At 41.1% G+C, this 275,726-nt stretch overlaps 3 protein-coding genes across 7 annotated transcripts in view; 1 reads left to right on the plus strand and 2 right to left on the minus strand.

Moving 5' to 3' along the window:
• Positions 1-9,562, minus strand: part of Cenpo (centromere protein O) — a 12,558-nt gene extending 2,996 nt beyond the window's left edge. Inside the window, exons 1-4 of the mRNA XM_059248471.1 lie at positions 9,088-9,562; positions 8,831-8,958; positions 6,429-6,595; positions 464-581 (exon numbers count right to left, since the gene is read on the minus strand). Of these exons, the coding sequence (XP_059104454.1) occupies positions 464-581; positions 6,429-6,595; positions 8,831-8,876 (331 nt within the window). The 5' untranslated portion in view covers positions 8,877-8,958; positions 9,088-9,562. The remainder of the gene's footprint in view (positions 1-463; positions 582-6,428; positions 6,596-8,830; positions 8,959-9,087) is intronic.
• Ptrhd1 (peptidyl-tRNA hydrolase domain containing 1) lies at positions 9,302-12,136 on the plus strand. Of its 3 annotated transcripts, none has more exons than XM_059248470.1 (2): positions 9,302-9,568; positions 11,802-12,136. In XM_059248470.1, exons 1-2 carry the CDS (start codon positions 9,317-9,319, stop codon positions 11,970-11,972), a joined length of 423 nt encoding a protein of 140 aa, XP_059104453.1. In that variant the 5' UTR covers positions 9,302-9,316; the 3' UTR covers positions 11,973-12,136. The 3 variants fall into 3 exon arrangements, 1 of the variants encoding a protein (XP_059104453.1); XR_009375725.1 differs by lacking the exon at positions 9,302-9,568 and adding an exon at positions 9,582-9,666 and having other exon boundaries at positions 11,802-11,913; XR_009375726.1 differs by lacking the exon at positions 9,302-9,568 and adding an exon at positions 9,676-9,921 and having other exon boundaries at positions 11,802-11,916.
• Positions 12,137-26,864: 14,728 nt separating this feature from the next.
• Positions 26,865-227,802, minus strand: Ncoa1 (nuclear receptor coactivator 1). Of its 3 annotated transcripts, none has more exons than XM_059248683.1 (24): positions 227,777-227,802; positions 166,943-167,077; positions 140,176-140,261; positions 114,224-114,381; positions 109,598-109,703; positions 103,851-104,017; positions 102,380-102,477; positions 97,316-97,493; positions 90,208-90,387; positions 88,661-88,756; positions 83,804-83,944; positions 75,107-75,254; positions 72,531-73,860; positions 69,062-69,242; positions 59,176-59,293; positions 56,726-56,894; positions 56,202-56,516; positions 52,402-52,503; positions 47,950-48,352; positions 41,907-42,081; positions 37,547-37,730; positions 32,725-32,814; positions 29,287-29,343; positions 26,865-29,202 (listed from the first exon to the last, which is right to left on the minus strand). In XM_059248683.1, exons 5-23 carry the CDS (start codon positions 109,684-109,686, stop codon positions 29,299-29,301), a joined length of 4,209 nt encoding a protein of 1,402 aa, XP_059104666.1. In that variant the 5' UTR covers positions 109,687-109,703; positions 114,224-114,381; positions 140,176-140,261; positions 166,943-167,077; positions 227,777-227,802; the 3' UTR covers positions 26,865-29,202; positions 29,287-29,298. The 3 variants fall into 3 exon arrangements, with proteins under 3 accessions (XP_059104666.1, XP_059104667.1, XP_059104665.1); XM_059248684.1 differs by lacking the exon at positions 227,777-227,802 and adding an exon at positions 207,971-208,112 and having other exon boundaries at positions 26,865-29,199; XM_059248682.1 differs by lacking the exon at positions 227,777-227,802 and adding an exon at positions 207,971-208,111.
• Positions 227,803-275,726: the final 47,924 nt, after the last annotated feature.

Genomic DNA, 275,726 nt, shown 5'->3' on the forward strand with positions numbered 1-275,726 from the left:
AGGGGGTCACGACTCACAGGTTGAGAACTACTGTAGTAGAAGGTCTAGCAAATGAATATCATGAAAAGAAGTAGTTTCAGCCAGCCACCAATCTTTTACTGTCTAAGGAGGCTGATCTTCAGGTGGACAGGCCTACAAAGCAGCATGCCAGCTTGTGTGTGTATGGCGGGGTGAGCAAGTAAGTTCTCAGGAACCAAGTCTGGCCTAATAATACATACAGCTAGCCAACTAAGAACAGTCTAGCCGGGTGGTGGTGGCACATGCCTTTAATCCCAGCACTCGGGAGGCAGAGCCAGGTGGATCTCTGTGAGTTCGAGGCCAGCCTGGGCTACAGAACAAGTTCCAGGACAGGCACCAAAACAACAAGGAGAAACCCTGTCTCGGAAAAACTTTAGTTTAAAAAAAAAAAAAAAAAAAAGAAAAAAGAAAAGAAAGAAAAAGTCAGATCAGAACAAAGGCCTACCTGTAAACCGATAGGCCTGCAGAATGGCTTTCACGTTTCTCCATTGCCTTTCCAGAACCTCCTGCTCACTGATCTCCACTGTTTGGTTTAAGTCTTCATTGGCCGAAGATGCTTTTACCTACAGGATATGCAGCAAAGCTGACTGGTTACAACAGGGCACCACAGGTCTCGGCCACCATTTGACTGTATGAAAACAGGGCAGCTTCTCTATTCTGTAAGGCATCTGTGACCACTCAGTGGTGCTGTGATGGACAGCAGAGGGAGAGGATGGAGGTCAGGATGTGAGGAATCGGAGTGGAAACTGCCAGCTAATGAACCAGGGTTCTGACGGGAATGGACAAGACGGCAGGGGAGCGAGAAAAGGGTGTGAACAAAGTCTAGGATGAGCGCAGGGTGGACAAGACAGACGGCAAGGCAAAGCTGGGAGAGCTGGTCGGGGCCAGACTGGAGGGTTTCGGGGCCAGGACGCACACTCACACTGCAGCTACCTTTTCCTGAGGTAAGTGTGCAAGCGGGTGAGCAGCTACCTTTTCCTGGGGTAAGTGTGCAAGCGGGTGAGCAGCTACCTTTTCCTGGGGTAAGTGTGCAAGCGGGTGAGCAGCTACCTTTTCCTGAGGTAAGTGTGCAAGCGGGTGAGCAGCTACCTTTCCCTGAGGTAAGTGTGCAAAAGGATGAGCAGCTACCTTTTCCTCGGAGGTAAGTGTGCAAGCGGGTGAGCTACACCAGCGAACAGAAAACGGTCTGAAGGCATTATCGAAACCCACACAGGATTGGGAAGATAAACACCACCAACCAAGTGCTTTTGAAGAAGCTGGCTCTCCTGCAGGCCCCCTTGACTCGGAGCATGCGCTGAGCATGCGCTCATCTGCATTTCAAGGTGTACTTTCACTGTGTGGGGGACCACGGAAGACCAACCCTACCAGGGTAGCCAAGATCCCACCAGGAAGGGAACCCACATCCACACACACACGGTCTGTCCTGGCACTTGCTAAGTCCAGACCTGCACGTGTGTGGCTGGGGTCTAAGAAACGTCACAAAAAGAACCTGCTAATGGTTATAAGGCGAAGCAGAAGACAGACCTGTCCCCAGCACACTTTCAAACTTGTGACTGGGGAAGGGCTGCACCCTAGGACTAAGGACAAAGGAGAACTAGACCACCTCAGCAGCCGTGTGCTAGCCACCTGCTGGGAAGCCAAAACTCAAGTCTCTGGAGGAGGGTAATCTAACTCAGGACCCTTCTAATGTTTTTCTCATACTCATCACTAGGAAAAATTAGCAAGCATACTACATTGATTGGTGGTTCTGTCCACTTGACAATCTAGAGCACCAGTTCTCCACCTGTGGGTCGTGACCCCGGGGTGTGTGTGTGTGTGTGTGTGTGTGTGTGTGTGTGTGTGTGTGTCAAATGACCCTCTCACAGGGGTCACCTAAGACCACCAGAAAACACAGATATTTTCATTATGATTCATAACAGTAGCAAAATTACAGTTATGAAGTAGCAACAAAATAATTTTATGGTTGGAGTCACCACAACATGAGGAACTGCATGAAAGGGTCGCAGCTTTGGGAAGGTTGAGAACCACTGCTATAATGGAAGAGAAAAGGGCTCATGGGTTCCTACACCTTCCTAAGGATTATACACCATGATTGATGGGGGATGGAGAGACGTTTTCTTCAGTGACAGAGCCACTGGTAAGGTGCACATACTTTTGGAAACAAACCCTTACCCATAACCTTAGAAGCAACCCAATGAAAGCCACTGGGTCACTGCCTTGAAAAATAAAACAAAAAACCATGGAAGTAGAAGGGAACAGGTTGGGAAAAGGGCCTAAGGGTGGGAGTGGGGACAAAGGGTAAGGGAGTACTCTATACACACACATGAAAATGTCAGAATGAAATGCATATGTGTAATTAACAGATGCTAGAAAAAACACCAAAAAAGAAACAATATTAAGAAAAGGTGATTAAGCCAGGTGGTGGTGGTGCACACTTTTAATCCCAGCACTCGAGAGGCAGAGCTAGGCGGATCTCTGCGAGTTCGAGGCCAGCCTGGTCTACAGAGTGAGTTTCAGGACAGGACAGGCACCAAAACTACAGAGAAATCCTGTCTCAAAAAACCAAAAAACAAACAAACAAACAAAAAAAAAAAAAAAAAAAAAAAGAAAGGGTGGTTAAATGAAACAGGTATTTTTTAAAATATTTATTAAAACAAGCATGAAAGCAAAAGTAAGATTGGAAAATCAGTATAGATCTGTTACAGGAAAACATTCATACAAACTAAAACAAAACAAAAAAACCCACAATTCCTGGGAATCCCAGAAACATAGCAAAGAATGCCACTGATGCATTACTTGAAATGATAATATGGTCACATTTTTCAATAAATGAAAAACTTCAAGTATGAATTTAAGCATCACCAAGCCAAATAAATATCATACCTGACCTCATTATGACATAAAACTCTCAAACATCAAAGACAGAGACTATAACGCTGAAGAAAAAAAAAAAAAAAAAGAAAGAAAGAAAGAAAAAGGAACCACACGCAAACAAGAATATCACCTAATAAGATTAATGCTTAATCTTGAAAACGTGGGCCTGGAGATATAGATGACATCCTTAAGCATGAACAAAAATGATGTCCAACTTAATATAAGGTCAAAGGTATTTCTTTTTTTTTTTTTTTTTTTGAGATGGGGTCTATCACGTGGCTCTGGTTGTCCAGGAACTCACTCTGTAACCCAGGCTGGCCTCAAACTCACAGAGATCCACCTGCCTCTGCCTCAAGAGTGCTGGGTTTAAAGGTGTGCGCCATACCTGGCCTTCAAATGTATACAACAAAACACTCAGGAACATCTAAAAGACAAAACCACACACTTCAGGGTTACCAAACTACAAACAGCTTGTGTCACGACAGCCAGGCTGGTCCTGAACTCTGGATCTTTCTCTCTTAATCTCTCAAGTGTTAGCAATACCATGCCTGTGCCACCATGACCAGCAGGGTGCTTTTTTAAAACTAGGTTTAGGGCTGGAGAGATGGCTCAGTGGTTAAGAGCACTAGATGCTCTTCCAGAGGACCTGGGTTCAATTCCCAGCAACCACATGGTGGCTCACAACCATCCATAATGAGATCTGGTGCCCTCTTCTGGTGTGCAGGCATACATGCAGACAGAACACTGTATACATAGTAAATAAATCTTTAAAATTAGACTTAACCAGCTCACACCATGCCCATTTTACACATCTTTCATACAAAAAAGAGCAGAGCTATGTAGCTGCTACAGACATCACAGCCTAAAATACCTGCTCCTCAAAATATAAGGCCAGCTGTTAAACAGACCAATGGAACCAAACAGAATCCAGACAGGACCAACTAGACTACCATATCATGAGACAAGTGATCTTTTCAAGATGTTCTGTTTGGAGGCATACTGGCAGACGGTGGAGGTAAGCATGAACTATCTCTGAAAGATGAAAGGAAGTATAAAATAACAGAGCCCCACCATTACTGTGTTAGATGAAGACTTATGAAACAAAAACTCAAAACTCACCTCCACTTACAGAGCGTGGAAGGCAAGCCATAGTCTAAAGGACTCAAACCCAAAATACGTAAAGGAAAAACAAATCCTAGTTGATGACATTTATTTACTTACTTCAAAGGCTGTAAGAAGAATGCTTGGAAGACTCAGGAATCTCACTCACACAGGCATAGCACAGTGCTGAAGAGAGACTGATTCTAGGACCCACTGCGGACACCCAAATCTATGGATGCTCAAGTCCCCTGCCTAAAAAAGGCCAGAGTATTTGCATACAACCTCCACTTCTTGTACACTTTGAATTATCTGTAGATTATCAATAACACTTAATATTGTGTAAATATGCAATGTTATAAAAACACTTACATTTTGCTCTTTACAGAATGACAAGAAAAAAGTCAAATACTAAGTAAGTCCATAATAAGGTACTACTACACTCCACCATGATGACAAACCTTTAAAACTGGCAATGCCACATCCTGGTAAAGCACTCTCCCTTCAGCACCCCACATTGGTCATTACAGCCCTAGAGCACAGCTGTTCAGCCCACAGACAGCATGTCCTGTCCCGGTGGTCAAACTCAAGTTTGCCACAAGGCCACCTCTTCATAATTGGGTTCAAGCAGCTGGGTTTGGGGACATAAGGACAGAGCTCTCCACTCTCTCCTGAATGGGGCCACTGTGATCTCAAATGCTATTTTATTTGTTTGTTTTCTGTTTTTTTCGAGACAGGGTTTCTGTGTTGTTTTGGTGCCTGTCCAGAAACTCACTCTGTAGCCCAGGCTGGCCTTGAACTCACAGAGATCTGCCTGCCTCTGCCTCCCAGTGCTGGGATTCAAGGCGTGTGCCACCACCTGGCGGAAAGCATTGTTTTTAATGTAACAAAAGCGACAAGAATGTCACAGCAGCAATCTTCATAATGACCCACATGGCGTCAACAGCGGAACAGGTAAACCGTAACAGTCAGGAAACAAAGCTGCCTCACAGCGGTGATGGTCTGAATCAGTCTCACAGACTGTACTCTTAGCAAAACAAGCAAGACAGGAGAGTTTATGGTCTACAGCTATACGGAGTTCAGGTGTGGCGGCCCTGTGAGGCTGAGCCAGGAAGACTGCATGGTCTAGTGTGGCCTGGGTCAGAGTGAATTCAGGCCAGGCTAAGGAGCAAGATCCAAAACACTGTTCAAAATCAGGTAAAACCTTTCTTTTCTTAAAGGTTTATTTATTTATTATGTATACAGTGCTCTGCCTGCACATATGTCTGCAGGCCAGAAGAGGGCACCAGATCTCAGTCCAGATGGTTGTGAGCCAACACGTGGTTGCTGAGAATTGAACTCATGACCCAGTTCTGGAAGAACAGCCAGTACTCTTAACCTCTGAGCCATCTCTCCTGCCCCCTGGTAAAACCACTCTTGGGGCCGGGCGGTGGTGGCGCACGCCTTTAATCCCAGCACTTGGGAGGCAGAGCCAGGTGGATCTCTGTGAGTTCGAGGCCAGCCTGGACTACCAAGTGAGTTCCAGGAAAGGCGCAAAGCTACACAGAGAAACCCTGTCTCGAAAAAAAAAAAAAAAAAAACCACTCTTGGTACCAGAAACTGGATCGGTGGTTACACCGAAAGGCATGATTAACAACAGGAGGCAAAAGGCTAATTCTGGGGTACTGGTACTATCCTAAGTTTCCACTTCCAGCAGAAAGCTGGCTGGATTCCCTTAAGATGCTCACCGGCCTCTCCACATTACATGTACTTTACTTCAGTAAAAAGCAAACTAAAGAAAAGGAGAAAGAGTGGGAAGGGAGGGAGGGAACCGGAGGGAAGGCTGGCCTTGGGTAACGATGGGCATCACGTGAGTGTGACGTTTTGTAACATTTTCTTGGCCCTGCAGGATTTAGTGGGAAAATGGAACTATTAAGAGACCCCCGAACTACTGTAATTATCCTAGGATCCAACCCACCTGGTAAGTGGTTTACCACGTGTGTTGATAATACTTAATGTATGGCAGAGGAGAAGTACAGACAGCAGAAAGGACCACTTGACAGATCTGTTGACCGGACTTCAGCTAGAGTGGACACCAGAAAGAAGGGATGGCCGGTGTTCACTGTGAAATTCTGAGACCGGGTGACAGAACATTGGCACCAATGGGAAAATGACAAACGACTTAGATCTGCTGAGGCTGAGGTACCAGGTCAGGTGTCTGTGAGAGAAGGCAGGGGGCTGTTACGAAGAGCTCTCCTGCCTCTTCATCGCCACCTGACGATTATTAGTCAACAGGCCTGGCTCTATCTCCGCAGGTCTGACTATTTGAAGAGAATCAAAGACTTGAACGCATTCCGGCATGATCCCGAGTAAAGCATGTGATCCCTCCCGGTTTACAGATCTGGGGATCGTAGCTGATCCTCACACCCCCGGAGAGCCCACGAGGCTTTTCTACTCACTCTGGCTTGCCGTCCCTTCACTTCAGCCCTCAGCTGATCTCGCTGTCTCTGCAGTTCCTGAATCTTGGCTCTAAGAGAATGTTCCTTTGTGGGAACGGCCGGCTCTTCAGACTTTCTATCCCATCTGTTCATCTGGGCCTCTAGTCTTTCCAGGTGAGCTAAAACACCTAAGAAAATGGAAAAAAAAAAAAAAAAAAGACTTCACAATCGGACAAGGGTTTAACTGGCAAAACGCACACACCAAGAAGTAATGGTTTGCGGTGCCACACTCTGACCCAAAGCAGCAACTTTGGGAGGAAAGCGCTGCTTCACCTTACAGGTTCCGTCCATCATGGGGAGGAGTCATAGAAACCGACGGCAGGAACTGTTGGAGGAACTCTTGCTCAGTTTGCTTTCTTAGACAACCAGAACCATCTGCCTGGGGGGGTGACAGGAACTCAGGGTGGGAACTGAAGCAGAGACCATGGAGGAACACACTTCCTGACTTGCTTTCTCCTGCTCAGCCAGCTGTCAGACACAACCCAGGACCACCTGCCCAGGGGCCGTTCCACCCACAGTGGGGTAGGCCCTCCTCCATCTATTAGCAATAAAAATTAAAAAAAAAAAATGTCCTAAAGAAATGCCCACGGACCAATCTGATGAGGTCATTCCTCAGCTGAGGTTCCCTCTTCATAGGTGTACCAAGTTGACAAACCAAAAACAGTCACCAAAATAGATGTCTCATTTAACTAGGATTTGGGAGCCAGGTAAACTGTTAAATAAGATATTTGCCCTCAATTTATTTATTCATTGAGACAGGACCTCTGCTATATGGCTGGCCTTGAACTCACAGAGATTCACCTGCCTCTACCAGAGTGCTGGGATTAAAGGTGTGGGCCACCCACCTGCCATAAATTTATAAAACCGGAGGACCAGACAAGCAAACCAGAGACCATCAACCTCTCTGTTGAACACTGGTGTAAAAGCACTCCCTAATCAGGACACTTATTTAAAGGGAACAGGAGACTCTGGTCTGCCTACTGCTTGCTTTGTGGGGAGCAACAGCACTTCTCTAAGCCTGTTTATCACAGAAGCACATGTACAGGGTGGAAAAGGACAAGCCTCAATAGCTTTACCACAGACACATGAAATCTCCCTGTAGAAGTCCCGTGCTTCTGACATTAAGACCCCGTAACTGGGTTCCTAAAGCAGATCCAGTATCCACTTTGCAGGGTTCACAAGAATATACAGACACAAAAATCTGCTCACTTGCCTTGGGACAGCCCACACTTAGCTCATTCACCTATGAGCTAAGTCAAGGCTAGACATCAATTACTAGTGTCTATCTCATTTAAAAAAAAAAAAAACTTGCACAAGATCAAAAGACCCACAATATGCAGCACCATTACATTTCACCTGCTTTTCTTATGCACTCACTGACGCCTGTCTTATTTCCCCAGGCGCCTCAGCACAGGTGTTACCACTTTTCTCTGCTGTATCCCGTTCCTCTCCAGGCTCATACAACCAAAAGCCGCAATGACCAGGCAGAGGGAGAAAACCCACACGGCACTAGCCAAATGTTTCCATCTTTTGGATGTCAGAGTTGACAGGCAGACTGTTGGAGCACCTGACCAGGCTAGGTCTGCTCAGCGTTCACAGACTTTCACGTGTGACTTGTCTTAGACAGATAGACAGAAGTGGTAGAGGATCACTGTAGCGTTCCAGGCCAACTTGGGATACACACACAGTCATTTAGTTCTAGACCAGGGCTTTTCAACCCTCCTGGTGCTTCCACCTTTTAACACAGTTCCTCATGTTGGGGTGACCCCCCCAATCATAAAATTATTTTCGTTGCTACTTCATAGCTGTAATTTTGCTACTGTTATGAATCGGAATGTAAATAATTTTGGAGACGGAGGTTTGTCGAGGGAGTCGTGACCCACAGGTTGAGAACCATCATCCAGAGGATGGGTCCCATGCGACAGCAGGTTTTTCTTTTCTTTTCTTTTTTTTTTTTTTTGGTTTTTCGAGACAGAGTTTCTCTGTGTAGCTTTGCGCCTTTCCTAGATCTCGCTCGGTAGACCAGGCTGGCCTCGAACTCAAAAAGATCCACCTCTCTGCCTCCCGAGTGCGCAGCACAGTTTTAACACATTAAGTCATCAAACTCACTTTTAAGTTTCTAAGTAACAATTTCAACCCACGTGTCGTTTATTACCTCACATTAAAAATTTAAAAGAAAGGAGGGAAAGAGGGAGGAAGAAACTGAAGCAGAACTATAAAGTAACGTGCCCAAATCACAGGCAGAGCCCTGACTCAAACCCGTATCTAATCAACAAGGTAATGGCCCACTGCGGCCCCAACTCTGTAACAAGGTCTGGAAAGAGCTCTTGCTGCGGAACAGGGAAAGCCAACCCTCTCAATACCTCCTTTGCACTCTCCGCCTTGACACAAAGAATTCGCAGACTCCATCTCCTCTTTCGCGTCTCAAGTGCTTTTTCCTACGAAGCTGGCCGGACAGGGCAAGTTGAACCCGGACCCAAACGCCCTTTCCCTGTAAACAGGAAGAGACAAACAATCATCTCTCTATTGCCACTCGGGGAAACCCTGACGGTCCCGGGATAAACAAGGTGTCCCCGCCCGCCTCCCTTGCCTTGTCCTTGTCAGATGTGTCCACGCCTACCTCACCGCCGTGGCCACTCCGATGCAGCCGGGCTTCCCCGCGAACACCGAAGGAGCTGTGCAGGACGGCTACTCCGTCTACCGCCGAGTCTTGCTTCCTCTTCAGGATCCAGTTTAAGAATTCCCGCCCAGGGCGTTCTTCAAAAACGCAACCCACCGACCCCAGCATGCTTTGCGCTTTCCGCCGTACAAAAACATGGCGGCGCCCACGGCTCCACCCATATCCCAGCATGCACCGCAGAGTAGGCTCGGCCATTCAGATGGTCAGGAAGATGGCAGGCTCTGGGGCGGAGCCGCAGATCCTTGTACAGTACTTAGTGTTACGAAAGGACCTAGCGCAGGCTCCTTTCTCCTGGCCCACGGGCGCACTGGTAGCGCAGGCCTGTCACGCCGCCACCGCAGCCTTGCATCTTCACCGAGACCATCCGCACACGGTAGCGTACCTCCGGGAGCTGGGGCGCATGCGCAAGGTGGTTCTCGAGGTGAGTCGTCGGAGCGTAACCGGAAGGAAGTGAAGGGATGGGCGTGCAGAGGCCGGAAGTAGGTCTACTCGGGCCCAAACCTTGACTTCCGGGAGTAGGTACGGCAAGATAGTTGGAGTTTGGGGAACGGTCTGCGGCCTGAGCGGCTGCGCAGTGAACCTTCCCGGGAAGGGCGTGACTGCAACGAGCGGACATAAACCCCGCGTCGCAGGCGTCTCAGCACAAACGGGTTGTTCACGTGTCCCTTAGATTCCCTGGGAGGGCGGAGCTGGGGACGCGCGGTCCTTTCTACCTGTGCACCAGTAATGCCTTTTAAAGCTGTGCCTAAAAGTACCACTGCCTTAATAAACATGGTTAGTAAGGGAAATAGAGGCCGTTTGTTAAGAAGGAGAGAGGCGCTCGGTGAGCTGGGAAGAGGCCTGTATTTTTCAGAAGCTCTGCGCCTCCAGTCTCATGACCCTGCCATGTACATAGCACCTGCTTCTCTAGAGAGACAATTGTGCAAGAAAACACTTGTCAGGGCGTGAGAATGGAGGAACAGTGGCCAAAGGGACCACCGTGCCAACCTGCCTGTTTATATCCGCATTCAGCTTTGTGAGGGGTGCTTTCCCATCCAGGTGCCTTACACGCCTATTGGATCAACTTGAAATTTTTTAAAAAGATAATTAAAATTGTGTCTGTGTGTCTGTGTGTCTGTGTGTGGGTATATGCACATGAGTGCAAGTATGCTTGGAAGACAGAAGAGGGCGTAGGTTCTTCTGGAGCTGTAGTTACAGGCTGGGAGAGCAACCCATCGTGGGTACTGGGGAGCAAACTCTGGTCCTCTGTTAGAGCAGTAGTCCCTGGAGACTGAGCCATCTCTTCACCTCTGGGCTAACTCTTACCAGAAACCCTCCTGCTAGATCAAGGAGACATCCACCTCCACTTTCCCCAACCAGCCCCACACAGTGGAGACTTCTTCCTCTGGATTAGGCACAATCTACACCCAAACATCTGTTTTCACAGAGAGAGCCTTTATTAAGTAGGGAAGAAAAGGTAAAGTGACTGATTTCTGACTCCAGTGGAAAAAACAGTAGCAAATGACCTTGCAGGTGGGTTTTTTTTTTTTCTTTTTTTGAGATAGGGTTTCTTTGTGTAGCCTTGGCTGTCCTCGAACTCACAGAGATCTGCCTGGCTCTGCCTCCCGAGTGCTGGGATCAAAGGTGTGCACCACCACCGCCAGACCTCAGGTATAATTTTTAAGAAGAGAGAAAAGGGGAGGTCTGTGTTAGAATGGGCTAAGATGCAGTGGTATATTTTGATTGGGCATGATAATTAGGTGAACCAAAGGGGGATTTTGATTGCCGGACCTTAATACTTTGATAGCTGGACCTCGGTAGTCAGCCTCGGGTGGAGGAAGTGGCCAAATAAGGGAATGAACCTTGGTGGCTAGCTTTAGGAATGTAATATAAAGGTTTTTAGCAAGGCAGAGGGAATTGGGGAGAAGGGCAAGGCTTGCCAGAACCACATGCTTGAGTGGGCTAGTGCCCCTTCAGTAGATCTTCCTGAGATTTCAGAAAGTTGTTTCCATCCAGGTCAAGGGTTAGGCCGTAGATCCTATTCTGCTAACCAAAAAGCATATAATGGAGCAGATTAAAAAGAATTTAAGGAGAGCCGGATGGTGGTGGCTCATGCCTTTAATCTCAGCACTTGGGAGGCAGAGGCAGGCAGATCTCTGTGAGTTCGAGGCCAGCCTGATCTACAGAGTGAGATCCAAGACAGGTGCCAAAGCTACACAGAGAAACCCTGTCTCGAAAAACCAAAAAAATTAAAAAATAAAAAATAAAATAAATTAAACATTGAAATTAAAATATAGTTATCATTAAAAAAAAAAAAAGAATTAAAGGAGCCGGGCAGCAGTGGTGCACACCTTTGATCCCAGCACTTGGGAGACAGAGCCAGGCGGATCTCTGTGAGTTTGAGGCCAGCCTGGTCTACAGAACAGAATCCAGGACAGGTACCAAAACTGCACAGAGAAACCCTGTCTCAAACAAACAAGCAAGCAAGCAAACAAACAAAAAACAAGATCCTAAAGAGGAGTGGGAATAGCAAACCAGGGATGAAACTGATGCTATATAATTTTTCAGTGGAACCACATCTCTGGTTTCAGAGACCCTCCACCCACCAGGGACTACTGCTTTGACACTTCCTAACTGGGTCATTCAGTCTGGGTTTTGTGTTCTGCAACTTGTAGGCTGCTGATGAGACCACCTTGAAGGAGCTGGCTGAGGCCCTGCAGCAGAAGGACATCGACCACATGCTGTGGCTGGAGCAGCCAGAGAACATTGCCACGTGCATCGCCCTCAGGCCATACCCCAAGGAAGAAGTGAGCCAGTACTTGAAGAAGTTCCGATTGTTCAAGTGACTGCTGTTCCGGTAGAACTGGATGCCAGCTGGGTCAGGGAGCCAAATGTTCTCCATCCTGAAGCGCTGTGGACTCCTTTTAATGTTGATGTGCTCTTCCCCTCCAGTTATGATGGTTTCTTAAGAGCCAGCCCAAATTCAGATTAAAGCCATCATTAACAAGTACTTCCTATTATCTTAATTATTGCTACCAAGTTCAAGCGAGGGAAGTTGGTAAGCAGCAATATTATCTGTGGGGCATTGCTTAAACAGAAGATATATATATTTGGAATAATAGACCTCTTCTGATCACCCAGGTTTAACATGTTACCTATCCCATCCCCTCCTGCTTCCCTATCACTGGCCTCCAGTCTCTAGTAACAGAATGTTCCTATTCTTCCCCTCTTTGCTGCCTCATAAATTCAGTTAAACATACTCGCCTTCACAGTCTTTTTAAAAAATTTTTTTTGGTTCTTTTTCAAGACAGGGTTTCTCTGTGTAGTTCTGGTGCCTGTCCTGGATCTCGCTCTATAGACCAGGCTGGCCTCGAACTCACAGAGATCCACCTGGCTCTGCCTCCCGAGTGCTGGGATTAAAGGTGTGCGCCACCACCACCCAGCTACCTTTATAGTCTTACCAGCCAAAAATTATTCCCTCCTCTAAACATGTGAACATGACAGTACACTGTTCAAAATACTTCTGTAAACATGCGTACATGACAGCAGAAATTGAGTGAACACTTGTGAAGAAAGTTTATGGAATAATTTGTTCAGTAGATAGCTCTTACATGAGAGATGAAAGCCACAAGTGGGGTGACTCATCCTGTAATCCCTGCACTTGGGAGGCTGGGGCAGGGGGATTGTCTTGAGTTCAAGGCCATGCTGTGCTACTGAGCAAGACCCTGTCTCCAAAAGCTGAAAAGATTAAGGTGAGTGAGTTAGTCAACGCCCTATCCCTATAATGAAACATGTGGTGATTAACTTATGAAAAGAAAAGTCTTGCTTTGCCTGGCTGTTTTGGAGGTCCCAGGAGAAGACCAGGCCGACTGTGGCATTAGGTGGCCATTCTGGAGGGCAAAGGTGGGCAATGTGACAAACTACTTCTCCCCTCATAGCCAGAAAGCAGAAAACAAAGAAGAGGCTGGTACCCCAAAATTCCTTCAAGGATGTATTATCAGCTACCTAAAGACTTCCCACTAGACCCTGTCTCCTGAAGGCTCCACTGCCTTCCATTAGGGGCACTCTACAGAGCAAGTACTTAGCATGTGGTCCTTTGGGGCATATTTCTCTGAGTGGGTAGAGAGCACCAGGAAGAACTAACTGGTAGAGTGCTGAGGGCAGCACCAGGCCCAGGATGCCAAATGAAGTTCAGGGTAAGAAGGCACCCAGAGCAGCATCAATAAGGAAAAGGCTTTCGTGGTTGGGAGTATACTGCGCCCTCAGAACAGTTTACAGAGCACAAGGGTGGAAATCAGACTTCAGTTTATTGAGACAAGAAGGGGAGGGGAGGTAAGCCCTGGAGACTCTTTCAGGAAATTGAAAAGGAAGAAGAGAAGGTAACGATTGATGGGAGGCTGGAAGGGTAAATTCCGGGTCCCATATGGGAAACTATTTTATATGTCTGAGCAAGATAATGGGTAAGGACACAGTGCTCACAACCAGTGGCAGAGGCTCTAACGCCACATGCTGGCCTCCGTGGACACAGCACACAATATGCATAGACATGCAGGCAAACACATAAAATGAATTTAAAAACTTTCAATTTAATTAATATATTTATTTTATGTATATGGCTATTGCCTGCATGTATGTCTGTGCACCATGTGGGTGCTGTGAATCAAGCTCAGGTCCTCTAGAAGAGCAGCCAGTGATCGTAACTGCTGAGCCGTCTCTCCAGTCCCAAAGAGGGGGAAAAATCAGAGAAGACAATGGGTGTGGAGGAAGATAAGGAGAAGAGGAATTCAAGTTACTAAGTGTGTTGTATTTTTAAAACGGTGGGAGGGAGACAGACCTTGGTGGGCTGGAGTCGAGGGGCCCCATGGCTGGTGAGGGAGAGACATGTCATGCAGACCGCACTCAAGTGGAGGGTTTTATTAGTGGGGGGGGGAGGGGGAGAGGGAAAGGGGGTACAGAGTGGCCTCGTGGGGAGAGAGAGACAAAGAGGGAAAGAGAGGATTGCCTATCCTGGCAAGTCTGTGGTGTAGGTAGTCTTGTCCCAGCATTTACAGAAAGGATTTTGAAGAATGTAGGAATATGAAAAATAGCCTATATGCATATTCTAAGGGTATTGGGGCTGATAGTTGCTTTAAACAAAGTACCTGACCCTTTGCCCTACATTCTCCCCAGATATAGACCAATGGCTGTGTAAACATCTTGAACTAATACCCTGCAATCCCAGGCTGTAAATCCTGACTCTGGGGGTACACTCCCCAGAGGCTGTAATCCGACCCCAGGAATGTGCTCCCCATCCTGTGTAAGGACTTTTGCTATAAAAGTCCATATGCCCCCTATGTCCCTTATGGCCCCTTCTTGGGGTCACAGAGCCAGATACCTGCCTGTGGCCCTAACTAGTTATAAGTCCTGGTACCCCACGGTGATGGAATAAAGTTGCCTCTGCTCATCTAACTTGGGTGGCCTTGTCCTCAATATTTGTACGACTCACAGACCCAACAGATTTGACTTGCTTAAGACCAAAGCCTGTGGCAGGAGCTGGGATTGAAGCAGAGGTCTTTTGTAAGTTCTGTTTTCGTACTTTCGCACTGCCATCTACTAATGTGGTCTCTACTGTTTAGATACCAGTCAGAGGTGGTTTAGAAAGGGACCACAGGTTGTTCAAGCTCAGGAATGTTGTAGCTGCCTGGGAAATCGTTTAAATCACATTCACATTTAATTCACATTCTCAAGGTTGTTGAGGTCCTGGAGAAGTCCTACGAAAGACCACCATCCATGTGTACAATCAACAAGAGCGTTTATTATTCCAGCATGCTGGGGCCAACCAGCCTACGTAAAGGCAAAATGGCACCAACCCTGAGAGAAGCTCACAGACTCCTTTTAAGCATAGCTAGGGGAGTTTCAGGGACAATCAGATCATCTCAGATATGATTGGCTTACACAAGTGGCAATCATATTAGTACATTCTAATTGGTTAGGGCTAGTCAGGGGCAGGTTAAGGCTATAGCTTTTCCATTTTGGAGTAAGCCTGGACAAGTCCCAGGCTTTGTCCTTATTTGGTTATCACCTTGAGCTGTTGTGGAGGGGAGCTCAGGCCTAGTACATGCAGTTCTCTTTGTCCCCGTTGCCAGGGGCACCAGTGATTAATCTTTGTTCGTGGCTTCCTCAGAAACTGCCTGCTCAGTTCCAAGAAGCAGGGACCAAGGCTTGGTTCTTAATTGAGTCACAGGACAGGCTGTCATGATATTTGCCTGGCTCTCTCAAAGATCATAGAAATTAGTACCTACAGCTCAATTACCACCAGTTGAGTTGACAGAATTGAATTTCTGAACTTGTAAAGTGGGGATCAAAGCTCTTTGTGGCACTGGAAGTGAAGAGGGCGCCCCTAGTGGGGAATGTGAGAAATAACTTTTATGTTTAATTCTGGTACAACTTCCTCATAGAGTTCCTGTGTAGTACACTATTTTAAGGTGTGTTACTTTTGTTTATGTTGCATTTGTTTAACTCTGTGAAGCTGTGTTACTGTGCCTGTGTAAACCACCTGATGGTCTAATAAAGAACTGGCCAGTAGCAAGGCAGGAAAGAAATAGGTGGGGCTGGCAGGCAGAGAATATAAATAAAAAGGAGAAATTGGGAGGAGGGAGCTAAAATCTAGCAGCCAGAGGAGGAGGATGACTCCAGGGGCCAGCTACCCAGCTACTCAGCAAGCCACGGAGTAAGAATAGGATTTACAGAAGTAAGAGAAAGGGAAAAGCCCAGAGACAAAAGATAGATGGGTTAAGTTAAGGAAAACTGGCTAAAAACTAAACCAAGCTAAGGCTGGACATTCATAAGTAATAATAAGTCTCCATGTGTGATTTATTTGGGAGCTGGGCGGTGGCCCCCTGCAAAAAGAGCAAAAACTTCCAACAATATTTCTGTCCTGGGACATCTATTTCTTCCTGCCTCCCAGGTCTTGGCATAAGCATAGGGAGGTGTCCTAATAGATTTTGCTGTCCTGGGACATCTACTTCCTGCCTCCTGGGTCTTGGAATAAGCATAGGGCACCATCGTTACTGATGGGACGGTGTTAATGCAGCAAAACAACTATGATTACTTCTCCAGTTTTAGCTGTGCTCTGAGGTCAAGCTCAGAACAGCTCCAGCCTCTTTTCTAAGATCTACACAGATGGGCTTTGAAAGTGGCCTACAAGCCGGGCGGTGGTGGCGCACGCCTTTAATCCCAGCATTCGGGAGGCAGAGGCAGGCGGATCTCTGTGAGTTCAAGGCCAGCCTGGGCTACCAAGGGAGTTCCAGGAAAGGTGCAAAGCGACACAGAGAAACCTTGTCTCGAAAAACCAAAAAAAAAAAAAAAAAAAAAGAAAGAAAGAAAGTGGCCTACAGTGGAAATCAGCCTTTGAGGGGCGGAGATCTTGGGAGGCAAGAGAAAAATGCAAACCAAGAAAATGTGAGTCTACAGAGCCAGTATTATATTAAAGTTGTGGCTTTCTGCTATCATTTGAAGTGATAAAAAAAAAAAACCAAATCCCTACTTTCAAACTAGCAAGCTTTGGTAGAGTGGTTCCTTGCAACTAAGAAATCCAAACCAGTGAATCCAAAGTGATCATCACAGATAGATTATCCATCCAATGCCATAAGGAAGAGTCAAGAGGAGCATCAGGGCTAGAGGTGTCGGGTTAATTACATTTCATTTGCAAGGGAACTGCCAAGAGTGTGGACGAAGCCACCAACCCTCTCCTTTACCCCAGTTATAGGAAGTTCTCTACAAGTACACATGGCAACGGCTCCATCTGATAACACTGATAAGTATACAAGATAGACTTTCTGGGAACGGGAGGAAATCTGGGACATTGGTAGGAAGATTGAGATAATCAAGGCATCAGACCATGATGACGCAGCTGCTGGAATGGAAACTGACCCAAAGGGAATAGGACATTACTTCTTCACAACATAAATGGAGAGATCAAGGCAGTTGACAACTCCAGAGGATTTGAAATGAAGGCTCGCCTCATCGATGCAGTGGGTGTGCAACTGTGACTCAAATTCCCGACAGGACAACTGTGAGATCAAATTAAGTATTGGATGCCTATATCACAACCTAGATCTCTATGCCCCTCTGTCTTCTTGGCCTGGACATGCTGTGCTGACTCTTCTTTTTCTTATCTCATTGCATTGGCTAGGACCTCTCATACAATAGCAGTGGTGCTAACTGGAATCCAGAATTTACTAGCAGTTTAATAGGAATGCTTTTAGATTTTTACTGAATCAGATTAAGGGGGTTCTTTTTTGGGGGAGAGGGCCACCTTTTCCAAAATTAAAACAACGTAAACAGATTTAAAAACAAATTTTTTTGCTTCTATGGAGGCAACTATAAGGCTTTTCTCTACTGTTGCTGTGGTGAATTACATTGCTAGACTCCAAATATCAAATCATCTTTATTCTTGGAATAAACTGCCCCAGAAGGAGATGGCTTAGCTGTGAACCTAGCTTGAAGTCATCTTCCAGTCTCTTTAAAGACTACTGATGATTTCCTGTCTGTATCTTCAACTCCAACTTCTCCCCTAAGTTTCAGACCCATACAGCTCTGGACAGCTGCTGCTCTGAGTTCATTGGATGCCTGATGGGAATCTCAAACATTGACAGAAAAAGAAGCAGTTATGCATCTCCACTCTGCCTCTGTGAAGGGCCCTTCCATCCTTCCAATTGCTCAGGCCTAACACCTGGGAATCACCTTTATACTTTTTCTCACACCCTGCATCAGATATGTGTAGTGGGTAATCACTCAGCCAATGACCTTGGGCTACCTGGCCCAACAGAGGCAGTGCTCCTTGTCTGCCTACGTGACCTCTTAAAAGGGAAGAGAAATCGGGGGTCGAGCTCTCTTGGATGTGGAAGGCTTCCTGACACATGGTTCAGCGACCTGGTCTGGAGTCTTCCCCATCTTTCCCTGGGAGACAACGGCATCACTTCATTTTGTATTCATGAGTGTGTGATCCCCATTTCATCCCTTAATAAATAAGTCTTCTTCCCAGACATCCATGGATTTCTCTCATCAGATACGCCAGCAGATACCGTATCTGAGGACTGTATCCAGAATCTGATCACTGTTGGTTCGGGTTATCATCTCTTGCTGCTGCTGCAGCATCTCCCAGCAGGTCTCCTCCACTCTGCATTTGCTTTCTTTGCAGCTGTTTTTGTAGGTGGACCTTTCTGTTCCACCAGTTGCTCCTCAAATAACCACACAGAGACTTAATATTAGTTATAAATGCTCGGTTGATAGCTTAGGCTCGTTTCTAGCTAGCTCTTATCAACTAATCCATTTCTATTAATCTATGTGCTGTCCTGAGGCTCATTTACCTCATGTATGTACTTCCCAACACTTCCCATCCTGTTCACTCTGTGTTTTATGGTGTCTCCTCTGACTCTGCCCTTCTCCCTAGCATTCTCTTTGCCCTGAAAATCTTGCCTAGCCATCAGCCAATCAGCTTTTATTTTTATTAACAATGAGAGCAACACATCTTCACAGTGTACAAAAGGATTATTCTACAGCATGTTTTCAACATAGAAGTACCTTAGGACTGGCTTAGTTAGGGTTTCTATTGTTGTGATGAAACAGTATGACCGAAGCAATGTGGGGATAAAGGGTTGATTTCAGTGTACAGTTCCACAGCATAGTCCACTGTGGTAAGAACTCAAACAGAGCCGGGCGGTGGTGGCGCACGCCTTTAATCCCAGCACTCGGGAGGCAGAGCCAGGCGGATCTCTGTGAGTTCGAGGCCAGTCTGGGCTACCAAGTGAGTTCCAGGAAAAGGCGCAAAGCTACACAGAGAAACCCTGTCTCGAAAAAAAAAAAAAAAAAGAAAAAAGAACTCAAACAGGGCAGGGACCTGGAGACAGGAGCTGATGCAGAGCTCATGGAGGGTGCTGCTTACTGGCTTGCTCCCCACAGCTTGCTCAGCCTGCTTTCTTATAGAACCCAGGACCACTTGCCCAGGGGTAGCCCCACCTGCAGAGAGCTGGGCCTTCCCATATCCATCAATCACCAATCAAGGCAGTACCCACAGACTTGCCTACAGGCTCATTACAGAGGCATTTTCTCAATTTCCTTCTTCCTAGATCTGTCTAAGTTTGTGTCCAACTGATAAAAACCAAACAGCACAGTGCCTGTGTCCTCAGAACCCCTCTGACCCATTGCTGCCTGTTCACTTGTTCCTTCAGCATGCCAGAACTTTGTCCCTCTGTATTCTTCATAACCCTGTGCTCACTGTCTCATCTCCTCCAGCTTGTTACTCAAAGGTCACCTCTCCTAAAGGCCTGTTCTGATTTACCCATTTAAAAAAAAATCTCTGTATTGATTCTTTGGGAATTTCACATCATGTATCTCAATTCCACTCACCTCCTAGTCCCCCCATATCCTAACCTCACTCCTGCAGTGCCCCCAAAGAAAATTAAAACATATAAGCAGCAAACAAACAAAAAACAAGAACAAAACAAACAAACAAAAACCCCTTGCTGCTTCTCTATCTTTCCCACCTCTCCTTCTCACCCATTTTTCAAAAGATTTATTTATTTAGTTCATGTATATGAGAGCTCTATTGACTTTATGCCAGAAGAGGGCATCAGATCCCACTATAGATGGTTGTGAGCCACCATGTAGGTGCTGGGAATTGAACTCAGGACCTCTGGAAGAGCAGCCAGCACTCTTAACCTCTGAGCCATCTCTTCAGCCCCATTTGCCATTTTTTTAAAAAGTTTATTTATTTATGTATTTTTTTTAATGTATGAGTGCTCTGTCTGCATGTACTCCTACAGGCCAGAAGAGGGCATCAGATTCCATTGTAGATGGTTGTGAGCCACCATGCACCATGTGGTTGCTGGGAATTGAACTCAGGACCCCTGGAAGCACAGTCAATGCTCTTAACTGCTGAGCCATCTCTCCAGCCCCCATTTGCCATTTTTAATGGTGGCCACTCCCTTCCAGTGCTCCTATCTCTCCCCACTCTCTTAAACTTTCCCTCCAGCACTTCCCATCTGATACATGTATTTTACTAATTTATCTGACAAGCTTCCTGAGGGCCGGGATTTTATGTAATCCCAATGCCCAGAGTTTGCAGGTAAATAGTGGGTATTCAGGTACTATCTCCTGGCACTTTTACACAATCATTTATTGTGAAGTGTGCACACAGTCTGTGTATGGGTGTGCATGCCACCTGCACAGCAGTGGACAACTTTGAGGAGTCAGTTTTCTCCATCTACTTTGACACAGGTTTTGGAGATTAAACTCAGCTTGTCAGACTTGTGTGACAAATGTTTTTACCTACTGAGCCATCTTGCTGGCCAACTATTAAAATATTTTTAAAAAATTCATTACTTAAAATAGGTATTGTAGTTTTTATAAGACAAATCCTTATAGAATCCTAACTTCTTTGAGATCGAACTTGGAAAAAAAAGACTAGCTATTTTCACTTAGGATCATTAAGATCACACAAGATAGATCACTTTGGATCAATCATAAGATCACACAAGAAGACAGAGCACCTAGGATCATAAAGTCACAAATGAGAACTAGCTCTTTACATTAGCGCTTCTACTTCCATATAAACTCTACTCCATATAAACTCTACTCTATATAAACTCTACTCCATATATACTCTATATATACTCTACTCTATATATACTCTACTCCATATATACTCTAGTCCATATATACTCTACTCTATATATACTCTACTCCGTATATACTCTACTCCATATATACTGTACCTCTATATATACTCTACTCCATATATACTCTACTTCCATATATACTCTACTCCATATAAACTCTATTTTCATATATACTCTACTCCATATATACTCTATTCCATATATACTCTACTCCATATATGCTCTACTCCATATTACTCTACTCCATATATACTCTACTCCATATAAACTCTATTTTCATATATACTCTACTTCCATATGTACTCTACTACATATAAACTCTACTTTTATATATACTCTACTTCCTTATATACATCCTTAATAAAAAGCTTTCAGGAGCAGATAGGACAATCTGAAGCCCAAGCAGAGAGGTACATGAGTCTTTAACTAGAGCATGTTCATTCAATAGGCAGCAATCTCCCAGTTTAATTTCGACTTTAAATTCTAGCTTACTGAGTAATTATCATTTAAAATGTAATCACTAACATCAGAAGAATGTTCAGGTGAGAACCAATTTAAACAAGTTTGTGTTTATACAAGTTTACAGGTTAAAATGGAAAATGAGCAGGCAGTGTGGAGTCTAAGATTTGGGACAGGCAGGTATATGCCAGTCATTTTAGTTCTGAGAACAAGACCAGAGCTAAGCAGGGCTGAGCTGTTTTAAGGACAGAAACCCAGGTAAGACGTCTGACACCTCCCTGTTTGCTGGCTGACTCGATCCATCTGCCCTATATTCTGACTGGACAGCTTTCAAAGGCACTGGCTTTAAAGGCGAGCTCATTATTGCTTAATCTTAACACTGGGCGTTGCTTTCCAGAGGTACTGCAGATCAGAAGGAGATAGGGCAGGCCTTTTTGCTCATTTGGGAAGGAAGCCTGGAAGTGTTTCAATGCTCAGCTTCTGCACTTGAAGACTTTCAAAGACCAGTGAAAATGCATTCCCTCACAGTTCATGAAAAAGGGAAAATAGAAATCATCATAGAAACAGAATCAAGCTGTACAAGTTGTGCATTGATTTTTAACATTCTAGAATGCAATGATCCTGACTCCTGGGGGACAACTCAGGGCTTACCTGTCCCTTAGCAATTGAAACACTGCCTCCTACAGGCTTATTGGTCCAGTCAGCATTTAAGAGCCCCCTATGGAGAAGATTGTGGGGAGGGAAAAGGATGCATATCTCTTCTGTAAGAGACTTAACACCTTAGTGGAGAAAAAAGACCAGTAACCAGACAACCAGTTGCTAAGGAGGCCAGCATTGCTGTGAGTGCAAAGGGAATGGTATAAGCAGGGAGAGAGTCTGGAAAAGGGCCTGGAGGATGAGAACCAGAAAGAAGAAAGCATTCCAGACAAGGCAGGAAAGACAGCAAGAACAAAGTTAATTCAAGTATGAGGGTTGTTAGTAACCCGAGTGTGGTGCCTCGGGCCTGTATTCAGCACGTGAGGCTGAGGCAGGATGATTTTAAGTTCAAGGTCAGCCAGGTCTATGTATTGAGCTCCTGCCTTAATTGCTAAGAATGAAGACCAGGGTAGTGTGTGGCTGGAGCATTTATTTGTTTTCTAGAGAGCGGAGGTTGCCACACTCAAAAGGTAGGCTGACTTGAGATTCGCTCTAGGCAAGTAGTCCCACTAATAGCTTCTGAAAGGCTGTTTGGAAAGGTCTCTTTGATGATGGTATGAAGGGGCGTGCAAGAGGGAGAAGGTGGTTACTGAACAAAGAAATGCTCTCCATTTGGCCTGTGATGAATAGAAAGGAGAAGTGAGGCTGTAAGGCATTTATAATCACGACTCCTTGTAATCTGGTGAACAAAGGAAGTTGCTACCAATGACCACTAGAAGGATGACTGGCCAATTAGCTCAGATAAACAACACAAAACTATATGGCAGGAAGTAAATCACCTGGTTTGAGGCTTAATTTTGAGATGGTAGGGGCATGGACTCCATGTGTCCAAGTTCATCAGTGGTAAATTTAGGAGTGGGTCTTGCAAAATATCCTGGCTGTGAGAGTGTACTCAAGATGAATGCATTGTAAATATTGCCTTCACACAAATTAAAAACATGTACATTTAACACCAGTACTGTTTTATTTTCAAAATGGAAACCTTCAAAAGCCTCGATGAAGCTTGAGTTCTCAAGAATAGTTTTGAATTCATTAGGATTCCCAGTGTTGGGGCTGGAGAAGTGAGTAAGCATTAAAGGGTTAAAAGTGCTTGCTGCTTTCTCAGAGGACCAGAGCAGAGTTCCTTTCCTTGCACACACAATGGGTGGCTCACAACCACTTGTAACTCCAGCTCTAAGGAATCTGATGCCATGTGATGCCCTCTGCTGGCCTCCATGTGAACCTACACACACACACACACACATACAACCTGGCACATACGTAAAAGTAAAATAAATCTTAAAAAAAAAATTACCAGCCTTAAGCAGGTATGGTGTACACACCTTCAAACTGGCACAGAAACCGAGCCAGACAGATCTCTGTGAATTTGAGGCCAGCCTGGTCTACATAACGAATGGAGACCTTGTCTAAACAACCGTGACAACAACAAAGTGGTTCCCAGAATCGATGTCAATGCCTGATGGCCTCTTCTGTAGTGGTGGTTCTGTGTGGTACAAACGGGTTTCATCCCAAAGTCTAACAACTGACTTTTGAGGCCAGAGTTTCCGAGTCCCGCACCACAAAGTGGGGTTTCAATTTCAACATCTGTGAACAGGCCTGCTCTACGTTGCAGTACAGGGGGCCTGAAGGATCAGATGCAGGTCAAAAGGGTTGGCATATTTATTGGCACTAGAGTAAACTTCCTGGCAGAATGGAAAGAGAAACATTCAATGGTTCTCAACCTATGGGTTGTGACCCTTTGGGGTTGATTAACCCTTTCACGGGGACTGTATATCAGATATACTGCATATCAGATATTTATATTAAGATTCCTAACAGTAGCAAAATTACATTTATGAAGTAGTAGTGAAAATAATTTTGTGGTTGGGGTCACCACAGCATGAGGAGCTGTATTAAGGGTCCACAGCTGTAGGAAGGTTGAGAACCACTGGTTTAAGGGTTGTGAATTCAGTCTCTACCATGGGAAATGGGCAGCTCAGGCAGTTGTCTCTGGTGCTGTCCACAACGCTTATCACACATCAGCTCATCAAAAACAGAAGCCATTTTTGTGGCCCAGGGTTTAAATTCTTTTGGTTTTGCTCTAAATCTTAGGGCCTCTGGACACTGGGGTGGGAGGAGTATCTGATTAGAAAGAAGTTGCCCCTTTGAACATTTGAATCTTTTGGTCTCCGCTTGCTATGGATACTTGTTTACACTGGTTGTAGAATGTGGAAACACACACAAGTGATTACAGCAGGGCCAAATCTGCAGCTTGTGGGAAAGACTTCACCATCTAAAAGATCAAGAGCCCAGAAGAGCAAGTGCTTCCCACTGTGACCCAAGAAACCTACTGTCCTAGAACTACAGACTAGTTATTCTGTTTCATAGAAAGGATCCCAATAGCCACACACACTGCTGGGGACATAACCAGTGTCTTATCCATGCTCAGCAAGTGCTCTACAACTGAGCTACATCTCAACTGCTGTCAGACAGTCCCAGTAGACCTGCCTATAACTAATCCTCACCTTCTAAAATTGTTTAAAGTGTTGACAGTTTCATGGAATCCACCCTTCACTCCCTGTTTAGATATACAGAGACATACTACATTGGGACACTCTGCTAACTATATGCCAAAGAGCCCCTCCCCCATCTTCTTGAGGACCCAAAGGACAAATTCTCACAGGTCTCCAGAAAAGGGGCTGGGTTCTCTCTTTACCTTTGACCTCTTGCCCTTCTTTTCAAGGCTGGATTTAGCATACTTCACAGAAGGAAGCCAGGCTTAAGGTCACACATGAGATGAAAGTCTTGTAGACTCTTCAGTCATTTAGTTCAGAACTGTACGCCAGAATCTGGAATTAAAAGATGGAGGTTTGGGGGCTGGAGAGAAGCCTCAGTGGTTAAGAGCACTTGTTGCTTTTGCAGAGGACCCAGGTTCAGTTCCCAGCACCCCCATGGTGGCTTACAACCATCTCTTAACTCCAGTTCCAGGAGACCCAATACCTCCTTCTGACCTCTGCAGGCAAACAGGCACTCATGTGGCACACACATAAACACACAGGCAAAACACTCACATACAATACATCTTTACAGCTGGGATTTCAAGGACCCACACTGATAAACAGTGGGGCCTGCTTCTTTCCTGTTTACAACTCTCCCAAAGGTCTGCAGAGGGTGAGACCATGATCACTGACCTAACAGCACTTTAGAACTTGTCAGAGCACACACAGACCTTCTCTGAATGTCTTTAATACCATTACCAGCTCCAGATGGGTGGACAGAAAGAAGAGAAGGTGATGTTTCTGGCTGGGTAGGGCCAGCTGTGGAAGAGACCGTAGCTATCAGCTGTTACAATTTTCAAATGAGACCCCCCAAGCCTAGCACACGTTCCTATTGGAGTCGGCCCCTTCAGCTCCTTTTTGGCCTGCCAGCTGACAGAACTCTATGGGCTTGTTTAGTAGCGCTCCACACACTGGCCAACCTTTTCAGAAGCAAGCTATCTAGGGTTTCTTCCCCTATGCCTTCCCACGCGCTGCCTCTCAGAACTGCCCTTGTATCACTCTTCACAGCATGACTCCTGCTGTTCAAACACCTCATCACAATCAAATGCCATCTCTTCTGCAGGGAAACCTGCACTGACCTCCAGGCACGGCCCCACAGAACTCCTCTGTACCACTTCCCTCAATCCTGCTTCTAACTGCTCTCCATCCCTCCGGCCTGAATATAAGTCACACAGGGCAGGCAGGGTCCATTTCCGTCTTCATCCTTTCTTATTCCTGGAGTCTTGGATAAGACGTGTTGAGCAAGTGAACGATGACAGAACTTTTAGTTTTTTCAGTGTTCTTAAGAGTTATGGGAGCAATGAAAATAAAATATGCAAAGAAAACCAACGTTGCTGGCAGACCAGGCTCAACCTCCAACAAAAGGAACGTATGGGTTCAATTAAATCAGTGAAATTTGGAGACAGGGGGATGGATGGTCACGGATCGTTTACTGTATTCAAGTGCAGGTGCTCTTCTGGCAAGAGCACTTAATGTCAGCATAGGATTAGCACAACTGCTATGTAAACAGACAACTATCCTCTCTTTTACTCGGTCAGCCCAAGAGACAGCACCTAAGAACTTTATGAATGGACTCTTCCCCAGACAAGACCACAAAGAAGGTCGTTTCCTCATTCTTTCTTTTTATTTGCTCTTCTCTCTCCTCTGCTACTCAGGATAACTTTACATCAGCGGGCAGCCACATCTAAAAGAAGCATCAAGTTTCTCTTATCCCAACTATGGGCAAAATATGATTTTTAAATAACAGATTCCAAGTCTGTAGTTATGTGTGGGAATGTATGTGAAAAGCAGGCCCTGCTCCTACCCTTTGGAATTGTCTTTACTTCAGGTCTAAGTTTAAACAAAAATTATTGTTGGTGTGTGTGTGTGTGTGTGTGTGCATTGCACCCCTGTGGAGGCCAGAGGACGACTTTCAGGAGTCCTCTCCTTCCACCCGAGGTTCCAGGAACAGAACTCAGGATGTTAGGCTTGGCTGCTGAGCCATGTCACTGGCCAGGACCTAAAGTTTATAAAATGCATTACCACACCCAAACAGCATCCTCAGGTAAAATTCCACACCTGCATCAGTGCATTAGGAGAGGCATGATACTCTGTGGTTCTTCAGTGTTGCCTGGACAGTATCCTAGCCTCAGACACAATAGTTTACTCATCAGCCAGAAGGTCCAGCTAAGTTAGCATTTCCTCAAAGCCCCTAATCACAGCTTTACAGGAAAGGTTCACATTAGAGTGACTTTAAGGATTTTTGGCTATAGGGATCCTTTTTTTTTTTTTTTTTTTTTTTAATTAACCTTTAGTATGTGAAGTCATCTGGGCTTTGGCAATTTTTCTAGAGTCATCTCCCCCAAACCACCCATCTCCACCCCCACATAAATGAAGAGGCGGCTCATGAGGTTGTTAAACAAATTCTATTCAGTAGCTGGAAAAGTCAATTTCCTGTGGAATGACAGGAATTACATAGAAGCAAGCAATTTTATTTTCCTCAAATGTAGCAATAATTTTAATCTGTACATACATAAAACAAACAGTGCAATTATAGAACCTCGAAGGTGACATGCATACTTTAAGGTGCAGTGGGGATGGGGGCGGACATTGGCATCTCCAATTTTCCTTACTGCTTTTCTCTTCTAGGTCCTTATGCAAAAGCACTGAGTCAGGAGCCTTCATCTGGAATGATGCTGAGGTGAAAGGTGAACTTCCTGAAGTCTGCACGCTTATTATCACACACAGAATGGAAATGACCTCCTAGAGCAGTTTGGTAGGAACTAGAGTAATATGGCTGGGCTTTCAAGCTGGAAATGACTGAGATCAAGGATGCATTTTCTGAAAAACGAAAAAAGGTAATGTTTGTAACTGAGGGTCCTATTTCTGTTTCATAGCTGCTACCACGTGAGCCCTTCCACCGTTTTCAAAATGCTGTAGTTTCTGAATAGATGCTGTTCAATGGAGTCATTTGACATTAGGGGTGGTGAGATGCAGAAGGAAGGACCTGGGGAAATGGCTTCTTCCTTGAAGTCTTGAGTCCATGCTCCTCATCTGCATTGGTTCTTATGGCCTTTTCTCTGCTGTGTGAGCAGAGGGAGCTGGTGCAGAAGGTCAGTGTTGTCCGCAGGCCCGGGGATGCAGATCAAGGTTAGCATTGGAGGGCTTCCTTGGCCTCTCTTGCAATGCCTTGCTCAAGCTCTCCCGCCTGTGGCAGGACTTCTAGCACTAGAGTCAGTTCACACTGGCTCCTTTCTTGGGGCCAGGATGAGACGGGATGTGGCAGAGTAACAAGACAAGCGGAACACATGGTACCAATTAGCCTCGGAGCAGAACAGAGAAACTTATATTTGCACTGATGGAAATTCAAATTCCCAAAGTCATTGTGAGACAGAAAAAGCAGATTTTCTCTGAGCGAGCACTGATTTCCCTCTCTACAAGCGGCTGCGGCACTCTGGGGTGGTCTGCCCTAGCTCAGCTAGAATAGCTCTTTCTGGCAGTACCACGTTGATGAGTCCCAAAGGAAATCCATACATGGCTTCACAGTTACTGGGATAATGAAATTACTAGCCAAATGTAATTGCAATTCAATCAACATTATATTTCACACACAAATTTAGAAAAACCAAGAGGATGATAAAAGCATAAAATTAAACAGAACAAAATCAATTTCTACAAGAAATCAAAATATATTTACAGTGAGATTTAAGGAAAAAATAAGCTACTCGGATCATAAATTTAATTTTATTTTAAATAACTTTAGCTACCTCGCTGTTAACATAGTAAAAGCAGAAAGAACAGGCTGCTTTCCCCCGTAGACTTAATCAGAAAATTTTATCTACAATAATTGATAGAACTCGGTTCTTGTCCTTTACCCATCTCATCAAAAAATTATTGCATTTTCCCCCAAACTGCATTTTTTGGATTCCTCAGTGAATATACTCATTTCATCCTCTTTCCTGGAGGCATCTTGGTTTCAATCCATCGTTATAAAAAGGAGAAGGGGTGCATATGTAGAAGCAAAATATTCTCTTGATGCCAACAGACGGAGTTGCTTGGAGAAGCTGATTGTGCACACGAGCTGCCTGGGGTTGGGGAGGGGTGGCTGTTGGTGGGAGGAACTTGGTGGCCTCCTGGGGACAGACAGGCAAAGCCCCATGGGCTCTTCTTCCAGGGCAGGGGCAGGGCTGAGCCAGCCGGTGAGGCAGGGCTTCATCTTCCCTTAGAATTTCTTATTTTGGTTTCCCTTCAAAAGCCTTCATCCAGAAAAGAAGCCAATGACTGATTATAAAAATAAGAATAATTAACTTTTGGCTCAAGAAATGAGATTGTCCAACTGTTCTGCCTTGTTATTCTTTTCAATATCCAAGGCCTTTACAGAGAAAGAAACAAAACCATCTCTCAATCTCCCAACAAAAATGAACTTTTTTTTTTTTTTTTTTTTTTTTTGCTCCAAATGCTACGACCTGAAGAATGGCTGCAGATTGAGATATCAAAAATCTCAGAAAAATATATAATATATTTGTATAACTCTGCATGTCTATTATTTAAACTTCACATTCCTTTAAAAGTGGTTATTCAGTCAGTAGCTGCTGAAGGAGGCTCTTCTGCTGGGCCTGGGGGGTCTGTGGTCCTGATGTGGGTTTTTGAGTTCCCAGTGGACCAGGCTGGTTCAGGTAAGGGTCCCCGCCTACCAGATTCACTGTACACTGGACGTCAGCAAACACCTGAACCTGTTGCACCTGCTGGAACACAAATAAAGATGTGTTTAGACAGAAGGGCCTGCCCCCCCGGCTTATGAGTGGGTACTACGTGAAGTGGAAACTCACTAGAGCATTCCTCTAGTCTGTAGCCACCACAGAGAAGAACTCTTCTGTCTTCTTGTCCTACAAAAAGAAAATCGCTGCACTCATTTTGCTCAGGGTTCTGGAAAGTTCACACTTAAATAAAACCCAAACTGGAATGGTCACGCCTCCTACAGAGTTGCCATCTACACTCAGTGTGCATCCCTAATATTACCAAGGCTGGGGAAAGGCCAGTTTCAGAGTTTGGGGATACAGTGATGGTCGTTAAAAATAACATGCTAATTGGAAAACTAGTTCAAAATCATTCTATGGATGACTTTAGTAGAAAAAAAAAAGTCTTTTTTATGTCACTGAGAAACAAGGGCTTTAACCTAATATTGGCAAAATAAAACCACCACACTGCGTACCAACACTGGCATTCCTGAGATTCATATCCAGATGACAGTGTAGTGAAGTGTATACAGCTCCTGCACACACTGACTTCAGATTTACAACAAATATTAGCAAAGAAATTTTGTATTTGGTTTTCCCCTCATAGACAACTAAACACACAACAACAAACATCAGCTGAGAACAGTGTGAATTTTCCCTTTACTTTCAGTAGTAATAAATGTATTCCTTAACAAGGTTTAAAGCTGCATAGTTCTGGCATCTCCTATTGGAAAACTAAGCCAGGTAGTAGTCCTCCCCACTAGCCTTATTAAAAGTTGTCTATAGAACTGACTAGAAGGCACACTTCTGAATGCTCCAGATGAGGAACAGAGATGCTTTCTAAAGTAGCTCAGTGACTAAGACTTTTGGCAAATGTGTTTCAGGTTTAACAGGTTGTAAAGGTTTTAAATTAGTGATATCTTTTTTTTTGTCATTTATCTCTAATGCATGCCATTTACATTCAGCTTTTTTGAAAAATTTTCTATCCTCAATGGAATATAAGTTGTTTTCTATTACCTTCATTGGCCAGATGGCCAATGTCCCGATCATCAAGTTTCTGTATCAGGCTAGCCTGTGGTCTCTTCTTAATCCCTTTGCATGCCCATTCAGTTCCCTCTCTGGGAAGAAGACAGCCTGGAGGCTCCAGTGTCTGGTGAGGTAGTTAGGCTAGCATTCCTCCTTCTCCAGCTCCTCAGGGACTGCTCCCGGCTCTGCTGCCCTCCCAATGCCCTTGTTTGAGGTTTTTCTCTGAATCTACCACACACCATCTTTGGTTCCAGGTCCTTCTCACAGTATCCCATTCTTGTTCTTAACACTCAGGGGCCTTCTGTCCTCACAGCAACCTCCCGGCCCACTTCCTGCTTCTCCTCTCTGTGTTCCTTTTCTCCTTCCTGTCTGGACCCTGAGACCCCGTTGCGGTCCTCCTTCCCTGTACACCAGTCTCTACAGGTCTAGTTAACTCACGTCCCAGTTTTTGTCTGGCAAACACAGAAATGGGGGGAGAACGAGAGACATCGTGATGGGCCACAATGGAAAGAAGATCACGCCACTGGCCCTTCACCTGAGTACAAACAACGATGCTTTTCAGGCACCGAGTTTTCAAAATCAACACAGAAAATTTTATGTTTACTCGTTTCTAAGTATGAAGTGTTGGGGCAGAGTACTTAAGGTGGTTTTTCTTCCGTAAGTATTTTAAAACTATCTGGATAAAGAAAAGAACTATAAAACAAACTAGAGAGAAAATTCTGCTTCTTTAAAAAGGATATTTTAAGAGAGTGTATTTTAAAAAATTATAAAGATTAAGTCAGATTCCAAAACTCATGTTAGCCACTTAGAACTGCTACCTAAAATGAGGATGCCTGAGACCAGGTCTCAAGGGACTTTGGAACTGCCACCTCTGCACAGTCAGGCACATGACCCAGGAGGAGCTGAGGGTGTCTGGAGAGGACTGGAGAACTCAGCACCAGGCTCTCTGAGTTCCCAGCACACATCTGACTTTAACTCAAGCACTGTCTGATGACTCCAAAAACCTTAAAAACTTGCTTGTCTGCATTAAGCAGTTTGTCATACCTCCTGGGGCATGTCTCTACGAGGTGACTTTTAATTTCCAGCGAATGAAGACTGTCTTCCATATCTCCATCACAAAATGCCCATTCCTTATCCCACAGCACTCAGATGTACTTCCTACAGCTCAGCGTCTGGACACAGCCTCCTGACTCCCCTTTCCCACTCATAGCCCCCAGCAAGCCTTTCTTCACCTCTTCCAGCCAAGGATAAAGCCAAACTAGTGTGTTATCAATGGTCTTCAGGAGACGTGGTCTCCAGGACGGAGCCTGATTCCTTCACTCACTATTCAAGTCATCTAGAAATTTGATGTTATCTACTATAACTCTTTCGATTCCTGTGATTTCTTGTTATAAACCTTTTAATTCCCAATAGATTTGGCTTCCCATAACTATGTGAAGATACCGCTATTTCCCTGCCTCTGGCTCCCAACAACTGTCATTCTTTTCTCCCTCACGTGGCTGAGAACTGTTCAAGCGGTGTAGTCCACCTCCTGTGTAGATGTTCTCTGACCATCTTAGCTTTACTCATCTATCTTTTTCGGTACTGGGATGGAGCCCAGAGCCTTCCATGAGGAAGACAGGGTCCCGCTACTGAGCTGTATGCCATCCCTGTTTCTCCTCTCTGTGCATGCTTGGTTTCTGTTATTTATAGCATGTACTTGGTCGTCTGCCTTCTTTGGTGCCATGACAATTTATGTGCATGTATCTGTGTGCTGCATTTTTAACAGGCCCTAGGAAGACTTTGGTACTGGGAAGATCTGGGTCGGAACCTCCCCAGCTTTGTGAATAATGCACACAGTGAAAGATCCTCAGGTTCCGTTTCTTCATCTGTGAAGGAAAGGACTGCAGCCTCCACAGAGTTACGATAGAGGGTTAAATGAGATAAAGCTCACAGTGGGGAGCACAGTGCCCTGCAACCATAAATGTTACAGTGAAGACCACCTATTTTCATCTGCCTCTGTACCATGATGCCTATGTTGATATTAAGAGACTGCAGACTAAATCAGTTGCCAAAGTGAATTAACCCCATCCCCAAATTTCTGCTAATACAGAAGAAACCACCTTGTGATTTGTGCTGCTCAGAAATGCCCTGCTAAGGAGGTACAGTACCCAGCAGACTCTGCTTTGCCTCAACTTACTGGATCCGTTGAGATCTTTGGTGACAGCGTTTTAGAGCTCTGACGTGCAGACTTTATAGCACTGTTTAGTCACATGTGACTCCACTATCTGACCAAGAGTTGGTTAAATCCTTGAAATCTTATCTCATTTAACCCTCTCAACATCCTGTAAGCAAGCACCCCAGTAGTTCTGTAGTCAGACAGGCTCAGGAGAGTTCTGTCAAATCCCCCCAGTGACGCAGCTGACAAGGGTAGAGCCAGGGACCACACCCACATGCTATGTGATGTCCTCCGTGTATCCAGAGTGCCTCTGCCAGCTCTGCACTAGGACTTTCTTTCTTACTGACCTGGTTTCCATCTGCTTCTGTTTTGAGAAGGTCAGTGGATGAGAGCTGGTTGCAGTAGAGGCCTGTGTGTCTCAGTGCTGGATCATTCATCTATTAGAGATAAAGAGAAGATCAAATCGTAAGCTAGTTGTTTAAGCTGGAAGCCACGTTCTTCAATGAGAAGACTGACAGAGAAGTATTTGGAGGGCTGCTAACCTAACAGCAGTTTATCAGGCTGTCATTCATCAGTCAGACAGGAGCGCCCTTGTGGGTGGAGATTATGAGGATGGATGCTGGTGCTGCTCTGTTCTGACCTAGCTGCTTTCTTGGAGTGCTCACCTTGTGAAACCTGTCACTGAGTTGTATACTTTTCCGAATACTCTAATATTTGACACGTGAATAAAAAGTAAATTCTTTTTCTCTGTCTCCCTGACTCAGTCTGTCTTAATTTCCTTGTCTCTCTCTCCTCTCTCTCTCCTCTCACATACAGGCACACACTCAAGCTGACTCACCACCTCAGCTGAGAATCAGTAACAAGGGCCTGGAGAGATGGTGTGCTACTCCTGCAGAGGATCTGACTTTGGTTCTTAGCACCCATATCAGGTGGTTCAACCCAACTGTGACAGCAGCTCCAGGAGAACCCAATGCCTCTGGCTTCTGCGGGCAACTGTACTTATATGGGGAACATGCACGGGCATGCATGCACATGAATACACATACACACTTAAAAAATAAATCTTTTTTTTTGTTTTTTTTTTTGTTTTTTGTTTTTTGTTTTTCAAGACAGGGTTTCTCTGTGTAGCTTTGCGCCTTTCCTGGGACTCACTTGGTAGCCCAGGCTGGCCTCGAACTCACAGAGATCCACCTGGCTCTGCCTCCTGAGTGCTGGGATTAAAGGCGTGCGCCACCACTGCCCGGCAAAAAATAAATCTTAAGGAAGGATCAGTAGCAAAGATCATATTTATACCACTGTCTGAATCCACCAAAAACCCAGACAGAGTAAGAAACAAAGGCAGTTAAGATACCAGACAAAGACAATGCAGGGCACTGATCTCTGAGAAACCACTGGGAACTCACTCCTGTAGCAGTTTCCTAGTCTACAGCTGAGTGCATCCTTCGAGTTAAGAGGCTGCTAGAACCCACAGGGCAGAATATCAAAGAAGAAGAGTCCAAAGAGACAGGTCTGGAAATATGCAAGGTTCTCTAGCCTGTGCTCCCAGTGCAGAGGAAAGAGCTGCCCGAGTAAATGACATGGGATAATTCCAAAAGAGCACACAGGGCTGGGACCAGGTCTCCATCTTAACAGCCAGAGTGGAAAAATGTCAGATTCAGGAGGTAGCAGGAAACACAATACATCCTTACTATGAAGGCACAATTGGAGAGAATGAATACCGCTTTTGTCCCGTCAAAAAAGACGTGAAAGGATCAAATTACTTCCAGGGAGCCAAATCATTTCCCATAGCAAAGATCAAAAATACTTATAAGAATATAAACGGTAGGGGCTGGAGAGATGGCTCAGAGGTAAGAGTACTGGCTGCTCTTCCAGAGGTCCCGAGTTCAATTCCGAGCAACCACATGGTGGCTCACAACCATCTATAGTGAGGTCTGATGCCCTCTTCTGGCACACAGGCAGAACACTGTATGCATAAATAATAGATAGATCTTAAAAAGAATATAAATGGTAAATTTCATAGTTTTGTGTTCAGTAGAACAGACAGTTATGAGCCATAATGAAAACAAAAACCAATGAACTGAAATCAATCCCCAAACAGTTCAGGTGATAGGACTGGCAGGTGATTCATTGATTAGGAGATAGACTGATTTAAAATAGCTGTAATCAGCTGGGCAGTGGTTGCACATGTCTTTAATCCCAGCACTTGCGAGGCAGAGCCAGGAGGATCTCTGTGAGTTCGAGGCCAGCCTGGTCTACAGAGCGAGATCCAGGACAGGCACCAAAACTACACAGGGAAACCCTGTCTTGAAAAACCAAAAAAAAAAAAAAAATTCTAATCATACCAATAACCACATTAAATATACCAGTCTAATTAAAAGGCAAAGACTGTTTTATTGAACAAAAAGGCAAGACCCAACTATATAAGGAACGCCTGTTAGATATAATATTTTTACTCAATTCATTATATTTTGGTTGGGCAGTGGTGACATTGCCTTTAATACCAGCACTCAGAAAGCAGAGGCAGGCAGATCTCTGTCAGTTCAAGGCTGGCCTGGTCTACAGAGAGAGTTGCAGGACAGCCAGGACTACATAGACAAACACTGTTTTGAATAACAAAAACAAAAACATCAAAAAATTCATTATATTTTGTTTTAATCTAATAGAGATAGTGAATAATCCTAATAACTGAATAGTAACAAATATAAAAATAATTAATTTGTGCCTTTATTTTGCTACAAGATACAGCTCACAAGATGGGCATGGAAGCACCCAGTACTTGGGAGGTACAGGAAGGAGAGCAGGAGTTCAAATTCATCCTTATTCACATAGCCAGTTGTAGGCTAGCCTGAGACCTTATCTCAAAATGAACAGATAAAGTGATACAGATCATTAAGTTACTGGATTCTGTTTCCTTAGGTTTACTATGTAATTCCTAGGAAACAGGGATGTAAAACAGGAAATCTATACAAAAGATAGCAAGTACATACACATATACATACACATATAGATATAGATATACTAACTTTCTGTAAGTCATGGCTACCTGCCAACAATCTAGTTCATAATCTACTTTGTGGTGGCTAATATGAATGATGTAAGTACTCACTTTAGGCAGTTATTCTAATAGTCTTTTAAAATCATTTTCATTTTAATCATTGTCACCTAAAAATGTGCAGGAGGCTCAAGGGTAAACTCCAAACGGTGACTAGCATGCATTATCCCACAGCAGGCCCAGCACACCAGTTCTGCCCTAACCATAATAAAAATATCCCAGTAACACTCATTAGCCATTCACCCTCTTGTTTCTGCCTAGGTTTTACTTTATTAACCAATCCTGAATGTTCTTTTCAGTTCACATTATCTCTTTCTGTTTTGATCTGGCTTTGCTGGGGACTGAATCCAGGCCCTCATATGTTAGGCACATATTCTACCCTAGCCCTCAATTCTTATTCTTTCTTGATTTTTATTTAAAAATTCTCATTTTGTTTTGTTTTTTTGCTTGCTATGTAGCCTGGTACTTGCTATGTAGACCAGGCTGGGCTTGAGCTCATGGCAATCCTCCTGCCTCGGTCTCCTGAGTCCTGGGATTACAGGTGTGTGTCAGCACATCTGGCTTTTCAATGTTCATATTCATTCTCCCCTGCTGACCAGGGTATCCTTATGGAAACAGGCTAGCTTCAGTTTCTTGTTTTTGTTTTTGTTTTTGTTTTTTTTTTTTTGAAGACAACTTCTCTACAACATTTTTTCCTGACGAGGCCAGCTCTTTTCATTTCAAATACTTGATAATAAGGTGACATATACTATTGCCCTATAGGAGTTTATTTATTTTTATTTTTTTCTGAGACAGAGCTCTGGAGAACTTGCTATGTAGACCAGGCTGGTGTTAAACTCACAGAGATCCACCAACCTCTGCCTAATGAACGCTGGGATTAAAGGCCTGTACCATACTCAGCTCTGGAGGTTCACCTCTTATGCAGCTGTCTGTTCTAGTATTTGATGGATTCATTGCCCATGTGTCTACTCAACAAGTCAATATGTATGTCCCAGGGAGCTATCTTTGTGTCTAACAAAGAGAAGGTGTCCAGAGAAGGGCCAGTGGAGGTCACCTCCTTGGCCTCGAGGCTCAGAAGAGGTGGAAAGACTGTAAGGGCCAGAAGCTGGGAGGACTGGGAAGAAGCCGTGTCTTCTGGACACGACGTGGCTGCTGTGCTCCTGAGCCCACAGTAGTTGTGGTCTCCTGCACAAGACGAAGACAGTCAACATTCTAGCGTTCTATCCCATTAGCCCCCACCTCTAACTGAAGACCTGTTTGCCCCACAGGGAGGGAGAAACAGTTTTTCAGGGGTGTGACCTCTGGTAGGTGGACCAAACTCTGCTAGATGGCCCTGCATCTAGGAGTATGTGGTCAGCACAAACTAGGCTTAGTCAATTATTTAAGAAAGGGACGAATGTCACAAAGTTGAGAGGGGTGGGGAGGCGGAGGGTGAATATAATCAAAATACATTATATGAAATTCTTAAGAAATTAATAAAAATGTTGCATTGAAAAAAAGAAAATGTATTCAGAATATACAAAGTGTACCACTTTGCAGTAAGTGAAAATACTAGGATTTTGTGAGACTAAATTCTAACTTACAAAGTTTAGCAAAGTTTGTGTGTGTGTGTGTGTGTGTGTGGAGGGGGAGGGGTCAGAGGACAACTTGCAGGGGTCAGTTCTCTCCTTCTACTATGTGGGCCCTAAGGGTCCCAGGGATTGAACTCAGGTAGTCAGACCTGGCTAGCAAGCATCTTTACCCACTGAGCCACTCCTCTGTCCATTCTATCTTTTTTTATTTTTATGTGTATGGGTGTGTTGCATATATGTATGTCTGTGCACTTCATCATGCAGAGGCCAGAAGAGGGTGTTGGATCCCTTAGGACTGCCGTTATAAACGGTTCTGAGCCACCATGTGGGTGCTGAGAATCAAGTCCTGGTCCTCTGGCAGAGCAGCCAGTGCTGTAACCACTGAGGCCCCTTTCTATCTATTAAGGACGAGTAATGATCAGAAGATAGTGAGAAGGAATAAAGAAGCATGGTTCTTGCTGGTAATAGCCAATGTACCTGATTCTCCTGGGGTAATAACTGTTGTGTTATGGTGTGTGTAACAAGTGTGCCAGGCATGCTGCTTACCTGCTCAGAGCACACAGTATTCATCCCTGGCATCTGCAAAGAGCTCATCTGCATCTGGCCCATCATTGGACTCATGTTCTGAACGTTTGCATTTCCACCTGCCATGGACACGGTGATGCTCATGTTGTTGTACACTCCTGGCTGTGCGGGGGCAGGCTGGTTCTGGACAGCTTGACTGAACACACTGTTAACTCAAAAACAATCCAGATTACATGCACTGTTCATGAACATGGATTTTTTCATTAGACAGAATTCCAAGTAAAATTTTTTTTGTTTTGTTTTGTTTTGTTTTGTTTTGTTTTTCGAGACAGGGTTTCTCTGTGTAGTTTGCGCCTTTTCCTGGAACTCACTTGGTAGCCCAGGCTGGCCTCGAACTCACAGAGATCCGCCTGGCTCTGCCTCCCGAGTGCTGGGATTAAAGGCGTGCGCCACCACTGCCCGGCTATATTTTGTATTTTTAAATACATGTAAAGCTATATCTTGTATATTAAAGCAGACCGTAATTCAGGCATATTCTGAATTCTGTCCAATGGGCTTAATAATAAAAAGGGCTCATGTTGAGTTCTCTCCTCAGGGATGAACACAGATAAATTTTACATCTTTTCTAGAAGCTGCATATGTTTTCCAAGGGCTTGCTTTACTGATTTTCTCCCTTCTTCATGGTCAGGTTCTGGATTGTTGCTATTCCAAAGATTTCAAATGTAAACTAAGTTTTAGTAGTTAAAATAATTTGGAATAAATTCCAAGTAAATTCAAATTGGAACTTTATATTTGAAACTTGAAAATTCCCAATGATACAAATGTATACTTCTAAAAAGGAAATAAAGTAAAAATTGTCTTTTATAAGATCTGAAAATATCAACTATTTTGATTATTACTCAATTGTTATTTCTGGTGAAACTGATTCCCCAAACAATTTCCCCCATTGTTACTTATTTATTCCTTAGCTCTCCAGTGGTAAGTAGGACACCATGACATTTATAGCTTCAGTCCATTAAGGTAATCACACTGAAATCAACAAGCCAAAAAAAGTCTATTCATCATGTCTGAAGAAAAGTAGCAATTTCCTCCCCCAGTTAATTATAAAACACTGAGAATTGTATGCCTCAGAATCGGTCAATAATGCGTCTATGGACCTTTAATGTCCGTACAGAACGTATGCTTGTTAGGCAGTGTTCCCACAACTAAAAGCACTAAACACATCTATTAATCTATGTTCACTTTCTAATGAGAACATTTTGCCTTAGACAGTATTCATTGGTCAATTGGTTCCCAAATCATCTCTGTGGGGAATGGAGCTCTGTAAGTTCACACACACGGAAGTTCTAAGCACGTCATACTGAAGCAAGCTTAGGGCTTAATTTTCTTTCGATTTATACTTGGAACTATATTTCAGCTTACATTCCTTCAGGTGTTCCTAATTCCATTTTCCTTTCTTCCATCACAGGAAGAAGACAGGACCCTCTGTGGTCTTAATCTCCGTTCCAGGCCAGCTAGGCTCACTGGCACCTTAAGTCCAATCCTCATGCACCTGTATTCCTGTCACCTCATGGCAATGACCACTGTTTTCTTAGGGAGCACTACCTATCTGTCAACCCTAAACACAGGAGAAAAAGACAGAGATAAAGACACTGGTCCTGAGTGGTTTCCATAGACACCACAGGTTAGTAACGACCAAAGAGGTCCCTGTTTAAGTAAGACTAAGAAACAACAATTGGATGTGGCTTTTACAGTGGTCCTGAGCACTGGAACTTTCCACACAGAAAAGCATTGTATAGAGAGACACAGCCCTGTTCCAGGACACAGGTTTGCTGTAACCATTAGAGTTCTGACATCCTGCCTCGGAACTCTGGCGATAGCTGAGACAGGAGGTATTTGTGGTAGTCCAGGACAAAAGGGATGGTATTTTGCCTTCTAGTGTGTTAAATGCAATAGGTAAGCAGGGCAATGACATCATTTGTTGGTTTGCTTGATGTGAGATGCGGAAAACAGAAAAGTTTTTCTTCTGAACAACTAGAAGAATGGAGTTGTGTCTTAAGACAGAGAAAAGTAAGAGAAGAGCAGGTTTTAGGAAGAGTATCGGTTTAGTTTTGTCATGTTAGGGTTGTGATGTCTTTAGACTTCTAAGTGTAGATGTCAATTAGGCAGCTGGATATACAGTATGGTATTCAGGAGAGATGTGTAGGTTAGAGATTTAAATGACTGTCATAAGCATAAGCATATAGACATTTGCCACAGGAAGTCTAGAAGGAGAGAGAGATGGGATGAATGAGAAAACAAATATGCATGTGTTATAGGTGCATGCTGGGATCAGCTAGGTGTCCTCTTCAGGATTATCATCTACTTCCTTTGGAGTAGGAACTCTCATTGGCCTGAAGCTTACCAATTAGACTAGCATGGTCAGGGAGCTCCAGGGATCCTCCAGTCTTGGATTATAAGAATGAGCACCCATGCCTGGCATTTTTATGTGGTTTCTGGAGTTCAACCATGGGTTCTTGTGTTTGCAAGGCAAGGACTTCACTTTTTTTTTTTTTTTTTTGGTGACAAAGCTCATGCAGCTCATGTTGGCCTGGTACTCACTAGGTAATGAAAGACAACCCTGAACTCCCAATCCTCCTGCCTCTTCCCAAGTGCTGAGATTACAGATTTTCCACAATGCCTGTCTTAAGATTGGATATTACAACTGAGGGAACAGGTCCATTATAAGAAAGAGGTCCTATGATGAATTCCTGGCCTTGCATTGAGGCTAAGGGGATGATCGCTTAGCAAACGATGGCCTCCAGCAAAAGGGAATAAGTAGGAGGAAAGTCACCACGAGCGAGAGAGCACGAAAGAGAAATGTTCCAAAATACAGAAGAAGAAAAGAACTTCAAAAAAAGACGCTGCTGACAAGGATTGCACCTGGCTGTACAGAGGACACTAAGCACCTTGGCAGGAACATTTTCGGGGTGGTGGTGAAGATGCGCCTGACTGGCTCGACAGGGCGTGGGAGGGGAAGAGGTGAACAGAGCAGTCTTTTAGAGAATTAAACTGTAAGGTGGAACAGAGAAGCAGGTTAGAACCTGTCAGCACGACTTTCCCCAGGCCTTCTTTGCCATTCCTTTCCTCCCTCTCTTCTTTTCTTTCTTCTTTACTTCCTCCCCATTCTCTCTCCTTTCCTCCTGCTTCTTGGGAATCTACCTCCTGGCTAGTATGTGCTAAGCAAGAACTCCACTGCTGAGCTAGACTGCTAGCCACCGTCATATTGAAATGAAATACATAGGTGCCTCCGGTATGGAGCAGTCATCATCGGGGGTCATTAGAGAGTTGCCGTGTCTAAATGCAGCAGAGAGAGCTGGGCAAAGGAGCTGCATGCATGGAAGGGAGTGGTTAGAATGATGGACAGTGGGATCACAAGTGAGTTTAGGAGGCTGGGATTAGAACACATTAGGAGACTAAATTCTTCTTGCATATTTCAGATGGCTCCACTCCCATCCAATTTACACACAGTCCTTACTGCGAGCCACACAGTTCTCTTACAAAAGATTTCTTCTCTCACCTTTCAGTGAACTTTAAGAGAACATGGTTTTATGTTTTCAGCTTCAACTGCCTTACTTATTATGTTGTCAGACTAAATGGCTTCCCTGTCATCAGAACCAAGACACAACCAAATTAAATCCCTTATAAAATCAAGCGATGTGTGAAAAGTTCAGCATTCAGAATTCAAAAAATAAAAAAACTTCAGTGAGGTAATTTTATAAGCTAAACGGGTAAGATGAGGCCACTAAAAATCCAGACATGCACAGGGAGTGAGGCAGAGTGACTTAGGAAGCCTGGAGATTGTTGGTTGTTGTACAGTTCTTTCAGACACACTGAGCAGAATGAGGCAAGGATCCCCTCTGCTCAAATGAACTCCAGCATGTTACTAGTATGACTTTAAGAGATTATCTACTCTATTTTCAATAAAAAGATTTTCTTACAATCATAGTTTATGGAGAACTGATTGTGGATATGAAGTTTGATCTTTTTCTGTACCTACTAATATAATAAAATATTTTCCCTTTGAAAAAATATATCTACTTGCACATCTGTCCTAGAAAAGCTGTTACTGATGAGCATAGACTGCATCCCTCAGGTTTGTGAGGACAAGGGTACAAAGGCCAGAGGCCACTAGACTCTTCTACTGTAAATACACAAGCTGGCTTAAATGATGAGTTGATACTTCAAGCATTTGACAATCCCATTTTCCTTTGCTGATGACAGAACTCAGTTCCTTCTGGCACACAGGTGGATTGTAAACGCACAGTCACTTAAGGAAGTATGGCTTCTCTTAGGAGCTGCAGAGTGCCAGGGATTCGCACACAGAAAAACTATCCCTTACTTGTTGTTGGCCATTGTCCCCTGCTGCCAGGCCTTCATGTCTGGTGACTGGTACCCAGAGGCGGGTGGCGTTTGTTGGAGCAGAGAGCTCTGAGGAGGAGGGATTGGCATCGGCACCATGGAGCTCCCAGGGCTTAGAGATGGGGCAAAGTTGGCCTCACCTTGGGGAACCAGTCCTGAAAATTGACACACATTAATTGATGGAAATACACTATAAATGTATCAACATCATAAAATAATAACAATAAAAAGCACCTGCTAGAATTTATTTAGAAATGACTTCTTTAACAGAGGAAAAATTAAGGAAAAGTGGTCTTTTAAATATGGCAGGAAATCCTAGAACAAGTAGATAAATAAGCACGAAATTTGGAAAAAGGGCTTTTAGTTGCTTAGATATTGATTTGTATAGCAGGACTATATGATCCTTTTCTGTTCTTTTTTGCTAATAAAAATTTTCAAGTGCAAAAAGAATGAACATACATAGTAGATTACTTGTCTAATAAAAAATAGCTTAAGAAAGGAAAATAATTAGGCAAGAAAAACCACTTGTGAAATGCAAAATCATCAGAAAGTTGCTAGCCACTCCTTCCTAAGCTTCTTCATGTGTTCTGCCTCCATTCTCTTCTTTAAAAAAGCTTTATTTATAAACATGAATGTCACCCATGGGATCCATAAAACTCAATGACTTTAGTGAATGTACAGAGTTGTGCGGCTATTAACACAGTGCAGTTTAGGCATCTGCATCACACCTGATTTCCCTGGGCCTGTTTGCAATAGCTAATTCCCGTTCTCACGCAAACACTGTCTGTATCGTGTCTCTATATAAAATGGTTTTTGTTTGTTTTTGAGACAGGGTTTGAAGAACTCCAGGCTGGCTTTGAACTTGTTATGGAGTCAAGAATGACCTTGAACTTCTGGCCTTCTAGTTTCTACCTCCTGAATTTCAGAGATTTTAAATGTGTATGCAACCATGTAAAGCTGAAACCCAGGGCTGGTGCAAGCTAGACCAGCATTCTTCCGATGGAGCTAAATCTGTAGACTTCATAGGGCTATCATGTAGGTCATATCTGGTCTTTCATGTCTGGCTTCTTTCACTTAGCACAGTACTTTTGGGATTCAAGCATTCTGTACCATTTGTCAGCCCAGAGTTCACTTCTTTTTAAACAAAACACGCTTATTAACAGACATCAGTATGACTATCTTAAAAAGTAATTGACATAAAAACAGGAGTTTATGTATAGGCTTCTTATTCTGTTCTAGTGATATGTATCACTGTGTGTGTGTGTGTGTGTGTGTGTGTGTGTGTGTGTGTGTGTAACAACTTTGAAATTAGGTAGTTGTCTCATTTTGTCTTTCCTATACAAAACTGTTTTGGTTACTCTAGTTCCTTTAAGTTTCTATATACATTAGACTGTATAATGTAGGATAAGTTATCTATTTTGTTAAAAATCATGTTAAATTTTTTGATTACAATGGATTATAGGATCAATTTCAAAGAATTATCAGGATTTTTTTTTACTCTGCTTTTCTTAATAATTTTGAGCACTCTATTTATTATTTTTATGTGCATGGATGTTTTGCCTGCATGTGTGTCCATGCACCACATGCATGCAATGCCCATGGAGTTCAGAAGAGGGTGTCTGATCTCCAGGGACTGGAGATACAGACAGTTGTGAGTGCTGGGACTCAAACCCAAGTCCTCTGGAAGTACAGCCAGGTGCTCTTAACTGCTGAGCTATCTCTCCATCCCTTATCACAATTGGACTTTTGAGACAAGGCCTCTCTGTGTAGTCCTGGCTGTGCTGGAATTCACCATGTAGACCAGGCTGATCCAAATCACTGATCCACCTGCCTCTGCCTCCCGAGTGCTGGGATTAAAGGTGTGGGGCACCGTGCCCTGCACATTTACTCATCTTTCATCTTGAATAGTTTCCACTGTCATTCTCTTCTTATGTAAGTTTTATTCAGCTGTTCACCCCACCTACTGTATTTTTCACCTATCCCCCTCTGTAAGTTTGCTTTCTAGTTTACTGCTATTATGTACACATCTATTTAATATGCTCAAGTTTCCTTCTAACTTAATGAACACACAGAACACTTTCATAATTTCTAAGTCCTTAAAGTTCCTACTTTTGAACACTAAAGTTCCTAATCATTCTATCACTGCACAGTTTTTATTAGTGTGTATGAGTTATATCAATAGTGGGTCTCACTGTGACATTTTTACATACGTATATAATATACTTTGATTATATTCGCCTCTGTCATTGTCCTCTCTTGATCCCTCTCCCTCTTGTCCCCTTGTCTTCTCAAAGAGTTTGGGCTCGGTTTGAGGGCTATTTTTTTTTCTCATTATTACAGGCTACGCTTTCCTGCTTCTTTGTATGTCTGATGGTTTTAAAAGCCAAACTTCAGGTTCTCTAAATTTTACCCTTTTAAGAGCTGGATTTTTTTTTTTAAAGTCAAATATTTAAGTGTTCCTGAGCTCACTATTTGGGCCATGGTCAGGTTATATGGAAACCTCACCTCTTTTAGTATCTTGTACCTAGAGAAATCAAGAACAAGGCTTGGGTTAGGACTTACTTTGCCCCACTACTGAGGCAAAACAATACTTGATACCCATGAATTATGAGGTTTTCCAGGCTGGTCAGAAGAGAAAGTGGCCCTGTGTGAACTTGAATACTATTCTTCTAATCTTCGGGTTTGATGCTCTGGCCCTGCTTTGTGTGCGTGCTTGTGTGCATGTGTGCACACTGAGGCCTGTAGGAACCCTCTGTGTAGACCCGGCCTTCCCAGCCTCCTAAGCTGGACTCTGCTCTACAGCAGTCTGTCAATCCCTAGAACTGCTCTTTCCTGCTCTTTGTCTGATGCTGTTTCTTTCACATGGAAGAATAAATATGGCCCCTGTTACTCTACCTCAGGCTAAAGTAGGAGCCCCTTAAGAAGTGGGTTTTTTTTTCATGTTTTTATTATGCTTTTACAATTGTTTCCCTAAGAGAATGTATCTCACAGCTGAAAGCTTTTAAGACAAAGTTATAAAAGCTTACAAGAAGAGAATGCCATGAGCAGCTCATACTAATTTAGTATAATTCTTTCAAGTCTTCCTCAGAAACCCAAGTGTATTTTTTAAAGGTTTGTTTTTAGGTGTCTATGTGAGTGTCTGCACATATGTGTATGGCACCATGTGCATGCCTGGTGCCTGCAGAGGGCAGAAGAGAGCGTCAGACCCCTGGAGCTGGAGTTACAGGCAGTCATGAGCTGCCGGGGGTGCTGGGAACTGAACACAGGTCCTCTGCAAGAGCGGTGCATGTTCAGCCCCTTCACACAAGATGCTGACCTGCTGCTTGCCCTGTCATTACCCCATAAGCATCCTGCTATGTTCTGAAGTCTATAGACACGACTGCAGATCCCGGTACAGAAGAGTCTGCTGTGTTCTGTCACTGTTCATGACTTCTGTCTTTTTGTGTGGTTAGTCTGTCCAGAGATGAACTTAATTTACTCACTTTATATGTTTCACAGGCTGGAACTTAAAAAGTACTTTAGATTTTCTGTGAAAGTTGTAATTTGTATAGCCTCTAAACTTTCTTTCACTCAATGCTTAACTATTTTTTAAAAACCTGATATAAATAAAGCTATGTAGTCTTTATCTACATTTAATGTAAATGCTGGAAAAAGCTTGGACTTAGATTGTATGGAAAATGTTCCTTTCATTTATGATTCTTTAGGGTACACTGTTGTATTTGACATCATTTTCACTTTTATGTGGATGGTTTCTGTATGAATTCTACATTTACATTATTCTTTGCTTGCAGTCTTAAAATGTTTGTGTTTGATGCATTGTTAATTTTGTATGTGATGAAACAATTTCTTTGAGAAAAAAGGCATATCCCAGAGGAGAAAAGATACAATATTCTAGATATTATGCTACAGAGTTAAAATGAGCAAATTAGAGAATCTAAGCACATTGCAATACTTTTTTTTTTTTTGAGACAGGTTCTTAACCCAGACTGACATTGTAAGGGACAAGTGGCTCAGGATGACCTTGACCTTCTGATCCTGCTTCTACCTCCCACGTGCTAGGACTATAGGTATGTACCACCATGCTGGTTCACATAGTACTAGGGCCTCATGCATACTATTACCAACTGTGCTAAATCCTCAGCCCCCATTGCCATGCTTTTCGATGTTTCTTCCTGCTCTACACAACATGTATGTTAGAATGGTTGCCTTTGTTTTTGTGTTTACCTTTTAATTTTATCACCTAAATTTTTGTAAAAAAGTTTCTTATATGTTTATGAGTGTTTGCCTGCATGTATGCATATGAACTATGTGTGTTCCTTGTGCCAGTGGAATCCAGAAGAGGGCACTGGATCCCCTGGAACTGGAGTAACAGGTATTTATAAACCAGCATGTAGTGCTAGGAACCAAACCTGGGTCCTCTGCAAGAGCAGCCAGTTTTAAAATAACGTTGAAAGGGGACTTTTAAAAGTAGTTTATAAGTTCAAAACAAAACTGAGTGGAAGGTACAGAAGCCCTGCACTCTCGCCATCTACATGTACAGCTCCCCCATCCTCAACTTCTCTTACCAGCATGGGGCACTGCTTACAGCTGCTAACCTGCACTGATATTGTTATTATCCAGAGCCCAGGAGAAAGAAGAACTTGGCCAACAAGGAATCTGAGGGAGAGCTGTAGCTCTGGTCTCAGTTGTGTCAAATTTACTGGCAACAGAAACAGAAGCATAAAACAAACACAGTTGGAAAGTCCTTGCATCTGTGTTTCCTTAGGATGCAATAAAGTAACTTCCTTCCCTCCCCTCCCCACCCTCTCTTCCTCCCTGCTCTCTTGCCCTGCCCTCCTCCTGCCCTTTCCTGTACTGGCCTGCAGTCCCTCACTCCCATCTTTCTTTTCTTGAGGGATCTGAAAAAGGCTGAGCTTTTCTGGAACTTGGATTCCACCAACTTAAAACCTGCTGTCAGAGCCCCGTGAGCCGACTGCTGTCATGCAGAGGACTTCTACAGTCCAGAGTAGAGATGAAACACTTGCATCTTGACGCACTGTTATTCAATGAAGAGTAACACATTTACAGTATCCTTTTGAAGCTGCTCTTCGCCATTTCATTCCAGTTTGCAAGCAGATAAACTAGCTCTTTGCTGCAGCCACCTTCTGGGTTTTGCTTATATTATGAATATTGACTTTACAAAGAAAAGTTACTTTTCGTAAAAGGTTTTTTTTTTTTTTTTTTTTTTTTTTTTTTTTTTTTTTTTTTTAACAGAAGCTGGTCCGGATTCAGACGTTGGGGCACATGCTGCCTGCACATGTCCACTGGTTACCTTTTCATGGGATACTTTGCTAAGCAGCTTTAAAAATCCATGTTTAGTTCATTTAGATAATCAAGGGGTTTCTTTTTTCAGGAACTGGTCATTAATTTTGCATAAATATGGTTAAAACATGACAGATTAATCAAGTATGCATTATCACTACTGCCTTTTAGAATCTCAAAGTAATAAAAAAATAAAAAAGATCATTGTCTAGGATAAAGAGAGTGGAAAACAATGAAAATAAAAGATTAAAAAATAAAAAAACTTCTATAAATCAGAATATTCACTGTGAAGGAAGTCATAACTTATTTAGCTAAAAGTGGTATCATCAATAAGAAGTCTGAGATACTTGTTAAATATTGACTATCCTTATATAAACTATCAAAACAAAATCATCCAATGACTCTGAGTTAATACACAAAAACAGCCAGCTGAGAAGGACTTTGAGTAGATTTCACAGGATCCAGGAGAGAAAAGTAAGTGAATTTGCTTTGTACATAAAATGTTAGAAGTTTTATAGTCCCTAAATTTATGAATGTCAGCAACCAAACTGAGAAAAGTCTGAAACCACACAACCATTCAGTGGTAACTGAGCCTGGAGCCTGCCTCTCCTGACTTTACCACTTAACCCTTCCTCTCGAGCAGGGAAAAAAGACAGGGCACGTGCAGAGCAGAACATGTCTCTCCAGGGGAATTAGGAAGCGACCTGAGCACGGAGGCGTACCTGATCCTGGATACTGGAAGACGTTCTGCTGCATCTGAGGATTGATGCCAGCGCCAAACTGCCCTCCCATGCTTCCGGCCATGCCTCTGTTCACCATGCCGCTGCGGGTGGCCAAGGATGCCTCAGGATTTGCTGCCAGTTGAGAAAAAGGGCTGGTCGAAGCAGGTGGGGTACCTGGATTTGTACCATAGTTTGGTGGGTAGGGGAACTGCTGTGGAGCACCCTGAGGAAGACGGGGGTTCCCCATTTGAACTGGCAGTCCAGATGAAGGAGGGATGTTGTTCCCAAAACTTTGGTGCCTCATGAGCATGGCTCTTTGCTGCTGTATAATCTGCCTCTGTCGATGCTGCTGACTGTACAATTCCCGTTGACGCTGTGCCAACATCTGAGCATTCAGGGGTGGCTACATAGAAGGAAAAATATCTTTTTTAAATGTTGATCTATTTTTGTTTTTTAAAACAATTTTTTATGAATCTTTGTGTATTTCACATCATGCACTCCAATCCCACTCATTTAAAAGTTGTTCCATATCTGCCTCCACCCCTGTAGCCTCCCCCAACAAAGTAAATAAAAACTAAACTAAACTAAAAATTAGAAAAGAAAAGGAAGGAAAAAGGAAAACAAAACAAAAGCATCTCATCGAACCTTCTGGGCAATGGCCTGCTCCTCTATCAACCGCAGTATTCTGTGCATGTACCATTCTGCTCCCCCGTCTTTCTCATATCAAGGAAAAATATCTTACTTACTAAAATTATTATAATCATCTACCTATTCTAAAAGGCTTATAGGATAAAGCTTGATAGCTTAGAGCAAAATAAAATGTAGCAACCATTAGTCTTCAAGGGAAACTAAAATGGAAAAGAAGGATTCCTTAAGTAAAATCACAGGCAAAAATTAAATCAAGTATATTCTATTTTTAAAAAATATTTTATTGATTTTATGTGCACATGTGTGTACCACATGCATGCAGGAGCCTGCTGATGTCAGAAGAGGGTGTCAGAGCCCCTTGAACTAGAGTTACAGGTGTTGTGAGCTACCATGTAGGTGCTGGAACCTAACCAGCATCCTCTGCAAGAGCAGCCAGTTCTCTTAAGTGTTGAGCCATCTCTCCAACCCCTAAGTACATTTTATAGGCCACAAGTAGCTAATAAATGCTAAGATAATATCTATTAGCTGTTTAAACACAAATTCAAAAATGAATATCAAAAAGAACTACATACAAAAACTCTAAGTAAATGATAACTGGTTTTGGGATACTGAACAAGAAAACCACTGAGATTCATAAACACTTCAAGGAGGTGAGACAAACTGTCAAGCCACGAGTTCACCCTAATGCAGTGAAACCATGGGTTTACCCTAATGCAGTGAGACCATGAGTGCAGTGAGACCATGGGTTCAACCCTAATGCAGTGAGACCATGAGTTCACCCTAATGCAGTGAGACCATGAGTTCACCCTAATGCAGTGAGACCATGAGTTCACCCTAATGCAGTGAGACCATGAGTGCAGTGAGACCATGAGTTCACCCTAATGCAGTGAGACCATGAGTGCAGTGAGATCATGGGTTCACCTTAATGCAGTGAGACCATGGTGCAGTGAGACCATGGGTTTACCCTAATGCAGTGAGACCATGAGTTTACCCTAATGCAGTGAGATCATGAGTTTACCCTAATGCAGTGAGACCATGAGTGCAGTGAGATCATGGGTTCACCCTAATGCAGTGAGACCATGAGTGCAGTGAGACCATGAGTTTACCCTAATGCAGTGAGACCATGAGAGTAGTGAGACCATGAGTGCAGTGAGACCATGGGTTCACCCTAATGCAGTGAGACCATGAGTGTAGTGAGACCATGAGTTCACCCTAACGCAGTGAGACCATGAGTGCAGTGAGACCATGGGTTCACCTTAATGCAGTGAGACCATGAGAGCAGTGAGACCATGAGTGCAGTGAGACCATGAGTTCACCCTAACGCAGTGAGAGCATGAGTGCAGTGAGACCATGAGTGCAGTGAGACCATGAGTTCACCCTAATGCAGTGAGACCATGAGTTCACCCTAACGCAGTGAGAGCATGAGTGCAGTGAGAGCATGAGTGCAGTAAGACCATGAGTTCACCCTAATGCAGTGAGACCATGAGTTCACCCTAACGCAGTGAGACCATGAGTTCACCCCAATGCAGTGAGACCATGAGTTGACCCTAACGCAGTGAGACTTCCATTTCTAATGCACATCTCTGTTTCTCTACAGAGATGCAGTCTTCCCCTTCCTCATTGTCTTTCCTGCTGCACTCTGTTTAAATGAAAAAAGTATGATTGAAAGTGATGTTGATTTTCTTCATTATTCTTTTCTGTATTTCTTAAATTATCTATAATAAATAGATATTACCTTTATGCTTAGGAAAACTTATAAATGCCATTAAAATGTGGAAAACTACAAATTGGGAGATTCAGTGCCTAACAAATTATCATTTAAAAAGAAAATAATTAACTAGAAATAAGATCATCAGCAGAAGTAAATGGAAACAGCTATTTTATATCATTATGCAGCATAATAATACTCTAGGCATTATCATAAGTGGCTTAATAGCTACATGATTATGGATGAGGAAAGAGGTGGTGAATTAGGCTGAAATCACTTTTCAGTTTTCACATGAAAAGCAACATGGCATATCAATAAAGCCTTCTTCAGAAGGTGTCATTTTAGACTGAGGAGCTGACTGAAGCATAATATATATATATATTCCTTAATGAAATCTGCCAATTAGATGTCGTCCACTTTGGAAAAACCGGAAAAGAGAGAAATCATGTGAATTACTAAAGTGGGGTCTTGTTTCCTTACAACCTAATTATTCCTACATGGGACCCAACACTGAGGTTTACAACTTAAAAGACCAAGAAACTCGAATTTGAACTCATGAAGATGCTCATATCTGTTTTAGAAGCAGCCTCATTAGCACCATCCCTTGATTAGTGGAGGCTTCCTATATTTGTCCCAAGTTTATCAAGGTCCATTTCATGATGAGATTTTTAAAGATTTATTTTTATTGTTTTATTTTTAAGATTCTTTTTTTAAATTTTATGTATACGGGTGTTCTGCCTTCATGTATGTCTGTGTACCATGGGCCAGAAGAGGGTGTCAGATTCCCCTGGAACTGGAGTTACAGGCAGTTGTGAGCTGCCATGTAGGTATTGGGAATTTAATCTGGGTCCGCTGGAAGAGCAGCCAGTGCTCTTACCTACAAAGCTATTTCTCCAGCCCTTTATTGTTTTTGTTTTGTTTTAAAGATCTATTTATTTATTTTATGTATATGGGTGTACTTTGCCTTTATGTATGCCTGCACACATAAGAGGGCATCGGATCTCATTACAGATCAGACAGGTGTGAGCCACCATGTGGTTGTTGGGAATTGAACTCAGGACTTCTGGTAGTTCTCTTAATCATTAAGTCATCTCTCCAGCCCCATTTTTTTTATTGCTTTTGATTATGTAAAAGTGTGCATATCTGCACATGGGTACGTGCACATGACTGCAGGTACTCCTAGAGGCCAGAAATGTCAGATCCCCTGGAACTGGAGTTACAAATGGTTTTGAGACACCTGACCTATATGCTGGGAATTGAACGTGGGTCCTCTGGAAGAACAGCCAGTGCTCTTATATGCTGAGCCATGATTCTCTCCAGCCCATGAAGAATTTTGTTTCATTATGATTCTTCTTTACAATTCTTGTCTCTCAATATTTACATCACCTTGGCTTAAGAAAAAAGTTGCTGAAGTAAAACTATTAAAAATATATGGAAGTGAATACTAGATCCCATTCAGAAGGCCATCCAGGTTTTTTTTTTAGAGTGAAGCCCTAGGGATAATATGGTTTTGACAATTATCCCAGACTGGACTTAAACTTGGGATCCTTTTGCTTCAGCTTCTTAAGTGCTTGAGATTACCCTACCTGGATCCATCCAGTTCTTCTAAAAGTGTTCACTGTATTATTGTTCACGTGTGTGTGCACATGTGTGCCATATGCGTTTGTAGTGGCCAGAAGACAACTCTGTGGAGTGGATTCTTTCCTTCTGGAGAATTCAGGTTGCCAGGCAAGTGTCTTTGCCCACTGTGCCATCTCATTGGCCACCATCCAGTTATTTTTAAGTGTAAAATTCTATGACTTTAGGTTGATAAACCAGGACCTTTAAACTAAATAAACCTAGAAAATGCTGATGTTGAGGCTGGTCATGGTGCAGTGTTCTACTTGACAATCCAGTATCATGAAACAATAACAAAAACAGTAAAACGAAACACAGAACCTTGGCCTTTAGATGAGGTACCAGAAAGAGCACGACAAGCAGGCTACTATTCATTCTGCAGCAATTCACAGCACAAGCATCACTTCAAGCTGCGCTCCCAGGCCACAGCAGCACTGGAGCCGACGCTAAGCAGCGCTGCCTGAGCTAGAGAAGTTTACCTGAGGCGTGATCTGCTGCTGCATGCCTGACCGCATGTTCATGCCAACAGGAGCAGTTGCTGCAAACTGGTTCAAGATGGCTTGCCGGTTCTGGTGCACCAACTAAGGAGAATGAAGACAAGGGAGGATGACACCTCTATAGGCAAACACGGCACAAACCTTGCCGATCAGTAAGAAGTGTGGCTTTAGTATCACCTCCCATTCTATTTGCCAAAACACTAGTCACTCCCACTATCTATCAGACAACTGCTACTTTCAGAACATTGAAAGGCAGGATATACACATAAATACACACATATACAGCATTAGTGTGCTTCTGAAAGCGTGTGAATAGTTACTTCGGGGAAGTATGATATTAGATGAGAAGGAACACTTTAGATATCGTAAGTGAAAAGCAGGTATGAAGTAAGGACAGCCCTGCAAAGGTCTGGGAGATAAATGGAAAGTCAAGGCCCCAGCCGGCACTCACTTGGATCTTTATATATACTTGGGGAAAATCCAACATGAATGATATCATTAGCCAGAGAGAATTACATAAGAAACAAATGCGCTGAGAAAATGGATTATTTATTTAACTAGAAGAAGTAATCACTTTAGACCCACATTTCCCAAATTGGTGTTCTAAAGAACATTGTTCTGCAGGATATTAATAGATGTGCCAGGAAAATAGCATACTGTGCTGTAGAACGTATTGGAAATGAGGGTTACATAAGGTGAAGCAGATTTATTTACTGCAGTAATTTAATGCGCCTTTAATTGGCCAAAGCACACTGTGCATCTCCAAGAAGGGGTAGACTGCAATTTGTTCATCAAAAACCTTTTTTTCTGATTTGTAACTATCAATATTTATCTCCTAGAATAATCTGTAGGGCACTGGTTTGGAAGTTCAGTCTAGATCAGGCTGGTGTCAAGTCTAGGCATCCCTTTACTTTATCAGGTAATAATAAAGGACATCTGGACTATTTCACTGTAAATAACCTATAGATTAAAACTGTCTTCCTCAATGTAATTTGGTAAGAATAACCCCTTCAAAGGGCTGGTAAGAATGACATTACTACTACATCACGTTGTTATTTTATTATCGTTATTGAAGTGATGGGGATTGAACCTTGCACATGCTATGCAAGCACTCTACTTCTGAGCTATCCTGAGTTCTCACTGTTACCCAGAGTGGTTTTAAACTGCTGGGCTCCACTGATCCTCTTGCATTGGTTTACTGAGTAGCTAGCTGGTAATATAGGCATATGCCATGAAATTCAGCAATATGTTACTTGATGTGTACTTAATACTTCATAACTTGTAAATTATATAAATGGATAATTATGGCTATGTTTTATTAAACTATATGTAAGGAGAAAGCCTATTAGAGTTTTATACAAATAAAAATCTAGCCAGGCAGTGGTGGCACATGCCTTTAATTCCAGCACTTGGGAGGCAGAGGCAGGCAGAACTCTGTGAGTTCAAGGCCAGCCTTGTCTACAGAGCTAGTTCCAGGACAGCCAAGGCTGTTACACAGAGACCCTGTCTCAAAAAACAAAACAAACAAAATAAATAAATAAATAAATAAATAAATAAATAAATAAATAAATAAATAAAGACCCAAAGCCCTATGAACAGTGATTAAGTTTCTTATTGCCTAACAGCTTACCTCTTAATTCTGGATTCATTTATTTGCTGACTCACATTAGATCAGAAGAAAAAAAACTTTGAGGAAAAGTTAATACAATATACAAATGTTAAAATAGAAATTTCAAGCCTAGTGAAATAAGAGAAAACATTCACAATTGTTTAAAAATAAAGATGCATTTAAAAAGAAGTCAAAAGGTCTCTTGGTACCCAACCTATGCACTTACTACACTTAAAAGATCATGGTTATAAGCATACAGAAAGCACAATTTTGTTTCTTTGAGTTGGAAAACACTTGCCACTTTGAACAGGCTTTCGAGGAAGCAGAGCCCCGGTATTCTCCTCTGCTGCATCCTTACCTCATGGATATTCTTTTCAGTTCTCTGCTCATTAGCCACCTGCCACTTTTGGAACAAACGGACACAAACCCAGCCTTTCCCCTGAACTGAATACGAAATTTGCTTCATTAATTCCGGAACCTGACCTCATTCCTCACTGGGCCTTGATTACTGAACCTTGAACTTCAGACCCTATTTTCTTAACTTCAGCTTGTAAACTGAGTACATAAGCATATCTCTACTCTTCTGACTTAGCCCTTAGCACACTGCATCCAGTATGATTCAAAGTTTCTGGCAGACACAAACATAGGCAGTTTTGACTACTTAAGTTCCTTGTATGATTCACTATTTGCATCTTTTAGGGTACTTAGAGCGGCATCCCAAGTGTGTTTAGTTAAGATGACCAATATTTCTATGATTATTTCCTTTTCTGAAAGTGAACGACAGATCTGGGTGTGATGATGCTCCCGTCTGTGGTCTCAGCTCTTGGTGGGTTGAGGTGGGAGAATTCTGAGTTTGAGGACAGCCTGGGCAATACGGACCTTGTCTGGAAAGCTAACAAAACAAAACAGAAGCTACAAAAATACAGAGAACCCCACATCCACAACAAGAACCAAGGAACCAGCAAGTCCAACAAGAAGTCCTTTATCTTCACTAGTTCCTTAGGAATATGACTTTTATTTCTCTTTCTCTCATTTCTTAACTCAGCATTGAGTGCTTTACTTTGTCCTAGCATCTTAAACACATTCCTTTCTTTTTTATTACATCATTTAGTTTTTCCATTTCATCTCTCCCTGTCCTCTCTTTCATCATCTCCCTCTGTTTATAGAACAGAAAAGCATTTACATGGTTTATTATACTTGCTAAATATAATTGTATAAAGCTAGTCCTCATTAAATGCTACAATATGCCAGGCATTGTGCTGAGAGCACCACACTCTCTTATTTGATCCATATGTTTCTTTATGAGGCAAAGGAATTATCTGACTGTTTTTGCAGTCAGAACTGGTTACGCGTACAGCCACTATGCCACACTGCCCTTCCTTTTTCTAGGATGTGTGGGTTGAACACAGGGCCTTGAGTATGCTGGAAATGCCTTCTACCATGTCCTAGCTTTCTAATATACCTTATTATTTATTTTCCTTCCTGAGTTAGTACAGCTCTAAGCAATGTCTTCAAATACTTTTCTAGAAACTCAAGGAAATATACATGTAAGGTTGAAAAATTAATAACAAGCAGCAACAGTCTATAAGCTCAGTCATGATTCTTAGAGATAGTATTTTATACCATTTGCCTCTGTGGTCCTTGATGATGACCTCCCTGCCTGTTGTTAACACAATCTTAAATATTTACAGCACGGCATCAATTCATTTCCTGTCACACAAAACATTTAAATCATGCACAAATCCCAGGCCCTCAAATGTATCTTTTCTTTCATTCATAATATCACTAGACTTCAATCTTACTAACTTCAAATAACAAATGTTACTTTGTCTCAACAATCCAATGGTATTTCTTGTTCTACCTTATAAACTAAGCTACAGTTCTCTTTATTAATTTACTAATTATATGATATCTAAGCTAAAACTAGTTTCTATCTTAAAAAAACCCAAAAATTATATTGTTTTTAAGCTGTAGGTTTCAAAGTACTTTGCTACAATTAGCATTCTTTAATAAAAGGTCTCTTACTCCTATCCTAGCTGTCTGAGGATGGTTTTTTGAGTCTTTCACCACCATCTGGGAGTAGACCGGGCTCTTTCACTGTAGCGACCGGGTTGTCACACAGAGCTTTGGCATAGACCTTGGGGAAGAATCAACTGCAGAGGACAGCACTCACCTGTTGCTGTCCCTGTAACCGCTGCTGCAGCTGAAGCCGCAGCTGGTTGGGTGCAGCTGGAGGTCTGTTTAGAGTCTGCCTGGGCTGCATGCCCATGTTGGGTGAAAAGGTGCCTCGGGGAGGTGTTACTTGAACTGGCATAGTCCCCAGGGAAGGCTTCTGCCTGACCATGCCTTGGAAAGGGCCAGGGAGATTGGTGGTAGGAGAAGGAGATGAGTATGGCTGAGGGTAGAGGGCAGGTCTTTCTTCCATCATCAGAGGTGGTGTTGCTTGCTGTGGTGGAAATCTCTCGGACAATACATCTAACCCACCTCCCTGTTGGAAAAGAAGCCAAAGTATTTTATAAACAAAGTCTGGCAATGAATGAGATGTATGTCTACATAAATTTGCATCTGGGTGCAAGTTATCTCTAGAGAGTCTTAGACCATGTTCATTCTGAATTAATGCTCTTTGGAAGCTCATCACCCAAAGGGACCATCGCTTGAAGATCGCTCTGGTCACTCAGGCCAAGTCTGAACATGTACCTGGACAAGCTTGTCGATCCCCAGCGCTCTGTCTAGCTCAGCCAGCTCCGTTTCATCTTTACCACTGAGGAAGGACACCAGTTGTTCCAGGAGGGCTTTCTCATCGTTTCTTCCTTCTACTGTTGTTGGTGGACAGAGAAGCTCATCTAATTGTGAGCTAATGCATTGACTATGGGAGCAGAAGATGAGAAAAGCAGGAAAAAATGATTCAATTTTAAGAATGCAAACACATACACATACATACATGCACTAATCTGGTTTTAGGATCTGTTATGTTGGCAATGAAATGCTCTCTAATTAGTGTGCAGAAATTCAGAGAACATGTTCTTGGATATATGTGCAAGTGTGTGGGTATGGGTGGATAACCCCATATGTGCACATGTGGAAGCCAGAGGTTGATGTTAGAGGTCTTCCTCTACTGCCCTTCACTTTGGTTTCTAAGAAACGGTCTCACTGAACCTGGAGCTCACTAATTGGCTAGACTGGCCAGTAAACCTCCGAGTGCATCTTGTCTCTGCCTCCCAGAGTGGGATTATAGATCTGTGCCAGCACACCCAGGTTTTAATGGGTTCTGGGAATCTGAACTCAGATCCTCACACTTATATAAGAAAGTGTCTTATCCACTGAGTCATCTTTCGAGGCACAAAACAATATTTAGTGTATAGCTTGACTGCAATTTCCATTCTTTTGTCAACTACTGAACTTAAAGTTTCCATATTCTTCATGTGTTAGCTTAAAGAAATATCCTGGAAAACAATCAAATATAATTAAGAAAGGGGAAATACTTTTTTAAAGATTTATTTATTCATTTATGTGTCTGTGCATGAGTATGTATGTGAACCATGATTGTGCAGATGTCTGGAGAGGCCAGGAAAGGTTGGTGGATCATTAGGAACTGAATTATAGGTGGTTGGAAGCCACCTGATATGGGTACTGGGAACCAAACCTGGGTTCTCTGAAAGAGCAGACAGTGCTCTTAACTGCTGAACTATCTCTCACAAAGAGTTCTTAATAAAAGTTAAAAAAAAATCAGTTAACTTGTTCTCAGATATATTCTTTTGTGTGTGTGTGTGTATGTGCGTGTGTGCGTGCGTGCGTGAGTGCGTGCGTGCGTGCGTGTGTGTGTGTGTGTGTGTGTGTGTGTGTGTAGGCCACAGGTTGACACTGGGTATCTCCCTCAATTATCACTTCTTCTTATTTTTCTGAGTCAGGGTCTCTCTTTGAACCTGAAGCTTGGCTAGCCTGGCTCACCAGCAAGCCTGAGGTACCTACCCTTCTGTCTTGGCTTTCCCTGTGCTAGGATTACAGGCAAAGCTAGGCTTGGATTTACTGCTTCCTTCCTAGCTTTCTCTTTTTTCCCCCTCTCTCTTTCTTGCTTCCTATACCCCCCTCACCACCACCCACCCCCAGCTAAGGACTGAACCCAGGGGCCTTGCGCTTGCTAGGCAAGTGCTCTGCCACTGAGCTAAATCCCCAAGCACCGTCTCCTTTCTTTTTTAAACGTGGGTTCTGGGATCCACATTGGGTTTTCATGCTTGTGTGGCAGCACTTTACGCAGGGAACCATCTTGCTAGACCTTCAGATTTATTCTTATTCTATGGTGTGGATACCATTAATTACTATGACTGAATCATAGCCAAAACAGTGAACTTATTTTGTGCTTTCAAAGATGACTAAATTATCTTGATACTATAAAGTAACTATTATATACAAAAGAAGTTAAGTTGAAAGTTGTTAACATGCTGGTAGCTCAGATGAGCTAGTCACTAGTAGCTCAAAAACCACTGTTCATTGACTCATGAAGACAACCTGCAGTCTAATCCAAACTGACATTAATTGATGAATAAAACTTAGGCATATACAGAAAATAATAGAAATATATTACATGAGCAATATGACAAAGAATTATTCTTTTGGGAAAATGTAAGGGAGAACACTTCAGATAATGTTCTAAATGTATTTATTCTTCCTATGATTGCCATGTATGAGATGTAGTCTATGTTGAAAAACACAGATGTCTGTGTGAATTGAGAAATTAAACTCCAATGAGAACAGAACACTGAACAGATATACTTTCTTTCCTTACGTATTATTGCTCCAAACAAAGACAAAAGATGAACAAAATAATGGACAGCTAAAAGTTTAAAGGCAGCATTATTGGTATATTAAGGCCGGTTTATCCACAGGCCCCAGAAATACATGGAAAACAAAGAAATGCTAGAGATGAAGTGTACATAAGACCTGCGCTCCATATCAATCTCGTGGTGATTACAAAGTCTATCTGCCTGATCTGCTTGACCGTGTCCTCTGGTGCCCCCCTTTAATTAAATAGTCATATCAATTTATAGTTCAAAAATACTAGCACAGATTGGACTACAGTTTGGGGAGGGTAGTTCCTGGCTTAGAAGCTGATATCTGCTAGTGTATGAAATACGAAGTGTCTCACTTACTCATCTGGTTTATTCTGATTTATTGTCGTCACAGTATTATTTGCCCATGGAATCTGATCGCCTGCTCCTGGTTGTCCAAACTGGTTATCGATTGCTTCTAATTCTAGTTCAGGCAATCCTGATTGAAGAGAAAGAGTTCACTGTCACAAAGGGGGATAAGATAACATTTCAGAAACAACACATTATGCAGGAGAGTGGGATTTCCCCATAAAATATTATTCTGATGATCCAGAGGGGATGTACTCAGAAACTTAAACTGCAGGGTATCCACATATAATAAAAAAGTAAATGAGAACGGTATCTGAATCAAAACAAAATTCAGTGTTTCCTGTACACAGGCTGACATCACTATAGGAAATCCAGGATGTCAGAGGGTAGGTACTGTTTTAAAGATGACATCATTTTGGTTAGCTGCTTTTTCAGCCCACACCACGGAATGAGTGCAACCATCGGAAGACAAACTCCGTCCACAAGAGGCGGGAGGAGACGCACTGCAGCCTGAGGCTGTTCAGCAAGAGGGCAGGGCTCTGAGAGGACGCTACAGAACTGCAGCAAAACTCATGCTTCTGACACTGATGACAACAGGCTGGATGATGCTTCGTAACTGAAGAAAATAACACATGCACTTTAGAAAAACTATCTATAGCAGCTTTTAAACATTACTTTATGTGTATGGATGCTTTGTCTGCATATGTGTCTGTGCACTACACGCATTTAGTGCCCAAGGAGGCCAGGACATCAAATCTTCTGGAACGGGAGTGACAGATGGTGTGAGCCACGATGTGGGTGCTGGGAACTGAACTCAGGTCCTCTTGAAGGGCAGTCAGTGCTCTTGATGACTAAACCATCTCATCTCTCTGCCCCCACGTAGCAGCTTTCTGGAAGTTTTATGGCTATCTCTGAATTATTTACACTAGGGAAAACTAAAAATAATCTAAATTCCAGAAACTCAGGGATTGATGAATGAAGCTACAGATACTGATAATGTAAAAGAGAAAAAAGTGTGTTCTGAGATGCTATAGTCACCTAGATTCTCTTATAAAGTCATAAATACTGATAGAAAGTTCTAGGAGGCTCTCCTTGTATATCTTTTTGCTTTACTTTAGGCAGTGAGAGTGAGATTATTTTTCTCTTTATACAGTTATTTATAATTTCTAAAATGTATACAGTCTAATCCATTGTTATGAGCTAAATTGTATTCCCCTCCCCAAAATTCATTATGTGAAAATTCTAACATTCAGGACTTCAAAACATGACAATCTGGAGACAGGACCTTTGAAGAGGTAATTCATGGCAAACAGGTCATTACTGTGAGTTCTAATTCAATGTAACTAATGTCTTCATAACAAAGATCAGGGCATCAACATCACAGAGGGAAGGTGGCCATTCCCAAGAGAAGGAAAGAGATTTTCTAAAATCCCAGATCCCCTGGGATGGGAGTTACAGACAGCTATGAGCTGCCATGTGGGTGCTGGGAATCAAAACTCTGGGAACATCCAGGACTCTTAACCACATTCTTCCCCACAAGACAGGGTTTCTCTGTGAAACAGTCTTGGCTCTCCTAGAACTCATCCTGTTAATCAGGCTGGCCTCGAACTCACAGAGCTTCATCTGCCTCTGCCTCTCGAGTGCTGGGATTAAAGGCGTGTGCCACCATTGCCTGGTCACCACCTTATTTTTTTAAAGATAGTATTTCTCACAGGACCTGGATCTTATTACTTTGGCTAGACTGGCTGGCCCACAACCTTCTGGGATTCTCTTATCATCTCACTGGCCCCAGTTCTGGGGTTATAGACATACACTACCACATTACCATATCCTCTTGTTTGCAAAGCAAGCTCTTTATCTACTGAACCACCTTAGCAGTCTGACGATGACTTTAAAAAAAGATTTATTTATTTTTTATATTTATGAGTGTTGTCTGCATATATGTATGTGCACTGGGTGGTGGTTTGAATGAGAGTGGCCCACAAAGGCTCATATGTTTAAATGTCTGGTCCCCAGTTAGTGGAACTGTTTGTGAAGGATTAGGAGGTGTGGCCTTGTCAGAGGAGGTATGTCAGTGGGGTGGATTTTGAGGTTTCAAAAGCTCACACCAGGCCCAGTCTCCACTCCCTTCTTTTCTCTCTGCCTGCTGCCTGCATATCAGGATGTAAAGCTCTCATCTATTGCTCCAGTGCTATATCTGTCTGCTTCCTGCCTTGATGGTCATGAAATCACGCTCAAAAACTGTAAGCAACCCCCAATTAAATGCTTTTATAAGATTTGCTGGCTGGAGAGATGGCTCAGCAGTTAAGGGCACTGGCTGCTCTTCCAGAGGTCCTGAGTTCAATTCCCAGCAACCACATGGTGGCTCACAACTATCTGTAATGAGATCTGGCACGCAGGCAGAACACTGTATACATAATACACAATAAAAAAAATAAAAAATAAACAGATTTGCCTTGGTCATGATGTCTCTTCACAGCAATAGGACAGTAATTAAGATATACTGTCTATGTGCTTGGTGCCTTTGGAGGTCAGAAAAGGTCACCAGATCTTCAGGAACTAGAGTTACTCATGGTTGTGCTGACATGTAGGTGCTGGGAATTGAGTCTGGGTCCTCTGAAAGAGCAACAAGTGCTCTTAACTGCTGAACCAACTCTCCAGCCTGACATTTACTTCATGTCAATGCATGTAACTACAACTTTTAATTAAACCTAAGTATAACTGTGACAAAGGATATAAAAATCAAATTCTGTAGGATTCCAAAAGACACAATAAACAACAAAACTAAAACGATTGGAAAGCAATCACTTGATTTCTATTACTATCTAAATCAGGACGGTGGCCACAGGTTTCCTAAAGTTGTCTCATTATTCTACTTTAACAGGAGATCTTCAGTACTAACCCCTTAAGAAACAGAGCCTAGAAAAAGTTAATTATGTTTCTTTTTGAGAAAATGTGCACGGCTGTGCACTATCAATGCCAAACACTGCAGTTAGATAGTTAACTTAATATCAGGACACAGCATCTTATTTTACTAGTCTTGATGGAAAATGCTAAGAGAATAAGTTAAAATATTTTCAAAACATGGCAGACATGGTGGCATACATCTATAATCTTAGTACTGAGAAGCTAAGGCAGGAAGTTCTAGAGCTGGAGGCCAGCCTGCCTTATCTCATATTAGAAGACAAAACTAACCCCCCCCCAAAAAAAAAAAAAAAGAAAAAGAGAGTAAGATTCATGTGTTGAGATTTATATCCAGGCAAACATTAGTAAACAAAAACAAACAACAATAAAACCTACAACAAACCACTTTGATTAACTTAAAAGTTTTGTTTATATAGGTTTTATGCTTAAGGGACTTGGTTTTATCTTAGGACCACTTCAGTATTCAGACTTCTTTCAGAAACTGCCTTTTATAGAAAATCTGAGTTATGTGTTAGAATCTAGGAAATATGTAAGTTTTCTCTTTGGTTTCATGGGGGGAGTAATTTTAGTTACGTTTGTTTTCTCACCACAAACATGAATAAGTGTGTGTGTGTGTGTGTGTGTGTGTGTGTGTGTGTGTGTGTGTTTTAAACAGGACAAAAGGTCAGTTTTTGGAGAGAGGTAGCTAAAGTGAAATTTAAAAAAGGAACCCCCCAGAGACTGCTAGTAGAATATTTACATACACATATATAATGTTATTCTTTCAGATGAAAGTTTGCTACATTGTCCAGGCAGTCCTGGGACTCCTGGGCTCAAGACATCCATACATGACTCTGCAAACAGCTCAACATTACATCACATCAACTTAAATCTAGCCAAAGAGAAACTCTGTATCCCCATTAGCTACAATGAATCCAGAAAAAGGCTATTAAATAATTAAAAAAATTTCTGCACAGCAAGGAGAAGGCATCGTCTTTCAGCAGGCTGGTTTTGCCCAAGTTACAACCTCCAATGGTTGATCCAACAACTTCCCATTCTCACATTCACAGCTAATCTTCCTCAGCTGTTGAAAAGGAAACTTCTGGCTGTTTGTGTTGTATCTGGCAGTAACTGTGCACGGCAGTTAGAGTTTCACTGTTGTCTTTTAAACAGTTAGTAGAGAAAGGATCGATTTCTTCAGTAAATAAAAACGTCCATAAATTAGAGCACACTAACCAGGTAGATAAATGGTCAGAGACTATGAGGAGATTGCCTAAGATCATTGAAAATGGTCAACTTAACTAAGAGTAAAAGAAATACAGTTTGAAATTACATTGTGGAAAAAAAGAGTATTTAGAAAGATAAGAAAATGCATAATTCAAAGTACTGAGAGAGATACACAGAAATAGGAACATCGGTGGTATAATTTGTGAGAAGGGCCATTTAGTACTACCTATGTATCTATCCTTTGATCCAGACATTTATATTTAGACTTTATACTTCAGATATGCCCATATAAGTGATAATCACCTCTATAAAGGTTGCTCATTACAGTTCTCTGTAACAGTAGGAGATACCAGTCACCAGTCAACTCTAAGTAACCCTAATCCTCATGTAGATACAAGAATGTGTGAGTTATGAAAAGCATGCCATCCAAGGAAAAGATTAAAATACAAAACAGTCAATGTGCACAGTATGATACCTTTTTCTCAATATGTAGCCCAGGCTGGCTTTTAACTGGTTATCCTCCTGCTGTGTGTGTGTGTGTGTGTGTGTGTGTGTGTGTGTGTGTGTGTGTATGTGTGTGTGTGTGTGTGTGTGTGTGTGTGTGTATATACACATACACTTAAGAGTATAGATACAGAAGATAAAGAAAAGTCTGCACATATTAAAGATATGACATTACTTCTAAAATAAAAAGTTAATATTGGTATTGTTTTACATTTATAAGTATGTGAACATTTTAATTACTAAAATAAATTTAAAAACCACACTGTATGTAACCTCTAAAAGAAGAATCTTAAATGAATCTTAAGTACTAAAACCTTATTCCATGTGGAACTTATTATTTTATGGTTATATATTTTAATGATCTACAAGTTAATAGGATTTAAAAATAATCACCAAGGAATGTATATATTGAGGGAATGTAAAAACATCTATAGGAGGAGCACATTTGTTCACTCAGATACTTCTGGAATTCCCTTGGAACTATTTAACCAGTCTACAAGTCTTTTAAAAAGGCTCTTTATTGGTAAACTTGATTATAATTTTGAAAAAACAAGTGTTACTGCACAGCAGTATGGCTCAGCAGGAAAAGGCACTTATTATCAAGATCAAGGCTGACCCATCTTTACCTTGTATATGTGATCCTCCTGCCTCTAGCTGCCTGGGGATTGCAAGCATGGTACCACCATGATCAGTTTATGTGGTGCTAGAGACAGAACCCAGTGCTATACAAGCACTCTGCCAGCTGAGCTCAATCCCCATTTACTATTACTCGCATGTACTCTCCACCTTATTTACTCACTTCCTTTAATACTGCAAAACTTAATTACAAATTTAAGATCTGGGCAAACCCCTGATCCTACTGAAAGCATTAATAACCATGGACAGGATGGCAAGTTGTTCTTTGAAAAGATCCTATTGAAAATAGTAAAACATGGCATTCCTAGGCTTAGTTCCACTCCTGAGGGAGTGACACCCCCCAACAGCTGGCTGGATTTGTAAGGCTACTGCACCGTCCAGTGTTGAAAGTGTAATTCCCACACTGCACAGGAAGGAAGAGCATGTTCGCCGTCCAGCCGGGGTAAACTGTCTCTCAGCAGCACCCAGTTTAATATTCGCATATTAAAGTTTAGATGACAGCCAGCATTTCTGTCCCACTGTGCTTTTAGAGTCACGTTCATTGCCTCTTTCCTCTTCATCACAAATGAAAACTTCTTTAAATGCCGAAGTGTCACTGGGATGTGGCCAGTGACATCTAACTTTACTGGTTATCTGCAGTTGACCTTTCAATGAGAATAGCTAATGAGCATTCATTAACCCCGACACCACACAAGTTAGACTAAGGGAACTCAAACAGGCCTGCTCAGTGAAGGAGATGGCACATCCCAGGAAGAGTGCCTTTGGCTGAGATGCCCAGTTACCCACTATGTGTACTCATTTCACTCTGACCTGGAGTAAGGTTGTGCCACAGGTTATAGCAGACACATCAACAAGGCCATGAACTGATGGAGAAAGGATGAAGAGCTTCCCTCATGACCAGAGATCTAAAACGCAGAGGCTCCCAGAGGCTCCTGCTGAACTTGGAGCTTGCTGATTTGGCCAGCATGCTCCAGGGAACCTCCTGTCTCTGGCTAGGACTGTAGGCATGTGCTGTCATGTCAAGCTTCTTATTTTTATGTGGGTGCTGGGGATTGACCCTGGTCCTATGCTTGCATGGCAAACACAGTCCCAACTAAGCCACCTCTTCAGCCTCGGTATTACTTCTTTGATCAACGAGCTTGGTTAAAAACAGCTTTACAAATTATCAAACATTCAACTGACTCTCGAAGACAGGATCTGGAGACAGTTCAAAAGGATACCGTAGGACTGAGAACATGAGGCCAACCTGGACTACTTTGCAAGAACCCATCTCAAAACAACAACAGCAAAAGCCCCAAACAGACAACCAAAAGAACAACACCAAAATCAGTGAAATAAGAAAAAGAAAAGAGAAGCAATCCATAGTAAAAGGAAGAAAGAAGTATTAGCAGAATTCTGAAGTCTGAAGGCGAAAGCGCAAATGGAAACAAACTGATGCTGTAACTCAGCTAAAGCGAGACCGAGGGGGGGGGGAAGGTTCTCCTAAATGGGTTTTCTCAGAAGAGCACTAGAACAGCTCAGGAACAGGCCATGGGCTATTGCTGGGACAATTAAAGGACAATGAACAGCTGCACCAGACCTCTGCTCTGATGCAGCTGACTTTGGAATGTGCCATGGATTAAAATGTCGAGTCTGTGACTCATGGTACAAGTTCAGCCCAGGGAGTCTCCCAAAGTGGGTGCCAAGGCTGCCACGAGGAGTTTCCCCGATTGCTGATCTCTTTCCCTCTTAGCAACTGAGAAATGAGGCCTCTACAATCAGAATCTATGTTCACTGCCAGGAAAAGAGGCTTCTTTAGCTAAAGAAACATGCTAGCTACCAGAATGTTCAAATTCTAAGTCTTCCAGTATATACTGAGAGACAGTGAAGATTCACTACTCAAGCAAGTCAACAGCAGCAAAGAGAGAACAAGCCCATCTAATACTGAAAGAAACTAAAAAAAAAAAAAAAAAAAAAAAGCACTAGTATGGAAAGGATGGACCATGGCATAGTTGCAATAAGTGATCCTTACTCAGACTCTGGATTCTCACATCTCCCTCCATCCATTAGGGTAGCCTATTGTTCTGAGTGAGGTCTGAAAGAGCCAAGACTGGTGGGCAGAGTGCCCAGGCCCCTCCAGCATGGACTCAGTACTTTGTTTTCCCCAATTTCTGACATACTTGGGAGAGACACCCCTGGTGGCCTGGGCAGTGGCTCTCCTGGGTAGACAAACGAGGTAAGGAGACTCTGGAGCCAGGGAGAATCTCACCAGGTCCCAAAGCACTCAGGGGACAGTGGTGGGTCCCAGCATTGCAAAGAAGGGGACAAGTAGGAGTGGGCCTCAGTGTCTATCAGCAGCACCCTGTGCAGCAGGAGCAGAGAGGACTCACAGCAGAGTCCAGCTGTGCCATGGCCATCCTGCTGGCCTGGACTCACTACATGCCAGACTGGCCTTGAACTTGTGGTGATCTTCCTGCCTCTGCCTTCTAAGTTGTTAATTTGTACATATCATTTCCAAGAGCCATTTCTTGTTGTTTTTCTCCTTCCCATGACAGTTATCTTTATCTTCCCAGCTGTTCTAGTTCATGCACTGATGCACTCATTGTACGCTCTTATTGCACATTTTGTTTCTTCTGATTTCTTCCTTTCTTTGCTTCCTCCTCCTCTTCCTCTTTTGTTTTCCTTTTGGTTTTTCAAGACAGGGTTTCTCTGTGTAGCCCGGGCTGTCTTGGAACTTGCTCTGTAGCCCAGGGTGGCCTCAAACTCAGAGATCTGCCTCCTCTGCCTCCTGAGTGCTGGGATTAAAGGCGTGAGCCACCACACCAGGCTGTTGTGCTTTCATTTAGCTGGAGACCTTTATCAAAGCCCCGACGATCCCTGGCTGTAACTTCTCAGCCAGTGCTCCTTTACTGTTCACTGGGCAGGTTCAGCGCAAGGCCTCTCAGTTCTAGCAGCCTTTGCTGACATTGGTCAGATGGTAAAAGGGTCTTCTTTTATATATCCATATCCTATGTCTTCTTCCTGGGCATTCATGTCTCCTGAGAAAACTCCTCCATTCTCTCACACTTGATAGGGAAGGGGACAGGAATCCTAATCAATCAGTACATAGATTTTTATTTTATTTCTTTCAGTCCTTCATTTTACTGTATCCCAGATGGGCCAGCCTCTGGAGGCTTTCTGTTTCAATTAGAAGAAACTTTTGATCATTTTTTTTTTCTTTTGAGTCAGGGTCTCACGTAACCCAAGATGGTCTCCACCCAACCAGGCAAGTGAGGATGACCTTAAATTCCTAATCTGTACCCCCAATTGCTAGAATTAAAGGCATGAAGTAGAGGGCCTGGCTTGGTAGTCTCAATTCTACTTTGTAAATTAAGAGAGTAAGACTCAGAAAATTCATTTCTTTGTTAATAAATGGAGAATGTGAAGCTTAAATCTAGGCTCCCGACTCCTCCTCTAGTGCTCTAGCCAACTGAAATCTTGCTTCCAAACCTGTCAGTGAGACGACTCAGAATCTTCTTGGCAGCTGCTTGGAATCTTGGTCAATTTCCAGGAATTGGGTCCTGATCCCTAAAAGCTCCAGTAAGAACAAAGTAAATGAAGATCCAAACTGGAGACCCTTGGAAGATGGACAGGACTGAGGTAAGAACCCAGACACAGTCAACAAGTTGACTGATTAGTGTCCTTTAGTTTCAAGGTCATGGTGTAATTATAATCAATGATTTTTCCAATTTTGAAATCTGATATGTGAAAAAAGAGTGACAGTCCCAATTTCATGAAGTTCAAGTACTAGACCATCAACAAGTCTATTTTAACTAGAGAATGCTAACCTGGGTTAGAACAGCAGTGACAGACTATCAACCGGTCTATTTTAACTAGGAGAACGCTAACCTGTGTTAGAATAGCCGTGACACATTTTAACACCACGGTCTCCTACATAAGAGTCCATGGAAAACTCATTCCGTGGGGTAAAGTGTATTACTTAAGAAAAGCACTTCTGTGATCTAGAAAGTTTGGGAAATGATGGTTAAAGAAATATGAATTGGTTTCTCTAATTCAAGACCAGCTGGAAACTTTAATAGACAAGTAAAATTTCATCAGGAACTGTAGATAGCAGCAGTTTTTTTTTTTTTGGACCACCAGCCCCCAAATTATGACACAGAGACTTATATTTGAAAAATATGATCTGACCCCATCCTGTATTTCTGAGTATTATTATTATTATTATTATTATTATTATTATTATTATTGGATGCTCCAGATAAAAATCACTCTCCTTACCATCAACTAATCATTATAACATAAATTACAAAAAGATAGGGGTTTTACTACATTAGAAATAAACAAGATCAGTGCATGCTATACTCCTAGTACTTGAGAGATGAAGGCAGGAGGGTTTGGAGTTCAAGGTCATCCTCCCCTACAAAGTGAATTTGAGGCTACTCTGGGACACATCAGAACCAGTCTAAACGGAATTGAATGATGAGTTAAGTCCTTATGTCTAAAGATAACTGTTTAATGTGTAGAGTGGCATAAGGAAAAGATGTTTCATTCTTAACAGACAAAAGGATTCTGAAATCATGGAGCAAGACCAGGCGCTACCCCACAGTTCCACCCAACACTTAAAACGAGCTGTCACCCCGGCACATACTGTTCAGCCTGGGAGCAGATCTGGCGGTGGTGGGCTGAAGGGAAGCTGGCAGCATCTCTGACTTGATGTTGACACCAGTGACCGCACCATCCATCCTGTCTGTCTCACACAAGCTGGGCAACTGTGTGGCCTTCTCCAGTGTGGGCAGTAACTGATCAAACTGCTCAAGGTCAGCTGCAAACTGAGAAGAGAAACAAAGGTTACCAGGGACGAGTTTCATGTGTTCATCCATAGGTGGAGAAGAAAGGTGTTTTCTTCAGTCCTAGAAATCAAATGTGACAGAGGCTGAACTAAGAAGACAGAGGAGCGGAGCTTTATAGAAATCACATGATCTGGCCTGGTGCGGTGGAGTACGCCTTCAATCCCAGCACTCTGGAGGCAGAGGCAGGTGGATCTCTGAGTTCGAGGCCAGCCTAGTCTACACAGTGAGTTCCAGGACAGCCAGGACTACACAGAGAAACCCTGTCTCAAAAAAAAAAAAAAAAGCCAAAAAACAAAAAACACAGTAATAAAAAGAAATCACATGATCTATCTATTCCACTGGGGAAAATTTAGACTATGAAATAATATTAATATAAACAGAATGTAGAATGTAACAAATTGTTTATTTAATATAGCTTGGTAAAAGTGTGACTATTAGGGAAAAACTGGGCTGGAAAGATATGAAGATGGTTATGCTGTGATGCACTGCAGTGTTTTGTTTTTCTGTCCAAGTTTCCAAAATTCTGTAATACTTTAAATTTATACAATTACATCTTTTTAAAATATAACAAGAAGCTTGTAGAAAAAAATTTAAAAAGTGTGTGAACTTCAAAGATCTCAGAAAACCCAAGAATTTAACAGAATCGAGAGTCTCTGTCTGAGGATATATTTAAAAGAAAGTTGGCCTTTATTTCAGAGTAGTATTATACTGTGAGTACTGTGAGATAATTCATTAGCATAAAATGTTTACCCTGTTTCAGTTTCATTATTTAATTGAATTAAATTTTTCCTCTTAGATTATATAAGTAGAATTACATGTATGTGTTTTAAAAGCCTGAGTCTTTTATATTTCACATGCTGTCACATGCAGCAGTAATTCCTTAATTTTTACTGCTGAATAATATCCCTTTGTATGAACATATCACAATATAATTATCCATTCTTCTGTGATGGAGTTTTGAGCTATTTCCAGTTTTTGACTAATAAAAGTAATGCTTTATGAATAGTTTTAAGCATGTCTTTTATTATACATGTACAAGAAATATTAGCCATAAGGGAAAAACGGACAAACTCAACTATATTAAAATAAAGATTTTATGTCATAAAAACCAAGACAAAACAAAATAATAGTAACAAAAGCCCCACCTACCCATTAATGAAAATACAAGGCACAGCAGGGAAAGGACATCTGCAAATACATAACCAATGGAGGACCATCCTTTAAAAACATGAGGAACACTTATAAAAAAGGTCCACAGACAGAGGAAAGCACATTAAAAAAGGGTATGACTAGACTAGGCAATTCACAAAAGAAAATATCCAAATGATCAAGGGGTATTTATCAGAGAATGTAAAGTACGACCATGAGCTACTACACATATATCCTAGAATGGCTTAGTTTAAAAGACTGATGATACCAAGCATCACCAAGGATACAGAACAAGTACAAGGAATTCTCGTACATTAGGAAAACCACATACCCACTAACAATGAGTTTATGTATAATTTAGGATGTGCAATTCCACTTCTACACATAAACTCAGGAGAAATGTGTGCATATGGGCACCAAGACAGAAGTACCAGCATTATCTGATATGCTGTGACATTATTTTGTAAAGATATTTTTAAATTTAATTTTAATGCCTGATATTTAATATACTTAATATTTAAAGCTATTTTTCTGCTTAAAAAATGTTAGTTTTATTGTAACTAAAACATGAGACCCAGCCTTATCTTCAAAGAGCACACATGTAAAGAAACAGTCAAAATAGGGAGAGGAACATGGCTTAGCTCAGGAAACTGAAGGACCTTCCCAGGAGTAGAATGTGTTGAGGAAGAGAGATTCTCTAAGAGACAGGGCAGAAAACCAAGCTGCTTCAAGAAATTCAAGGGCCTGGGCATACTAAGTATGATTCTTGGCTCCCAGTGGAGAGTCTTAATAAACTGCACTGTGAATGTAGTGTCCTTCAGTTGTGAAGGGTTAGCTACCTCTACATAACATGAAAGCTCGTAAGAGGACAGGTTGATCTCTTCCTGAAATTCTTTCAGTTTACAGGGAATTACACAATAGATGAATCTGCCCATTAATTTTCACACCCGCTCCACAACATCCTAAACACAGATGTTTCTAACACTTACGAACAGGCTTCTTTTCATTCTCTTCTGTCTCGGGACATGCTGTGTCAAGGCAGTGACCCGCTACCTAGAATCTCTAAGTTCCTGTCCTCTGCTGAGGATGCTCAGAAGCAAAACACAGCAGAAGCAGCCTTAGAAAATGCCTTAACCAGGTCGCCCTTACCTATGTCCTCATATTTCTCTCTTATTTCATACATATCAGAGGTTCCCCAAATTAGCTGTTACCTAGAGTCCTTTGGAGAACTTCTTTTAAAATGCATGCAGTCCTAGATTCTGTCCCAGAACGGGATTTAATATATGAGGTTGGGAGGAAGGGACAAGGAATGGTATATTTTAAAAATGTCCTAAGATGCCAGGTGTGGTGGCACAAGCCTTTAACCCCAGCACTTGGGAGGCAGAGGTAGGGGGATCTCTACACATATATCCTAGAACGGCTTAATTTAAAAGACTGACAATACCATGTCCCGAGACAGAAGAGAATGAAAAGAAGCCTGTTCGTAAGTGTTAGAAACATCTGTGTTTAGGATGTTGTGGAGCGGGTGTGAAAATTAATGGGCAGATTCATCTATTGTGTAATTCCCTGTAAACTGAAAGAATTTCAGGAAGAGATCAACCTGTCCTCTTACGAGCTTTCGGTCCTAAGATGTGAACTCTGATTCTACAGAAAGATGGTAGAAAGAGAGGAAGGAAGGGAAAAGGTCATCATTTAAAAACACCACAGGGCTATTACAGCCTCTAGAGCAGTGCTTCTCAACGTGTGAGTCAAGACCCCTTTGTTGTCACATATCAGATATCCTGCATATCAGATACTTACATTACAATTCATAACGGTAACAGAATTACAGTTATGAAGTAGCAACAAAATAATTGTATGGTTGGGGGGGGTCAGCACAACATGAAGAACTGTATTAAAGGGTCGCAGCGTTAGGAAGGTTGAGAACCCCTGCTCTAGAATTTTAGAAGGAATGTCTGAGGGTACTCCACGGTTTCAGCCTCTGAACTAACTCTTTAATGCCGAAAAGAGAAGACAAAATAGAATCCATCCAGACCTGGTCTACAGTGGGAACAGAGAAGGCAAAACAGAGAAGAAAGAGGAAATGCTGCCCATCCTGTGGAGGCAGGAACCACCCACCTGGCTCTGGGACTCCAGTTTAACCTCCTCGGGAGCAGGTTTGGTCATCGGGGTGGGGTTTGTGTTACAAGGGTCCATCTGCTCTTTCTTTTCCACCTTGACTTTCACATCGTCCAGGCTCAGGTTTGGAGTTGATCTTAGATCTTTCTCATCTTTGTCTAGAAGGTAGCGCAGGAGCTGATGGTCTTTCGACTCCTTTTTCTTTGAAGCATCCAGTTCCAGTTTTATGCTGGCGTTCCCCGGGGCTTGTCCGGGCACTGACACAGCAGTAGAAGTCGATGCGCTGTCCTTTTTCTCGGGTTCCACAGACAAAGTGGTGATGTCTGAGGGGCTGCCCTCCTGTAAAAGCCGGTGCAGGATTTTATGCCGCTCAGTCAGAGAACTGTGGGAAGAGGGGCAAGTACCTCCTGAAGGGTTAGTGGAGGCAGAGCCGGAAGTGCCGGTGCAAGACAGTACATCTTTGCAGCTCGTGTCTATATCGGCATGCCGGAGCTGCTGTTCCGCAGTTGATGTCAACAGCTGTACTAGTTTGTGACTAGTCTGGGAGTATTTACTGTCTCCATCTGAGAGTCTGTCACTGTTATGCAGAAGTCCTGAGTCCAGAGGTTTGCTATCATTAGCACTGTTGTCAGACTGGATCATTTCATTTAAAATGGATGCAATCTCCTTGTTATCTTTGGACTCAGCTTTTGCTGGTTGCATACTTAATCTGCTAGGTGAATTCTGTGAGCTCATCTGCCTAAGGCCTGGAGAACCGGCAGAGAAGCCAACAGAGTTATTGGGTCCTTCGTTCATACCTTGTAAAGATGTTACTGGGATATTTGAATAGGAACGGTTATTATTATTACAGGCACCACTAGTAATGCCAACTGGGGAGCTTAATGTTGGAATATTTGGAGGAAATGAATTGTTTGGCATCCTGGCCCTTGTTGCCAAGCCAGAATTAGCCTGTCTCCTCGGAGACATGAACTGTGAGAGGGAAATTCCTGTACCTTCCATAGGAGAATTATTGAGGTTCAAAGAGGGATTACTGCTCTGGGAACCTGCCTGTCCCTGGTTTAAGGCAACATTGGCTACAATCTGATTTCCAGGTGAACATCCAAAACTCCCTTGGTTGTTGCTAGAATTACTATGACTGCTGCCGCTATTAAGGTCTGAGCTCTGTTGGCGGTTTACTCTGGCAGAGACCATGTTGTTGTTGGATGGTGGCAACGTAGATGAACGGGTCACACCATGAGCTGGAGAGATACCAGGATTGACTGAGGGGTTTATTCGGGGAATTGACATTCCAGAATTAGTGTCATCTTGAGGAGAAAGCCCACTGTGCTCCCTAGGGAAGAAAAATACATTATTATTCAATCGTTTTAATTTGTTTTTATTATTTTTTCATGTTGACATTATAAAAAAGGCCATTAGCCTCGTTAATGTTCCAAGCTATCAAGTAGAGAGCTTCTGTATCACCCTAAATTAAGGAAAACCAGGGAACTGCCATTCCCACTGTGAAGGGCAGCATCATTTCCTAGGAAACGGCACCTACGGACTTAAATCACTGACAGATTCAGTTGTGTGAAAAATAAACCTTTCTTGGTGTTGTGAAAATATGCAATAGATATACTAATAAGCTTTTCTAAAATTAGTATAAACAATTATTATTGTAATAATAACTTCATTTGAAAGAGAAACTTCCCACGCCTTTATTTAGAAAGCATTTTCTTTATGAGTCCCCTGTTACAGCTTTTAAGTATTTCAACTCCAAAGAGGAAGACTGGGTAAGGAAAATACTGTGCCACTGATGCAAAAATTAAAGAGGGTGATATGCAGACATAGCAGATGTTTTGAAAGAGAAATCACAATATGAAAAAAGAACTGTGCTAATTCCACTCACAAGAAAATTTTCAACCAAAACTAGAAAAAGTCAGAATACTGAACTCAGGTTTTACCCGAGCTCTTTACTCAAATGTGTAACCATGACAACAGATTTGTGACTGGCATTACCATGTTCTAATACGCAAAACATCAGATGGAAAAAAGATGAAGTGAGGGAGAATGTCTTCGTTTTTAATGCTAAATTTTATGCAGTTACAATTTAGGTCTTTTTAATAAATAACAGCATAAAAGAATAATTCCATGAGTTTGCTTTGTGGATCAGTATAAATTTCACTTAGAGGGAGGGAACAAATTAGAAGCAATATCGAAAGACTTCAAGTTGAGAGTTTAATTAATGAGTACGGTTTCTATGGCAAACTGTCAACTTAAACTCCAAAGCCATAAATGTTGTCCTAATAAAGTACCCTTGAAAATGAAATAACAATGTTATTAACACTGAGATCTCTTCTAAGACTGTAAGTGCCTATGTAGAATGCTGTAAGTTTTTAGGCACCATTTTGCTTGACCCTTTAAAAAATGATTTTTCAGTCCCACCTTTCCTCTCTCCTTTTATGAACAACAAAGCTATTTGGTAACAAAACCCTTAGACCCATTGTGGATATACTAATAGATAATTAATATTAATTATGGATATACTCATCATACTATTCTTATGCCTAACTTATAATTTCTCTCCAAATAAGTAGTACCTGTCGATGATATGAATTCCCATGATGAAAGGTTGCATGTCAGGACTTTGAGGGTAGCAAAGTTTACACTTGGTGTGGGCGCTAAGCATTGTCCCATCATTCAATATGAATCTATAGGATGGGCTGGAGGCAGTGCCACGAGTCATCACTGTTTCAAACAAAAGAAAAACCTAGTTAAAATTCTGACACTTGAACGCTGGGCAAAGGAGAGTTACCAGGTCTTATTTCTACCAACAACCTCATTGAAAATGCCTTCCCAATGCTGCCTGCTCTGATTCAAAGACTAGTTCAGATATTTGGGTGTGTAGGGGCGTCCCAGTTAAAATATACCACTTGACAACAGGTTAGTCTAATTTGAATGGCTGCCTCCTGACATAAATTAGGACTGTGACAAACCCCAACCTAGTAAGATCTTAAATCTTCCTCTACAGTGGGAAAGTTATTCAAATTTACTAAGTCTCCATTCCAAATACTGGGAGGTGCTTCTTTGCCTTTTGCCTTCAGTGTGATCTTTAACAAGTTTTCTTTTATTATCTTTGGCTGGCTGATGGTTTAAATTATAACTCTGTTGAGATATAATTCATATATCATAAAGTTCATCCCCTCTATTTTAAAGTGTTTGAAGAATTCTTTATTTACTGAGGAAAGTCCCTCAGGTCCCATCTGACAAATTATAACACATATCTATATTATTTTTGATGTTATAATTTTTGAAGTTTAATAAGCAAATTAAGATAAAATCAATGATTACTAGTAAGGAACAAGACCCAGGTTGTCAGTTAAATTACTTTATAAACAATATCACATAAGTTCTGTCTCAAGCCTTTACTATCAGCAGGCAAGAATCTAAGCTCTGAGGTAAGTGCTTGTGAAATACGTAGAGACTCTCCAAGACTGAAGGACTGAAACATCACTGATGTTTTAGTAACACCACAGAATTCTATCTTATCTATCTATTGATGCTTAACAGATTTGGCAATATAAAGATTAAAAAGGCAATACTCACTGAAATATAAGAACTACTATCACAAATGACTGTTAAAATTAAGCCTGTAAGAAATGTTTTGAAGACATTTTACTTTTTGAGATTAAAGTCTGCATACGTAGGCCAGTCTAGCTCAGAACTTGCCATATAGCCCAAGCTGGCTTCAAACTTATTCTCTTCTTGCCTCAGCCTGCTAAGTACTAAGATTAAAAACCTGTGCCAGTATGACTGCTCAATTATACTTTAAATATCACATAGAAGAGATTTAAAATGATCAATTAATATTTCTCACACTACATACGACTCAAGAGAAGAGAAGACATATTCTCTTTTATCTCGGGTACCTGGTACTGACTGAGGAGGGAGAGTCTGTTGTAAGCCAGCGGTATGATACATCTGCCTACGTACAGAAACGAGGATGTAAACTTGGTGCACTTTCAGCCACGTCACTACCCTGCTTGCCAAACACAGTGCACAGAGAAACTCAGTAATCAATAAGGTAATAATAAAGGGTGAAAAGACGCTCTAATGGACACTGACAATTTCTGTGGAAGGGTATAAGCAAATGTTTGCTATAGTCAGTCCTAAAATTATGTTAACAGTCCCAACTGTTTATATCTTTTAATTAATATATTTAGAAAAACACAACTTCAGCAGAAAAGTGGCATTATACAATAAATTACTTACACGAGATTTTAAAGGGCCAGAGAAAACAGATAACACATCCCGTATTTTTTACTTACTCCATTTTATCCACTTCTTTATCTTATTCATTTTTCAGATCTCCTTATTACATAGGGAAACACTGGTTACTTTAGAGAGCTGCTCAATACAGCAGCATTAGCCTACATGTGGCCATTTGAAATTAAATATAACGTAAAATTCACTTCCTTAGTCACACTGCCCACATTTTTAGTCCTTGACGTTCACATGGAGCTGGTGGCTGCCAAACTGACTTCTTTCATTTTCAACATGATTTTTCTTCCTACTTCCTGAATGTTTCTCCCAAGAGCTTTTCTGAACCATTCGTCATTAGCTAGTGTAAGGGCTGATGCTCTAGGCCGCTCTTGTTTCCTACTCTCCCCTGCCCTTCACAGTAGGCTCTGCCATCGAGTCACCCAGTAGGTGAGTGCTGGCTGACTGGTCCTCTGTCTGATGCTTACGTAACTAGACTGGTATTGGCATGTGATTGGATGCCATAACTCTTTCCAAAGAACAGATTTTTAATCTTAGGTATGTTTTCAAACACTTATATCTCAACCTATGTCTTTACTTTTATAGGAATAAAGACTTAGTTTTATAATGGAAATTGATTATGAGAAAATTCCTTATTGATCGTCAATTGTAAATGAGAAACAGCCAGACACTTGGAATAACATGAGAACCTTAGGGTGTTTAATATGGATTAAAGAAACAAAGTCTTTAGTTAATTATTCTACATAAACTTGTAAAAGATTTGGGAAATAATTTTAAGTATCATACTTAATGTTTTGAAGTTAGATTATTATAGATGATAATGTATGGATTACAAGTCATTGAGAACTATTCTTTAAAATGAGAAGAAAAGGTAACTCTTTGATATAGCAAAACTTACTTTCTTTACCCTCCAGTTATGGGAATCCAGCTCAGACCTCAAACATGTTAGGCAAGCACTCTACCTTTGCACTAAAACCCTTAGTTTTTGTCTGTTTGTTTTCTAGACAACATTTCTCTGTGTAACAGCCTTGGCTGTCCTGGAACTCAATTTATAGTCCAGGCTGGCCTTGAACTCAGAGATCACCTGCCTCTGGCTCCTGAGGGCTGGGATTAAAAGCGTGTGCCACCACCGCAAAACTGCTAGTTCTTAAGACTTGAACTGACTAAAATTTACTCTCTAGTTAACTGGAATTCTGAGCTTGCTTGTTCCCATGTGCAGACAGTAAATAGGAAGTCACCATGGACAAAGAGAGGAAGGAGGCTAGGCGTCAGATTCTCACATGACCTTCTGACTTTGGTCCTTCTAAGTCTACGATTTAATGAAAATGAACCACAGCCTATTTTCATTTATTCACCACTAAAATGGAGCCAGTAACATTATGTGGCAGTATCTAGCATGGATGCTAGCACATAATAGGGTTTCAACGGCTAATTCCTGCATAACCAACAAAGAAAAACCAAGCAGTTTCCAGAGCACAAATGGTCCAAATCACAGACATTTAGTCAATTCTTAAACAATGTTTATACTAATATCTTCCAGTGTGTATATTACACTACTGATACTTTGAATTAAGGGTAAGGTAGCCATAACTCATTACAGATTTGGTTGCATAAACATTTATTCTGTATACTAAAACGTCCCTTTAAGTGGGTTTCAAGGTTAGGTTTGGAATTCCATTTTTATCCCAGGTCTCCTGGCCTTGTTACTGATCACAGTTTTGCCAGCTATTCTGCAAACATTTTGATCTCTGATTCCCTTTTTAAAAAAAAAAAAAAATTGTTCTGAGACAGGATCTTACTCCTTTGCTCAAGTTGGCTTCAAATTCACTATCCTCCTGTCTCAGCCTCCCAAGTGCTGAGTTATACACGCATAGGCAAACCCAGCCTAATTTCTAACTTTGTGTCTATTTCTAACCCTTTAGAACAGTTAGCAGGAAGGGGTCTAACTGGAGGGTACCGCTAGTGTCTGGGAAGTCCCCCAGACAACTTGACAACTGTCTTTGCTTTCTTCCTGTCTTTCATCTTAGAAAAGGCCTCAACCAAGGGAGGAAATACATAGACATACACTTCCCTGGCCAGAGCAACTGCAGATGCGTAGCTATTTCAGAGCGTGATCTTTCCTAACTCGGCACTGAAGCAACCTGCACCAGGCTAGCTTTCTCGACACCAACTAACTGAGCAGGTAGGAAATGTGTGCAGCACATGACCTATTTAGAGTTTCCCTAGATAGAAGGATAATTAAAAAACTGCTATTAGGTAAAGAAAAAACTTAGTCCTAAATGGATGTTCATTTTCTCTCCTTCTCCTGGATATTTAAGATTCTAAAATTACCAATGAATAACATCTGTTCAGTTCATCAATATTTCTACAGGAGGCAAGTAAGTTAATATTTTAAATATTTTCAATAAAGTTTGAAATAAAAAGATTTTTGGTCATCTGAACCTTGATATTAACTATACAAACCTCAAATAACATTTTGGATAATCATTAATATGGATTATTATTATGGGGTATTATGGCAAAACTTCCAAACTTCTTGATACTCTAAATCCCTACCAACTCCACTTGTGGTATATGTATGTAGATGTGTTATTACACACACACACACAGTTGGGATTTTTTTCTTTTTTGAGACAGGACATCACTCTGTAGCCCAGGCAAGCCTGGAATTCACTATGTAGCCCAGGTTGGCCTCAAACTTGTGACAATCCTCTCTCCTTAGTCTCTTATATGCTAGGATTAAAAGCATCATTTGGCATGCCTGGTACTTTATGAGTATAAAGTTAAGGTAACAAAAAGATGAATAAGGAATAAATAAAGTTATTTGTAATTCTATCACTGAGGTAAAATTAACATTTTATTAATATAGAATTGGAGAGACATGTAAGAGTGAGATTATAGTATATACACTGTGCTTTCTTGGTCAATTTTTTTCATGTAAAAATACATCAGGGACATTTAAAAGGTAAGAAATTAAGATCCATTATAGAACTATAAGTAGATAAACAAAGTTTTCACAAACTGCTCTGTAGACTATACATACATACACACAGATACTTCAGCACTTCCCATCATTGGTACCCTGCTGATGGATGTGCTGATGGAAAAAACACTCTGTGGAAAATAAGTACTCTGAGTAATGAAACAACTCAAAGTCCCCTAAACACATGAATCTCCTAAAATGGGAGAATAAAGTCTGTATCAAACTCAATTAAGAACAAAACCACATTTCCTGGTTACAAATATTAAAAGATTGTGAAACCTAGTATTATATTTTCCAAATTTCTCTCTAAGAAAACATTGTAGGCTACAGACTCATTTAGTAGTCTGTAAGGGCCAGGACATCTGACTTGACAACTGCCTCCTGCATCCATCTTGATCAGGGTACCGGAAGCATCTTCACCTCAACTTCCCTTTAGAGTACTGGTCTGGACTAAACAGAACCTATGCATCTTCTCCAAACTCTTCCACTCACATCACCCTTCTCCTAGTTCAAAGTTCCTCAAGTGGTTTGAATACCCACTTCCTCCAGTCTCAGTGCAGAACCATGGCTTCAGTCTGGTTCAAGCAAGTGCTCCCCTGTGTCCTTGGACTGGACTGTGGTTACAAATGTGACCCTGGAGGATGAAGTGGTAGGCATCCTTGGAAAGTATTTCATGAGCTGGGAGTGGTAGTCTACTGCTGTAACCCCAGCCCTTGAGACTCAGAGGCAAGAAGGTCAGGAATTCAAGGGCTTTCTCAGGCACATAACTGGTTTGAGACCAACCTGGGCTACAGCAGAGGCAGTCAAATTAACAACAAAAGGCTGGGGTACGTCTTATCGCTGAAGCACTAGCCTAGTATGTATGGATGAGGCTTTAGGTTCAGTTCCCAGCACTAAATACCCCCCCCCCAAAAAAACCTAAATAAAACACACATTTCTTACATTGTCTTGACTGAAAGCAGCCAAAAACAAAAGGAACAAAAAACTAAGCTAAGAACAAAAATGTTACTGAATAGTAGGATTTTATAGCAATTGCTACCTTCAAATAGTAAATTATTGGAAAGGGAAGAAAGATGACAGATGGAAGACAATTTTTTCTTGTCTAAATATCAAGCACTATAAAAATTTATACAAAATCAAGGATAAAGCAGCAACATTTGTCTCTTTTTTCTTCTAAATTTAAATTTATTTAGGTGGACAAATAAAATCCTATTCATTTTTCCTATGAATTATGATGCCTTGAAGTACTTATTCATTGTGGGTGGTTTAATCTAGCTAATTAACATATGCTATATCACAATAATCACTTTCATGGTGAGAAGACTTAATATCTAGTCTCCTTCCTGCATTCCTCAAGAATGTAAAATATTGTCATTAGCTGTAATCATCGTGCACACAATAGATCTGTTAAGACTTATCTCTCATATCTAACTATAGTGGTTTGAACATCATCTCAACAGCTCCTACCATCCCTATAAATTGCCTAAGCCTCTCATAGCCACCATTCTACTGTTTCTACACTGTATGTGTATAAGATCATATGGTACTTGTATTTCTGTGCCTAGCTTATCTCACTTATTGTAGTGATCTCTAAACTTGCCACAGGAATATCACCTTTTTATGGCTTAAAAGTATTTCAGTGTGAGTGTGTGTGTGTGTGTATGTATGAACATTTTCTTCATTTCCATATACCCACTGATAAGCATGTAAGTTGACCCCATATCTTGGCTAATGGAATACAGGTATCTATTATACTGATTTTGTTCCCTTTGGTTATATACCCAGAAGTGGGATTCCTAAATTGAATGATAGTTCTGTTCTTAATATTTTTTGACGAATCACACTCTTTTCTTTATAATGGCTATACTAATTTACAATTCCACATACATACACACTCATCTGTGTGATGCAGTCATTCTAACATGAACATGTCTCGCTGGCTTCGCACTGCCCTTAAGTGACAGAGGCAGCAAAGAAACTGCACATGTAAATGATTACTCTCTCCACCCTTGATAGGTGAATGGTTCTTAAACTTAAGCACTGTCTTTAAGGCCTGTTAAGACATCTGGTCCCTCATCTGAGATTTTAATTCAGTAGGTATTTTTAACAGGTGATTTGCACATGTTTTCAAAGACTACATCTCTCTTACCAGGCTGGATCTATTGAATACAAAATACTAGAAGGTATACTTTATCCATGGCATTCTGTTTGACAAATTGTCTTTAATCTCCAAAACCCTAGACCCAGACTCATATGAACTTTGGCTATCTTAGTTTCAAGGAGAAAAAAAAAAATCAAAGTCATTTCTATCAAGGAATTCTTTTTTCTAAAAAAGTGGAAGGCATGATATTAAGAAATGCCTAATGAGGAACAAGAGCTGGATTACAATTCCTTTTCTTTACACTGTCCTCTAAATAACTGTATTTTGTATGCTGAAAGATTAGCTACTTATTAGATTTTAGTTAATGTACTTTAGAGAGACTACTGATGGGTTTATAAAATATGACTCTTCTGTATCTATGTGGAGCTTAATCATTTGGACAATAAATACCTGTTTCACCTTAGTGGAAATGTATACCAATTATAGGTAAAGAAAATTAAGTTTTTCAGCTATGCTATGGAAAGCCCACTTTGGAAATCATTACAAAAATCAAGGAGACCCATATACTACTTCACACATTAAGTAACAAGTGGAGGCTGTGCTCCAAGTCCCAAACCTGTTCAAAAGTCAGGCACTGGTATGGAGAGGAAGTCCAACGTTCACACTTACTAGAGGGAATCCATCATTACTATGATGGCTTCCAAGTCAGAACGCACACTGGGACTGCCTGGGAAAGTTACAAATAACACAGATTTTTGGCTCTTTGTAATACAGCAGTCTTGAGGAGTGGCATGGAGTCTAGTAAGGAGCCCTCTGAAGAACTACTTACTACTCTGTTCCAGAAAATCTACAACTTTGAGATTTATACAGATGGCTTTCAGGAAGAAGAAATTTTTCCTATTAGGAAGCAACTAACCTATAATGTAATGAATGATACACCATCAGAAAACTGAGGACATGATGTTATGGGGAAAATGTTAAAATTAAAAAGGGTGTGAGAATAATGAAAAAATTCCATTGTATTTTAGGACTATCTATCAATTGATAGAAGTTATCAAATTAAAGCTTACATTGAAAAAGGAGTCCTGGGCTACCATCTATGACAAGATTTTAAAATACGTAAGCAATCCATTCATTCTGAATCTCTGTGAACTTCCAGACCTTGATTCACAGACAACGTCCCCTACTTTTCCTATAACATTGCTTGGTTTCTCCAGGGCATGGGACATACTTGTTTATGCTCCCACAGACCTCCCAGATATGGTAGATATTCGGCAGTTAATGTCACAGGGCAGAGCTTTAAACTCAGAACTCCAACCTAAGTCAGAAGACACATACTTCAACAGTCATGAAGTTAAATGAATGGTAGGAGATCTGTCACCCAGATGCCCTCTTACACATTTGTTTTCCTGGGGAAAATCTTTAAGAGACAGACCAAAAAAACAAAAACAAAAAACAAAAACAAAAACAAAAACAAAAAAAAACCCCAAAATCCCATGCTCTCACAAATTACCATCAAATCTGAATTTACTTTTTTAATAGTTACACTTCTATTATCATCGGGGTCACATTGATTTAGAGCTATCCTACATTCTCCTAATGTATTCTGAGCAAAACCCTGCTTCCTAGCCGCCACTGTATCCCTGGCACCTTACGTACATAGTGTTCTATGCATGTAAGGAACTGGACACATCTGCTGAATGAATGAATGAATGAATGAGTGACTGCCACATGACATCCTAGTCTTTAGGATGTGCATCCTGGGTTTCAGGATCCACTCATGAATTACTTTGCTTACCCATTTCTTCCTTTCCTAAAACTTATTACAGAAGCTGTAATTTGGAGAAAATACTTATCAAGCTATGAATTCTAAGAAAAGTTACCCAATAGTAACACACAGGTTAATGAAAAAAATTGAGACAAGAGTATTACCTTCTTGAAATAGCTGTCGTGCATAAGATGGCTCTCTGCCCTGAGGTTGGAAAAAAGCATAAATGCATTTCCTTACTAAATCTTCCCAGCCAGTTCTGCCAGCAGCTCTCAGGGAACTAGTATCAATAGAGATGATTTTACCTATGCAAAGAATGAAAGTTGACATTTATAACAGAGTCTTGATATAAACCATCCATATTTCAAAATTACCAACTACATCCAATGAATATTCTCTCTTTCTGAATATTTGATAGACAAAATCATTAAAGAGGACCATTTATACTTACTACATATAGTAAAGGAGTATGTTAGAGACATGATAAGGGTTGTTTGGTCTTGGATTGCTATGCATTAGCATGTTAGATTTGGTTCTAGTCAGGTATTAAAATCGTATCAAGGCTAAGAGTGTAACTCAGTTGGTCCAATACTTGTCTACAAGGCAGTACTGTCTGCAGGTCTGAATTCAATTCCTAGTACTGCTAAACAGGGCATGGTGGCACATGTCTGTGAGCACTTGGGAGGCAGAGTCAGCCTGGGCTATGTGACAGTCTGTCATAAACAACCACAAATAAACCATCTCCCCAGATACGAAATCAGCAAAATCATCTGAAGCTGCTGAGACACATCAGTTCAAAATCCTCAGGCCTGTTCTTTGATTCCACGCTCTGTATACTGCTCCTCTTCACAACTAACTGCATTATTTATTAGAGAACAGAGTAAAAATGAAACATATTATTCTAGTTGAAGCTATTTCCCAATGGCTAAGTGAAGAGAATATGAGAAAGAAGCAGGCTTTCCATTTTTATCTCTGGTTAATTTTTATAGACAATTTCACAACAAAGACTAGAGGCAACAAAAGTGGACTCAGAAACAGCATCAAATCAAAACCGTAAGATTTATGAGGCATCATACTATTGAAATGATGCTTTATAAAATCCAGCAGTAATTTGCTATAGTTATTATATTTGGCCAAATTGGCTATGAGAAAATGATGGCAAGTTATTTTTCTGTTAGTAGGGGCCAACTGATAGAGTCTGAGCTTTCAGGCCCGGTTTTTATTATATACACCCACGAGAGCCTGAGTTCAATCCCCAGCACTTCCCTACCCCAGAGGCACTGCTAATCCACCATCCTCTCTGCCACCTGTTCTTGTCAGGCGTCTGTGTTTTTAGTAATAGTTAAGTGGAAAACTGGTATCTCATTGCTCTCCAGATTTGAATTTCCTTAGTTCCTAACAAGGCTGAGTACTTTTCATGTTTCTTCACTACTCATGTTTCTTCTTCTATGAATGCCTGATTGTATTTCCTCCTGTTGATATAATCAAGCCAAGCCTATCATAATGTGTATGCTTCTTCATTTAACTAGAATTATACACTCTCTTCTCCTCCCTCAATTTGGTTTTCTTAGTATTAAAATATTGATGAGCTTTTCTTTAACCTGTTAGGGTCTGGGATCTAAGGTACTCAACTCTACTTAGGGATCTCATCACTCAACTCTTGGAATAAATGCAGACAGAAAGAACACCAGTTGAAAATCAAACAGGAGAAATTTGTTATTTAGAACAGTTTGAAGAGAGTCTGGTGAACATGAAATTGAAAGCATAAACAATTTTAGATTTTTGATAATTTTTGTCTCTTACTGTGTCATACATAAAAGTTTATTATAGGAGCAATTCAACTGTTACATAATCTTCATATACAATAATGCTCCTCATAGGCAATGGCTAAGGGAGGGTGTGTGTGAGTTTGGGATTGTGGAGCTGTGGAAGAGAAAGCAGTTACGTTTTCAGCAATGGTACTAAATGATTCTGCTTAGAAGACAGTCATGAAGAGTTTGGTTTAGAATATCTCTGCTGACCAAATGGAAGTTGAACCAACCACTAACCAACCAAACAGAAAAAACAGAGCCAACAAAAACCCCACCATCCAATGTTTCTTGATGGAGGACTTTAAAAAAAAAAGGGGGGACACAAAGCTGGGCGTGGTGGCCTATGCCTTTAATCCCAAAACTCAGGAGGCAGAGGCAGGCAGATCTCTGTGAGTTCAAGGCCAGCCTGGTCTACAGAGAGAATTCTAGGACATCCAGGGCTACACAGAGAAACCCTGTCTCAAAAAAACAAAAACCAAAACAAAACAAAAAGACACTAATCACTCCACATATAGTTTAAAAGTAACATTAAAATGAAGCATTTAGTATTTAACTTATCTCACCATACTCTATGAATTCTACTCTATGATATAATAAAATACTAGCTTTAAATTTTAAGTCTACTTTCTATTTCTCTGGTAATTTGGTATGATAAGTGAAGTACAGTACTGTGGTCGAAGGTAATGTAATATAAAAGAAGAATACTTCATTAGGGATAAATATTTCATTCCCAGCAATCAGTTACCACTTCCCACTCATAAAACAAGTAAGATGGTATGAGTTATTTTCAAAAATAAGTCTTATTTTAAATTACTTTAAGATTTATTTTATGTGTATGTGCGTTTTGTCTAGATGCACGATAGTGTACCGTGTGTGCCTGGTGTCCTCTGAGGCCATAAGAGGGTATCAGATCTCCTGGGACTGGAGTTACAGTTTTTAGTTCCTATGTGGGTCTTCTCCAAGAGCAGCCAGTATTCTTAATTGCTGAGCCATCTCTTTAGATCCTGGAATCTGTTATTTTTGAGGTCCCTTTTAGTTGAACAATTGTTGTGAATAGTCATGATTATTTTTATTTATTTATAATAAGCAGATGCAGCTGACATTTTAATTTAAATTCTTCTCTGATTTAATGTAGTACTGAACTTATAGAATAAGTTGAAAAGTACTGTTTATGAACTCTCTTATTACCACTGTGTGTCTACGTGTTTGTGTGTGTAGGTTCATGTGCCCTGGGGCATGAAAGGTCAGGGACAAGTCCATGGAGTCAGTGCTCTCATTCCACCTTAGGTGGGATCTGGGCATGGAACTCAGGCTGCTATGATGGGCCAGGTCCCATACCCCACCGAGTCATACTACTGGCTCATCCACTAACTAAGCCTCTCATGTCTGACACTTACTATACAGCCTGACAAACCGCCTTCCCAACAGGTTTCATTCTGTGTCTCATAAAGCCTTTATCTAGCTTCTTTTTATATTAATCAGTTACTGAAAAAAAGACCAGTGTTCATTGTCAATGACACCTACTTTCTTCTATATAAAATATTTCTGGCTTTCAATAAGGGCTCATTGAATTTTTCCAGTGTTGCTCTGAACAAAGATGAAGTGAACACAATACATGCTAGACTGGGAAAGGGATGAAGAGGTGCAGTCCCTTCCTATGAACATGCTCCATGGCAGCCCACTCCCAGGCCTCTTGCTACTGTTCTTTCCTATCTGTGCTAACTTACTTCTCACTTTCTTTTTAGGAAGAACATTTGGAACTTTATCTTTAAAAACATAGAATAAAGCATATAACACAAGAATACCAGATTTCTGAGAGCTAAATAGAATCTTTAAAGAATGAAGCTGGCGTGGTGGCTTGCTAACTTAATCCCAGCACTCAGAGGTAGAGGCACAGGCACATCTCTGGTCTATAGAGTGAATTCCAGGATGGCCAGGGTTACACAGAGAAACTCTGTCTCAAAAACAAAGTAAGAATTGTAAAAAAATGTACAATTAAAATGGACAAAGTAAGAATAAATTCAGTTGAAGTCATTTTTAAAAGTTCTTCTCAAAATATATCCCTACTATCTGTCTATCTATCTCTTTTAAAATTAGGGAGGTGACTGGGAGGTGTAACTCTGAGTATGTAAAAACACGAAAACCTGAATGTCAGTATGAAGATAAATTAACTAGCAAAAAGCCTTGAGGAATTGTAAACAACAGCTGCAATTTGTTCTAGATGGGAATCAAATCTTAAGGGGCTTTTAAGAAGAAGTATTATTTTCAGGCACTCTCTTGTTACACCATGTAGCCCTACTGCCTGCTTCTTGGTCCTACTAATGTTCGAGCTGCTCCATCTGTTCCTTGAGTCAGGAGTACTCACTGTAAACAAGGCCCTTCTATACTGACCATTTCCAACACTGACACTTCGGACATGTGGCACTTCTTCATACTTGGTGGTCCACGGGCTCAATATTAGCTCAGTCCTCAGTAAGACCTTTTAGAACAACCACTGAATTTCAAAAATGATCCTCAAAGATCCACCACGATATGGAACTACAGCACTCACTCTCTATTTGCTTCAAAGAAGGCCTTACTATGCTGCTCAGGCTTGTTCGAACGTGTTGGCTCAAGTGATGCAATCGCTTCAGCCCACCTAGGAGCTGGGACTACAGGAATGCACCTACTGGTGTGCTTACCTCTCATCATTGGTTTTCACTTGCCAAATACATTACACATTTTATCTGTACTTACTCGTGTGTCTATGCATATGTGCATGTGTATGCTTTGTCCATGACAGGAGCTGGTTCTCCCTTTCTTACATGTGGGTTCAGGGATCAAATTCAGGTCATTAGACTTGTAGCAAATGCCTTTACCCACTGAGCCCTCTGGATGGCCCAGCCAAATACTTTGAAACATATTATTAAACCTACCAATTTATATCCATTTGTAAATGTATAGATATATATATCAACAAATTTGAATTTCTTCCTTGATTATAAAAATGGTTCATGATCAAACGGATACATGCATGTGAACATTTATAAAAACTGGTCTCTACAGCATGATGCCCGTGACATTAATTACGGCATCTAAGGATCAATATCAGGATGACTATTTAAAACACTTTCTATATGAGATTGGGAAACAGAGGATGTTACATTTGGATATTATCAGTGCTAAGTTTACATTATTAATATCCAGGAGCATTTTTAATTTTGTGAATACCTGTAGTATCTTGCTTGGTCATAAAGGACTCTACACCTGTAATAGCTGGAGGTCGAGGTAATCGCCGAGCAATACAAATCAAACATGACTGGAAATCTGCCCAAAACAAGAAGAGAAAATTGAAGAACAAAGTACAGAGAAAATGTTTACACCAATTACTTAGTAGTTTTCATTTTAAAATTACATGTTTCAGGATTTACCATAATATTAGAATCACTCTAACACAGTGGTTCAACTTTCCTAATGCTGGGACCCTTTAATACAGTCCCTCATGTTGTGGTGACCCCAACATAAAATTATTTCATTACTACTTCATAACTGTAATTTTGCTACTGTTATGAATCATGGTGTAAATATTTTTGGAGACTGAGGCTTGCCAAAGGGGTCAAGACTCCTGGGCTGAGAACCACTGCTAACTTTATAGCATAGAAGAACTAAAATTCCTGGCAACACAAAACCGGTAGCTCTAAGAAAGTTTGTCAGGGGACAGCCTCTCCCCACCCAACACTGCACATAAACTGTAGAGACAGATGCTAACAGCAGGGGAATAGTCTGGTGGGAGTGAAGCAGCACCAGTTTGTAATTTTATTTTTGTTGTTTTCACTGCTATCAACCAAGCTCAAGGGACTTAGATTTGCTAAGCACATGCTCTGCCACTAGCGCCCAATACTATTTTTAAATTAAAAAAAAAATGTGTATGAGTGCTTTGCCTGTATGTATGTCTGTGTACTATGGGCATGCAGCGCCTACAGAGGTCAGAAGGCGTCAGATCCACTGGAAACGAAGTTACTGACAGTCGTGAGGAGCCATGTGGTGCTGGGAATTGAACCTGAGTCCTCCGGAAGAGTAGCCAGTGCTCATAACTTCTGAGCTATCTCTTGAGCCCCCTGTACTGGCAAGCTTTGTGTCTTCTTGACACAAGCTAGGGTCACTGGAGAGGAGGGAGCCTCAATGGAGAAAATGCCTCAGTAAGATCAAGCTATAGGCAAGCCTGTGGGGTATTTTCTTAATTAGTGATTATTGAGGGAGGGCCCAGCCACTGTGGGTGGGGCCACCCTGGGCAGGTGGTGCTGGGTACCATAAGAGAGATAAGCAGCACTCCTACATGGCATCAGCTCTTGCCATGGTGGTATGCTCCTGCAATCCCAGCACTCATAACGTTGAGGCAAGAGACTGTTTCTAAGTTCAAGTCTAGCTTAGGCTATATAGTGAGTTGAAGGCCATTTGAGGAAATACAGTGAAACTCTATCTCAAAAAGCCAAATGGGTTGTGCCTAGTGGCACACACCTTTATACCAGTACTTGGGAGGAAGAAGCATGTGAATCCCTGTGTGAGTTTGAGGCTACCTTGTCTACACAGCAAGTTCCAGGTCAGTCAGAGCTACACAGTGAGACCCGTCTCAAGAAAAAAAAAATGTAGGAAATTGAACTGTGGTTATGACATATAATAGAGTAACCAAAAACATTATCTCAAGAAGGTAGTGTGTAATCAATTTCCCCTGTTCCTTCAAGCCAAAGATAAACCAATCACTTTAAGATGCCCTTTACCTTCACCATCTTCTTGGATTGATTTTGGCTGTGACACTGTGAAGCATTGCATTACTTCATAGCGCTGGCAAGCTTCTTGGTTCTCGGTACCTGGCTCGTCTGGAGGGTGAATTAGCATCCTGCAGTTAAATGTATGGCTATTTCGGCGTGTTGCCTCTTGAGGCCAGGGGACTCCATTTACTAGGGAGACAAAATTGATTTATATGCTTGTGAATAAAGTGATAAAAGCATAAATTCTGAAGATACAAAAAACAAAAACAAAAAACAAATCATACTTCAAAGCATCTGGCTAATTAGATATCCATATTAAAAGACTGGCACACAGCCGGGCGGTGGTGGCGCACACCTTTAATCCCAGCACTCGGGAGGCAGAGCCAGGCGGATCTCTTGGTAGCCTGGGCTACCAAGTGAGTTCCAGGAAAGGCGCAAAGCTACACAGAGAAACCCTGTCTCGAAAAACCAAAAAAGAAAAAAAAAAAAGACTGGCACACATCCTCAGATCTAATATAGTGAGTCAATAAGGCACATCTACCAGTTAGAAATTGTAACATTTCCAAGAAAATATATGAGTCATACAGCAAATAGACCACTTCACTAACAGCATTTAGAAACAAAGACAAAACTAAAAATTACTAGTGTTGTAGTTAACTCTTTTTATTTGCAGATATATATTTTAAGGTGAGAAAATTTAAGGCTACAGCTACAATGTTAAGCAGGACTCATCAAAGTCCAGTCCTAAGGGCAGGATCTGTGTATGGGGCAGAAGACTAAAAGTCTGTTCAAGGAGAAATACTGGTTTCTTACAGCCATCCTCCTGTTGTGCATTAACTTAACTAGCATAGTTTATATGTTACAATACTTTGAATATGGTGGATAAACAGTCAGTAATACTAAAAGATTGCTAGCAAACAAACATCATCTCCTTCAGTATAAGAAAATTAAATTTAGTTTTAGAAAAGAGCCTGTATATTTCAAGTCAAAATCACTGTGTTGTGAGTCATAGTTCTACTCACAATGTCCTAACAGATTATGGGTTCCCAGGCGGTCAGGGAGGTTTTAAGTCCACCCGCCCACTGTTGACCCACTTTCATTTTCTACATCCCATCATTCTATAAGGACAAGAGAAAAGTATGGAAACTCACTTCTCTTCACAAGTTGTTGGGTTTCGGTCACTTAGTATTTGATTTCCAGTTGCTTCATCTTACAATTAAGGGATCCACTGGATAATCTCTAAAGACAGGTGTACTCTGTCTTTACAGGTGTACTCTGTACTCTACAGTCCACAGTAAAACACCCCAAATCCTTGAGACTCTAATTCTAATATCAAACTAGAGATTTTGTAGAGGCCATCATTTCAGGCCCCAGTTACCACTCTTCAAAGAAGACATAAGGTTTCTACTCCATTGAGGGAACAATGTAGGAAATAGTGAACCACAGGTAATAGTTTATACATATGTCTAATTTATTTGTGGATTTACAGTGATGGCCTTTTTGTTACTTTTGAAACACATATAGGCTAAACAGTGGAATCAAGCAGACAGAATAAAATTAATGTAAACATTAACCGACTTATTCATTCTAGAGCTTTCTTCTCCAACTAAAGTCATTAAGATCCTATGATTAAAAACAGTTTTTTTTTAAAGTCTTGTTGGCCACTTGTTTTGCACAATATTTATCAAGTCACTCTCAGGGATGACCTTAGCTTGCCGAACACTCTTGCAAAGGAAATCTGCTTGCTGAATGTTGCCAGAGGAGGTTCAGCTAAAAACATGCTTCACTCAGTTCAGATAATGAGAAACAGGAGAGAAAAAAGAGAAACAGGCAGGGAAGGGGAAGGGGCTAGAATCGGGACGGCATAAAAGGCCACGAGGAGAAGAGGTCGCAATGGGGTGAAGAGACTTCCTTCAAGTTTAATTTCATAACTTGTTATGCCCCAAGTTTAAGCAAGTTTTTTGTTGTTGTTTGAGAATTTCATACATGCATATAATGTGTTTTGATCAAGCCACCCCCATTCCCTCTATTCCCCACCACTACTCCCTCCTGATTTCACGGGTTTTGTTTATATATAAACATGAATGCACATTTTACGTATGTGTTTGTAGTTTTATTATTTTATGTATATGGGTGTTTTGCTTATATGTATGCAGTGCATACAGAATCTGAAGAGGGTGTTGGATCCACTGGAAATGGAGTTACAGACAACTGTGAGCTGCCGTGTGCAGAAGAGCAGACAGTGCTTTTAATGCTGAACCATCTCTCCAGCCCCTTTTGTTTGTTTTATAAAACTCCACGAAGTCCACTTAGTGTTGCCAGTATGTGTATGGGTGTATGGCCATCTCCTGAAGCACAGGTATCCCTCTCAGGGACCACACCTCTGAAGAAATCTGACTCTCTCTTCCCCAGCAACCATCAATTTCTATCAGCTCCTCAGCCAGCCGTGAGACTTTATAACTACCTCTGTCTCCAAACTGGGAATTTATCTGGCTTGGCTTGTGCAGGTCTGTGTATGCAGTCACAGCCATTGTGAGTTCATGTTCCTCAACCGCCCTTTCTTGTTTCGCTGTAGCAATCCTCTGGTTTTTAATCAAGTTGGTACCAACCTGGAAGCTTCATCCCTATTGGCTAGCTTACATGGTGCTGGATGGTACTACGCATGTTACCAGGGAAGAAAAGTAATCATCAGTCTTTCTCAGCTATGAATCCTGTAGACACAATATCAACCAGCCTGGCAAGATATGTTTACTGGTGTAATAGTAGCAAATATGTTATGGGAGTAACAAAGCACTTTCTGATCAGATGTAAGGCCCATTCCATTGACAGAACTAATTCCTGGCACTGTTAATGGGGCCAAAAATCTAGTTAGGTAGGTCATAGGTCCTAGAGGAAAATCTACTATTTATTCTGCTACATGGTATTAAATTGACTCCTAAAGACATCATTATACCCACAGATTAGTGCATCTCTCAATTCTCGTAAGAGAAAGCTCTTTTTGCAGTAGATGGCAATTAACATATAGACCCACAAATTGGCAATATACAGAAAATAAGAGACCTTGGAGTGCTCAGTCCTAAATGAGGCATCTGTATAATATCCCCTCCTCCCTAGACTCAGGGATCATGGAGGAAGAGGGGGCAGAAAGATATTAAGAAAAACTTTTTGGTTAGTAAAACATATTGATAACTAATAAATAAAGCCACTGAAGTAATTCTGGCAACAAATTACATTTTAGCTATCGTAACGTCTTCTTCTTCTTCTTCTTTTTTTTTTTTTTTTTTTTTGGTTTTTTGAGACAGGGTTTCTCTGTGTAGCTTTGCGCCTTTCCTGGAACTCACTTGGTAGCCCAGGCTGGCCTTGAACTCACAGAGATCCACCTGGCTCTGCCTCCCGAGTGCTGGGATTAAAGGCGTGCACCACCACCGCCTGGCTTATCATAACTTCTTAATAAATAAATAATAGTAAGATACTGACTCTTCTAATACATACAGGTAGATATTTCAGATGGTACTTCTAGATCCTCTATATTTCATAATATTCATTAGATTTCTTTTGGCTTATCTAAATTATTACAACAGAGCTCAAGGCTTTTTCTGAACCCAAATCTTTTAAACACTACGTCTTTACTTATAATGACTGCCTTTTCACAAAAAGACAAACACAGGCTCTGTGTTCTCTGAACATGGAAAGGCTAGATGTAGACTAGAGATAGAAAGCGCCGATAAAACTCAGGGTTTAGTTTGGAGTGTGTGGGGGAGGGCTGTCTAATCAGTACTCCTTGTTCTTTCTTTACACACCACAACTCTTGACAAGTGTTTAAAAACACACTAACAAAAATCCAATCAAAATAGTGCAGAACAAACAGCAAAACTTTTTTGTTGTTTCCTTACTGGGAATTAAACTCAGGGCCTGATTGCTTGCTAGGTGCATTCAAGACAAGTGCTCTATCACTGACCTGTGTGCTCAGCTCAGAGCCCCTTTTAAGAAAAAATATTCAGTTCAATTTTATTTTATTTTAAATTTCTTTCTTTTTTCTAAACTCAATTTTAAAAAGAGCTAAGGAAAACTGAACTTTCTTATTGACAAGTTCTGTAAAAATAATCTGCGTCAATTTTGTGGAGAGCAGATGAAGGAGTATATTATGAAAGGACAAGACTGTTCTTCCATGACATCAATTTCTAAGAAAAGATATGTAAAATATCAAGTAGTTGTGAATGATACAAAATTACAGATCCATCTCTTATGAAATTAAAAGTTCCAAACATTTAGATAAAGTCAACAATAGTAATATTAACTAAATTTAAAGGAAATTCAGCTAGGTGATAGGTTGAGTATCATTTGAATGCCTTCCAAACTTCCCATGAAAGATGAGTCCTAAAGAGGGATTCAATGTGTTCCAAGGTTACACTGCTAGTAGGTGGTAGAGGAAGAATGCATTACCCGTGTCTGTTTTATATCAAAATGTCAGTGATCTGAACTTCTACAGTGTCTGCATCATTAGAGACATAAATGACATGACTTGTGAGAATTTATTTCCATTTTTTCAAACTTCAAGTTACAGCTTATTAGAATTTCACAAATAAATCTGAAACTTTCACAATATAGGCTTTTGTGCATGTGTGTGTGTGGTGCATCCACACCTGTGTGGGTATATGCATGTGTGTGCATGTGGAAACCAGAGGTTCACAATGGGTGTCTTCCTCAATCAGCCTCCCACCTGGTCTTTTTGTTTTGACACAAGGTCTCTTATTAAACATAGACCTCCCTCATGTGGCTAGACTGGCTAACCAGCAAGTCCCAGGAATCTTTCTGCCTCTGCCTTTCCAGCCTTAGTTTAACAGACATACTCCACAGTGCCCAATCTTTACATGGGCACTGGAGGACTGAACTCAAGTCTGTGTGGCAAGCACTTTACCTTCTGAGCCAGCTCTCCAGCTTTGTCCATCTTCTTGGACAAAACCTCTCGTTATATCAGCTTTTCAGTGTTCCAATGTAATCTTACCTCTTATAAGTAAAATATTATGCTTAAAACTGGAGATTTAAGACACTGAAATCTTCTATACCAATAAATTGCAAAGCAATTTTGAAACAAGCTTTTTACGCTAGACTTTGAAATTTTTTTATGTAAGTGAAAACAAGAATATAATCTTTGCTGGGCAGTGGTGGCGCATGCCTTTAATCCCAGCACTCGGGAGGCAGAGGCAGGTGGATCTCTGTGAGTTCGAGGCCAGCCTGGTCTACACAGTGAGTTCCAGGAAAGGCACAAAGCCACACAGTGAAACCCTGTCTCGAAAAACAAAAAAAAAAAAAAAAAAAAGAATATAATCTTTGATTCATGTCAGTGATTTATGTGTATGTAAGGTGAATATATATATATATATGTAAATATTCAGATTTGTAAATAATGATCTTAACTCTTCAAATTTCTTCACAATCTAAAACTTACATACATTCATAACAATTCTACCTTGTTTCCCCTTCTGATTTTCTAGTTTTGATAATGGAGATTTTAAGTATAGATGCTGTAGTATATATTCAATGTTTCTTAGAAAAGCATCTTTTCTAAGTTGGTACAGTTGGGCTTTATTCTTCTCAGTGGTTTCTAACAGGTGACCAAGTGCCATTGTAGAACTAGATGATATGATGTGTGACTACTAAGCATGCCCTGTGTTTGTGGGTCTACTCTATTGTATTTGGCAGTACCGTTAGGCTATATTATTCCTATGTTTCTGTTCTTTCCATCTTTGGGGGGATGAAGAAATGCTCTGCCGCAGAAGAACTGCCATCTCTCTCCCAGTTGTGGTCGAGGCTAGTTGGGAAAGGCCAGTCGAGGACCTACAGGTGCCAGGAGCAGTATCACCAACATCAGATACTAGATAACACTCCGATCTTATTTACCTCCTGGCAGTGACGGGGACAAACTGAATAGTAACATATCTACAGTAACCATGTTGGGATGAGTAATGTTGTGGCTTTTGTACAATAAGCCCCTTCTTCAGGGGGCAGAAAATAGCTCAGCTTTGTTTTCTGTGACCTCAGCTCTCTTCCCAACCAGGCAAGCTGCTAAACTCAACGGACACTTTGTTAATACAGATGGGAATATGAACTTTATAAGGCAACAACAACATGAAATAGCTTAATTAAATCTGATGCAAGATCTGCAGAATGTCAGAACAAAAGAAACCAGAGTGTAAGACCAGAGAAAGAAACTCAGGGTCACCTGCAGTGACCCTAAGGGATCTCAGTCTCTTCCCTGAGCTCCTGCCTCAGTTCTCACACTACACATTGGTGAGGACCCTCCTAACTGCTGCCACATAGTACCTCTGAGAAAAACTCATTTTGATCAGTTTATCTGTGTGATAAGTTGGTCTTATTTCAGAGCTGGTTGAACAAAGAAATGATGGGAAAAACAGGAACAAAAAAATCTGAAGTGGATGGAATCTGATATTCCTTTTGTAAAGCTTTCCATTTTTCTGCTAAATGATGTACACTGACCACCCAAAATATATCTACTGTAGAGACTAGGACTGCAATCAGTAGGAGCGATTGGACCTTGAGTCCTGAAAACCTCCTCTAGCAGGAGGAACGAACAAAGGGACAGCAGTTAGTCCAATCACGTCCCTTAGGACCAGCAGAAGGTTCCAGCCTGGCGTCAGGCACACACTTTAGTGGGTGGAGCAGCAGCTGGAGATGATGCAGTTCATCCTCTCAGCTGGGCGTCTCCCCAGTGGGCAAGCCGTCCAATCACAGCTGGACTAAGGAGTTGAAAAAGCTTACACTCCAAATGGTTACATTTCAGAAGTCTAAAATACAGCAGCATACCCCTCCCGGCCCTTCTCTTCCTCCTGAATGTTCTTTTTTCTGTGAGCAGGGCAGTGAGAAGGACTCTCCTTTCCTGCATATAACCAAAACTGAAAACAAAGGGAACTTTAATAGAATCTTCTTGCAGTCACATGACATGGCAGCACACTGATGATGGAGGCTCTTGTGAGCTATGGATGTATCTGGAGCTGTAGCCACATTAAAAATATGTTAAGTATATTATTTTACACTATTAACTTGTATGTGTTATAATACTCTAAGTATTAGAAATAAAAAGTTAACTTCTTTGTACCTAGTGATTTTGGTAGCAGGTTCTTGACAAATTCTGCATGATCTCCCACGTGCAGTATGCTGTAGACGCTGGTATTCATTAATTCCTCCTGATTGTACCCCAAGTAGCTGGTCACATTTTCTGACACAAATACAATTCTTCCTTCACAGTTCACAACAAAGAAAAATCCATCTAAAGCCTGCAAAGCCAGAAAAAGAAGAAAGAAAAAAATTAAGACATGAAGAAACTGATAAAAACACTGGGAGGTTAAAAGATAAAAGGTAACACATTTTTTTCTATTAAACAGATATTAGAAATAAATACATGTCAAGTTAAAAAGGGGACTGTTTCTCTTTGGACTTTACACTAAAGTTTCCAGCAGGTGTGAATGGAAAAAAACATCAACCTTCTTTGTTAGAAATAATTTCATTTAAATATCTATTTTATTATTTTTAATAATGTGTGTGTGTGGGTTCGTGCATATGAGTGTAGATACTCTTGGAGGCTGGAGATGTCAGATGCCCTGGGGAGCTAAAGTTACGGGTGGTTGTGAGCTGTCTGACATGGGTGCTGGGAATCAAACCTGGGTCTCCCGTAAAAGCAGTTATGTGCCCTTAAGCACTAAATAGTCCCTACAGTGCCAGAAATCATTTTTATAGTCGTAAATGTGAAATAAGTGACTTATTCAGTCTTGAAAATCTCTACGTTATGTTACCTGGCCTTTGCCTTTGAGGAACTTGTGGAAGAATGGGAGGACATGGATAACAAAGTAATAGTGATCAATGTGGTGTTTCACATACATGAAACACTGAGCACAGACCAGGAGGCCTAATTTGAGAGTGGTGGGGTGATGAGAAGCACCTTACAAAGCCCTATGCAATTTACAGAGAGCTAGCATAGCGGAGGAGGGGAAGAAAGTCACTGCAGGAAGAAAGAAGCTCGTGGCACATGACAAGGCATAAGGAGTGTGGAGCTGAGGAGTACGCAATGCAGGGAGGCCTGTGGGTAGCAAGGACGTTAGTGAAATGGACAGGTTCCAGGGGCCTCCTATGTGCAGAGATGGAGCCAGGCTTCTCCAAGAGGAGATATATGTACCCCTAGGGGCACAAAATATTTCCAGTGGCAGAGAAATTGTTAGACCCTTTAGATTGCAATCTAAAACATATGGTAGAAATCAAGCCTAATAAAATACAACATGATCGTCCTTCATGAAGACCAGGCAGGTCCAAATTTTTAGGGAAGATCTGGAATATGGAAGCTGAAAGTGTCATCTCACTTATTTGGAATCTTCCTAGCTATTTGAAAAACGATGTAATTAATTTGTTACAGAATATACAAACCAAACAACCCAATTAAAAATGGGCTATAGATTCAAACAGAGTTCTTAAAAGAAGAAATAAAGTTAGGGAAATGCAAATTAAAACACCTTGGAGGTTTCACCTTACCCCAATCAGAATGGCTAATAGTAAAAAAAGAATTGACAACAAATGCTGGTGAGGGTATGGGGGAAGGGAAACGGTTACACTCTCCTGCTGGGATTGCAAAGTGGTGCAGCCACTGTGGAAACCAGTGTGGAAAAGTCTCTAAAACTAGATCTACCATATGACCCAGCTCTACTACTCCTTGGCATCTGCCCAAAGGACTCAACCTCTTATTCCACAGATACCTGCTCAGCCTGTTCACTGCTGCTGTATTCACGATAGTTAAGAAATGAAAACAACCTAAATGTCCTTCAACTGATGAACTGAGAATGGAATGTGGTCCATATATACAATGGAATACTACTCAGCTGTAAAGAAAAACAAAATCATGGAAATTTGCATATAAATGGAAAGAACTAGATAATATTATATTCAGTGAGGTAACTCAGACCTAGAAATGCAAAGCTTTGTGTTCTCTCTCATTTGTGGATCCTACCTCCAAATCTTCAGAAGATGAGCATATAACCCAGAGTAACTACAGAACCCAGAAAGGAACCATGGGAGTGGGGAAGGAGTTCTAGAGAGGAGCAGGACACAGGGAGAAAATGGGAAAAAATGGGGAGGGGAGAGGAGGACTATATCAAAGAAGAAGAGGGGGAGAGGAATAAATAACACTAAGGATGTTAGAAATAGCCACAGAAAATCATATTATTTCATATTCACTTAAAATTACATATACTACATATTTGTGTGAGCAAGAAAGAGTAAGTCAGAGAAAGAGAGGGAGAAAGGGAAAAAGGGAGGGGGAGAAGGGGAGAGAGAGAGAAAGAGAGACAGAGACAGAGACAGAGACAGAGAACGTGCATGTAGTTTAAATGAAGTTATGGCACTTGGGAGATGCCTCCTCCCAAGAACCATCTAACAAAAATTTGATACTAGGCATGAAAAAACTCTTTTCGAGTTCTAGGTCAGGGGAGTTGAAGAGACCCCCAAAACAATCTAGGCTATTGCTGTTACCTCCTAGAAGTTGAAGATAAAGGCCTATTGCTGAAGACACCATGCATTTCAAACACAGGCCTCAGAGGATTTCTGAATCTGAACCAGAAGCCTCCTCCCAAAGGCCCTGTGTAAGCTGCTAAGAAGGGAAGCAGTCAGTAGTCCTCCCCAGCTGTGACAGCTATGAACCACAACAGTAAGCATGGTCAAGACACCTTTAAAGGCACAATGGCACTTATGTAATGGTGGTAACAACATCTGTCTAATTGGACTTTGGGTAATAATATAAACTGGTAGAGTCAATATGGAACACAGCATGGAAGATCCTCAAAGGGAAAAAAAAAAGAAATACCAGATAATCTAGCAATCTTACACCTGAGTATAGACAGCCAAAGAAAACGAAATCTGTCTCTTGAAGAGGTATCAGCACCCCATCAATGCAGCATTACTCAAAATGGCCAAGATATACACTAGCCTAAGTGTCCATCAATGGATGAAGGGATGGAATTACTGCTTAAAATATTACATTTAATTTAGAACTACATTTTTAGATAACTCTGCCACAAAGCCTATAACCAAGATTTTTTTTTCTCTTAAAAAAGAACATGGGCTGGAGAGATGGCTCAGAGGTTAAGAGCACTGGCTGTTCTTCCAGAGGTCCTGAGTTCAATTCCCAGCAACCACATGGTGGCTCACAACCATCTATAACAAGATCTGGCGCCCTCTTCTGGCCTGCAGGCATACATGCAGACAGAACACTGTATACATAATAAATAAATTAAAGAAAAAAAAGAACACAATCCATTTTTAGTAATTATTGTAACATTTCAAGTCTAACATCTTAACCATTCAGTCACTGTGACTCCAGTAACATTTTATTTAGTAAGAAAAGAGAAAGATATTTGTATTTAAACTGATTGCTATGGCTGTTGCTTACTTAATCTAAAATGTAAAGGAGGGAGGGGTGTGATACTATGCAAACCTCAACAACTGGCAAACACTTTGTAAACTATCTTGAGTTTGATGGGCACACAAAGGCATACCCATATTCAACTAACTTTTAAGATGTCAGGTTAGTTATAAATCTCATAGTGGGTAATTAGCATATATTTATCTATCATGCAGTTTATATAAAAATAAGAATAATTTAAAATATACATTAAAAACTAGATCTAAAATTTCTTTTGGGATATTCTTAGATAATAATGGAATCACTGTTGCATACCATTTAATGTTCCCAATTTTTGCTTTTTATTATAAATGAGATATATGCTTATAAACATCTTAAAATATAAAAATAAGGTCAGTAGTAGAAGCTGTGCCACAATCCCAACCTTAAAAAATGATAATAATTCGGGGAATGCTTTTGGGACTGGTGTTAGGAATATGAATATACAAACATCCCTATTTTCAAAACTGTGCCTGATGAAGACAATTCGCTCTCTCATTATTCTTCTACAAGTTTCCCTCACATGTGCTCCTGGGGAGGAGGCTTCCTGACAGCTGGCCTTATGATGTGCTGCATACAGAGATGATAACAAATGCTGGTCCATTAAGTATAATACAATCAATCTGAGAGCTTTCCCATCTGTCCAGGATGTCACCTTTTAAGGAGAATCACCTTGGTCTCACAGCAGGGCTCATATTGGGCAAGATTTCTTGTAGAGCCTTGGCTTTAAATGAGATTGCCACTTAAGGTCACTGGACAAAGGTTTCAGAATAAAACACGTAATTCCCAATATTTTTACAGTACCCAAGCGGAACACACGACAGAAGAACTTACAAAGGTTAAAGTCACAGTAAGAGTCCTGCAGTGGGGTAAAGATTTCTTGAGTAAATTCTCTTTAAGAAGGCAACACTACTCCTGACCAGGTAGAGGGGACTACGTTTCATATAAAAAACATGCAATCTATGATAATAGAATAAATGTATGCAAGAATTAGAAATAGAAATGTGTGCAAGTCTGTCAGGGAGACCCGCTTTCTCCAGAAAGAAGGGCTTGAGAAAGGGCAAGGAAAAATTAGTTTGCATGTATAGTTGGCAAATAAACAATCTGTTTTCCAGAGAGAAAAGCATGTGCATGTACACACAGATAAGTGCTTTTTAACATACATGAGAGAAAATGTTTGAGGTGATGAACTGGCTTGGAAACAAAGTATCTATATTCAACACTCAGCAACAGGAGCCGGAGAGAGGCCACAGAGGTGAAGTAATACAGTAGTTACAAAGTAATTCAAGTTCACTTTATAAAGCTTGATAGTGATTTAATTCTCATTTATAGTGTGTGTGTAAAATCACTTCAAACTTTTTATTCAGAAAATATTTTGGACAATATCTAGTCCAATGAAGTTTTTTCACTTAAAGATGGAATTCTATAGTATACATACATTGTACTAGTTAGCTTAATAATTCAGTTTTTTTTCCAAATAATTCTAATCCAGAAATACAAGGCAAAGCCATTGTGTAGGCTTTGGTTTGCATCAGACTCCTTACAATGCCTATATGAAAAATTTTTTAGCAATCTTTATAATAAAATCCTATTTTAAAGTTTAAAGAATTACTTTGTTTCATAATTTATTAATTGGATACATGACATCAAATAAAGGTGAGGAAAAATGAAGTGGGTAAGGACAAAGATTTGCATCTGGGGGCCAGCGAGGACACTTACCTCCAAAAGCAGAGGTCCTAACGACTCCTTTTCTATCACCCCCTGGCTACTTGATGAGATGTCGGACTTCTGCACATCATCGTCAGTTGTTGATTTCTCTGCAACAATGAAACTTGAAAAACTATACATCCAAAGAGAGCTCATTTTATTACAGCAGTTTATGAAGACATAGATTTATACCACTGATACAAGGAAGATTTTTTATTTTTTAAGCAAATTATAAAAAATTTAAAGACTCATTAAGTTCATATAGATTAAATTACTGTATGTGAAAGCAAAGCATTTAAACTTTTAAGGAAAACTTAAGGTAGGAAAAATTATGTGTCAGGTGATGGCCCAAGGAATGGGAACAGAAGTGATAGGCAGTTCTGGGTCCTGTCTGTAGAGGAAAGAGGTATGCCCGTCTGTCTTCCTCTACCCTAATCTGGGATGCAGACAGGTCGGCCATATTTGTCACACGTTGTGATGGAAATGGCCTAGGAGTGGCAGCCAAATCCATAGGGGGAGTAGATTATCCTGTCACCTATGCCTCCTGTAACCCTCTCAGTATATGTATTTACATTCTGCTATCAGTCAACATCTAATATCTCCATAACAATGGTTACAAATATATTTTATAAGTAAACCCAGGTGTATGTTATGTTTTGCATATTATTTATTTTATTGTATATTCTTATATATTATATTTTGTGTATAGTTTCAAGTTTTCAAGTTTTTATGCCACTTAACTCATTCATAAACACTCCTCCTGATCTTAAAAACTTCTCTGGCCAGGCATGATGGCATACACTTTGGTCCTAGCACTGGGAAGACAGTGGCAGGTAGATCTCTATGAGTTTGAAGTCAGCCTGTTCTAACAGGGGTTTGTGCTCCGACTCACCCCAGATGATTTCCTCATGCACAATGTGAAGTATCAGCACACTCATCTGAAAACTCTATAGCACTCCATGAGGAGAAGTGTTTACCTTTGTTTCTGGTAGGCAACCCAGGGGATTAGGGGTGTAGGGTTCCCAGTAAGTATTGGTGCTATAAATATGAACCTCAAAAAATATAATAGGATTCCCCGCCCACCCTGCCCAGAGGATTATTTCCCCCATTGTGAGTTCAGGCAGAGGCAAGCTTCCTCTGACAGGCCACAGAGATTTTCATCAAGGAATTACCTACCATATCTTAGCTCTGTGCCAGGGCCTCAGGTCCCACCCCGCCCTCCACAACTTGACCTCCTGCTTCAAGGCCCTATGACACTGGGCTCCAAAACTACTTGGGCTAACTACTCCACTAGTTTTCAAGTTAATTTAGTAAGCCACTTTATAATACCAAGAAAGGCTCTTTGACTCAGTAAAATAAAAACTATCTAAACAAAAACGTTTCTTTAATAAAATTAGGAAGCAATGAGGACTCTTACTAATGGAAGAGAAGGATGATAAGTCACAAATACCATAACAACTGAGAACATAGCCTTTATTTTTACCTTGCTCCATTCTCTTCATTAGCTGTATCTGATCTACTGTTTTCTTCAAAATCTTGCATTTATCTGGCTTCACACTCAAGCTGTCGATGTCACTAATGTTGGCAGACAGTAATTCGGCTAGTTCTTCTAAATACTTATTTTCTTGCTCCCTGCGCCTCTTCTCAGTACTATTAACACACACACGCACACACATAAAAAAACAACAACAATTTGGTTAGTACATGTTTATAACATGTTATTTTCTCTGACCAAACATAGTATTGTTTACACATTTGAAGGAAATCTTATTTTTACTTAAAATATAAAACCAGATTTAAAAATCAAATTAAAATCACATCTAAAACTCAGACACTACAAAATACTCAAGTATACAAAATAACTCTGGCTAAAATATATAAAGAGAAGGACTTATGACAGATGGGTTTTGTCAATGGTGTAGATACCTCAAATATTTTCAAATAAGAAATGGCTACCGGATATTAAAGGAACCAGACAGACAGCAATTCTGCTTCTTACACTTGGGACTACTGTATGTTTGAAATAAAATCTGACTTTTCAAGTAATTTTGCTACTTCAGTTTAAGCAGCACTAATGAATCCAGCTCAGATGAATTGTAACGAGGAGCGTGACAGCGCTTTGTTCCTACTCTCCTAGGAACACTAGCTGCTCCTTATGAAAAGGAAACTGGTCAAGAGTACAGTCTAAAAAGTAAACAGCAGAGAACAATGGTACATAGCTTCTTCCAGATCTAACAGCAAACAAAAGCTACACATAGTTCTTGTCACCTTTTAACAACGTCAAACATGACCCCCTTAAAACAAACAGAAAGAATAGGGGTGATGTCAGACAGACAGCACTTTAAAACCAGTCTGCGGCCTACATGCAAAGATAACTGTTCGTTCTTGCTTTTCAGTGTTTACCCCTTGTTTATTTCACGGTCATCAGCAACTCGCTTTCTGTAATGCATTCAAAGATGGTAAAATGTTACTCTGAAACTTTCCATTAGCCAAATAAAATAGGAAAGCCTCTCATGACAAGCTTTGTTTCCCAAACAGCAGTTAAAATCATTTGGCTGCACATGAAAGTGGTAGAAAAAAGGTGAGAAGAGAGAGAAGTCAGTTGCTAAAAACCTTACGGTAAACAACAGTTAAATATCCTTTACTTTTCTTAAGGATTTGAAAGACTTTAAAAACAAAAGCACTTACTCAACAGTGAGCTGGAAGAACCCAGTCAGCTAACTTACTACATTTGCTATAAACAAAGCACTCCAAATGGTACATATCCCCAAACATAATCCAATGTAAAACCCTAACAACCACACATTCTGTCTTTATCTGTTAAATCTCTCATTACTGAGGAATTATTTCCACTTTGCTTAGTAAAACTCTATCTTAATAAGTTAAACAGAACACAGCAAGGCATCCCGACAAACTTCACTGAGGCACTGAAGCAAAGCATGAATAAAATGAGGAACATATTTTCATATTCACGAGGGTTTATCTGTAACACGATAGTATTTGAGGACATATGATTTTACCTTAGGGAACCTCGCCGCAGATGACAGACACATTTAGTAGATTCAGTATGGAGCAGGAGCTGTTTAAACTTACAGGTCTAAATTTCAAGAGGAGTAATCAATTTAGATTACCTGGTAGGACCCCCTAAATATTGTTTGTTTGTTTGTTCTGAGAAAAAGTCTCACTCTATAGACCAAGCTATTCTTGAACTGGCGATCAACCTCCATCTACCTGGAGAGTGCTGGGATTACAGACAGGTGTGTGCTTCCATACTCAGCCGTGAAACATGTTTTTGCCATTAAGATTTGAGTAATATTGAAATGCCTAAAACCATTACAGAGTAAAAGAAAAGTGTCCTAATACAGAGAGGAGATGGAACAAGAAGCTATACATAGTGATGAAGAGCAGATGTCAATAAGTTTTAGAGTAGGGAAATAAAAATCACCTTTAAATGAAGCAGTCAATAACTACATAGGAAAAAAAAGACAGCAGACATGCTCACAGTCAAAACTGAAGGAATGGAGACTACAACAACTCTATCTTAAAGGGAAAAGGCTTCCCTTACTGCTTTCGAGCAACTTTCTTCATTTGTGAAACCCCTTTATTACCTTGTGTGTGGCAGACATACTAGTTAGTGCTATGCTGAGCTAAATTCTCATGAATACAGTTGGTCTCACGATCTTATATGGTACCAGTTCCAGGATCCCAGTGGATACCAGAATCTGAGCACTTGAAAACCCTTTATAAAATGGCGTATTAGTTGCATACCCTATGGAAATTGTTCCCCATGCTTAAAATTATCTTTGTATACTTACAATACCTAATACCATGCAAACACTACATAAGTAGTTGTCACATCCTATATTTAGGCAATAACACCATGCAAAATACCAACATGTTTGGTATGGATGCCATTTTTTTTTTCCAGAATACTTTTGATCCTATGGATATGGAAGGACTGCTGTATCTTTCCTCAATTAATTTATTAGCAAACTCAATTAACATTCCTAAATTTATCATATGACAGATAATCATGTGATATTTCCTAAGCACCTTGGAGTAAATTAGATATAGCTCCCACTTGAAAGGAAGTAAAAAGGAAACGGGCCTTTGTTACAAAACCACAATACTACAGAAACACACAGTGATGGTATCGAAATCCAGAGAAAGAACAGCACAAGTTAGGTCGAGAGAGCTTATTTTCTAGAAAGCTAACTTGGCTTTCTCAACTGTATAAAGTGAGAGTGTAAATATGAAGTTCAAAACCTGTACACAGTAGGTGATTACGGCCCGAGCCACAGAAGTGTATGGACAGGAGGAAGTGTGGGCCAGATGACAGTGATGTCACTTGTCCTGGTGCAGTGTGGAATACTGCTCAGGAGCACAGGCTGCCACTTCCAGTCACTGACTAGCTATCAGGCCCAGACAAGGGAACAACAATTAAACCTCTCTGCTTCAATCTCCTCATCTGACCACTGGGATAATGACATTAATGAACGTCTAGGGTTTGTGAGGATTAAAAAATAAGGCATGTAAAATGTGTTGCTAAGTTCTTGGCATGTCCTATTAGCTCAATAAATGGCATCTAGTATGCCTTTAATTACAATAATTTATTTTTTAGAAAATAGGGAACCCAAAAGGATTTAAGAAGAATTAATGGCATGGGCAGATCTGCAAGCTCCTTGAAGATAGAAGACCTGTCTCTCACTTCATTTCTATCCTTATAACAGCACACAGATGGTGCTGGCTGAACAGTTAGCATTAAATAAGCACTTGTTGAATTAAGCTGGAAGTGCTAAAGAAGGATAAAGCATAGCTAACCACCATTTAAAATCAGCCTTTTAATCTGCATTTTCTTAGAACAAACGAGGGATTGGAGAGATACAAGCTACCTCACCACAGGAAACTGTAACCGAGAAGTTGCTCTGCCTAGGGCTTTTTAGACAGTAATATTTGGCTCTGCACAGGGCTGGCAATACCTTGTGAGGCCTAACAGATGCTCTTTATGATTAATGAGTTTGCAGTCTGTTTGGGGAGACAGCATATAATAATAAGACCAAAGGAAGCATTGCAAGGTGGCATTAATACACAAGCAGTTTCAAACTAATACATTTCTGATTTTCCATATCAAAGATATTGCTTTATTAAAACTGAAGCCCATACATATAAACCTGAAGGAATAAGTGCTTTGAAATATCTTTCAAGCAAACATCAAGATAATTATCTCAAAACATCCAAAGAGGAGAAAAAGAATACATAAAAATTTTGGTATTTGTAATGATGTTATCATGTACAGACACACATACACATACAAAAAAAAAAAAACCAAAGGTAATTTATAGATAAACTATTACAAAAAAGAAGATTGTTCAGCACAATAGGCAGAAATGTTATTGATGCCCACACCTGTTAGAATTCATTTACATTAATAACTATCAATTGGAAAATACAATACAGGCATGATGGTGCATGCTTAGCACCCCAGCTCCCCTAAGTTGATGTAGGAGGACAGGTACAAGTTCCAGGCTAGTATGGACTATAAAATGAAACCCTGTATAAAACAACAAAAAGAAATTACAAAAAAGGAAAAAAATACAAATATAACTAACAAAATATTCATATAGGAACATAGTATCGATTTTAAATGGTTATTATATGTAGCTTTTTAGTTTCTGTTCTTATGTATTCAAATTTTCCTCGAATGAGAAAGCAAACATAAAAAACGACAGTTTTATTTATTCTTAAGTTTTCCTTTAAGAAAGACTGAATTTATATGTAGAAATAAACAATGCACTAACTTTGAGAACACACATCTGCTTCATATCTTGGCATGAACTTTTATCCTAGCATCTGGACATGTGTGCTTGAGTAATTACAGTGATTGTTCTCGTGTGAGGAATGGTCACTTTTCTTTCTCCAGCCTCTAGCCCTAGCATTCTTTTTTTATTTATTAATTAAATGCATTCATTTATTTTAGATCCCGATTGCAGTCCCCGGCCCCCACCCAGGAAAAAGCAGCTGGAGAGCTGCTGCAGCTCTCCTCTGGAGATCAGTGTCATCAGTTGGGGTGATTCTGTCTTCCTTGCCCCTGGGGAAACATCCGGGAATGTTTACAGACAATCTCTATTACAACTAAGACACCATTGGCATTTAGGTGTACGAGCAGTAACAGTGCTAAACATCCTACAACACACAGGAAAGCCTCCACAGCAAAAGATTTTCTGGTTCAAAACGCCAGTAGTGTAGAAACTGAAAAAAAACTTAATCTAGCTCCAAAAAGTCAAACGGAATAAAATCTGCACTTTTCTCTTGTCAGCTGAGAAAATGCTTTTACTCTGAGTGAAGTTCCTTCTTCACCTGGCACTTGCTAGGGTTCTCTTAGCACTAAATTTCTTCTTGCCCCATTAATGTAGTCACATTTTAAAAAACACAGCAAGTAGTTAATGCCACAAATAATTATTTTTACAATAAACATTGTAACAATGTACTTCTTAGCTCCTAAGATAGCACTTAAGATGTTCAATAGACTTATTTATTCATTGACATTTATTCATTTATTGTCCTTACTAGTTAAAAGCGACATGTGACATATTGCACTGTGAACTAGGGATACAATGGTGAATGAACAAATAATATCTCTTACCATATGCTATATGGCCTACAGTCTAACAAAGAAACTAAGAATTCATGCAATGAGCATACACTCTAGTAAGAGCCTGTAGTTATGAATCAAAGCCATAAAAATGTACAAAACAGATATATGAAAAGGGGAGCCAGGCGGTGGTGGTGCACACCTTTAATCCCAGCACTCAGGAGGCAGAGGCAGGTGGATCTCTGAGTTCAAGGCCAGCCTGGTTTACAGAGCAAGTTCCACGACAATCAGGGCTCTACAGAGAAACCCTGGGTGGAGGGCACACAAAATCAACCAACCTAACAATAAAGTTTGTGTGTTGGGAGAGTTGATCTAGTAGTTGTGGGAGGAAGAGCAGCCTCCCTTTAAGGAAGTAATGAGTAACACAGCATCTGCAATATACCTACAGATTATTCGTGGAAATACAGAGGACACAGTGGGATAGGAGAAGCACATGGAAAGACGGGGGGAGGGGCACAGAATGTCTCCATTAGCAGAAGGCGGGCGGCCACTCAATGTGGAGTAGACGGGACAAAGCTCCCAAGTGTTGGGGGAAGAAGGGCACAAAAGCTCTGCCAGAGACACAAGTGCACGCCTACCTTGATGCCAGTGTGTCACATGGCGATCCTTTTCTCTTATGTGAGTCTGGGTTCGCAGGGTCGGATGAACTGTCCCCGAGGCCACTCATGTTGACAAACTTCACACCTAAATAAGAAGGGTAAGAAAAACAAACCTCTCATGACCTCTCTAACCAAATATGGGCAGGGGAAGCCCCCTGTTACTTCTCAACAAAAGAACCACAGCACAGACCTCAGCAGGGACTAGGTGATGACAGCCACCACAAGCACCAGCAGCTAACATCACAGGGGACTGACTCTATTGCTATACTTACTTTTCTAAATCAGTGAAAGAAAATTCACAATGCCTATGAAACTGTTGTAATCGATCAGGATGAACATTTTCCTAGGATAATTAAGTAGAAATATTTTTTAACCAAGAAAAAAAAAATCACTTCCATGTATAATTGTAAAAAACTGGACTCTGAAAAGTATTTATTATTATTGTTCAGATTCAGAATTATTATTCAGACCTTACTTTGCAAAAAGGCTTAAAACCAACTTTCCTCATGAAGCTGGAAATTATACTGGTAGAAAACCAAACACTATACCTATGATTAAAGCTAAAGTGATAAGCTCAATTTGGATTTTGAACTGCACTTTTCCACTCTGAATCCCATACTCCTAACCTTGTGTTTATATCATCTCTCGAGAGCAAGATCAAGTGTTTAGTCTATGCTAGGATCTTGGTATGGACGCCAGAGAACAGACTCACTCCCCTCGCACGTCAGCTAGGTTTTCCCAAGTGCCAGTGACTGATCGGTCTGCAGCATCCATCACTGCTCGGCAGAATCCCTCAGGCCACTCAGAACCCTATCCTTGACCTTGGACTCATCACTTCCTTTTGGATTTCAGAGTGCCAAATACTCCTCTTATCTTTTACTCCACTGACCCTCAAAAGAGGAGGGAGAGCTGAAATGGGAAAACTTGGAACTCTTCCTTAAGTCTAAGTCATTAAACACCAGAGCACTGAGCATCAGCAGTCAAGCTGGGAACACTTCAAGAACTGGTGAAAACTCTGGCAGCCTCTCCTGCAGACTTAATCCTTCCCTAGTTCTAAAACTCACTCTTTCTTGCTCTCTTCTAAAGACCAAAGACTGTTGCCATCTTCCCACTATATAAACAACCCCTAAAATCTCAATCGTGAGATTACCTCATGAGGACAAAAGGGAACATCTCTAATTTCTCCATATTATAAGTCTAGTTTTTGAAATTATCCAGCACTCCAAGTGTTCTTTCTTCTCTAGATAGGGTTTTGTTATGATGCAGTCCAGGATAGCCTGGGATTAACGATGCAGCCCAGACTTGCCTCAAAGTCCCAACCATCCTACCTCCCCATCTAAAGTGCTGGGACGACAGGTGTGCCTCACCACACCGGGCTAGGATTACAATCTTGCACATTACTTTTAATTCTTTTTTCTTGTTTACTTGTCAGTTATAACTGCTGTCCATTTCCTGCCAATTCTTAATTAAGAGATTTTATACTGTCCCCTTCTTTAGTCTCAGAAATAATGATGATCCTAGCTTGGAACCAAATATCTCAAAGATTCTAGATTAATGTAGGAGGAAGTGTGTCACTGTGGGGGCGGGATTTGAGGTTTCCTATGCTCAGGATACCGCCCAGTGTCTCAGTCAACTTCCTGTTTAGTGCAAGATGTAGGACTCTCAGCTATTCCTCCAGCACCATGTTTGCCTGCACGCCACCATGCTCCCCATCATGATGATAATGGACTGAACCTCTGAAACTGTAAGCGAGCCATCCCATTTAAGTGTTTTCTTTATAAGAGTTGCTGTGATCATGGTGTCTCTTCACAGCAATAAGAACACTAAGACAACATATAATCTACATAGAAACAAATTATGCCATATATACAATCTGCATAGGCAAAAATGCATTATAGATGTTAATTTTAGTTTTAGCCTCAATAAAAATCAAAATAAAATTCTTGGCCACATGCTATGTTCCTAGCAAAGGTAACTTCAGGCAAAAAAGTTTTAAATTGACCTTAGTGTAGGGAACAGCACAATTTAAGTGAGCATCTAATGTTCATTGAGCTCTGTGCATACAATAGCCTCTCTTTTGGGCCCTGGATATCCAGCTGTGAATACAATTTGTAAATTATTCTGACAGTTTCTTTTCATTTGGGGGGATGTAAATGATAAATTTTAAAAGTAATTTACATGGCATGTTTAAGAAGCTAGTAAGTGCTCTGAGAGAAAAATGAGGCAAAAACAGAGGTTTGACCTGTGGGTGTGAAGGTGAGCTGGAGGGCAGTGGGGGAAGCATGACAATGACAAACAGAAAAGACAAGGCAGAACACAACAGTAATGAACTGGGGCTGGGACTGGGGATGGAAGAGTGGGGTATGAAGTCAGAGGACACCAGGAGGCAAAACCAGGGAAGGCCTCCTACAAGAGCCTTAACATGCTTCTGTAACTGAATCCCCAAATAAGAGTACCTGTTATGTGGACAGCCACACCACCCCCAACATGCCCCATCTCATCGGCTATTGGAAGCTAACCAAGGGTTGGGCCTAGCTGGTACTTAGATGGAGATTATCAGCTAAGACAGGTGTTATCATAACTAATAAAACAATAACCTTTTTTATTTTTTTTTACCATGGAGATTCAAAGAAACATAAGTAAGGTTAACCCAGTATCATAGAAGTAAAGATGTCACTTAATTTTCACACAAGAACATATACATATGTTTTCAAGATAGGGTTTCTGTGTAGTTTTGGTGCCTGTCCTGGATCTCGCTCTGTAGACCAGGCTGGCCTCGAACTCACAGAGATCTGCCTGGCTCTGCCTCCTGATTAAAGGCATGTGCCACTACCATCCAGCAAATAAATGTATTTATTAAAATGGGCCTAAGACAAGATTTCCAAGTTAAATATTTGCTGAACTATTTTGAAATTCTGGAGCGGGGGTGGCAGACAATTCAGCAGCACCCAAATAGGTGCCCTACAAAAATAAGAACCAGTATTCAAAGAGTCACAGGAGACTCTCCAATAATTTGTTAATGGTATGATTTCTGTATTAACTTTTATAAAACACAACACACAGTGCAATACAAAACCTCCAATGGGGACAAGCTGTCAGAGCTGCTGTATGTGGACTGACTTTATATTGGTTGTTAGGGGATATAACTAGGGGCAGTTAACAAAGCCAACTTGCATATTATTTTTAAGAAGACAGCATGTCTAAGTAAAAGTACTCTGTTCTTTTTAAGTGTTGCTGAATTATACCTAGTCTCATGCAATTTCTACAGAATCATTTCCGTAACTAGAAACTGCATGTATCTCTGGTCAAATGTGCCCAACTAAACTAAATAGGTGAAGGCACAGGAAACAGGACCATACTCTTAAATCTTTCTACACGAGAAATTTGTCATTTGTCTCTCAGATTGAGCATAGAGTTGATCATTTTAAAAACTAGTACCAAATAGCTAACAACTCCAGGAACATGTTTTAGAGTGCCCAGCAGACAAGGAGCACAGAAAGAACACACAAGATGAGGGCGACAAGCCAAGAGCCCAAGGTCCCCAACCTGATCCTCCTCCATATGAAGAACCATCATGATAGGGTACGCCTACACTGGCCAACTTCTATAGAGAAATGTTTCCCAAACCAGAGTCCTCAGACACCTCACATTCTCCACAATCACTGAAACACTTCTCATGTGGCAACAAAGGACGGGGACCTTAGACTATTCACTGCCCTTTCATGGCTGAATGAAATGCCATTGTTTGGAGATACTGCATTCTGCTTATCCACTCATCAGTTGGTGAACATTTAAGCCATTTCCACTTCGGGGTATTTTCAATAACATTTTTATGAATGCTTATGTATAAACTTTTGTGTATTTAAGTTTTAATTATCTTGAGTGTAAAACTGGGAATGGAACTGCTCTGTCCTATAGTAACTCTAACTTTCTTGGAAAACCCTAAGTTTAAGGTGAAAATACATGAGGATTCCAATTCTATATTCTTGTCAAAAGCAGTTCTCCTCTGTAAAAACCCACCCCAGTGGGTATAAAATGGCATCTCATTACGGCTTTGATCTAGGTTTCCTTAATTGCTAATGATTCTGAGCATCTTCTCACATAATTCCTAGTCTCCTTATATCTTCGTTGGAAACAAAGCTCATTCAGAGCCTTTACTTACTTTTTGATAGTAAATTTTACTGAATTTAAATATTTACTGTGTACATTTAAGTCATGATGTTATCAGAAACAAACATATGGTGAACTGGTTACTACTGTGAAGCAAATTAACACCCATAATCTCACATAAACATTATTTTCACTGCTGCAAGAGCAGTTATCACCTCAAGTCCTAAGTACAATATGCTGCTGTTAACTATACTGCTTGCTATAGAAGATCTTTAGATTAGTTTGCTCAGGTGACAGTCTTACCTTTATCTCATAAATTAACTGTTTATTCTAAACACACTGCCAACACTTCCACTTAGGAATATTAGCACTCACTTTACAAGAACCTTGAAGCTTCCCGGACCAAGAATATACTTCCATAAAAAATAATGCTCACTAAGTAACTGTTTTCTCTCCACATGTTTATAGTGACGAAGTTCTTAAAATCTTCCCTACCTGGGAGACTTCTTTGTTCATAATGAATCCTCAAAGCAGATATGGTCAAATCAAGTGCTCCAGCGGGCAGCTTCAGGGGAAGGGAGTAGTACAATGTTGTCCAGAGATGGCTCCAGTCCGTTTGTTCTCGCCTCACGGAAGGTCAGTTTCACAAACAACTAAAATAAGAGAGAAGAAAAGAGCAAATAGGAGGTTAGATCGCCGCCCTTTTATTCTTTAAGAAACAACAAAGGTCAGCAATATGAGAGAAATGCAAACTCTCAAGTCAAATGGAAAAATATTTCCAAAACACAATGGATGATCTGAATTTACAGGCAAAGACCTTCCTGGTAATGTTATTTGAGACAGCTTGCCACTAAGGTAATGCATAATTACATTCTGCTCAACTTCTGACAGACCCACTGAGAAGCCTTTAAAAAATCATTTCTGGCAACATTTACATGCTTATCCTTTTCATTACCCATAAATTATGATTTTTCACATTTTCAGTCATTTCATTCTTTCTTTCAATTTATATACATAATATTCTTGCTATGTATTAAAATTATAACATTTAACTTTCAAAATTTTTTATTGGAAAAGTTTACATGCTTTTATATTTAAAGTTAGTTGAGTTCTGGTTCCAGCAATATGGATCCTCTTGTACTCTACTATTCTGCTCACAGATAAGAATTATAAACTGTGGACAAAATAGAAAAATAACTGTTTGAAGACATTGGAAAGTGATCAAAACAGACTCAAATTGTAGATCTGACTGTTGTTCAAAGAAGGGAGCCACACTGGGTGGAACACATGCTTGGAAGACTTTCTCTGTAGGGAACATTTTCAAGACTTCCCTGAAGTGCTTGGAGGCTGAACCTAAAGATGAAAAATCACATCTAATAGGCTTTAGGCAGTAGTAGATGCAGATAAGAGCTAACAGAAAACTTGAAATTGGTTGACACAATTATCTACCCTCCAAATTCTTAAACTTCAGCTAGCAACTCCATCTGGGCTCATATAACTGAATGTGGGAACCACAGAAATTTTGGCAACAGTAAAAGGTTTCTGTATATTCAAGGACCAAAAATTAATTTGAAATTAAACATATACCGTGTCTGAAATGTTTCTGGCAGTGCTCATTCATGTTGTATCTCAGGACATCTCTGTAGCTTTGGTTCTAAACACACAATATGCACACTGCACTACATGAGCTTGCACACCACAAAATGCTATCAGTGATGTCTGAAACACGTCAGCTCAGATGTCAGACCATCACATGCCATGAATCATGGTGTTGGACTGACCATACAAATTTTTCTGCCCTGACAGAATATAATTGTTAAATTATGAAAAATGAAGACAGTATTTTTCGACCATCATTCTTCAGCATTTAAGTCTCAAATTACTATTATCTTTGAGTTGTAGTATTAAAAATTGATTTGAAAAATGACTGTTTAAGTGGCTTGAGATTTTTTAGGGTTTATTTTTATTTTATCCCCCCCTTCTGTCTCTGTGTCTGTGTGTACCCACAGAGGCCAGAAGATACTATCCGATCCCCCAGAAATGGAGTTACAGGCATTTGTGAACCACTTGCTGTGGGTACTGACAACCAAACTGGAGTCTTCTGGGAGAGCAGCAAATGCTCTGGACTGCTGACTCCCCTTTCGAGCTCCTTCAACTTTATGTTTTAAAAGATAATTAAATGAATATGGCTTGGGACTGGGTTAGAATTTCCAGTAATTTCTGAAATGGTCCTAAATGCGCTTTTGCCATTTTGTACTACATATTTATGTGGAGCAGCTTTCTCAGCACTGACAGCTTAAAAAAAGAATCAAAATATTGATCAATTCTGGAAAAAAAAAAAACGCCAAAGATGCTCTGCATCCTGTAGTATCAAACTTTCAACCAGGATTTCATTCTTTATTTAATCTTTTCTTAAAGATTGATTTGTTTTAGGTGTCTGTTTTGCTTGTAAGTACATATGTACAATACGTGTTGCCTGGTGCCTGTGGAGGTCGGAAGAGGGTATTGGATCCCCTGGAACTGGAGCTACAGACAGTTACAAGCTGCCATGTGGGTGCTGGGAATTGAACCCAGTTCTCTGTTCTTTGTTCTTAACTACTAAGCCATTCCTCCAGCCCAAAATTTAGTTCTTTAAAAAAAAATAAACACACACACACAAAATGCTCATATATATATATATATATATATATATATATATATATATATATATATATATATATAAAATTAGTGAATAAAACTACTTTGGTCTTTAACAAATGTCATTTATTATACAGAAAATTGTCTTAGAAAAAATTGTTTTAGAAAAATTATGACTTATTATCAATAAATGTTTAATTTGCTTATCTATTTTATTCCTGAGATCATGTAAAATTTTCTCAGACAAAAAGGAGCCCCCAGTGGAAACAGTTTGGGAAACCAGGACTAGAGAACTGGGCAAGAGGAGGGTGTTAGCACAGTGGCAGAGTGAAGGAGTCCTGGCCATCAATTGCTACAGCACCCTCTTTTCGTTTGCTTTCACTTTCAGAGTAACACAATTCTTTAGGTTTTTGAATTTATTTTTATTTTATGTGAATGGATATTTTGCTTGTACATATGTGCATCACTTGCATGCAATGCCCACAGAGGCCAGGAGAGGGCATTGGCTCCCCAAGGACTGGTGCTACAGATGGTTGTGAGCAGCCACGTGGGTGCTGGGAAGATTGGCCAGTCCTCTTGACCACTGAGTCATCTCTCCAGCCCCCAGAGTAACACAGTGCTTACACTGAGTGCTCTGAAGAGTAACCAGTACAGATTTAACTGGTTCTTAGCCTCTTCACATAATACTGGGCATTCTCAGGTTTAATATGATAGTTATTAGTATTCAGACTGCTTCCTATCTTAAAATTTTTGTTGATAGTTGCTCCCATTTTCCTTTCTCTAATTTATGACTTTAAAAACTCCTCGCTGCTTTTACTTTTACTTCTGTTGTCTTAACCGTGGTTTGGAGAGGGACCAATACTCAATGCCTGCTCAAACTATCATGTCTACCTGGATTAAATATTCAATGCTATTTGTATCTTTATTTATTTATTTTAGTATTACTGTTATTTTATTTTGTAACATTTAAAACCTTATTTCATAAGCCGGGTGGTGGTGGTGCACGCCTTTAATCCCAGCACTCAGGAGGCAGAGGCAGGAGGCAGAGGCAGGCGGATCTCTGAGGTCGAGCCCAGCCTGGGCTACAGAGTGAGATCCAGGACAGGCTCCAAAGCCACACAGAGAAACCCTGCCTCGAAAAACCAAACCAAACGAAAACAAAACAACCTTATTTCATATGTTCTTAAACATCTTAGCTTTGAAAAAAAAAATCCACCATTTTGACCATTCTTTAAAAAACAACCAATAAATGCCGGGCGGTGGTGGTGCACGCCTTTAATCCCAGCACTCGGGAGGCAGAGCCAGGCGGATCTCTGTGAGTTCGAGGCCAGCCTGGTCTCCAAAGCGAGTTCCAGGAAAGGCGCAAAGCTACACAGAGAAACCCTGTCTCGAAAAGCCAAAAAAAAAAAAAAAAAAAAAAAAAAAAAAAAAAAAAAAAAAAAAAAAAAAAAAAAAACAATAAGTGAAATTATTGGCTAAATGAAAAATTTAAATAGCTATGATGTGCAGCAAAGTCTGGGCAGTAATTTCACTGGAAAGGGACACGGATCAAAGCAATGCTCTCTGTACATATAGGTGGCACTAGGAATTGTGACTTTTAGAGAGAGCAGCAGATATGACTCTTTTCCATCAGCAACAGCTGATTTATCAGGTGGTTATCAAAAGCAATCACAGCCTAATGTTCTTTCTGTAAGGAACTAAAAGAAACTCCAGTCTCTAAGAACAGTGGTGTCTCTTCTCCAGGTATATTAACTGTTGGACACTCCAGAAGTCATTTGTTACTAATAACATTTAAAATATGCACTCTTTCACATTATTTTAAGAGATTAGTACAGATTCAAGGCCAACTTAGTTGTAAGACGATTTTCATCTTCCTTAGGATATGCTTTCTGATACGGTATGTTGCGGCTTGAATAAGATACGCCTCCTTCAGGTCCTCACTGGGGAAGGTTATGGAACCTCAGGCAGGTGGAGCCCTGCTACAGGAAGTACAGCAGTGGGCTGGGCTTTGGGGGTTTACAGCCTGATCCCATTTGTTGTTCTTTCTTTCTGCTTCCTGTGCGTTGAACACAATGTGATCAGTCAGCTTCCTGCTCCTGCAGTCCTCCCTGCGTTCCCTCCCATGTACCATGCCTTTCCAGCTAGGTTGGACTCTATCACTCTGGACCATACACCAAAAGAAAGCCTTTCTCTTCTAAAGTTGCTTTTTGTCATAGTATTTTACCACAGCCACAGAAAACTAACACAGGGTAGAAACGAATAAAGTAAGAAAAAACTCCCAGGGAGTAAAATTAATAGCTTAGATGAACAATGCTGCCATCCATTAGTGAGCTGTCACAAACAAGCCGTTAACACTTTGTGACAATTGTAACATTTTTCATAATTGTAAAATGATTCTTATTAATTTTATACTAAATAAATTTTAATACATGAAAGTAGTGTAAAGAAAGATTTTTTTTGGAAGAGACTGTAAAATTCTTCATGAGAAATGATGCTACCAATTTTTCTACTAATAATGACATAAGGGTTGTGTTCCCTAAATTTAAGTTGAAAATGATATAAATAAAATGGAATTAAAGCCACTCATATTAATATTAAAATTTACAATTCAGAAAATCGTCTTACAACTAAGTTGGCCTTGAATCTGTACTAATCTCTTAAAATAATGTGAAAGAGTGCATATTTTAAATGTTATTAGTAACAAATGACTTCTGGAGTGTCCAACAGTTAATATACCTGGAGAAGAGACACCACTGTTCTTAGAGACTGGAGTTTCTTTTAGTTCCTTACAGAAAGAACATTAGGCTGTGATTGCTTTTGATAACCACCTGATAAATCAGCTGTTGCTGATGGAAAAGAGTCATATCTGCTGCTCTCTCTAAAAGTCACAATTCCTAGTGCCACCTATATGTACAGAGAGCATTGCTTTGATCCGTGTCCCTTTCCAGTGAAATTACTGCCCAGACTTTGCTGCACATCATAGCTATTTAAATTTTTCATTTAGCCAATAATTTCACAAAGTTTGATTTTGCTATAGTATGTATTCACTTGCCTTATTGGTACCTCTGTAGAGAAGAAACTTGGTAAAAATGAAGATTTTAAAAGTAAAGTTCTTTTTATAACAGAATAGTAACATTTTCTTATTTTTCTTTTTTACTTATTTTAAAGGCTCATTTAATTTTATGATTAGAAAATTTTGCCATCGCTTTCCAGAAAAATGACTTATGGCTTCATACATATTTTCAAGTAGCTTTTAAAGATCTAAGTAAACCTAAGGGGACTTTTAGAAAAATACAATTGGATTGTGTTTAAACTTACGTAAACTGCTGTTTTGTGGCCAAAGAAAAAGTTCCAAGGGGAATCTTGTTGAAAACTTGATCTAAGCATGCTCAGGAAGTTGTGTGACCTCTATAGTGAGCCAGCAATAAAAGTCTGACATGCTGGGCAGAGATGGTACACGCCTTTAATCCCAGCACTTGAAAGGCTGAGGCAGGCAGATCTCTGTGAGTTCAAGGCCAGCCTTAGTCTAACAAAGAGAGCTCCAGGACAGCCAGGGTTATACAGAGAAACTCTGTCTTGAAAAGCCAAAAAAAAAAAAAAAAAAAAAAAAAAAAAAAAAAAAACGTTTCTGGCACATGAGAAATAAGAAGAGTGAAGAAATTTCATTCAGAAATTTTTATAATGGGAAAAATGAGAACAGCCCAAATGTCCACCAGCAGTAAAAAAAAGATTAATTTGGAATACTGTTACAATAAAACCTCACAACTGTAATATAAATGAACAGAATCTCAACTCTTAACATCTGCCTGTGGGCACCCAAACTCCTTTCTTATGACTGAGGGTGTATAGGAATATGATTGAAAGTATGGATTCTGGGGTCGAACTGCTATACATTTTCCCGCCTCAAATTTTTAGTCTTGGATAATACTTGTTCTTAGCCAAGCTTGTTAGCTGAGGAAACACAGTATTTTTAAATGACTTAGAACAGTTTTGTAGACCCTAACCAACTACATTTAACCCTCCTACTTGACAGACACCCTTTCCAATAAATAATGTAAAGCATCGCATTTCCAAGAAGACTCTGTGTGTGTGTGTGTGTGTGTGTGTGTGTGTGTGTGTGTGTGTGTGTGTGCTCTATGTTGTTTATGTGTCTGGTCTATGCAAATGAATGTAAGGCTGTGTGCACAGGGGAGACCAGAGTATGTCAGGTACTTCCTACTTTATTGCTTGAGCTAGATAACTGTACTGAACCAGAAGCTCACTATTTTTCTTAGTCTAGTCTGTGAGTTCTTAGGATCCACCTATCTCTGTTCCCCCGATGCTACACTACAGGTCACAGATACTGGCAGCCGCGCCAGCTGGCTTCCTTTCCTTTCCTTTCCTCCCCTTTTTCCTTTCCTTCTCTTCCCTCCCCTCCTCTCCTCTCCCCTCCCCTCCCTTTCCTTTCTTTCAACATAGGTCCTAGAGATTCAAACCCAGATCCTCACTTGTTTTGGCGCTCCCACCCACTAAGCCATCTCCCCACTTCCTCCCATAGTTCTCACCTGACTTGTACATCCCTTTAATTGCCCACATATTTCCTGTTTCAGAAGACCTACATGCCTTCATATTTGTTTTTCACTCTCATTCTGCTTCAAAAGAGATACCGATGCTTAAATTCTAAGTTTAAAAGATAAGTTTTAAAAAATGTATATAAAGAAGCCAATCCAGAGTAGTTTTTTATCTTGAATTTCATTTCTCATTTCCTCTTTAAGAAGACAGATTATAAATTTACAGTCAAAATTGTGTATTCAACAGTCTGCATATCAACTACTAAGGCTAAAAGATTAATGACTAATTCAACTACTATAACATTTATGTGGGAACAAAATACAGAAAAATCTCAGACTAGTAAATTCTAGCATTATTAATCTGGATATAAGCACATTTATCCTTAGAGATTATTCTCAAAAGACTATTTTTACTATTTTTTTGCTCCATTTTAAGCTTCACATCTGCATCCCTCTGCCTTAATTTTTTACATTTATTTTGTGTGTTTATGTGCATACAACCATGTATGCATTCCACAGCTCACAGCTAGAGATTCTCTCCTATCATGTGGAACCCAGGGGTAAAACTCAAGTTGTCAGGCTCAGAGGCATGCACTTCTACCTGCTAAGCCATCTTGCCACCCTCTCTGGCTTATTATTATGATTAAGTTTAAAACTTATTTCAAGCCGGGCGGCGGCGGCGGCGGCGGCGGCGGCGGCGGCGGCGGCGGCGCACGCCTTTAATCCCAGCACTCGGGAGGCAGAGCCAGGTGGATCTCTGTGAGTTCGAGGCCAGCCTGGTCTACAGAGCGAGATCCAGGAAAGGCGCAAAGCTACACAGAGACACCCTGTCTCGAAAAACCAAAAAAAAAAAAAAAAAAAAAAAAAAAAAAAAAAAAACTTATTTCAAAACTAGCTTTTCATTAAACCCTTCCATTCTCCTTTTCTTAGGATCATTCTCCCTCCATCCCTTCACAGAAAAAATCCTTACACCCCTGGAACTGTTGAAACCCAAACTGCACACAATATTACCCTTGAATTATCTTCTTTTCTCAGACCACATCCATTTAAACAAATCGTGCAGTTTGTCAAAAAAAGAAACCACAAATGCACACATATGATCCGATACCCACTTCTGCTCATTCTCTCCCATGTGGTTTTTCTGTCTCCCTATAAAATCCTAAACTCACCCCAATCCATGTTCTCAAAGCATCCTCCGAATTAGCCACTTGGTCCTCCCCAGCTTTTCTTCCCCACTGCGAGGCCTCCATTCCAACATCGTCTCTGCTGTGAATGTTCCCTCAGACTTTTTTTAATTTACCACATTTTAAATTTACATATTTGCTGTGTGACTGTATTTACTGCTGTCTCCCCCACCAAACCATACACATAAAATATCCCATGTGGATATTTTAAATCTGAGAACACAGAGAAGAAGGGACACTAAGAAGTTGGTGAAACAGCTTAGAAAAAGCCCACTTCTGCGGCTTCCCTGTACAGTGCACACTCCCTCCTCCTCTCCACGCCTCTCCTTTTCTGGCAGGGTAAGAGAAACACCTGGTGTTAACAGTCCATATTCAATTAGCTGAACACTAAACCTAACACCTAAACTGCAAGGATTTAGTTCTTGGCTAAAGAATAGCTTTGCCAAATTAGAAAGCAGCTGGCAAGGACCACCCAGATCAAGCTATTCTCGTTTTCTAGAACACTACCACAGGGCCAGCCCTAGTGGCGCACGCCTTTAATCCCAGCACTGGGGAGGCAGAGGCAGGCAGATCTCTTTGACTTTGAGGTCACCTTGGTGTAACACAGTAAGTTACAAGCTACACAAGACTACCTAATGAGACCCAATTTCAAACAAAAACTAAAACACCCAAAACATTGTTCAGGTATCTTAATTATCAATATAGGTTTGATATTGTTAGAGGTAATTTTATTAAATGCTCAAAAAAAAACCCCAAGATTAAATCACTTTAGCTAACAGTTAAAATCAGCATATATTTATCAGATGTGTGTTTATATTGTTGATTATTTTTGTTATGAAGCTTGTATCTATTCTACCATATAATTAACAGATCCAGTCTTTTTTTTTTTTTTTTTTTTTTTTTGGTTTTTCGAGACAGGGTTTCTCTGTGTAGCTTTGCGCCTTTACTGGAACTCACTTAGTAGTCCAGGCTGGCCTCGAACTCACAGAGATCCGCCTGGCTCTGCCTCCCGAGTGCTGGGATTAAAGGCGTGCGCCACCACCGCCCGGCCAGATCCAGTCTTATATGCAAAGCTCTTTGTACCTTTAAAGGTAGCAAATAATACTCATTAAAGTTAAGCATAAAATTATTTGTATGTAGGTATTTGTATTTCATTTCTCATATAGCTAAATTACAAATGGCCTGTTCACATACATACATGAACAAAAGGCATGATCACCATACATACATAAAGGCTTTAGTAATTAACTCCATTCTTTATGGAGTGAAAAGTTTCAGTCATATAACAAGGTGTGTAAACATATGGTCACACTTAACTGTCTGTTCTCCACACTAACATGCACAGTCCCTTGTGGGTAGGAGGAGGAATGCTAAACAGGGGCTTTAAGAAAATGTGTGGTAAACATTAGTGAGGTATTTTTAAAACAAATTATATATTTAATTTACTAAGTATACTTCATTTTTGGTAATAGTATTTCAATCATAAAATAATATGTAAGAACTCAGTATGTGGTACGCACTGAATCAAATACTGGAATACAGCAGTGAAAAAGAGAGGCAATGTGCTGTAACTTTAGATTGGGTGAATAAACAGAGTTTATAAGTAAAAGTGATATCTCAGCCAAGACCACACATAAAAGCTAATTTTTTCCTCTTCTGTATTAGGGATCAGACCCATGTCCTCATATACGCTGGATGAATGCTCTACTGATCCTATAAAAAAATCTTAACTCCAAAATTATTTCAGTGGTTCTAATCTTCTTCCACCAATCTTGAACTTATTATTTATATATGCCAACATTTGGACATCGAGGTAACATTCAAAGTTTGATGCGCCATGGGGACTGGGTGTAGCTCAGTTAGTGCTTCTGAATGTGCAGGAAGCCACGGGCTTCATCCTCAGCACAGCAGACACTGACTGGTGGCACGTGCTTGGAACTCTAACAGTTGAGAAGTAGAGGCAGCTTCCCAAGAAGTTCAAGGTCAACCTTAGCTACTTAATGAACTGAGGCTAGCCCAGCCTACAAGTAACCCTTCTCAAAAATTTAGAATAAATAAATAAATGTTCATTGAACCAAAAAAATCCTCATCTCTATTGCTCAAAGTCCTTATTACACCCTTACTATTTCCCTGTATCTCTAGCCTTGAATTTATGGCTATTTTCCTGCCTCATCCACTTGAATGTGGAGGTTATAGGCAGGTGCCAACATACATGGCTCCTACTGACTATTTCTGTCTGGTATATATCAGGCCAATATCATGTTAATTACATTCCACATTGTTAGCAATCCAACTCTGAGCACAACAACAACAGGTCCGACCCCTGTCCTTAGTCTGCCTCACAATGTTATATTCCTAATCACTAGTCAATCATGCCTTTAGCAGTTATCCACAAAGAATTCACATCCTGCATTCACATACCTATAATTTAAACCCTCTCATTAACATAGCCTATAATGATAGGACTCAAAAATATGACAAAAAGTAAACTAAATAAATGAAGAAAAAGAAGTATAATGGGGGGGGTGTGTGTGCGCGCGCGCGTGCGCGTGCACGCGCGCAGGTGCTTGCTTTGTCAAAGTGCACATGTGGAGATCAGAGAATAACTTTTGGGAGTTGGTTCTCTCCTGTCCCTGTATGAGACTGGGACTGAACTCAGGTATGCAGGCTTGTGCTCACAAGAACTCAACCTGATGAGGCATCTTGCTGTCTGTAACTGGAGAATTTCAAGCCTTTCTCTCAGCAATTGATAGCAGGAAAGATGCCTCAGAAACAAAACCAGTAACAACTCAGGAAGTCTGACCCATATTACACACCACTTACACCTGACAGACAGTTTTTTGTTGTTGTTGTTTTTTTTTTGAACAACACAAAATTGCAGAAAACTATTTTCAGGTACATGTAGACCTTACACCAGTAAAGACTATATACTGAGAAATTAAAATACATTTAAAAGTATTAAACTCACTGGAATATGGTAAATATGACTGAAATAAATTAAAAAGCAGTACATAACGTTTAGAAAAATTTCAAAGCTCCAAATGTTTAAAATTAATACATTCTAAATAATTAACAAAAACAGAATTTGGAAAATTAAAACAGATAATGAAAAATAATAATAAAAAATACAAACAGTAACACATGTTAAAAATTAACAGAGAGAGGATGCTATTGCCTTAATTTTTGAGTTTTGCTCTTAAGAAGCTAAAAACAAACGCAAAAAAGATGAAAGGATCAACTCAAATGAGAAATCAATCAAAAGGATAAAACAATAGAGAAGATTTTAGCACAGCAGCGGTTAGAAAGATTAATAAGACTTACTATCTGCAGTTAGCGTGGGCAACTTTTCCTTTGGCATGCCTGAAATGAGCATGGCAGGCAGGCAGACACTAACGCTGTCTATCCTCCACTGTCAGGTCCCTAGTCTAAACCAGGGCTCAGCAAACAACTGCGCTACTGTTCTGGGCTAAGCAGGGCTCATTGGTGTCTTTTACATTTTTTTTTTTTTTAATGGCTAGAGAAATAAAGATCAGTGTTTCACGGCACACACCCAAAAAAATAAAGCTGTTTTACTGCAGTAAGCTAAGTTTGCTGGGTACAGCCGCGTTCATCTGCTACGGTCCCTGGCTAATTTTGTACTCCACCAGCTGGGCTGAGTAGTTGCTGCACGGTCAGCAATGTCTACATCTTTACCATCTGGTCACTGATAGACAAAGTTCGCTGACCCCTGCTCTATACATAGTCTTCCTGCTCCTCTTTCACTCGCTGTCAATTATACATCCAGTCTAAGAGTCAGTTCAAAACCTCAGTGGTGTCCCTTTACTTCCTGGAAAATACCTTGAACAAGATCTTCTAATGTTGATCTGTAGAGTGTTAAGTATTTCCTCTCTCTCTCCCTCTCTCTCTCTCTCTCTCTCTCTCTCTCTCTCTCTCTCTCTCTCTCTCTCTCTCTCTCTCTGCATTTCCTTTGTTTAGCAGTACATTCCCTAAAAAAAGGAACCTATCATTCATCAACAAAACACCAAAAGTTCAGATGACTAAGTGGGTGAGAGCTAAGGACACCATCTCCTCTCCTGTAAAGAACAATTTTCTAAATGTATCAAAATCTGGAGTTCAATGCAGTATTCCAGCTGGACAAACAGACTTTCCACACCATGGTTAATAATTCTTTCCAATTCATTATTTAGGCTGGGTAGGTAGGAACTGGAGTGCTACAAAAAAGTATAGTTTAGTTAGCCAGAAGAAAGATACTGTATGTCAAAACTAGCATGTCTTCTCAAGTATCATGTAATCATTTCTTCCTACAAACCATAGGGACACTTCCCACTAAGTTTCATTGCATACAGATATCTCTTAACAGACTGGCATAGAAAAGTCATACATAATGATATCTGAACTTTTTTTTAAATATCTGAACGTTTATATATCAAATCTTATTCTCTTTTCTCCAAATGTCATTCTGTAAATGTATTAAAGACATCTCCTTCAGTGGGATCCTAGTATAAATAATTATTTTAAAATGAAGACCATCTTAGCTTACCTCTTGTATAAAAAACAAATTTTATTATGTATGACAAGTAAATGAACAGAACTCTCTCATATACACAAGTGCTGGAGAGATAGTTCAGCAGTTAAAAGTACTTGCTGCTCCTGCAAAGGACTCAGGTGCAAATCTCACACCCACATGGTAGCTATCTGCATTTCCAGGTCCAAAGGACCCTAACACCCTCTTCTGGCTTCTACATGCACATGGTGCACATAAATTCAGACAAACATCCATACACAAAAAAAGAAAATAAATATTTAAAAACTTTAAAAAACAAAAATAAACACACAATTAAGACAAGAACTAAATTTGTCCATAGTGGTTTTTGATATTCCCAAACACATTCCTTATTAAAACCTTGAATGTGGTTATTTGTTGTATGAGTTAAACTTAATTATATCAAATTTGCTATACATACACACATATACACAAACACAGGCACAGATGCATACAGTGGTTAAGTTGAATCAATGTAAAACAACCTATTAGGAAAGGCAAGGAGGCCTGGAGAGATGGCTCAGCAGTTAAGAGCATGTTAAGAGCAGTTAAGTCATCTTCCAGAGGACCCAAGTTGGGATCCTAGCACCCACATCAGGTAGCTGACAACCATTTGTAACTCCAGTTTCTAAAGAATCCAACACCTTCACGCAGGTGTGTGTACACACATACACAGTTTAAAATAATAAAAATAAATATAAAAAAACTAAAAAGCAACATAATGGTTTAGGAAGCCATGAGTTTTGGATCTGGGCCTCTGGGATTCATTGTGCTGAGTTCATGGGCTAGATTTTGGTAAACTGACTTTTCAGATGCGAGCAGGTAGAAGATGAGATGGATAGTAAAGACAGTATGCATGGATCAATGAAAAGTCATCACCACTATTATTAAATTTGAAAGCACATTATTTCACTGACTTTGAGTCTAAGGCCATTTTAGTACTTGAAAAAGTCAAAGAACTTTCAATAGTTTGGAAAATCATTCTTTTTCAATTTCGCATACGTGTTTTTCAAGGTTTACCATCTAATTTTAAGTCTAAAATGCATTCAAATGAATACTTGGCAAGAATAAATTTAGACCACCGTTCATAAAGGACTGCCATTTAGGATGCAATTGGCTCATTGGAATGATGCTTAAGTTGGCACAATTAAGCAATTAACAGGGGCAAAGAATTTATGAAAGACCCTTGTTAAACGCTGACCATAGAAGAGTTTAAACACATGTCTAAATTCTTCTCAGGTTTAAATTCACTAAAACAATAAAGGGAATGTAAGAGGCAAGTAATATCAAATTCTTAGTCATAAATGAGAAAACAGTACAAAACATCTACGTTTTCCTATCTGACCATCTGGAATACACCACAAACTCCCTGAAAGAAAAAAAATTGCAAGTATAATTATATTCTGGGACAACAAGCATGACATGCTTCAATAAATAGACTCTTGACAAGATCTACTGATAAAAGAACGGACATGAAAATGGACTTTCATTACTTGGCTATTTGTTCTCACCAAACTCTTAAAACCAAGAAATTATCCACGGAATAAAAGAGGAATAGAAGAGCAAGCAAACAAACATCCCCACACACAGCCACTCAGGGCACAGTTATGGCCCACTGCAGAGCAGAACGGAAGTGCAAAGGCCGAGTCTGAGGCATATTTCCTCCCTCTCTCTCCCTTTGCTCGCTGCCTTCCACCCCTCTCCACATCTGGCCTGATTCTGTGCTCTAGTAAACACTGACTTCAGGACTGGGGGTGCAGCTCAATTATATCACACTTGCCGACCATGTGCGACGCTTTAAGTGAGACGCCAATACAAGTAGCACAGAAGAGAAAACCAATTTGTTAAGACTAGGATACATGAACTCTTGAGTTGGCTAAAGTCCATCTGGCTGAAAGTCTGGACAGCAAGGACAAACATCATGTTTCCTCTTGATGGCTTTGGTGATTAAATATGAAGTAACTTAAGCAGAAAGGTTAAGCAAAGGAAGGACTCTTACCAGCCACAATTCTTAAACATGGCACTGGCAGCTAGCAAGGGAGAGCTGTGATCGCAAAATCACCCAGCTGAATGAGCAGCAACAGTTGGGTAAACAAGACATTGGACAGCAAGGGCTGGGAGTGACAAAGACAAGCTGTCTATCAGCATGTGCAAATCACGAGAGTTATTGATGTTTGCTGTGTAACTTCAGAGCATACAGGTAAATGGAGAGAATGAAGTCAAATCATCCATAACTGTACAACCTAGAATTAACAACCTGCATATGCACTGTTTACAAATGTAGACAAATACATACTTTAGTTTTAATGACTATAAAACCATGATGCACATATTAATGAAAATATGTATAGGACTTAGATTTGTTCCATTTTTTCCTATTAAAAACAACATTATGGAACAAGATAGAGAGTTGGCTCAGCGGTTAAGAGCACTTGTTATTCTCTCAGAGGACCCACGATTCATTTACCAAAACCCATCTGGTGGCTCACAAACATCCATAACTCCAGTGCCAGGGGATCCTACACCCTCTTCTGACCTCTGCAGGCACCAGCATACAAGTGGTGCACATCTTTCCAGGCAAAACACTCATCCACACAAAAGAAAATCAATCCTTTTTTTTTTTTTTTTTTTTTTTTTTTTTTTTTTTTTTTAAAGCAAACCAACAACAACATTGCAATGAGGCATCTATCTCCTGGCTGAAACTTTGTTTACACTCTTGGAAATACCAAGGATCCTGGCATGGGAGGCTCATTAATGTCAGTTAGCCAAGCCTGGGCATATGGTAGATAACAGATGTCTGAGGGAAGGCTAATAAATTCAATTATGTACACATTAATTATGAGGTGGCAACAGGACATCTAAGTGGATATGTGTCGCTGACTTATAAGGATGGGGATTTACAGCTCTTGGGATCACTAACATTGACGCTGTAGTGTGGTATATGAGATGACCATGGGGGAATGCAGAGAAAGGAGGATGCACTTCCCATCCTCTAGAAACACCGCAGCCCTGTGGGGGAGGGGCGATGAACGCTGGAAGAAGTGAAAAGACAGGATAGGAGTAAAAGGTAAAAAGAAAACCGGTGGACATAAAAAGTGGACACATCATGGTTTCCAGGCTCAAAAACTATTTTTTTGGGGGGGCCTGCCCAAACGATTACAACATTTAAAACCACAATTAGGTCTGAATGTTTATACTCAAAGGCACCTGGAAGTCAGTGCCCCCCAGAGCCACTACAATACGCTGTCATGCTTAATGTTCCTACCACCCTCCTCAACCATGCCATAAAGACTCCAGTCTATCATGTCTAGCATGGTAGGTTTGTGGGATAGCACTATAAAGTCCCATGGAAGGGCATCTAAAAATGGTTCTTTCTTAAGATTTTTTTTTTTTTTTTTTTGGTTTTTCGAGACAGGGTTTCTCTGTGTAGCTTTGCGCCTTTTCCTGGAACTCAGTTGGTAGCCCAGGCTGGCCTCGAACTCACAGAGATCCGCCTGGCTCTGCCTCCCGAGTGCTGGGATTAAAGGCGTGCGCCACCACCGCCCGGCGGTTCTTTCTTAAGATTACGGATAAGCCTTTGCTGTCTCATGGCTGAAGCTCAGAACAGTGCTTGGCACCAAGCGGATTCTCAGAAGCACCAGTGTCTGCTTCCAGCAACGTGCCAGCCAGCCCCGTGATGGCCACTCCAGCATTGTTACTGCTCCCCAAACATTGCACTGTGTACATGGAAGTCAAGATACTATCTACTCTATACCCAGCCATGTATTCAGGTTCCATTTAATTTCATTTATATGAAATTAAGTTATTAATTATTATAGGGTTTCAAAACCCTATAAGTAAAAACAATTACCCTCCTTTACTAATGAGAGGCTCTGTTCAGAAAAGACAAATTTATACCTAAACCAACCTGTGAGTTGAAATCATCTCTCCATTGTTATTTTGCTTACCCATTATCCATACTGAATCCACATGAACATGTACGTAAGGACTCGGGTTTCTTTTCTTTGCTCCATTTTACAATGTTAGAAAGCAAGAAAATGAATTTGTGAATTATCTGGACACACAGATAAGAGGTAAGACTACTTGCTCTGGAATCTGATGACTGTTCAAATACAGCATTGCTACCTACTAGCTAGGTGATCTTGGATAATTCATTTCCTGTGTGCTAGTTTATAAAGTGGGAGTAGTAGAGCTATAGAGTTGCTGTGAGGAATGTACATGAAGAACTTAGAATCAAGTTCTAAGTTCTATAATTAAGTACTAGTACTAGCAATACTAATAGCTAGGACTAATGCATACTTCTCATATATACTACCTGCTTTAGTTTGCTTTCGGTTGCTATTAAAACCCTGACCCAAACTAATGATTTATTTTAGCTTACAGGTTAGACACCATTGGGAGAAGGCAAGGCAGGAACTAAAGGCAGGAATCTGGAGGCAGGAACTGAAGCAGAGACCATGGCTCATACTTATCAGTTACCTTCCTTATACTTCCCAGGGGTGGCACTGCCCACAGTGATCTATGGGAGGGGAGGGAGGAAGGAGGGAGGAGGAAGAGAGAGAGAGAGAGAGAGAGAGAGAGAGAACTGATTTTTATTTTCTACAGCACTGTAGAGTTTAAAATCTTTTAGACTTCAACTGGCTTGCTCATTTAAAAATATTTGAGGATTCAAATTGATTTCAACATTACTATTCTTTAAGGACTTGGAAAAGCAGAGATAACAGATAACTACTTAGGATTCTATTCATGGAACAGAGACATACAATTGAGAATTGCATACCAGTAGCATCCAATTTCTTATAGTTCTTTCTAAAACATTGTTCATCATATACTGGCCCTTGGAAACAACCTATATACCCTGAATGTATAAAGCAAAAAACAAATGAAAGCACAGGATGTAAAAACTATAAGTGTCATATTGTGAATATTCCTTTTGGGTTAGTTCTTTGTATGAGTCGAGTTGGCTAAAGAATCATGAAATAGGACTTAGGATTAAAGAATCTTGTTCCAGCTAGAAAAGCTAACAGATTAACTGAGATTGGGAAATACACACAATCTCTCAGCTAACGTTTCTAGCATGCCATGAGAACTGAGTATTGTAAAATGGCAACAGCATTTAGTTCTGTGAAATATCACATTCAACATAAAAGTCTTATTTTGAAGTCATTCTAAGTATGAAAAATGATTAAAATTCAAGTTCATTTAAGATTACTTTGAGTTAATTTACTATACTTTTATACTTACAACTATATTCTCATATATCACCAAATGTAAAAATCCAGGAGGTAAGTTCACAATATAAAATACAATCTCTAAATTGAAACATTAAAAGACTACTGGATTAAACCAAAGAGTTAAGCCTCAATCAGAAAGTAGTCAATGGCAACAAAAACAAAACATTTAGAAGACACTGGCCTTGTATTTCATTAAAGATCCTTGACTCCTGACAGTCTGTGAGTTTACAGTATTTATAACTCCAAGAGGACTATTTTATAAAAATTGCTATAGAAATTATAGAGTTCTCTTACCATTTCTGTTGTGGCATATTAATTTAAGATATGCTACATTCATTTATGCTGTGGAATATTTGTTTAAAGGTGCAAAGATGGGTTGCATTCTCTTATGTTGCATTTGTTTAACTCTGTGAAGCTGTGTTACTGTGCCTGTGTAAAACACCTGATTGGTCTAATAAAGAGCTGAATGACCAATAGCAAGGCAGGAGAAAGGATAGGTGGGGCTGGCAGGCAGAGAGAATAAATAAGAGGAGAAATCTAGGGAAGAGGGTGAGAAGTGAGAAAAGGAGAAGGAGAGGAGGACTCCAGGGGCCAGCCACACAGCCACCCAGCCAGCCATGGAGTAAGAAGGAAAGAAAGATATATAGAATAAAGAAGGGTTAAAAAGTCCAGAGGCAAAATGTAGTTAAAAAGAAATGGGATAATGTAAGTTGGAAAAGCTGGCTAGAAACAAGCCAAGCTAAGGCCAGGCAATTAAAAGTTAGAATAAATCCCCATGTGTTTATTCAGAAGCTGGGTGGTGGGCTCCTAAAGAGTAACAAAAAAAATACACATTTCTACAAGTATTCTTGTGTGTGAGTGCACAGTGTGCACTGTTCTGGGGAACAAACACAGAAGGCAGAATGTGTTGTGTACATGCTCCACTATTGAGCTACATCGCCAGGACCACAAGTCTTTATCAGTCAATGAAATAGACATAGTAACTGTATGCACATAATAAATTTTTAAGAGAATAAATGAAATGCTCATACGTCTGAATTCCTAAGTCTGAATGAAATCTCATAACCTTGTTCTTAAAAACTTGCTTCAAGCCAGGTGGTGGTGGCGCACGCCTTTAATCCCAGCACTCGGGAGACACAGCCAGGTGGATCTCTGTAAGTTTGAGGCCAGCCTGAGCTACCAAGTGAGTCCCAGGAAAGGTGCAAAGCTACACAGAGAAACCCTGTCTCGAAAAAACAAAACAAAACAAAACAAAAAAACAACAAAAAAAACTTGCTTCAACATGGATACTGCCAAAACATTCTTAAAACCTCATAAAGATTAAGATAGTCTTCTGCACCACACAGGGGCCTCCATACATGCTGTCTCTAAGATACATCATATCATGTTGTCACTTTAAAATAATTGGGGCAAGATTAGAGATCTCTACTGTGCCCATCAAAACTCTGTATTCAAATATCAACAACTTCTTACGATGTTACAAGTCCAATAATCTCTCTGCACCGTCTGGAAGGCTAAAAAGACACTAATATAATCAACCAGGATGTCACAGATTAGTGTTATCAGTGGGCTCACTAATAATTAATAATTTAGCAATGATTGTCTCAATATCTTTAACTTATAGGAGTTTCTATCTCCTCATCTGTAAAAACGGAGGTTAATAACACTAAATTCTATGATTACATGATTTTAGAAAAGAAAACAAATCTATTCTGTATATTCTTTCTGAAAGGATATGATGCTTCAGAGGTCCATAAAAATGGCTGTTAACTTTGGTGATGATTAGCTATGAAGCTCCAATAAAGACATTTTACCTCAAAAATAATTCCCATAAGGACAAAATTCTTGTGAAAATCACCAGAGAGTGTGATGATTATCTGAAGTAGGTCACAGAACCTAAGGATTTGTGATCTGTACATTTAATAGACTTCAGCAAGTTGTAGGTGTATTAATAAGTCTCAAAACAAAGCAGCACTAGGGACCGAACCCATTGCCTTATGCATGTAAGAAAAGCTCCCCAACACTAAGCTGTACCCTCACCTTTTAAAAACTGTTATTTTGATACAAGGACTCCCTAAATTACCCAGGCTGGACACAAACTTGCAACGATCCTCCTGCCTCCGCCTCCAAAGTTGGGATTTGCAGGCATGTGTCACCACACACTACTGGAAAGTTAGATTTTTTTTTTTTACAAGCATGGAAGAAAATCGTGATTTACAAGAACTAAAACATGTTACAAGTTGAGTATCTCTAACTCATAAATCTGAAATTTAATGCTTCAAATCTCAGGCTCTGAGCAATCACAGGTCACCACAAGTACGAAATTGTACACTTGGCCCCATGATGAGTCTTAGTCAAATGCAGGTGCTCTAAAGATTATTGTCTAACATTATCTTCAGACTTTAAGGTAAGGTAATATATGAAATATAAATGAATTTTGTGTTTTAATTCATAGCGTATATATTCACATCTTACTGTGTATATTTAAATATTAGTCTGGAAAATCTAAATTTCTAATATGTCTTATCTCGAGCATTTCATAACAGAGATTAATCAACTTGCAACTTAGCTAGTTAAACTATGCTAGTAAATCAAAGGTGGAGATGGGTAATAACCTAGTCATTATGATTAGATAATGTAATTTTCTATTCTAATCAGCCAATAATGGTGAAAACACTTATTTAGAATTCTACATTTAAGCAAACATTAGATCAATTCTATTATTTTCATGTGGACAATCTATTTGGAGACAGAACTTGAATAAAAACACAAAACTAACAAGAATAATTAAATTATGACAATGGTTTACACTTCTGAAAGATTAAATACCAACCATGCACATTAAAATCAGAACAGTCTTATTACATCCTAATTGATAATTAAGATTAGTTAAGTATGTTAAGCTAGGATGTGAATTTTCATTATAGGTCTATGAAAAATTAAGATACTTTTCAAATGTACGAGGAAAGAAAATCAAGCAATTTGAGTTACTGCAGCAGGAAAGAAGGATTAATTGCACAATTCTTTAGAGGCTAATTAAAAACAAAACCACTGGTGCTGAGATGGTTCTGATTCTGTGTAGAACAGGCCTGAAAGGTGCCAATATCTGCTCGTGCAGTCTAGTTCCGGTGCGCATCTTCTGCGCAAGCTTCTCTTAGGATTTCTCTTGTCTAAAACGGGTCCCCAGGGAAGCGGCAAGGGGAAATTCTGTAATTATTTTCTGATGCAATAAAGGGAGAGGCCTTTCTAATACTGAATTTTGAGGGAAAAAAACCCAGCTTTTCCCCCAATTGTGATAGCAATAACTTTGCCAGGAACATAAGAGGAAACAGGCTCTAATTTCTGGTATATATCTTTTGTCTTTTTTAGTTGAAATACATCTAATTTTCCTAGTGGAGTTTTATTAAGTTATAAAATCAGAAATCAATTACTTTTTGTTATAAAATACAAATTACAGTTTGTTCTATTCACAAGAGGAAAGCAGTTATCGAACCCTCTAACAGCAATGTGAACTCTGGCTTCTTTGATGTTGTACTTATGGATTACTTAGGAGGCATGAAGACAGTGCTCCATGAAGACAATGCTTCATGAAGATAGTGCTCCATGAAGACAGTGCTCCATGAAGACAGTGCTTCATGAAGACAGTGCTCCATGAAGACAGTGCTTCATGAAGACTGCTCCATGAAGACTGCTCCATGAAGACAGTGCTCCATGAAGACAGTGCTCCATGAAGACAGTGCTCCATGAAGACTGCTCCATGAAGACAGTGCTCCATGAAGACAGTGCTCCATGAAGACAGTGCTCCATGAAGACAGTGCTCCATGAAGACAGTGCTCCATGAAGTCAGTGCTCCATGAAGTCAGTGCTCTATGAAGACTGCTCCATGAAGACAGTGCTCTATGAAGACTGCTCCATGAAGACAATGCTCCATGAAGACGGTGCTCCATGAAGACGGTGCTCCATGAAGACAGTGCTTTGTTTCTTTGAACAACAGTACACTTCCTTCACGTGAAGTACACCGTGTGAAGGGCTCGGGGAAGGAAAAACATATCTCCAGATCTTAGGTTACAGGAACCTTATAATCCGAGTGTATATATTCATTCATACTCCTGTTTGCCAAAGAACGACGCGCTTCCTAACACTTGCAGAAGTATTAGTAGCAGAGTTACAGTACAGTCTAGATTTACTGCTTTTCTTCTCTTCAGCTGTTTCCTTACTTTTCTAAGTAGTATTTAGAGCTAAAGATAGACTGGGCACAACTTCATGTGCAAATGCTTATATGCATCACAGGAGAAAAATTTAAAACAAGAAAACAACCAAATAAGCCCAGCACTTTACTCCCAGGAATTGCCACTAGCCTGCTTCTATGACACCAGGTATATGGCAGTTTTAGGGACTCAATTTTTGCCATCTATAAAATGAGGCTGTTGCAGCACAACTAACTCCAAGCTCACTTCCAAATAAAATACTCATGTAAGCCTTGATTTATGTTAGTAGATGAGTAACAAGTTTAGAGTAAGTCCATATGAGAATACAAACTTAAACACATGTAGAAATAGAAAATGACAGTGTTTTAAAAAATGTAATGTTTGCACTTAAGAGTTTCTTTTCACAATCTGAGTTTAGACAGGCTAAAGACAGACCAAGAAGACCTATTGTCTCAGTTGACTTCTCGGTACTCTCCTTTTGTAATTCTACTATTCTAATGCTCACAGGAATATAATCTAAGTGTGATAGCTAACCTTGATTGTCAACATGATTGAATTGAGAAAAGCCTAGGAGATAAAGCATAGTTCTGGGTGTGTCTGCAAGGAGGTTTCCAGAGACCACTAAATTGTAAAGGCTCGGACACAGTGAAAGTGGAAACAGACTCCTGGGAGGTGTTAGAAACTGTGGAAGGTAGGCCTTGTTGGAAGAAGGGGGCACTGGGGACTGTCTCTGAAGGGAATTTCATGCCCTTGGTCCTTCCTGTCTACTGTTTGCCATGAGGTTCTGCCCAAGCAACCATGGATTGAATCTTGTGAAACAGAGAAGCAAGTAAATAATGCCTCCATCACAGTTCTTTTTCCCAGGCAATTGTCACAGCAATTCAAAGCAGCTCTCACACTAAGGCTACGCATTCTCAGTGTACTGACTATCCCTGATCTAGTCCATGTAGAGCAGATGCTATGCTTTCTCCAATGTCACTATCCCCAGTCTAGTCCATATAAAGCATATGCCGATCACTTCAGTAGAGTCAATCAGTAAATACTTTAAGTGTTATAGGTTACAGAGTACAACAGCTCAGCTCTGCCATCCAAATGTGAAAGCAGCTACAGTCTGTATACAAACGAATGGCACTGTGGCTCTATGCCAATAAAACTTTACTTATAAGACACGGGCTGCAAAAGCCGGTTTTGTTCCATAAACTAGTTTGCCAACTACTGCTCTAGATCATATAAAGCAAAACAAGATGTGTAAAAATCAGTTATCTACTAAGGAGGCACAGTTTCAAAATAGAAAACTCTTTTTAAAAGGATCAGTTTCCTTACATTTCTCAGAATCATGAGAAATAAAAGTCTAATATAAGTGGGAATGTGTTACTGCCTTAAGTTCAGATAGGATTTCAACTTATACTATATGCTTAGGACAAACAGGCTTCCTTTCCTTTGTCAACAGGGCCATCCGTTAAGGCAATGCTGACTGCCAAGCTTTCTAGAAATCACTTACTCTGGCCTTCTGCTAAGAGCTCAAGTCCTTGACTTTTGATCTTGGCAAACAGATACCCTGTATCAAGCTTTCAATGCTACTTCATTCTTTTCTTTCCCACTAATCCAAAGACATGACCTTCTATCCTGAGCCCCAAATGCCAAGTATTTCTATCACTTACTTAGAAAAAGATGGCAAGGAATATGAACAAAGAAGAGGAGAGGGGAGGGGAAGGGAGGGGAGGGGAGGGGAGGGGAGGGGAGGGGAGGGGAGGGGAGGGGAGGGGAGGGGAGGGGAGGGGAGGGGAGGGTAGAGACAGAGCAGGCTTAGGTAAAGAGCAGGTAGCAGGAACCCCCTTGAGAAAAGACTTAATTTCAGTGAAAACTTTAGCTAGAACAAAGGACATTTTACTCGATGTGAGACACTCACTTGTGAAGAACTAAGTGATGGGGTAGCTTTATTCTTATACTCCTATCTAGATCGCACTGCTCCCAGCTGTGAAACTGACTGTTACTGAAGTTCCTGATGGGCCTCTGCTAGTTGGTAACTATGGTTACCACTTCAAAACAATATAAAATTACAAAGTAGGAGGGAACAGAAATTTGAGCAGAGGTTTCTTGAAATCTCAGAAAATGAAGCTAATAGTAACAAGACAGAATGATGTGATTTTCAGAGGAGCCATTGGAGTTCTTCATCTCTGAGCCCCACAGTCTTAGGACATTTGCCTCAGCAAGGAGTAATCCTCCAGTGGTGAGTAATCCTCCAGTGTTGATGCATTCTCTTACAGTGGACAACACCTTAGGAATCCAACTAATAACCCCATGAGGGAACTGCTGAATTTGATTTGTAACAGAGAAGCTTACTGGTAAAAAGAAACTAAGAGCACACGGCTGCTTCCTAAGAGCTCCACGTGCTATGGTCTGAGATGGGACCCATAGGATTAGAAGGAAGTTGCCTGCACACACAATACCTCCACAGGGTAAGCCAGATGGGGTCTCAGTGCTGAGTGGGTAAGGAGACAGGACTCCTACCCCTAACCAAGAAGCTACCCTACAGGTGATACTCATCAACAAAGGGAAAAACAGCTTTTCCAATGAGTGTCACTGGGTGTATCAATCACACTTCAAGGCAGGCCCCGTGCCTAGTAGTAGTTGGCCAACACAAAATGAACTCAAGTGTATCTTTGTGGTGATACATTGTGTACCCCAATAAAACTTATCTGGGGATCAGAGGACAGAGCCAGCTTGATTAGACATAGAGGCCAGACAGTGGTGGCACACACCCTTAATCCTATCACTCAGAGACAGAGATCCTGTCTGGATCTCTGTGAGTTCAAGGCTACACTGGGAACAGAGCCAGGCAGTGGTGGCACACACCTTTAATCCCAACTCTTGAGATCTCATGCTTTTGCTTGGGAAGCATACACGCCTTTAATCTCAGGAAGTAAGATGGCAGGGCAGAAAAAGGTATACAAGGTGTGAGAAAACAGAAACTCACTGTCTTGAGACTGAGGATTTCCTAGAGGTTAGGGTTTGTGGCTGGCTTGTTCTGCTTCTCTGTTCTTTCAGCTTTCACCCCAATGTCTGGCTCCAGGTTTTTTATTAATAAGACCATTTAGCAATTCATGTCACATATCTTTGTGAAATTTTCATCATTCTGCTTTGTTTGGGCCTTTTTTAAAAATCATAATGGTCTTTTACCTGTTTGCTTTGATTTTTTTTATTTTTGTGGGCTTTTTTGTTTCTTTACCTTTTTTTTTTTAAAGAGAGGAAGAACATAAAGTCAAGTGTGTAGGGGAGGATCAGGGAGGAGTTAGGAAAGAGAAAAAATATGATCAAAGTATTATTTTTTTAAATTGACCATGTCCTGGGTCTCACTATGTAACCCTGGGGTTGGCTGGAACTTGCTAAGTAGACCAGGGCCCTGCACTCACAGAGATCCCCTGCCTCTGCCCCTCAGCGCTAGGACTGCCTGCACCACCACACCTAACTTATGTCACTCTTGTTCACTGTTTGGAAAAAGATTTCTATCAAAGTTTCCTCTTTTCCAACATTAAGACTCCTTTTGAGTTATTAAATAATTCAATCATTTGATATTTGAGTGCCTGTGGTAGCAGGGCTTTCGGTGGGATAGTGTGGTGAAACAGGAGTGGTCATTTGCCAACAGTGAGAAAAAGCTAGAACTTTCATATTAGGGAACAATTTTACATTAAGTGGTGAGAACCTCAAGAAATGTTGATGTCTTTACAGGAATTTTTACACTTTAGGAAAATCTTTAATTTTATTCTCACATTTCATAACTAAATAAGTTGCATACTATTTTTAAAATAGATTTACTTTTTACTTATTATTGATGGTTGTCTGTGTGTGCATTCATGCATGTATGTGTGTGCTGAGAAGGTCCAAATCTGACTGGGCATATGTGAATGCTTGTGAAAAGATCTACAGCTTTAAGAATACCATCAAAGAGGTCCCTGATCAGACAGAAAATTGAAAACTACTGCAGACAGCCAGAAAGGTAACAGCAGAAGAACTCTTCTTGGTATCTACTTTGTCACATAGTCAAGTACAGGCTAAAATCCAGGTACTATTTGAGATGACATTATACTTACCCTGTTTATTTCTAAATCTGTTATGGAAGTATACAGTGATTTTTCTAGGAGGTTAATTCGTTCTCTGACACAGCCATAAAGGGAACCTGAAATTAGGAAAACAATGATAGTCAGCTGGATCTTCTTGGATCAGTCATGTAAAATTAATGCAATCTAATTTAGAAAATGAAGAAAATAGTAAGTAAGCATAATATAAAGTGTCATTCTTGATTTGATAAGGTATTTGTAACTGGTTGGACCTCCCAGCACCATACAAAAAAAGTGTGACTAACATATTAGTTACATTATTTTTGAAGCAAGCAAAACTAGAGAACTTATGTATATATTTTAATAAAATGGAATAAAGAAATTATCATTCTTAATACAAAACAATTCTTAAGAGTAAAAGATTAATTTGGAAACTTAAATTTTGAGATAATGAGCTACATTTTCATTTTAAAAAGTAAAGTCCTAAAAGTGAGCCACAGAAACAAAATTCTACCCAATCAAGCAACATGCAGAGAGAAAAAAGGACTTTTAGTTATAATTAAAATGAAAACAAAGCAATTGAAAATTTAAAATACTTGAGTTGGCAGTAGAGTTCTGTAGTAAAATACTTGCCTAGCCTCTATGGTGTCCTAGGTTTGCTCCCCATCACCACACAACACAGCCGCAGACAGACAGACAGACACACACACACACACACACACACACACACACACACACACACACAACACAGATAAAAAGAGAAAGAAAAAACTTAAAAGTACTTGCTGAGTTCCACGTCTGGAAAGGAGGGACCGTTCCCTATTTCTCCCTCCAAGTAACACTAAAAGCCCTGGACATATTTATCACATACATATGAAATCTGAAGACAGAGAGAAGACAGACCATGTATGGATCTCAGAACCCAAGAAAAATCATGTGAAACATTTATGAGTTTTCTTTTGTACCTTGTATATGATAGAATTGGACCCAAAGAACTTGGCAGCCTGGAAACACCCAGAAGCCAAGACCTCCCTAAAAACATCAACCAACCAAGTAACCAACCTAAACAAAATCCTGCTTGCCCTTGCCAAACAATCAGGAACAAGACAATGCAGATGAAAGCTATTTTACTTAGCCAAACACAAAAACACTGGGTGGGGGTGTGGTAGGAGTTGGGGCTCCACAGTCCCCATTCCACCATTACCAGCACAGGTCAAAGGGAAGCCTGTCTTAGTGACACTCCTCAGGCTACAACAGGAAGCCGAGTTCTCCCTGCCAAAGTAGTATCAGAGACCAGCAGTTAATCAGTGCCTCCTAGCTGATAACAAGGCCTTTCTCTATGCTGTCAACAAAGGCCATGCAGAATGCTTGGAAACTCACTTGACATTACCCTCTCTGCCAGAGGCTAGTGTCAGAGGAAAGCTAGCCTTGAGTTAGGCCTTTTACCAATACACACTACAGGGAACATGCCCCTGTAGAGGTCACATGGGGAGTATTAATATTAATGAGGCAATGAGGTACTCTTACCTCTCTCAACCAGAGAATATGGAGAAGTAACCTCCAACTTGAGTATTAAGAGAGGCAAAGTGGGGACTTGAAGTCCTACCCATGGGGTAATAATGAGGTAGCAGCCACCTTCCCATGCTGGAGCAGCAATAGCAGAGGCTAGCCAAATGAGGGGTTAGTCAAGTTTTGCTTTTTGAGACAGGGTGTTACTTTACATAGCACAGTCTAGTCTCAAGCTCAAAATCTTCCTACTTCAGTCTTCCAAGTGCTGGGAGGACAGGGATTTTGCCACCATACCCAGGAATCAGGACGTTTAACTAGATTACAGAATCTCAGAACATAGTACCCACAATGTTCAATGTCCAATGAAATGACTTATATCACAAACCAGGAGTTTTTTTTTTTAAATTTACTTTTATTATTTTTAACTCTGTGTATTCATTAATTGTTTAAGACGGGCAGGAGTTCATTATTCTATTTTTGGCTATTTTCAAAACCAGGGCCTGTGTAATAACATTTCAAAAACTGCATAGATATTTTTAAAAGTTGCCAAGCCACGGGATGAGAATGCAGCTCAGTTGGTAGAATGCTTACCAAGCCCAGGTAAACACCAGCACCACATAAAACCAGGCATCCTGATACATGCTGACAACCCCAGAATGTGGGAGGTGGAGGCACGAGAATGATAAGTTCAGGGTCATATTCAGCTAGTCTGGGCTACATAGAGCCTGTTTCAAGAAAACAAAAACAAAAACAAGCCAGCACAGTGTGGTAGCGCTTAAAAAGCCTCACTCCCCTCCCCAAGGATGGCAATACTGTTGAAACCAAAATATTCACTAGACACTCCAGATGGAAGACTGGTTACTAAACCCCATTTATTTATTTAAAAATAATAAGTGGAGCATACAATACAAAAAAAATGGAGGAGTGATAACACACATCTGTATTCCTGGCATTAGAAAGCAGAGGAGTAGTATGAGTTCAAGGGCAGCCTGGGCCACAGTGTCTTAAAAGACAGCAGGTAATCTGGGGCTGAGGAGAGGGCTCAGCAGCATGTGGGGAGGTGTTCAGTTCCTTCACCCACATGGCTGCTTTCAACCACCTGTAACTCCAGCTCCAGAGGCTCCGGCATACTCTGCTGGCCTCCTTGGGTACCAGGCATGCACACAGTACACTTACAAAATATCATACACATCAACTTTATTGTTGTTGTTTTGAGACAAAGTTTCTCTGTGTAGCTCTGGCTGACCTGGAACTTGCTCTGTAGCCCAGTCTGGCCTCAAACTCACAGAGATCCACCTGCCTCTGCCTCCTGAGTGCTGGGATTAAAGGCATGTGCCACCATGGCCTGGTAACACACACTTTTAAACTAAGATAAATAAATAAATAATAAACAAACAACAAAGAATAGGTTGTGATTTTTAAAGTCAAAAACAGAAAAACAGGGGCTGCCGAGATGGTTCAATGGATAGAGGCACTTGTTGCCACAGCACTGAGTTCAGTCCTGAAATCCACAAGGGGAAAGAGAAAACTAACTTCACAAAGTTGTCCTGACCTTCACACTGAGGCATGCACCCCTCATCATGTGCACACACACTTGCACATGTGTCCACACGCCCGCTAATGAATTTTTTCAGAGGTGGATGACTACTAAGGAACAACTCCTGAGGTTACTCTGGCCTGCCTACACACACACACACACACACACACACACACACACACACACACACACACACACACACACACGAGAAACAGAACTGTCTGTAATAATAATTTTATTTGTCATCACAATGATCATAATACTAAAAAAGACTTTAGGACCATGATTTCTCCCAAAATTTCTGAAAGAACCAAGAAATAAATACCTTATAAGCTAATCCTTTTAATATAGCTTTAACTTCCCCCCACTAATTCTTTTTCTGTATTAATGAATAAAGACCTTATTTTAAAAGATATGACCTAAGAAGGTCATTCACCTATTTCAGACCATTCAATAACTCCTCAAAACTCTTAAAATCCATAAATCTTACAAGACAGAGTTCCTCTCTTTTTAGTTTTACCTCACATCATTTTTGCTAGTCTGTTTCAGTTATTTCAAATTTTCTCACTTTAGCTGTACTTCTAAGCAGTCTTTTGTAAGTGGTCATGCCGTAAACCACTTTTTGAGTATACATCTATGAATATAAATGTGTTGCATATAGTTTAAAACTACTACTATCCAGGCTATATCCTGGTCTACTCTGAGATGTTTAATTTCTAAGTCAGCCTTTGTGCAGTTGTTTCCTCTTACATAAAACAGAGACAGAACTTACACCTCATAAGGGAATTGGGGGTGGGGGGAAGGCTTCTAATGACCAACTCGGGAAGAGCCCATGGCTCCAGAGGGTTTTAGAAGCTGTAAAGACTTCCTAAGTTTGTCACTTTGCCATGCTAACTTGTCCTCACTCCCTCTGGTTTCCTTCCTCTCCCATCTTCTACCTTTCCCATGTGCTATATCCTCAGGGTGGAAGAGAAAGATACCTCCATACCTCATCCAACTTCTCTCATAGATGAGCATTAGCATGGGGGGTTTGCTAAAGGACAGAATAAGGTGGAGGGGCTTCCTAGGTCTGTGATAAGGAAGGTACGCTAGGTTTAATAACAGAAGCCAAGCCTGTGTCAAGGAACAGGCTGATCTCTATATTAAAAACAGAACTTAGAGAACTGGTGTGTGTGTATGTGTGTGTGTGTGTGTGTGTGTGTGTGTGTGTGTGTGTGTGTGTGTGTGTGTGTGAAGTGCTATGTTGTTAAGGCAATGATTTCAAAATACTATGATCAGAAAAAAGAAAAGCAAAGTGAATGTTTTCTGATATGTTCTTATGTAAAAATCGTTACAATAAGTCTAAAAAGTAGGTATTATTTCTGCTTTATAGAGAAAAACATTGAGCTTAAACAGCTCAATTGGTTTTATTTTCTTCTTTAGTCATATTTTCCTAATTGGTCTTTATAATATTTTCATTATGAAAAGTGAAACCATTTCTGGAAAATCTCCACTTAAGTGAGAAAATTAACAGATACCAATACTAAGATGATGCAGATATCGGAATTATCTGGCAAGGACTTTAGAGCAGCATCAGTAAAATGTTCCAAAAACAATTTTGAAAACAACTGAAACAGATGGAAAAACACAAAGTTTCAGCAAAGAAAAAGAATATATTAACAAATGGATATGTTAGAAGTAAAAATACAATATCCAAAATTAAACTCACAGGATTAAGTTAAAAGCAAATGAAGATATATGAAGAATGAAGAGTGCACTTGAAGACAGATCAATAGACACAATCAAATCTGAATATAAAATCATCATTGGAGCCTTAGGGAAATGAGGACCAATCTGAGAAATGTAACATTTTTGTCTTCGAAGTTCCAAAAGGAGAGGAGAAGGACTGGACTGCATTTACTGACTGATCCCTTTACAGAACTGAGCTTTATTCTCACCTCCCACACCCACTCTGTGGTTTCACTCTCTTCATTCCCAGCATTATATCCTGTGTAATAACCATGGCTGCAAGTTCCACAGCTCCTCAAACTTCTAGCCACAGTGAGTTCAGTGTCCATCAGATTAAAGGAACATAACCAATGAACCAAAGCAATGTTGACCCACTGAGGGTTTAACTGGTTTCCTTAACTAAAATGACAATTCTTCCCTTCTACAAATGGCTAGGTGTCACAATAATCTATTTCATTTTTTTCATAACACTTAGTTACCTGAAGTTAAATATTTTTCTCTTTAATATCTGTCTCCTCCACTAAAAAGTCAGTTCCATGAAGGCCTGGACTTATATATTCTGGTCTCTGATGCACAATTTATGGTTAGCCGGGCAGTGGTGGTGCATGCCTTCAGCACTCGGGAGGCAGAGCCAGGCAGATCTCTGTGAGTTCGAGGCCAGCCTGGTCTACAGAGCAAGATCCAGGACAGGTACCAAAACTACACAGAGAAAACCTGTCTTGAAAAATAATAATAATTAAAAAATAATTTATGCTTAATTTTGTATTTGGTGGTGGATAACTGAAAACTTCTTCCTTGGGAACTCAGTTCTTAAAATGCTAATTTGAAACAAGTGTGATTTCATACACCATTTTAATATTATCGAGATAAAGCTAATACACAATAAAATATGCCAGATTTAAATATATAGAACAAAGAGTTTTAACCAAAATAAGCACTGATGTAATCACTACCATAAACATTCCTATTATCTCACCAAAATGAGTCTTCATGATGCTTTACAATCCAGGTAATTTCAGCTTCAACATAGAAAAGCTCCTACATGACTTCAATGAGAAGTGGTTTGGCTAATAGCACAAGTTTTATTCTATATGTACCAATTGAAGAAATCAAAATACGTATGTAGTTGGGTTTAGTGAGACAAAAGAAAGAACATCTTTCTCTATGTCTTCCTGACACACTCTAAATGACAACATCTTTCTTCCCTCTTCTCCAGGGAGTGTGTTCTTGAGTGTGTGTGTGTATGTGTGTGTGTGTGTGTGTGTTGGGGGGCAGTGCACATGCCCCGTGTATGCATACGCATTCAGGCCAGAAGTTAATATTGGATGCCTTCAGTATTGTCTTTGCCTTAACACTGGAGATTTGCTTAGGGTGGCTGGCCAATGAGCTAGCTCCAAGCATTCTCCTGTCTCCTTCACTGGCGCCCCCAATGCTGAGCGGTTACAGATGTGTGCCCCTGTGCCTCTGTGGCACAGGGAGTGTGTTCCCGTTCATCACTCAAGTTCTGGCTCGAGCATCTTCTCTGCACAGCTCCAATTCTTCTCTGCCCTAGGTCCCCTCCAAATGATCTCTGTGGTCCCATGACATATTACAACCACTTTCATCTCAAAATCTGTTGCACAGTTTATAAATAATCATGAGTCCATAAGGACTAGCAGACAATCCTACACATTTGTGCAAACCCAACATCTGGCATGCACAGCAAACAGTCATACTAGATGAGGAAATTACTCAATCTCATGACTCCGGTAAGACACAGCCTACCCTGCACACCTCAGCTCAGCACCTAACTCTGACATAAAATAGTTCTGTTAGGCATTTGGGCATATTCTTCTAAACTACTCTTCAAACAATTTAACTGAGTAGTCAATTCAATTAAAAAGTCACCATTTGGTAGAAAGTACAAAGCTCTCATTTAATTTTTAAAATACTGAATTTTAACAAGGATGCTTAGAAACACTGGGTAACTGCTTATTAGAATGTCATTTTTAAAAGTCTGCATATGTTTATCTAAAGATAAATTTATGATGGTTTTCCATTGCATGAACAATGAAGAATTAGTTTTACACAATAATTGGAAACAAGTTGGCTTTTCTTTAAAATTTCTTCTTAGTTCTTTTCAAATAGATTTCAGGATCCTAATCCAGCACAACAGCCTGCTTCATAAATGTCAACTTTCACTCCCCAACTGCTGCTAACGTGTTAAATGCTAGGGAAATAAGCCTACTTTTTCAAAAGCCCTAAAGAGAAAACCTGATCTTCAATTTATAATGTAAACAACATTTCAAACTGAATTCCTTACTAGAGTATTACAATTTTATAAACATATCTTAGCAATATATTTGACAAAACAATGACAGTTGCCAGTGCTCTTCTGTCCTCAGTGGAGAGAGAGAGAAGATTGTAAGAAGCAAATGAACGCCGGGCGGTGGTGGCGCACGCCTTTAATCCCAGCACTCGGGAGGCAGAGCCAGGCGGATCTCTGTGAGTTCGAGGCCAGCCTGGTCTCCAAAGCGAGTTCCAGGAAAGGCGCAAAGCTACACAGAGAAACCCTGTCTCGAAAAACCAAAAAAAAAAAAAAAAAAAAAAAAGAAGAAGCAAATGAAAAGACTCACACCGGTTGGTTAAAGTCAACAGACACTTCTAAAAACAGTTCTATTTTATCATTAAACATTCTGTACATTATCAGTAAAATTCCTATATTGTTTTTCAATTTACTGTAATAGCACTATCTTTTCCCACAACAAAATGCATCTTTCAGAATTAACAAAGATAGTATTTGTTCAAAAACATAGATGGCCAGAATTCTATTCACAGTTTAAAATGAGGACCCCAGCTTACAGCCACCACCAAAACAACTCACATGAAGCAGTAGTCTATTCCTAACACACAACATTTAGTCTGTGAGTCTGGTGTCCCTATCAAAGCCAGGTTAACCTTCGGAATTATACAGCTCTTAATTCTGTTTTGGAAAACAAACCCATCAGTGGCTCCCTGTGCTGAAGAACGAAGTCTTACCTAGCAGACTGCATTGCGAGCACACTCAGAAGCCTGCCCTTCCCTGTCTACATCTCCTACCTGTCCTCCAGTCAGTCCCTGCTGGCAGGCTGGCCCTGGTCTCCCCAGAATGTCTTCCCTACCTCCAGGCTCACAAGAAAATCCGGACCCCTCTAAACTTTTAAACCCTACTGCAAATTCCTCCAAAAAAAAAAAAAAAAAATTCCACCAAACTACATGTTTGTTCCCCATCTCTCTTAGCAAGTTTCTTAAACAGAGGTTCTGACCAGGTGTGGTAGGCAGTACATGCCTATAATCCCAGCACTTGAAAGATGGAGGAAGGAAAATCAGGAGTTCAGGCTATCCTTGGCTACATATTGAGTTTGAAGCCAGCCTGGGCTACATGAGACCTTGTTTTAAAAACAAAACAAGCAAAGAAAGCTTCATCATATATGTTTTAGTTTTTAAAAACATACTATTCCATGGATTTGTTCATCTTAAAAATCAATACTAAGTAACTGTTGAGTAACCACTGTAAAATCCATGCTACTCTTGGCATTGGCTTACAGCACAGAACAAAAATGATATCATCTCTACTGCAACAGTGCTTACACTTCTATGTAAGCAAAATGAACTATTAGGCATCGAATTTCCCACTGCTAACCAATTAGGTCATCTTTAGTTTTTACTATTATAGTAATACTATTGTGAATATAGTTCTAACACAGCTTTGTTATCCCTGGGATTGTTTACTTAGAGCCAGTTCCCAAAAGTACTATCACCAAATCAATAGCCTTGGATATGTGTATGACTTTCATGACATGTACTACTGTATTGCTTCAAATGAGTTGTCCCAATTCAAAAAGTAATGTGTGCCTATTTGGTTCCCCAGAGACCTCTTATTGTTGCTCAATAAGAAAAAATTATTATTGTTGTAATTTCCAATGAGGTTCAACTCTTTTCCGTATGTCTATTTATTCTATGTTGTCTATATTCCAATGGGAATGTCCTATACTTGCTAAAATCTTTTTATAAAGCAGTAATCATTTAAGGTTACATTTGGAAAGACTTTTAAAAAAGTTTTAATTATACAAATTTCTTTATTAAAAATGTGCTTCACTGTATAAAATCACTGCTTTACAGTTTTCTTATTTTAGATTCCTATTTTTTATATGGTTATACTAGCTTTTCAATTTTAAAAAGTTAACCATAACATCTGTATCTGGACAGGCTCAACACTACATTTTCTAACTGCTATTTGATTATTCTAAAATATAAGCAATTATACCATTGACAGATTTTATGATTATTGTTATTAAGCCCCTAAATGACATTTCCTCAATTTTAAAGAGAATTATTTTTCTTAACATATGAAGATGCTGAGTCTCAGAAAGGATAATCAAATTAAACAGGTGAAAGAGGACATTGTAAAAATGTCACTGTCTCCTGTGTGTAAGCCGATGAGACTCCCTACCCTTCATTACATCCATCTAGGACCACTGATGCCAAGAGCTTAGGTAAACTCACATGTGGTTGGATTTTAACTTAATTTGAAAGCCTGATTTATTTTAAATAGTTTTCAGAAAGACTGAATCATGATAGAGCACTAAAATAAAAAGCTATTGTGATGCAAAAGTTGTCTGTTGCAAGCCAAGCAAGGGCAATTAAAGGCACTAGAAATTGTGCAGTCTCTCAAAATAGACCACAGAATTATCAGTGCTGCGTGATATTGATGTCACCAATCTGCATTTTATCAAATACTATCACCCAAGTGCTGGATATCAATCTGTTAGAAGTCTCCAGCTGACTGAAAAAGGAAGCTATTTAATTCATGGTTTCTCTATAGAAAACTAAAACTGTGATTTTCGCCAAAAAAGAAAAGCAGTTAAATTCCAAGAATTTCCCGAATTACTGAAATTTATCCAGAAAATTATAATGTGTGAAGAGATTAGTAAAGCAAACACAGGTGAGGGAGAGCAGTTTGTTGGAATGTGGAAAAGAACTGAACTCAGTCTTAGGGTTCCAGAGAAGATGGCGATGGACGTGCATACACTGCTGTCAGCAAAGCTTCTGAACAGTTTTTAAGCCTAGCTTTTTTTTTTTTTTTAATATCAACTGAATGTACCAGGCTCAGCTGTCCCCCCAGGGGAGAACTTACCCTGTTGGAGGAGGGGATAAGGGTGGGGGGAGCAGGAGGAGGGATGAGAGTGGGATATGTGGTTGGTATGTAATATGAATAAAAAAAATTAAGAAAAAAATATATAGTCATCTTAGTCTCTTTTCCTGCTAGTGTGACACACTACTCTGACAAAAGCAACTCAAAGGAGAAAGGAGTCGTCGTGGCAGATGATCCCGGGTGTGGTCCATCAGGGCAGCAGGAGTTTGAAGCAGCTAGTAAGCATTTTTACTCCAAAAGAGATCAGAGCATAACAAAGAATGCTCAGAAAGCAAGTCCAAAATACAGCAGGCAGTCCGCACATCCCACACCTCCAAGTCCAACATCTGGGGCTTGTGACAGAGAGCCCCAGTTCTGCCTCCTGCAGTACCACACGGAGTCTCTCTTACACACTATCTTCAGCTCTTCTTGGTGGAGAGCTCATGGTTCTGACATCTCTACCATCCTGGAGTCTCTACTGCAACTTGGACTTCATGTTCACAGCTTCACACAATGCTCTCTCAAAGACCATTTCTGCAGGGACTCCAGTCCTGCTGCTTCTCACCTGGCCTCAGCTGCGTTCTGAAATCATGGCACAAGCAAGACTCCATGACTCCTCAGGATCTTGCACCATTCGTGCCTCAAAAAACAATGCCACACCAACAATGCTTAGTTCTGCAATCAGCTAGATATGTCGACCACAGTCGAGCTAGCTTCTGAGTGCTCACCCTGCCAAAACCCTGCCATCTAGGCAGCTGCTGCTGAGAAGTGTTGAGAAGCGAGGACCCCTTCAGTTTAGGCCTTCTTCCTTCACATGAGTTTAGATATTACAGCTGCTCTCTCAGAATCAACCTGAATGCTTATCTGTCCTGAAATTTCCTGTCAAATTTTAGAGCACGATCTATTAAGTTCAGTTTTACTCACATTCTCAGGACATGGGCAGAATGAAACCAGATCCTTGGCCAAACTATCATACACATGACCCTGGTTCCTGATAGAGTCCTTGTTCTCCTCCAAAACCTCAAGAGGCAGGCCTCTGCTGTCTGTGTTTGCCTCGGCACTCTTGTCTTCCAAGCTCTCATCAGAATGTGCGAGCAAACTGATTACAGCATCCAATGACTTTTCTAACCCAAAGTTGCAAACTCCTTCACATTCCTCTCAAACCAGTTTCCAAGGCCTAAGAAGTACATCACCAGGTTTATCACATCCCTGCCTCACTTAGAACCAGTTTCCTTTCCTGTTGCTGTGAGAAAATACTCTGACTCAAGCAGCTTCAGGAAGAAAGGGGTTCTTGTAACTCACAGTTCCACATACAGTTATGGTAGAGAAGGTAAGGCCACAGGAGCCTGAGGCAGCTGGTCACACCGCATCCATTATCAGGAAACAGAGGAGGAAATGCAAACGTGTGCTCAGCTAGTTTTCTCCATTTTATACAGTCTAGAATCCCCTGTCCAGGGAACGTTCCACCCACAATTTAGATGAGTTTTCCAGCATCACTTAACAAAATCAAGATACCCACTAACAAGCATGCTCAGAGGTTGGTCTCCCAGGCGGTTACAGATTCTGTCGAGTTGACAGCACTAATTGCCACAATTTCAAATCTGTGTCATCTATGATGACCAGTGGGATTGAAAACTGACTTGCATTTATGACTATATGAATCTACACTTATTCAGTTACTCGTTTACCCATTCATTTCTTGCTTGAGAATAACACGACCAAAGAAGCAGCTCACAAAATGAATGACACAATGCATAAAGATCCAATTGTTTGCCAGGCGGTGGTGGCGCACGCCTTTAATCCCAGCACTCGGGAGGCAGAGCCAGGCGGATCTCTGTGAGTTCGAGGCCAGTCTGGGCTACCAAGTGAGTTCCAGGAAAGGCGCAAAGCTACACAGAGAAACCCTGTCTCAAAAAAAAAAAAAAAAGATTCCAAGGCCTGAGGCACAGGAAACCAGGGATTATTATTACTCAGTTACAGGTGAGTCAATACAGGAAGTAGGGAACTTGCCAACTGCTCTTCTGACTTCTCTTTCTTAGGTCCACATATTTTTATATTTTAATTTTTTTTACAATTTTACATATGTATGCTTTGCATACTGACCATTCTCTCTTCTTACCTCCTTAGCACCCTTGTCCACCAGTCTCTCTTCGCCAGTCTCTCTAGAGCACTCACACCTATTTATTTGAGCTTACAATCTACCAAGATCAACCAGGCCCAGTGACTATGAGTTTGGAGCTATGAACCATAGTGGGTTCTGCAGAGGGCAGACAACTAAAGACAGTGACTCCTCCTGCCCCAGAATCTACCGACTAACCAACAGTTCGGAGGGTAGGGAGGGCCTGTGAGCCCCTCCCGCTTCCTTGACTGACTGTTGATACAGCTGGTCTTACATGGGCCTAGTACAGTAACTCTGGATGATAGGAGTTCATGATTACGGTAGCTGTGTCGAGTCTAGGAAGTGGCATTTTGTAGCCTTTCACCCTATATTCTGGTTCTTACATACTTCCTATTCTCTAACACAGTGATCCCTGAGCCTTAGAGGGGGTAGTATAATTAACTGACTTGCTCGAGGCTGGGTGTCTGTCCACTGGTCACTTATTTTCTGCTTCTTGATTAGGTCCACATCTTAGCCCACAGTAGAAGAAACTGGAAAAGATGATCATAAATTTCCACAAACTGCCATGATGGAGTAACAGGGACCCAATGTATCTTCTCAGACTAGACCACCAGAAAACTGAGTAAGACAAATGAACAACATTTGGTTTTTGTCTGGCTGTTGCTGTTACTGGTATTGCTGTTGCTGCTGCTGTTGTTGTTTTGAGGCAAGCTCTCTCTATGTAGCTCCGACTGCCCTGGAACTCACTATGTAGACCAGATAAGTCACTCTTGTTAGGATTCTGCCCTCACTCCAGTTCAAGGTCTTGTGTCTTACATCATCAGTGTGCGCTGGTGACTACATATGTGCCTTAAAAGCCGGACACAGACCCCACCCTCTATCTCTGCTCTCTCTCTCTGCTCTGCCTTGTTCCCTCCTACCCTCCCCCTACCATCTTTCTCTCTCTCCAGGCCTGGCTCTCCTCTTTCCCCTCCCCCTCCCCTTTCCCTCCTAATAAAGCTCTGAAAACTAACACTGGGTTCTGTCGTGACCATGACCTTTCCACGTGGTAACCAGAGCCACGGGTCACAACCAGTGCCATTTATCATCCTTTCAACTCTCACTTACTAATACTCATCAAGGAGGCTAGGAGATGGCCTGCCCAGCAAGGTGCTTGCCAAGCAAGTATGAGGAACTGAATTCAGATCCCCAAACCCACACAAATGCCCAGCTGTGGCAGTGTACACCTGTAATCCCAATGCTGGAGAGGCAGAGACAAGAGGGTCTCTGGGTCTTGTTGGTTCTCTAGTCTAGCAGAATTGGTAAACTAGAGGTTCATTGAGAGGCACTGTCTCAAAAAATAAGGTGGAGAGTTACTGAGGACGATATCTGACAACTTCTGACCTACACACACTTGAGCATATGTTGCACACATACATACGCACACACAAAGAAAATCCCTCACGTATATTAGCCAACATCTCACATGCCATTAGGGCCTTTGTAGGAGAGAACAGTCCCACTTCCTTTTCTTTTCCTCTCTCATTACAGGTTTTTTGCCTTGATATTTTATCTCAAAAACCATGCCATCAGAGAGTCTTCTAGCCATTAACTCTGCTATACCACACTGTCTTCAGAGCACTTTCCAGAATTACTAAACTTGTTTATTTGCTTGTCTGTTATTCCTTATCAGATCCACCGGAAGCTTCTCTGTCCCTGTGATGTTCGTATACCAGCATGACACAGTGCTGACTTTCCTTGACTTCTTGAATGAACTAACAAGGAGAAACATAGCTCCCTAGAAAAAGAAAATCACTTGCTGAGCCAGGTATACTGGAGCACACCTACAATCGAAGAACTTGGGAGGGGGAGGCAGGAAGATCAGAAATTCAAGGCCAGCCTCTGCTACACAGTCAATTGAAGGACAGCCTGTGCTACATGAGGTCCTGTCAAAAAAAAAACAAAACCCAAACAAACAAATAAAAACAATGCTTCTCTGGACTTTTCAGAATTTTATAGCATTAATTAGGTATATTTTCATCATTTTATAATCAGTAGTATATTTCTCACCATAGACATTATATAGTACTTGAAAGTATAAAAGAATTCACCAGCAAAACAATCTAGCCTTAGAATCAACTTATGAAGAAAATCCCTTTAAACTTCCTACCATGGTTTTAGTTTGCCCAGATTTTCTTTCTTTCTTTTAATCAATTTGAGTATTTCCTAATAACTTTAAGGAGATTTCACATAAATTGACATAACATTAATAGTTTTCTGTCTCACAACTTCTTGTAAAAATCTTTATTTTTATAATCTCTTTTATTTTTCAATATTTCCCCTGGTACTATCTGTGATATATTTGTCTATTTTTCTTTTTTACCTCAAATCCTACTTACTTCTGTGGCTTCTGTATTGCCACTCCTTTGTCTTAGTTTGCCTTGTTATCAGCATCTTTTCTACTCAGATTTCTTTATTTTGTTGAGTTTTGTTTGTTTTACTGAATTCTGTAACTGAACGTTGAGTATATTACTTTCTTCTTTACCAACAGCAAATTCAATTGGGATTATGAATTTTATTTTAAGCACAGTATTGTTCTTAGCAAGAGTTCTATTCCAGCTCACTAAATAACAATTTATCTACTATTAAGTAGTTATTTAAAAAAAATATTTGATTTTCCCAAATTGTTAGAGTAAACACTTTTTAACTTTTGTTGTAGTTACAAAAGGGATATGTATTTTCAGTTTTGTTCATTTTCTAGAATTTACTTAGTTGTCCTTGTTTGTTTTTTTTCTGTTCCACAATCAAGTGGAAAGCATCTCTAATCTCCAATTAAAATGGAAACTTCCTAGCAACGAAAACTCCTCTATCAGTTCTACTCCTTAAGGCTTGTGGTTCTTCCCAGTCCTAAACCCATCTCTAAAGGGCTGGAAAGACAGCTCAGCAACTGAAGCACTCACTCACTGCTCTTGCAGAGGACTGGGGGTTTGGTCCCAGCCTCCACAGCAGGCAACTCACAAGTGCCTTTAACCCCAGTTCCAGGGAATCTGACGCCCTCTTCTGGCCTCCAAGGGCATCCGAATTCACATGGAACACATAAACACATGCAGGCATGCACATACACATAAATAAAAAAATAAATACATCTTTACAAAATCTATTTAGTATGAAGAGTAAGAAAAGCAATTCTCAGCTTTGTACCAAATTTTTATGTCTACTTCATTAGATGTGCAATGGGCAAAAAAGTATTTCTTAATATAAGAAAGCTCTAATTTCAAATCAATCAACCAACCAACCAAGACTGGCAAAGACGGCTCGCTCGGTCAGTAAAGTGTCTGCTGCACTACTATAGAGACCGGAATTTGGATCCTCAGCACTCTGTAAAAGCAGTGGCACTTGCTTTTACATCTGTAAGAGAAGCTGTAACCCCAGTCCCGAAGAAAACCTGTAGGGGAAACCGTAGACCACTAGAGCTTGCTGGCTAGCTAGTGTAAGCAAATCAAAGAGCTCTGAGTTCAGTGAAAGACCTTGCCTCAAAAATAAATAAATGTAGCCAGGCAGTGGTGGCACACACCTTTAATCCCAGCACTCAGGAGGCAGAGGCAGGCGGATCTTTGTGAGTTCAAGACCAGCCTGGTCTATAGAACGAGTTCCAGGAAAGGCTCCAAAGCTACACAGAGAAACCCTGTCTCGAAAAAAACCAAAAAAAAAAAAAAAAAAAAAAAAGGTCATCCCATATCAAATTCCACGGGCTATGGGTGTGTAGTTCAGTGGTATAGAACTTACCTACACACAAAAGGCCTTGGGTTTGATCCACAGTACCAGACACACAAATGCACAAATAACAAAAGAAACAAAACCACTTTTGTCAAACCAATAAAGCATCCTTCTTTTAACCAGAGGATAATTATAGTAATGTAGGAAATGTCAAAATAAGACCCATTATTCTGTGCAATTAGTATAATTTATAAAATGTTTTTAAAGCTAAAAAATGTAGTTTGACTAGTGAGTAGCATGCTAAAAATATGACCTTTCTTGCATAAGATGCCATACAACTAATGTATTTGTGACTATAACAATTTTCTAGCAGCCCTACCATGTAATGACCTTAAATTGAACCAGTGAACCAAGTCCTTTGTTTTCTAAAGTATAAATTCTTTGCAGTCTGTTTACTTAAAAAATCACTAATATTTAACATTCTGATAAAGAATCAAATACTCATTTTACACCCTGTTTCATCCAAAAGCAGAGATGGCTGTATCTTGGTCTACTGTGAGATGTTTAATTTCCTAGTCAGCCTTTGTGCAGCTGTTTCCTCTTACATAAAACAGAGACAGAACTTACACCTCATAAGGGAATTGGGGCAGTATCTTAAAACATGTCTGTCAAGCATGGTGGCATGGAGCATGTCTGTGGTCCTAACTATTCAGAAGGCTGAGACAAGAGCATCACTTAAGCCCAAGAGTTCTGAGTCAGCCTGGGTGGCATACAGAAACTCCATATCAAAACCAAGTATCTTACCACAATGCCTGACATACAGCAATTATTATCAGCTCTCATATTTCAGTTTCACTCATAATGGCTTTCTTTCCTGTTGCGTTCACTCCAGCCCACACTCTATATCACACAACCATATTTCTTCACTTAGGGTCATCTTCTAAGTAATAACTGTTTCAATATCTTCATTAACTAACAGCTAACAGAAGGTAAGCTAAACACCTCTTAAATATGTCTATTCTTGTGTATTAGACTTTGGCTTCATAGAGTTCAGGCTCTGTCAGAAAGCTTTTCGTCTTTCCTCTAAACATTTTTGTTAAAAAGAAAAGAGAATAAGCTCCTATCATAAACATTAGTTTTGTCCTTCACAACCATGTTTTATCTTACCAATAACCTACGGCCCCTAGGAGCAAAGTCTCCTTTTTATAGTCAATTTCAAAAGTTATGCTTCCACTCAAGAATTATAATTGTATGCTTTGGAATATGAAAGAAACTCTCCTTTACAATTTGCAGTTTTCAGGTGCTTAATGTCATTTCTCAAAAATACCATTAAAGATACATTTACAGGTCTCTTTGATTTATAACTATATATAAAAAAACAGATGGAGTTGAGTTGCAGGGAGGAGGGTGATAGTTCACAGAAAAACAACCCAACTTTTACTTAGCTATGCCAGGTCATCAAAGAGTCACTTTCCAGAAACTTCAGGAAAGGGCTATCTATAACTGTGACCCATCTCTTTCTCTTGGGGGTGAAATCAAAACTCTTCTTTCTCAGTCTCAGTCATAGAGCTTAGCTATCACATCAGCATCTCATGTTGTCTTTTGTAACTGGGCTTGGAAAAGTTAGATGTTCTACTGTAGTGATCCCACCCAACCACCTAACAGACATCCCATTTTATTAGTATTATTAGTTAACCTTTCTCAAACTCAGATGATTTTTTTAAGTTCTTTATAAAGAACACAGAAATTATGCATTAAAATCACGATTACACATCTTCATAGTTTCCCCAGGCCTAGGACTTCCTAACTCACCAAGACATATTTTTCTTTTACAATTTTAAATATTAAAGGATAAAGAACAATTTTTAAACAGTGGTATGAAGTAGCTATTTCTCAAATGGAAAGATATATTTATTTACTAAATGCATACTGTATGTGCTAAACAGTGTAGTAAGTAGATTGCCTTATTTTATCTCAAGTAGCTTATAAAAAAGTCAAGTAGGATGCAATTATGTAATAGGTGTGGGAGTTATGGGGAGGAGGTGTAGTGTTATACAGAGTCACAAAGAAATTCACCAAGCAGGACCAATAAAACCAACAAGTAAATGAAAAAAATATACCACAAATAAGCTGCTTACAGATCAATAGAAATACATATTTTTGTAACTATAGATGCTGTTATAGCACACTTGACTCTTTGATTTTCTGCCACATACTAAACTAATATTTAGTCTCTTAATAAATTCCTTGTATTAATAAAAGAATAAGGTCAACAGATTTCTGTATTCTCTAAATATTAAGATAAGTTCCAAAATCAAAATTACAAACGAGAACTGGTCTTTTAAAATTGGACTTATCAACTAGCATACTGAAACACCAAATATAAAAATAATTAAATGTAATAATTAAAAATAAGTGATTAGAATGAAAAGTTCCAAAGAAAGTTGTAAACTAGAGAAGCACCAGACTGCAAGGCTGGAAGCTCTGGAAGTAAACCCAGCTCCACATACAGCAGCTAATTAACTTTTGGCAGTTAGCATCTCTTCATCAGAGTTCTCGTGAGAGTCTAGTGAGTTAATCTGCATAAAGTGCTTAGAATAGAGCCTTAAATAATAAATACTACACAGTCAATCTGTCCTTTGTGAGAAATATCTTTTTTACTGAATACTCAAGAAATTATTTGAATTAAGAATTCAGCGTATTGCTAAATGAACAGAACTGAACAAAGAGCAATGTTTGGACCTCTTTCTCACACCCTCCCTGCCTTCCATCAGTACACTGTCCCAGTCACCAGCACCTAACTTAGACCGTCCTACAGCAAACTTCATTTCTCTCCATGACAGACTCCCCTGTACTCTGGGGAATAATGAATCAGATTCAAGGCATACCTTGTACCCATGAATATTACAAGGTGTCCCCCAAATATCAGGACTGTGAAAACATAACTGTACAATATTATCATATTTAGGGCTAAGGACAATTCTTGAATATCAAATATCCAATCAGTATTTAAATTTCCATAACTGTGTCATAGACGCTTATGGACAAAATCTAAATCATTTGAAAGTTCAAACATTGCGAGCAACCTCAAGTTTTCTCGACTAGTCCTCCTTTTACTCACACTTTATTTGTTGGGGGAAAAGGCCTATGTCCCAAGGAGTTCCCCACTGCTTGTGTTTTGCTGACAATATCCAGTATATCATTTCATATGTTATACTATTCCCATAAACTAGCAGTTAGAAATAGAGACTTGATCAGATTTGGGTTGAAATCTAATTTGGGGGCAGGATTACTTCACAGGCAGGTTGCACTGTAACACCCACTAACGCTTCCTGGGATGCTAGTAGCCACTGGTGACCTATGCTTAGATCAGGAATTTGTTCAAAACGGGGAGGTTCTGCCCTGTCACCCTTTCTTCTGTTATTAACTGGAATGCTCCTGAGAGAAGAAACTTCCTCTCAGCCGCTAACTATTTGGCTACCCTGAACTACAGCTGGTTCCTAAGTAGGCTTCCAACACAACTAGGCATGGCAGTTTGCCTGCATCTTAGGACTCACTTGGAAACCTATCCAATGTGATTCATTGTACTGCTGTTAACGCTCACCAGCGATCACAAGAGTCTCATCTCTGACCAACCAGAGCCCACTGACTGCATCTGGATTGTTTTGCCAAAGCTCTAATTGGTTTTTTGCTTTGTTTTTCATAGTCTCATTGCAAAATATTTAGGACCACAGATTTAGAATCCGTTTGAGGTGCAAACCAATCTTATTTAGCCTGTTTCTTTTTATTCTTTATTTTTACCAAAGTCAAAATGTCTAATTAAAAATCACCTGTGTCAGTAGATTGGCTATAGTGATGGAACATGAAATGAGTCACTAAGCAAGGTTTTTTACTTATATCTACTTCCAGTATTCTGTTGAACTTTTTATTTTTTAAAAAAGCATATTATATCAAAGCTGAAAATTAAATGTTTTAATCTGAGTAACTGAAAGAAAAAAGATTCCTACTCTTCTCTGTTTGCCTTTGATCATAGAAAGTACTTCTTCATGCTAAAATACAGTTTTACTGTTTTTCTTCTGAGTATATTCAGTGTACAAAAATGTGGGGTGCATTATGACATTTTCATCCCTGAACAGTATGCTCTTAGCTCACTTCCTCCTCATGCTCCCATAGTCCTTTCCCTCTTCTTAAATGGTCCCCTTCTGCTTCTCTGCCATACATGCACACACTTTAACCTAGATTCTGCATATGAGGAAACACATATGACATTTGTCATTTTGACCCTGGCTTATTTCACTTCCTATGATGAGCTCCACAGCCATCTACTTTCCTGCTAATGACATCATGTCATTCACCTGTTGATGAGCATCTAGGCTGACTCCATCATGAGGCTACTGTGAACAGAGCCATAGCAAACACGGGCATGCAAGTCTCTTTGCTGGCTGCTTACCTGGATTCCCTTTTGTATACACCCAGGAGTGGCACAGCTGGATGTACTTCTAATTTAAATTTCTCAGGAACTTCCCTATTGATTTCCATGGTGGCTACACTAATAATTTACATTCCCACCAGCAGTTTCCCTCCACAACCCCTGCTTCCAAATCCTCATCAACAGTTGTTTTCTTGAGGACAGTCATTCTTATTGGGATAAGATCGAATCTCTATATCATTTTGATTTGCATTCTCTTAGTGGTTCCCTAAGGTGAACATTCCCTTATATATTTATTTATTTGGCCATTTGTACTTCTTTTGGGAACTTTCTGTTCAGTTAAGTCAACCATTTATTAGTTAGATTATTTCCTTTAATTTTTGAGTTCTTTAGGCTTTCTAGATACTAATCTCTTATCAGATGTACAGCTGGAACGTTTCTCCCCCGTTCTGTGGCCAAGTCTTCACGATGGCTCTTTCCTCTGCAGGGCAGCAGCATGTTTTGGTGGTGTTCTGATGCAATCTCATTTGTCCATTCTTGTTACTATGTTGTGAACTCTCTGAGTGTCCTAATCAGAAAGTCATTGCCTGCGCCTATGTCTACAACTATTTTCCCTTAGCAAGTTCAGTCTCAAGTTTTAAACGAAAGCCTAGATCCATGTTGAGTTGATTGGTATACAGGGCCAAAGATGGGAATATGGCTTCATTCTTTCACCTGCAGATCTACCAGATCTTCCAGCACAGTGTGCTGAAGAAGCTATCTTTCTCCAACGGATGGTCGGGGAACCCTTGTGGTTGTAGCTGTGTGGGTCTATTCCTGGGGTGTTTGTTTTAGTACATCGGTCTACATGTCTGGTTTTGTGCCATTACCATGCTGGTTTTGCTATGATGGCTCTGTAGTATAATTTGAGATTAGGTATTGTGATACACCCAGAACTGCTCTTTCAGCAAAGGACTGCTTTAGCTATTGATGCTCTTTTGTGCTGCCATATGAATCTTAGGATCGTTTTTTTCTACTGGGAAGAATGTCATTGGGCTTTTGATTGTACTGAATCTTATATCATTCTAAATAATATAGCAATTTCCACAATGTTATTTCTGCTAATCCAAGAACTTGGGAAGTCTTTGGATCTTCTGGTATCTTCTTCAATTTCTCCCTTTCCTCCTGTTCCCTCATCCCCAGTTTTCTGTGATCAGCACTGTTCTGTCTTCTTTCTTGGCCTGCCTGTTATTGGTATACAGAAAAGCTACTGATTTCCCTTTGTCAATGTATCCTGATACTTAACCGACAGTGTTTATCAGATCTAAGAGTTCTACGGTAGTGTTGTTACAGTCTTTTATGTATAGCATTATACTATTTACAAATGGGGATAGTCTGACTTTTTCTTTTTCTATTTGTATCTCTTTTATTTCTTTGGCTTGACGTAGTGCTCTAGCAAAGACTGTGAGTACCTTGTAGTAAATAAGGACACAGAGAGTTAGGCACCCATGTCTCATGCGCACTTTAAAGGAAATGCTTCCTGTGTTCTCCACATTTAGTATAAGGTTTGACATCTAGAACCTTTATTAAGTTGAGATATAGTCCTTCCATTCCTAGTTTCATCAGGACTTTTATCATGAGGGATGTTAAATTATGTTAAATGCCTTTCCTCCGTCTACTGAGAACATCTTGTGACTTCTGTCCTTAAATTTACGTATGTTTTATTTGGTTTTGTTGTTGTTCTTCTTCTTGTTATACTTGCTGATTTGTATATGTTGAACCATTTATTCTTGCATCTCTTAAGTAAAGACAACTTGGTTATGGTGTTGATCTTCTTGATGTGTTCTTGAATTCAGTTTGTAAGTATTTTATTGAGAGCTTTTGCGCTCACTCATTAGTAAAACTGCTCCACAAGGCTTTCTTTTTGTTGCTGGTTTCTCTGTCCCACTTCCGCTTCCGGGTCCAGATGACTCTGGCTTCACACAGTAGGTTTGTTATTGTCTCTCCCGTAGGCATGTGAAGACAACTGTTGTTAGTGCTTTAGAGGCTTGATAGAATGCCACCGTGAATACACCTGGTCCTGTGCTTTTCTTTGTTGAGAGATTTCTTTATTACTGCTTCAGTTTTGCTGCTTGCTATGGATCTGATTACAAGTTGTATGTACATGTCCTCTTGAGTTAATTTTAGTAAGTCATGTGTGTCTAGATTTTCCGGTTTTTTGGAATACAGGCTTTCAAAGAGGTCTCTAATTGACCTCTGCATTTCAGTAGAATATGTTCTAACAGCCCCATTTCATCTCTAATTTTATTAATTTGGGTCTTCTCTCTGGTTAATTTGACTATAGATTTGTTAATCATTATTTTTTCAAATACTTTGTTATTGATTCTCATATTGTTCTGTTAGTCTACATTCATTAGTTTCAGCATGGTTTTTATTTTTGTTTGTTTGTTTTTTGTTTTTCGAGACAGGGTTTCTCTGTGTAGTTTTGCGCCTTTCCTGGGACTCACTTGGTAGCCCAGGCTGGCCTCGAACTCACAGAGATCCGCCTGGCTCTGCCTCCCGAGTGCTGGGATTAAAGGCGTGCGCCACCACCGCCCGGCGGTTTTTATTTTTGTATGTTTACTAATTTGGATTTTGCCTTGTTCTTTTTCTAAGGTCTTGTGGTACAATCATTAAGCTATTTGAGTTCTGACTTCTTTTTAAAGTTGTTACTTATATCTGTGTGGATATATGCATGTGTGTATGCACAGAGGTCAAAAGTTAAAGGCGAGAATCTTAATCTCTGCACCATATTTTTTGAGACAGGCTCTCTCTTTTATGTGCATGCACATGAGTATGTAGGTGGCCATGCTCATGTACACAAACGTGGAGGCCAAAGCAAGGCACTGAGTCTCCCTCTGACACTCTCTGATCTGCAGCCTTGAGATGGGCTTCCCACTGAACTTCAAGTTTGCATTTCTGAGCTTCAGCTAGGCCGGCTGGACAGTAAACTCGGGGATACAAGACAGAGTCTCACTGAACTAGACACTCAGTGACTTTTGTAGGCTGACTGGTGAGCAAGCCTCAGGGATCCTCCCATTGCCAGCTATATAACCAGCTATATAACCGGCTAGAACTCCCCTTCTAGAAATGCTTAGCTATACGCAAAAGGTTCAGATAAGTGGACTTTCCTACTGTTACTTGACTCTAGAAAATTTTTAACTCCCTCATTTGTTTTGATAACTTAGTAAAGGAACCAAATACAGGGAAATAGTTAAACTCTTGGAGGTTGAGTTATTCTGTAGTATAAATCAGATTTTTACAAAGTCTGTCTATCTCTTCTTTAACATCAAGACTTGTGATATTAATAAAGCTATAAATTGAAACTATTTGAAATACTAAATCAAGCCCTCTGAAATAAGAAAAGTAAAAATCATCACTTGTAAATAAATATTTATCCAATTTTACCAAAACACAAGTTCACAAACACATAAGCACTTTCACCTGTGTGGAGAGCAGACAATACTGTGGCAAAACGTAACTCTATAGCTGCTGGCCACTTACTTCTTTACAGCTTCTGAAAAGATATGGGTTTAGTGGCCAAACAGTGCTTACAATTTTTACTCTTTTCAATATTAAAGCAAGATAGGAAATACATTACTGAACACTAATTCCTTTCCCTGGAAAAAAGCAGGATATGAATTGATAACTTGGTGCAATCTCTTACTCAAAAATCCAAGACACCCTTTCTTGTAGCTTTTTGTAGTTGTTTGTGCTTTGACCTGAAGGTACAAAGGCAACTTCTCCAGGCGACAAGTGGCTTTAAAATAAATCAGCCAATCAACTGTCCCAAACAAGATTCAATAAGAAAGCTCCTGTTTGTACCTGCAGTGCTAACCAGCAACACCTAAGTGGAGTGTTGGTGTGTTCTCTGAATATCAGAGCTTTCCTTCTACGGGAGGAAAAAATACCTGCTAGCATTCGTAAGGCAGTAATGGCTTTTCCAGATGCGATGCCTTTGATAAGACATTTTTTTGCCGAAAGCTCATTCTACTTTCTCTCCAAGGATAATATTTATCATTAACTTTGAAACTGGTTTTACAAGCTTCTCAGTCGTAGTGTGTTCTGAGATGTTTTGTGCTATGAAAAGGAAATTTCTAGATACTTTAGTAGTAGGGCATTCTGGTTTTAATAATATTATTCATTAATATCCCTCCAAAACCCATTTATATTGTTTTATACACATATTTTATTTTTATCAAAAGTCTAAACACTAATTATTATAAAGAAACTAAAGAAACATGAATTCAGTTTCCCAGGGTGCCCTTCGCTGCACAGCCCAGCAGCCCAGCACAGGCCTAGACCTTCCCTTACCTACTTTACTAAAACTCGTTTCCAACTCTTTACTCAGTCCAGACAAAATCATTTTAAAGGGTAAAATTGTAGTTGTGTAAACTGTAGTAAAGAACATATAAGCTGGATAATTTTCAAGGACCTTAACTCATTCTATCATGTTTTACTGATTTCACGTTACTGGAACCCACCCTGCAACACAATCCCATAATCTCACAATCTAAACTTCTCTAAAAACTTGTTAAAGGGTACATACAGTTCAAAGGTATTATGAAACCTTCAATTCTCTTTATTTTCCAAGGGGAAAATAAATATGAATAGGGACACTACACTCAGGACCTTGCAATACTAGAGAGGTATGTGAAACTGTTAGGTCAAACTTTTGAACAAGAATTGAAGCAACCTATTTTAAACTACAGAGAACTTTTTAAATCATAGCATCCTCAACCAATTAGCAAGCAAATTCAACTGATCATAATTTCCTACACCCAAATCTTTCCTACTGCTAAGGTCCCAATGTAGAATTTAACTATTATTTAGAAAGAGAATCTAAATTATGATTTTATGATTCTACATAATTGGTTTCAGATGTTGTATTTAGTCTTGCTGGCCCCAGAGTAAACAAAAAACTGAGTAACCTATGTCTCCAATATCATTTATAATAAAGTTCTAGAGTAATTTACATCTTTCCACAAATCTAAAAACCATTTGTGGTGTTGTTTTTTTTTTGTTTGTTTTGTAAAGCTTAGGCATTCAAATGATAGTAAATAAAGATGAAACATTATCTGAAAAAAAATAAGTCCGATGGTTCTAACAGTAAGACAAATCATATGCTTGCTTTTGATTCAAAAATACACACACAAATACCCTCGGAAAGTGTATGCACCTATCTACTACATGTCAGTACATTTTTAAACTTGTTACTAAGACAACAACACACTTCTACCTGACATGAGCTAGCTTTTCCTTAGCAGAATGATCAATTGCACTATCCTCTTCTGGGAGGGAATTCTTTTACAACTGAGGCAAACTTCAGATTACCACAGCATGAATTTGTATTCTTTTTAATATACTGCTTTCCATATTTTCCTAGCAAAACAGGAAAATACAGACTTAATCCTACTAATAGGTGAAGTATTATTCTCAGTTTTTTTTTGTTGTTGTTTTTTGGCTTTTTTTTGAGACAGGGTTTCTCTGTGTAGCTTTGCGCCTTTCCTGGAACTCGCTTTGGAGACCAGGCTGGCCTCGAACTCACAGAGATCTGCTGGCTCTGCCTCCCGAGTGCTGGGATTAAAGGCGTGCGCCACCACCGCCCGGCCTATTCTCAGTTTTTTACCTTTATTTTTACCAGTATTTTACCAACAAAATACTACTTTTTAATTTCTGTTTTTAAAAAAAAGGCCTAGAAATCAACTTTGCTAGCTCAACATACATTCTTTCCATCTATGAAAAAAAATAAAGAAAAAATTTATATTTTAAACAAAAACCACAACTCTCTCCTGTTTAAATTTGTGTGTATTCTAAAAAACTAGATAACTACTGCCATGTTTGTTTCCTTTGATACTACATTTCCTTTTTTATTTTAGTTGTCTTATGTATTCTCTAAAGTGGAGATCCACCTCGTGTTTTGGAAGTCACTTGACTCTCTAATTATATATCTTGCCTTTCTCCTCCAAGGGAAACTAGTCCACCAGATCCAAAGCTCGCACAGGAATAACAGTGACACTTCTGATGGATAGAAAATCCTTAACAGTTAGTTTAAGAGAAAAGGAAAAAGTTTCTAACTGAACCATAGAACGACCATTACTAAAGGCCTCACTATGAATGAGTATGCTGTTAGGACACTGGATTTGGCAGTTAATGTCAAGAATCATGACATGATCAAATAACCAGTAAATTGACTTTTCTTTTTAATTTTGTTTTGTGGAAACAGGGTCTCACTGTGTGGCCAGGATGACCTCAAATTCATGATGATTCCCTCTCCCAGCCTCCTAAGGGCTGGGAATGCAGGTGTGCATAGGACTCTCAGTAACATCTACTCCAATATTAGTATGATTTACTGTATTAATCTTTAATCTATTTCTTATCATTGACACACTTTGTTAATTAGAAGAAACATATCTTCCAAAATCTAGATATTTTTTTTCTACTGATTTTCGTGGAGAGTAGAATAAGGCAGGACATGGGGAGCAGTGGACTGTTCTTTAAAAGTTACACCCTCTAACAACTAAGAACATTTAAACTTATAAAACTTACATACAGAACAACATTATGAAATCTACCAGCAAATCAAGTTAAGTAAAATTGTGCCTCAAATACCTTTGAATAGGCCAAAATTCTGAATGTTGGGGTCTTCATTAGGAAGCAAGGTTTCCTCCTATGTGATCTTGTCTAATGGTCCTCGGTTTTAGCGTCAGATCATTTCCAGTTACATTTCCATTAGTATAGACAGATCTAAAGCAGAAGAAAGAAGGCACATTTAGGCCACAGAAATCATGATGGATTCACTGTTTCCCTGTAAGCACACCAAGGTTCTTAGATGCTCTAATTGGATAAGAAATGCCAATTCTCATTGTGTCACTGCTGCAGGTGGAAAAGAAATTAAATCAAAGATTAAAGGTGAAACAGAGAAATACATATAATTGATGAGAAGTTGACTGCAGTCCCTTATGGTCCTCTGCAGCAAACTGAGTTTGCTCTGATGTCCCAAAGATGCAAAGAGCCTCAGACTACGCCCGCACAGAGCTGCTGAAGTCATCCCAGCAGCATCCTCTACACCCTGCCCCAGGTAAAACCAAACAATGAGAAGAAACAGGAGTTCAGAATAAAAAAAAAAATTCTGGGCTAGCAAAGAACCCGGTATCATGGCTAGTGTTCATATCTGGGCCACTGTTGATGCTGACTGTCACTCCTCCACTCAGAATTACCAAACAGTAGGGACTTTACAGGGAGGGCCTTCTTAAGAAGTATGAGTCCTAATGGCTTTAGTTTAACCAGTCAGGTTAAACTAACCATGCTAGGAAACTAACCCTACCAACTAACTGAGCTGTATCCCAGCCCTAAGAACTAACTCTTCGTTCACATCCTTCTAAATCACAAAACAGATAACCAAGCTCCAGAGATGATCACTCTATCAGGTCAATTTGCAACCTTGGGCTACTTAATTCGTTCTGTGTTTCCCCGGACTGATGTTCAACCAGCTGTAGTCAAACACTAACATCTAGACAACTACCTTCTCTCCTATTTTCATGCCCACAGTGTTTTCTGCTTTTTCACCCACCCCATTTATTCCACAACTGTTGTCTTTTATTCCACACAAATGGTCAAGTGTATGAAAAAAGTGTTCAGCATCACTAATAAACAGGGAAATGCAAATCAAAACCACAATGAAATATCATCTCACTTCACTAAGAATGGGCACTATCAAAAGACAAAAGATGGCAAGTGCTGATGAGGATGTGGAAGAAAGGGAACCCTTGTACACTGTGGTTGGAAATGCAAATTACTACCTCCATTATGGAAAACGGTATGGAGATTCCTCAAAAATTAAAAATAGAACTACCATATTATCCAGAAATTCCATTTCTGGATATATATCCAAAGGAAATGAAATCAGTACATCAAAGAGACATCTGCACTCCAATGTTCATTGCAGCACTATTCATAATAGCCAAGAAATGAGAACAACTGAAGTGCCCATCAACTGATGAATGGATGAAGATAATGTGGTATACATACCCGATGGAATATATTCAGCCATAAAACAGATTGAAATCCTGTCATTTGTGACAAAATGGATGGAACTGAAGATAATTACATTAATTGAAATAAGCCTGTAACTAAAGGATGAGTACTGCAGAATGTCACTCACATGTGGACTAGAAAAGTTGGTCTTGTAGATGTTAAGAATAAAATGGTCATTACCAGAGGCTGTGGAGATTAGGAGCAGAGAGGGATGGGAAGAGGCTGAGCAATAGGTACTAACCTAGATAGAAATGAGAAATTCTGGCAGTCTGTTGAACAGTGTATTATTGTACAGCATTGTAGTATATACTTCAAAAAGCTAGGAGAAAGAAATTGTTTTTACCACAAAGAAATGTTTGGAGAGACAAATGTTTAACTTGATAAAAACATTACATAACGAACATATACATGTATCAACACCATCACATGCTAGGGTGGTAAAGGCAAGTGGATTCCTGAAGTTTCCTGGCTGGACAGCCTATGTTACGCGGCAAGTTTCAGGCCCATGAGAGATCCTATCTCAAAAAACAAGGTGGATGGTACCTGAGTAGCAAAAGCTGAGACTGTACTCTAAGCTTCACATGCATATGCACACATGTACATGTGCATACACACATACACACATACACACACACACACACACACACACACAGGGGGGGAATCACATGATATCCCACAAATAAGTACAATTTTTATGTTTTCATACATCAGTTAAAAAGATACATTTAAAAATTCTACCCCAAAGCTTGGTAGTGGTGGCACACACCTTTAATCCCAGCACTCGGGAGGCAGAGGCACGTGGATCTCTGTGAGTTCGAGGCCAGCCTGGGCTACAGAGCGAGATCCAGGAAAAGCGCCAAAGCTACACAGAGAAACCCTGTCTTGAAAAAAACCAATATTAATAATAATAATATGATTGTATGATTAATGTATAAATTTAAAAATACATGTATAATAATTTTAAATTGGGTTTAGGAGAATGGATCAGTAGGCCAAGAGCTTGTTGCACAAGCACTGAGGACCTGAGTTCAGATCCCCGGCACCCATGTAAAAGCCCGGGTGTGGTGGCGAGCATCTGCAACCCGAGTGACCAAGGCTGATGCTACAGTTCTCCAGAGCTGATAGGCTAGCCCATCTAACTGAACTGATTAGCTCCAAGGTCAGTGAAAAGACCATGTCTCAAAAAAACAATCATGTGAAAAATACCCAGCATTGACCTCTGGCCTCCACATGCACACACGCATTTGTATGTGTGTTCACATATGGGTACATACACAGAAGTACATGCACATATACTCCAAACACATGTAAATGTTAAAAATCTTAAAATGTTTATTCTATTAATGAGTTCTCTTCTATACTGTTTTATCTTTTCTTCCAAGTTGACTCCCTGATCCTATCTGAAACTTATTAACTGTTATAAATGCTGAAAAATAGAGGGATAATCCTCAAAGTGATGGGCCTCGGAATCTAAAATCAGCCAACACTCACTGAGTGTTGGTTTTAATGGGTTAGAGAAAAAGGAAATATGCTGTACCAGAGATAAAGGCCAAGGGATGTTCTGCTCTACTTGGAGACAGCAATACTAAGGAAGTAGTCCCCGACTGAATTTCCATAAATGAGGCAAATAAAGGAAAATGAAAACCATTATAGAAGATCAGCAAGAACAGACATTTGGAACGGCATATGCCTTATCAAGCACCCTGCTGGTTTAAATGAGAGAAGTCCCCAACAGGCTCATGTGTTTGAACACTTCGCTCCAAGGTGGTGGTACTGATTGGGAAGGCTATGGAACCTTTAGGAGGCGGAGCCTTGCTGGAGGAAGCACATCACCAGAGCTGGGCTTTGAGAGTTTATACCTTTGCCTTACTTCCTGTTTTTTTTCTCTGCTTCCTGTGTGTGGATAAAATGTATGTGATCAGCCAGCTCCCTGCTTCTGCCACCATGCCGTGCTTTTTCTACCATGATGGACTTCATCCCTCGGGAACCATGAGCTAAAGTAAACCCTTTCTTCATTTAAGCTGCTTTTGTCAGTGTGTTTTATCACAGCAGCAGCAAAGTAACTACTACATAAACTGGTACCAGGAAGCTGGGTTTGTTGCTGTGAAGAACTTGCCTGTGTTGTTTTTCCATGGGAATGTGAAAGACTTTGGAACTCTGGACTAGAGAAGCCATTGAATGTTATAAGCAGAGCTTAGTGGGCCATTCTAGTAGAAGCCTTGAAGACAGTACTGCTGAAGGTAATGAGGACTGTGGAGGCCTGGCTCATGAGCTTTCTGAGGTGAAAAAGGACTCTATCAGCAACTGGGCTAGAAGCCTTTCATATGACACTTTGGCAAAGAATCTGGCTGTATTATGCCCATGTCCCAAGAATTTGCATCAGCTAAATTAAAACATAGAAAGCTAATTTCTTTGGCTGAGAAAATTTCAAGACAGCATACTATTCAATCTGTGGTATGGTTATCACTGATTACTCTTATGCAGTTATACAATGAAAACACAGTAACAAACGGGAAGGAAAGAAATGAAAGATGTACAGTTGGGTGAGGAAGCTAAAGATGGTAGTTAAGTCGTGTGTTGAAAAGAGGCAGTAATGGTTAAAGAGATTAATCACTAGAGAGAGCCTACTGCTCTACACTGGAAAAACAGAAAAGGTACCCTCAGGGTCAGACCCACCAGTTAAGCCTCTAACTTGTGAAGAGAACCCAGGGGGCTACTTGCTCCTAGCAAGCACCTGCCTAATGAGGTTTTCATCAGTTTCAGTGTGTAGAAGCTGCTGTAGCTGTGGTTCAAGGGGGCCAGGAGACATCCAAAGCTGGCAGCTGAACATGGTAGTCTCATCTACGTGGTAATGGTTTTAGAGACAAGAAAGAAACAAGATTGAAGGAATCATGGATTCTTTCCCCACAGTTTCTGAGAGCCACTGGGACTAAACAATGTGTGGCAGGATTGGAGTCCCTGTGAGTAGGCCTTAAAAAGCCATTGGTAAAGCAGTTAATGTGAAGCCTATATTACATGGAGACACAAAGATGTTGAAGATACCAGAACTGTGAGAAATCCACCAAGGTGAACAGCATACTGGGAGTTGATTCAGCCCAGAAAGGGGAAAAAAAAATTATCAGACAGCAAAGCTGAAGGGGCAGAGTAATCAGCCCTTTAAAACTTAAGACCTAGACATAAGACAGGATTTAGTGTCTGCCCTGCTGGGTTTCAGTCTTGCTTTGGTCCGTTTTCTCTCACTGTGTCCTCTATTCCTTTCTGAAATACTAATGTGTATCTGTGTCATCGTGTGTTGGAACTATGTGATTTTTTTTTGTTTCTTTGTTTTTTGTTTTTAATTTATAGGGGGGCCTTGTGTCTCAGAAGACACTTCAAACTTTTTAACCTTTTGAACAGTGTGAAGACCAATGATTAGGGAGGATTTTGAAGAAGTTAGACTAAATGTATTTTGCATCGTGAGTTGGCCATGAGTCTGTTCTTTCTGCTTCCTGTGTGTGGACAAAAATATGACCAGCCATTCTCTTGCTCCTGCCACCATGCCATGCTTCCCCCAGGATGACGGACTCTATCTCTCTGGAACCATCCGTTAAAATAAACCACTTCTTCCACAAGTTGCTTTTGTCAGTGTGTTCTATCACAACAGCAGAAAAGTGGCTAATGCAAACTCTTTCCCACTTTTACATAGATGCAGAAAGCCACAAAAACATGCCATCCCTGATTGGGGATGGGGGGAATCACATGGACACACACACACACACACACACACACACACACAGATAGACACACACAGACAGACACAGACACACACAGACACACACACACACACACACACACACACACACACACACACCCCTTCTCTTATTCTAACAAAGAATGCTACAGAATAGAGCAACCAAGTAAATTTATTACTTACCAACTAAGTCTAGTAAAATTCCTAGTAATTTTTTTCCTCCAAGAAAAGACTGCAAACTGTTTGGTAAATCACAGAAAAAGAAGTGGCCAATATACAACAGTTTAATAAGAACCAAGCTGAAATTTCATTCAATTCTTCAAAATCTAGTATAAATCAGCATGTCATTTTGGACTAGCTGAGGATCCCCAGACACAAAGACTTGACTGGAAGACAATCCACATGCCTCAAACAGGCATCCTGAGAAAGATGAGAAGTATGATGGAAAAGGCTGCCTTCAATCAGTAAGGTACCCATGGCACACAAAATCAAGGCTGAGCTCTGGTCCCCAGAACTTAGGAAACAAGCAGGTAACTTTCATGGTGGCATGTGTCTATAATCTCACACTGGGGTTGGGGAGACTAGCACATACCTGAAGCTCATTGTAGAGCCAGTGTAGCAAGATCAATGAGCTTCGGGTTTAGTGAAACCTGTCTCAAAAATTGAAAGTGGAGAACAATCCTGAAAGATAAGCCACGTCAATCTCTGACTTCCATGTGCATGTGCACATGGGTGTATATATACACACAAGTGCACATACCTGCCCCCCCCCCACACACACACAGGTACAGTAGGACAGGAAGCCAGAGGGGCCCTCAATTATCAGAACAGTGTGCAGGAGGAATTTAGGAATGGGTCTAAAAGCTCACCTGTTCTCCAACAGGAGAAAAAAAAAAAGCCTAAAACCTAGAGAAACAATAGAAAACCCTTTCACTTCCGTGTCCAGGCAAAATCCATTGCTTAAAGAGAGAGTAAAATCAAAATGCTTAAGTCTCTGGGGAGGCGATGTGGTTTGGAAAACACTCAGTGTGAGAAACAAAGAACATTGTTGCTAGGGTTGAGGAACAGGAGAAGGTAATGGGCAAAGGATGCTGCACCAATCACAAGGAGACATCTAATCCACCCAGGGGAAGGGAAGGGGCTTCCTGCCCAGGACTGACCACAAATAAATAGTAGAATATGACTTCCATAAGGGAGTGAGAGCAACACGCTGACCAAGCCCAAACCTCAATGCCTGGTTGCCTCAGTCTAGATCAGAACGAAGAAGAGAATCGATCGTCAGGAGAGGGACCGCCACACAAGGTAGAATCCTCTGTGGCACACATGTTTGATGGCTGCTGGAAGGTGAGTAGTGCAGCACACAGGAGGAAGACAGCATATGACGCCATGTGTAATGCTCTACACGGTGAGCAGGGGCTGAGCGCTTAGGAAGTTTGAAGCCAGGTGTAAACTATACATAATGACTGCAAACCCAAACCCAGCTCAGTTCCTGACTTGGACTCAAGCTGCAGCACAGAGGGCCAGAGAGAGCTGCAAAAGAGGTCACCTGAGTCGCCTCTGTCCCTCTGCAAGGACCCAACATAAGTAAACACTTAGGAAGCACGAACAGCAGCAAGAAAACAAAAGCTCACGAAGGAGACATGGTTCAGCGGTTCAAAGTGCTTGTCGCTCTTGCAGAAGTCCAATATGCAGTCCTAGCATCCACATTAGGCTGCTCTCAACCTACAACTCCAGCTCAAGGGATCCAACACCCTTTTCTGGCCTCCATGGGCAGGCATATACATGCGTGTACACACACACACACACACACACACACATACACACACACACACAAACACAAACACACACACACATAAATAATAATAAAAGAAATCTAAAAAAAGAAAACCTTCTACTAAGAGATAAAAAGACCAACAGAATCAGAAATGATAAGTGTTGAAATCATAGAAAACTTTACTGTAACCATAATATTAGACAATCTAGTTTTTAAAAAAAAGTGGACCAGCAAGTATGAGAAACGTTATAGGAAGTTCTCCAGGCAAGAGCATAAGGCCAGGTGAAAACCTATATCTACAAAAATAATAATAATAATAATAATAAATGAGTAGTGCTGGAAAAGGAAAATAAATATAAAAATGTTTTCCTCTTATTTTTTATTTTTCCATTTTTGTATTTCTGTGTGATGTGCATGTATGTGTACATGTTTACATGTATGTAGGCATGCGTGTGTGAGTACACATGCACATTGTTAGTCATGCATTTGGAGGCCTGAGGCTGATGTTGGGAAACACTCTCCATCAACCTTCCATCCTATTCAATGAGGTAGGCCCCTCAATCAAACCCAGAGCTTACCAATACAGCTAGACTTGTTAGCCAGCCTGCTCTGAGGATCTCCCGGGGTCTTCGCCTTCCCAAGCTGAAGCCCCAGGCAGCTGCCATGAACATCCAAGATTTACATGGGTTCTGGAGATCAGACTTCTGGTCCTCAGGCTTGTAGAGCAAGTAACTAACCACTAAGCCATCTTTTCAGCTCTCCCCTTATTTTTGTTCACTTGAGGTTATTTACTGATTAAACAAAGAATAGTATAATATATTGTAGGTACAAAACACATACAGAAATTTTACAAATGTCCTATAGCATAAAATGGAAGATTAAAAATGAGAACAACTTGCTAGGAGTCTATCATATGACATATGGAGTGACATTATTTTAAGCAAGACGTGAAATGTTGAAGACATGTATCTTTTTAAATTTGTTTTGTTTTGTTTTTGAGACGGGGTCTTACTATATAGTTTTGGCTGTTCTGGAACTATATCCTCAAACTCTCAGAGGTCCACCAGCTCCTGCCTCCTGAGTACTGAGATGAAAGGTGGCTAAAATATACATCTTTTAAAATCTGGGAGTAAGAGTTCTCACCAGAAACAAATATTCTCCCAACATCACCCTACACACACAAAGAACTTTTAACAAAGCCTACAGACACACATGCATACCACACACATACATGCATGCAAAAAAGACAAAGAAATACTTAGAATAATTAAAACAAAATAAATGAAAGATTCATGTGCTCAAATTAAATCAAACATAGAAAACATAATGTTAAGCCATAAACTATCTGATAAAGAACCTGTTTCTAGAATATAATGAATTGTTTAATACAGCAAGAAAATAAATACCCAATAAAATAATAGGGAACTATCTGAACAGTGCAAAGACGACAACCCTCAACACACAATCTAGGTATCCGATCCGTGTGTTTAATCTTTCCCACTAATCCTTTCCTTCTCCTTTGCCCACTCCTGTCTAAACGGAGCATTCAGTATTCTGCCTCAAACAAAGAGATATCCATAATGAAATGTAGTACTCTCTCCTTAGCTGGGGTTTGGTTTTCCAGTTTGAATTACCTGTTGTGGTCAATGGTAGTCCAAAATATTAAACAGAAAATTCCAAAAAGTAATTGATAAGTTTTAAATTGTATGGTACTCAGGGTAATACAGCAAATTCTGTGCTATCCCATTCTGGAATGCAGATGACAGATACTTTCCTCGAGGTGTTCTCAGAACACCAACAGTAGTCTGGGGCTATGTCACACTGCCCATGTCATTCACCCTACTTCAGCTGATCACATAGGCACTACAACATCTCGTATCATTACAAGAAGGGTATGTACCATATTCTCACAGTAGAATAAGATATGTTTTAGTCTTCTATTCCACCGTCATGCTGGTGATCCAACCAGAGCCTTGGGAACATGAGGCAAGCCCTTTACCATGAAGGCACGTTCTCAGATTCTTCCTGTGTATTACAGCTCATCTCATGTCATTGTTATATAATCTCCACATATATAACCCTTTAAACAATTTCAAAATATATTATATATGCAATTTAATTAGTCTCTCACTGGTTACTGCTTCCAATATTTTGACACTAATATCATGCTATGTTACTCAGGAAGCAAAATTACTTGGCTAAAGTATCCATGTTTTTAATTATGATAATTTTTTGTTTTGTTTTGTTTTTTTGAAACAGGGTTTCTCTACATAGACTTGGCTGCCCTAGAGCTCACTATATAGATCAGGCTGACTTTGAACTCACAGAAATCCTCCACCTTCCAAGTGCTAGGACTAAAGGCATGAGCCACCACACCCAGCTTAATTATGATCATTTTTGATAAGCTGTGTTTCACAAAGTTTACCGGGGCTTTAGAAAGTTAGAGAATGCGTCACTAACTTTCCACACCAGGATAAATTTTCATAGTGCATCTCCAATTACTAAGTGAAGGTGCTATAGAGTTCTAATCCAGGATAAATTTGTACAGAGCGAAAACAATAAGAGTTCTTTATATTTTTTTTTTATTTCATTTGGTTTTTTGAGACAAGGTCTCATTCTATAGCCTAGTCTGGCCTAGAACTGGCCATGTCGCCCAGGCTGGCACTAAACTTGCAATCTTAAAGTCTTCTTTCCCACACACACGGAGATTACAGGTGCAAGCTACCACACCAGTGTAGATGTACCCAACCTTCTTATTAAATAAGAAACACAGAACCAATGCAAAGAAGAAAGCCAAGAGGTCAGAGCTAAGAGCTAAAACCTTACCCTTCCTCCTGCAGTGGTCCTACCTCTCCGAACTAGCTACCCCTGTGTTAAAGTCTTTATATAGTGTTCCTGTTCTGCCTTCTCATTGGTTGTAAACCCAACCACATGACCGCCTCGTCACAGCCTGTCTGTATAGGCCTCCAGGTTTTCCTTGCTTGGTATTGAGATTAAAGGCATGTGTGTCCAATAATGGCTGTATCCCTGAACACACAGAGACTTACCCAGCTCTACCTACTAAGTGCTGGGATTACAAGTGTACACCACCACTGCCCTGCTTTCCTATGGCTTGCTAATAGCTCTGACCCCCGGGCAACTTTATTTATTAACATATAAATAACATTTTAATACAAATAAAATATCACCATACACCAGGCTAAAAAACTTGTATCAGGTCTTCCCCTGATTTTAAAATCCTTTACATTAAAACAATTTTTATTTAACATTTATAACATCCAAATTCTAACAGGATTACAAATTAAAGCATAAGATCAATCAAAACCCTGTAAATACAATTAAAAGATTAGACAATATGATAAATGATATGGCCACATGATCTCCTCCAAAGATGACTGTCATGGATTCCTTCAAGTGCACATCAGATGACCTATCCAAAGATGAGACTTCACTTCCCAGTCCCTTGAACCTTGTTGTCCCTGCATCTTCCTCTGACCAGGGGATATGATGGAAATGCTGTTCTTAAACTCTAGAAATGGATAGGACCAGCAGCTTCCCCTTCTGCTTCTTGGAAGCCAGAAGACAGTGTAACCAGTCTGAACATCTAACATCACAATGCTGTGGAGAAGCCATGCATAGATACTGGAAGTGTCAATCATATGAGTGAAGTTACAGACAGACTAGTCCAGAGGAACAAGCAACTAAGTGAGTGTGATCCCAGTTGAGGCACATAAGAGCAGAACCCCCAGCTAAATGCTGTCCACACACTCTGGTCCCATATAACTATTTTAAAAAAAGCTATTTAAGATATCAAGTTTGGGGGTAATTTTTGTTGTGTGCCATTAAGCAACTGAAACAGATACTATCATGCTTATAGTAGCAGCAAATTGCCAATATTAAGTGTCAAAATTCAACCTGTCTATTCCAGGCTCTAAGTTTACATTTGTTGACAAGAAGAAAACGTGAAATTTCTATCTGAACTATATGAAGTTACTCAAGTAACAATGAACCTAGTGGACTTAAGTTTCAAAGGTAATTTTAGAAAATGCACATTATTTAAATGATGTTTCTCGCAGAGAGGTTCTATACAGACAGATGACATATTAAATCAGAACTGAGCACACAGACATTTGCATGTCATGGGAGACCAAGATGACATGATCTTGATAGTTTTGTTCTCTGAAGGCTTAATACAAGAAATTGAATGAATGCATAATTAAGAGAGTCACTAGACTGTCTTCTGCATAGCTGATGTTTTAAGGGGGCTTTTGATAGACACAAAATGACTGCCAGTTTCTGATTAAATTTATTTATAATAAATATTCTGTAATACTGGTCAAAGTTAAAGGCGTTTACATTTAGGGCCCCAAAGTCTCCCCTGGATCTCTTCTTGAATTGCTCCCATGATGAACATCTTATTTTCTTTAACATACTCCATGGAAGGACCTTGATTTTGGCATATTTAATGTTCAATAGCATCTGCTCAGAGAGTCATTCCTCCTCAGTCACAAAGTACAGCACCCACTTAAACTCCAGCCCCTTGGGGGAAAGAGGGATTCTTCATTGTAAGGTAAGTAAATTGGATCATTTATTTAATCATTAATTTTTATCCTATGAATTCAAAAATACTTCATTTTTGCTTGAGTTATAATATAATATTATGGGTTCGGTTTGTTTGTTGCTCAAATTGTTGCAGCCTTGGTCACTGGGCGCTTTTCTTCAGGTCAGCTTCCCCGTTTTTCTGCCAAGCCCTAGCCTAAAATCAGCATTCTCCAAAGAGCCTTAGTTCCTTCTATTAAAGAATGGTTCTAACCCCCAAAGTCTGAGTGCTGTCTCTGTGTGTGTGTGTGTGTGTGTGTGTGTGTGTGTGTGTGTGTGTGTGCGCGCGCGCGCGCGCTATTTGGTGTCACTGTCTCCAGGCCCTCCTGACCGAGCTAGGAAAGAATGAGGGTGACTTTGAGCCATCTGTTCATGTGTTTCCACAATCACTTCTGTAGCTGTTAACTATACTAAACAAACACTCCTGCTCATGTACATGACTAGATGTACGTTCTAGTCTTCTCCTCACTTCAAACTTCACTCCCTAAGTAAGAGACCTGTCTTCCACCACTTGTCAGTTTTTTATGTTTCTTTTTTTTTTTTTTTTTTTTTTTTTTTTGGTTTTTCGAGACAGGGTTTCTCTGTATAGCTTTGTGCCTTTCCTGGGACTCACATTGTAGCCCAGTCTGGCCTCGAACTCACAGAGATCCGCCTGGCTCTGCCTCCCGAGTGCTGGGATTAAAGGCGTGCGCCACCACCGCCCGACAGTTTTTTATGTTTCTAATAGCCACACTTTGCTGAACTAACAGAATCCTCATTTTAGATGTACTATCCAAGGACATGACCTAGAAATTGTCTGTCTGTATACTCTCCCAGGTTGATTTTTTCACAACCATAACTTCTGACACTGTGGTGGTTTGGATGAGAATGGCCTCCATAGGCTCATCAACTTGAATAATTGGTACCCAGTTGGTGGAACTGTTAGGGAAGGATTGGAAAGTATGGCCTCATTGGAGAAGATGTGTCACTGAGGTTGGGCTCTGAAGTTTTAGAAGACGCATGTGATTCCCAGTTAGCTCTCTCTCTCTCGTGGATGTGGATCAAGATGTGAGCTCTCAGGTGTTCCTTCACTCCTCCACCACGAACTCTCACCTCTGAATCAATAAGCCATAAAAAGCTTTATTTTATACATTGCCTTGGTCATGATGTTTCAGCATCACATTAGAAAAGTAAGACACTTTCCAAATTATTTTCTATCCTGAGTTTCTCTTCTAAACTTTAAATCTGAATAACTATCCACTAGATCTCAACTCAGGTACCCTGATAAGCAACTCTTACTAAACTTCTCATCCTTCCCTGTCTTCTCCAGGGCTCACCTACTAAATGACATCATCATCATCATCTATTTACCTGCAAAAGTCTGCATCAATCTAACACCCAACCACCAAAACCTACACCTACTTATGATCTCCATCCTTCTGATCCTACTATGGCCAGTCTATGATCACCTCTGACCTAAAAATATCTAGTACCAGAACAAAAGAATTAGTAAGACAACCCCTTAGTTAATCTCCCTGTCTCCAATTTCACCTACCTCTAATACATTCACACTCTAGCTTAAGTGATCTTTTATAAAACAAACTACATCCTATCTATATCACTTCTGCATCATTAAAAATCCTTTGAATGCTTTCCTTTCCCATTAAGATAAAGCCCAACTAACCTGACATTGCTTTCCAGGTTTTGCATGACACCCACCCTGATTACCTCTGCACAATCACCCATTTCTTTCACTTCATACTCTTTGCAAGTAAGTAATCTAAAATCTCAATTTCCTCCTACTCTAGTCTCCTGATTACGATTACAGTCATGTACCACCACGTGAAACTGAAATTTTCAACTAGAATCTTGCTAGTCCTTGAATCCAAAGGTGTAGTGTTTTCATTAAAGATTGGATTCCAACCAATCTGATTACCTTTTGAAAATCATCCCCCAACTCTTTACCCCCACCAATAACTGTAGAATTTTCTCTTATCTTTAAATAATAGCAGTATGACTAACATACTCCGAATCTTGTTTACTTGGTGAGTTCTTTTAAAGGAGAGACTCCAGTTTAGCAACATTTTCATCGCTTCCTTTGAGCATTTTGCTTATTACTAATACATTATCCCTGTCAAGAAACATCAATTTATACATGGCAGATCCCCTGGGTCTGCCTACTGTGTATGCCATCCTTTTTGTCGGAATCTCAGACTCTTACCATAATTCTGAAAATCATTTGAACTAATATCCTAGTCCACAGAATCATTTTCTGGAGTGTCCAAGCTTCTTTTCACTATAATTTTAGTTCAGAATTAATGGTGTCATTTTCCAAAAGCTTTTACCTGTATTCAACATACTCCTCATCATAACACATTCCCTTTAAATCTATGAACTGGATTTTTAATTTTTTTAAACATGTTACAGTGTTATAACTATTTAGCAGGTAGTCATCTGCTATGAAAACTCAAATTAGTCCTTTTGAGCTACTGAGTCATTTCCCCTCCTATTAGTTTCCTGTCTGCTCACATCTACACAGAGAATGGCTTACATTCTTTCAGAACTGGAAGCTGTGAAAGGCTCTCTCAAGGATTATTTGGACATATGTTTAAACTTCTTTTTAATTGTTCATTTGTATCAAATCTGGAGACCCCAAATCAGCTGGTTCTACAACCTCCTCTCCATTTGCATGGAAGATGGTACTGAGGCTGGCCTCCCACAGCACCTGGGAGAGGCTGCCGAGGCTGGCCCTGGTAAGCAGCCTTGCTGCAGTCACTACAGACACCCTGAGTCATGCAGGATTAGCTCCAGTTGCACATGAACAAATACCTGTGGTTGGAAGAGAGGTTTATTTTTCTCTCACAGGAGGTATGGGAAAATGTCATTTGGGATAGACCGGCAGCTCAATAACTATGCAGAACCCTGGGTTGTTCTACTTTTTCTTCCTCCTAGCCTTGCTCCACGGTATCCATTGTTCCACATCATCTCATGGCAAACAAAACAATAAACATAAACAACAACTATCACCAAAGCTGCAGTAAGTACATCCATGTCCTAGCAGAAGACAAGAGGAAATGATAAGAACTCCTCTGAGGTTTTCTAGATGAATCCATTCCCCTTAAAGAACTTTCCTAGAGGCCCTGCCCAAAGACTTCTGTTTACAGACACCAGGAAGTGTCATTTTATAGCTGCGCTCAGTAATGTGCCCACAATATGGCTGCTATCTTGTTAAGAAAGAAAAAGAGAATAGACATTAGGTAGGTAACCAGCAGGCTCCACCCATCATTTTTTCCCATCTCAAACAAGGTTCAAGTTTTTCAGTGCTCCTCTTAATTATGATAGTATACATTAAAACCAAACAGATGGAATGCAAGATCTCCCTCAGGCAGTTCATTTTTCCTGTTAGTAGGACAGAACCTCATGCATTTAAGGCTGCCTAAGTCTTCCCTTAAGTCAAATCAAACTACTACCTCTTTAAAATATAGTTTTTTCCCAAATACTCTGACAAAACGAAATTCCTTCATACTCTGTTTGCATAATTGGTTTTTAAAACTTTTTTTTTTTTTTTTTTTTTTTTTAGGGAAGGCAAGGTCTATGTGGCCCTTGTTGGCCTGGAATTAGCTATGTAGACCAGACTGGCCTTGAAATCACAGAAATCCACCTGCCTCTGCCACTGATTGCTGGGATTAAAGATGTGTGCCACTATGCTGGCTTCATTTTTTTTTTTTTCCCCAAGGCAGTCTAGACTCAAACTCACAGTCTTCCTGCCTTAAACTTCTTAAGAGCTTTAGTACTAGTTACAGATGTGTGCCACTATGCCTGGCCTCCAGGACTCTTAATTGATTACTTTTTGACACTGTGGTTAATTGGAAGACAGAAAGGGGACTCTCCTGGGCCATGACAGACCTGCATTTCAAGTAGCTAAGGAGAATGAGCACATAACAGGTGTATAAGATACTAAAAATGTAGCTTTTGTCCAAACCACATATTTGACTGAAACAGGAGCAGGTAAAACATCGAGTAAAAAGAGAAGCTAGCAGAGAAAGGCTCATGAACAGGAGATCAAACCACCACTATGGGACTGACGGATACTAGTTCAGTCTCCCTTCAGCTCTGCATCCCACTGCTGCTATCTATCCCAACTCTCAACAGACATTGCGTGCCTCAGCATGTGCTCACAGTCACCTCCATCTTAACGTCCACCTGCCCAATGACCTGTAATCTGCTTTTAGAGGCACACCACTCCCCGCCACTCCATGAAGCTATTCCTGTTTGGTCACCTCTCAACGCCAAATGCACTAGTGAATGCATATTTACCTGCTGGTAATCAGGCACTGCCGACCACTCCTTCCTTCTCTGGTTTCCACAAAACCAGCCCTGGTGCACCTCTCACTGCTACAGCTTTTCTTCCCTCTCCTGCCTGTGCTAGCAGCTGTTTTTCCACAAAGCTCCCACATGGAGGCAGCCATGCTGTCCCACAGTCTGTCCATACTTCCTGAGCTTTCCCACTCATGAACAGGAGATCAAACCACCACTACCATTCATGTGACTTCTCAATCTCAACTAAGTCCAAACACTTGCATTCAAATCCACACACTGGCCATTTGAGCAGACCCTGCTTTCTGCACAGCCAGCTAACAAGCACCTCAATCTCAATAAATCCAAGGGCCATAACAGTTTCTTCCATTCCTGCCTCAGAAACTGCCTAGAACCTTGTATTTGCTCTAACACCAGGCTACATGTAACATAATCTGTCCACACAACCAAAATGAAGGGACTAAGGAATGTTCCAAGATTCTCCGTTCTCTTTTCCAATCCCACATTTAATCTTCATAATTTAATTTTGAACATCTCTATTATTTGGTTCCTCTATCTCTACCCCTACTGTTAATACCTTAGTTCAGGATCTTATTACATCACTGGATCCCAAAAAGATCCCTGCCACCAATAAAGTGGTCCATTTCAACAACTGTTTTCATTCCCCAGATCTCTAATTGTCTCTTTTTAAGAAAAGCCTACTCTTGTTTTGAAACTCTTGTCTCCTTAAAGGCTATCAGGAATTTTATAAACATCAAATGACTAGCTACATTTTCTTTAGAACTCTGCTGTAACTTACTACTTCACCCTAAGTTCTCTGTTTGTGGGCTCTCCTTTATGCTACTGGCGTTAGTGAAACATTTGGAAACGCTTGTTTCTGTACTCGGGATCCTGTTACATTCTGCTGAATATGATAGCACTTACTCTGGAAGTTAACACTCAGCTTATACTGGTTACAGTAGGAAGGAGGAGGAACACAACATGCCATGAGGCAGGGTTACCTTCTGGCCTCATAAGCACAGTTAGTCACCCTGGGTGCTTCCCAGAAGGGCAGACCTAGGTTGCTGCATGCATCTTGTCCATGGAGCAGACCATCCATTCGGATCTAATGGTTGTTAAAATGTACAGTGGTCAGAGCTGCTGGGTTGCCAATGTTGCAGCAATGTTAAAGTATCACCCTATTGATTATTTGGAAACTTTTCTTCTCCTACTCATATCCCACCTCTCTGGACATGAGTATCACCCACAGAATAGCCTATTTTTAGAAAGTCACCAGTTTCTGAATTACCAAAAGTTCCCCTTCTTGGACCAATATAGCTAAACATGGATGTTTTTTGTTGTGGTTTTTTTTTTTTTTTTGGTTGGGTTGGGTTGTGTTTTGTTGTTGTTGTATTATTTCTATAGGCTTGGTAAAGAAGAGCGAAAAAGGGCTGAGAGTTCCAACTGTCTTTTAAAATCGGCCATGAATCTTACCTTTCTCAGACACCCTTCAATGGCTACTGATTGCACCGAAACCCAAATAACATACAGAGATATGGCCTACTAGTTTTACGGATAAATTCTACAATTTCATTAGGTATCTTAAACAGCCAGGTGTCGTTGCATACACCTTTAATCTCAGTGCTCGGGAGGTATAGGTGAGTGGATCTCTGTGAATTTAAGGCCAGCCTGGTCTACATAGTGAGTTCCAGGACAGCCAGGGATACATAGTGGGGCCCTATCTAAAAAATACAATGTAAAAACAAGCATGAGAAGGCATCTCCTAACAATAAAACTAGTATGAAGTTCCTAAACTTGCATACTGTTAGCTTGCAAAGAAGGAAAATCCATTTTGGCCTATTTGTTTTTAGTAATAGATTACCATCTTTCCCCTCTTAGAAACAAACTAGCAAAGATACGGAATTTCAATTAAAATAGAATTTACAGCATGATAGTTTTCAACTGAGAAGCACACCCCAGCTACTTTAACTAGTCTTATACTATGATCAGGATGCTCTGAGATCATTTGTCATTATGAGGTTAGAAATATCACTCCTAAAACCCAGCAAAGTAACAAAGTGGTCTAGCCCACCCACTGGGAGCCTAGAAGCAGCTATGTGACCCACTCTGAGCAATCACTGGCTGAAGCCTGCAAAGGCAGTGAGGTGTTGTGGACACTGGTATGTACCACATCTAAGTCCACCGGTGTTACAGCTCCATTGTACTCCTCAGACATCAACAAGTCCCCACAGCCACTCTGGGGACCACCAGGCCAATCTGAGCCTGCCAGAATGGCCCGGGCCCCCACAGAAATTGAAAAGGCACCCCCACAAACACTACAGTCGTACCACATCAAAATGGCTAACAAACACTACTCCCACCTAAAGAGCCGCATGACAACTGACAGAGCAATCCCACATACCCTGCAGCCTAGGCCACTGACCCACACTCCCACACCCAATAGGAATCCCCAGTGTGATTATAGTTGAAGAACTGTGAGGAGATGGCACCACTGTATTCACCTGGAAACAAACCAACACAACACCTACTGAAAGACAACCAAGACTAACAGCCAGGGGCCAGGCTAGAACTACAAAAGCCACTTGATAAAAGTGGGCAAGGTGATGTGGGGACGCAAGTGTGGGGACGCAAGTGTGGGGACACAGGAAGAATGCAAAAGGAAGGTAAGAAACGGCTCCAGAAGAACATCCTAACTCCAGCAGCAGACTCTCAACGAAAAGATGCAAAGTACCTGGAAAAGAATTTAAAATAATAGTTTCAACAATTCAACAAGGTATAAGAGATTACAGATAATTCGGTGAGAACAGAAAACCTCAGCAGAGACAAAGACTCATAAACAGGATCCAACAGGTCATGAAAAAGAACCAAACAAAAATCTTGGCGATAAAGAGGTAATGGGGGCAGGACTAAAACATCAGATATTTTCTCTTATAAATGGAATCTAGATTTTGACATAAAAGCAGAGACTATTTGAAGTACAACATGGGATGAGGAGCAGAGTGAAGGGATAGATAGGAAGGGTAGGAGGAGAAGTGAATATGAGCAAAGTGTGTGTGTGTCCCCACATGCATCATAAACATGTGTGCTCATGTACAAATCTCAACAACAGTCCAGATAAAGTAGAATACAGATTTATGAGCTTGAATTTAGACTTTTCTAAAGAGCCAGTCAGATTCAGATTTCTTTTAAAGATTTATTTTGTTTTTAATTATGTGTCAGTGTGTGGGTATGTGTGTGTGAGTGCAGGTACCCACAGAAGCCAGAGGCATCCCATGGATCCCCTGGATCCCCTGGATCCCCTGGAGCTGGAGGTATAGGCGGTTGTGAGCTGTAGGTACTCGGAATTCAACCCAGGTCCTCTGTAAGATTCTGAGGACCGGTCCAGAGTTACTTTTTTTTTTCAAGGAAGAAAAAAAAATACTATATCATATGAGACTTATAAACTATAATTATATAGACAAGTATTTGAACTATGGATACTTCAAAGGAGAAGAGAAGGTACAGGCATGAAAAAAATTTTAATGAGATAACAGCACAAATGTTCCAAATCTTGACAAAAATACAGACATCCAGGTAGAAGATGCTCAGAGATCTTCAATTGGACATGGCCAAGAAAGATCCCCTCGATGACTTATTATAGTCAAACTATAAAAAGTACAGTACCAGGAAGTCTAAAATAAATAGCACTTCAAATATAAGAGAGCATCCATTAGACAAACATCTCAAGAGAAACCTTGTAGGCCAGGGAAAAGGAGCTGAAATAATCTGGAAAGAAAAAAAACTGATAACAAAGGAAAGTATATTCAGAAAAGTCATCCTCCAGCAATGAACACTTTCCAGCACAGAGTGGAAGGGCTTCACTACCACACCAATTTACAACAGACAACTGAGGCAATCCTAAATTCAGAAGCCAAAGGATTGGAACTACCATCATGAAAACACAATATGTGTAACCCACCAGTAGAACAGGTACAGAGAAGACAAAGGGAAAATAACCCATATCAACCCAGAAAGCTACCAAAGCACAAAAATGGACAGCAAGAGAAGGAAGGCAGATAGAAGGCAGATAAAACAAATAATGGAAAAAAATCAAAATTGCAGCAGTACTCTCTTAATGTAGCAATAACCCTGAATCCAGACAGTTTAAACTTACTGAAATATTTAAACTAACTAAATACACAAAAGTACCTAGACCCAGTAATGTGATTTCCACCTCAAGAGGCTTCACCAGTCAAGACACCTAAGAGATTTAAAGTGAATGACTGGGAGAATAGTCCATGCAAACAGAAATCAAATGTAAAAATAAAGTTATATTTCCATCAGATAAACCAGATTTCAAGTAGAAGACACTCTCCTCCAGCAAGAACTTGGACAACATGAAGTAATAATTATACATACATACACATCTAATGCTTGAACACCCAATTATGTACAGCAAACCTATGAGACATAAAGGGGTAGACTACAAGAGAGTAGTGGCACTCCACTCTCATCAATAGACAGATCATTCAAGAATTCAACAAAGTCAAAAAGAAAAGTCAACAATGAAACACTTTAAACTATACGATTGAACAAACTGATGTAACAGAACATTTCACCCCACGGCTGCAGCATAAGCATTCTTCTCATCAGCACATGGCATATGCCCTAGGAGAGAACATGTGTTAAGCCACAAAACAAGTCACAATAGACAAAAACAAAATAACAACAACAAAACTCAGAAACCATAACATGTATTGTCTCAGACCACAATGGACTCCAACTAAAAAACAAAGGGAACTTTAGAAATGTACAAAAACATGGGAATTAGACAACATATTCTTTACTAACCATCGAGTCAATAAAGAAACCAAAAGGGAAATGAAAATGTTCTTGAAAGAAATGAAAATAGAAACCAAAACTAACAAGATACAGCAAAATCACTATAACATTGCACCTTATGAGGTTGGAGATATGGTTCAGCGGTTAAGAGCATTCACTGCTGTGCAGGGGATACAAGTTCAGTTCCCAGGACCCATGTAAGGCAGCTGTAACCCATCTCCAGGAGGATCTGTGGCCTCTGACCTCCATAGGTACCTGTACTCACATGTATATACCCACACAAAGAAGCACATATATATATATACACATAATTGAAAATTTTCAGTTTTTTTTAATGGAAGTTTGTAACAGTAAGAACCTACATGAAAGAAAAATATCTCACATAAACTATCAGATGACACAACTGAAGGACTAGAAAGCAAGCACAAAACAAACTTGGAATTATACAGAAAAGGAACAACAAAGATCAGACAGAAAAAAGGCAGCTTAAAATAATACAGAAGACAGAACAAGTTGGAAAAATTCAAAAATTAGACTTTTTTGTTGTTTGTTTGTTTTTTGTTTGTTTGTTTGTTTGTTTTCCAAGACAGGGTTTCTCTGTGTAGTTTTGGTGCCTGTCCTGGATCTCGCCCTGTAGACTAGGCTGGGAGATCCATCTGGCTCTGCCTCTCAAATGCTGGGATTAAGAGCATGCACCACCACCACCCAGCTAAGAACTAGACTTTTGAAAAGATTAAACTGGTGAATCTTTAGCTACACTCACCAAGAGAAAAGGGAGGAACATAAATAAAATCAGAAATAAAAAGGAGACATTCTGACCTCTACCACAAAAACACAAAAGACATTAGAAAGTACTATAAACAAGTATATGACAACAAATAGAAAATCTGAAAAGTTTCTAGACAGATAACTTAATAAAACTGAATGATACGGACACAGAAAACTTGATGAAATGAGTAATGAGACCAAATCAATATCTTTAAGTATTTGCAAAGAAAAACACAGGTATGTTTTCAACAAATTTTTAAAGAATAAACAACAATGCTATAACTATGTCACAAATATTAAATGGGAGGCCAGGCAGTGGTGGTGCACGCTTATAATCTCAGCACTCAGGAAGCAGAGGCAGGTGGATCTCTGTGAGTTCAAGGACAGCCTGGTCTACAAAGCAAGTTCCAGGACAGACAGGGCTACACAGAGAAACCCTGTCTCGAAAAACAAACAAATCAAATGGGAGGAAACTCTTCAAAACTCACCCTACAAGGCCAGCATTCTCCTGATACCTAAACCAGGTACGAGCACAACAAAAAGGAAACTACAGGCTAATGCACTTGGTGAACATAACTAAATCAACAGCACATAAAAAAGAGTATGCATCAAGGTCAACTGGGATGAGTCAACATGTGCAAGTCAGTAAATACAGTGATGCATCACATCAACAGAGAGACAAAACCACATGAACGGCTCAACATGCGTAAAAAACAACAGGAAAATCCACTATCTTAGCATGACAAAAAATAAGAAGAAAGAAGGGTGGGGAAGGAAGGTGCTACGACACAATAAAGGCTGTAGACGACGACGAACCCACAGCCAACATTCTCGTGAGTGGAAAACCGGAAGCCTTTCCAGTCTGATGCTAACGCGGAAAGGATGCTGTCCACCATTACTATTTAATAGTATACTATTCCACGTTTGTATTCAGTGCAAGGCTGGAGATGCTAGCCCGAGCAAGAAAACAGGAAATCAATGGTATCAAAGGGGAAAGGAGGAAGACATATTAAGCCATTTTCAGATGACATAGTTTTATATTTTAAAATTCTAAAAATGCCACCAAAATCTAATAAACAAATTCAGTAAAATTGCAACATACAAAATCAACCTAAAGTATCTGTAGTTTTGTATTTTTTTTTTTTTTTTGCAGTGGCGGGGTGGGGGGGTGGGGGTGAGGGGGTGGGGTCCAATACAAGGTTTCTCTGTGTAGTTTTGGTGCCTCTCCTGGATCTCACTCTGTAGACCAGACTGGCCTCAAACTCACAGAGATCCACCTGGCTCTGCCTCCCAAGTGCTGGGATTAAAGGCGTGTGCCATCACCGTCTGGCTTGTAGTTTATAAAAATACAGCAATAACAAAATTGCTGAGAAATAAGTCAAGCAAGCAATCTTGGGGGCTGAGGAGATGGTTCAAAAGGTAAAGTGCTTACTGTGCAGGTATGAGAATGTGAATTGGGATCCACAGCAACGATGGGAAAGCCAGGTATGTGATGTCTGTCTATAACCCCAACTCTGCGGAGGGTGTGGGGATGCAGCACAGAGACAGCCAGATCCCTGGGCCTTCTTTCTGCCAGCCAGTCTACCTAAATAGCAAGCTCCAAGGTCCATGAGATGCTGTCTCAAAAAATAAGGTGGAGAGCAATGGAAAAAAAAACACACTCAACACTGACCTCTGGCCTCCACAAACACAGACACAGACAAACATCACTGTGTAGACATGCATACACCACTTACACAAAATAATAAATAAAAAATAAAAATAAAGAAAGTAATACTATTCACAATAGAAACATAAAGGAAAATGAAATACATACAAAAAAAACAAAAACAAAAAAAAAAAAAAAACACTTAACCAGTCAGGCATGATAGCACATGCCTTTAATCCCAGCACTTGGGAGGCAGAGGCAGGTGGAACTCTGTGAGTTTGAGGCTAGCCTGGTTGTACAGAGAGTTCCAGGACAGTCAGGGCTACACAGAAAAGCTGTCTCAAAGAAAACAACAACAACAACAACAAAACAAAAACACTTAACCATGGAAGTAAATAACCTCTACAAAGAAAAGTAAAAAGCACTGATAAGAAATTGGAGAGGACACATGTGCACTCAGGATAGACACCCCAAGTTCACAAACCAAAAGAATCAATAAAGCTGAAATGTCCACAAGATCCTGAACGATCCTTAGAGCTCACAGCATGCTGTCTCTCTATGACATTAATATCTCTTCTAAATAAACTCCTTACCCAAAAGGCAGTCCCCCTTGAACCTGAAACCTCTCCAATCTATTAAATAATCATAAGCACTTGTTCTCTTTACTATTCCCACTGAAATCACATATCTCACTCAGTCTTCCCCCTTCCTAGAAGCTCTGGAGAGTTTTTTAAAGGTGCTACACACCTAAGTCCAAATAAACATGGACCCTGGACTTTGCCATCTTTAAGGAAGTAGAAGCTGAAGCCTGAGCTTGTGACAGTGACTGGAATGTCACCACAGGGTACTGTGTTTAATCTGCACGTCGATGAAGTAGTAGAGTTGGCTGTGAAAAACAAGAAAGGACTATGGAGGTGGGGGAAAGGAATACTCATCTAGCAAACCAGAGGCCCTGAGTTCAGTTCCTAGACCACAGAATGAAGAAATAAACAAACCCTAAACTAGACTTAAAATAATGGCACTCCACAGGATAAAGTAATCTATAAACAACACACGAGGCAGGAGGGGCAAAAGTCACAAACCTGAAACACGTACCCAGGATTGTGAAAGGATGCAATACAAGATACACCTTGATGTCCCAAAAGAAACACCTTTAAATTAGCTAAAAAGTTCGTAGTATTGGTCCAAACAGAGGTATCTCACTAGTACATCCCTAAGTAAATAAATAAATAAGAATGCAATTATTTTTCAGTGATTCATCTCTAGGTCTTAAGGATAAGCAAACTGATGAAATTTTTTTAAATTTAAGTCAACTGCCCAACCGTCACTCAGATATTATGTTTTTTTTTTTATAGCTGAAAGACTTACAAATAAGCCAGAGTGGGAGCTATTGTTAATTCTAAAACTGGAAATACTGGGTTGTACCTGATATATTTTATAATCTTGGCTCTCAGTTAATAAAATTATTTTCTAAGAAAGAATAATTCATGGTGTGTTGCACGGAGAACTAAAAATAATGTCTATGAGGAATTTAAAATCATTTTTAAAATCTTAAATACACTAAAATTAAAACGTGTCTATACTTTGCCACTAGAAAAAATATCTGAGTTCAGGTTCATTATGCTAAATCTGGGTGGTCTTTTCATAAGATTAATATCTGTAAATTTTCAGAGAATAATCAAAAAATACCAAAGAGAATACACATCTGACATCCACCCTTCAGGTCTTTATATGGAGGTACAGAAGGATAGACCCTGAAGACTAGAAAACTGTGCCCTGAGAAGTCCTGGATGGCGACTGGTTCCCAAACAGTGAACAGGAAGGACCACCTGCTCTGCTCCAGCTCCATCCCAGGCTACACTGTGAAGTGTCTTTCAGTGGCTTGCTGCAATACCGTAAAAGCTTGTTCACTATACCTGTCGACAACACAAAGCTAAGTAAGTCAGATGATGTATGGCAAATCATTGAAGGGTAGGTCACTGGGTTAAAAACAAGCTAGGTCAAAATTAAGAACAGTACATAAGGTTGCTGTAGTTTCTCTAGTTAATTATATCTAGTTAATGTTTATTTGTAGCAACCCTTTTAGCTGACATGATGGCATAGGCCCATAATCTCAGTACTTGTAAACAGAGACAGAAGGGGTGAGAGTTGGAGGCCAGCATAGGTTATGTAGTAAGATCCTACCCTAAAATAATGATAATAAATAAATAAATTTAGGGCTGGAGAGATGGCTCAGAGGTTAAGAGCACCGACTGCTCTTCCAGAGGTCATGAGTTCAATTCCCGGCACCCACATGGAGGCTCACAGGCATCTATAATGAGATCTGGTGCCCTCTTCTAGCGTGCAAGGTTACATGGAGACAGAAAAATAATAAACAAACAAACAAATAAATAAATAAATAAATAAATAAATAAATTTAGAATTATCACCCGTAAAAGAAATTGAATTCAAATGTTAAATTATACACAAAAAAAATCAACTCAAAATGGATTAAAGGACTAAACAAACATAAAACCTGAAACCATAAAACTCTGCGATTAAAACATGGAGAGAAAACCTTGGCTTTGGAAATGACTTTGATTATCACACCAAAACTCAGCCTACAAAAGCAAAGAAGCTGTCAACACAATGAAGAGCTGACCTATCGACACACTGGAGACTCTTCTCAAACCATGTATCTGGATACACAAGGGGCTGACATTAAAAGCAGTCTGGTTACTTGTGCAGGTCTTCTACAGGTAAGCACAGTTGCTGTGAGTGGCTGCTGATAGGTTCCTCATGTGCCAGCGGATGGCCAAACACTCACATGCATATGGTCAAACTGACTGGACTCATGGGATTATTATTAACAAAAAAAGAGAACATGAAGCTTGGGGGGGGGACACGGGGACACAATAGGGGGAATTGGAAGGAAGTCCTCATGCACAGATAAAATCAGTATACATTGCATAAATGCATGGAACTTTAAAAGCATAATATGATTTTATAAATTCACATAACTCAAAGGAAAAAATGTAATTCAATTTTTAAAATGGGCAAAGGACCTGAATTTTTGAAAAGATGCTGAACATCAGTACTCATCAGAAAATGCAAATAAAAACCACGGAGATATCATGACCGTGCACTCCTTGAGATAGCATCCCAAAACAAGAGGTAAGAATTACTGAAACCCCAGAGATAAATGCTTTTGTGGGTATGAAGAAAAGGGAACCCTTGTACTCTGCTGGGTAGAACTGGTACAACCATTAAGGAAAACGGTGCAGAGATGCCTAAGGAAGGAGATCCAGAACAGAATTATGTCATCTCCCCTATTCATTTCACTTACCCTAGTTTCAGTTACATATAGAAACTACAATCCAGAAATACAGGCCTTTGTCTTGACTCTTTCAAAAGAGACAAACTATATTTGTGCTTCTAATATAATTTTCTATTTTATTATTAGTTTCAACTCCTAGTCTCTTACTGTGTGTGCACATCACAAACTGTTTTCTCATTACTTCTCCATGTATAAGAAAAGTGAAACAGTATATGAAGGCTTCAGGTATCCATGGGTGAGGGTGCCACAGACAATATACACTGAAAACAAGTGGGTACTACTGGACATGACTCAGTAATCCCTCTTCCTCTATGTAAATGCCCAGAGGAAATGAAATTGCCTCAGAAGATACCTGCATTCTCAATGCTCACTGCAACATTCTCATAGTAGACAAGATATGGAAACGATCTAAGTATCCATCAACAGACAATGGATAATCTATACATCTGTATGGTGAAACATGATTCAGTCTTCAAAAGGGTAGACATTTTTACCATTTGCTACACATGGAAGAACCCAAAGGGCATTGTACTAAGTGAAATAAACCAAACACAGAAAAAATACTGTATAACTTCATTTATAATTTTAGAAAGCCAAATATACAGAGAGAAAGAATAAAATGTGGTTATGGATGAGGAAATAGAGGTCAAAAGACTAAAGGTCAGTACAACATTACTATGAATAAAGCACAGTGTGAAGTATTTTCTAATTATTTTCTCATGGAAGACTCACAATATCAGCAATGAGGGATGAAGAGTCTTAAACAGTCACTAGCCCAAGGACACTTTACTAATAAGGGGCAGTGTCCCAATCCTGCTGCCCCCAAAGCCCAAGGCTCATTGAGGACAGCTGCTGTCTTATGAAGACAGGAAGAACTAACTACCTGACTTAGTAGCCGATTATGAGGGCAGGTAGGTAGGTTAATTGGCTGATTGATTTATCTACAGGTATTTATATGATCAAAGAGTTGATTAATGCAAACAAAACAAGGAGCAGAGCTATTAGGGAAAAAAATGAATTACAAATTTAGACAATCTTAATCACACTGATTAAATAATCATTCTAATATGAATTATCAGATTTGATCTGAATCATTATGTAAGGTTTTAAATAACACAATTTAAAAGAGTTACAAATTAGAGAATATTCAAAAGGGTTTCCAGGCATCTGAAAACAATGATACAGGAAAAGCAATTAGCCTAGTGAAACGCAACTGCGTACAAGAAATATAAGAGGAAACAGAAAAGCTCTCTTCAAAAATGAAGACCTCAGAGTCATCATCAAATAGCCAAGTCTTGACCTACATAAATGTACCCAGACTTTCCCCACACAACCTCAGACCTGTGAGTAGATGAGAAAGTGAGGCATGGGTGGTTACCAGAATTTTCTAAGACCAGGAAGAGCACACCTTGAGGCAGTTATTTTCATCTAACTAGGGCTAATCAAACAGAAGTGAGATCAATTAAACAACAAAGTCTCTTCCACATCTCAGACTGTTCCCTTAATTCCCATCCTTACTCTGAAATCCCTGTCCTCCAGGACAAATTATATCCTATTTTAACTGCATCTTAGTCATTTATTAGCATTTTATGAGCATCTACCCATAAAACAAATGTCATACGTCATAGTTCAACTGGCAGGCAAGTCCACAAAAGCTTTCTTTACAAAGTTTATTACAACATTAATCTGAGTCTGTTTTATTTGCTTTTATCTTTTGCAGATTCAACCTAATCTTCATTCTTACAACTGGTCTCCCAAAGTTGAGAGAGAGACAGAGAGAGAGAGAGAGAGAGAGAGAGAGAGAGAGAGAGAGAGAGAGAGAGAGAGAGAGAGAGAGAGAGAAAGAGAGAGAGAAAGAGAGAGAGAGAAAGAGAAAGAGAGAAGGGGGGAGAAAGAGACAGAGACAGAAAGAGATTACACTCAAGAAACCTGAGGTCTGAGCAAATGAGAAGGAATCATTAAACAAGTACTTGATGAAAAAGTCTTTCCTTCCCCTAAATTGTTGCTCCCCAAAGTACAATCCTAGTCTTTATATATGTGTGTGTGTGTGTGTGTGTGTGTATTTATATATATATAAAATAGCAGGCCTTTCCTATTCCACTCTTGTGGACAGTATTCCCCACTCCCCACTTCCCCAGTAAACCACTCTCAGGATCTCTGAGGCTCCCTATACCTCAGGACTAAACTCTAACCTTAACCACAAGACTAAACTCTAACCTGACTCTTGCTGCCAATTCCCCCTGTATTCTGTGGTAAATTTCCAAAATTACATTTCTCACTTCTAATACAGCTCCATTGTGAAACTTAGAAAAGAAGGGGAGAGGAACTGGAGAGATGGCTCAATGGTTAAAAGCATTGGCTGCTCTTCCAAAGGACCCAGGTTCAATTCCCAGCACCCATACGGTGGCTCACAACTGTTTGTAACTCCAGACCCGGAGGGTCCAACCCTCTCTTCTGACCTCTGAGGGCACTACATGCTTATGGTGCACAGACATACATGTAGACCACACACACACACACACACACACACACACACACACACACAATTTTAAGTAAAATCGGACAATTTGAACAATTAAAAAATTATAAACAGCCTAACTAAAAGAAGGTATTTTTACTGTGTGTGGATGGGAGGAGGTGTATTGCTGGGAATAAAAATCTAGGGTTTCATACATGTTAAACAAGCACTCTAACGATAGCCCCTCAGAGGCATTTCCAAGATAATGCTTAATGAACAGAATTTCAGGCAACATAAAGTAAAAAAATTTAAATCACCACTGTGAGTGAAGATATTTTTATGAAAGTCTACCTTAAGCTTAAGCTGTATGCAATCAGTTCTCAGAAATGAACTGTTTTATAAACTTTTTTCCTCCCTCTAATACTGAGATTTCAAATCCTTTGAGAAGTCTGGTTTCTAACACTGGCAACCTTGGGTATGGGGTAGAGAGTCTCCAAAGGTAAGTACACCTGTAGAAAATGGCTTCCAATGGTTCTGGTACAGGTGATTATACTGCATTTGATAAAAACCTTGACTAGGCCGGGCGGTGGTGGCGCACGCCTTTAATCCCAGCACTCGGGAGGCAGAGCCAGGTGGATCTCTGTGAGTTCGAGGCCAGCCTGGACTACCAAGTGAGTTCCAGGAAAGGCGCAAAGCTACACAGAGAAACCCTGTCTCGAAAAACCAAAAAAATAAAAATAAATAAATAAATAAATAAAAAATAAATAAAAACCTTGACTAGACTACTCAAATGTTAAAGAGCAGTTTTCATTGTGTATATTCATTGTACATGGTACTGTGATACATAAGGACATTTCCACCCAAGTATATACTATACACTGATCCCATCCCCTCCTCCTCCTCGGTCCCTCCATCTCATTAGTCCTCTTTGTTCTCTTTCAGTTTCACTTCTCCTTTTGTGCCATGTACACATATATGACTGTACAATCTAGGAAGCACGAATGAGAGAAAGCGTATTTGTCTGAGACTGGCTCCATTCGCTTAATATGATTATCCCCAGCTGCATCTATTGTCCTACAAACAACCTAACTTCTTTCTTATGGCTGAAAATTTTTCCATTGTGCATATCACTTTTTTGTTTGTTTGTTTGTTTTTTGAGACAGGGTTTCTCTGTGTAGCTTTGTGCCTTTCCTGGAACTCAGTCTGTAGCCCAGGTTGGTCTCGAACTCATAGAGATCTGTCTGGCTCTGCTCCCCCTCTCCCCAGGGCTGGGATTAAAGGTGTGCACCACCGCTGCCCGGCCACATTTTTTTTACCTAGGCCCTGCTGTCCAACACCTAGGTTGGTTTCATAGCTACAATAAACATTGATATGCAAACACCTCTGTGATATTCTGATTACTGTCCTTTGGGTTAGTATCTTCAAATGGTGTAGCTGGGTCATCTGGTCCACCTGTTGTAGCTTTCTGAGAAAATTCCATAGCGGAGTTATACAGTAGCTAGCTATGTTACATACACAGGGGGCTGCCAGCAGTGCAGGAGGGCTCCTGTCCACATCTTCATCAGCATTGCTGTTTGTTTTCTTGTAGACTTGTTACATAAGTAAACAAAGCCCCCTTCCCAACGCCATAGGCTATCTTTGCTCAATTAACTGTTTACCTTTGCTGTACAGAACTTTTTGAGTTTCATGAGATCCCATTTTCCCGAGTGACCAGAATCCTGATCAGAAAATCTTTATATCTCCAAATATTTTTTCTACTTTTTTCTCTAACAGTTTCAGAGTCTTGGTTCTTACATTAAGGTATTTAAGATACATTTGCAATTGATCTGGACAGGGTGAGAGAAAGATCTAGCTTCATTCTTCTTCATCTGGATATCTCCCTAGCACCTCCCACGGCAGAGGTCCTTAACTGACAAGGCCCAGTGCTTCGGTGTCTTCCTTTACAGACTATGCCTTTGATGTAAAAAACTTTACCTAATCACAAAGTAAAAAACAAAGATTTTATGGTATTTTTTCTATAAATGTTATAGTTTTAAATAATATATTTAGTTCTATGATTCATTTAGAGCTTTGGGATTTTGTTGCTGTTTTTAACACGGTATATGGTATGGTTCAAAGTTCAGCGTTTGCATGTAGATTCCCAATACCAACTGCTGAAAAAGCTAGATGGGAATAGATAGCATAAGTCCAAAGCTTTTCCTTCCTGCTCAAAATAGTTTTGACTAGTCTAGTTCCTTTGCGTTTCTATCTGAATTTAGTTAGCTTACCAATCATAAAACATTTTGAATCTGATTGGGATTACCCTACACATATCTGCATATAGAACAGTCTGTGGAGTAGTGACATTTCACCAACAGTTAGTATTCTGATGCATAAACACAAAGTTCTTCCTATATTTACTTGGGTCATCTTTGATCTCTGAGTAGTATCACCACTTTCTCAGCATGGAAAGACCCTCACAGATATGAGAAAGACCTGAGCTCCAAGTGAAGGAAGTCCAAGGAGAACCTGGCTAAGAAAAGATGCAAAGTGTAGCCTTGAATACAAAATGAATGCACAGGCTCAGAGAAGACTGGTACACACTAGGTCTAGGAGATGGTGGGAAGTGAGCAAAGACAGAGTGGTAAGCAGAAGGGACCCCACAGCATAGCAGAGAGGAGAGACCCTGAATCGCTGAAGGTTCACAAACAGAAATTCTTACAAAAGTCAAAGTAAACAAAAAAAAATGTTAATATGTAAGTGACATGAGTTTAAGCCAATGGGAAAACACAGGGCCTGTATCAAATGAACAGAGTACACACTAGACTTACATCATTCAAATTCAGCAGATGCTAAAGCACTGTGTAACCAACAAAATGGTGTGTGTGAGGTGTGTGACACATACATGGTTAAGAGAGGTGTGTAGGAAGAAACAGTAGTACACACACACACACATACACACACACAGTTTTTAAATGAAAAAAAGGAATCTGGACAGGAAGAGGATATTACAATGAGACACAATTAGAGAAGCAATTTTAGAGCAATGAGTAAATCGGAGTTAGGAAGAAAAAAAGGTAGAAAAGTGACACTAACAAGTAGGAAAGAAAAAAAAAAGGCCAAGTATTTGAATGAGAATTGAAGTGAGTCAAGACAAGATTTTAAAATGTACGTATCTATTAACTCTTCATAAGGGTAGGCATTTGTTTGCATTAGTTAACAGCAGTGACAATTTAATGATTTTTTTTGTCTCTGTTCCTTTTCTCAATTAAAACAACAACAACCCAGAACTGAATTGTATTGCAAAATAAAAAAAAAAAAGAATATGGCAACCTAATAATTGCTCAGCAGGTAAGATGTGGCCCTTCAGTGAAGTGAAATATACTTTCAACAAGGTTGACGATAGGTGTCAGTCCAACATTTTAAATATTTTAAAAGTGCTGACTTAGTAATACAGCTATGTTAATGTGATGCGATGTGATGATGGTAGATAACGAATTTCACAAACTATTTAATAGAGAAGATCCCTGTGGCTTGCTTTCTATCCCATTCTCATTGCCTGATTTTAGATGACCTTGTGCAGTTTGGAAGCTTCTTTTGTTCACCTGTAAAATAGGGAGACAAGAATGTGCTGAACAAAATTTCATCCATTTGTTTTCTGACCTGAACTATGCAGATCATGGCAATAAGCAAGCAGGGTACCCTTCAAATTTCCCATCACTGGCCTCAATTGTTCTGCTTGTGCTCTCTGCCAAGTAAGAGAGATGAATGACTCTTTGATGACTTGATGTCAATTATTGTTACAGATATGGCACGTATCTGGAATAAAAGCCCATGGTGATATTTAAAAAAAAAAAACCCACTAGTAATAATGAGAGAAAAAAAAAATCACATCCTAATGTTCTGAACCAGGGTCCAGAATCTTTACAACACTCAAATCAAGGCTCAGCATACTGCCCCTATGTTGTGGACTATTACTTTAACTATGTAAAGATGTATTACATTTGTTTATGCTACATTTGTTTAACAATGTAAAGATGTGTTGCTTTGCCTGTCTAAGGCATCTGATTGGTCTAATAAAAAGCTGAACGGCCAATAGCTAGGCAGTAGAGGGATAGGTGGGGCTGGTAAGCAGAGAGAATAAGTAGGAGGAGGAATCTAGGCTTGAGAGAAGAGAAAGAACAAGGGAGAAAGAGAGGGAGCAGGAAAAGTAGGACATACAGAATGAAAGAAAGGTTTAAAAAAAAAAGCCCCAAGGCAAAACGTAGACGAAAAGAAATAGGTTAAATTAAGTTATAAGAGCTAGCAGGGCAAGCATAAGATAAGGCCAAGCATTCATAACTAATAATAATTCTCTGTGTCATGATTTGGGAGCTGGTTGATGGCCCAAAAGAAAGCCTGCCACACCCCTACCCAGCAGGATAAGCATCACACTCAAATAGCACCAAGTGGTGGGCTACCATCTGAGCAGCTATGACTCCCTTTAGAAAAGGGCAGAGGCAGAAGTACATAGTCAATTTCTAGCATCTTCTTTCTTGTAAAAGCTTCACCAAGAGTTTCTGGGTTTTGTTTTTGTTTTTAAACAACTGATCTAATGTACTGTAGAAAAAAAAAAAGAAAGAAAAGAAAGCAAAAAAAAGGGGGTGGGTGGGAATGGAGTCCAGACAGTAGAATGTTTCCCTAGCATACACAAGGTTTTGATCCCTAAAACCACATAAACCAGTTATGGTGAAGCATGCTTGATATCCTAGCACTGGGAATAGAGGCAGGTGGATCAGAAGTTCAAGGTCATCCTCAACTACATAACTCAAGCCCAGCCTGGGATATATGAGACTTTGTCTTTAAAGAGGGAGAGTTTGCTACACTACAACTTTTAGAAAGTCACCAAATTAACAGCTTTTGTCTAGGGACAGTACTATGAAGTCACCAACTTAGAGTGGTCATTTGAATGAGAATGGACCCCACAGGCTCAGATAGTTCAATGTTTGGTTCCCAGCTGGTGGCACTGTTTAGAATGCTTGGGAGGTATGTCCTTGTTGGAGGAGGTGTCTGTGGAGGTGGCTTTGAGAGTGTTAAGACTTGAACCATTTCTAATTCACTCTTTCTGCTTTCATCTTTTGCCAGGAGTTCAAAGGTCAAAATGTTGCTAAGTACCCTTACTGCCATTCAAATACATGCTTCTAAATCTGTCAGGACCCTATGAACATCCCTATCTTTAAATTACAAATGGTAACTATCATTGTAGTAATTCTGCAGATTTACTTGACACTCATCATACTACATTTAGCCATATTTATTTGTCATGAAATAACCTTTCAATGTTTAAAACTTAAGCCATATAAACTTAACATTCTATTTACATATATATAAATTTTATTACCAAGTATCATATTTAATGATATGAGTAATACTCATCTGAAGACATAACTGCCAGGGGCTAGAATCTTGTTCTCTTGTTTGCTCTACATAAAGCTTAATCAAATAAATTGCAAGCAATGTAAACTATTAGCAATATGTAGAAGACTGGACTGTTGTCAAGAAATAAAAATTTGTTACTTTCAGCTAAACTAGTTAAATAAATACAATTAGCCTCATACCAGAATGCATCAGTCATAGGCCCTGAGCCACACAGCTCCAGAAGCCTGTGCATTTGTTAGTATAAATATTTCCTCACTATACCAAGTTCTTCTAGAGCTAGCCAAAGAAACTGCTGAACCTAAAAACTTACTATCATCTAGAACCTCATGAATCTTATTTTTTAATGTAAATTTGTGGTGAAAGTGTGAGGGGAGAAAAACTCACACTAGCAGTGTGAGTTGGTATACTTTATTAAAATGATGAGGGGCTGGAGAGATGGCTCAGTGGCTAACAGCATGTACTGCTGTTGCAGAGGACACAAATTCATTCCTAAAACCCACAATGGGTGGCTCACAACTGCTTACAATTCCAGCTCCAGGGGATCTGATGCCTTCTTCTGAACTTTGTGGATAAACATATCCTCAGACACAATCCCGCACATATAATTAAAAATAAGAATAAAAACCTAAAACATTAAAATAATGTCAAATTACTTCCTATAGCTTAAGAGGTATATATTATATTTTCCCTTCAGCCAATGATTATTTTTTTCTAGATAGGGTTTCTCTGTGTAGCCTTGGCTGTCCTGGAACTCTGTAGACCAAGCTGGTCTCAAACTCAGAGATCTGCCTGCCTCTGCCTCCTGAGTGCTGGCATTACAGGTGTGTGCCACCACCACCTGGCTCAGTGATTCCTAATCTTTACAAATACACTCAATTTTTCTCACTCATTCCCTCTCACTCTCTCTCACATACTCTCTTAAGAAAGGAATGCATATTTAACTGAAAATGTCTCCGACTGAATGTTCTCTGTACCTCTGTCTAATAATAATACAACATTGAAGACTACCTACAAAATATAGTCAGAGAATAGATAAGTAAATTGTGATATAACCATGAAACAAATCATAGGGGGGAAATGATGAGGAAAAATATTACAACAGTATATTACAGTATATATCTAAAGCTTAAAACATGCAAAACAATTATACTACTCATGGAGACAAAGACATTCATGATACTGTTTTTCTCCAGGAAATGGGACTGATACCTCTCCCACAGTTCCCCAAATTAGGACAAAGTGTTAAGGATTCACATAAATTGGGTGAAAGACACATGGGATAATCGATATACTATCCCTTGGTTTTTGCTACATGTTTAAAATATATGAAGTGGGTGGGTGCTATTTAATAAACAGTTAAGGCCCGACCAAGAATGAGTTAAGCCAGCAAGAACCACCTGTGGCCAACAGCTGTTTTCGGTCTTAATTCCATTGTTTGTGCTGAAGATACGTACAATCATAGATACAAATCACCTCATTTAATCACCCAACAGCACTGAAAAAACGAGGTCCCAAACTCAGCATGTAAGTGCGTGGGGGGGCAGGGTTGGGGTCGGAGGGGTGGGCTATAACTAGCTGTAGCCAACTAGTAACAGAGAAGGTCCAGAAAACACATACAGAGCAACTTTCATAATAACTCTGGTATTTCAAAGGAACAGGACATGTAAATTCTTAGTTTAGAAAAGGATTTCATTGATTTAAAAAAACTCCAAAAAGCCCCCAAACAATGGCTCCTCAAAACAGCTTAATCCAAGTTCTATAAAAAGGAAAACAAAGGTGATATTAGCTGACAGTACTTTGTGCTACTCTGGCCTAAGGGGAGTTCGGTGTTTTACTGGGGCTGACATTTACAGGGACATCGATGAAGTGAGTACTCAGAACCAAGGGCAGATTCCAGCTGAAAAAGAAAAGGAACTTTCCAACCGTTCGAATTCTTAGAATTAAACCCCACTACTTTAAGAATTCAATTTCTCCTACTATACTGACGGATATAAGGTTCTTGTTAAATTTAAGACACTGTGAGTTATGATGCACTCATCAACACCTTTTCATTTAAAATGCTATAGGGAAAAAAGTAACTGATTGCAACTATGGACACATGAGCTCCTAACCCTCTGTTCTTTCTGAAACACTATTAATAAAATAATATTTGAATAGGTGAGTTCTCTTAGCCTCAGTATTGCATATAGTACCATACACATTCATGAGCAAGTGTCTAAGAAGTTTAAAGGCCATCTATTAGACATGGAGGGCTCTACTTTGATGACAGGCTAGGCTATATCATCAATACTTACTCATAACTCCCACATTCTGTAAGTGCAAAGGTTAATATGGTCTTGGTTTAAAAAAAAAAAAAAAACTCCACTTAAGAACAAGATACTCATTAGGAGGGAATCAGAGAAGAAACTAATGAAGTGGCAGAATCATAAAGCAATTAAAATGTTGCCAAGCAAGGTGATTCACAAAGTGCTGTTGATATGTATATTTGGAAAATAATAGGTTTTATGTTACTGCAAAAATAACTGGGATCTATCTCATACTGCATAGCAAAAATAACTTGAGCTCACACAAAGACATAAATGTAAACACTGACTCTAGGCAATGGTTTCTTAGACATGACATGAAAAACACAAGAAGAAATAAAATCAATTTGATTTTATCAAAACTTAAATCTTTTGTACATCAAGGGATACCACTAAGAAATTTTTAACAACACACACAGAAGAGAGAAGATATTTGAAAATCATGTATCTGATGTGAGACCTGCAACCAGAATACATGAAGAATATATATAATCCAGTAATAAAAAGATAGCTCAACTTAAAAAAAATGGGCAAAAAAAATCTGAACTGTACATGAAAGACGTACAAGTGGTCAAGAGGTATCTGAAAAGCTGTTCAACTTCAATTCAGAAGTCAAAATCAGACTTACACTACCATGTCACCAAGATGAATGCAACCAAAAAGTCAAATACGAACTTTTGAGTAGATGGAGAATCAGAAGCCCTATTCACTACTGGTGGGGTATAAGATGTTTTAGCCATTTTAGAAAACACCTTCACAGTTCTCAAAAATGTTCAGCATAATGTTACCATATGATCTGTAATTCTAGTTCTGGTACAGTCAATAAAAGCAAAATCATATGCCCATGTAAAAGCTTGTACAAGAATATCACAGCAGCATTATTCATAATCAAATGGCCATGTAGCAGCTGCTTTCACTGAGAAGCACTGGCTCCCACTTGGGCCCAGAAGGAAACTAAAAGCAAATGAAAGCCTGACATAGGCCTTCATTTTGTGTGGTCATTTTCCTTACTTTGTCTGAAGACTCAGAGATCAGTCATTGTCCTTAACCTTTTCTTTTGGGCCACCTTAAGATTCTAGAAACAGGAAAACCTCTTAGTAGACTTAGAGTATCATATCTCTCTCTCTCTCTCTCTCTCTCTCTCTCTCTCTCTCTCTCTCTCTCTCTCTCTCTCTCTCTCTCTCTCTCTGAATACAGATGAATTATCCACAAAGGCAAGGCTGTACCATGGGTTAGAAATGATCTTGTAGGACCCAGACTGATCCTCACAAACAAGACAGCAATAGGACTTCTATGGACCATGTTGAGGAAGCAGAACTGAGACAATCATCAACCAGGCCATGTCCTGACTAGGACTACTTTGTTACCATTACCTCTTGACTCGTTTTTTTTTTCACATTTCATTTTTTTATTTTAAAAAAATTTATTCATTTTACATACCAACCACAGATCCCCCTCTCATCCCACCTCCCACTCCACCTCCAGCCTTTGCCCCCCCCATCCCCAATCCCCTCCTCCTAAAGGGTAAGGTTCCCCATGGGGGGACAGCAAAACCTGGTACATTCAGCTGAGGCAGGACCAAGCCCCTCCTCCCTGCCTCAAGGGTGAGCAAGGTGTCCAACCATAGGTAGTGGGCTCCAGAAAGCCAGCTCATGCACCAGGGATAGATTCTGATCTCACTGCCTGAGGCTCCTCAACAGACCAAGCTACACAACTGTCTCTCATATGCAGAGGGCCTAGTCTGGTCCCATGCAGGTTCCACAGCTGTCAGTCTAAAGTTCGTGAGTTCCTTTGAGCTTGGTTCAGTTGTCTCTGTAGATTTCCCCATCATGATCTTGAACCCCCTTGCTCATAGAATCCCTCTTCCCTCTCTTTGACTGGGCTCCTGGAGCTTGGCCTGGTGCTTGGCTGTGGATCTCTGCATCTGCTTCCATCAGTTACTGGATAAAGGCTCTATGATGACAGTTAGGGTATTCACCAAAATAGATGAGATCTCCATGAGTAAAGTGGGGAAAGGGAGGGGGGCAATTAGGGGAATGAGATGGTTGAGCTGGGGGAGGGACAGAGTGGAAGAGCAATGAAAGAGATATCTTACTAGAGGGAGGCAGTATGGGGTTAGGGAGAAACCTGATGCTAGGGAAATTCCCAGGAATCCACAAGGCCAACCCCAGATGAGACTACTAGCAGCGGTGGAGAGGGTGCCGTGGAGGCTCACAAGCATCTGTAGTTCCTGTAGGAACTGTAGTTCCTGGGGATCCACACCCTTTTCTGGCCTCCATGGGCACCAGCTATGCACACTGTACACAGACATACATGCAGATAAAACATTTTTATACATAAAACAAATAAAAATTTTAAATATTTTTAAATGGAATGTAATAAAATATCATTTGGCCATAAAACAAAGAACAGATACCTGCTTTAATACGGATGAACCCTGAAAGTATGAAGTCAAGAAACTGACAGAAAAGGTCATGCACTGTTCAGTGCCAACTATACAAAACATCCCAATAGGGAAATCCACAGGGATATGAGGTATATTAGCGACTACCAAGGACTCAGATGGGGAACAAGGAGTGATAGTTCCTGGGCACTTCTGAGATAATGAAATAATCCAGTATTATTAGGTAGTGGTAATAATTGTACAATGCTGAGAAAACACCAATGGCCACCAAAGCATAGTCTTTCAAAGTGTGACTTACGGTATATGAATTATATCTCAACAAAAATAAAGAGGAGCCAAGGTTGGTGGAGCACATCTTTAGTTCAAGCACTTACAGGCAGGTATATCTCCTGCCAATCAGAGCTACAAAGTCAGACCCTGTCTCAACAAACAACCAAACAAAACACAGAAAATGGGCTAGAAAGCTGGTTCAGCAGTTTAGAGCACTTGCTGCTCTAGCAGAAGACAGGGATTCAATTCCCAGAACCTACATGGTGGCTCGCACCATTTGTAACTCCAATTCCAGGTGATCTGATGCCTTCTAGTGGCCTCTGTAGGCACTAAGCATCCACATGATGCACACACATGCATGCAGGCAAGAACTCATACATATAAAATAAAATAAATAAATCTAATTTTTTAATTAAGAATTAAAACAAGGCCAGGCAGTGGTGGCACACACCTTTAATCCCAGCACTCGGAAGGCAGAGGCAGGTGTATCTCTGTGAATTTGAGGCCAGACTGATTTACAAAGCAAGTTTCAGGATAGGCTCCAAAGCTACACAGAGAAACCCTGTCTCAAAAAAAAAATTAATAATAATAACAACTTATCAGATACTGGGGGGGGGGCATGGCAGCATGGCAAACTAAATCAAAATCCAGACCACAGAAAACTCTTTAGGGCAAACCACCCAAGTTCTTCAAAAGATAAAATTACAAAGGGGGGAGGGGGACTGAGAGAGGGGTAGAGAGGGGGGCAGGGAGGGGGCAGGGAGGGGGCAGGGAGGGGGCCGGGAGGGGGCCGGGAGGGGGCCGGGAGGGGGCCGGGAGGGGGCCGGGAGGGGGCCGGGGATTTCACTTTCTCAATTCTCCCACAAAACAGGCAGTAGTGCAACCTCCTGTACATCTTCTGAGAAAACCAATACACTAGCAACATAACCAGAACATTTAGGAATATTTAGACTTTGGAACATTCTTTTGTAAATCAATAAACTGACATTTTAAAAAACAGATTAGAAAAAAAAAAGAAAAAAGAAAAAAAAAGAAATAGAGTAACAGCATGTAACCTTCATACTGCCTTATGCTGTGACCTAATACAAAAGTATTTTTGTTTTTTTTGGTTTTTTTTTTTTTTTTTTTTTTTTGGTTTTTCGAGACAGGGTTTCTCTGTGTAGCTCTGCACCTTTCCTGGAACTCACTTGGTAGTCCAGGCTGGCCTCGAACTCACAGAGATCCGCCTGGCTCTGCCTCCCGAGTGCTGGGATTAAAGGCGTGTGCCACCACCGCCCAGCTTACAAAAGTCTTATACTAGAGAGTATTTCAAAAGACCGCAGATTTACAAGTTGTTTTCGTTGTTGTTTTTGTTTGTTTGTTTGTTTTTGTTTTTTTCAAGACAGCGTTTCTCTATGTATCTCTGGCTGTCCTGGAACTCACTCTGTAGACCAGGCTGGCCTCAAACTCAGAGAAATCTGCCTGCATCTGCCTCCCGAGAGCTGGGATTAAAGGCCACCACTGCCTGTTGATTTCCAAATTTTTAAAATGAGTCCCACCCCCAAATCCATAAGAAATGGCCGAAGTAAATATCAAAGGATAAAACAATAAAATACAAGAGAAGCCACAAAGGAACATGTACGTAACTGAAGCTTAAGAAACTCCACACCTTCAACAGGGTTAGCTCTAACAAGAACTGATCTAGAAGCAGCCTATTTACTGTGATGGGAGACAGAAATTTTAGTATCTACTTATCAAGAAGTAGTCATCTTAAGGAGAATTTAATGAAAATTAATGTGATGTTTCAATATGGGCATGCATTATAATAAAAATCACTCACTTCCATACTATCGCCCCGGTACTTGAGACAGCTCACAGGGCACATTACAATCTGTGATGGTTTCAATATGAAGTGTGTGCCAGACTCGTGTTGGAAATGACTGGTCTTCAGCTGGTGGTACTGCTTTGTGAGGCTGTGGAAACTCTGTGGGTGGATACAGATGGAGGGAGCAGGTTACTGGGGTGTGACTTGAAAGTTACATTGGGTCCCCAGTCTTTCTCCTCTCTCTGCTGCCTGTCTGCCATGAGATAAGTAACTCTCCTCTGCCACATATACCCACTGCCACAATGGCCAAACAACCATGGATGGGGCCTACAAAATCACAAGTCAAAATAAATCTTTCTTTATCGAAATTGCTTCTGTCAGATATTTGGTCACATCTACACAAAGGTAATTAATAAACAAAAAGAGAGAAATTAAACTGAGGAAAGAGAAAGAAAATGAAGGAAGAATATTAAGATTAAATACAAAGTAAATTTACCATATAAACCATATTTATCCAAATTCCTATACCATTGTAAGGGAAAGACCACCCATTAGCCCCTGGGCTCCCTTCTAAAGAGAAAAATACCATCGGTTTCTAGAGTTGTGATGACTATGTAACATATACAAGCTGGTCAAAGGAAAGACAGCTTTTCGTGACTGACACCAAGATCAGGGGCAATTTACTACAAGGGTTCTAACGTTAGCAATGCTGAAAAACAGAAGAGGGAAAGGAAATAACAGCTCATCTTCATTGAATACCACCACCACCACCACCACCACCACCACCACCACCACCCCGCCCCCAGGTGGTCAGGCATGTGTTAAGCCTTTTCCTGTGGAAACTCAGGAAATGCTCTCATCTTTGCAGAAGCAGTTACAATTACTATTACCATTTTATAGATGAAAAGCTAAAGCACCAACAGGTGAAGCTACATGTAACCAGGAATCAGCAGAGCCAGAAGTCACGTTCAGGAACTCCAGGTCCAGAGCCCACCACCTAACCCTTCAATCATCATCCTCACCAATAAATCGAGGACATAAGCTTCTGCCTTCAGCTAAAAATAGTATTTGTCTACCAAATATTAGCTCACTTGGGTTGAGCATCATCCTTCCAGATCAGCTGTTAATAGTTCCTGTAGTAGCAGTAGTAACAACACTAACAGGGGCACTATGATAAAGGAGATAATGCCTCAACCGGAACGCCACAGTAAGAGGGCAGTAAATTTCCCAATGCTGCTTGTTTTAATGACTCTCAATAAATGTTGATTGCATTATACTAAAGAAAGGTTCTGTGAGAGCAGTTTTACCCCCTCTAAAACAATGTAGGCAGCATGCACAGTTCTCAGATATTCTAATTTGACCCAGGTAAAAACTGATTGGCTTTAAAGCAATGAATTGATTACGTTTTCAGTAACTCTCAGGAAATGATAACTCAGATTACTAGGTGCATTTTAAAAAATTAAGCAGCAGCACTGAAAGTAGATACACACTTGCTGAGTAAAGCTAACTGACAACATGTGCATATGTGTATATATATACATATATGCATATTTCACAGTCAAATTCAGAATAATATTTTCTTATAAAAATTAAGGAATCAATAATATCAAAGTAGGCAGCCAACCCACCTTTTCATGGCTGCTAGCCAAGAAGGTAAAGGGCAACAACTTGTCTCTCAAAATAGTTCTGAGTAGTTACCAATTAACTGGCAGTCAGTTCATTCACAACATTCAACAACACAATGTGGTCATAACTTGTGTGTGTGTGTGTGCGTGCGTGCGTGCGTGCGTGCGTGCGTGCGTGCGTGCGCGCGCGCCCGCGCGTGCTAGGAATTGAACACAGGATCTTGTCCATACTAGACAAGTGTTCTACCACTAGGCTATATCCTTAACCCTTGGTTTATGTTTAAGACAGATTCTCACTAGTTATGTAGACTGGCCTTGAACTCACTGTATAGCTCAGGCTAGCCTCCAACTGGCAACTCCCCTGCTTTAGCCACCTAAATTCTAGGACTACCATGCTTGGCTAGAAGGGTCATAAAATTCTGACATAAAAAAATTTCAAAGAGTTTCTAAAAATTCAGCTCAGTTGTAAAACTGACTCAGTGAAGCACCTATAGACTACTTGACCAACTTCTGTAGATGTCTAGTTATTAAACATGTTAACTAAATATCCAGAGATGTATGTAAAAATTCAAGAGCTCTGAAGTTTCATATACCTCTGAAAGAACTAATTAGCAGTCTTCCAAAGCCATCCCTAGTTGGTGTAAACACAGCTACAACATTGGTATATTAAGGCTGTGAAAGAAGTAATTAATAAAAAAGGGCAAATAGGTCAAGAGGATAGTGAACAAATACTAATAGTAGACCTTTAGTATGGGAAATAGAAAATACAATAAATATTTGATAAGATTATCAGCTTTCCTAATAGTCAAGGCACTACAAACTATAAAGTTATCATTTTCAACCAACAGATACGTCCAACTAGAGATGACTGATAATCCACAGAGCTAACAAAGGTGAGGAAAGCAGCTGCTATTATAGACTATGAATGGAAATATAAATTATGTGGCCTTTCAAGTGACAACTGAAAGAACATCAGGTTTTATATGTGCATATCCAATAATCCCATGGGCACGTTCTCATACATATGAAACAAATACAGGATATTTACCGAAACATTTTTTGCAACAGAAAACTTGTTTATCTTGGGCTAGCAACATGGCTGAGTGGTAAAGGTGATTGTTGCCAAGACTGAGGACCTGAGATCCCATGGAGTCTGACAAGGAGAGAACTGACTCCCACAAGCTGTCCTCTGACTTCCATAAGCATGCCAGCACACATGTGTGCCCACACACATATACACAAATGCACACAAATAAATCTTTTTTTTTTAAGATTTATTTATTTATTATGTACACAGAAGAAGGAGCCACATCTCATTACGGATGGTTGTGAGCCACCATGTGGGTGCTGGGAATTGAACTCAGGACCTCTGGAAGAGCAGTCAGTGCTCTTAACCTCTGAGCCATCTCTCCAGCCCCACAAATAAATCTTAAAAGCAGGTAGCCAAACCAAAACTTGATCTTACTGTTCACCAAAAGGGCACTTTAAATGTTACATAAATGACATAATATACATTCAATTGTCAAGTTAGGTAGCCATTGAAAAGATTAAAATGGCTCCTCCATATTATAGCATCCAAAAATACTCATGAGTATAAAAAAAAACAAGGCCGGGCGGTGGTGGCGCACGCCTTTAATCCCAGCACTTGGGAGGCAGAGCCAGGCGGATCTCTGTGAGTTCGAGGCCAGCCTGGGCTACCAAGTGAGTTCCAGGAAAAGGTGCAAAGCTACACAGAGAAACCCTGTCTCAGGGAAAAAAAAAAAAAGGCCAATAATAACTTATAAGGTATCTTCTTTTTGTGTCTGAGTGAATGTCTGTGTGTTTGTGAATATGTGAGCAACAGATGTAACAAGAGGGATCTACAGCAGTCAAAAGCCTTTCCATTCCAAAAGCTAGAAACCAGTTCACACGAGTACATGCAAGTTAAGCAACTGATTAGCTCATTTAACTGAGAAATGATGGGTAGGTCTTACCTCAGTGTCAGCAGGCTCCAAAGAGTCTCTGTGCTCATGCACATAAGAGTATATAAAAGGGTGAGTATGTGTGAGGGAGTCTCTGGCTCAGTCAGTGTTCTCTGTGCTCATGCACAGAGAGTATATAAAAGGGTGAGTATGTGTGAGGGAGTCTCTGGCTCAGTCTGTGTTCTGACCTCTTGTAGTATACAGATCTGGAATGTTCCCCCAAAGATTCGTGTGTTAAAGGCTTGGCACCCCCAGAGAGTGGTGCTATCGAGAGACAGTAGAAATGTCAGGCAGAACCTAGTTGGAAGAGACAGGTCACTAGGAGGCATGCCTTGTTCCATGACCATTCCTCTTTTTCTGCTTTCTAGGTGCCATTCAATGTCCAGCTTTGCTCTACTATATGACCCCTGTCACGACCTTCTGCCTCACAGTGGCCCAGAAAGAACAGACAAGAGACTGAGATCTAACACCACAAGCCAAACTAAATATTTCCTCCTTTGAGGTGATATCCTCCCATATTTTGTCAAAGTGATGGAAAACTAACAGCCTCATTCTTTTGCACAGCAGATGTACGACTCGTGGTACTCTTTCATCTTCATTCAATCCAGCACCTCGAATAGGATGCACCTGGCTCCCTCATCTTATGTATTTTTGAATCTCATGGTGCTTTGGTCATATAGCATCCATTTTGCAACAACCAATATGTCCAAGGGTATGGAGCATTCTGAAAAATCATGCTACTACCTACAATAAAAAATAGAGAGCAGGTACAATCAGATAGACTAAATTAACACATGCTATGTAATTCTACTAGAATTTCACTTCTTAACTGCTGTGGGATGTCTTTCTGTATGTTGTGAATATGTGTTGCTCCCATTGGCTAATAAATAAGCTGCTTTAGCCTATGGCAAAGCAGCTTAGAGGCAGGCAGGGAAAATCCAAGCAGATACAGGGAGGAGAAAGGCAGAGTTGGGGAGATGCCAACCTATCACCCAAGGAGCAACAAGATGCCTGCAGACCAGTAACGCCATGGCTACGTGGCAAGATACAGATTAATAGAAATGGGTTGAGTTAAGGTATAACAGCTAGTAGCAAAAAGCCTGCCACAGGCCATACAGTTGGTAATTAATATAAGCCTCTGAATGATTATTTTATAAGCGACTGTGGGACCTCAGGGCCGGGCAGGACACAGGAAAAGTTCCAGCTATACTTACCTCTATATACTTCACCTATTTGAATTTACTATTAGAATGCAGTCAAGTATCATACATATGATTTACTTTTTAATTCAAAAGGGAAAAATATAATGTAGAAAAAAAATAAAGCCCAAGTTCCAAAAAGTGCAGGACTGATAACTTTAGAAACACAATTGATGGAAAATATATTTATAGTTTCCTCACCTATAATAAAGATCCCCGTGTCTGTGGTGGTTTGAATGAGGATGGCCCCCATAGATTCATGCTTGAATGCTTGGTCCCCAGTTAGTGGAACTGTTTGACAAGGATTAGGAGGTGTGGTCTTGTTAGAGGAAGTGTATCAATCACTGAGGGTGGGCTTTGAGGTTTCAAAAGCCCATACCATTATAGTTAGCTTTCTCTCTGCCTCCAACTTTGGGATAAGATGTAGCTCTTAGCTACTGCTCCAGTGCCCTACCTGCCTGCCTGCCACCATACTCCCCCCATGATGGTCATGGACTAACCCTCTGGAACTGTGGGCCCCAATAAATGTTTTCTTTTATAACTTGTCTTGGTCATAATGTCTCTTCACAGCAATGGAACAGTAACTGATGTAGTGATCTAGTTCTGCATAACTGGGCTGAATTTTAATAACTCCCCAATATTCCTTATCAAAGCAATCATTAGAGAGGCAAATAAAAAGAAACACAGCCTTAAATTAATTACCAATGTTGATAAGAGGTAAGTAAAGACCTCAAAAGATATTACAAAAAACTTTTCAGACATCAAAAAGTCTTCACTAGCGTCCCAAAGCTCTTTCTTTTTTCATCCTATAACCTTACTAACCAAGTCCTGTAAGTAGGAAAGTTCTGAAATGTTTATACCAAAGCAAATATTCACTTTCTGCAAGTTTCAAATATTCACTATACAATACCAAACTAAAGCTTATTATTTTATATACCACTATAGTAGAGACAGTAAATTTGTCCTTTAATTGACCTGAAGGTTATCATTCAGCACTTACAAGTTCTTTTTACAGATTAATTTAACAATAAAAAATTGTGTTTAGAAGCTGTAGAAAGAGCTCAGAGGATAACAGAGTACCCAGACTGCATTCCCAGCACCGACATTATGGCTCACAACTATCAAGAACTCCAGTTTCAGGGGATCCAATGCCCTTTCCTAGCCTCTGCAGGCACCAGGCAATCACACGGTACACACATATACATACATGGAAAACACTCATACACATGAAATTAAAGTACATAAACATGGTACACACATATACATACATGCAAAACGCTCATACACATGAAATTAAATAAATCTTCTTTTGACGTTCTATTTAGCCAGATATAAAGGGTTTACTGTTCAATAAACTCTCAGACAGAGCCTCCCCATTTTGATATTCACCTCAATAAAGAAACTTAGTTTTTCTATGGCGAGGCAAAGCCATGTTGTGTCCTTATTTCCTAGCCCCTTATGCAGTCTCTATGACTACTTTGGGAAGTAACACGTGTCACTTTGGGGAAAGCCACAATAACCAAAGAAGCTATTTCATGTTCCAGAAAATACATCAAACCTCCATTATCTGCTTAACTTCCAACCCCCTTTTTCACATACCATGGAACTATGCCATAAGCATCATTCCAGATGCTACATTTTCTAACTCAAATCCACTTCCTCTAGGAAGTCTACCCAAACCATGCTGGGCTCTAAGCACCATCAGTACCAGCTTTATAAACATACCTTTGAGTAGAGAACTATGAAAGCACTAAGTACAAATTAGTGTAATAACCATCTCTTCCCTGTGTAATTTACAATTGGGTTAGAAGGAAAGGAAACAGGTAAAAACAGAAATAAGCCAACAATAATCACCTTCACACAAGTGCTAAAAACGCATGCTGAAATATATTCTCCCATGTGACACTTTTGCAATGTTTTATATTATTTTTAATTTATGTAAAAGTTAAAAGAGACTGCCTTATACAGATTATAATCTTTTTATTTTTAAAGATTTATTTATTTTTATTTTATGCATATGGGTGTTTTATCTGCATCTACGTCTGTGTACCATGAGTGTGCCTGGTACCCGTGGTGGCCCGAAAAGGACATTAGAGCCACTGGAACTGGAGTCACAGATGGTTGTGAGCCACCACATGGGTGCTGGACACTGAATCCAAGTCATCTGGAAGAGAAACTAGCACTCTCAGCCACAGGCCGTGCCTTCTTGATGGACAAGAACTTGAAGAAGAACTTCATGGTGCCTCACATTACCACCCAAACAATGGTTATTCAATGAGAAAATACCTTCTATGTAAGGAATATGTCTTAAAAAACAAACAAACTGAAAAGCAGTAAGGATCAAGATCTTAGGACCTCTTACTCCCACACCTCTAAGGACAGAGGCAGAAGGGAACATGGGTTGGTTTGTTCGGTCCATAACAGGGGAGCTCTATACTAAGGATATTAACTTACCAGGCTAGCTCAGATTTCTTTTTCTCTGCTTTTCAAGTTCTGAGCAGCAGTTCCAGCAATTGAACCCAAGGCCCACACATGCTTAGGCAGGCACTCTGCCAATGAGCTGTCTCCCTAGCCACTGCACCTTTTACAAACTATTGAAACAAGGCTTTGCTTAGTTGCCCAGGCTAGCCTCAAACTTACAATCCTCCTGTCTCAGCCTCCTAAACAGCAGCATGTATTACCACACACAGCTATTCCAAACATTTCAGCATCACCTTTATACTCTCTATCTTACGCTGTAAACATGTTCTCCATATAATATTCAATTTTCAATTTACTAAATATCTTGAAACCAATAAAAAAATCCATAGAATATATTATCTATGAGTATTCCTGAAACACACACACACACACACACACACACACACACACACACACACTATCAAATGAGTAAGAAAAGTAAAAAGAGTTCACAGAAGGAATACGCTACCTTTATGTTTTAAATTAACAAGAAGTGAGAAATCTGGGTGACGTTTTAAAGAACAGGTGTAATTCCAGGAGTACACATTAGAATAAGGGAGAATATTACAAAAAAAGAAATAGGATATTTAGGGGATAATAAGCCAACAATTTCATTTCGTACAATCTACTACGGAAGACTAAGCCAGAGAACAGATTGGTGCCACACACTGGAAAGCTTTAAATGCTAGGCTGTGGAACAACTTTATTTTGATAGTAATGAGGACCATGGAAGGCTTTTTAGCACAGAAAACACAAGCAAAAATTAGCATGATGGGGGCTAGGGAGGTAGCTCAACAGGGAAAAGCACAAGCATCCACGCCAAAATCCTCAGCACCCATGTAAACACCAGGTTGGCACCGAGGCCTGTGGAAGAAAGCTAGGCTGGCCAAGAGCTCTGAGCAACCCTGTCTCGATTTATAAGGAGGTGGAGGTTGATCAGGGAAAGACCAGACATCAACTTCTGGCTTCTGGCCTCTACATGCACACCCTGCACTCACACACATACACAGATGCATGTGTACACACATACATGCACTCACATACAGGAACACTATGCATATGCCCCCAAAATATCAGGATGATGATTTTGCAATAAAATTAAGCAAAAACTAAAGGAGGGGACTGTAAGATGGCCTGTCAGGTAAAAGTACTTGTTGCCGAGTCTGATGACCTGAGTTCCATTCCTGGGACCCACATGGTGGAAAGAGAAAACCAACTCCTGGATGTGGTCTTCTGACCACCACATGTAAGCAGGCACACATGGGCCACCTGTGTCATATGTACACATGGCACACAACATACACCTATAATTTTTTTATTTAAGATTTAGCTTTATTTTCTGTGTATGAGTGTTTTGCCTGCATGAAAGTGTACTGTGCACATGCTTGGTGCATGATGGAGGCCAGGAGAAGGCACCGATTCTCCTGAACAGCAGCTACACTTGTGAACTACCATGAAAGTGCTGGGAACCAAACCTGGGTCCTCTGTAAGAGCAGCCAGTGCTCTTAACTGCTGAGCATCTCTCTGCACCTAAATAAATATTCTGACAATAAAATAAAGAAACAATCAAAGAAGGAACTCACTATGGATTACAGGACCACTTTAATACTACTTGAGTAATTAAGCCTGAAGTAAAATTATAGTGGGATAGAAGGGACCAGATAAGGAGCCCACAGAACTCAGAAAGGTTTTAGTATGTCAAATCAAAGTCTAAGAATTCTAACATGGCTGAGATTCAGATGTTAATGCGTGTTTAAGCAAGCAATTCTGAATCCCAACCCATTCAGCATAATTTCCTAGATACATACACACCCCCATATCCTCATTCCATACTTTTGTAAAATTGGAGAAGGAGGACTTGAGGGAGAAATTATATATAAAAGAAACCAAATAATGTAGAGCCAGGCAGTTGTGCAACAAACAGAGCTCAAACACCTGTAAAGGCCAAAGGCATTTGCAATCACATCTATTGCAAAATGGAAAAACTGCAAAACCAGTCATACTGCGGGCTTGAATAATGACATCAGATATATCCATTAAACTTGGCAAGAGGGTAAAACTGGATGAATGGTGTTATTGAGGTCCCTGTCCTCAACAAAAGAGGAGATGACGGATCCTTTCTGGAACTTGGTGAAATCTGTCGACCCTCTCCCAGAGAAACTGTAGACTCACAAAATTTTACATATAAAGTGTTTACAGACTAAAGCCAATCTAGAGGTATTAGCCCATGAACTCCAAGTTAAGAACCTTTGGTATGGAATAGTAGTAACTATTTTTACCATATATCCCATGGCTTTAAAGTTTTTAATAGTAAATCACACATGTCTATTTATGATATATACACATTGTACACCAAACTAATAAATTATGGGCTTTATAAAACATATACGAAATATAAATTTAAGAATCTTCAATTACAATAAACTAACAATTTTTAACAATTACTTTACTCATTGATTCATAAAAGCTATGTGCCATTTCTAATAAATGCTACTATCAATTGCACTACTCTTTTGACAGTACTACAACTAAACATGCTTTTTTCTGTTTTTAATCTTGCTTTCATACTTTCTTTAATACTACAGCTTGAGGCTCTAGCCCTAAATTCAGCTCATTTTTATAATAAATAACTATTTTGCTTGGTTTTAATAGTTAGCACAGCTGAAAAACATACTTTGCAAAGATGAATAAAACCCAAAGAAGAACTCCATTACTGGCTGCACTGAATAAAACATGATATTCAATTGCAATTCCACTCACCATTTATGCAAAGGCTTTTTGCTAAAAATCAGCTACTGCATTTCCATATTTCCTGATGGCAATCAGTTGTTCTTACAAGCTAATCAGATGAAATTACCTTTTTATATTTCCAGCAGATGGGCTCAAAACCACTAAAATGTCTCTTTTACAAGGTTTTTATACAGGTTAGAAAACTTCGTTCATGAATTCAAGTGTTCATGTAAAAAAATTATTCAAATTAACACTCATCATTACCAGCAATTAAATCCAATAGAACGGAAATGCTTCCAAACAGCATTTTCAAAATCCTCTCTCCACAGCACTGAACTCTGTTTTCTTCCAAAAGGTAATTAGTTGTTGAGTCAGTGTTAAGAAAGTGCCATTATTGAAAAGGAGCAGATCAAGTGTGCTTATTTGATGGACTGCGTACCATGCACAACCATGTTGCACACAAAATATCAGCAAATCATAGTTGTCTTTTGGGGGACAAAGTCATCCTCAAGCTAGACAATTCTTAAACCTTTTGCCTTAAGACAACCAGCCAATCTCTATGAAATAGAGAGCTGTATGGTGACTCTCTACTGCAGTACAAAGTGGTGTCAGGAGTCTACCCACCATGTAAAATAATAAATCTAAGAGTCTCTTTACCCAAGCCTCCCGAAACTGCACAACATCACAAAAGACTGAAAGGGAAAGACCTCTCCCAAACAGTATGTTGGAGATCTGACTTTAGAGACACTGTCCCACATTAGTGCCTTACAACCGAATACCCTTGTACAACTGCCTTTAAAGGTACTCCAACTATATTATAACCATAACTAAAATACTGCCAATTTGGCAAAAGACACAGACCATGGCACATTCTGTGAGCACAGCTGTTTTCAACACATTCTCTCGACGTACACCTGGCTAAGGGCATCAACTGAATACATAGAGCTGTAACAAGGTCCAAGACTCTTTTATTTCGAAGGACATGTATTTATGTATGTGTGTATGTGTCCATGTCACAGGATCAAGTGAAGGTCAGAAGATAATTTGGGGGAATGGTTCTCTTCTTCTCCTGTGTGGGTCCCAGGGAATGAACTCAGGTTGTTAGGTTTGACAGCAAGCAAACTGAACCAAACTGAACCATCTCAACCGCCCAAGATGGCCTCTGAAAATGATATACCCTAACCCTTAAATCATTTTTGGAACACAATCGGGCATAAATAAATCATGAAATATTTTTGCATTAAAAAAATACCTCTACTGCATCAGTTTAAAAATGTCAAATGAAGCCGGGGCATAGTAGCACATGCCTTTAGTCCTAGTACTCAGGAGGCAAGAACATCAGGATCTCTTGAGTTCAAGCCAGCCTGGTCTACAAAATGAGTTCCAGGCCGGCCAGGGCTACACAGTGAGACCCTGTCTCAAAACACACACACACACACACACACACACACACACACACACACACACACACACGAGTAAACTAAGAGCTAGAGAGGCTAAGAACACTGAGGTCTCTTCCAGAGGGACCCTGGTTCAATTCCCAGCACCTACATGGCAGGTAAAAACTAAATGTAACTCCAGTTCCAAGCCCCTTCTGGCCTCTGAGTGCACGAGGCATGCATGTGGTGGGTGACTACACACAGGCATACATACAGGCAAAACACCCATACACAAAAAAATTAAAGAATAATACTTTTTAAAATGTCAAATGATAATGCACTGTCTGAAAGAATAGCTGCTGCTTTAAAAAGTAAACAGCATAAGGCAGTGAAAAAGATTTTATACTAACTTCTACTCCAAAACCACATGATTTTTTTAAATATACATAAAAATTAGTGAGTAAGTTCCCAGTGTGGTAAGCCTTACATATGGAATCATTTCAAAAATTATGAAAATATAAAAATTTGGGTTATAGAAACCTGCCAGGAAAAGATCCACATAAATTTGGAAGTTGACATTTCTCATTCTCATCCAGATCTTACATCCTTACTACATACTCGGCCCACTGTCTCCTCCCATGAGAAGCCCTTCAGCATCACATGACTTGAATGTCTACTTCCCGCTCCCACTTAGGTTGACACTCTCCTTGTCCTCACACAGTCCCATTTGTGACATCCTAAGAGACCCATGCTTTCCTGCCCTTGCTTCTAGTCCATTGAATCTTTCTGGGCACCCTGCTCTTCTCAGGCCACCCTTCCAGAATCACGCCCAGGTTTCAGAGATCATGTACCACCAAGCCCACCGTGAAACCTGCCTTGATCTCCCTGTCTAATGAGGTAACCGCTCTCTCTTCCTGGATCCTCAAGTACACTACCGTCCCAACAGGCTTCTCCCAGCACTCATCACATTTAGTTAATATTACAGGTATTTGTTTTGTCTTATCACTTCTCTTAGGTCATAATCGCCTTAAGAATAGAATCTCTATCTTATCGTCTCACTTCCTTATCTTTTAACAGCACAGCACCTTGAACAATGTACTCATGTAACTATAGCTTCAGTGGATAGCCAAGTAGCTACTTAGAATCAATTACAGACTTCCTGTACCATCTAAAGTAGAAAAGGAGGTATAACTGGAAATTTGTAGAACAAATACCTTTTCCCTGATTCCCTCCAATCAAACTTGCCAAAGTAAAGCCAGTATTATACATTACAAAAATCAAGGGCATTTGATCCTTCAACTATCTGATAAATACAGTGTGATATATTTAAATATAAATACACAAACAATGAAATCTATGATTGATAATAGAAATATATAACTATTTCAACTATATAGGCAAATCAAAATTTTAAGAAACAATACATTAAAGCAGTGAGAGTAAGGTGACCATTCAAAACACAACGCAAACACAGAGAAGGATCAAACAATTTGTTCCAAAGGAAAGAAAATACCTTAAGCTTTATTTAAACACTATCAAAACTTAAGAGGCAGAATTTTATTGCTAAGACTCCAAAACCAGCCATTCAAAGATAAGCAAGCTTCCCTGGACAGAAGCACAAAAGAACCAACATCACTAAAGTCCAAAGGTGAGAGCAGAAAGCTCGAGAATAAAGCGACACTTTCGCTAAGTGCCTGGTGTATGCATGGTTACCAGAGAGAAAGAAAGTGGCAGAAGCCTCCACAGCATCTGTTCGGAACCCAAAGAAAGTCCAGAAAGAGGGTTATAATGTAGCCAAGTGTGGCAAATACTCTTGGTCAGGCGCCAGTTTAAAGGTATGACTGTGACTTCCAGTTGGCTGTCCTAGGCCCAAACGCCATTCCTAACACCTATAAGCTGTGTGATCTTACACCAGCCACTTAACTTCCCTGAACCTTATTTCCTCATTTATAAAATGTAGTTTGTAGAGCTAGCATAATACCTGGCTCAGAGACAATACTCAATAAATATTTGCTGATTCTGAATGAGAGCAATACAAGAAAAGCAGATGTTCCTCACCAAATATTTTGCTCTTGAAATTTTTGAGGGGAAATGGTCTTAATTACTTCCTGGTTAAAATGAATTTGACTCTCAGTATTTGTGAGACTGATTCCAGAAACCTGTGGAGATACCAAAAATCTATGGGTGTTCAGGTGCCATACATAAAATGGCATAATACCCCCATGTCACCTCTGTTCTTAACCCTGTCCTCTTCAAAGCACTACTGGATTACTTATAGAACCTAACACAATATCAAGACTTTGATAAGAAAAACTCTGCACACAGTCAATACAGAAACAATCTTTTTTAGTATTTTCTCTCTTCGTCCACACCAGTAATGGGGACTGGACGTAGGCCCCATTAAGCTAGGCAAGCACAATGCCACTGGGCTACATCACCAGCCCTTTTGGATAGTCTCTATAACAGCTGCTTGGTCCAAGAATAACAGTGGGCAAACTATATTCCTTCCTTCCTTCCTTCCTTAGCTCATCGATTACTTCCAAGTTTACTAGATTTCCTAAAATTTTAAATCTCAGTAGCCGAAAGCTCTGACCTGGACTTAGTCATCTCCTCTATAATATTAAGGAGGTTATTCTAAAGTACCCTTAAAGCTTTTCTCCTCTGAATGTTGTGGTTCATTCAGTCTCAAGGATTTTCCAGACCAGTTCGGGAGGGAGTGAAGAGGTGGAGAGGGAGGGAAAGAAAGAAGGCTGGACTATACAGAGCAGTCACTGATGCTAAGGGAGTGGGAATGAACTGCAGAACACACCAGCTTTGAAGATCAAGAGAACATAAAAGGAAACACAATTTAAGTAAAAAAAAAATGAAACATGTAAGCTAAGAAGCAAGATACCTCTGGGTGACTAATTTTAAAGACAGGGTCTTACTATAACCCTGGACCAGACTCTGGGAGATTATAATACTTTCTTCACTTATGTGGTGTTTTACAGGTTATAAAGCAATTTTTTTAAGTGAAGTTTTTTTTTAAGATTTATTTATTTATTATGTATACAGCATGTATGCCTGCAGGTCAGAAGAGGGCACCAGATCTCATTACAGATGGTTGTGAGCCACCATGTGGTTGCTAGGAATTGAACTCAGGACCTCTGGAAGAGCAATCAGTGCTCTTATCCTCTGAGCCATCTCTCTAGCCCCTATAAAGCAATTCTGAATGTCATCTACAGCAAATTTTCTGGAATGGGGAACAAGAGACTCCATTTAAATGTCTTAGGGTTTGATAAATTTGTAGAATATTCACTAAAAACATCAAATGATATTTTGAAAGGATTCTTTTTTAGTAGGTATGTGTAGAATAAATTAGAGAGGCAAATGCATGCAGGCAAATAGCTCTAAAATCTACAAATTAGAATGGCAGCACAAAAAGAAGAGTGAAATCTGACCAATAGTTTGCCTGACGGCAAAGAAACTCAGACTCTCACGGTGACTCCCATTATGCCACATTCAAATGACCAGGGACCAGACTATTCAACAAGAAAAAAAGGAGAATAGCCAAGAAAGTACAAAGAAAAGAATCAGAGACATGGTGATGGGTTCGGAGTGGAATGTCCATTTGCTAGCTGGTGTTAATGCTTTATTACATGCCAGATTGCAGCTAAACAATGTTACTTAGCTTAACTTTTAAAAGTACAATGATATGAGTAAGTACATCATTCTAATTTTAAATATGAAAACCTAAGGTTTAGTTTAGTTAAATACCTAAGGTTACATGAACTAAGAACCTGGAAGAGCCATGACCCAAGCCCACCTCTGACTAAAATCTAAGTTCTAAAACAACCTTTAAAATTGCCTCAAAGTTACAAACCAATGGGTAAAAAGCTACAAACGAAAGGGATAAAAATAAAGCAGCTGGGCTGTGGGGGTTTGGTGGGTAAAGGTGCTTGCTGAAAACCCTGATGACCTGAGTCCAATCTCCAAAACTCACATGGTAGGAGAGACCTGACTCCCAACAACTGTCCTCTGACTTAGACACGTGTGCCACAGCATGAGTGTCACACACACACACACACACACACACACACACACACAGGCAAATAAATGTTTTTTTAAGGCATCACTGTGGAACATTGGATAATCTGCTGTTAATAGGATTCTGACTCTGCTGGTAGGATTACATCTCCTATTCTTGCACTTGTTTTTATCAGTTTGATCTCTGTTCCTAGCAGTAGGACGAGGCCACTCAATAATATCAATACTCCTCCCTTCCCCTCCTCACTGAAATATGGTATGTGGGGGGGTAAGAGAACAAAATACATCTAAGGTGAGCATAACTAGACCGATTCATTTCAAGTCTTCTTTCCAAACACTAAAGAACGACAGCGTCTATTTTGGTATAAGCTACTTACCATTAACTATAATGACTGCACTAAGAAAGCCTGTCACTTCAAAGCATCTCAAAAGTACTGTCCTGTGAGCTGAGCACAGTGATACACCTCTATAATCCCAGACACTAAGAGGCTGAGGCAGGAAGATTCCAAGTTTGAGACCGGCCTGGGCAACTCAGCACAAATGCCTCAAAGTCGCCGTGAGAAAGAACTGGGGGCTCAGCTGAGTGGGAGATGGCTTGCCTGGCCTTCAGAAAGTCCTGGGTTCACCACTCCCTATCAAAAAACAAAGAAGAAAGTAAATAAAAAACACTCTGCTATGGGTGGGCTCAGGGAGGAAATGGAGATGCCACCTCCTTTACTCTTACGAGTGGAGCAGGACTTACACACTGACATCGGTGTTTAATAATGGCTTCCTATAGGTCCAGCAAAAATATAAAATAATAATTTCTATGCTCTGTAGTAACTCTAATACCATTCACAAACCATTTCCAAAACTATACTAAGTTATGGGGGGGGGTGCATATCCTTAAATTAAGTAACTAGGAACAGTACCCAGCTGCCACCAGGCCATTTTATGACCCAACACCATATAATAAGGAATAGGCACACAGTCTAAGTAAAATAAAGAGAAAGTTTAAAATGCCTAAACATCACTTCCAATGGTAAGGGAAAAATAAAAATCAGAGACCACAAGACCTATCCTCAACGGCCAATGACAAAAAGGTGAACGATGGGTTAATGTGACAGAGCAATAATAAAATCCATTCCTATGGTCTAGTCTAAACGAATGAGGAGAGTTATAAAAGCGGAGGCAATTCTGTACTGTTCTGTAACCCAGACCAGATACAGGGCTCTGTCGGTCGACTCCTGAAACTCAAGTATTTTATTCAATCACGCGGCCATGTTAGCAGCTAGTGTTTGCAGGTAATGTAGAAAAGCACCCACCACGATGATTGTGGACCTCTGCCAGAAAAACAATAGCTGGCCCCCTGAGAATTACTGTGGTTCTCAATGCCAAGACAATAATAAGCAGCCTAGGGGTCTCCTCTATCCACAACTTAGAAATTCTACTGAGTCTTCTGTGCTCAGACTGACCTTCCATATTCGCCCTAAAATGAAACCTAAGATCGGCCATAGCTTAGGGCCAACCAACTCTGTAAAACATGCAACACAACATCCAACAACTTGGACTCCTTAAAAATTGGAGCAAATTGAAACAAGAAACAGAGGTAGCGTTGCCCCAAGAGAAGGCGTGTGAGCCTGAGGACAGCTGAACAAGAGGAACTAAATGTCCTTGAGACACTATCAGAAGATCAACCCGGTGTACACAGTCTGATTGGAAAAAAGAGTTTTCCAGGGATGTCCAATCTCTTCTCTCTCTCTCACTTCACCTTTCAGCACCTCTCCACCACCCTCATCACTTACTCAACATTTAGTCCTGGTGAAGATCGCCTCACTGGATTAGCAGGATCAAGAGGACATTCAGAGAACATTCCATCCTGGGAACAACATATTTAAGTTATTTAGACTTGTTTACCACCCCCCACTATAGAGGTGGAAGCATGAAATCTTGCCAACATTTTCACAGTATACACCAGTCAGCACCATAGCAACCTAATCCTCTGCCCACCAAAAGATCAACACATACGCAGAAAACAGGGAATTCAGCAGAAATATAGAGCAGCCCTAGACTCCTGAAGCAGTCAATTAAATGTCTTCGGTAGTAGCACTGTCTTTATATCACACCCACTTCATGTTGCCCTTACAGCTTCCTGGCATAAGCAAGTTCTTGGGATTATACAAACTGCTGCTTCTGTTTCCAGCCCAGATTTCTAGAAATGAAATCCTGGAATTGAGGGAGAAATAAAAAAAAAAAAAAAAACACGCTGGCAGAAAGGAGAAAAAATGCATTGTCTATATAATCCCAGTTTAAGTGAACAATCATTAGTTCCATAGCGCTTTTTTTTTCTTTCAATAAAACCGCTTACCCAAAATTGTAGATCTAAAAATATTCCCTTGGCTTAAACCACACACACACACACACACACAAAAGCAATTTTATAGACACAACCCTATAAATTTTCTCAGAAATAAGGAAGAGATTAACTGTAAATTATGTAAAATTCAAGCTTTGCATCTATAAACCAAAGTTCAGTGTGGATTAAATACGTGTAATAGATTAACGTAAAATGTCTGCAAATATCGACTCTTACAAGCTACGGGCCTCTCTTTTCTCTCCAAGCTCCTGAAGTCTGAATAAGAAATGGAGAGAAAACACTGCAGACTTTAGGTCACAGAATCAACTTGGGACCTTTCCACAAAGTACAGGAGATTAAAGCAGAAACACTTCCATTTTACCTACTTTATGACAAATTACTCGAGGAATGCCTATTTATGAAACGGAATCAAATCCCACGGCTACCTTTAACCCAAAACTAGTTCTAGCTTGAGAGCCAAAGACCTAAGCAAATACGCAAATACTTTCTTTTCACCTTATTCCCAACATGAAGAAATCCGACTCCTTCCTACTACATCACAGCTTCTGTGGAGCTCGATGAGAGGCCCCTTTGGCCAACTTTTTTTTTTTTTTTCAAGACTAACCTCCAACCAATTCCAGAAGAGGAAGCAAACCTCAAACAAATTTAACCCTTGATATCCACTCCTAGGAATCTACAAGCTAACCCAGGCTTCACTGCAGTCCCGTCTTGCACAGACACTTAAAAAGATTTCTTCATGGCTGAAGTGAAAGCATCACGCCTCACAAATCATCACCAGAGATTCCTCTTGTCAATCACACAGGGTGCTGGGGCTGTGATTCGCCCACGAACTCCTTACTGGCCAACATCATATTTCACATTAAAAAACTTAATGTTTCAAAAGACAAAAAGAAAAAAAAAGTCACCTTTTCCACAAGGACACCTGCCTGGCCTCTAGAGTGTCGCTAGAAGAACGACCACAGCCGAGCCAGAGGGGTTAACAGATACTCCCCCTGCTTAAAGTTTTCATCCCTATCAAACTCTTCGGCCACAGCACCTCGGCTTGTCCTTGTCACACACAGGATGTATTGCCAATCCCTCTCTGTCTCCCTCTAACATCGTGAGACAGAGCATGTCTGGCCCATGGGAGTGACTGCTTTAAAAAAAAAAGAAAGAAAGAAAGAAAAGGGAAGGAAAAAAAAAGAAAAAGAGTGCATATAAAAATAAAATAAAAACGAGCCACCGCAGAGGAGTGGTAAGGACTGAGGACCCCGGTGTCCAGTTTCTCTTCCAAGAGACTATGGAGAGCTCAAGTTCCATCACTGACCACTAACTAACCAGATCTACCTCCCAATCGTTTGGCCAACGTGTGTTGCTTCCCCTCCTAGGTCTTTTCAGCAGAACCCTGCAAGGGGACCAAATCCCAGCCGCCAGAGGAAAATCTCCTTTATCCGCCCATGCCTACCTCCGAAGCCCTAGTCCCAGGGAGAGAAAGGCAAGTGCAGCCGGGCTAGGCAAAGGGGCGGTCGAAAGCTGCAAGCACAGAAAGCCATGCTTAGGTCGCCCCCATTTTCGCTGTCCCGGCGAAACAAGACTCAAGAGAGGCTGACGGGCTGGCCAAGGTCACCGTGCTTGCTCGTCGGGGCCGAGGGGCGCCCGCGCCTACTTCCGGCTCCCCCTTTCGGCGGCGGCTCGGGGCGCCCGCTCCCCACCCGGCCCGCGGCCGCGCGCCCTCCGCGGATGCTCGCACTCCGCTAACTAGGGCAACTGGAGTGCGCCGCAGGGACGGCGCTCTGCAGCGCGGCGCTCGCCCCGGAGCCAACCCCCCACCACCACCACCACCACCAACCACCCCAGCTGGTGCCGTGACAGCTGCGACCTCCGCCCCCCTGCAGCCGCGCCAGGGCCGGCCAGGGAACTCGGGGGGGGGAAAAAAAGTGGCCGAGGGAGACGGGTCCCAGAGAAAAGGAGAGCCCGGGCGGCGGAGGGCGCCAGCTGCTCCCCGCCCCCTAGGGCCGCCGCGGCCGCGCGGCTCGTGACAGCTGCACCCACCGCGAGGCTCCCGCCGCCGCCGCCGCCACCGCCGCCGCCGCCGCTGCCACTCACCTGCCTCTGCCGCCGCCGCCGCCGCCGCCGCCTCAGGGCCGCGCTCCCTGGCGCCGCGCTCGCTCGCTCGCTCGCGACTGTGGCGGCGCCGCCGCCGCCGTGGACTCCGCCGCTCCTCCGGCCGGGCGCCCGTCCCCGGGGCCCAGGCAGGCGGCCCGCCCGCCGCCGCAGCGGGCTCTCCGGCCCCCTCCTCCGGAGCAGGAGTCTCCCCCACTTCAGGGAGGTGGTAGTGGTGGTGGTGGTGGTGGTGGTTGGAGGGGGGGGGGAGATGCAGAACCACCCCGGCGCAGGCTGTGCTTGAGGGAACGGCAGCCGACCGCGGCCGAGGCGCTTGAGGCCGCGCTCCAACCGACGGACGACAGGACGAGGTGGATCGCGTCAGTCTCCCGCTCGCCCGGCCTGCAGAACAGGCATTTCAGCCGCTCTCCGCGGCCGCCATGTTCTCCTCCTCCACGGCCGCCGCCGCCGCCGCCGCTGCCGCCGCCGCTGCCGCCGCCGCCGCCGCCACCGCCGCCGCCGCCGCCGCCCCCCGCTCCCGGCCCCGCCCCCTGGGCCCCGCCCTCAGCGCCCCGCCCTCAGCGCCCCGCCCTCGCGGCCCCGCCCCACCCACTCGCGGCCCCGCCCTCGCCCCTGCCCCCTCTGCGAGCCCGGCCCGGAGCCCCGCTGCCCTCCAGCTCCGACGGCGCCCCCCCCCCGGGGGGGGCAGCGCGACCCCGCTGGCCCCAGCTCAGCGTGGCACCGCCCCGCGCCCTCTGCCGGCCACAGGCGCACCGGAGCCGGTGTCCTGAAGGAAGTGTGAGAAAGGAGGCCCCCGAACTCTTCCCGCACGGACCCTCCCCTCGGGGCGGTCCTCTGCCCCGCTGCCAGGAAGCCTCCGAACCCCAGAGTGCTCCCCCGGGCGGGCGGGCCGCGGGACCTGCAGCCTCCCGCTGTTCTTTATCGTTTACGGGGGCGATCTGAGGCCCTGTGGATCCGGGAGGAGTCTGACCTGGGCCTGTCTCCACTCGTGGGTTGTATTACTTTGAGTGAGAGATAGCCCTCGGGCACCCCACCACCACCACCTTTTTTTTTCTGTAAAATTGAGAGGTGGTTTGCTTGGACGATTTCACAGACTATTAGACAAGGGAAAAGAAAGATCATCTACCCTCTTCTTCTTTTTTTTTTTTTCTCTCTCTCAGATGAAAAGATCTGACTGACAATGTCTGGCTCTGCAATTCCATGAATTGACTAAAATGTCTGTCATTCACAGATCTTTTCCCCTCGAGGGGGCCCCACATCTTTCTTCTTTTCTGCCTCCCTATCTTATTCTATCGTGGAAAGTGCTACTTTCAAAAGTAATGTGCCTTGTCACCAGAGGAATCAAGCAGCCACAGAACAGCTAGTCCTTGCGCCTTGATCGCTTTATAGGGAAAGCAGCCCTTACCCCAAGACTGGCAGGGTAACACCTCTCTCCTCTGTGGCGGAAGTGCGGTGTGAAAGGTGCGCTATCCTTTCCTTTCCAGAGTTCTGGTCCTCCTTTGGCTGTCTTTACCTACTAAGCCACTGTCTTCTGCTGTTCCTCATCCCGCATTTGACACCCCAAAGCAGCCTGTTGTAAATCCTTAAGTCCTCCACGTCCCTTCTCCTGGCTCAAACCTGACAGCATTTTAAACACACCTACCTCCCTGGCACGCGAGACAGCCTGTGACTTCTTACATAAAGCAGGTGCCGCTATCCAACTACTGTTCGGTGCCATATGCTGCCTTCATCTTCCTGTCGTGGTCATGCTCATCAAACAGACACTAGATCACTCTCTGCCTTCATTTACACAGTCGTCCTTCCATGGATTCATTCCGTTGATTCTTCATCAAAGACGGTGCCCGAGTGCATTTGATGAGCGCTTGCCCTCGCCTTCCTAACATTACCTCTAGCCACCTGCACGATCTAGATTCTCAATAGTTGCTGAAGTGCCTGAAGGTCTCTGTCAGTTGAGTCTACTTCTGTGGGGCCTGGTTCCTGGTCTAGTACAACCCAGACTGTGTAAAGTGCCTCGTCCTGGCCTCTGATGCGTACAAATGAGCCAAGTGTATGCGATACCCCAGTCTCCACTGTGTTTCGGTAACTGCTGGCTGACAGATGCTGTGAGTACACCAGCCTTCTTGTTTTAGTCTACTGGATGCTTCTAGGCCCTCCTTTACCCTCCGCTCCTCCTGTCTTGTGCATCGTTCTTCTTTCTACACGTCCTCTGAACTTTCATTCACTAGCACTTTTCTTGTTTCTTCCTGTGGGGGGTGAGGGTGGGGAATGGGTTATGTATTGTTCATGCAGGTGTGTACACCTGTGTGTCAACTTCTGGGTTGTTTCTCTATAGTGTTTCACCTTAGTTTTTTTTTAAATTACATTTAGTGTGTGTGTGTGTGTGTGTGTGTGTGTGTGTGCTCTCGAGAGTGAAAATGCATGCTCGTGCTTGTGCCTGTGGAGATCAGAGGACAACTTGCTGGAGTCGATTCTCTCCATCTTACCATGTTGGCCCCAGGGATCAAACTGAGATCCATCAGGCTTTCTTGGCAGCAAGCTCTCTTTCTCACTGAGCCCTCTTGTGGGTCCACCTTAATTTTTAAGGATGTTTTTCATTGGACCTGGAGCTCACCAACTGGCTAGGCTGGCTCCAAGAATCCACCAGTTTGTGCCTCCAATCTTTAGTCCTGACAGCGGCAGGCTTACAGATTGAAACCAGCTTTTAGATGGGTCCTGGAGATTGGAACTCGGGTCCTTGTCATGCTTATGTGTTAGGTATTTTTAATCCATCTTCCCAATCCCTAGCTATTCCTCCCCCCACTCCCTTTTTTGAGACAGGGTTTCTCTATGTAGCCCTGGCTGTCCTGGAACTCAATCTGTAAACCAGGCTGGCCTTGAACTCACAGAGATCCATCTGCCGCTGCCTCCTAGGTACTGGGATTAAAGGTGTGTGCCACCACGCCTAGGTAGCTGTTCCTTTTTTTTACAAGGGCATAAAGTATTGTAAATCTTGTTGTCTTCAATTTTTTTTTTAATTGTTTTTCCTTCCTTGTCTCTCATATAAGTTGATTTGGTTTGTGTCTCAGGCTGGAGAGATGACTCAGTGGTTAAGAACACTGGTTGCTCTTCCAAAGGACCCTATAGGTGGAGTTTTTTTGGGGGACCACCAGCCAGCTCCCAAACAACCACACAGAGATTTAATATTAATTATAAATGCTCGGCCAATAGCTTGGGCTTGTTACTAACTAGCTCTTACAACTTAAATTAACCCATATTTCTTATCTATGCTCTACCACATGGCAGTACCTTTTTTCAGAATGGCATGTTCATCTTGCTTCTCTCCCCATCTGGCTGGCGACTCTGCCCTCTTCTACCTGTGCTCTCTTTTTGTCTGAAAGTCCCACCTAACCTTTTCCTACCTAGCTATTGACCAGTCAGCTCTTTATTAACCAATGAGAGTAATACATATTCACAGTGTACAAAAAAATTGTTCCACAGCAGGACCCAGATTCAATTCCCAGCACCTCCATGATGGCTCACAGCTGTCTATAACACCATTCCCAGGGTATATGACTCCCTCTTCTGGCCTCTTTGGGCACCAGACTCAAATGTGGTACACAGGCACAGATGCAGGCAAAACACCCATACACATAAAGCAAATTTATATATATATATATATCTTTAAAACATTCTCAGGCTACTCAGTACTGAGATTTTGTTTTGTTTTGTTTTGTTTTACAGTTATTTACTTGTTCATTTATTTAGACCGTACCTTGCTACATAGTACAGACTGGTCTCGAAGTCTGGCTCCTCTGGCCTCTACCTCCCAAGTTCTGTAAACACAGGTGTTCGCAAGTGCTGAGGTTTCGCTGAATTATTAATGTAACTTAAGTAATCTTGATATTGCTGTAGCTATACACGGATACTAAAGAAAAATCTTTCTCCGGAGTGAGATTACAAAGTAAATCCTCTGACTTCCCCCTTCATAATCACTTGCTAAAACAGTGTTACATCACTCTCGTCTTCTGTGAATGTTTGCCTTTTCTCTTGTCCAAGTCAGCTTCTCTCTGGCTCCGTCTGCTCTAACCAAGCGAGCCTACTTCCTTAAGACCCACTAACCTGCCCTCCCCCAGAATCCCAAACTTGAGAGCCAAAGATTCATTAGTTAGAATTACTTCTTGAACCTCACACTAGCCTCTCTAAAATCTAGTTACTTTAGCTATCTACGAGAAAATTACTTTCTTATAAATTACAGTGATGATCAGCAGGTAGAACTAACCCTATTAAATGAAGGAATTAAGGGGAGGTTGGAAAGTAAAATCTAACACAGCATTTAACTTTCATGGCCCAGATAGATACGATGTTAGTCCAGGCACTATAGACCCCACACACTAGTAATAATCATTTGGTGGTATACATATATATATAAAACAAAACCAAATCTCAGTACTGAGTAGCCTGAGAATGTTTAAAGATATATATATATGTAAACTAGCTCTGTGAGTAGGATGTGTAACATTACCTATTGGATTTCTCCAAAACCTAATCATTTCCAGTTCCAGAAAACACATTGCTAGCGTACATGAAAGCAGTCTAGTTGTTAAGACAAGAACTGACTTGACTGTTCTCTTTTTCAAGTAGATTTTGTTTTCTAATAATGATACCGACTCGTGTGTAAACAATAAGGAAAGTTTTTAAAGAAATAGAGAGGACTGGAGAGATGGTCTAATAGGTAAGAGAATTTGCTTTGCCAAGTATGAGAACCTGAGTGTGAATCCCCAGTCTCCACTAAAAAACAAAACAACAAACAAACAAACAAACAAACAAAAAACCACATGTGTGCCTGTAGCTTTAGCACTGGGGGACAGAGACCAGCAGATCCCAGCAGCTTGCTGACTAATCAGTATAGCCAAAAGGGTGAGTGTCTAGTTCAATGAGAGACCCTCTCTCAAGGCAATAAGACAGTTATATATGAAAACACCTGACTCTTGTTCTGGCCTCCACATTGCATGCACAGGCATGCCTGCATACTTATATCCATGCATACACCACAAACAAAAGTAAATAAATGGAATAAAGAAAAAAATACTGGTGATCCAGATAAAATTATAGTGAATACATTTCCACACATTGTATACATATGTGTGTTTGCAGAAATAAATACAGTATATATATTCAGTTTTGTTGTGGTAATTTTGCATGCCCTGTTCCCCCTCCCCATGCTGGGAATGGAGCCAGAGCCTCATGCATCTAAGACAAGCAAGCTACCAACTGAGCTAGATCCCAGCTCTTATTATTCGATTTTATGTACAAAAATAAAATCACACTATAAATGTTTATTGGTACTCTGGTATCTTTTGCTGTACAATATAATTTCATCATTAATGGTTGGATGCATTTACACAGTGTTACAAAAGTTTGTTTACAGTGTTTCAGGGTTTTGTGTGCTTATTGTTTTAATAATTCTATAATTATGTGCCTCTATACAGTTTGGAAATTATTTTCTTAAATTCATAGGTAAATTGCTAAGTTAAAATGTGCATTATTTGCCAAACTGACCTCCACAAAAATTATCCCAAACTATGATCCTCCGGTACGAGAGCCTTCTACTTCCCTATAGGTAACCTGCTCTGGATTTTATCTATTTTATATCAAATGGACTTCAATTTCTACCTTGGATTGAAGTATAGATGTTAAGAAGAGTGGGTTTAGAGGTAAGTGTGGTAGCTAACACCTGTAAATCCATCACTTGAGGGGCTGACACAGGAGGACTATCCCAAGTTTGAGGTCAGCCTGGGCTACATAGCAAAGCTTAGGCCAGCCTAAGCTACAAAAAGAAGGGGAAAAAGTTTTTTTGTTTTTTGGGTTTTTTTTTTTTTTTTTTTTGGAGCTGAGGCTCGAACCCAGGGCGCTCTACCACTGAGCTAAATCCCCAACCCCAGGAAAAAGTTTTAAAGAAGAGGAGGAGGAGGAGAGCGGGAGGAAGAAGGGGAGATCAGACGACTCTGGTTAAACTTAGACCCAGCTTCGAGAGGGCTCTGGCGGTCACTAGTTTGTGATCTGGGGCTAACCACTTCAACATCTCCCAGCCTCGTTGTCCCTACCTGTAAAACAGGAGGCCAGCTCTCGCTTCAAAGGGTGGTGGCGAAGATTAAATAAAACGCCTGCCAGATACTTCATACAGCGTTTGGCATTTAGGATTGCCGTGGGAAAGGAAAATTTAGCTCCAACTGAGAAGGTGCAAATCTACCCAGCTACTCATCGGGCTGGGATAATGGGAGCAGATAGAGCCAGCTGCGGAGTTAGCAGGATGTGGTGTCTTCTGAGGACATCCTGCAGCTGTATATGTCATAATCACTCCCTTCTCCGAGTGGCGGCCGCTTTCCCATTCACTCAAAAAACATTGTTCTCGAAAATCATAGATATCAAAAACCTTGGTGTTTGTAATTATAGCAGTATCCCCCAGACAAGGATAAAGCCTCAATGTACAGCCCAGGTGCAGCACTTTAGAAATGGGATGTTGAGATACATCTATCTTAACTTTATTATTTCCGAACAACAGGACCCTGAATCCACTTTGCAGTCCAGTGGGGGGGGGGGGGGACGACGGTTTGACCCTTTTACAAACTGCTATGCTTAACTTTAAGCCTGTCAATATCCGGCTTTATTTAGGCTGCTTCTAAACTCTGTCAAGGGCTGTATATCTAATGTTGTTAAGTAGAATTAGATATTACGTTTGGGTAGAGTTTCATTTGGAGCCTTATGAAGGCTTAACCATTTGAATGGACGACTTGTTAACTATTAGTAAATCAAATGGGTTAGTCCTCACACGAAACTGATTTTGTATTAAATTTCCTAAAGTTTCTCTCAGTTCTAGAATGACCTTAATCATATTTGGTCATTTGCCCACATTTGCCCACAAGGCTGATTTTTCTTTTTTTAAAGACAGATAAACAGCTGACTCTGTCAATGCTTATTATCAAAAACTGGGATCACTGCCCGCCCCACCAATCTTGATGATTAGTTATTACAACTTCCTGTATGTTATCCTGTAGGTTTTTTTGTTTGTTTGTTTGTTTGTTTATTTTTTAATGTTCTTGTATTTTGTGGTAGTCCATTCACTTCCCAGGGCTATGTGATTAACATTATCTTGCTCTATGTAGTGAATTCTCCCCCAGGATGTACAGCTCTCAAATATCTTTTGTTTTGTTTTAAAAATTTATTTACTTATTATGTATACAGTGTTCTGCCTGCATGCCAGATCTCATTACAGATGGTTGTGAGCCACCATGTGGTTGCTGGGAATTGAACTCAGGATCTCTGAAATAGCAGCCAGTGCTCTTAACCACTGAGCCATCTCTCCAGCCCTGTTTTGGTTTTTTTGTTTTTTTTTTTTTAAGACAGGGTTTCTCTGTGTAGCTTTGGTGCCTGTCTTGGATCTCACTCTGTAGCCCAGGCTGGCCTCGAACTCACAGAGATCTGCCTGGCTCTGCCTCCCGAGTGCTGGAATTAAGGTGTGTGCCACCACCGCCCCGCCCCAAATATCTTGAACACAGTGGCAGTGTAGGCAGAAATACATTTAAATGACAGTCTTCCTTTGCCGACTGAATGGCTTCTTCACCTCTCTAGTCTAAATAACTGCCTTGTTTCTCCTAAGATGGGCATTATTCATGTACACAAATCTTAATTTAGAAGATTGTGAGACCATGAAATTCGCTGGGGGTTGTCATCGTTGCTGTTCAGGCTTTGATAGGCATGTGCCCTGCCACTGAGCCAAGTCCTCAGCCCTTGGCTTGTTATTTGTTTGTTTTGGTTTTGTTCCTTTTTAGTTTTTTGAGATAGGCTCTTCCCGTGTAACCAAGCTACAACCCTGTGGCCATCCTCCCGCCTCCACCTCTTGAATGCTGGGATTTCAAGCATGTACCACCATGCCTAGCTGGTATGATGAGACAGAATCTTTCTCTATGTAGCCCAGGTTGGCTTTGACCTGGCCACATTCCTGCCTTAACATCACAGGCATGCCCTACCACCCCAACGTCTTTTGGGTTTTCCATGTGGTTTGTGGGGATTATCTTCTCTCTGTGTGGTAGACATTTTGGTTATTTTTTTTTTATTGCTCAAAGCACACTTCAATGAATGGTTTCCTTGCACTCGACTGAGATGATAAGATCATGTGTTTCGGGGTATTAATGATGTGAAACATAAGCATGCCTCCTTAACATATGTAGCCTTCAATCAGACTTGCCGGAGTGGCTCCAGCTCACATGTGAAGTCTGGATGCCAAGTCAGTTGTACAAGTGGGGGGGGAGGATTGGCAGCAGCTTGTGTTGTGGGCTTTGGGAAATGCCAGGCATATCCTCCCACCCCCCCACCCCCCCCACCCCCGCCCCCAGTTTACCCTAGTGCCTGGGATTACAACAACAAGATTCATTCCCTTAGGTTTGTAACCTGCCATCTTGGGGTAATCTTTGAGACAAATCATTCCTCCCTGGATACTACAGAAAACTGGGAACAACTTAATTCATTAAGTTGATGGGTGAAAATACCTGTACGACTCAAAACACCACTATGCTAATGTTTTTGTTTTTTTTTTCTTTCCTGAACCTGAAATCAAGAAGTTAATCTTTTTTATGAAAGTTATTTGTTATGCATTTTAACAGATCTATGGTGAAAGACATCTGATGAGTGTAAATTCCAAGCATTTTTCTAAATTTACTTCCAGCTTCTTCTTTTGTTCAGTAAAGATTACTAAAGTACCTATTACACGAAAGTGGTGTTCTTGAGATAAACACTGATTAGAACTACAGAACCCTTTATCAGTACATAAATATGCATATATTTTACAAGTCAGTGATCAAACGTGTAGTCCGTGCATTGGCTATTTTATGATCTACCTTCCTTTTTCAGTTACCATTTCACACACATATTAGATACCTATGCCTCAAACGTCTCCGTTTGCTGATTTTTAGATATTCTTCTCCTCCATTCTCGCTTCTGAATTCTTCTCTTGGGACTTGTTCCTCAAAGAAGTTATGAAGTCAAAGGACGGATAATGATCACTCATCTGAGCAAGGCGAAGCAAATTACCCGCCTTACGTTCCTCATGGATTTAATCAAGCGGATGGTTTTCTTCCCAATTTGTGGAGGTGGGGATAGCTGAAGGTGATTTGTCGCAAGACAAATGCAGAGGCCACCAGGGAAGGTCAGCCAGCCCTGAGAACAACAGGTGTGGTGGCTGACAATCCCCTTCCGCCACTGCCTGCAGATTTTTAGAGGGTCGGGCATGCTGCGTCCAACATAAAGCAGACGGCCTTATCTCCATGAGACTTGGCTCTCTGTAGAAGCCACACTTGTGCTACGAAGCGGTGCTGATAAGCCAGTATGCGCTTGTGTTTCTGCATATCGGTGATGACTATAAGCTTTCCATCAAGATGGACCTACCTTACAGCTGCTGGAACGTGTGAGATCTCGTAGCGATGCCCATGAGTACCCCGTGATGGTGCTTGCTATCAGAGCCCGTAGACGGCTCACGTAGGGCTGGCCACACTTCTCCTGAGATTCAAGCAGGCAGCAGTGGGGCTCTGTGGGTGGCTATGTGGTGACAGACGGGAAGGCATACTTCTCTCTCCCTGCTACCAGAGCTCCCCAAACAGTGCTGCTTAGGTAAAGGCAAAGCATGAGACACCGGAGAAGCTTGGCTGTGCTAGCTTTAATTCTTCAATCCCTAAGGCACCGGCTGGCACCGAGTCTTGAAACCTAAGAACCGTAAGTAGGTATTTCACCGGGAGATGGGGGTCACGTGACCATTCAAACACCATTATTCGAACATAATCTAAAATTACTCCAAATACTATTCTAAGTGTTAGATGCAATAGACGAGATCTCTGTCCTTAATAATTTATACTGCAGGAGAAACAGGTATACAAAAAAAAGTAAATAAACAAGGAACATTCATTAAAAAAAAAAAAGTAGGATGTATAAAGCACAAACCATTAGTGCTCACGAAATTCAATGTGTTAATTGCTCTGAGAACTCCCCACCAGTCCTAAGCTGAATAAGATCTAAGAATATTATTGAGTTCGTCTTTACAAGACTAAATGCCTGAGTCCTGTGATTAAAAACGTGAAAAGAGAGGGCAGGAGAGAGAGCATCGTGGTTACGAGCCCTGGCCGCTCTTCCAGAGGACCTGGGCTCCATTCCTAGCACCCACATGAAGGCTCACAGCCTTCTGTAATCCAGTCCCAGACGTTCTGATGCCCTCTTCTGGCCTCAGCAGGCACTGCACACACGTCAGGCAGGCAAAACACTCATTCACATAAAATAAAAACAAAAGCTGAAAAAAAAAAAATGAGAAGACTGAAACGAGAGGCCGTCTGCCCTAGGGGCACTCTTCTTTAAGTGGGGAAGCTAGATAGAGCCAACTAACCAAATGGTTGGTGGTCGTACCATGTACAAGGTGTTTTATCTTTATATTCTCTCCAGGGACACACATTGCCCATGACTTCTCAGGTTATCAGCACTGCTGCTCACAGTCCTGGGTACTGGGGGTGGCAGCAGGGCGAGGGAATTCCAAGTCCTCATATTGCAGCCACTCAGGCTAATCCGTATCTGGAAGTCTTAGCCACAGCTGAATAAAATACAGCCTGAGAAGCAGGTTGGGAATTCTTAGCTCTTTGCGGAGAAAGCCTCACTGCTCACTGTCCCCTGTCCCAGCCTGCCTCCTCCAGCCTTACCTTGCTTCTGATATTTGGGGATTCTCAGCTCCAGACACTTAGGGAATGAGGCTGTTGTTACTCCCCCCCCCCCCCCCCCCCCCCGCTTCTCTCTGCCCTCATCTTCTCACCGATGCACAGCTCCTGACACTGTGTATTAATTAAACGTGAGTCATACTTTTAATGCCAAGCGGTGTTGCTATGGACAGATGCTCTAGCCATTTTGTGATGTTAATAATCACTAAACTGCTTGTAAGAAGGGAGGAGAAGATGTCTGTGTTTTCGTCAAGGCACCTGTCAAGGATACGGCCTCAAGCTCACTGTGTCCCGGCTTCACCATCCCGGGGCCCGCTTCTGACTTCTCATCCGATGAGGATGTGCAGCAATGATTCCAAGAAGAGTTAGTTTCACTCTCCTGCCCTTTCACACTGCCTGTTCTGGTTCTCTCTGCCTCTTCTCCCCTGGTTATCCTTTCGCCGTGAGTGAAGCCAGAGTTTGCCAGCTGCTCACTTTTCTACTATTTCCAGAATCTCAAGGCACTGGGACACATGCTTCCTTAGTTCTTTCCTCATCTGATTGGATTGGACTTCCTGTATTCACAAAAACGCCTAAGCCTAAGCCTGGAAGGACCTCCTGTTACAACTCACTCATGCTAAGAGGACTGAAGTAAGTTATCCAGTGTCAAATGGCTAGTTAGCCAGCTCTTTTCTTTTCTTTCTTTCTTCTTCTTCTTCTTCTTTTTTTTTTTTTTTTTTTTTTTTTTTTTTGGTTCGCCGAGACAGGGTTTCTCTGTGTAGTTTTGGAGCCTGTCCTGGATCTCACTCTGTAGACCAGGCTGGCCTGGAACTCACAGAAATCTGCCTGGCTCTGCCTCCCAAGTGCTAGGATTAAAGGCATGCACCACCACCACCGGGCTAGCTAGCTATTTTCTATAGGAGCCTCCCCACACTGGCCAACCCCCACCCCCTAAAGGTGAATCTAGGGAAAGGCTTTCAAGGACAATGTTTCAGGCTTACCCGATGTTCCCTACCAAAATGCAAAGCCAGAACCTTCGGTTAACTAAATAAAGGCAAATCCAAGTGCAATAAAATCACCAGGCCAGGGGCTAAGTGATGGCTACATAAGCTACATAAGTGACCCGAATTTGGATCCCCAGCATCCATGTTAACAGCCAAGCACCGTGGTGCACGCCTGTAACCCTGGGAATGGGGAGACTGAGACAGGCAAATCCCTGGAGTTTGCTCACCAGCCGTCCAAGGCAAAGCAGCAAGCTTCAGATTTAGTGAGAGATCCTGTCTCAAAGCCTAAGGTGGACAGTGACTGCGGAAAATACCTGAGACCAACACAAACGTGTACGCACTCAAGATATCACCAGCCAACCAGAGATAGAGGCATGGAAGCAAGATTTCAAGTGGTTAAAAAGTGAATAGGCGGCCGGGCGGTGGTGGCGCACGCCTTTAATCCCAGCACTCGAAAGGCAGAGCCAGGTGGATCTCTGTGAGTTCGAGGCCAGCCTGGACTACCAAGTGAGTTCCAGGAAAGGTGCAAAGCTACACAGAGAAACCCTGACTCGAAAACAAAACAAAACAAAAAAATTAAGTAGGTAGTGAGGGATTCATACTGACTCCCTTGTAAAGTCTACCAATGGGGGAAGATGATAATCAAGACGTTAAATGAAGATGGAGAGATGGCTGAGTGGTTAAGCCAAACTCCACTTCCAGGGAATCCGATGCCCTCTTCTGACCCCTGCAGGCCCCAGGACACATGTGCTATACATACATACATGCAGGCAAAAATACTCATTACATAAAATAAAATAAATCCTTTCAAAAGTTAAATGGAGGTGAGAGGATTATCATGTAGTACACATAAAACAGAAGCAGGTTGGAGAGCAGCGGGAAAGATTTCTTTTCTCAAAAAGACTCAAAGGGCAAGAGTGAGAATTCACGGAGGAAAGGTTTCAGGAAATGGAAAAAGATAAGACAGAAGCTGTAAGTGGGAACACGACCTCTTGGGTCGTACTACCATGAGCAATGCCTTTGACTCAAAACTCCGTAAGGGTAAGGACCATTTCAGGGTCTGCCTGACACGGCATTTGGTCCCCGGCACACAGTAGGAACTCTGTCATATTTCTTCAATGAATAAATAACTGCACACATAATAAAGGAATTTTCCAGTGGTATATGTATGCACTCAGTAGCAAAAATTTAGACCCAAATTAAAGAAGGGGCAGAGGAAGGGGCGAGAGGAAAAGGAGGCTGAACTACAACGCGGATGCCTGCTTTGGCCTCCTTGGCCAATGTACTGGACGGCATCCAGGAAACCAAGACAAATTGTCAGTGGTGGCTGCCATATAGAGAAACCGACAGTTCTGGTGACATCAGTGCTGATGTTAATTGAAACTGTACATTACAGCATAATGCCATTCATCATCCTGAGTTCTAAATGCGAAGTGAAATTTATCAGGCAAATCTTTATGTGTATAACAGTAGCTGGTGCCCTTGACGGAAAGGTTGCCCACCCCACCCCCTGAATTTGTGTGTGTGTGTGTGTGTGTGTGTGTGTGTGTGTGTGTGTGTGTGTTTGATACAGGCATGATATTCAAATTATTTAATAACTAATGTGATCCAGAACCCTGGCAGCAAAGCAACTCTGAAGTGACCAGTGTAGGTGGTTGGTGGTTGTATCTGCCCAAAGTGTCAGGGCATGGCTGCTACTTACGTTGAGGCTCAGGGACTTATGTGAAGGCTTGGGGTGTGTGTGTGTGTGTGTGTGTGTGTGTGTGTGTGTGTGTGTGTGTGCTTGTAGAAGCCAGAGGACAACCTTGGGTTTTATTTTAAGACAGGGTCTCTCATTGGCCTGGAACTAGGCTAGGTTGGCTGGATGGCTGGCCAGCCAACCCAGGAACCTTCCCATCTCCATCTCCATCAGCTTCATCATCTCTATCTCCCCAGCATTAGGATTACAAATATGCTCCACCATATACAGCTTTTCTCATGTGGGTTCTGGTGATCAAACTAATGTCATCGAACATTATCTATCTCAGCAAACCCAGTACATGGTTGTTTTTTGTTTGTTTGTTTGTTTGTTTTGTTTTTGTTTTTGTTTTTGTTTTTGTTTTGTTTTGTTTTGTTTTAAACAGAGAAAGAGAGAATGTCTAAAACAACCTTGCATGCCTCCCGAGGAACTTCTTCCCCACAAAATCTTAGCCCAGTGCTTTCCCTATCTATTAGAGAAGAGACTCACTGTTCCTTCGACTTTGTCCTCCAGGCACTGGCAGGCCCCCAAACTGGCCACTTGCCCAATCTCTGTCTTCCTTGACTCATCTGGCTCGTAAGCCAGCAGCACCCATATGAGGTCTGACCTTCATTAATGCCAGTTATTTTCACTAGCCTGCAAGTATCCTCACAATCGGCCAAACAAGTTCCTAAAGGACCAGGTTCTTAGCAAGACTTAACCACAGGTCAGAAACACACGTAGCGTGGAGGAACACTGGAGGGAAAACTAAGCATTAAGAAATAATGGACTGGGGCTGGAGAGATGACTCGGAGGTTAAAAGCACCTGTTGCTTTCGCAAAGGTCCTGGTTCAGTTCCCAACACCTACATGGTGGTTCACAACTCTCCCTAATTCCAGTTCCAGGGGATCCAACACTGTCTTCTGAACTCCAAGGGCACCAGACATGCACATGGTGCGTATACATCCATGCAAGCCAAACACTCATACACATAAACCCAAACATTTTTTTTTTTCGAGACAGGGTTTCTCTGTGTAGTTTTGGTGCCTGTCCTAGATCTCTCTCTGTAGACCAGGCTGGCCTTGAACTCACAGAGATCCCGAGTGCTGGGATTAAAGGCGTTCGCCACCACTGCCCGGCCAATTTTTTGAAATAAAAAAGAAATGGCACACTGACAGTAACATTAGGAGCTAAGAGTATAATCTCTTGAGTTTTCTGTGGGTCATATAAAGAGACCCCATTTCTATTTTTGAAAGACTGAAACCAACTACAAAGAGAATACATTTCTGTTAATGGCTTGTGAGATTAAGAACCTCTCTGGGCCCTCCATTATATTTTGTGTTATAAAAACTCAAAGTATCTCTAAGGTAGGCCTGTGAAAATCCAGAAATGGGTTTCTTAGAAATTCATGGGTAATTCTGGAACCATCTTGACTCACAGAGAATGTGGGCTTATCCTGTTGGACTACAGCTGACCAGCATTCCATACCATTAGAGAATGAAATGAGTCCCTCCCCCAGATTGACATATGGAAGCCCTGACTTCCAGCATGTGAGCATGTGACTACGTCTGATGAATAGACCTCTAAAAGGATGATTGCCCTAAGGATAAACCCCGTTTCGATCTACTGGGAGTCTCTGTAATGAAAAGAAATTTGGGGATGAAAAGGCTCCGTGTTATACAGGAAAAGCTTTACTCCTCTCTGCAGCTAGGGAACCTTGACTAATCTATCCAGCTGGACCTGGCAGCTGAGAGAGCATGAGAGGTGAGCAAAGCCTTGCAGGTGGATTTGCAAAATGAAGGGTAGAGGATAACAGAGAGAGCAAACTGGGGCAAGGCTGGAATCAGGGTAAAGGAACCAGGGGCAGAAGTAGAGATGGGGCAACCAGGCAGACCCAGAGGCTCTGGTACGGAACACGGAAGTGGGGACCACCTTACTGACACTCTACCACATCCGGAGCCACTCCTGGTCCCCCAGAATATAGCACAAAGCCTCCATAAATGTCTTGGCTAGGGACAAGGAGGATGGCATTGGAGAAAGGAAGCATTTTGGATAATGCATTGATAGCGAAGGGTCACTGTGAAGGTTGTTGACCACAGGCCAACAAAATGGTCTTTTGGAAAAGTGAATTAAGTGGCACCATAGGACTCGCCTATCGAGACATGGTCTGGAAATTAGAAAGATGGTTTTGAAAATAGCCACTTTGATTTATCTCTGTTCACAATAATGTCTAACAAGCAGTGTGTTTATTCAATAAATGGGAAGGATGAAGCAAGTGTCCTCTGAAAAACAAGTGCTTTTGTCCTTCTACTGTCTCCTGGAATAAAGGAACAAATGAATATCATGGTTCATATATCAAATTCCTCTGAGTATGGCCCATGCAGGTCACGTTTACACAGCCCAGTGGTGCCCAATGAACTAACAGAACGGGATTTCTTGATCTTGAAAGCGTAAGATCTGTTGTGGAATTCTTTGGTGGAAACCAATAAAAACAGATTTGTTAATGAAATTAAAAATTAATTTATTGTCTAGGCATGGTAGCACACACCTGAAATCCCAGCATTAGGAGGACTGAGGCAGGGGGATTACTGAGCTGTAGCTCAGTTCAAGGAGTGCTTGCCTAGCATGTACAAAGTCCTGAGATATGTCCCTAGTCTTACATACAACCAGACATGTTGGCAGTGGGAGGATCAGGCATTCAAAGTCATCCTTAACTACATAAGTTCAAAGCCAGCTTGGGATGCGTGGTGAAACCCTGCCTAAAAACAAACAAATAAAGGCTGGAGAGATGGCTCAGTTGGTAAATTATTTGTCTAGAAAGTGTGAAGATCTGAGTTCAGATCCTCAAAACCTACATAAAATGCTAGACACAGTGGTATGCACATGAAATCCCGGCGATGGCAAGATGGGAGGTGGAGATATGCAGTCCCTGGAAGCTTGCTGGCCAGCTAGCCTAGCCTGCTTGGTGAAGCTCCAGGCCAGTGTGAGACCCCATCTCCAACAAGGGCTAGAAGGCACTTGAGGAATGATATCCTCTGATCAACACGTGTATACATATATGTGCACATGCATGGCTGCACATGCTTATATGCCCATTCACATGAATATGCACATGCATACATTAACTCATTGGAAGGACACAGAGTGGATGGGAGAATAAAAAGATCTCATGGATCCTTTAGCTTCTGTGGGCCAGCACCCAAGTGACTTCAAGGATCGTAGTCATAGCAACATGTAAACTCTCTCTTTGGCCCTGCCTTCATGTTTTATATCTGTTCTTTACAGCTCAATAGGCATATTGAGTTGTAAACGTTATTGGCCACCCAATACTCAATACATGAAAAAATGTCAGCCTTTATGCTGGAGGTGGACAATAGAATTTTGTTATTGAAAAGCCCATGAAAAAGCACATATTGCCAGGCAGTGGTGGTGCACGCCTTTAATCGCAGCAGTCGGAAGGCAGAGGCAGGTGGGTCTCTGTGAGTTCAAGGCCAGCCTGGTCTACAGAACAAGATCCAGGAAAAGCTACACAGAGAAACCCTGTCTCGAAAAACCAAAAAAAAAAAAAAAAAAAAAGAAAGAAAGAAAGAAGGAAAGAAAAAAAAGAAAAGAAAAAGCATATATTAGCTGCCCAAGAGTCACAATAACTTTTGAGGTCTCTGAGGTCAACCCAGTGACTAGCAACTACCTTCCAAAAAGCCTGAAAAAATTAGAAATTAAAAAAAAAGTGATGGAGAAAGTTTTAAAATGCTACCTCACAACAATTGCTAGAGCCTCTGTTAGTGAATCCAGCCTTTGCGAAATGGGACGGTTACCACGGAATCGGATTTGGGCAGAATGACCCCTCGTGTAGACAGCGTTTGCCAAGTGGCAAAGCTGCTTTCTTGGCCCGTCCGTTCAGTCAGCAGGAGCCCATTCAGGCCAGCAGAGAACTGCTCTTCATCCAAAGCTACTCAGCTTTTATCGTTAACCAAAAAGCGGTTTAAACAGAAGCAAACTTTACCTTTAATTCTTTTGGTTGGAACAAAATTATCCCAGGTGGGCATTCGCATGGTACAAACTTTGAAGCTCTCGTTAGCTGCGCAAAAAAAAACCATACATGCCTGAATGTGAAAATTCTCAGACGCAATTTTGTTTGATTCTTGATCACGGAACAGCCAGACCCATGTGCTTCTCATCAGAGGAAGCGACCCCGCTGTCTCCACATGTGGCTTCCAAGGTTGTATTGGTAATCTCATCACACAGTTATCATTTTCAGACTGGGGATAGAACTGCAAGGGAAGCTGGGAAATGTAGTCTAGGAGACTGTGAATTTTGGTGAACAGTTACCAATCTCTGCCATGGGGGTAAGTTCATTTGGGGAGGGACATTTTCTATTCATCCTGCCTCTTACACTAGAAAGGTAGCAGGAACTCCAAAGATGTTTGTTGGGGTTGGGGAGATGGCTCAGTCAATGTAGAGGAGTTGCTAAATGGTCTTATTAAATAAAAAACCCGGAGCCAGATATCCGGATGAAAACCTGAGAGATCAGAGGAATAGGAAAAGCCACAAGCCAACCTCACCTCACCAACACATCAGCTTCCAAAACGACCTCCTTCCTGTATACCCGCGCCTATATGCCTTTCTGTTCTGCTATCTCATTTGCTCTCTCTGTCCAGTTACATCACTTCCTTTTCCTGCCCAGCTCTGTCACTTCCTGTCTGTCTGTACAGACCTCCATACCTTTATGGTTAACTAGTGTTGGAATTTAAGGCATGTGCCACCACGCCTGGCTCTGTTCCCAGTGCGACCTTGAACTCACAGAGATCCAGACAGATCCCAGCCTCCGAGTGATAGGATTAAAGGCGTGTGCTACCATTGCCTGACCTCTATGTTTAATATAGTGGCTGACTTTTTCCTCTGATCCTCAGATAAACTTTATTGGGTTGCACAGATAAAATATCACCACAACTCAGGAAAGTGAAGAAGACCTGAGTTTGGATGTCTGGCACTCATACAAAATGCCAAGTATAGCAGCATGTGTCTGTAATCCTAATCCTGGGAAGGGAGAAATAGGCATGGAGCTAGCTGGCCATCTTGTCTAGTCAAATCAGTGAGTTCTGTGTTCAGTGAGAGACCCTGCCTCAAAAAAAACGGTGGGGAGTAACTGAGGAAAACACTGCTGTCAACTGTCAACCTCTGGCTTCCACAGGCATGCACACACATGAGCACACACACACACACACACACACACACACACACACACACACACACTTGTTGAATACACTACCATAACTAAATCTTAATTACAGCCCTACCATTTCTTTTCTTGTTTGTTTGTTTTTCAAGACAGGGTTTCTCTGTGTAGCATTGCACCTTTCCTGGAACTCACTCTGTAGACCAGGATGGCCTCGAACTCACAAAGATCTGCCTGCCTCTGCCTCCCGAGTGCTGGGATTAAAGGCGTGTGCCGCCGCCCCGGCAGTTACCATTTCTTAATTGCATACATTTAGACAAGTTACTTAATATTTCTGGAGCCTGTTTCTCAGCATGTACCGAAGATGAAAATGGTTGTGAGCTCCTTCCCTGGCCGTGCTGAATTCAAGGATGGGTAACAGCTGAAAATGTACCAACCAAAATAACAATAGTTAGCATTTCTCTGGTCCTGTCTCTCTCTTCTGCTGTGTTTGTGAAATGCATCTCTTTGGTCTCTTCCCAAACATCTCTGAGAATGGGCTCTAGCAACCTGGGAAACAGCGGGTTGTGTTCTCTTCCATCTCTCTGTGCCTGTCTCTCTCTCTGGTGTTTTTATATTGTTTTCTTGAAACTGAATGCTGCAGCTGAGTGACATAGAGCATTTGCTTATCCTGTGTGAGGTCCTGGGTTTGAGCCTTGGCACCTTAAATACTTTATAAATTCCTACATAACTACACTCAGCCAAGTAGCTGCCAGACTCTAGCAGCTGGGATCTGCCATTCCCCTGTTTTTTGGCTTTGGCACCCTGAGGTCTGCTGCCCGATGGTCAAGGACTAAGCTGAGACTGCTTTGTGCTTTGGGATCACTGAGTGCTTTCTATTTTTATGGACCCTCCAGGGCTCCCCAGGCTACTCTCAGCCACATAAGCTACTCCAACAAGGGTGTCTCAGGTCATATTACTTTCTTCACTAGCTTTTAAATTGCTTTGTTTATGTCTGTATATGCTCTTTTGTTTAATCTCCCAAAACTAAAGTAGAAATCTACAAAGCCGGGCAGTGGTGGCGCACGCTTTTAATCCCCAGCACTCGGGAGGCAGAGGCAGGCGGATCTCTGTGAGTTCGAGGCCAGCCTGGGCTACAGAGTGAATTCCAGGAAAGGTGCAAAGCTACACAGAGAAACCCTGTTTAAAAAAAAAAAAGAAAAAAGAAAAAGAAAGAAAGAAAGAAAGAAAGAAAGAAAGAAAGAAAGAAAGAAAGAAATCTACGAACACCGTAGTGATATGCAGTTCCCAGTATCCATCACAGCCTTGCCACTTTTACACAAGTTTGCCCCATTATTCTTAAAATGAGTTCTTTCCTGAGTATCTTTGATTCTTCAAGCAAAGAGATTCTCCCCGAGTCTTCTAGATCTTTCAGAACCCTGAGATAAATCAAGATTGGGCAGGCAAGCCAATATTGCCTGAATCCCATGTCTACTCTTTTGTGCTTTGCCAAAAATGCCAGAATTGTTGACAGCATCAAGGTGTCCAGTAAGTGTTTGTTCCTTTCACACTGCTGGGCTACTTCTGCCGTTACCCAAGCTGGCCGATACATCATCTATTCTCCTCAAAGGAGTACCCTGGCTACATACACCCCTGCATTCTGCAGCCTTGGGGCAGTTTACATGCTGGACTACCTTGATAAGTAGGGCAATGTCAACATTTTCAGTTAATAGACAGTCTTGGATACAGGACCTGGGGAACTAGAATTTTTCACAAAAGGAAGCTGATATAGGCCACCAAGGAGTGATATCACAAAAGAAACATATTTACACATCATTTCTCCAATTATTCTTGATATTTACTATTCACTGGGAAGCTGGCAGTACCAGCTGTCCCTAGAGCTGCTGTATGAGCCCCATGGGTGTCCTGATAAGAAGGTAATGTTATACCTCAAAATGTACATGGAGAAGAGGGAAGGAAGCATAAAAGAGAAAAATAGACAAAACACAGCAACACATGCCTCCTGGATGAATTATGGCAGAACAGAATAGAAACATGGGAAACAAAAGGAACTCAAGTGACTAAGAATGAGAAAATGAAGAGCTGGACCAGGAAGGTCATTCTGTAGCTGCTTTGATAATGGCAAGTGTGAGATTTGGTAGAAGAAAACTCTGGAGAACCTTTGGATGGGTTAGATATGGAACATGATGGAGAAAGGGAGACAGAAACAGCCATGATGTTCTAAACTTGAGATACAGGGCCCTGATCTCCGATCTCCAGTTTAAAGCACCGGAATTAGGGTTAGAAGGTATAAGCAGAGGCTTTTCTCCTGCCAGCCTGTTCTCGAATACCCATCAGCCGCTTTCCAAATTACCACACAGAGGCTTATATTAATTAGGTCTGCTGTGGGATGTATGGCAAATGTGTTGCTGATTAATCAATAAAACACTGATTGGCCATTGGCTAGGCAGGAAGTATAGGCGGGGCAAGGAGGAGAATAAAGCTGGGAAGTGGAAGGCTGAGTCAGAGAGACACTGCCAGCCGCCACCATGACAAGCTGCATGTGAAGATCCTGGTAAGCCACGAGCCACGTGGAAAAGTATAGATTAATGGAAATGGATTAATTTAAGCTGTAAGAACAGTTAGCAAGAAGCCTGCCACGGCCATACAGTTTGTAAGCAATATAAGTCTCTGTGTTTACTTGGTTGGGTCTGAGGCTGTGGCCAGGCAGGAAAACTCTAGCTACATAGGTACGCTTGGACGATGGCTCTTATATTTAAATTAACCCATTTCTATTCATCTCCTGTGGCCTGTGGCTTACCAGTCCTTTAGCGGCTTGCTTCTTGGGCAGCTGGCTCCCATCCTCCACCCCCCAACTCTGCCCTTCCTCATCTCAGTCCCTAGCTTGACTGTACTGCCTACCTAACCTTATCCTGCCTTGCCATAGGCCAAATCAGCTTTGTTAGCAACCAATGAGCAACACACATTCACAGTATACAGAAGGATCATCCCACAGCAAGAAAGCCTGTCCCCATCACTGTAAGTCATTTGTCCTCTGATACAGTCTCCTCTTTTGTAAAGTGCCTCTACTTAACACCTTAGTGTGCTAATCAAGCACACATAAGATGCTGGGGGGTAGGGTACAGTGCATCTCATCAGGGCCATCATTGTCAGTAAGGGATCTGGGGATGGAATACAATTTGCACAGGAATCCAGGAAAATCAGCAGTAAATACACCAAGCTGGCCTATTAGCATGTGGAGATAACAGAGATGCTGGGGAAGGAAACAAGGCCTGGAAGAGTCAGAACCATGATATATATAAAGAAAACTTTTTTTTGCCAGGCGGTGGTGGCACACGCCTTTAATCCCAGCACTCGGGAGGCAGAGCCAGGTGGATCTCAGTGAGTTCGAGGCCAGCCTGGGCTACAGAGTGAATTCCAGGAAAGACACAAAGCTACACAGAGAAACCCTGTCTCAAAAAACCAAAAAAAAAAAAGAGAAAAAGAAAACTTTTTTTTCCGAGACAGGGTTTCTCTGTGTAGCTTTGGAGCCTGTCCTGGAACCCACTGTGTAGACCAGGCTGGCCTCGAACTCACGGAGATCCAACCTGCCTCTGTCTCCTGAGTGCTGGGATTAAAGGTGTGCACCACAGCCGCCTGGCTAAAGAAAACATTTTTAAGGCGCCAGGTCATCAGTTTCTTGATAATGATTTGGGATGTGGCTCCACAGGAACCAAAGCTTACACACACATGCATGGTAGAGTAAGTATACAAAGGCACCGGAGGAACTGTGTTAGGGACCTTTCTATGCAAGGAAAACCTAGGTACAGCTAGGGTCACACGAATCAAGATCTTCGTGTGTTTGGTGGTGCGACATACCCATAAAGCAGCCCAAGGAAGGGAGACTGAATTGACGGTGATAATGGCATAGACAACAATAGAAAAAGATAAAGCGGCCAGGAAGTGGTGGCCCACGCCTTTAATCCCAGCAGAGGCAGGCTGATCTCTGAGTTCAAGGCCAGCCTGGTCTACAGAGTGAATTCCAGGGCAGCCAGGGCTACACAGAAAAACCTGTCTCAAAAAACAAGAATAAAAAGGGAAACTAAGAAGCAATGCGGATGCACAAGACCCGTGCAAACTCAAGCCAGACCAAATTCCAGCATGGAGAGGGGAGGTTGTTATTTATTAAATGTCACAACGTTATTCATTAAGCATCGCTGTTTACCGTGGAGAAAAGCCACGAGGTACAACAAAGCCCACTTTAAGAGTTTACTAATGGGTGGGAATAGAAGGGGTTGCTTAGGCTTATGAAAAGATCATGCAGGAAGAGGAGGAGGGATATGTGGAACCCCCTTTTATAGATTCCTCCACACATGCGTGTATGGGCTTACATAGCTATGCCATGTGTACACATAGCTTATGTGATCATGATGCGCTCAAGTTATGTGATCATGCAACACACGGGTTATGTAGGACGTGAGGCCCTGGGATGACTAAGCATCTTACCATTGCCAGCTCATGTGCGGTCATGGGGGCGTGGCTAGGAATTGTAACAGAGGTGGGTATGAAGTCCCACCCTTAGCTGAGGAGCTATTGGCAACTGAGAGCTGCTAGGAGAAGGGGGTCAGTTTTCTCTAAGGTTGCAGCTCCTGGTAAGTGGGCCACACTCCGGTGTAAGGCCGTGTATCTGATAATATTTGGGCAGCACAAGTTGGACTTGATTTTTTTTCTTTCTTTTTTTTTTTTTTCTTTTTTTCGAGCCAGGGTTTCTCTGTGTAGTTTTGGAGCCTGTCCTGGATCTCGCTCTGTAGACCAGGCTGGCCTCGAACTCACAGAGATCCGCCTGGCCCTGCCTCCCGAGTGCTGGAATTAAAGGGGTGCACCACCACCGCCCGGCTTGATTATTGTTATAAGGAAACACAGTTGAGTGGGTAGGGAAGGGGGTCTATTTGGGAAGAGTTGGGGAAGGGGGTTGAAAATGATTGAAGCACATTGCCCATAATTCTCAAGGAACTAATAAAAAAGATGGTTGTATAAAGTGAGGGGGCAAAGCTGAGGAAAAGATATTTGCCCATTAGACATACCACAAAGAAACCAGTGATAAGGGATGTGTGTATACCGACGAATGGAAATCAGTGAACTAGAGTGAGGGTCATATAAAAAACTACCCATTAGCTAAACATCATGACACACGTTTGTAATCTGAGCATTCAGGAAGCTGAAGCAGGAGGATCGTGAATTGGAAGATAACATGAGCTACATAGCAAGTTCAAGGCCAGATTGGGTAGCATGGAGCGACTAGGGATGTAGCTCAGTGGTAGAGCACTTCCCCGGGGGCATAAGGTTAGGGACCTGAAGCAAGGGTTGGTAACAAAACAAACTTTACATATTTTTCCTGAGAAGAAAAACTCCTTGTAAAATAAATGATTTTATATGTGCAATAATAAAGAGAACTTGTTGTTTGGAGGAATCTTGAGATGTGTGTTCAGGTGAAGCGAAGTCCTTGATATAATGTGAATGATTGCTCCAGGTTATTAAGCAAATGCACAAATTAGATGCACAATTTATCACTTTTTAAGATCTCTATTGTCATCTAGTAGGATGCGTTGCATCAAAATAAGGGGTTCTATCAAACCTGAGGTTCAACTCCAGATAACATTTTTTTGTTTGTTTGTATTTTTTTTTCAAGACAGGGTTTCTCTGTTTACTCCTGGCTGTCCTGGAACTCACTTTGTAGACCAGGCTGGTCTCGAACTTACAAAGATCTGTCTGTCTCAGCCTCCCAAGTGCTGGGATTAAAGGCGTGCGCCACCACTGCCTGGTCCAGATAACCATTTTTACCGTCTCTCTCAAGTATATCTTTTTGAATGTGTTCACTGGAGATGTTATACCATATTTCTTTTCAAACATAACCAAATGTAGAGGGACTTAAGGAGCGTGCCCGGAGCTGGACCGTCATGTGCAGACAGGTGAGCGAGGCAAGTCAAGAACCGTCCTTTGGATCTTTGGACTAAGAAACACAACAGTCATGGCTGAAACAGGGAAAGCTAAGTTGCCAACCAAAGTTTAAGAGACATGGGAGAAAATGATAAAGCAGAAGAAAGTTATCAATAGAAAAAGAAAAACAGCTGGGCGGTAGTGGCACACGCCTTTAATCCCAGCACTTGAGAGGCAGAGGTAGGTGGATCTGTGAGTTCAAGACCAGCCTGGTCTACCGAGCAAGATCCAGGAAAGGCACAAAGCTACACAGAGAAATCCTACCCTGTCAGGGGTGGGGCGGGGGGAAGATGCCTTTTGGTGCCAAGGAGACAGCCTTCCAATTTCAGCTTCAGTGTGTGGTCATACTTATCATGATGCACATCTTCCCCAGAGGTATAGTATCCAGCAATGGCTACCACTTACTAAGCACTTCCTGTGATCCATGTTTTCTACTACCTGCACTATTTCTTATTTTTATTTGCACCGTGTCTGTGAAGCCAGCCGTTTTGGCTGATGAGAATCTAAGACCTAATGAGGTAGGAGCTGGCTCAAGGTCACAAGCAACCCATGTTCTGAACACTATTGTTCTGTCTTTCCTTCTCCAATAATTAGAATATACAGTCTAAGCAACTGTGCCCAGAGGCCAGAAGATACACCTTGCTTCTGCCCAACAGTTTGAAATATCGAAATGAATCTTATTGGTTTGTACCGGAGTGGGGTGGGGGAATCACGTATCAGATTAAAATTTGACTTGTATAATTGTTTAATGGATTTAGCGGACATGCCTGCCCAGGGCTCCTTCCCTCCTAGGAAGAAAAGGACAAGAAGAATAAAGGAACTGTGTGGAATATGGACATAGAAGAAAGGATCAGAAAGGTGCTTTTCGAAGGGAGTTTACTTTAAAAGGAGGTTAAGAAGAAGGCCAGCCAGAGAGGACAGTTGCAAGAGATGCTGATGGGTGGAGGGTCCAGAGCATCAACCTGGAATTTCCAAAGGCCGAATGGAATGTGACCCATCCTGAATCTGGAGGGTGAGGTCCCAAGTATGTTGGGGAAATCAGACTGAGCTTCTCTTTGAGTCAGGTGAGCAACAGGGTGTCTAGCTAACTGATAACTAAAACAAACGAATAGACAATTGACTAAAACAAGATAAATAAATAAGAGAAGACCAGCACTGGAACCATGCCCCTCCCATTTGCTGTGGGTAGTCCATAAGATAATGTCCCTACACACTACAGTAAATGGTGTCGCACGCTTCCTCATGCAACTAAATAAAACTAAATGCAAACTGAAATACAAGAAAACAAAGTGGTGGGGTCCTTAGAGACTCGTGGATCTGAATCTCAAAAACACGACTGACAGTTTGTTTGTTTTTTAGAAAGGTTTTATATATATATATATATATATATATATATATATATATATATATATATATATACATACACACATAAAACTTAACTCCCTAACATTATCAGCCATCACCTCAGGGAAATGCTTTCAATCAAATAAGTTTAAACGGTGATAAAACATTTTTTAAAATAAGATTACTTCCTAGGGTAGGCTGTTGTCTTAATTATAGCCATGCATACATATATTCTGAAGGAAAACTGTATTTTTTTTATTTTGGTTTTTGGGGTTTTTTGTTTTGTTTTGTTTTGTTTTGTTTTGTTTTTTTGTTTTTTGTTTTTTTGAGACAGGGTTTCTCTGTGTAGTTTTGGAGCCTGTCCTGGATCTCGCTCTGTAGACCAGGCTGGCCTCAAACTCACAGAGATCTACCTGCCTCTGCCCCCCAAATGCTGGGATTAAAGGCATGCGCCACCACTGCCCCCCTCCCGCTTTTAACTGAGAACATGTCCCTCTTTTTGGGAATTTTTCTCTTCTGGAGCTTATTATCTGCATATGGCCAGTTTTACTTTCCTTATTTCACACCGTGAAGACAAAAAGCTTCATTATTTTTCAAATATATATTCTAGTACTAAATGTGTTTTTTCAAAGTGCCCATTCCCCTGATCCTGAGTCTTATTTTGGCCAAGGTCCAAAGTTTTCCTGGCTGAAAAAAAATCACTGGCCATAGTTATAGAGAACTCCAGCTCCTGAACGATAGAAAGCTGCATAACTCTTCAACAAGGAAGACCTATCTGGATACTGTTTGGGATTCCCTACACGCACGCACGCACGCACGCACGCACGCACGCACGCACACATACACACTGCTGATCTAAATCTCATTTCACTGTTTCTAGGTGGACTATAGAGATCAGTGGGCCACCAACATTAGAGACCAATGTTTAGTGTCTATGAATTTTCAGGCAAGTTACTGGAGTTAAAATCCATCCCTGGTGCATGAGCAAGCTTTTTGGAGCCTACTACCTAAGATAGGACACCTCACACAGCCTTGAGGCAGGGGGAGGGGCTTGGACTTGCCTTTACTAAATGTACCTCCCCATGGGAGGCCTTACCTTCTTGTAGGAGGGAATTGGGGGGTGGGTTGAGAGGGGGAGGATGGAGGGGTGGGAGGAGAGAAGAGGGGGATCTTTGATTGGTATGTAAAATGAATAAAAAGTTTCTTTTTTATAAAAAGATGACTATAAAAAAAGTCATCTCAATGTAGATCTACTATAAAAATGTTAATATTTAGGCCTGTCGGGCAGTGGTGGCACATGCCTTTAATCCTAGCACTCAGGAGGCAGAGGCAGGTGGATCTCTGTGAGTTCAAGGCCAGCCTGGGCTACAGAGTGAGTTCCAGGAAGGCGCAAAGCTACACAGAGTAACCCTGTCTCGGAAACCCCCCCCCCATGTTACTATTTTAGCCAGAGTGAAGGTTTCTCAAAATATTAACTATCAGCATGGTTACTGGGCACTATGAATGAAGGTTGACCACCCATAGCCAGTAGGTAACTGGGTGTGGTGGTGAACTCTGTAATCCCAACAACTGGGAAACTGAGGCAGGAGGAGTCCTAGTTTGAGGACATACTAGACTCACAGGGGGATTTCAAACCAACCAGGGCTACAGAAAGTCTAAAAGCAAAACAAAGCACAAAAAGAAGCAAGCAAACAAAATGCACCCAATAGATGCCTTCCTTCTGAAGGTCACGTGTACCTGACCAGAGAGGAACAGAAGGATTCCTGCCAGCAATATTTGTGAGATTTGAGGAAACACATCACACCTGGAATTTATGAATTTTGAGAAGATGCCTCAATGTCAAAAGATAACGGTGAGGCTTAAACTTTTTTTTTTTTAACATTGAAACTAGGAATAGTTTAGACATGGTGTGGGAGAAGGCAATACCTAGAAGTAAATGCCAAGAGTCTTTGAGGAAAGGGACAGCCTCAAACAGGAAGGAGGTAATGTGGGGTTTTAACACGATTACTTCTTTATGTGCGGGCGTTTGGTCTGCATGTGTGTCTTCAGATTTCCTGGGACTGGAGGGACAGTTGTGAACCACCATGTGGGTGCTGGAAATCAAACCCAGGTCCTCCGGAAGAGCAGCCAGCGTTCTTAACCACTGAACCATCTCTTTAGCATTGAAGTCTACAGGAAAAGTTCCAAGAGAGAGCCAAAAGGAAAGCTTAGCGGCTACAAGTCAGTGGAATGAAAATCATGTAGTATTTGGGGTCAGCCCAAGTGTGGAAGAAGGGGAGGGGCACAAAAGGACACTTAATGCAAAAGAGATATACATATATACATATATACATGGACAGGAACTCTCCTCTTAGACAGGCGAGTATCCTGGGACTCATACTTGTTTTAGGGATCCAGGAGCCAAAACTAATCTCAGAGATGAGGCAAGATTGGCCTGTGGGTGTAATTGATAGGGCCAAGGGAAAGACAGCATCCATGAGGAAAGCTGGGAGTGTGACAACCAGAGAGTCCCACGGAAGAATGGGGCCAGAGGAGCTGGGCAGAGAGCAGAAATAGGCAGGTGCTGGGCAAAGAAACAGGAACTGGAGCTTCTAGGACAGAGCACGCCGTTTCCAGCGACAGGTGGGAGGTGGTGCCCTGGGCTTTCCCAGGGCACTGGAGTATCATCACAGGGGATTTTTATGAGGCTGTTTAGGATGCTAAGCTGGTTTTACATAAATGAATGGAGCAATCACTTCTTGGATCAAGTATAAATGAATGGAAGCAAGCCTGTAACTTCAGCAAGAAGTAATAGCAACAACTGTAAGAAGAACGAATGATAGCAGCTAGGCATATAGGTACACCACTGTAACCTCAGCATTCTGCGGGGCTGAGCCCAAAGGATATGAAGTTTGAGACCAGCCTGGACTACAGAGCATGATCCTAACACACACACACACACACACACACACACACACACACACACACACACAATTTAAAACCAAAACAGGCCAGGCAGCGGTGGTGGCCCACGCTTTTAATCCCAGTGCTCGGGAGGCAGAGCCAGGCGGATCTGTGAGTTAGAGTCCAGCCTGGTCTACAGAGCGAGTTCCAGGACAGGCTCCAAAACTACACAGAGAAACCCGGGAAAAAAAAACAAAACAAAAAGAACAACAAAAAACAGATCTTAAAAAAAGAAAAGAAAAGAAAAGGTTTAGATAGCTCCCTAGTTCACCACTCCACCCAAACCTTTCCTCTGACTTTCAGACTTCTGCAGTCAGACCTAACAAAGGCGAAATGAAATTCTTTAGTTCCACTTTGGCCCTTGTCTGAGCGTCACATCCACTGACTACATTGGCATTCTGGGTCCTGCCTTTTCCTCGACCACCCCCCCCCACTGTAACTATTATCTAAATATTCTTATTCTATTACTAATAAATATCTCAGAAGTCAGATAATATGATACAAACCTGGTAGACGCAAAAAGCGACAAAGAACAGCCAAGCTGACCCTCCTCTCTGCTTTACAAAGATCCAAAAAGGCTGCCGAACCTCCTAAACCCTACCTCCTTCCTCTCTGCATCCCTCTCTCCCCACCTAAGTCCGCCAAAAAACTCCATGGTTTATTCTGGTCAGCTGAGCGTGGACTCCATCCTCTGAATCAAGGTTCAGTTTATTGACAGTTTCCGAGGACAGAGCGAACAAATCTCTGGCAATACCCAACGTCAGATCCTAATACGTTCTTTCCATTGCCCCAGCTAACCTTTCTTTCTTAAGTTCTTCTAGCCGCACCTTGGAATAAATCTAGGCTCTCCCTGAAACTTCCCAGGCCATCTCCGTCTCTCCTTTCTGGCCACCGCCTTCTTCCCTGCCCCCAACTCCTCCTGGTTTTGTCCAGGTTTTCATGGCCCTGTTTGATTATGGGACTGTCTTTATTTTTATCTAGTTTTATAACCCCCGTGACCTCATCCCCTATGGGGGGATGTGTCTCTCCAGTTCTTTTTCAGCTTCCATCCTCCCCAAGCCCCTCACCCCGAGGACCCTGGCTAACAGATTTCTGAGTCACTTATGCTTTAGTAGAATTTAGTTTTGCCCAGAACTACTGCGGAAGGCAAATCAGTGAGCCAATTAAATCAGTATTTTAAGAGAGAGAAACTCTCTCTCTCTCTCTCTCTCTCTCTCTCTCTCTCTCTCTCTCTCTCTCTCTCTCTCTCTCTCTCTCTCTGTGTGTGTGTGTGTGTGTGTGTGTGTGTGCGCGCGCATATAAATCTAAGGGTACAGATTTTGTATGGAGGAAAAATGACCTTTTATGCGGAGACAGGTTGGACGAATTCAGCATCCCGAAGGTACAGAGACAGCCAGGGAGCTGGGCTCTCTGCAGAGGCCTCTCCTGCTCCTCTCTTGCTTCGCAGCTGCCTGGCTCGCCCTCTCCCTCTCCCTTCCCACTCACAGTGGCACCACCATCTGCAGCAGACAGTTGGGTTATCAGCCAACAGCGCGTTTCCATGAAGTAGTGCAGCCCATAAAAAGCAGAATGATAAAAGATTCAAACTCAAGCAGTTTTTTCTCCGCCCCACCCCCCCCCCAGCGATCTACTTTGGGGTTCATAGCTGAACCTCAGAAATCTTCAGGAAGCTGAGAGGCAGGATATGGAAAGGACAGTCTGCAGGGAGGAGACTTGAGAATAGGGACAGATGCTTAAGATATATTTGTCGGAGCAGGTTAAAAGCAATATAATGTCCTAACTTCTTCGAAGCAAAAATAAGATGTAAAATTAGGAAGCAGGCTTCATGGAGGATGACAGCTAAAACCTCATTTCAAATGTCACTTCCAGACAGAAATCCTTGTCTGACTATACATTGTCTATGGAATAGCTGGGCCCTGTTTTGTTTATGTTGAGGTCCCTACCACTTGGTACGGTGCATAGCACTTAGGAGATGCTCATTAAATCTTTGTTATATAAATGTGATCACACTGGCATCTCAATGCCCTAACTTCTCCCTGCATTTTACATTTCATGATTGTTTCCTTGTGAACCAACTAGTTTTGTCTTCAGGACACTATTTGGCCACTCAAAATAATACAGATAGTCTTACAAGACTGGGGCCTCAAATAAGACACATGGAATGTTAGCCCTGTAGAGAACTTATCATTAGTTGTATTCCTTTCCCACACATGCCCACACTTCTGAGGGAAGACTAATAGAGAAAACGCTGCTTTTTCCCAACCTATGGGGCCTAGGGAGGCAGAGCAATTCACCCAGGTTCTCTCTGTTTTGCAATGGTAGAGCGAGAAGTCTTCAGGAATTTTAGAAAGATGCTGAGTGAGCCAGAGTTCAATCAGGGCTCTGCCACGTACACATCACTTGGACAATGTATGAGGTCTCTGCAGACCTCATCTTCCTCTGTAACAATGAATAATGATGCCTTCCTTACAGGGTTATTCTATTCTAGGACTGAATGGCAATATTTTGGCATAGGAAAAAAAACATATATATACACACAGTAGATAAACATAATAGTTTCCTATCCCCCTGCGTGGACACAGCAGAGATAATTACATGACAATGATAAAACTTTCTATTGGTTATTTTTCTTTCTTAATTTTTACAGAGATTTTTAAAATTTATTTTTATGAGGATGGGTGTTCTATCTGCATGTATGTCTCTGCATCACATGATTCAGTATGCCTGGGGGCCAGAAGAGGGTATCAGAACTCCTGGAACTAGAGTTACAAACGGTTGTTGGTCACCATGTGGGTGCTGGGAATAGAACCAGGATCCTCTGTAAAAATAGGCAGTGCTCTTAACTGCTGAGCCACTTCCCCAGCCCCTGATTACTCTTATTAAAGTTAATTTGAAAGTAAAAATAATACGCATAACAAATCAATATTTACAGCAATTTTAATGTAAAAGGTATTTCAACAGTGTTAATTCTTATGTCTGGCACATATATATTATATAAACATATATCACACACACACACACACACACACACACACCCTTTTCCTTCCTCATTAACCAGCCTGAGTGTCACTCAGCCTGCAAAGAGGAGCAGCCAGGGACTCAGGAAGCCAGGACAAGGAAGCTCCTGAATCAGATGGATTCTGAGACACTTTTCCCCTTCCCTCAGGCTGAGATATTCTGCCATCTGTTTTGATTAAACCTTTCAAAATTCAACTTGTGTTTTTCCTTCCATTCCTCTGAAATCTCCTTTAATCGAGAGTCTTTAGGCTTTCTTTTTTTCCCTTTACCACCATCTGGTGCTTCTATTAAAAAAGAAGAAGAAGAAGAAAAAGAAGAAGGAGAAAAAGAAAACACATACAACAAACACTCTGAGCTCCTTGGAAGAAAGGTATAATGATGAGGCTAATTTATTCCCATAGTGAGGCCCATTACTATTTCCATGGCAACAGACTGTGATGTTCTGAACATGGGACTTTGTGATCATCACAAGAACAGAATGGCAAAGGGCCCTGCTCAGACTCTTTGTCCTTACAGATTCTTACGGTCGTCACCCTTGGTGGCTACCAAGTGCCCACAGAACTGAGTCCAAAGGACTTAGCACAGCATTCAAGATCCTTCTCAGTCTGGTCCAGTAACCCCAGCGAGACTTGTGGTCTCCAGTCTCAGGGCCTATGGGTCTCTGGTCCTTTTCTCCTTCTATTACCTTGGACTAATTTATCATAAGCCTTCATGTCTCTGAGCTTTTGCCTCTACTATTTCTTCTCATGAAAACACCCTCCTCCCTAGTGTACTCCTCTCTCCTTTTTTTCTTAACCTAACGCAATCCTCTTTGTTCTAAAGAGTTAGCTGAAATGCTATTTTCTCTACAGACTCTTCCATGGATCACCAGGCAATAACCGAACTTTTTTCTGCTCCCCCCCATCCCCAGCATTTTGCTCAAACAGATGTAATGACAACCAAGATTTTGAACTGTTGCTGCCTAGAACTGAATTGGATTCATTGCTCCAACATGCCTGTTTCATTTTTGCAGACCACCTCAGTTATTTCCCATGATTTCTCAATGATTCTGAGGCCAAAGTGGCATCTTAGTCCCTTTTTTACTATTAGGAACCCTAAAGTGTGTCAATGATTTGGGTGGCAGAGGCAGTACTGCCTCGGTGGGATGGGAAGAAGGTGCACTTTAGAGTTAGGCCTATTTGAGACCCAGTTATGGGAGTTCTCTAGCCTTTCCTCTCTTCACCTGGGAAATGATAAGAGATCAAACGAGATTCTGTTTGCTAAGGTGTGTCAGATACCCAAGTCTTCTTGTCCTTCCCATTTGAACTGTGTCTAGCAACATCTGGGACCAAAATTTTTCCTTCTGTTTTTGGTTGGGAGCCTAGCCTTTAACGGCTGAGCCATCCCTCCAGCCCTCCCTCCGTTTTGGTTGCTCCAATGTTTGTATGATGCTGAGGTTCAGATAGTCAAGCAAATAAGGGTTTTCAGTCTCTACCGGAGAAAAATTCCACCTCCATTCCCCTGTCTGCAATCTAGTTTCATAAAAGAAGCTACCAGACAGAGCTGTTGTAAAAATTAAATGAAGCAGTGTATGAATGCATGGAGCTCTTTAGCCACAGTGTTGGAGACACTGTGAGCACTCAGGATGTTGCAATTACATTATCATCGCCATCATTATCGTTATTATTATCATTATTCTTGTGTGACAGAACAATAGGCCCTGTGAGAATTGCAAAAATTAGCGAGATGGCCTCATGACGCTGTCGTCGCCGCAATTTTCTTCCTAGTGGCCACCATTGCCTGTAGTCATTTCCTTCTACATGATTGTAGGCTTGAGATGGGCATCTGGGTCTTATCTGTATCGTCTTCCTAGTGAGTCAGCCAGAACAAAACGTTGCCTAAGATGGGTTTTCAGCAGAAACTGGTCAAAAGAATGCTGAGTTGGTTTTTTTCCCTCTCTCCATAAAAAAAGGAACTCATACTAAAATAGAACTCAAAGGCCTTAGGCACTCTCATCACCAAGACATTAATCTTCAGCGGTGGAGTGTTGGCTGGCAGAGGCAGTTCTGTGAAGGTTGTATGTATTGGAGTGAGCTTGTTTGCGGTACTAAGGATTGAACCTGGGACTCGGTCTGTGCTAGCTAAGCACTCTACCACTGAGCCACATCCCTACCCTTGAACAGACCTTTGAACGCTTAGATATTTCTGCTGTTGTTGTTCCTCTTCCTCCTTTGATTTTTTTCCCCCCCTCTGGGGACGTGATTTCACTCTGTAATCATGACTGGCCTGGAACTCGCTCTGTGTGATCAGGTTGGTCTCAAACTCAGAGAGATCCTCCTGCCTCAGCCACAATAGTACTGGGATTAAAGATGTGTGCCACTAGGCCTGACCTCCTCCGGCATTTTATTTTATTTTATTTTATAGGGTTTTCATGTAGCCCAGGACAACCTCAGATTCACTATATAGCTGGGCCTGGCTTTGAATTCCAGATTTTTCTGCTTATCCTCCCAAATGCTGGAATTGCCAGTGTGATCAGTCATAACCTCTCTTCATTGGATATAAAACCTTCCCAGATTAAGAAACAGACTCTTGATCGCTGGAAGATGGTGGGTGGGGTCTAAAGAAAGCGTGCCTGGAAAACATGTCAACCAGGCACCCAGAGAAACCCCTGCTGGATGGTCTAGTGGGATTGTCATTCATATTTACCCAGCTATTTTTTTTTTATTAATTACCAATTTGATATCAGGTCCACTGTTGAGCTAAACAACACAATGGTACCCTATTATTAGTAATAAGTATGTCCCAAGACCCCTGGTGAGTATCTGAAACCCCAGATAGTAATCTCTCTCTCTCTCTCTCTCTCTCTCTCTCTCTCTCTCTCTCTCTCTCTCTCTCTCTCTCTCTCTCATACAATAAGGTTGAGAACATTGACTCTTTCCTTAAAGGAAGCACTTTACAGCTTCTCCTGGCCTATTCAAATGCTAGCATCTCCGGTTTGCTCTTCATTCGTTATTAAGTTAAATAATTGTTTCTTGAATATAAGCAATTTCTTGATACCGCCACGGTCAATCTGATCACAGGAGTAGCTAAGCTATTGACCAATCAACAGGCAGGCAACATATACAGTGTGGATACAACTTGACAAAGGACTAATTCACATCCACGTGCAACAGAATGGCACAGTACTAATTTCACCATGCTACCCAGAACGGCATGCAACTTAAAACTTATGAATTTATTTCTGGAATTTTCTACTTAATATTTTTGGTCTGGGGTTGACCTTAGGTACCTGAAACCATAGACAGTAGAGCTGCTGATAAAGAGGGACTACTGTACCATGAAATCTGGTTTAGCAGCCTGTACTACTCCATCCACCCACCCCCAACTGCCTAAACCACCACTGACTATGGAGGGCATTCTTCTCTCCGCATAAAGGAAGGGTGCTTCAGCATCCTTACCTTGATAGCGCTCACTCAAGGGACAGAGGAAGGGTTTAAATTTAAACTCAAGTTACTGGGATGTTAGATCCCCCCATGCTCTTTCCACAATGCATCCTGGAGCTCCCAAGATCCCCTGAAGACATCCCAAAGTGCGTTGGGGGTGATTACACACAACAGCGTCAAGTTCTGGCCCCTCATTTTCTTGATTTTCATGTTAAAGTTAGAACTGGTGCTAACTTTCTCTGGAGTTTCCTCTGGCCCTCAATTAGACCGTGGCCTCCGGACTGGGCCTCTTTAGGAACAGGTTTTGACCACAGCACTCATGGTCCCAGGGGCCCCAAGGAGGGGGTTTGTGGTAAGTTAACGCCTTTCCTTTGAAAATTCCCCCCACTCCTTTCCTTTCTTTCCCGCTGCTGGGGTAGGGTGGGGGACATTTGTTCTGACTTACTACACACTTTGAGATCCTCTGACTCACCTCAGTGCTGGTGTTCTTCCAACCCCAATCAGCATACTGTGGGTGCCCTTCCCCAGCCGCCCAGACCCGTTCAGATGTACTTGGTTCAGCCCCAAAACGACACCAAGGTTCATTAGTAAATTGGACACACACCCAAGAATCAAAGACTCCCCAGCAACCAACAGGGCTTAGGCAAGTTTTGGAGTGTTGAGGCCAAGATTAATGTGCAAACACCATTAGAATTAATGAACTACTTTGCATTCAGGCATTCAGTTCACATTTACATCGGTTGTACCGATTGTTAAAGTCTGTTTCTTAAATTAAGAAGCTTATTGGGGAGTTAAATGATGGGTGTAAGTTTTAAACTTAGCCATGAGTTAAAAGAAACGAGTTTACTTTCACCAACATTTTATGTCACTGTATACAACAATATCCATCTCTGCTTTAGGATTTTTAAAATTTTGCATTTATCAAAAATTTAAAAAAGGCAACGAATTTAGCTACTTAGAGAAATAATTCTTGTGGCTGTTCTCCTATTAAATTCTAGACATTCCTTCAAGGACGGTAAGTAGCCCAAGTTCATTTAACTGCTCCCGACTCCCATTTGAAGTGCCATACAAGCCGGGCGGTGGTGGCGCACGCCTTTAATCCCAGCACTCGGGAGGCAGAGCCAGGTGGATCTCTGTGAGTTCGAGGCCAGCCTGGACTACCAAGTGAGTTCCAGGAAAGGCGCAAAACTACACAGAGAAACCCTGTCTCGGAGAAAAAAAAAAAAAAAAGAATTTGAAGTGCCATACAATATAGCAATCCCATTTCAAGGAAGCCTTTTTGCGTCTGGTAGAATGTTGATTCTCACTGTCGGCTCATGAGCCTTCCTCCACTGTTTATTGTGAGTGGAACCTGCCCCGTCCTCCTTCTGGCCAGCTGGATCACACTCTGAGACACCTTCAATATCTGGTCCTTATAATTTTCTATGAGGTGTTATTTTTTATTTATTTATTATTTATTTATTTTGTATGTGTTTGCGTGGCATTTCGTTTGTTCTGTGTTTGTTTGAAGAAGGGGTTTCCGATGTGTAACCTAGTCTAGCATCAAACTCACAGCAATCCTCCTGCCTTACCCTCTCAAGGGCCGGGGTGACAGACGTGTGTCATTCACCTCTGGCCTGAGGTGGTTTTAAGGAAAATGGCCTAATCCTAGAGTGAATATTCTGCCCACTACCATGGACAACACGGGAACATGGGTTTTTCTCTGTTTTGTTTATCGTGCATGTGTGGGTGATGTACGCCTGTGTGTGTTTGTACCCAATAAGTGGATATCCACTGTCTTCCTCCACAACTGTCCAGAGTTTTTGCTTTGTTTTGAGACAGGGTCTCTCGCTGAGCATGGAGCTGGTAGTCTCAGCTAACCTCCCATACTCAGCAAGCTGTTCTCAGTACCAGCACTACCACTGAAGTTTGCCAGGATTTTTCTGTGCGCGATAGGGACCCAACTCAGCTCCTCATGCTTGAGCAGAAAGCATTGACTCCACGGAGCATCTCCCTCAGCTCCCTGCGCCCCACCCCCTTGTTTAGACAGACTTTCTCTGTGTAGCCCTGGCTATCCTGGAACTCACTTTGTAGACTAGGCTGGCCTAGAACTCAGAGATCTGCCTGCCTCTGCTTCCAGGCACCACCACTGCCCAGCCCCTGTCTCTGATTTTAAGAACACACGTCTGTGTGTTGTGATGAATCAGGATCAAGAATCTTTAGATTTCATGCGCTGAAACTTCTTGTTTTGTACTTGACCTGATAGTCGACGCTTTGCTTGCTATAGCTACAAAGATGCTTATTTACAAAGACGGAGCTATGCGGAGCAGCCAGGATTCTTGTTACCTCCCTTGGCCACAACTTTTAAATGTTTCCTAGTAATTTGTGTTCTGCAGGGAATGAAGTGGAGCCATAGTTCTGCAGAAACTTGATAGTGTCCTCCCTGGGGAGCTTCTTGTTGCTCAGCTTCCTGTGAACTGGCCACCCCAATCTTCCCTCTCGGTGTGGGCCCTCAGCGTGTGTGTTTCCAATGTATTTAGAACCAGAGGGTTTGGCAGGACAGAGGCTGTTTAAAGGATTTAAAGAGAAAAGGAGCCTCCTACACTGAACTCAGTCCCTGCCGAAATTATTGCTGTCCCTGCCGCGGCCGCCCCATGTGTTCTGGCTTTGAGCGGGACTGTTCTCTGTAGTTTCGCTCTGAGAGGTAAAGCGCCATTGCCCACTGCAAGTCTTAATGAAAAGCAGCTCATAAGCAAGTGACGTAACCTAATTGTAATCCAGGGATCAGCTTGGTTATATTATTTAAAGAAATAGCATCCATTTTCTGTGACCTGATTTAGAAAAGAAACCCAGGGGAAAAAAAAAAAAAAACAACAGTTCAGCACTTGGCTTCCTGTGCTTGCTCTAATGAGAACACTGGTAAATAATTCAGAAACAATGACTTTCAAGAACGTTAAACTCAACTTAGCTCAGGATTCTAGCTCAAAGCAACAAAAGCTGCTTAGAGAAAATGATGAGTGTTCTCATTTTTGCAGAAAATGTAGTCCTTTGGAAAGTTTATTTTCCTAAGTAGTTCAAACACATTTGGAGCACTGAGGAGGTACATCCTTAGGAACAACGACATTGGGCCATACAAAGTAGTAAGAGTGGGTAGAGGGAGGCAAAGGCAGGCAGATCTCTGTGAGTTCAAGACCAGTCTGGCCTATATAGTGAGTTCCAGGACAGCCTGGGCTACATAGAAAGGCCCTGTCTCCAAAAAAAAAAAAGTAGGTACAGGAAACAGGAAGATGCCATTGCGACTCTCCAGAGTAGCTTTGCCACTATTCTAAAATCTACATCTGTTCTAAAATTAAAAGTTTATTTTTAAAATCTGGTTAGGGAAGCGGTTGGGTGTACAAAGAGAAACACACCCATCCTTGTTACCTGCTCTGTAGAAAGCAAGACCAGGTCTGTATAACAGGCCGCTTCACCAGTGGCACGGTTGCTCCGTGAGCTTTGGAAGGACAAAAATGGACTCATCTGAGTCCTGATTGCTATTAATAGTGTGTTGTGAATCGACGGGGTGGAGTGGCCATTTGATTCTTCCATGAAACCTCATCTACTTGAGTCATGCTTATAACAATGTGATAAGCCAGTCATAGACTGGACCTCTCAAGAGCTAAAAGTTCTCCATAACCCGTGTTGGCCCATTTGGGTCTCCCTATGCCACTCACCAATCAGCATTAGGGATAACCACCCTTAAATTTTGATTTTTTTCTCATACCCTTGTTCTTCATCTGGTTCTATTAGTCAGGGGCCAAACAATATGGTGGCTTTGCTTCTGAACATACCATACTATTTGAATTGTTCCTTTGGTTTGACAGTATGTTGCAATTCATCAGTAATGTGATTACAGTGAATTCATTTTCTCCATTATTTGATACTCTGTAGCAAGAACATGTCATACTTGTTTAATAATTTTCATCACTTTTTCAATAAGTATTAATTTATTGTGTATGAGTATCTTGCCTGCATGTATGTCTGTGCACAACATGCATGCCAGGTGCCCATGAAGGCCAGAAGGAACTGGAGGCCTCCAGCCGGGGGAGGTAGTTACAAGCCACTATGTGGATTCTGGGAACCGAGCTGGGGTCCTCTGCAAGAGCAACAAGTGCTCTTCTTAACTGCTGAGCCAGCTCTCCCACCCTGCAACGTCTTTTAAAAGTGTCTTAACTTACAAACTTCTTTGTTCTGTATCTAGAAATCTTCATGAAATTGTTGCCAGGTAAGAACGTGGTAGTTGGGATGATGAGTCCATGTTCTTATGCCATAGTCACTCATTTTTGGCTCCCAGAAAAAATCTCTTTTAGTCCCTATGAGGTGAGAACTGTGTTTGGGTTTTACATTGCCACCATAATGCAGCAGGTAGACAGAAAGATTACCGACATAGCAGCTGAAATTTCTGTGTGTAGGATTATATAGGTTAGCTTTCTAGCAAGATACTGTAGTGGGTAGCCGTTCCAGCTTTGACCTGGAAGTTCCAACCCCCATTGAGGCTTCGGTAACTGTCACGCCTACAAGGCGGGGCCAAGAGAGGACCCTGAAGACCCGAGATCTGGAGATCTGGATGCACTGCCGCTCTTGGTTCCCGGACCCTGGACACTGGAAGTAGACTGAGCAGAGTTCTCCAGAGTTCTCCGCCAGACTGTGCTACATCTTTCCCAGACCCTGTGACCTACCTATCCCTTCACCTTCATTTGTAAGTTACGCCACTAAATAAATCTTCCTTTTAACTACGTGGGAGTGGCCTTAATAATGTCACCAATAAGATACTTTTATCTTCATCTGACAGATGAAAGGAGAAAAGCTTATAGGCTAGGCCATTTGTTTGAGGTCGCAAAGCTAGCAAGTGACGGGGGTGGGGGTGGGTGGGGGGGATTGAGAATCCTCACCAGGTGAATCTGAATCTAGAGCCCTTGATCTGGAAAGCTGATCTAAAAGCTGTAACTCTAGCAACAGGTGCTGCAGCAGAAGTTTGTTCTGAATCCTAGGGAGCACAGGACGGTCTGAACATCTACCAGGAGAAAGCTGGTCGAATCCTTGTGCCAGCTGCTACAACCAAGGATCACACTGGTGGCTTTAAAACAACAGAAACTTCGTTCTCTCGGTTCTGGAGGCTGTGAGGGAAATCCAAGGTGTGAAGAGAATCCATGCCCCCTCTCTCACAGGAAGCTGTCTTCTCACTGTAACTTCCCAAGGGAAGGGACAAGGGATCTCGCGGTGGCCTTTTTTTATAGGGGTACTGTTCTTGCCTTCAAGGGCTCTGGACTAACCTAATAACTCCACAAGGTCTAAGTCCAAATGCATTGAGTATTGGGCCGCAATATATGAATTTGAGGGATTCGTGACCATTCCACCACGCTCAGCAGTCTAAAGATAAGAGCGGGGATGTAGCTCGGGGCAGGGGGATGTAGCTCAGGGGCAGAGTGCTTGCCTTGCCCACGCAAGGCTCTGGATTGGAACCCAGCACTACAACAAATGAAGAGAGCCAGGCGGTGATGGTGCACGCCTTAGTCCCAGCACTCGGGAGGGAGAGGCAGGCGGGTCTCTGAGTTCAAGGCCAACTTGGTCTACAGAGTGACTTCTAGGACAGTCAGGGCTGCATGGAGAAACCTTATCTATTAAGAAGAAAGAAAAAAAAGATTTCTGCCTCAGAGGCTGGATTTTATAAATATTGTTCTTTTTTATATTGGCTGTGTAGTTCAAGGCCAATGATTACGTGGGAAGTAATACTGTCACCTCCATCACACAGTTGTGAGGATTAAAACTACACACACACACACACACACACACACACACACACACATATTTATAGTTTTTTGTTATAATAACTCAGAAGATGGTTTAGAAATAAAGGGTATCCTGTGACTTTATATTGAAAGGAAGATAAAGAGCTAAACTGGAAGACTAACCATGGACTAGATTGGTACTCATAGGCCTCTAGAAGAAGTTTAAATTTCACCCTAAATGAATAAAGGAGTCTTTTGGATGGTTTCAATCAAAAGTACCACTGTGTGCACAAAATAGAATAGAAATACATGGAGACTTGGGCCAGCTAGATAACTCAACAGGTAAGGGTGGTCACCACCAAGCCCGGTCACCTGAGTTCTATCTCTAGACTCCATATGGTTGAACAGACCCCTGTGAGTTGTCTCATGACCTCCCATGCGTGTACACGCGCGCACACACACACACATACACACACTCACACGCACGCACCAGAAATACTGGCTTCCCAGTGTGAGGCCATGCCTATCTACTTCCACTCACATTCCCTCCTGTGCGGGACCTGTTTTTCCTTCTGCTTATCAAAATCCTACCCATAAAGAGACCGGCAAGCTTTGTGGCGTGAGGATTCGCGTTGACTAAGAAAAGCGCAGAATTCGGGCACTACCGATATAAAAGTTAGCCCTGGCGTCGTTGAGATAAACCTGGTTCACTGGCCAGGAGGAAGGCCTGGGAAGCGGTCAGGAGAGCACAAGTCCTGTGGGGTCAGGAGGAAAGGACTAGGATGACAGCCCAGGATGGAGGATACGAAGCGTACTCAGGGAAGGTGGCCAAGACGCTAAAGCTCCTGCAGTCGGCACACCTCGGGGACTCGGGCTTCTATACCCGACTTGTATGAATGGGAGCAAGAGGGAAAGACGCCATCAGAAAGATCTGGAAAGACCTGGTGCTTTCCATCCAAACCCATGCTTTAACGGGTAGAGGAACACGAGGCGCTTCCCCGGCAGACCGTAGTGATTTGTATTATCATTGTTTACCCCAGTGGTTCTCAACCTTCCTGATGCTGCGACCCTCTCATACCGTTCCTCATACCGTGGTGACCCCCAACCGTAAAAGTATTTCATCGCTACTTCATAACTGCGATTTTGCTACTGTTGCGAATCGTAATGTAAGTATATTTGTTTTCCGATGGTCTTAGGTCACCCTGGCGGAAAGGCTGTTTGACCCCCAAGGGGGTCGCAACCCACAGATTGAGAACCACTGCTGACCTTGTCTCTTCTTTCAGGTTTTTTTTTTTTTTTTTTTTTGGTTTTTCGAGACAGGGTTTCTCTGTGTAGCTTTGCGCCTTTCCTGGGACTCACTTGGTAGTCCAGGATGGCCTCGAACTCACAGAGATCCGCCTGGCTCTGCCTCCCGAGTGCTGGGATTAAAGGCATGCGCCACCACCGCCCGTTTTTTTTTTTTTTTTCATTCTTGAGTTTTACTCTCTGAGTCTCCAGTTATGTATGCATAATCTCCCGCAATATTAAATACTTACACGGAGTGTTTTGGTTCTGACAACATGAGATACTGTGCTAAAGTGAATCAACATGGACCACAAATGCTAAATGAAATTTGATGACAGAGTCAAGATTAGAGAAGAAAAGAAAAGGGCCGGGGAGGGGAAGAAGGGAGATCCCAAATGCCAAAAGAAAAGAGTGAGCTCAAAGGAAGGCAGTGAACTCCAGTTGTGCCTAGTGACTTGGAAGAGAGGGGTGTGGGGTTTGTGCATAAGATCCTAGGGCCCAAGGTTGCGGACTGAGCGTTCACACAGGGAAATAATACATGCCCACAGTCTTGGGAAAGGCAGAGTTACAGCTGGAATTCCTGAGTAAGTCCCCGCTTAACACTTGTTAAATCCATGACAAGGGAGCATAAAAATAAATGCCATCTCAGTGGCCCTAGACACAGCAAGGGGACTCTCGGCCTGATGAAAGACAGATGAGGTGTCCAATGGGAGTAGGGATGGCATTTCAGCCACATAACCAAGTAGGGCACCCTTAACATTCATTAATCTCCAAATTAGTCGAGGACCTATACACAATTGCTTTAGCCCTGGTGAGAAAAATACGAAACATCAAAGGAGAGTTAGTCTCACAGTTCAGGGCACACGAGGAAGGAAAAAAAAAAAAAAAAACAACAACAACAACAACAAAAAACGCCCTCTCTTCAACACCCACAAGAAATCTCAGGGGACAGAAGAGGTTTAGAAATAAACCAGCATGAGAGACACTTCACATACACAGCAGCCTGGGGACTTTGCGTCCTAAGAGCTAGCTACAACTGTATATGGAATAAGACTAAAAAAAGACTAGTTCAATAGGCCCTTAACCCCAGCTACTGGGGAGGCTGAAGCAGGAGGATTGCAGGGTTGGTGGGGTGTTTTTAAAGAAATTTTTTCTTTGAAAAAACAAACAAACAACCACCCCACTCCCCACAAAAAGCAATTTTTTTTTTTTTTTTTGTCGGAGCTGAGGACCGAACGCAGGGCCTTGTGCTTGCTAGGCAAGCGCTCTACCACTGAGCTAAATAAATCCCCAACCCCACAAATTTTTAAATGTATGTGTGTGCAGGTGCCTGCAAAGTCCCAAAGTGGGTGTCTGACCCTCTGGAACTGCAGTTACAGGTGGTTGTGAGTCACCCTCTGTGGGCGCCGGCCACGGGACCTGATCCTCCACAAGAACAGTAAGTGTTCTTAACTGTGGAGCCAATTTTCCAGCCCAGGTTGCAGGTTTAAAGCCAACAGGCAATTTACTGAGATTCTGTCTCAAAATTAAAAGTAAAAAGAAGCGTGGAGTTTTAACTCAATGATAGGAAGCTTGTCTAGTGTGAATGAAAAACCTCAGCTGAAACCCCAGGACCGGGAGAGAAAAACTGAGGCTGCTATAGATAGGTTAAAAATGATTAAGGAGTTGATGTTAGGCCTTTTATTTATAAAGGAAAGTTAATATCGTTGATCCCATCAAAATTTAAACCTTCTAGCTGGTAGAATGTACAGTTGGCATATGTGTGTGGCTTGGGTTCGGTACTCCTCACTCTACCTCAAAAATTAAACTCCTGCTCTCCAGCATCCGTAAAAATTGAAGATTAAGCTATAGACGAGGAAAACGTGGTCCAAAGGGATTGAAGAAATATGTGTGGAAAAGGTTAAGAGATGGGAAACTAGAAGGAAGCTCCGGACATGGATCAGTGGTTGTCTTAGGGTTTCTATTGCTGTGATAAAACACTGTGACCAAAAGCAGCTCGGGGAGGAAAGGGTTCACTTCATCTCACGGTTTGTTCTCCATCATCTGGGGAATTCAGGGCAGGAAGTCAAGGCAGAAACCTGGTGGTCATAGCTGATAAAGAGGCCCTGGAGAAATGCTGCTTACTGACATGCTCCTCATGGCTTGTTAGGCCTGCTTTCTTATAGAACCCGGAAGCACCGGTCTAGGAGTGGCCCCACCCACCATGAGCTGGGCCCTCCCCATCAATCATCAGTCAAGAAAATGCTCTACAGACTTGTCTACAGGCCAATCTTATGGAGGCGTTTTCTCCATTGGAAGTCCCTCTTGTGTCAAATGATTCCAGTTTGTAAAATTGACCAGCACGGTGATAGAGTACACACCTGAGCTCCATCCTCAGTACTGGGGTTAAAAAAAAAAAAAAAACATAGCCAGAATGTACTAAATACCTAATAGGAGTTATTGAAGGGGGAAGTAGCAGCGGAGTCAGTGTTCAAAAGATAACAGGTAAAACTATGCAACTCTTTAGGGCAAGACATAAAAGTCTAAGTCCTCCCTTATATTAAAGAAATAGGAGAGCACATGTGCACGTGTACACACACACACACATACATACACACACATACACACACACACATACACACATACACATACACACACACACACACACACACCAGCAAATGGGTAGAATGCTAGATACATACAAAGTAACCAGAAACAAAAAGCATGTTACCATTAAATAGTAACTATTAGGGGCTTAGGAGAGAGCTCAATGGGTAGAGCCCTTGCCTCACAAATAAGAGGACTCGAGTTCATGTCCCCAGAATCCGTGTGAAGCTGGGTGCTACAGTACCTGTCTGCAACTGCAGTGCTCCCATGACGAGATGGTCAATAGAGACAGACAAACCCTGGAAGCTTGTTGGCCAGCTAGCCTGGCTTACACAGCAGTGAACAAGAGACCCCATCTCAAAGAAGGTGGAAGGTGAGGACCCACAGCCAAGGTTTTCCTCTGACCACCACGTGCATGCAGTGGCACATTGCACACACACACACACACACTCACACAAACAAACACTCTCTCACACACACAGGCACACACACTCTCTCTCACACACACACACACATACACACACACACTCTCTCTCTCACACACACACAAACACTCTCTCACACACACAGGCACACACATTCTCTCTCACACACACACACAGTCTTTCTCTCTCACACACAGACTCTCTTTCTCTCACACACACACTCTACCCCCCACATGGACACATTCTCTCTCCTCTCTTCCACATACACAGACTCTCTCTCTCTCTCTCTCTCTCTCTCTCTCTCTCTCTCTCTCTCACACACACACACACACACACACACACACACACAGACATACACTCTCTCTTACATACACAAACACATACCCTCTCTCTCTCACACACACACACATACTCTCTCTCTGACACACAGTCTCACACACACAGTCTCACACACACTCTCACACACATATTCTCTCACACATACACACACTTTTTAGAGAAAGAATAACTATTAGACTGACAGCAGATTTCTCAGCAGAACCATGGCATCTTCAAGAATAGATTAATGTCTTCGAAGAAAGATAAAACTTAAAATCATACATGTAACTAAAATGGCTTTTAAAATAACAGAAATAAAAACACTCTCAGACCGATCAAGTCAGTTCACTGAGTGTGGCAGGGAGTTGTGAAGACCTGTTGGAGTTGTTTATGCCTGGAGTAACAAAAGAAAGTCATTGAAACATCAGGTGAAGACGTCGGATAGAAAAAACGACCAACAGATAACTGTCAAACAAATAGATTACATGTATCCAAATATCACTTCCATAAATAACAGTGATAATATTAAAAACCGATTGGATGCTAAAAACAAACTGTAAATAAAACACCAGTTAAGAGTAATATATATCGCCAGGCAGTAGTGGCTCAGGCCAGCACTCGGGAGGCAGAGGCAGGCACATCTCTGAGTTCGAGGCCAGCCTGGTCTACAGAGTTCGGGACAGCCAGGGCTACACACAGAGAAACCCTGTCTCGAAAAACAAAACAAGAGACTAACATATATCTACAAGACAGCTCCTGCAAGGAAGCCTCAGGGGACCTCACAGAAGAGGTAGACTGTAAGAGCTGGAGCGTCGTGGAGCCCGCCATGGTTATGTCTTTAGGTAATGTCACACATAGTCCCCACATCCAACAACCGCAAGTGGCTTCATTTCTCAAGACCATGTGTGAGGAACATGGACACACACGGATCATGCTCCACATCTTAAAGGAAGTCTTTGCAGGTATTTAAGCCCCACACATCATGTTTCCTGAGCATAACGTGGTGGAGGTAAAAATAAGCAACAAAATTTTTCTTGGTTATTTGGAGAAGAGGTCTCACTATATAGCCTGGGCTGGCCTAAAACTGGCTAAGTAGACCAGGCTAGCCTTGAACCCAGAGGTCTTCTGCCTCTGGCTGGGATTAAAAGGCACGTGCCACCACACCCAACAACATTTTTTTTTAATGTTTGAAAATTTTAAAACATGCTTTTGCTTTTGAACAAGTTCAAGTACAGGGAGCACTACAGGGATACCTACCGACCCACAGGGGTGTGTGTGTGTGTGTGTGTGTGTGTGTGTGTGTGTGTGTGTGTGTGTTTTAACAAAAATTAAAATTAATGTGCAAACTCTAGGCATTAGAAAATGAATAGCACTGTTCAAAAGTAGAAGGACCAATAAAGAAAATGACAGAAATTCATTATATGAAAATCAGACACTATAACAATGCAGACCTTTGACAAAACTAAGGGACCTTATTTTACGTATTTTCAGACACTCTTGTCTACCTTAAGTATATAAACTAACGTATAATTGGTGCTATCTAAGATTCCACAAATATAGTAGACCAGCCTAAGGTAACTTTGATCCACAATAAAAAACAAAAACAAAAACAAGAGAAGGGCTCAAACAAAAAATGCAGCTATGATCACGATAAAAGTCCTTTCCTCGATATGGCATGCAGGCACATGTCCACACACACATTTTAATATCTAACTTAAGAAGCAGAAAACATACTAGACCTATGGACATAAGCAAAAATGGAAGAATTGTTAAATCTACCACAAAGAAAACATGAAGCTCATGTGATTTTACAGTCAAGTTCATTTCCAGAAAATGAACTAAAAAGTGGAAAATTCCTTTTATGAGATTGGTATATCCTCAATACTAAAACCAGGCAATGACTATACAAGAAAGGAAAATATAAATCAATCATGGTCAAAACTATAAATGTATAAAGGAAAAGTCCTAAACAATTCAAATCCAGATGCGTGGGGCTTTTTTAATGAAGCCAATTAGGATTTATCCCTGCGATGATTAATTACCAGAAGGAAAAAAAATTCTGTAATTTCATCACAGCACATTAATAAAAGAAGCAAGCCATGTGACCTTCTCTGAGGATACAGGAAAAGCATTCAATAAAATTTAACAACCACTCATGATTTTAGAAAACACACAACCCTTAGCTAAGTGGGAAGAAACAGAGACTTTCCTGAGCCTGGGGGTGAGGACATATACTCAATAATCAAATGTTAGAAGCATTTTAAAT

This window comes from Peromyscus eremicus, chromosome 22, assembly GCF_949786415.1.
Source record: "Peromyscus eremicus chromosome 22, PerEre_H2_v1, whole genome shotgun sequence".
Lineage (NCBI taxonomy): Eukaryota > Metazoa > Chordata > Mammalia > Rodentia > Cricetidae > Peromyscus > Peromyscus eremicus.

Coding starts and splice junctions, on each gene's coding strand:
- Ptrhd1 (XM_059248470.1), top strand. CDS start 9,317: ATGCACCGCAGAGTAGGCTCGGCCATTCAGATGGTCAGGAAGATGGCA. Junction 9,569..11,801: donor TGCGCAAGGTGGTTCTCGAG/GTGAGTCGTCGG, acceptor TGCAACTTGTAG/GCTGCTGATGAGACCACCTT.
- Ncoa1 (XM_059248683.1), bottom strand. CDS start 109,686: ATGAGTGGCCTCGGGGACAGTTCATCCGACCCTGCGAACCCAGACTCA. Junction 104,018..109,597: donor TGTGACACACTGGCATCAAG/GTAGGCGTGCAC, acceptor GTGTGTTAATAG/TACTGAGAAGAGGCGCAGGG. Junction 37,731..41,906: donor GGGACAATGGCCAACAACAA/GTAAGGGATAGT, acceptor TTGAGTTAACAG/TGTGTTCAGTCAAGCTGTCC.